The sequence below is a fragment of the Alternaria triticimaculans genome (genome assembly GCF_023758025.1).
Source record: "Alternaria triticimaculans strain BMP 0046 chromosome Unknown scaffold_4, whole genome shotgun sequence".
Classification (NCBI taxonomy): domain Eukaryota; kingdom Fungi; phylum Ascomycota; class Dothideomycetes; order Pleosporales; family Pleosporaceae; genus Alternaria; species Alternaria triticimaculans.
Window position 1 is genome coordinate 1 of NW_026055961.1, and position 211,153 is coordinate 211,153.

The window sequence follows — 211,153 nt, forward strand, 5'->3', positions numbered from 1 at the left end:
TTATAGAGCTTTAACTTTATTATTATTAAATATAATAATAGAGTTATTATTACTAGTAGAATTACTAGAATTATTATTAGAATTAGAATCTAAGCTATTATTATTAGTAGCTTCTAATTCTAATTCTGTTATAGTATCTTCTATAATATTAAAAATATTCTTTCTAGTTTTTAATAATTTTACTACTAAATATTTAGTAAAACTATCTCTAAAAGTAATATAATATTTAAAACCTCTAAAGGTTTTAGGCCTAATAGGCCTACTTATATCTATATATAATAGATCTAAATAGGCTTCTACTCTAGTACTTACTTTTATATTACAATTTTTAGTTAATTTAGCTTGTATATAAGTAATATAATTATCTAAATTAACTCTAGTAGTAGAAATATCTTCTAAATTAAAATCTACGTCTAAAGCGTTATCTTTTAATTTTTTAATAGTATTAAGATTAATATATTCTAATCTATTATGTAATAGTTCTATAGTATTATTATTTAATACTAATTACTTACTATTATTAGAAATAATATCTAAATTAGAATTATTATCTAAATTAGAATTATTATCTATTTCTAGATTATCTTCTAGATTAGATTCTTCTAGATCTTCTAAATTACTATTATTAATAGTATTTAAAGTAGTATAAGATTTATAATCTTTATTAATACTAGAAGTAGAACTAATTATAGAGAATATACTAACTCTGTTTTTATAATAACCTTTATATAATAGATTATTATTAGAGTTATATATAAAGTAATTATCTTTATTAAAAGATAAAGAGTAATTTTTCTTAGTTATTAAACTAAGACTTAATAAATTAACTTCTAATTACAGTATATAAAGAATATTAGTTAATTTAACTAGTTTATTAGTACTAGTAAATTTAACTAAAATATTGCCTACACTACTAGCTTTAATATTATTACTAGTATTACTCTACTTAATAGTAGTAATACTAGGTTTAATATTAATAAATAATTCTTTAATATAGTAAGTATATATAGTAGCGCTAGAATCTAAAATAAAGTCTATAGTACTATTACTATTATCTTTATTAACTATAGAAGAAGTTAAAATAGTTTCTTCTTTAGTAGTATTATTAATAGATTTATTCTTAATTAAATTAGAATATTTCTTAAAATAATTAGATTCTAAATATTCTTTCTTTTTATAATAATTACAAGTCTTAATATTATTATTAGACTTATTATTATTATTTTTCTTAGTAGTAGACATAGACATTTCTATATCTTTGTTATTACTACTTTTAATAGAATTTCTTTTATTATTATTATTATTACTAGTATTATAGTTATTACTAGTAGAATAATTATAACTAAAAGAATTATTCTTATTATTAGAATTAGAAGTAGAGTTTTTATTCTTAATAGAATTAACTCTTCTACTTTTGTCTAATAATTGCAATATAATAGTATCTAAATCTACACTATTATTATCTATTCTAATAGTTTGTGTAATTATAGTTACTATATATTTATAATCTTTATTAAGATTATTTAATAGCAAAGCTACAAGAAATTTATTAGGTAAACTAATTTCTTTAGCTTCTAAGCTATTAGCTAGGCGTTTAAAATTATTAATATATAATTCTAAATTGCCTTTATAAGAATTAATAGTAGTATTAATTAGTTCTTTACTAATTAAAAATTTACTACTAAATTCTTTAGCTTTATATAGATTTTTTAGCATTTGCTATAATAAATAAAAATTACTAATATATCTAACTTATAATAAAGATCTATCTTCTAAAGCTAATTTAATAAAACTAGTAGCTTTAATAGCTTTATCTTATAATAGAACTCTAGTAGCTTTGCTTAAACTAGATAAATTGTGTACTATTACTTCTAGATAGCCTTCTTTAGTTAAAAGAGCTTTTATTTTAATAGACTAAATATTATAATTACTAGATCTCTTTAATTTAGAAGTTTTAAATATAGTATCTAATATTTTTAGTTATTAATTAAATAATAATTAAATAACTAAAGATTTTATTACTTAAAAGTAATAAGATTATTAAACTACTTTAAAAAGTATTTAATAATAATAGATATAGAACAAAGACTATTTATATTTATTAATAATAATAAAATTATTATTAATAATATAGCCTAGGTCTATACCTCTTTCTTTTATATTCTTTTAATAAAATAAAAGAATTAGTATTATAAAAATACTAAATTATTCTTAGAGTAATATTAATTACTTATTACTTAGAATAATTCTAGAATCTAGGATATAAAAAATAGCAATAAAGCTAAATTTCTAATAGTAACTAAAGTAAAACTTTATTACTATTAATCTTTAATAATAAAGATAAAGTTATTATAGTAATAATAACTAAGATTGCAGACTTTTATTTTTTAGATAATTAATAACTTAAAGAATTCTCTCTTTTTTCTTAAGAGAGATTATAAATACTAGTATATATAAAGTAGAACGCGTTTTTAAGGCGTCTTTTTATATATATAATTTTAGTAAAATAGATTTTTTAAGCTTATTAAAGCCTCTAGCTAGTTTGCTTTTAAAATAATATACGTAAGTAACTAACTACTCTCTAAATAGAGAAAACGTATATAAAACTCTATTATCTTATATTTCTATAAGTAGAGTAAGTAGAGACTAATACTAGTAAAAGTCTTAGCTAATACTGCTATTTTATTAATATTAATAAGAAGTACTCTAGTTTCTTTCTTATTAATTATTAATAATAATAACTAAAAGCTTTTTTTCTTATTATTATAAAATAATAATAAGTACTTTTCTTTTTATTATTAATTATAATAGAGGCTAATTAACTACTAAATAAAGATTATAAATCTTTAAATAGCTTAAAGCTAAAAAGGTACTATTATAATAATAGATAAAAAGTATAAGTTAAACTATATAGTTCTAAAATAGATATTTTATTAATTCTAAAGAATAACTCTTTTAGAATAAATAAAAAATCTTTTTCTTTTAAATATATTAATTACTTAAAATAAGTAATAATATAAATAAAATATGTTCTAATAAAGCTATAAGCGCCTAGCTAGGCTTATAACCTGTAAAGAATAGATAGGTAATAAGAACTATTCTCTAATAATAGAATATAGCTTTGTTAGAATAAAGTAGTTAAATACTATAATAAATAGTATAACTAATAAAGATTTGTAATAAAGTAATTATAGAGTAATAATAGGTAAAAAGTAGTAATATTATTACTAGGTAAAGAATAACTATAGAGAATTACTATTTCTTTTATAGAAAATAGCTACTAGAATAATTACGTAAATATCTACCTATTTCTGCCTAAAGATAAGGATTTATAATTAAATCTGCTTAATTTCTATTAATTTCTAGATTTATAATCTAAGTCTGCTAAATTCTTCTTATCTTCTAGATTTATAATCTAGACTAGTACTAATTATATTAGTTTATGCGTTGTATTGCATAGACTAATAATTAGTTTATTACTAGATCTTTTAGTAATTATAAAAAGAGAGATAAGAAGATAAGAGTTATTAAATTACGTAATAACTCTAATATTAACTAGGCTAAGAAAAATAGAAGTGTTTTAGAATCTTCTAGTATAGTAGATTAAAACTAGCTACTAAAATCTTAATTACGTAAGTAATTAGATTTACTAGAAATTTTTCTAATTTGTTAAGAAATTACAATAAGTGTAATCTTAACAAAGCTTAATAATAATAAAAAGATAATAATAACTAAGTTATTATAATCTTTACACTTACTACTCTAAAATCTATGCTTAAGTATAAAATTTTAGAAATAAGTAATTAAAGTAATTATAGAGTTTTTAATAGTTAAAGAGTAGTATATATATCTAAAAGAACTAACCTATTAAAGCTTAGAGGTAAAGAGCTTTCTATATATAAATTAGAAGATCTAACTCTATCTATTAAGTTTATTATAATAAACTCTAGTTCTATAAAAATAGATAAAAAACTAGCTTAACTAAAGTAAGCGCTAAAAAAACTAAAAGATAGATTATCTAAATTAGTAGCTTTTTTTTAATAATTAACGTAGCTATAAAATTAGCTAATAGCTAAATTCTCTAGAATATACTATAGTAAGAGAATTATAGATAAAAAGCCTAAGCGCTTTTTTTCTATAAATATTTATTACTTATTAAAATATCTAAAAGGTAAAAGTAAATAGTTTACTTAGCCTAGTAATTAACTAGAAAGTAATAGCGTAGATAGCGTAAATATAGTAATTATAAGCTTAGTTAATAAGTAAGTCTAAATTAACTTTTATAAGACCTACCTTTTTAGTCTTTAAAAAAACTAAAATAATTAAGCTAGCTATAAGACTATAAACTCTATTATTATAGCTACTATACTTAGTAAGTATAAGCTAAAGACTACTTACTAATACTATAATAATTTCTAAAAGCTATCTAAGTTATAGAAATAACTAATCTAGTATTTAATATATATACTTTTTAAAGATACTTCTAAAAGAAAGATAAATTAGCTAAATAAGAAAAGAACTTAGATAGAAATCTATAGATTAAAAGTCTAAGATTAGCTACTTTTATTAAAATAGATATAAACTTATAAGTATAATTAAAATAGCTATCTTCTTAAATATAAAGCTTAAATTATAGTTTATAGTAATTTCTAGAAAAAAAACTTAATTAACTCTACTTATATAGTAATACTTACTATAAAGTTCTTTTATACTATATTAGTAATTACTACCTAAAGTAATCTAAAGATTAAATAGTTTAATATTATAAAAGCGTTTCTAAATATAAAGATTATAGTAAAGAACTTAGTAATTTATAAAATACTAAATAGCTTTAAAAAGCTAGAATTATATATATAGCTTAACTACGTACTTTATAAATTATAAAACTCTCTACTATTATAGTATAAGAAGTTCTTAGAAACGCTAAAAGCTATTAGTATAATAGCTTTTTAAAAAGAGCTTTATCTTTTCTTTAATTAAGAATATAAGATTCTTATTCTCTTCTATATTAATAATATTCTATTACTTTATTATAAAGATATAAAGTAATAAGTAATAGCTATATAAGCTAAGATCTCTAGTAAGTATAAGATCTAAGATTAGAAAGATATAAAGTAGTTTCTAGGTATTTATATAATTAGAGACTAATATCTAAAAATAATTATACTTATTTATAATATATATATAAATAAGATACTTAAGAAGTTTAAGCTTAGAGATAGATTTTTTTCTTTAATATCTTTACTATTAGAGAAGCTAATTAAGAATACTAAAGAAGTAACTAAGTCTAAAATTAAGAAATACTAGAAAATAGTTAGCTCTATACTTTATATAGTAATTATACTTTAACTAAATATAGTATATACTATCTTAAAGCTCTTATACTTTTTTATAAACTTAAGTAATAAGTATAAAAAAGCTATAAAGTAAGTAATTATATATCTCTACTATACTTATTTTAATATAATCTAGTATAGTAACTATAATAGGCCTAATCTAATAATTACTAAAAATATATTTTTTACTAATAACTTAGAGACTTACTAATTATCTTATAAATATATTACTATATTATATAAAAGTATAATATTCTAAAAAAGTATAAGATAAAGTATAGTTACTATCTCTACTATAAAAGTAAAGCTACTTACTTTTAAGTATACTACTAAAAAAGCTATAGTACTTAGACACTTTCTTAAAAAGCTAGCACTTAATCTTAGAAAACTCTAAATAGTATAGTATAATAATTAGTAAACTATTAAGCTAGTTATTATAAAAAATAAGTATATAAATACTTAGCTTAAGTATATTAATATCTAGAATATATAGCTATAGTAGAAATATACTAAAGAATTATTTAAAGTTAAGTATTTAGAAACTATAATTATACTTATAAATAAATTAACTAAATTACTTATTTAATAATAGTTTAAAAAGTTTAAATAGCTACTTAACTTATAAGATTTATAATATTTAATTCTTAAGAAGTAGATAAAGTAGAAAAATCTTTATTTAAACTACTACTATAAAAATTAATTATACTTAAGCTAGATCTTAGTTACTCTAAATAGCGCGTAGTTATAAAGAAGTAATTACTAATAATTAATATAAGTATAAAGTAGCTAAATTACTGAACTTTTTTACTAGACTAACTTATATAGCTACTAACTTACTAACTACTATAGTAGTAATCTCTTTAATTATAACTTTTATAGTTATTTTTATTAAAGGCTAGCTTACTATTTTAGCTATTTTTAAAATTCTTAACTTAAGCTTATAGATAAGTAGTTCTAGTAGCTTAAGCCTATATATAAATTTTTAGCTATATCTAACTATACTTAGTATATATTATTACTTTCTTTTACTTAGCTTTAGCTAGCTAATACTAAGTATAATAGTAAGATCTATTACTTATAATACTAAATATAGAGCTATTAAACTAGTAACTATATAGCTAAGAATTATAATACTAAAAATAATTATTATATAGCTAAGACTAATAATTATACTACTAAGACTAATAATAACTATACTAATTTTACTACTAATTCTATAGTAACTAATTTCTAGATTAAAAAGCTTATAGCTAGAAAGTTAGTAGTAGTAGCTACTAAAATAAGCTTTAATAATAATATTCTAAGTATTATAGTATTAAATTAAAAGCTATAAGTAGATAACTTTAAGTAAAAATTATAAGTAGAGCTATTTAGCTACTACTTATATTAATTTCTCTTATTCTTTTACTTAGTATTATAAACTTACTATAAGTACTATATTAATTAAAATCTTAGAGAGTTATAAGTATAGTACCTTTTAAGCTCTTCTTACTTAAGAACTTAGAAGTTCTATCTAATAATTTAGCTAAAGGCTTAAAACTACTTTTAGCTTCTTTCTTTTACTTTTTATAAGTATAAAGATCTTAGTAAAGCTACTTATAATACTTAATAGTACTCTTAGTACTTTAGTACTATTATTAAGTTAGTAAAAAATTAAAAAAGCTAAAAAGAAAAGAATTATAAACTTACTTTAGAACTATAGTAATTAGCTATATCTATATAGTAATTATATAGATTTTAATTAGTAGAATAGTAATTATAAAAGTTATAAAATAAATAATATATAACTTAATAAAGTTATATAAAGTTATTAGCTTCTAGAATATTATTAAGAAGCTACTAATAAATATAGTACTTATACTAAAGACGTTAAGAAGCGTTATAGTTAAGTAATACTCTAACTTACTTACGTAGATAACTAGTAAACGCTAAGTATAAATAATTTAGAAAAGTCTTAGATATAAAAGCTTTACTTTTAGATATTTTAAAAAGATAACTATAACTATAATCTTTACTTAGAAACGCTTACTTCTTTTAATTTTAAGCGCTTTAGTTCTTAATATAGTTAAATTACTAAAGGCTAAAACTCTAAGTCTAAAAAGTATTATTATTAATAAAATTACTACTTTTAGAAATAGGCTTAATAGTTTCTTAAATATTTTTATTATTAAAGTTATTAAACTAAGAGCTCTTATAATCTAAGTAAGTATACTTAATATATATTTCTAAGCGCTTATAATTCTTATAAAGGTTACTAGCTACTATAAAGCTCTAATCTAGTTAATTATTAGAATTTATAAAGCTCTAAAATAGTTAAGTATTAGTAGCTTAATTATTTTATATAAAGCTACTAAAGAATAGACTATTAGCTACTATTATTCTAAAAAAAGAAATAAAAATTAATTAGTAGCCTCTTTAAGTTAAGTATAGTAAGAAAATTAAGCACTTAAGTATAAAGTATTATTAAGAAGAGTACTATTACGCTAAGCGCTATTACGCTAAGTACTAGCTTATATATTATAATTACTACTACTAGAAGTATTATAATTAAAGTGTAAAATACTATTATAGTAGAAGCTAAAGCGCTAATGCTTATAGCTAGAGTTAGAGTTAAAAGTTAAGTTATTAGACTAAATTATAATAGTTAGCTATTAATTTAAGTATAAAAGTAAGAACTTACTATAGTAATAAAGAGAATAAAGAAGTAAGTAGAGTAGTGTATTAAGTAAAGTAGTATATTAAGTAAAGTAGTATATTAAGTAGAGTAGAGAATTAAGTATAGAGCTTAAGAGCACTAAGACTTAAAAGCTAAGAATCTTAAGTAGATAAGTTAATTAGATAAGTAGCTTTTTAGCTTATTAGCTTAAGTATTTTAATAATATAGAAGTAAATAATTATAGTAAAAAAAAAAAAAATTAGAAAACTTATTATTATAAACTCTTTAATTCTAGCCTAAGTGCGTATCTATATAAGTAGCTAGCGTAGCTTATTAAGCTATTAATTATACTATAAACCTTACTTAGAAGAGACTAAAAGCCTAGATCTTACTATTAAGATTATCTTTTACTAGTTAAATACCTAGATTTTTATAGCTATTAGCTATATTCTAGACTATTATAAAGTAATCTCTAAACTAATAAAGTTAATTTCTAAGCTATTAAGCTTTATTTAAATAAGTAAAAGCTTACTACTATTAGTATTAAGTATAATTAAACGCTTAGTTAAACTTTAACTTACTACTATACTTTAAATTTTTAAGCTTAAACTCTACTAGAGTATACTAATTATAGTAAATTTAATAGAATTAGTTTTAGTAAAGTAGATTAATACTCTTTCTACTTTAAGAAGTATATTAAAGTTAGAGAGTAGTTATAATTATCTAATTATAGATATATAATTACTTAGCTCTTAGGTATATAGCTAGAGATTTTATTCTAACTTTCTTTTAGAGTAGATTAATTATAATATACTTTATTATCTCTAATTATTAATTATCTCTAGCTCTAATAAGTAGTATATAAAGTAGTATATAAAGTAGATATATAAGTATAAGTATAAGTAAATATATAGGTAGGTATATAAGTATATTATAAAAGTGCTAGCTAGATAGCTACTTAAAATAGTAGGCGCCTAAAACACTATATAGTCTTTATAAGCTTAAGAGCTTTAAAGCTATATTAAGTAGACGTACGTAGGTAGGTTATTCTAACTTAGACTAGAGAGTCTAGATTAAGAGCTCTTAAAGTATCTAGTTTATCTTATAAAGTATTTTAATCTTATTTTATATCTTACTCTTTTTTATTTTTAACTAATAATTTTATTAATATAGTATATAGTTTTTAGTTTTCTATCTACTATCTTAGTTAGAGCTTCTAGATATAGATTATCTACTACTTATTTAGATAGTAGGTTTTATAAGTTAAGTCTTTACTAGTTAATATAGAAGATAGAATATATTTTAGATAGTATAATAAGCTTAATATAAAATAGTAAGATTACTTCTATAACTTTATACTAGCTATTTTTCTAATTTAGCTTTATAGAAAAGAACTTATTTATAAAGTTAAGCTTATATTAAAGCTAAACTTTATTTTTAATATATAGCTTTAGAGCTTCTTATTAGTAATAGTTAGTCTACTTCTTTTATTCTTACTACGCTTTAGCTATCTAGGCTTAGATATATTTAAATATCTTTTTAAACTTAAGAGTTATAGTAACTATAAAAGCTTTAAAAGCTAGTATACTATAAGCTAGTTTATTAGACTTCTCTTTTTAAATAAAGTTTATATATACTTATATTATATAAAGAAGAGGCTTACGCTTATAGAAGCTATATTTTTTCTTTTTATTACTATTTAAGTAATTAAATATAGTTTTACTTAGCTATTTTAGTTCTAGTTAATATATATTCTAAAAAAAAATCTTTTTAGTACTATTTATTTATTCTATTAGACTATTAGTTAATAAATAGTAAAATATAAAACTTCTACACTTAATTTCTAGTTTTATATATATTATTATCTATAATCTACTATTAAACTAGCTTTTTTTATTAAAGACTATTACGCTTAGAAGCTAGTAGTAAATAACTACTCTTTTAATATACGCGTAAAATATATTTTCTTTACTAATATTCTTAAGTAAAATAAGAATAATATTCTTACTTAAATAGTTTATAAGAACTATAAAGTTAGTAGAGCTATTTCTCTTAAATAGATCTATAATAAAGATTATAGAGATTTTCTTTTAAATTTTATCTAATAGTAGTAGTATATAAAGAAAACTTTATTATATATTTTTATAAGGCTTACTATAACTATATTAAGTATAATTCTAAATATATATTTAAATATCTAAGAATATCTTTAGCTAGAAGTAGTTATATATAAGTCTAGAATGCGTAATTTTGTTACTAAAATAACTACTTACTAAAAACTTATAGGCTTCTTTAATAAGCCTTATATAAAGAAAAGAGTCTTTTAGTATCTATTTTTTTTTTAATATTAGAGAAGCCTTTTCTTATTTATTAAGTATTTGTTAGAGCTAGAGATAATTAATAATTAGAAATAATTAAGTATCTTATAATTAATCTACTCTAAAAAAAAGTTAGAATAAAATCTTTAGCTATATACCTAAGAGCTAAGCAATTATATATCTATAATTAAGTAATTATAACTACTTTCTAACTTTAATATACTTTCTAGAGTAGTAAAAGTATTAATCTACTCTACTAAAACTAATTTTATTAAATTTACTATAATTAGTATACTCTAGTAGAGTTTAGGCTTAAGAATCTAGAGTATAATAGTAAATTATAGCCTAACTAAGCATTTAATTATACTTAATACTAATAGTAGTAAGCTCTTACTTATTTAAATAAGGCTTAATAGCTTAGAAATTAACTCTATTAGTTTAGAAATTACTTTATAATAACTTAGAATATAGCTAATAGCTATAGAAATCTAAGTATTTAACTAGTAAGAGATAATTTTAATAGTAAGATCTAGGCTTCTAATCTTTTCTAAGTAAGGTTTACAGCGTAATTAATAGCTTAATAAGCTATACTAGCTACTTATATAAGTACGCGCTTAGACTAGAATTAGAGACTTTATAATAATAAGTTTTTTAATTCTTTTCTTTTTTACTATAATTATTTACTTCTATATTATTAAATTACTTAAGCTAATAAGCTAATAAGCTACTTATTTAATTAACTTATCTACTTAAGATCTTTAGCTTTTAAGCTTTAGCGCTCTTAAGTTTTACGCTTAATTCTCTATTCTACTTAATATACTACTTTACTTACTTCTTTATTTTCTTTATTACTATAGTAAGTTTTTACTTTTATACCTAAATTAATAGCTAACTATTATAATTTAGTCTAATAATATAACTTTTAACTCTAACTTTAGCTATAAGTAATAGTGCTCTAGCTTCTACTATAATAGTATTCTATACTTTAATTATAATATCTCTAGTAGTAGTAATTATAATACGTAAGCTAGTACTTAGTATAATAGTACTTAGCGTAATAGTGCTTTACTTAATAATACTTTATAGTTAAGTACTTAACCTCTTTACTACACTTAACTTAAAAATACTACTACTTAAATTTTACTTCTTTCTTCTAAAATAATAGTAGCTAATAGCTTATTCTTTAGTAGCTTTATTTAAGATAATTAGACTTCTAATACTTAACTATCTTAGAGCTTTATAAATTCTAATAATTAACTAAATTAGAGCTTTAAGGTAACTAGTAACTTTAGTAATAATAACTTTTATAAAAATTATAAGTAATTAGAGTTATATACTAAGCGTACCTACTTAGATTATAAAAGCCTTTAGTTTAATAATCTTAATAATAAGAATATCTAAGAGACTATTAAGCTTATTTCTAAAAGTAGTATCTTTATTACTAATAATACTTTTTAAACTTAAAATTTAGACTTTTAGTAATCTAACTATATTAAGAACTAAGGCGCTTAAGATTAAGAAAAGTAAGTATTTCTAAGTAATAGTTATAGTTATAGTTACTTTTATAAAAAGTCTAAGAGTAAGACTTTTATATCTAAGACTTTTCTAAATTATCTATATCTAATATATACTAGTTATCTATATAAGTAAGTTAGAGTATTACCTAACTATAATACTTTTTAACTTTCTAAGTATAAGTATTATATTTATTAGTAGCTTCTTAATAATATTTAGAAGGCTAATTATTTTAAGTAACTTTATTAAGTTATATATTATTTATTTTATAACTTTTATAACTACTATTCTACTAATTAAGATCTATATAATTACTATATAAGTATAGTAAATTACTATAGTCTTAAAGTAAGTTTATAATTTTTTTCTCTTTAGTTTTTTTAATTCTTTACTAACTTAATAATAGCGCTAAAGTACTAAGAATACTATTAAGTATTATAAGTAGCTCTACTAAGATCTTTATACTTATAAAAAGTAGAAAAAAGAAGCTAAAAGTAGTTTTAAAACTCTAGCTAAATTATTAAATAGAACTTCTAAGTTTTTAAATAAAAAGAGCTTAAAAAGTACTATACTTATAACTCTCTAAAACTCTAATTAATATAGTACTTATAGTAAGTTTATAATACTAAGTAAGAAAATAAAAGAGATTAATATAAGTAGTAGCTAGATAGCTTTACTTATAATTTCTACTTAGAGTTATCTACTTATAGTCTTTAATCTAATACTATAATACTTAGAATATTATTATTAGAGCTTATTTTAGTAGCTACTACTACTAACTTTCTAGTAATAAGCTTCTTAATTTAGAAATTAGCTACTATAGAATTAGTAGTAAAATTAGTATAGTTATTATTAGTCTTAGTAGCGTAACTACTAGTCTTAGTAGTATAATTATTAGTCTTAGCTATATAATAATTATTCTTAGTATTATAATTCTTAGCTATATAGTTACTAGTCTAATAGCTCTATATCTAGTATTATAAGTAATAAGTTCTATTACTATACTTAGTATTAGCTAGCTAAGGCTAAGTATAAAAAAGTGCTACTATATACTAAGTATAATTAGATATAGCTTAAAATTTATATATAGGCTTAAGCTACTAAGACTACTTATCTATAAGCTTAGAGTAAGAATTTTAAAAATAGCTAAAATAGTAAGCTAGCTTTTAATAAGAATAACTATAATAGTTATAATTAAAGAGATTAGCGCTATAGTAGTTAGTAAGTTAGTAGCTATATAAATTAATCTAGTAGAAAAGTTTAGTAATTTATCTACTTTATACTTATATTAATTATTAGTAATTACTTCTTTATAACTAGGCGCTATTAAAAGTAACTAAGATCTAGCTTAGATATAATTAATCTTTATAGTAGTAGTCTAAATAAAGATCTCTTTACTTTATTTACTTCTTAAAAATTAAATATTATAAATCTTATAAGTTAAGTAACTATTTAAACTTCTTAAACTATTATTAGATAAGTAATTTAGTTAATCTATTTAGAGATATAATTATAGTCTCTAAATACTTAACTCTAAATAATTTTTTAGTATATTTCTACTATAGCTATATATTCTAGATATTAATATACCTAAGCTAAGTATTAATATACTAATTCTTTCTAATAACTAGCCTAATTATTTACTAATTATTACACTAAATAGTTTAGAGTTTTTTAAGATTAAGCGCTAACTTCTTAAAAAAGCGCCTAAGTACTATAGCTTTCTTAGTAGTATACTTAAAAGTAAGCAGCTCTACTTTTATAGTAAAAGTAGTAACTATACTTTACTTTATAGCTTTTTAAAAGATTATACTTTTATATAATATAGTAATATAGCTATAAAATAATTAGTAAGTCTCTAAATTATTAGTAAAGAATATATCTTTAGTAATTATTAGATTAGACCTATTATAGTTACTATACTAAATTATATTATAGTAAGTATAATAAAGATATATATTTACTTACTTTATAGCTTTTTTATACTTATTACTTAAGCTTATAAAAAAGTATAAAAGCTTTAAGATAGTATATACTATATCTAGTTAAAGTATAATTACTATATAAAGTATAAAGCTAACTATTTTCTAGTATTTCTTAATTTTAGGCTTAGTTACTTCTCTAGTATTCTTAATTAGCTTTTCTAATAGTAAAGGCGTTAGAAGAAAAATTTTATCTCTAAGCTTAAACTTCTTAAGTATTTTATCTATATATATATTATAAATAAGTATAATTATCTTTAGATATTAGTTTTTAATTATATAAATACTAAGAAACTACTTTATATCTCTTTAATCTTAGATCTTATACTTACAAGAGATCTTAGCTTATATAGCTATTATATATTACTCTATACTCTTATAATAAAGTAATAAAATATTATTAATATAGAAGAGAATAAAAATTTTATATTCTTAATTAAAAAAGAAGTAGAGCTCTTCTTAAAAAGCTATTATACTAATAGCTCTTAGTATTTTTAAAAACTTTTTATACTATAATAGTAGAGAGTCTTATAATTTATAAAGCGCGTAGTTAAGCTATACGTATAATTCTAGCTTTTTAAAGCTATCTAGTATTTTATAGATTACTAAGTTCTTTACTATAATCTTTACGTTAAGAAAAACTTTTATAATATTAAACTATTTAATCTTTAGATTACTCTAGATAGTAATTACTATTATAGTATAGATAAACTTTATAGTAAGTATTACTATATAAGTTATATTAATTATGTTTTTCTTCTAAAGATTACTATAAACTATAATTTAAGCTTTATATTTAAGAAGATAGCTATTTTAATTATACTTATAAGTTTATACTTATTTTAATAGAAGTAGCTAATCTTAGACTTTTAACCTATAGATTTCTATCTAGATTCTCTTTTTACTTAGCTAATTAATCTCTCTCTTAGAAGTATTTTTAAAGAGCGTATATATTAAGTACTAGAATAGTTATTTTTATAACTTAAGTAGCTTTTAAAAATTATTATAGTATTAGTAAGTAGCTTTTAGCTTATACTTACTAAGCGTAGTAGCTATAATAATAGAGTTTATAGTCTTATAGCTAGCTTAATTATTCTAGTCTTCTTAAAGACTAAAAAGGTAAGTCTTATAAAAGTTAATCTAGACTAACTTATTAACTAAGCCTATAATTACTATATTTATACTACCTACGCTATTACTCTCTAGTTAATTACTAGGCTAAGTAGGCTATTTACTCTTACTTTTTAAGTATTTTAATAGTTAATAAATATTTATAGAAAAAGAGCGCTTAGACTCTTTATCTATAACTTTTCTACTATAGCGCGTTTTAGAGAATTTAGCTATTAGCTAATTTTATAGCTATATTAATTATTAAGAGAAGACTACTAATTTAGATAGTTTATTTCTTAGTTTCTTTAGCGCTTACTTCTATTAAGCTAATATTTTATTTATTTCTATAGAACTAAAGTCTATTATAATAAGCTTAATAAATAAAGTTAGATCTTCTAATCTATATATAGAAAGCTCTCTACCTCTAGACTTTTATAAGTTAGCTCTTTTAGACGTATATACTACTTTTTAACTATTAGAAACTTTATACTTACTTTAATTACCTATCTCTAAAATCTTATACTTAGATATAGATTTTAGAGTAGTAAGCTTAGTAGAAAGCTACTAATTATTAGAAATTTCTAATAAAATACTAGCCTTATACTTTATCTCTATTAAATTAATAGAGCCTTAATTATATTTAATAGATAAGCTAACCTTATTACTTTAATTATAGTCTACGTTACCTCTAAAATTATACTTAGTAGTTAATAGCTTTACTATACTTACTATTTTATTAATAGAAAAAATATTAAACTTCTTTATAGAATTAATAAGCTTACTATTATTAAGTATTTTAACCTACTTAAGTACTTAATCTCTAGTTAGCTTCTTTTTACACTTACCTTAATAAAACTTCTACTTATTAAAGATAATATTATAAGTTATAATTACTTAATTAATTACTAGTACTTATATATAATATATATTAGAAGCTTAATAGCTAATAAAATATTTTATATAGCTATAAGGCTTAACTTTTAAGTCTTAATAGTACTTTCTAGCTATATAATTACTATTAAGTAGATACACTTAATAGCTATAAGTATAGATTTTACTCTAATCTAGGCAAAGATTAGTAGCCTAGTACTTAATTTTAGGTAGCTAATAATATTAGAAGTATTTTCTAAACTATTTATATAATACCTAATCTAAAGATTAATAGCTATAAAGCTATAATAGACTTATTTTATAGAGTTAAGCTGCTATATTTATAATTACTAGCTAGAGCCTAGCTAGAAAATTAGCACTTATACGTATCTTAATTAACTTAGTAATAAGCTCTTAGCTAGCTTTCTTTACTAAGCTATTAAGCTTATAGGTATATAGTAGAGGCATTAAGATTATAATCTTTTTCTTTTTAGCCTATTTCTTATATCTTAAGTAACCTCTCTAAAGTAGTATTATAGTATTATTATTTTAATAGATTTCTATAATTTTCTACTAATAGTAGCGCTTAACTATAGCTATAAAGCTTATAATAACTTCTATTATAAAGTCTAGCGTTTTATTCTTTAGATTATAATTATATAGCTTATCTAAATAATTTTTTTTAATAATTAGAGTTTATTTATTAAGCGTATAGCTTATAAAGAAGTTAAATAGATTTTATAATACTTTAAAAAAGAGATATAGTAATAGCTTATAAAGCTAATAAAAGATTTTTTAAAATATATAAGTAGTAGTGTAATTATTATATTTACTACGCTATATATTTATAATCTTTATATTTTAGATAGCTTTAATAAGAGCTTTAAGAGCTTTCTTACCTAAGTAGCTAAATCTTTAGTACTAAAGATTAGCGTTACTAGTGCGTAATTATAGAACTTATAAGTAAGTAATAGTATTTATAATAATAGAATTAGAAAAATAGATAGAAGTATTATATTTAATAAATAAAAAGTTAAATCTACACTTAAGAGTTATAAGAATAATAAATACCTTTAGCGTACCTATTCTAATTATATAATTATAGCTTATATACTATATACTATTATTTTTAAAAAGCTTTTCTAAGATAATATTAGTATAAAAACTAAAGATAATTTTAACGCTAGTAAGTGTAAAATTAGTCTTTCTAAGTTCTTTAGAGATGCTAAGAATAAGATAAAGTATATAATTACTAATACTAATTACTAGAAGAATTTAGCTACTTATCTTAACTATTTCTTTATTAGTCTTAATAAAGAAATTAGACTTAATTAAAGCTTTATTATTAACTAAGTAGACTATAGCTCTACTATTAAGAATTATACTAGCTAAGAGCGCGTAAGGCTTAAAGCTTATACTAAAAATAAAAGGCCTAAACTTAGTAATTAGCTTCTTAGAGTAAATAATTATTAAGACTATATTACTAGAGTACTTAGTAGCTAAAGTACTTATCTTCTAGCTAGATTACTTAATTTTCTTATATAGGCTACTCTACTTCTCTTTATAATAGCGCTTTTAGTTTTTTTACTTATCTTAAGCTAAGAGTTCTATTAGTAAAATACCTAGTAGTCTAAATTTAGTAATTATAGTCTATAATTAGTAATATAAAATAAGCTTTTACTTATACTTTATATTAAGTTTATAGAGATAAGGCTTAAGTAGTAAGCTTAACTACTTTTTACCTAACTTAGTAAAAATAGAAAGTTAACTTATAATAGCGTTAAAAATTATATTAGCTTTTCTCTTTCTAGTAGTAATTAATATTTTTTAAAGAATAACGCTAAATATCTTACTAAAATTATTAAAACTTAACGTATTCTTTCTAAGAGCTATAGTATATAATTAATTATATTACTACTAGTAAACCTACTTAAAGTTAAACTTTTTAACTATAGTAAGAAAGTTAGTAATTATAAAAAGTTCTTTAACCTTTAAGAGCTTAAAGATCTTTACTTTTTAGTAAAGTATTAACTAGTTAGTAAACTATTTTTTAGTAGTACTTTCTTAAGTCTTTTTAAAATAAGTATAATACTTTATATAAACTATATACTATATAGTCTAATTAGTAGAAGTAAGTATAGTCTTAAAAGTCTTTATAAAAGACTAGACTATTCTTTTATTATTACTTATAGTTATAAGTAATAAGTAATCTAGCGTAATAGTACGTATAATCTAGTTCTTAATATTATTAATTTTCTTACTCTTTCTTAACTACTACTTAAACTTATAGTTTTAGTAGGCTATAAGTATAGTACTATTTTTAGTTTTATAACTATAATATTATAAAAGAATATTATACTTATAGATAGCTTTATTATACTTATTTTTTTAATTCTTAGTTAGCTCTATAGAGAGAGAAGCTAGAGCTATTAACTCTAGAACTAAAAGGTTAAAGAACTTAGGCTTTTAAGTATCTATATATTTAATATCTAGAAAGTTAGAATTAATCTCTTTTTAAATACTTTTTTTATTATAGTATTACTTAAAAAGAGTAAACTAAGTATTCTAGTTAGATTACTTCTTAAGAAGTATACTTATAGCTATAATAGCTATATTATAATTACTTATATTTATAAAGTTAGAGCGTAGAATTAATATAGAGATATAAAGAATAAGAAAGAAGTAAGTAGTAATTAAGTAATTATATAAAAGAAGTTCTAATTATAGAATATTTAGAGAGAGTAGAGTAAAAATAAGATTAACTAATCTTATTTTCTAGTAAGCTTTAATACGTAGTAGAAATTAGTTTTATAATTAAGTAGCTAGGCTTATAACTATTAGAGCTAGAGATAATTAAGAATTAGAGATAATTAAGTATATTATAATTAATCTACTCTAAAAGAAAGTTAGAATAAAATCTCTAGCTATATACCTAAGAGCTAAGTAATTACGTATCTATAATTAAGTAATTATAACTACTCTCTAACTTTAATAGTATTCTACTTAAAAAGAATTTAAGTTTAAATTTAGTAGAAACTTAGATTAGCTACTAATAATAGCTTTATATACTATATAGTAGATTTTATTCTTTTATATAGCTACTTTTTATTTATACTCTAATAAAACCTTTTCTTTCTCTTCTTTAGTTACTATATTCTTGTTTTTATTCTAACTTTAGTAAAGGCTAAATAAACTATAATTAGCTATAATTATTTTGCTCTTTCTTTACTATTTATAGTAAAAGCTAAATAGATTATAGCTAGTTATAGTAGTTTCTTAATTTTAGATAGCTTTTGTTTAGTATTTATAAAGTTATTTATTTATAGAAAAAAGTCTACTTCTATTTTACTATATTTACATTTTTACTACTATGTTTTACTAGACTAGTTATATTTAAGTAGTAGTAGTAGTAACCTTTTTATAAAAAAGCTACTATCTTTTACTTATATACTTTATAACTACTTATTTAGATCTAAGTTATCTAGTTTTAGTAGTACTTAGCTACGTTAGCTCTTAAGCTTAGAAGTAGCTAGCTTTAGTAGTAGCTAACTAAATAAACTTTTTAGTTTAGAAGTAGCTAGCTCTAGTAGTAGCTAACTGCGTTAACCTTTTTTTAGTTTTAAAGTAGTAGTATATTTTTTATTAAAAGAAATTATCTTTAGACTTTAAGTATTAAAGTATTATAATACTTTTACGTTTATATTTTTCTTATTAAATAAAGTATTACTAGTAGAGTTAACTAGTTAAACTAGTTAGAAATAGTTTAAAACTTTTCTTTTATCTACTATACTTATAAGAGTATTTTTATTTTTTCTTAATTATATATCTACTCTACTATTTAAAACTCTAAAGTAGTTTTTTAAAATTAGATTATATCTTCTTAAGATTTCTATCTAGTAAATATATCTCTTTAATAGAAGTTTTCTTTTATAAAAGAACTCTAAGTTTTTAAAATTTATAATTACTATAAAAGCTATAGCCTTACTTAAATCTATATTAAAGTATTTTAGAAACTTTTTAACTACTAGTAGTTTTTTATTATAAATATCTTTTCTAGTAAGCTTAGTAAGTAGTGCTATAATTAGGAAAATGTTCTTTATAAACTATTAATAGAAGCTTATAAAACTTATAAAACTTTAGATTTTTTTTATTAAAATATATAGCGTCTAATTTTTAATAGCTTTAAATTCTTTTTAATTTATACTACTACTTTTATCTACTTTTAAAATAAATTTTAAGTACCTAGTCTTTTTTACACTAAACTTACTCTTATCTATTTCTAAGTATAGGCTAGTAGCGCTTAATTTCTAGATAATAATTTTTACTTTCTTCTTATAGTTCTTTCTTAAACTAAAAAAACTATATTAGTATATTAGCTAAGTATATAAAGTACTTTTTATCTAAGTACTCTTTTAGTGTATAGTTAAAATATCTCTAGAAGATAGGTACTAAGTTTTAATAGTATTACTAGCTATTTATAAAGACTATTTTTTATTTATTATCTTTAGCCTTATAAATCTTATAAAAGGCCTAAATAATATCTATTTTTATAAACTATTTAGCTTCTAAGATTTAGAAAAGTATTTTATAGATTAAGAGAAGAAAGTATTAGTTTTTTTTTATTATTATATTAAGTAAATAATAATCTACGTAAAAGTAAATACTTTCTTCTAGCTTCTTTATAAATAATACTAAAGTAGTAGTACTAAATCTACTTACTCTAATAAATTCTTAGTCTAAATATATAGTTAACTTCTTTCTTAAAATAAGAAGTTTCTTTCTACTTATACTATATAGTAGACTTTATAGAATTTTTACTATCTTTTTATTTTTCTCTATAATCTTAATTGTATAATTAATAGAAATTCTAAATAGAGGCGCTACCTTATCTACTTCTTTTATTATAAATATATTAAACTCTAATTAAAAGTATTTAGGTAGCTTCTTTCTAAAGTTCTCTTTTAGTTTTGTTTTTAGAGCTTTTTATGTATTAGCTAGTAAAGCTACCTATACTTATACTACTTAATTATTTTTTAATCTTTATATCTATACTATAAAGGTACTAGTAGAAATAGAGAAAGAAATATTATATTATTTCTTTTCTTTCTTACTATAAACTTAAGTACTACTTAAGTATAAAAAAAAAAAATTCTTAGCTAGAGCTAAAATTATATTATTTCTGTCTATTTAAAAATAGCTAAGAATAATAGTATACTTATCTTTACCTTCTATTTTTTATAACTAAGTATTCTTTTTATACTTATTAATATCTATAAATACTTATACTATATAAGTTATCTATTTTACTTTATTTTAAATTCTAATTATAAAATACTAGAAAACTTTTATATATATTAGACTAGCTTACTTTATAAACTTAGTAGAAACTATTTTAAATATATAATAACTAGTATTTATTATAGTATAAGTAACTTAAGTAGTATTAATTAGTACGTATATTATTATTAAAGTTTTATTAGGCTATTTTCTTTAGAATTCTACTAGTTCTTTTACTTCTTTTTACTTTTAATTCTTTTACTTATAACTCTAGGTAAAAGAGTCTAGTTTTCTAAATTAAAACCTTTTTTATTACTACTATTTTCTTCTACTTTAGCGTATAGCGTACTAACTACTTTAATATAGGTAAAGTCTAAAAGATTTATAGCTTGTAGTAATAAAGTATTATATAGTATAGTATCTATTTTAACTCTAGTATATATATTAGCGCTTCTTTCTTTAGTATATCTACTTCTAATTAGTTATTTATTTTACGCGTAATTTATTTAAAAAGTTTCTACTAACGCTTTTTATTTATACCTTAGTTAGCTTCTAGTTTATAATATTACTTCTACTTATTAACTATCTAGTTCTTAACTTATTAAAGTTTTACTATAGCTTTATATAGTACTAGTTTCTCTTAATAATTCTTATATAATTTATTAGTTATATAATAGTTTAGTAATCTAAAATAATTATAAGTATTATAAGCTATCTAAGGTCTAGTCTTAAAGTACTAAAGTACTATATCTTAAGATACTTATTATAGAAATCTTTAGTATTAAAGATAAGTTTTATAAAAGATATAATAAATTTATCTAAGAATACCTTTCTACTTTACTTAAGTATAATTAACTTTTTTTTAAAAAAATTCTTTAATATATTGTTTTAAAACTACTAGTTTAGAAATTTCTAAAACATATTTATATTACTATCTTTCTTAATATAACTTATCTAAAATAGTATAATACTTACTACTTTATTTATTAACTTAGAGAAGATATATTCTAGTTAACTTTTAAGCCTCTTTTTATTATATTATAGCTTATTTACTATTTAAAGCTTAAATCTTTAGTAGTTACTTTAGTCTTTAGTAAAAAGTTAGAGGTCTAAAATCTTTATAAATTATAATAAGTTAGCTTAGGTATTTAATAGTCTAAGAAGTTTAGCTTTAGTAAATTTAGTATTGACTATATTTATATTAGTTAAAGTAGAAGAGAAAAAGAAGATAGGCGTATTTAGAAAAAGAGTTATATACTATATATTATGTTTAAGTTATATAATTTTATTATAAAAAAGATTTAATATTTCTTAAATTATTATAAGGTTAAGAAGTAGTTTTAGAAAAGTAGTATTATTCTTTATAAATTAGTTAGTATTAACTATATCTAAAAAGAGAATAGCCTATATTTACTTAGCTTATAACTTTACTATCTTTTTAACTAGCTAAAGTTTAGTTTATTTCTTTTTAGTGTATATTTTAAAGACTAATATATATAAAAGTTTCTAAGTAATATATATTTAGCTATAGCTTAACTCTACTAAAGTAATAGTTTACTAAGCTAAGTTCTCTACTAAAGTATATAAAAGTATATCTATAGTAAGAGAGTTTCTATAAACCTTTTTAAAGTATTAATTAAATTAAATAATAAGAAACTAAATTTAATAGTATATACTAGAAAAGTAATAAATAAATTTAATTACTTAAAAAGAAAAACTTTCTAAATAGCTATATACTTTAAAAGAGTTTTCTAAGCTTAGCTAAAACTAGACTAGGTTTCTATAGTTTTTAGCTTAAACCTTTTCTAGACGTAGCCTATTATATAATATATCTATATATACTTATTATAAGCTATTTTAGATCTAAATAGTCTATTACAAACTATAGTTATCTTATTTAGCTTCTTAATTAAGTTTTAGAGTAAATTAAAAGTAATCTACTCTAAGAAAAAATAATAATATTAGATTCTAGCTCTAAGAACTCTAAGCTAATTTAGTATTAGCTATAAATATCTTATAATTACTATTATAGCTTAATAGAAACTTATCTCTAGTCTTTTTAGAATAATATATCTAATTATAGTCTAATATTATATAACTAGTATTTTAATAACTTTATTATTTAATAGTACATAAAGTAGTTTATAGAGTAGATATATAGTAGAATAGTTTAAATATAAGTATAAGTATAGTAAAAAGATACTCGCTAGATAGCTACTTAATATAGTAGACGCCTAATATATTATATAGCTTTAGTAGGCTTAAAAGCTTAAGTGTTAAAAAATTAATTATAGATAGATTCTTCTATCTTAGACTTAAGAGTTTAGCTTAAAATATATACTAAGAGAAAAGTAATATCTACTTATATACTTACAATAAAAAAAGTGCTTAGTATCTAAACTTTATATAAATCTATTCTTTCTATTCTTTACTACTTTAAAAATAAAAAAGTTCTAATTTATTTTCTCTTATCTATAAGTTTTCTAATACTAGACCTTAGAAAAGATTTATATTTATAATTTATTTCTATTTCTTAGTTACAGTTTATTATTACTTCTAGTACTAAAAAAAGTAGTTATTTTATATCTTATTAACGCTCTATCTTATATAGAACAAAAGGTTAGTAGTCTTACTACTAGCTTTTAGTTATAACTAATATAGTTTTTAAAGCTTATATATTACTATTAGTATAGCTAGTATATTAAATCTTATTTAAGCTATAGTAAAATCTATTAATTAAGTCTTAAAAGGCTTATATTATTTCTATTTAGAGCTTCTTAATAAATTTAGTAAAAATATTAAAGTAGAATATTAATAAAGAGTAGAGTAATAATACGTAGTCTAGAAACTCTATATAGTAATTTTAATAGAGATATATTTTCTAATTACCTTAGATTTGCTATAATATAGTAGTAAGTAATTTATTTTAAACTCTCTATATAACGTTTACTATTAGGTAAATTGTATAATAGTAGATTTTTAATATAGAGTAGAGTAACAAATTGCAGCTTAGTAACTCTATATAGTAATCTTAATATAGATATATTTTCTAAACATCTTATATTTGCTATAATATAGAAGTAGAAGTTAAATAGTATACTTCTATTAGTAGTAAAAAATAGACTAATAAAAGAAAAGGCTTATTAAAGTTAAAATTATAATTTATAGAGAAGTAGAAATAGAAGTAAAGATCTAGTGCTTAAATTTTAAATATAGTTTTACTCTACTATACTAGTTCTATAGTATATAAGAAAAAACGTAAGAAGAAGAAAGAAAAGACTAAATCTTAGAAAGTATTTAATACTAATTTAATTTAGTATAGAATAATAAATATAGTAACTACTAGATTAAATACAGTATATTTCTATTTAATATTTAAGAGTATCTTAAAATACTCTTTTTAATAAAGTTATAGCTAACTATATAGAGTCTTTGTTTAATAAAGATTAAAGCTAAAATAAGAATCTCTTCTTCTTTAAGTAAAAATAGTATAACTTAACTTTAAAATTAAAACTTTATTAATCTATAGGTTTATTAGCTCTATATTTAACTAGAATACTTATACTTATCTCTTTTTAAATAATTAATTTAATTAAGAAACTACTATACTTTATATAGCTTTTACTAATATTATATTCTTAAAGAAGAAAAAAACACTACTCTAAGATATATACTTAGAGGTTAAATCTTAAAGTTTTATATAATATCTAGAGCGAAGAGAAAATATATCTATAGAAAAAGTGTTTAACTAATTGTTTTTTACTAGTTTAGAATCTATACGTTTTATACTAGTAAGACCTAAAATAACTATATTTAAAGTCTTTAAATAGCGTTGTAATTATAAAAAATAAGTTTAATTTAGTATAATTAATACTAGCTACTAGATTAAAATAGCTTATAATATTAAACTTTTTAAAACTTATATTATTATGTAACTATTATAAAAAGAGTCTAAATTATAGTATTATATAAAAATCTTAGCTTATTATTAAGCAAAAATTTAGATAATAAGTAGTAACACTTATAGTATAAAAGAGCTACTAATTCTAAAGCAAGAAGAACTATAATTAGTACTTTAAAAAATATATAACTAGAACTTTTACTTACTCTTAGAAGTATAGTACTAAGTAGACTAAGAGTTAACTAAAACTTTAGGCTTTAGCGCTACTATCTTTAAAGTAGTTAAAGCTTTTAAATTTTTAAGCTAGCTAAGAAGCTATTTTAGAAGTACTAAAAACTTTATATAAGAATTATTATATAATTTTATATACTTACTAGCTTATAGCTAATAGAGTAGTATATTCTAAAGCTTTATAGTTTAAATATATATTCTAAAATCTCTCTTAGTAAAAGCGCGCTCTTTATATTTTAAATATTTTTATAACTTATAGAGCTTTAATAATATATTAAAAAGGCTAATAGTAACTTAGAGCGAATAGTTAAAGCTATACTATTTTAATAACTTTTTTATAAGCTTCTAAGATAACTATAAGTTAAGAATAAATCTTATTACTAGTTTATTTTACTACTACTTTACTAATACTTAATTAAACTATCTTATTATTTACCTACTTTACTAATATTTATCTTTATAATATTATAATAATAAAGCTACTATAAGCTTCTCTTTATCTACTAAAAGAATAATAATTAAAAGAGCTATCTTAAAAGCTATTAAAGCAGCTTTAAAAAAGCGTATTATATATAATATAATATCTAATATTATAAGTACTATAAGAACTACTCTAGAATATATAATAGACTACTTTACTAATACTTCTATTAAAGCTTCTAAAGCTCTTACTACTACTATTCTATATATATATTTACTTAGAATATAACTTTTACCTCTTATTTCTACTAGTAATACTATTAAAGAACTTAGTACTAATATGTACAGAGTTTTTTACTAGTTTAAGCATATTATTAGTCTTAATTAGAGCTATTTTGCTATTTTAAATACGCTAGAGACTTATAGTACTTATATCTATATATTAATTTAAAAACTAGTATTAGCTATAGAAATACGCTTTTTTAGTTTTTTTTTTATACTATAAAGTTATAAATTAATACTTAAAATTCTTTTTTTTCTATTTTTATAGTATATAAAATATTAATTAGACAACCTGTCTAGATAACCTTTTAAGTATTACTATACTTTAGTTAATAGCTACTATATTAGCTATAAAGCTTTATATTTTAGAAATAAAAAGCTATTATTCTTAAGTATTAAAGAGTTAATAAAGTATTTTATTATAGTTAAGATAAGATTATTATAGCTAGTTCTATTAGTAGTATATCTATTTCTAAATACTATCTTAAGTACTCTTAGTTATAGTTTAAACAAAGAAGTAAGAAAGATAAGAATAGAGTTAGTCTATACTATAAGTGTTTACCTTTCTTTTAAAGCTAAAATTAGAAATAACTATATTACTATAGTAATATATACTATATTAGTATTAAGATTATTTATTACCTCTTAAAGAAACTAGCTTAAAGTCTTTTAATATCTTTTAATATTATTCTATACTATCTTACTCTAAAGATAACTAATTTAGAGATAAGAAGCTAAATCTTAAATTATAATCTTTTTTTAAATATCTTTTAGAAATTTATTAAGTTGTTTATTTTATTCTATTCTAATTCTAAATTATATTACCTTACCTTTACTAAAAATATCCTTCTCTATATTTCTTACTAGTATTTAGTACTTTTATTTCTAGAATTAATACTTTATAAAAAGAGAAGAATAATATAGAAATATATTATTATTCTTATTTTAAACATTAGACATATTATTAAATTCTTAATATAGAGTAAAATAAAAATACGTAGTTAGTAACTATATATAGTAATTACAATATAGTTTAATTTTCTAAATACCTTATACTTATAATTTATAACTATAGAAATAACTAAAACTTTCTTAATTATATATACTATATATTTAGTACTTTAGAAATACTAATAATAATAATTATATTCTTATAATAAGTAATAGTAATAGAAGCTTTTCTTATAGACCTAGAAGTAAAATTTAGAATAGTAATAAAAAAGCTATATAGCACTAATATATATAACTCTAGAATTTAATATAAAATATAAGCTTTTAAAAGTATAAATATTATTAGTAATAATAAATAAGTTCTAGTAACAAGAGAGATAGATAAACTAAATTATAATTTAAAATAGAAACTGTTTAATTAGCTATAGATAAGAAATTTAAGTAGAAGTATATTTAAACTATAGTTCTACTAAGTAAGTAAACACTAAGTTAAAGGTAGTATTAAACTAGAGTATTATAAGTTTAGAGATATTTTATAACGTTTTAATATAGTTTAGAAAATAGTAGCTTAAAAGAGATAATATAAAACTTTATATATAGAAAATACTTATTTTTATTCTATAACTTTTCTAATACCTATATATATATCTTAGAAATATACTAATATATTAACTAAGTAAGAGAAACTTTATACACTAAACTTTTCTCTTCTACTTATAATTAAGAATTTAGTTCTTATAATAGTAATAATAATACTTAGAGTAATAGAATAAATTAATCTAGTAATTTTTACTAGTTATATACGTAGCGTATTTAACTATTTAGTTTATTTTAAAAACTTTAAAATTAAAGATTTATAGAATAAAGCTATAAAAGTAGAGCTAAAAACACGCTTTTATTAGAATTAAATAAAGTAGATAAAGGTAATTAGTATTAGTAAAAGATATCTTATAGCCTTATATATAATAAGTATATACTACTTTATCTTAATAATTCTTTTTAATTATAATAGTAACTATAGTAAAGTACTTTAGTAAAATTAGTATATTAAATAAAAAGCTAGGTAAGTTAGTAAAAAAGCTAGTAACTTAAGATAGGCTTAACGTTATCTAAAATATACTAAGTAATATTTCTCTTAATTAAAAGAAGGTAGCGCTTTACTAGCTATAAAAGGTAGTATAAATATAATATAGTATTAAAGTACACTAATAGATATATAATATTAAGTAGAAGAGATAGTTAGTATATTAAAGAGTAGCGTAATATAGCTAATATAGATAAGCTTATAGATAATTATATATATAATATATACTATTAGTAGTTATTTAAGTATTTTATAAAACTTTTAGTATTTAGATTATCTTAAAGGCTTTAGGCTAATAGTTAGATTACTTAGTTTCTTTTTAGTATTACGTAATTATATAAGACTAATACTAGTACTAGCTAAGATTCTAGATAAGTATTAGTAATACATAATAAAGATAAAATAGTAAGCCTATTATATTTATATTTATATTAGCTATTATATTAGTAGTAGAGGTAGTATAAGTATAAGTATTATAAGTTATAAATTTAAGCTTATATTAGAGTGTTTTAAGTTTACTATTTGTAGATATAGTAAGATATTATTACGTAATTACGTAATTATACAATTAACTAACTTTAAAAATTCTACGCTAAAGACTCTATTTCGAAGGTATAGAAAGGTTAATATAAGGTTTTTAAGTATATAAAGTAACTAACTCTAGTTTGTTTATATAATTCTTAGTATCTATAGTAATACTAATTACTTAAATTTTAAATAGTATATTTAATATATACTAATAGTCTTATTGTAAATTAAGTCTTTATAGTAAGATACTCTAAGCTCTAACTTTAAAAGCTTATTTACTATTAAAGATAAGATAATTATATAAGTTATTATTATCTAGTAGCTCTATAGTAAGCTAATATAATATATAATATATAAGTAGTGTTATAAGTAGATAAAGAATAGTTCTACTAAGAATAATTATATATATTCTATAGTAATAAAAGTATATAATATATAATTTTAATCTACTATATAAATAACTATAATACTTAATATAAGAATAAAGATAGTATATATATAGTCTATTATTATAAATTATATTTAGATTAGAAAGAACTATAGCTAATAAAACTTAACGCTAATAGCTTCTATAGACTCTAAGATCTAGGTAAGCTTACTAATTAAAATCTAGAAAAAGTACTTTTTAACGTTAGCTTAAAGTTAGAATATCTTTTACTATAATTATAGTTATTTAGAATAATAATTATAAACCTTTTCTATAGTAGTAATTATAGTTTAAATAGCTCTGCTAAATAAATAGTAAGAAAAGTATAGTAAGTTTTATATAAGTAGAAAAAAATAGAAAGCTTAATCTACTAGTAGTTATATATTTCTAAAATAAAGATAAAGATAGATTAACTAATACAGAATATTATATAAGAGTATCTAGAGATATTTTTATTTAACTAAGGTCTTAACTTTTAGTAGTAGTAGTAGTAGAAAGGTTTTTAAAGATTTTTCTTATAGAGTCTAAGTAACTTTACTTATATTATAAAGAAGTAAGTATATTAGATTATTAAAACTATACTTAATAGATTTTAGTAATAGCTATTTTTATTTTAATTCTTTATATTATATAAATATCTAGTTACTTTCTCTTCTTCTTAGTTCTAATATAAGAAAGGTAAGATATAGTTATATAAAGAACTATCTTTTATAATAATTTACTATATAGCTACTATATATTAAAATAAAAGTAGAAATAATTAAGATTTCTACTCTACTTTAGTTTTTATTCTAGTATAACTACTTTTGTACTTATTACTCTTGTTTAAGTAACTTTTATTATGCTTATAATTCTTAACTTATATAACTTACTAGTAAGTTAACTTTTTATTATACTAAAAATAAGCTATAGATTAAAGATAAAAGTTTGTAAAAAGTAGATTAAGTAATTTATATTTATAGTCTACTTTAAAAGAGCTAAAATTTAGTAGACTAACGCTTAAATAATTAGTAGAACTATTTCTAGTAAACTTAAAACTTTCTAGAACTTAGGCTAGTAAAATAACTATATTAAAAAATATAGTTATATCTTTCTTAAATCTTTTTTAAGAAATAAAGCTATAAAGTATAAAGTATTAAGAAAACTTATTTTTAGTCTATAAAATTTACTTCTATATAGATAGCGTTTATATTATCTTTTTATTTCTATTTTTCTTATTTAAGTCTAAGAAGAGGTAGTAAGCGCGATTTTAGTAGCTATAAATAGAATAGAAAGCGTAGGTATAGTAAGTGTAGGTTAAGTAGCTAGAACGTAGTAGAGATTTAGATTAATTTAAGTTATATATTAAACTATAGTAGCTAAAAAGCTAAAAAAAATTTAAGTCTAAAGATTGTGTAAAGATTATAATAACTTAGTTATTATTATCTTTTTATTATTATTAAGCTTTATTAAGATTATACTTATTATTATTTCTTAACAAATTAGAAAAACTCCTAGTAAATCTAATTGCTTACGTAATTAAGATTTTAGTAGCTAGTTTTAATCTACTACACTAGAAGATTCTAAAACACCTTTATTTGTCTTAGCCTAGTTAATATTAGAGTTATTACGTAATTTAATAACTCTTATCTTCTTATCTCTCTTTCTACAATTGCTAAAAGATCTAGTAATAAACTAATTATTAGTTTATACTTTATAACGCATAGACTAATATAATTAGTACTAGTCTAGATTATAAATCTAGAAGATAAGAAGAATTTAGCGGACTTAGATTATAAATCTAGAAATTAATAGAAATTAAGTAGATTTAATTATAAATTCTTATCTTTAGGCAGAAATAGGCAGATATTTACGTAATTATTCTAGTAGCTATTTTCTATAAAAGAAATAGCAATTCTCTATAGTTATTCTTTACCTAGCAATAATATTATTACCTTTTACCTATTATTACTTTGCAATTACTTTATTGTAAATCTTTATTAGTTATACTATTTATTATAGTATTTAACTACTTTGTTCTAATAAAGCTATATTCTATTATTAGAGAATAGTTATTGTTACCTCTCTATTCTTTACAGATTGTACTAAAATCTAGACTATTACTTACTATTAACTTTTCTAAATATAATAAAATTAAAAATACTAAGAAAAAGAAAAACCTTAGTTAGTAATATAATATTAGTCTTACTTAATATTCTTATCTACTTTTTAATAATTCTAATAAGATTTTTACTATAGAAATACTCTTAAATAAATTAATAGTTCGTAAAGTTATCTTTATTAGATAAAATATTCTTTTTAAGTTAAATGTTACTTTAAGAAATATATTAAGAAACCTTTATTAATAAAAAGGTATTTTATTATTAATATTTACTTTATTTAAAACTTTAACTCTACTTTAAACTATCTTAAAAAACTAATACTATATTAGAACTCTTAGAACTAAAGCTTTCTACTAGAATTAGGTAATCTATTTTATATAACTCTACTTATTTCTTCTCTTTAGTAACTAGTATAGAAAGTAAGTACTTATAAAAAGTCTACTTATTTTTTAATAAGATCTATAGCTACTAAATATTTTTGTAAAAAACTATATTAATAAAACTTCTTCTAGAAGATAAAGTAATTAAGATATACGTTTCTTATTTAGTTTATATTACGCTTCTTATAATAAAATATTTATAGTATTATAGTTACTAAGGTAAAGAAAAGTTAAAAGTAGATAATATTATGGAAAAGAAATTAAAGAAGAGTTTTAAAAGATTTTTTAAGAGTAATTTTTAGAATACTCTTTAGTTTAATCTAAAGATAAGCTTTTTATCTTATATATAACTATAAAATAAATAAATTATACTATAGTATATTAGTATTCTTATTATATTAATTTTACCTAAGAAAGATATATATAATTCTATAGTAAATAGAGATATCTTTATAAAATATAATACTATTAGTTAACTTACACTTATCTAACTATTTAGCGTTATTAATATTAGTATTAATTAAGAGTTTAATCTAAGTCTTACTTATTTATATTTCTTCTCTTTCTATTAAAATTTTTATCTAGATATTAATAGTATAATTCTTAATAGTTTACTTTTCTTTAATAAACTATTAAATTCTTTTTAATTTATAGCTTACTTATTAGTACTTCTAAATATACTTTTAGATTTACAAAGAAATCTTCTACTACTCTTACTCTTATTAAAGTAAAGTATTAATATAGAGTAAAGTAATAATATATAGTTAGTAACTCTATATAGTAATTTAATATAGATATATTTTCTAAATATCTTATACTTACTATATATAACTATAAGAATTAAAAAAACTCTTTCTCTAATATTTACTATAAATATAAATAGTAATAATATACTTATAAGACGTAATAGTAATAAAGGCGTCTCTAGTAAACTTAAAAGTAGACTTAGAAGTAGTAATAAGTTTATAAAGCTATAGAAATATTAAAATATTTTTAAAAGTTAATATAAAAGCTTTTTAAGAGAAAGCTCTTAGTAAAAAGAGTAAAAGTTAGAGTAGCGCCTTTCTCTTAGCTATTAAAAGTAGATAAGTAAAAGTCTAAGTAGCGTAGATAAACTTTAGGTCTAGAATAATATTAAATTATAGTACTATAAAATATAAAAAGATATTTGCGTAGGTAAACTATAGTATAGAGAATAGTAGTTTAGAGAGAATTATAAAAACTTTATATATAGAGAATACTTTTCTTTATTTTATATCTTTCTTAATACCTCTATATACTTTAAAACTTCTAAGAATTTACTAATATATTTACTAAATATAAAGAACTTTTTATACTTAACTTTTCTTTTATACTTACTATTAAGACTCTAGTTCTAATAATAATAATAACGCCTAGTATAATAAAATATACTACTTTAGTAAACCTTACTAGCTATACGCGTAGCTTATTTAACTTTTTAGTTCTTTCTAGAAACTTTAAAATAAAAAACCTATAGTAGATAGCTATAAGAATAGAGCTAGAGAAGAGCTTTTATTAAAATAGTAAAAGATAAATAAAAATAATTACTATTAATAAAAGATACTTTATAGCTTTATATATTATAAGTATATACTATTTTACTTAAATAACTCTTTCTTATAATATTATAATAATTATAGAAAAATAGTTTAATTAGCTTAGTATATTAGATAAAAAGCTAAGTAGTTTAGAGCTAGTAATCTAAGATAAGAATAACTTTATCTAAAACGTAGTAGGTAATACTTTTCTTAGCTAGAAGTAGACAGCGCTTTACTAGCTATATAAGGTAGTATATATATAATAGTATAGTATTAAGCTATACTAATAGACGCGTAATAATAGGTAGAATAAATAGTTAGTATACTAGAGAATAGCGTAATATAGCTAATATACTTAATATAGCTAAGTTTATAAGTAATTATATATAAAATATAAGTTACTAGTATTTATATAAATATTATATAGATATTATATAGATATCTTAGGTTATCTTAGAGACTTTATACTAGTAATAAGCTTACTTAGTTTCTTTTTAGTACTATATAATTATATAAAGCTAGTACTAGTGCTAGTTAATAGTCTAGATAGCTCTTAGTAATATATAATAAACATAAAGTAGTTAGTCTATTATAATTATATATATATTAATTATTATAAAGGTAGTATAGGTATAAGTATTATAAGTTACAAATCTAGGCTTACGTTAGAGATTTTTAAGTTTACTATTAGGTCTCTTAATATAGTAACGCGTTATTACGTAATTATATAATTATATAATTTTTTAATGTCTAAAAAAGTACGCTATAGACCTTATCTCTTAGGTCTAAAGAGAACTCTTACTCTTATAATATATTTATAGTATAATTAAAGTATTATAGTTATAGTAAGTATAAAAAAGATTATTAAAATTATATTAATAGTTATATACTATTAATAAAAAGTATTGAAAGAATATATTGTAGAATATAATTACTTAAATTAATTTCTTTATATCTATTATTACTTAACTTTAGATTAATACTATATAGTAGAGTAATAAAAAGAAAGAGATATTTTAAAGGTTATCTTTTTTAAAGCTATATAGCTAGAAAACTAAACTAGCTAGAACTTAAACTTATAGTTTTCTAAAAGGCTAAGAACTCTCTCTTTAAGTTAGCTTCTTTAGAATCTTACTTAGTATATAGATATATAAGAAAAAAAGTAATATAAAATATAGATTTAGAAAAAGACTTAGTTTAATTTAGCTATAATTTATAAACTAGCGTATAAAAAGTTTTAAAAAAATTATTTACTACTAGCTTATATAATACTAATATAAGCAAAATTTAAGCTATACTTTTTTATCTTAATAATTTTTAAAGATTAGAAGAAAAGAAAGTATACTAGAAAAAGGCGCTAAAGTTACTTAAGCTTATTTTAGTCTTATTTTATATCTTTTTCTTTTTCTAACTTAAAATCTTTTTTTTCTTTATATTCTTATTATATTATTAGAACCTTTAAAATCTAGAAAAAAAGTTTATACTCTATTTTTATAAAAACTATCTACTAGTACTATTAGTACTATACTAAAGGTTTTCTAAGTTTATTATAAACGCTTTATTATATATAAAAAAGAAAAAGAATTCTCTAACTACTCTTTTTTAAGTCTAAACTAAACTAATTTTTTAGAGTTTCTAAAAAAGCTACTAGAGTAGTTAATAAAGATTTAGAATATAGTTTTAAAAATATAAATTAATTTATTTTAAGTAAAAAAGTTTTAATTTCTCTTCTTAATCTTTATAAAGCCTATTAAGAGTAGAGAAATACTCTATTTCTACTACTAAGAAAAAGTAGCTTTTATATAAAGAAAAGGCTTTATCTAAATAAAAATATCTTAAAAAAACTATAAAAAAGATAATATATAAAAACTTTATTTAAGTTATATTTTTAGATAGGTCTTTTATATAGCGTATATATAGTAATTACTATAAATATATTAAAAGAAAAAGAATTAAAAGAACTAAAGCTAAATTAATCTTTATAACTAATACTAGTATACTTAAAAGATACTAAATAGGCTAAATAATTCTCTAAAAAATCTAGTATTCTTTTAGTTTTTTAGATTATTTTTAGCTAGTTTACTAACTAAGTTATAGTTTATAATATTACTATCTCTATTTAGAAAGCTATCTAATTATATAGAAAATCTAAGTTATATAAAACTAAAACTTTTAAAAACTTTAAAAGCTTTATAAATATAAAATATATAAAAAAGGTTTAAACTCTAATAGTAAATCTACTTTTTTAAAAAGGTAAAAAAGCTTTCTTTTAATTTTAACTTAAAATAACTATAACTTATTTAATTCTTATAATTTTTTTAAAAAAGTTTTAATTTCTAAAAAGCTAATATCTTCTTTTATTAATATTAGAAGTCTTAGTAGAAATATACTAAAATTTATAAAACTCTAGCTATTTTTAATTAGTTTATAAGAAATAGATTTTCTTTTTTTAAGTATTTTACTTATAGCTTAGATTAAACTTTTTAAAAAAAAATTAAAATTTACTAAAAAATAAACTTTTAAAAAAACTTACTAGCTTTTTAAGTATAGAAGCTAGTATATAAGTAGTAAAATTATTATTTACTACTCTTCTAGAAAAGTAAGTAGCTATACTATAAAAATAAATAAATAACTATATTGAAAGCTTACTAAAGTATTATAAAGTAGTAGAAAGAGCTAAAGGTTAGTATACTAAGTACTAGTTATAAAAATTAGCTAGCTTATAATATAAAAAGCTTAAGATAACTTTTTAATTTAACTATTATAAAAGTAAAAAGAATAACTTCTAATTTAAACTATTAAAAGATCTAGGTATATATAGTAGTATATTATAATTTTAGTAAAATTAATACTAATAATAAAAAGATATAGACTAAAAAGAGTAGAGCTTTTTAGTATACTTAAATACTACTAGCGTTACACTAGTCTAAGCTTACTAAGAGAATTTTAAAAACACTAGCTTAAAAAAAAAAGTTCTTAGCTTTTTAAAATACTAAAAATCTTATTTCTAGCTAGTCTAGTTATTTAGTTATATAGCTTTAGAAAAGATAATTTTTTAAATATCTCTTTTTTATTATTACTCTACTCTAGTTTACTACTTATAATAATAATTGTAATAGACTTAGTACTTTACTTACTACTAGTATAGTTAACTTATAGAAGTATTTATAAAAGTCTCTAATATTATTTAAGTAGAATAGTATAAAATTACTCTTAGAATAGCTTCTAGAAATAAAAGTAGATATTTATATTTAAAGTATTATATTAAAAAGACTTATTACTAATATAGTTCTTAAAAAACAATTTGTTTAAAATATAGTAGAGTAGTAATATATAATATTTTCTAGAAACTTTATATAGAGTTTAGAGAACTTTTTATTAAAGCTATCTATAGAAGAAACTTTTTTAAATTATATAAGTAAAAGGTTTATATACTTTAAAGTCTACTCTAGCTACTAGTTAAGACTTTTATAAGTTATATATATTACTCTATTCTAGTATATACTACTCTATTAAGTTATATAAGATAATAATATATATAAAAAAACTAGTTTGTATTAAGATAATAACTTTTATAATAAATATATTCTTAAAAGCTAATTTACTCTTCTATATATATTAAATAATAGCTAAGTTTATTAATATTATATTTAGTAGTATCTTAGTATAAGATTTATCTTTTCTTTTATTATTTATAAATTTTAATAATAAAGTCTTAGAAACTATTCTAGTAATAAAAAATAAGTATATCTATATAAATATAATTTTATATATAAGTCTTCTTCTATACTATTTATTTAAATTTCTTTTCTTATTTCTAATAAGTACTAAAAAAAAAAAAATCTAAAATTCTTAATATAGTGTAGATAAAGTTCTACTTATAGAGTATAGTAGTATTCTTTTTACTTTAGAATCTTTAAGCTAGTAAGTAAAAGATATAAAAAACTTTTTTTTTTAGTACGAAAATTTATTATAATATAAGTAGAGCCTTATATTTCTAAAAATAGATACTCTAATATCTTTATTATAATATACTTAACTACTTTATTTATTAGTAAACTAATAATTCTATAGTAAACTAGTTTAAAAAGAGTAAGGTCTATTACTAATATAAGAAAAAACGTATTTTAAAAAAAGTTAAAATTCTATATTTAGAGGTATAGGCGTTAGGTAGACTAAGACTTAGATTCTTAGTACTACTACTTCTAGTATAGTAGTTAAAGCTTTTAAATTTTAGAGTAGTAAAATAACTATTCTCTAAACTTATATACTAATATCTACCTATACTATAGTAGAGAGATTTATAATATAATTATATATTCTTAAATACTTATAACTAACTAAGCTATAAATTATAAAGTAATAAAATACTAAAATCTTAGCTTATAAAATTCTTATTCTTATTCTTATTATTATTCTATAGCTTATAGTAAATTAAAAATCTAAAAACTTATTAAAGATATAAATAGTAGCTTAAATCTAATACTAAAGCTATAATAACTAAATAAGCTCTTAACTATATTACTACTTCTTTATAAGTTTTTTTAGTATTAGTAAGTTTAAAGCTAATCTTATTACTAGTTATATTATCTTACTTACTTAAGCTTAAATAAGCTTTATTATTATTACTATATTAATTACTTTTCTTTTTAATATATTACTACTACTATAACTTCTTTTAGAATTATTATTTTAGAAGCTACTATAAAGACTACTATAAACTACTTTATTTTAGCTATATAAGAAGCTATTATAAGTACTTTATAATACTACTTTATAAGTATAATACTATATACTAGACCTATTAATATTTCTATTATTTTTAGTTCTATTATTTTTATTATTTTTATTACTTTTATTATAAATATAACTAGTATAAGGCTTTTTATTATTTTTTTCTCTAGCTTTACTTTTTAGAAGCTTATTAGTAAAATATAAAAGCTTTTTAGTAAATATAATATTAGTTTCTTACTTATTATAATAAGCTAGTAATACTACTTTATTATAAAACTTACTAGTACTAAGCTTTAAAATACTTATACTATTTTTATTTATAACTTTATATACGTAGTAAAGCTTAAAAATAATACTACTACTATCTTTAGCTATTAAGAAAACTATATATTAGTAATATAATACTTTAGCTAGAATACTTTATAAAAGTTCTAAAATATAAAATAATAAAAATATAGTTTTATAGCTTATCTTTTATAAAAAGATACTATTTACTAAATAGTAGCTATAATAGACTACTATAAGCTCTATTAATACCTAGGCTATAAACGTATAAAATAGTTATTATATTTTAGTTATTTAAGAATACGTACTATATAGCTATTATAGTATTTCTATTACTACTATATTATATAGTTTTTAATTACTACTTAAGCTTAGAAGTTATATAAATAAGTATAGTATTAGTTAGAAGCCTTAGTACTAATAGTAATATACTCTAAGTTTATTAAAATTTTCTAGTAGTTCTAAGACTAATATTTAAGTATTTTTTAATATCTTTTTATTAAATAAAGTTTATAAAATTAGGTATAAAACAATATAACTACTTTTTTTAAAATAGTAGTACTTAAGTATTATACTTTATCTACTAAATATTTCTATTTTAAAATTTAATCTTTTATACTATATATTTTATAAATATAAACTTATTTATATACTTATAATAGACTATAGCTTTTTTAAACTAGCTTATACTATAATAATTCTACTTTGCTAATAATTATTCTTTACGTACTTTAGTTATTTCTACTACTATAACACTATATTTAGATTATTTTATTTAATAACAACTATTAAGGTACCTCTAACATTCTTTCTAGCTATGATGTGTTCCCCGCGCAGCGCGCTACAGATGTGTTTTCGTCAAGTTTTCACTTTCTCCGCGAACCAACTAGCAAGATGGCAAACAGTTGGATGACTCCAGAACAACGTGGGCGGCACCTTGACTTTCAAGGCACTTTGTAATCTATGACGCAGCGTCGCTGTTATGACGCTATCGACGCCCAAGTCCGCGATGGCAGCGCGCGGGTCCACCTCGTCAGCACTTTCCAACATCAGTACCCCAGCGACGATATCTCTAATCCTCCGTTCTAACCATATCCTTAGGTGAACGCCGTTCGTAGGCATCTCGTCTCCAGCTGCTGTGTCGGTATCGATGTCTCTGCCTGCAGCACCTAGTGAAGGCGTCTTTGTTCTTATTGCGATGTCGTCCAAAATGTCCGCGGGCAGCGGCTCGCCTCCAGGAAAGGGTATGGTCCGCAGCACAGCACCATGAGCTAGGTCGTACTTACCAAAATGCTGCCAAGCTCGAAAAGCCTCCTCCGGCGTGATGTCGGTGATGCCTTTGCTGTGCAGCTCAGCGTTGATAGACTCAGTACTCGCTGCCATGCCCAGGCCACGCCAACTAGTCCACTGAAAGGCTACGGTATTGTCTCCAAGCGTGCGCCTATAGGTGGCCAGGCAGTCAAGAAAGGCGTTCCCGCTGGCATAACTGCCTTGGCCTGGGAAGCCGAAGAGCTGGCCGCACGAACTAAAGAGGACAAGCCAGTCAAGCGTCTGCGGTGGAAAAGCGGTGTGTAATGCCAGCGCCCCAGCAACCTTGGGCTGTAGCACGCGCGAGAAGGCCTCGGGTGAGGCATTCTGAATGAGCTGGTCTTCGAGCGTGCCCGCCGCGTGGACTACACCCAGCACCGGTGGTAGTTGTAGCCTGTCTAATTTGGTCCGCAGCACTGCCGCTCCGTCTGCTGCACCAATGTCGACCGCGAGTGTGTATACCGTTGCTCCGCAAGCCTCGAGTTCCAGAATCTTGTCGACAGCAGGCTTGAGGCTGCTGGATGAGGATGTCTCAAGCTTGTCCCAATCACACCTCGCAGGCAGTTTTCGTCGAGATACCAGCACCAATCGCCGCGCCCCCTTCTCCACGAGCCAGCCCGCTACCTCGAGCCCGAGCGAACCCAGTCCGCCCGTCACTAGATATGTTCCTGCTGGCTTAGGCATCAAAGAGGGAGGTGGAGAGGAAGAAGAAGACCGAGAGGCGGAGGTATCATACAATCTCTCACGTGGCAGCGGTTGCAGACGAGCAACTCGGGGGAGACCGTCTTCCATACAAACAACGTCTTGATCACGGACGTACGTCATTGCGAGCATAGGAAAGGTCTCATCGTCGCTAAGATCCTCGACATCTATTAATGCTCCCCATTGGTCAGGGTGCTCAGATGCAATGATACGGGCGAGCCCGTGGAGCGGAGCATGAGACAATGCCGTGGGTGTTTCGGCAGTTGACACTCCTGTGGTAATGGCGAAGACTTTGCTTCCGCTACCGCTTCCGCTCCCGCTTCCGCTTCCGCTTCCGGATGTGGACATGCTGCTAACGGCATGCTTGGTCAAGAGCAGTAGCTCCGAGAGGAACGTCTCGGCTTTAGATGGCACGTCAGTGATAACCGATACGGGGCCCGGACAGTATATGATTGCCGTATTGGGGACCAGTGCTTTAGCGACCACTTCTGCTGCCGACTTCACGCGGGTGGTAGTCACGTTTCTGGCTTTACGCTCTTTTTGCAGCTGTTCCAAGCGCCAGTCAAGTGTAGCCGAGTCTTCTGATACGAGGATGAAGCTTTCCCATGAAGCTGCCTCGCGCGAGAATGGTGCAGGCACCCAGGCGATGGTGTGGACGAGGCTCTCGACACCACCGCTGACGCCTGGGGTGCCCTCAATTTCGGAGAAGCGCATCGATCCAAATTTGGCCAACACTCTTCCCTCTTCATTGCACACGTTGACATGAACTGCAGGTGCTCCGCGTTCGCCGGCTTCCTCTACGTAGAGATAGCAGGTCTTGGGCGGCGACACTCCGTACTGTGTAAAGAACTGGACCGTCTCAATCTGTGCTGGCATCCGCAATTTTGGGTTATCAAAGAAGATGGTAGACCCCACAGATGTTGCAGCGTCGAGAAGAGGGGCCCATGAAGAGCCATGCCAGGGCAGCTTGGCGCCGTCCGCGACATCTGGCGCAACATCGACGCGAGCAAGCATTTCCTTGAGGTCGCCAAAGTGTTCTGTGACAGCCCAAGGGAATCCCATGGCTGAAACGCCGACCTTGTCCAAGTAGTCGATGGAGAAGTTGGAGGGCAGAACAGTACCAATTCGCCGCTTGACAGCTTCGATATCCACGTAAGGCGTCACACTGTTATCCAATTGAGATACACTCCAACGGCCGACAGTATGGGTAACCCAAGACTGGTCTTTGGGGGCACTGCTTTGATGCAACCGTGAGGTAATCTTGATGCTGTCATCCAGCAATACTACCTGGACGTCTCGTACATCGCTAATGACGATTGGGACGCGCAAGTCAATGTTGGACAAAGTAGAAGCCCCTGTGGCGTGATAGAAAGTGTTGATCAGTACGGCAGCGGGTACTATCTCAGTCCCGTGGAGTGGATGATTACCTGGGAATGGCTTGGTGTCATTACCCAATCTGGTGGTGTACAAAGTCGTTTTGGTTGCAGTGCCGGAAACGAGGGTGAACTGGCCTAGCAGAGTGTGCTTGTCAACGTCATGCGTGAGGCTGTCTAAGCCCAGCGAGCTGCCACTATGCACTTTTCTCCAGATTGGCTTGTGCACCCAATGCGTTCCAGGCACTCCCGGTGCCCATCGACGGCCAAGAGACCTGTCAAAGTCGATGGTCGCGGCCTTTGTGTACAACGTGCCGATAGCTTGCGCCACACACATCTCCGGAGACCTGTGACGGCGAACGGTTGGGATGACTGCGAACTCTTTGTCCTCCACTCCATCACCGATAATGGTCTCGTTGATTGAATGGGATACAATTGGATGACTGGACACCTCGAGGAATAGTCGGAATCCGTCTGAAATTGACGCCTTTACAGCGGACGTGAGTAACACAGGGCTGATCATGTTGTGAACCCAGTATTCGGCGTCTCGTTGGATGTCTGAGCGTGGATCAGGGTCGGAGGTCGAGTAGAGAGGAATCGTTGCTGGCCGAGGCCGGATGTCCTTCGCCAACATCTCCCTCACTGGTTGCGCCAGCGGACTCAGCATTGCTGCAGAATGGAATGCGATGTCAGTGGCCACCCTAAATGTCTCGATGCCTCGTTTTTTGAGATCCTCAACATACATCTCGACGGCTTTGACCCTTCCGCTGACGACGCAAGCTGAGAGCGACGAATGGATTGCTGCAACAACATCTTGCTTATTGTATAGCTCGCCCTTGACTTGATCAAAGGGCAGATGTACAAGGAACATAGCTCCAAGTCCTTTGACTTTGGCGTACTGCCCAGCTCTTCTAGTGACGACCAAGGTACCTTCTTCTGGGGTAAGGCAGCCTGCTGTCACCGAGGCGGCAATCTCCCCCACGGAATGCCCAATGATAGCATCAGGACTGACTCCTTCAGATCTAAGCAAAGCAACAAGTCCAATTTGGAAGACATATGTCAAGATTTGTACCCGATCGGACTCGTCATAGTCGCTGCCACTTTTCCGGAAAGCCTCGATAGGAGAGAACCCAGCTTCTGCTTGCACAATGCGGTCTAAGGGCTCAACAGCGCCGAGGAAAACGGGATTGGGAACCAGATGTCTCGCCATTTCATTCCACTGAGCGCCATGACCGGAGAAAACCCAGACCACCTCTTTTCTAGTATTCGTCGCAAGCGCATTGCCTTGGGAAACCCACTCGCCGTTGTTACCACCTTCGGCAAACACTTTGAGCATTTCTGCTGCCTGCTCTACACTGGCAACAGCAAATGCTGCTCGGTACTCATGATGAGCGCGGCGGAGAGCAAGGGTGTTCGCAATTGACCTCAGATCTTCTCCCTTCCCTGGACCTATCAACCACCTCGCCAGCAAACCCGCTTGTCCAGCAAGTCGTTTTCGTTGTGGGGCCGAGACCGCAAGCGTGACTGGCACGTGAGCACATCCGCTGTTCTGTTGGTTCATCGTAGCAAGGCGAAACGAAGACTGCTCGATGATAGCGTGAGCAACGGTGCCCCCATATCCATATGAACATATAGCCGCCCGACGTGGATGCGCCTCCACGTCCAGCCAGTCGGAAACCTCTTGCACGACTTGTGTACTCGAGTTCTCCCAGTCAACCTTAGAGTTAAGCTTGGTGAGGTTGGCCTGCGGCGGAAATTGCGCCTTGTTCAGTGCCAGAACAGCCTTGATGAACCCAATTGCTCCCGCACCTGCTTCGAGGTGGCCGACATTTGGCTTCACTGATCCTACGTTCACCGGCTTCGATCTGGATACACCGTAAACCGCCGATATAGCGCTGACCTCGGTCGGATCCCCCAAAGGCGTCGATGTCGCATGAGCCTCAACGTACTCTACAGTCGCAGGGTCGACGTTTGCTTGTTTAAGGGCTTGTCGGGCAACGAGTTCCTGTGCTTTCGCGTTCGGGGCCATAATACCGTTCGTCTTGCCGTCCTGAGCGACTGCAGAACCCTTGAGAAGAGCAATGACGTTATCTCCATCTCTTATCGCATCCCGAAAGCGCTTTAACACAACAAATGCGGCACCTTCCCCCCTTCCATAACCATGTGCATTGTCATCGAAGGACAGGCACGAGCCATCGGGCGATATAGCACCAGCTTTATCTAATACCCGCGTCAACCCAGGCCCGCAGATCGCATTAACGCCACCAGTAATAGCTATTCTTGACTCGCCACATAAGATTGCCTGGCGTCCATGGTGAATCGCCACTAGTGAACTTGCGCATGCAGCATCAACCGCCGTGCTCGGGCCCATGAGGTTCAAGTGGTACGATATTCGATTCGGTATGCCGCAGTACGCGGTTCCGATACCTATCCGGGAGATTAGAATGGGAACATCCAGAGCACACATTGTGTAAGTGAACCAACAGTCTTGAAAGAACTTACCTGACCAGGGCTCAATATTAGGCAGGTCTTCCAACAGCAATTTTCCATAATCATCAGAGTTTACACCCATAAATACGGCAGTGTCAGATCCGGAGAGATTCTTAGGATCTATGCCTGCAGATTCCAGCGCCTCCCACGCTACTTCAAGAGAGATACGCTGCTGCGGGTCCATCTGCTCAGCCTCCTTAGGCGAAATCCCAAAGAAGCTCGGGTCGAAGTCCTCCAGGGCGTCCAGATAGTATCCACGGGATGTTGTGTTATCGAGCGCTTTGATGTTGCGGACGTCACGGTGGCGGTAGGGCTCCCATCGCATAGCTGGGATCTCGGACGAAGCGTCTCGTTTCGCCAGGATAGACTCCCATAGCTGTTCGGGGCTGTGGTTTCCACCGGCCACACGGCAGGCCATGCCAATGACGGCTACGTCGTTACATTCGCCCTTGGACGTGTCAATTTGCGATTCTTCATTTGTAAGTTTTAGCACTCACAAGTTCGCCGAGCTCTGCTTCCGTTACTGAGCTATGCATCTGCACTGGGCTAAAGGAACTAGACGAGTATTGATTTGAGTCGGGGGTTTCCATTGTGGCGTAGTCCTGATGTTCGATGAGAGTTTCCGACGAAGGATAGCAGACTTGTCAACAGGCGATTTGAACCCTCACTCTCAGATTGGAAGAGAAGGCCTAGACGAAGTAAATCATCCAAGTAGGGTACTGATATGTCATGCGATCTTGAATGTTGACGAATTCTAGCGTTACGTGCTTATTCGAACCGATAATCCTTAAATTGATTTATTGATCGATAAGTTTGAAGAATAGTGACGTAATTGAGCTCCCAATCGTTATTTCGTTCGAACTCGAGACTAGCAGCGGACCATGGTAATACGTATTAACTGCCATGTTGGCTTGTTGACTTCTCAGACATCGGGCATTTCAGCATTTGAAGTTATCCGGGGCATTCCGGAGGAGTCTCGGGAGATATCCCAGACAACATGTGTTTTAGTGTTCAAACTCCCCGGAGTACTTCGGAAGGCACTTCCTTCATAGTTTAGTCGCCGGATAAAAGTGCAGTACAGTTTGTTTGAGTCGCTTTGTTGGAAGCCAAAGCAGGGATATACGAGATCTTGTTCGAGCAAGCTCTTGGCCCAGTCAGAAAACTTCTAATTGAGCAGCGTGCGGAGCATGTGATCAAGGTAGTAGATGTCTTCAATTGGCTTTCCATTGTTTGGTACGCAATCAGAGTAAAAGTGGCGCAGCATCGAAGGCGCGAAGGATCCAGATGCCTGCCCAGGTGCTTTCTTGGCTGTACGCCGCACTCCAAATCTCCCCACAATCCAACGATCGAATAACACTGCAGAGAAACCACTCCTGGCCCCCGGGATCTCTAAGAAGGGAATTGCGGGTGTCGGCATGCGGGATTGTCGCGGGGAATCAGGATCGTGGGGTTACCTGCCTGTACTAGTGCGCGATCAATCGGAGATTGAAGTCTTTGGCCTGACACAGTTTGGCAGACAAATCCTACGCATTGCGTTTGTCCTCTCTACTTCGCGGCATCCCGAGCTTGCGCCTCGGTACTCTTCCAACAAGTCATTCGGATCTTCGCGCGCAATCTCAGATGTCTCCATGTCGTCGTTCACTTTAGGTCAAGCATCGCTAATCGCAATTCCATACATGCAAGGGGCTTGCCGATTCGGACGATGATCAGGTTGCCGGTAGCCACAATGAGGCATCCCTAGGTACACATTCGGCCCGGTGAGGGATGTCTTCGGCCACGTCAGGGATCTATTCTGCCTGGCGATGCGATCCGAGCGAATAGTTCCGCGACAAGGCCGAATGGTACGCACGCCCCTAAACGATGCGATAGACTTTCTTAGATCCCCCAGGTCATGCCTGGTAACGATTCATTCCGCCGCACTCCTTTGCGTGACACACTCGTTAACTTTGTTTTCTGTCATTCATTATTACCATGCATCTTCAAAAGCACTCGCTTCTTAGCGTACTTCTGACTGCCTCGCTCGGCCTTCCACATACCCATGCCGCCCCGATACTGGACTCACTCGTCAACCCTTTCCTGGACTCCTTGGGTTCGATACTGAGTGGCAAAGGGCTAGTGCAAGGTTTACTTGGTTCCATCGAAGGCGCTGTTGGCGTGGAGAAGACGTACGACTACGTTGTCGTGGGCGGTGGCACCGCTGGCAATGCAATCGGTGTGCGCCTCGCTGAAGCGGGCTACTCGGTCGCCATCATTGAGGCTGGGCTTTACTACCAAATTGGAAAGCCTGTTTTAGGCTCCACACCTGCCGGTGGTATCGTGGGAATCGGTGCCAATCCTCTGGACTCCGATCCTATCGTTGATTGGGTCTTGACTACTGAGCCTCAAGCGGGCGCAGATAATAGACGCGTGCACTATGCGCAGGGAAAATGCTTGGGTGGCTCGTAAGAATCTCATAACACAACACCTATTACATCACTAACGAGACCTTCAATGCAGTTCTGCGCTCAACTTCCTAATCCACCACAGGTAAGAAGAGCCGTCTCTGCATCTGATTGCCGTGTACTAATCTTTTCCCAGAGGTACTGAGGGCTCATATCAAACCTGGGCAGACGCTGTGGGTGACGACAGCTACACGTTCGCCAACTTTGAACCCTACTTCAAGAAGGCTGTCACTTTCACCAAGCCGAACGACGCCATACGTGGCGACAATGTGACTACGCAATACGACGAGAGTGCCTTCCAAACACCGGGAGGACCTATCCAGATCGGTTACTCCAACTATGTCTCTCCATTCTCGACCTGGATGGAGAAGGCTCTCCACGCAGTCGGCCTGAAGAGGACCAGCGAATTCGACAGTGGCAAACTGATGGGTACACACTACACCCAAACTTTCATCGACGCGAAGGAGCAGACCCGCAGTGCATCGGACGAATACATCAAAACAGCGCTCGACAACGATAAGCTCGCTGTGTACGCAAACACCCAGGCCCAGAAGATCCTCTTTGATGGCAACAAGACCGCGACCGGCGTAAGGGTTCAGTCCACGGCCATTACCTACGACATCCATGCTTCCAAGGAGGTCATCGTTTCTGCAGGTGCCTTCCACAGCCCCCAGTTGCTCATGGTATCGGGTGTAGGTCCAAAGGAGACTTTGGAGAAGTTCAACATCGACGTGGTTGCCGATCGCCCTGGCGTAGGCCAGAACATGTGGGATCACATTATGTTCGGACCAGCTTACGAAGTCAGCTTCAACACGCTGGACAACACCCTCCACAACCCCGTCGCACTTGCCGATGCTCTGGCCGACTACACCCTCAAAGGCGAGGGCGTACTTTCTTCCAACGTAGTGGAGTTCCTCGGCTGGGAAAAGCTGCCCCAAGAGTTCCGCCAAAACTTCTCTCAGTCCACCGTCGATGCCTTGAACCAATTCACCGATGACTGGCCAGAAGCTGAGGTAAGTCCCTCGTTGTTAATAATAACGATGAAGGACACACACTAATCACAAATTCCAACAGCTTATCAGCGGAAACGGTTACATCGGCGACTTCTCCCTCCCTGTCCTTCAACAACCCCTAGATGGCAAACAATACGCCACGATCCTTGGAGGCATCGTAGCACCCACATCCCGCGGCAACGTTACCCTGCAATCGGCATCCATGAGCAGCTCGCCTCTGATCAACCCCAACTGGCTCACCTCTCCTGCGGACCAAGAACTCGCCGTCGCGCTCTACCGTCGCATGCGCCAGATCTGGAACTCAGAAACCATGCAGCAAGTTGTGATTGGTGACGAATACTGGCCAGGCAAGGAGAAGGACAGCGACGAGGAGATCTTGGCTGTAGTGAGAGACAGTTTGATGACTATCTGGCATGCGTCTTGCACGTGTAAGATGGGAAAGAGGGATGACAACATGGCGGTGGTGGACACCGAAGCGAAGGTTTATGGCGTCAAGGGCTTGAGGGTTGTAGATGCGAGTGCATTGCCTATCTTGCCGCCGGGTCACCCCACCAGTACGATTTGTAAGTTTTCCATGCGGAGCTCCAGTGTTGTGTGGACGTCTGCTAACATTCGCGTAGATGCGCTCGCGGAGAAGATTGCTGCTGGCATTGTTGAGGCCAATCGGCGATAAGAGCCATGCGACGATGAAAGATGTGTCGTAAATGAAGCGGAAAAGAAATAGATCGAAGACCTTCTACTATGCGTTGGAAAATGTCCTGAGGTTGGAGCGTCGGGTAGGATGTCGACTTTGAGAGCGCGTGTTGTTACTTTCTGATCCCTTTCTTAATGTGTATATTTAATGTAGCGAAGCAAACCATGAGTCACCCGTGCGACAGCTTGAATCATGAAGAAGAGCTCGTGAATGGAACCAAGATACCGAAAAGTGAATCCCAAAAGCATATCAGATGTTCTTGTCGCAAACTCGTAATATACTCATGTACTCGGCCTGAGGACGTCGGACCCCAAGAGCAGGAAGCGGTTCACGTAGCAAAAGAAGGAAGCAAAACGGAAAAATCGGCATATAGGTCCTTGCCCTTCTCAATGCATCTCTACACAGCGAGCTTGATCGTCTTGCCCACACTAGGCGTGCCGTTGGCGTCGATCGCGAACAAAAGCCAGTATCCAGGCAATGCGACTCCTGGGTCGCCCGGAATAGCCACCGTATAGCTCGTACCGCTACCCGACATCGTCAATGCGATCCTTCTTTGATCTGTGTTAACGGTGTGAGTGGCGGTGCCAAACCTCACCAGCGAGAACTTGGTAACAGCCGCAGACGTGGTGATGCCCAAGTTCGCGCCGAGTCTGGCAGTAGAGGCTACAGTGCTTATGACAGGACGTGCGCGTCTTGTACCGTCAGCGTTCAGAAGGTAGGGCGGTACAAAGATCTCGGCGTCGAAGTGATTGTTGGCACCGCAAGAACCGCACAAGCCGCCACCGCCGACGAAGACGGTCGCATCCGGCATGAGGATTGCTACGGAGTGATATGTCCTGGGAATTTGCATGGGGTTTAGCTGTGTCCATCTTCCAGTAGTGGGGTCCCACAGCTCCGGAGTCAGCTGCGCCGTGTCGTCGTTGAACGGGTGCAGACGCGATTGTCCGCCAGCAACGAAAACTGTTCCGTCGGGAAGCGCGACACCATTCGCGAAACCGCGCGGATAGGTCATAGATTGGGTTTTGGCGACAGTTGGGTTTGTCTTTGGTGCACCTATCGTGACGACATAGGCACTTGTGCGTCCGTCACTAAAAGACAACGAAGTCAGCATTGCTGCGTGAGTGATGCGAAAGGCGGTTTTTACCTGTTTTCGTAGTTTGCAGCACCTCCTGCAGTGAGTATCTTTCCGGCTGTGGCGTCGAACATTACTGCATTGCCACACATGGCATCCCCGTCATCCAAGCGGTTACCAGCACCCGTGGTACTTCCAGATCCGACAGTATCGTACCAGTTCATGGCGATCGAAGGGCCGGCTTGAAATACCGTCTGGTTCTTCCATCTATAGTTGGTCAGCAATAAGGTCAATGATTATCAGGCGCTGGACTTACCCAAAGAGCCAAGCATGGTTATCCGAACGATATACGCCCGCAGTATCAGCTGTAAGCATAGGGCTGACGAGCGCATTCTGTACCAGAGCCCAAGTATTTGCAGTAGCGCTATAGATCTCTCCGTTCTTGCCACCCCTGTTGCCGCTCCATGATCCGCCGATATTGAAGATGCGCCCGTCGGAGCAAGTAGCGGTGGATTGGTACCCCCGAGCGATCCGCATGTCGCTTCCTGGGGTCCAAGCGTCACTAGAAGGGTCATAGATGCTGGTCTTTGCAGCGTCGCTGCCCCCCGAAACGATAACACGGCCGTTGAAGTCCAGGGAGATACCTGGGCAGAACATGTCGTGCTGTGTATTGGAGACCTGAAGCTGACTCGACTCGCCCGTAGCAGGATCATAAATGCCTGTTTGGGTGAAGCCTCTGGATCCGCCAAAGTTGTCCTTCGCGAAGGCCGACCACATCAGTACCTTTCCGTTCGGGAGTAATGAGACAGCTGCCGGTACAAGTGGGAAATCCACAGTCTTCTCCCACAAGCCTTTGCCTGCCGCTGGCGGAGCGTATGCTGTATCCTGGAAGATGTTGATCTCAGCGACGGTGGTCCATTGGTTGACGGCGCTTTGAGCTTCTGAGGTAGCTGTGATCCTAACATATCGTGCCGGTTTCGCGACGAAGGAAGTCTTCTTGGTCGTCGCATCGTTGTTGTATGTGCCGACAGCGACGACCTTCCAGCTTGAGTTGTCGGTACTAATCTCGATCCTGTGTCCTCCAATCCTGCCATTGGCGTTGTCGCTTGGGCGTGGCTGGAGACTGACGGCGTTGATGTTATAGGATGCTTTCATGTCCACGACGATCCAGTTTGGTAATGTGTCGGCCGGCGCGGGATCATATTTTGAGTGCCAGAACGATGTCGCATTTCCATCAAGCGCTTTAGAAGGCTCATTACCAGCTTGGAAACTGTCCGACGTTGCGGTCCATCCTGAACGGCTGATAGCGACAGAGGCAGAGTCGACTGAACCCGCTAGGATGAGTATGGCGATATATATCGCCGATAGACTGGACCTGAAGCTCATGTCGAAGATTGAGAAGTGGAGGCAGCGGCTTTGTTGCTGATATGAGTCTCAATGCAAGGAAAGCTTCGAACTTATAGTTCTTTGATGAGGTTCTGGCGGCATGTCAGCTTACAAGACGCTGACCTCTGTTCCCATCGCCTCTCGACCATGATCATTCATCTCACACTCGCAAACGCCATGATGCCCGTCTAGCTTAGCTTACAATAGCACTGTCCAAGGTTGATGCGGAAGTCCAGCTCCGCATACGCCCAAGAATAGACATGTGGAAGATATCGCCAATTTACGAGGCTGACGGACTTGACGCATCGCGCCCACAGAATGATCTCCGCGTAGATAGTACCATTCATTGACATGCATCTCAAAAGTCTACCTCAGTGATGGGCTCGGCTTTGCCCGCTCAAGACCGGTAGTCCGTGTTGGCTGCATGATATATTAGGCTGCATACTAGATGCGTGCTCAGAAGCCTGGAAAGGAACGCCACAGGATGTCACCGGGTACTCGGACATCGTATTGATCATGTGGATGATGATATCGCGAATTGTTACTGCCATGGGAATAAGCAGGCGCAATGCCCAATATTTGCTGCATGCAGGACCGACTTGGCTAAGCGTTGATGGTGGGGCGGGATTCGGCTCGAATCGCTGACCGGGAACATGCATGAACGCCTCCAATGAACATCTGGACCACTGCGCCCGTGCGCTAGTCGGGCATGGCGTACCCTCGCCTCGCCGGCTCAAATACTGAGGCTGTAGTCGTCCAGTCCGTCTGGTCCATTGAGAATCCATCGAGGAGGCTTTGCATGTAGTCTCTCTGCGTCCATTTTTGTGGACCGATAAGGGCATGCAAGCAGGCTGCCAGACCAAGTGACTGTTGATCGAGAAGGCTTCGCTTGTAGTCTCTATTCGTCCGACTCTTCGTCCGATTCTTCGTCGTAGTCTCCACTATCAGTCGTTTCCAGTTCGCTGTCGGTCGATTCTACCTGAGGTCCAGAATGCGCTAATAACATCGCTGACATATCGCTGTCGGTCTCCTCCTCATTTATGCCATCTTGCTCGTCGCGCAAGTCTTTCAAGTTGTACCAATTTCCTTGGGTCTGACAGAAGACATACGTCTCGATTAGGAGATCAAACGACAGCACATTCCAGATCGGCTCTACGTCGTTCGTAAAGGACGATGCAGATGAGCCAACTTCGTCGCGACACGTCAATGTGATCTTCCACAAAGCCGAGGGCAGCTTGGCTTGAAAGCCTAAAGCCGGATCGTCTTGATATCCTGGGGGCTGGAAGCGCTCTACCTGTGCCCATTCGTCTATGTCTGATTGAGGGTACAGGATTTCCAACGTCTCGAGCTTTGGTGGCAAATCTCTCGGCTGGCAGCAGTTTTCCAGGAAACGATCCGCCTCCGCATTGAAAATGAACAACTGTGGAATGGTGAGATGCTTGAGGTTGGTGAAGTGTTTAAACGATCTCTTTTGGTTCGTCAACAATTCCAGCAGCCATTCTAAATCCGAGTCGTCATCGGTAATCTCATGCGTGATGGCAAGCCTTTCTAGACTGTCTCGCATGCTATCAAGTTGATCTATGAGATAGCCAGCATCAAGCTGGGTATCTCGATCGTCAGTGAGGTGATAGCTGTCGTTGATACTGCGCGGGCGAATGTTAGCAGAGGCAACGTATACGATGCACTAACAAACTCACAGCTGCATTTTGAGACTTCGTAGGCGGCTGCAGTCGAGAGCTTCGAAAAGGTCACTGAGTTGGATTTCCGCCTTCTCAACGAGGGGACGCTCTGCAAATTGTATCGAGACACTCAAGGCTAGATCATCAAGGTTCTCGGCGCCCTGTAGACACCCACGACCGTTGAGACGCAGGATGGTACCAATGGAAATCGTTTTTAGATCGAGGCTTTTAAGATTCTCGTAGTGAATGCCAGACTTCAGCAAGTGCGTGTCGCTCGTAGTCAAATGTCGAAGCGTGCCCCAACCGTGAATAATGCTAGCAGGGGCGAACATTCCCCCGAAAAGCCCGGAGATGCACTCGCCTGAAGGTGGACCGCGAGCATGATCTTTCACCCAGACATCAAGGTGTGTGAGGTTGGGAAGCAGTACGAGCAGCAGTCCAGCAAATCCCGACTCTATCGAGTTTCGAATGGTCCGATGCCAAGGATGCGACGCAGTATACCCCATCTGTTCCAGCTTTGCCAAGCTTCGCACGCGTAAAGACACGAGGTCGAAGTCCTGCACCTCGCAAAGCTTGGCGATATTTTTGCGAATTGTCCCAACGCGTAGGGTTCTGACTTTTGTCGCAAGGTCTGCGCGGTCCAGGAGAGTACGCAGCAGCTGCAGAAGGGAGCTCACCTTGGGGTGAATCCCACATGACATGGACAGGTTTACTGTGGTGTAAAGGGCATCTTGGGCGACAGAGCGAAATCTGCGGGACGTGAGACTTAGGTCCTTGAGGGACGTGGGTGCAGCCGAGTCGGGAAGATAAGAGGCGACGTGCAGCAGTAACTCTTCCGGCAGCTGGTAGATGGGCGGGTCATCGTAAGGCGTCATAGTGGACCTCATGCTTAGATTAGTGGGCGGTAGCATAGCAGGCAAAGTGATGTTGATGCTCTGCTGAGTGGCTTGCTCGGTTTTCGATTTCGCGGTGAAGCTCGCTCTCGGTTGACTGTAGCAAAGACCTTGACGAGATCAACCGTTCCGTATCATTCGCCACTCCACGTTGAATGCCCTGGATTCCTCAGGACGGTGCTGTCGGGTAAATACAATGATCAAAGCACTGTCGTAACTTGATGCTGAAGTGTGGCGCTGACGTGCCAGATGGGTGACCGCGATGAACAAGCCCTGGTGAAATTGCGATCGCGGGATGGTGCGACACGATGACGTAATCACTTAGAGATGGCGGGCACACGCACAAAGCTGCGGGACTACACGCTGAAGAAAGTTAACAACGCTTAATCTAGATTGAACACTACATACGACTCGAAACTCAGATTTTCTTCTGCGCCCTCTTTTCTCTCAACCACATCTTGAGCAGGAACAGCAAGCTCGTCACCACACCCATGCCGCTCAGTCCGACGCTAACGTACATGGCGCCGCGATAACCGTGCAGTTCATCCTCCGCCGTTCTTCCGCCATTGTTGACGTGCACCTCCACTGTTCCTGCGATGCCAACCCCGATACTGATACTGTAGTTCACGATCGTATTGACCAAACTCGCTGCCATGCCTTGGTGCTTTTTAGCGACAGCATTACTCATGATCAACGTGCCGGCAGGAAAGCTCATGTCCATGCCCCATGGGATGATGAGCGTGGTAACAAAGGTTTGCGCCCAGTAGATCTGGTTGACGGGGAGTGTAGCAACGAGAATGTTGCCCGTCAAAAAGGCTAGCATGCTGATAAGCATGACCCAACCTGGGCCGATGCGCGAGATGACACGGCCAGTGGTGACCGCAGCGATGAAGCCGGATATCACGACAGGGCAGAGATGAGCCATTGTGAGAAGCGGAGACTCGCCACGCAGCTGCTGGAGCATTTGGATGAAGTAATAAACCCAGATACCTACAGCTGTCGTTAGTCATGCGCTCTGACAAAGATATTTGGAAGCCAACTTACCGAAAGCAGCCCAGCCACATGCTATGCAAGTCAACACGAACGAGACATCCGTACTGAGCGCATCAAACGGAATGAGAGGCTTCTTGGCGACTTTGATCTCGATCCAAAAGAAGAGCGGAAAGAGAAGAAGGCCGACTATTAGCAAGACGTAGATGTAGGGGTGTCCCCATCCAAAACCAGGCGCTTGATTCCAGGCAAAGTTGAACAGGATCATGGCGGTAATGCCCACACTTGCGCCGAGTAGGTCAAGCTCACGAACTCGTTCCCTGTGCGAGAGATTGCGAACTTCCGGATCGAGCGGTACTGAGGGGAGGATGAAGATCGACAAGATTGCAAGGCAGAACAGCGCAATGCCGAACGTCCAGAATGCCCACGGCCACCACAAGAGCGCCCACAGACCAGCAAACGCGCCGCCAGCTATACCGCCACCTAAGGAACGTTAGGCAATATCCATAAGGCAATGGACAAATACATACCGGGTGCGCATGCTCCAAACAGCGAGAACACCATATCCTTCCTCTTCCCCTCGTTATACGTCGCGCCTAGTAGGCCAAGCGCATTGGGCAGTAATATTGCCGGTCCAATACCTCCCAGCACGCGCGAGAAGATGAAAAGCACCTGGCCACCATTACCTTCAATGTATACGCTGCATCCGGCTACTATCATCCAGACGCCAAACCAGATATAGCCGATGATCAACATGTTCTTGTATCCGAAGAGATCTCCGCAACGGCCAGATAGCAGGATGAAGGTACCGACTGTCAACGAATAACCCGCTATCAGCCACGACAGGACACCGGGGTCGGTGATACCAAGATCGGATCCGATGATATGCAAGATATTGAGAGTGCCGAGCAGACCTGCTTGTGTGACGAACTGAGCAGAGCAGAGCAAACCGACAAAGAAAGCTTCGCGGAGTGGAGACATGGTCTCTGCGATTGACTTCGTCTTTGCGAGTTCCAGGTCCTGCTGTTTGGAAGCATGCGCAGAATGCGTAGAGTTGCGGCGGTCCATGTCTTCGTGGGAGTCGCTGTCGTCAAAGTCTTGGTCGGAGGTAGACGAGAACTTCTCGCCTGTTGGCTCTAAAGAGCGTCTTGGTTCCTCCATTTCGAGATGGTTCGACGGCGTGACCGAGGAAAGCGCCTGCTGTAGTGTGTCTTCTCGAGACTACCGTGAAACACTCTTGTTATCGCGAAAGATCGTGACTGTTAACTTGTGCTGGATGAACTTCAAATTCTGCGGCTATGTCGTTTTGGCTGTACGTTCCGAGATGGTACCGCGATGACGACAGTGCCCGTCGATTCTCAACGACGCGTCTCGAGGCGAAAGCAGGTGATGTCTGTGTAAAAGTGACTATCGCGATCCAAAGAGCTTGTAGAAGTATGTGTGCAAAGGTGATCACAGCGCGATGCGCGTTCTAGTTTGGCGCCCATCGCTCCTGACATTCTTCTGAGCAATCTTCAACGTTCTTTACGTGAGCGCGGAATTGCGTCTGTCAGGCAAAGAAAAGCGGGTCGGCCGAGTTTCAACCGCGGTCAAAGTCAGGATCTGATAACGCGCAAAGACGTTTTTCTTCGGAAAAAAGCGGGTTCGGATGCGCAACCAAAGATCTAGATTCAGCAGCGGATTTATGGGTGCTTGTGATGCTAAGTAAGCCACATCATAAGCATGTGTAACAAGAGCGCGGAAAACGGCCGTTTGGAGCTTGTTGCGAGGACGGCTAAAACATTCATCCGCAGGCGCACAACCCTGGAAGCACAATCTCATCGACCAGCCCGAACCAGGACCAGGCCGCCGTCTGAGTCAAAGGCGCACTCTCTCCATTCTATTCAGATGCATCGGTTTTGCCGCACGATGTTCACGCAAGATCATGCGACTATCTACCGTCCCTTATCCTCATAAACCCTCACTCCAAGAACCTTCCAGACAGCCCAACTATGCCCCCCAACCCATATCGGCCCACCCCTCCAAAGCGGCAACACATCGTCTCTCCCCCGTCTCCTCTTAACAACAGGCTCCTCCCACTCCCCCTGCTGAAACCTCTCGACATCATCCCTCCTAACAGTATGCGTCCTTGCACTAGCCGCCATCGTCCAAAACCCCACCACATGCCCCTGATCGATCTTGTGCTTCAACCAGCCCTTGCCCTGGCTCTCCTCGACGCTATTGTTGAGAAGAGATAGCAGTTCGGTGCAGGTATAATCGGCTTTTCCCTTTGGTAGAGTGACGGAGCTCAATTGTGTGCGATGTGCTGACGCTGGGATCTTATCGACGATGATGGGGGACCAGAGGAAGGGGAAGGGCGCGTACATGAGCCGGAGGGATAGGCTCAGCAGGACTGCGACGGGGAAGTCTAGGCCGATTGATACGCCTGCGCGGAGGGCGGATCCGAAGGTAAGCCGGGGTGGAGATGTGGGTGTCGAGAAGAAGAGGAGATGTCTCTGGAACGCGGAGTACGTGGGACGAGACATGGTTACGATGTGCCGTCTTCTTGGAGGGCCCGCGACGCGTCGAGGTTGTTGAGAATGTGCATATCTGCGGGACAAAAGTATGGTTTCGCGTGTATAAGTCATGACGTCACGTGTAACCAGTGCACACCATGATAATGTGGAATGTGTCGGTATCTATGTATTGATTTCCTGGAGCACACATAAGTTCTACAGATACCATAATTATCGTATACGCATCATTGTGATGCTTGTATTGACGCGACTATCTTGCCATTGATTAAAGCATCACCAAACTTCCTACAACCGCAGCAATCATTGCACTGCCCAAAACGCTCGCGGAGAGACCACCCGACGCAGCCGCGGTGTAAGTCGGCATGGGCATGCCCGTACCAGAAGGTGTACTTCCATTGGTCGATGTGCCGTTACCAGCTAGATCTGGGAACAGATAGCTAGTGTTGGCATCGACAACGATCCAGTTTCGCACCAGGGCCGTTCCATTCATGACAGACTCCCACTGCTCCGCTGTGCACTGACCGGGGTCAAGAACGTAGCATTGCGTGCCTTCGTCGACAATGGGTTCGTTGGTGATGTTGTACACGTCACTTGGTCCTTCGCTGGCGTAGTCGGGGGTCTCGGTCGTAGAGATGTTGCCGGTGCTGATGTCGCGGTTGAAGAGAGCGCGTGTAAAGATCTTGTATGCGGTTTCCGGTTGGTAGGCTGGTACTTCATGACCAGCTTCGTACACTCGCGTAAAGGATAGATTGCCGTATTGACGCACTTGGCCACCGATGTAGGTGTCGTTCACGACGACAGGCGCGTATCCGGCATCCGCGAATGAAGTGGCGTTGTCGTAGGGGATAGCAAGCGAGAGCAGTTCACCACCGTACCCTAAACGTTGCAAAGTGTCAGTTCATGTCTCAAACGCAGCCTTCTTGGGGCAATACTGACAATTGCAGGCATAGTCTCGGTCACCATACACCAGTGTGACCTTGATACCCTCTTCGAGAAGATACGCTAGATCCTCCTTCCAACCTGGACGTGGATAATCGCCAATACCTCGGAATGCCCGCGACACGGCCGAGTTTGATTGAGTCCAGTTGAGAGGTACACCAAGTCCCTGCTGTACATGTGGCTGATTCAGCCAGCCTTGGTACCATGGTGGTGGGAATGCAGCTGCGCCGGGGGCGGAGATATCGTAGTAGTTGAGGTCGGTATCAAAGTAAGGATCACGGATCGTTTCGGAACAGAATGTCTCTGCAGCCTCGCACACCTCGTTGACGGTCTCGTTGTAGCCTTGGTTTGTAGGGTCGTATACAAGACTTATGTTACGACATTCTTCAATCTGATCGAGACAACCTCCTTCCTTGTAAAGGTTGTCGAGCACTTCCTCATAGCGCGATTCGTTCACAGCCTTGATACCGTACGTGTTGTTGTACTGCATCCTTGGGTAAGCGGGCCATTGGACATAACGATCAATGCAGCCATTGATGATCAGTAGCGTGTCGAGGTGCAGTAGATGGGTCTGTCCAGCTTCGCTCCACGTCCCGTTTTCGATTTTCTCGTTCTGCTCCTGGAAGTATGCTGCGAACGCTGGTCCATAACGACCTCCGTAAGACTCAGTCGCAATAGAGATTCTGTCATCATTTGGCTTGTGCTCAGGAAATTCCTGGAACCAGACTTGGGCGAAGTTCCAGAGCGCTCGTGCAGAGTTCTCAGTACCACGTGTGGTGAGGTTGGAGTTTTCGCTAGGGTAGGTGCCGACATAGAAGCTGTTGTTTTGAGGAGGAACAGGGCCGTTGCCGAAGTCTACAACCTCAAGATCGCCGGTGTCTAGATTGGTGGTGATGTTGACCAGGCTGTCATAGCTCATGCCAACCTGAACGGGCTGGTCGAGGTAAAGCATGTTGACTGTCTCCGTTAGCCGTGATTCTGAGGAGTCGAGATGCTGCGCCATGGACTTGCTCACCCTCGTTGTTCCATGACCACTCGTTCAGGTAGGTACTGTTGGAGTCGGCGCCGATGAAACATGGTCCGTTCTCACGCAGAAGTCCAACGAAGGAACTGGAGCCAGGTCCACCTGATGGTGTCAGTCAACGTCGCAATGAGTACTTTCCAAGCTGTTTACCATTCATCCAGATGGAGAGAGGGGCATTGGCAGGATCTTTCCTCGATTCAAAGAACCAAAAGTAGGTGTTGATCTCGTAGGTTTGGTTCTCGACACCGAGATCGGCAAGTGCTCCAGCTGGGAGGTGAACATAGCCGGAGAAGCTTCGGACGCCTTCTGTGGTTTCACAGAGGTCGGTCTGGGGTCATTAGTAGCTGGATCAGGCACTGTGTGGAGGATGGCCTACCTCCTTGTATGAGATCGTGACACCCTCATCAAGTTGCGATTCAAGAACGGTCACGCCCTCTGGTGTCGGAGGAAACTGAGCGTTGACAACCCCACTCAGAAGCCCAGCTGCTCCAAGAAGCGACAGCCTGAATGCAACCATGATCGCTGCGGTAGGAGGAGATCGAGCTCTTCAATCTGCTGCGGGCAGAGGCTACGGAAGTACCACAAGTGCCAACTTTATACAGAGTCCGTGACATTGGGGTACCTTGACTCGTCTGCCTGGCAACCATGTACAAGCCTGCAAGTGCCTGCATGTCAGACATTGAGCTTCCTGGTTGAGCTATAGCGCATGTATCGCCGCAGCGGCACCGACCTGAGGCACCCAGTTCATGACGTCGAATGGCATTCTAGCGACGTGATACGGGCGGGGACAATGCAGGGCCAAGGCTGCCAAGGAGGCTTTGCGTCACTTGTTCATTCGGTAATGTCTTAGTTGGTCGGCTACCGGTTGCGGAGGAGAGTTGGATCTTTGCTGCGAAGCGTTTGTGGAAGGTGATGAGGGTTGCCGGCGATAAGAAGCCAACGTTCCGGAAATGGCGGGGAGCTTTCCTCGGCGGTGTTCCGCGCCTCCAGCTCCAGCTGGTCGAGCTCTTCGCACGCTGCGAAGACGATGATAGCCAAGCCCTCGTCGACGTACAAGCAACTCAAGCAAGAAACGGCGGACGACTGCCAATGCCACTAACTATACTGGAAGTCGGCGTCTGATTGGAGTCATTCCCCGGATGATTCACGTCGTTCAGGTCGAAGTTGAGAGACGGGAGACGTGGGATTTCTTTTCCATTTGATGATCCAAAATACTGATATACAGGGGATACGGTTGTAGCTCGGTAGTCGGTATGCTGCAAATATACGAACAATAATCAATAACAATCCTGAAGACGGGCCTCATGCGAGTAACCTCTGCGCCACGCAACGCCAATCGCAATTGTTTTCCAAAAGCAGCCTCTCTGGTATGCGCACAAATTCCAGATCGCAACGATACGCCCTATCTCCTCCAAACTCGGTACCAACAGAAGTGAAGATTGGGTATCTGCCAAAACAACGGTGCCAACTCAAACCGGCGCACCCCAAGCTGCTCGCAGGCGACGCGCGAGTTGGATGTCCTTTTGCTGTATGGTAACGCGCTTGGCGTGGATGGCGCAGAGGTTGGCGTCGTGGAAGAGGTTGACGAGGAAGGCTTCGGTGGCTTCTTGGAGGGCGACGATGGCTTGACTCTGCCATCTGTTGGGCCCGTCTTCGGTTGTGACTGTTTGCGCAATCTCGCGGACCTGGAGGCATGTTAGCTGACTGTCGCAAGGGTGTCTGGATGAAGGGTCCTCACGAGGCGCTGGAATGGGAGCTTCAGGAGCAGCAGGTCGGTTGACTTCTGGTAGCGCTTGATCTCACGGAGAGCGACGGTGCCGGGCTTGTAACGCTTCTTTGCGCGATCGGGAGCGGGTCCTGCTTGTCCAACTGCGCAATGGTCAGCTGGGGTGCGCAGACTTGACTATTCGGCGCACTACGTACGTCTCTTGCCCGACTCCTTCCTTCCTCCGACACTCGCTCGTCCACCTCGCGACGGTCGCGCCTTGTTCTTTCTGGTGGGAGATTTGGGAGACATGTTGGTTTTGGTGTGTAAGGATATCGCGCGATGTGTCGGGGTCCAGGTGGATCAATTGGAGCGTGGGATTGGCGACGAGGGAGGGTTCACGGCGCGTGCACGGCGCGAAAAGTCGCGAAGCTCAAGCGCGTCAAGATCAACAAGACGAACGGTCGGCACGTCGTCGTCAGGTATATCGATGAGATGGCGTACGAGGGTCGCGGTAGTGAACGGGGCACGGGCGCATCGTCCTTCGCGATTCTGACCGTCTGCCGACGCGACTGGGACGAGGGGCTGGTGCTGTGGCTGGTTCGCATTCACCCAGGGCAGGGCAGGAGCTTGGACCCCGACGCCCGGCGGGCGGAAGGTGCGATCGCGTGCTGTTAGTCCTAGCGCCTTGGCGGCCCGTCGGACAAGTTACGTAGCCACATGGGCCCCATCGTTCACACGCTCGGAAAGCGGCTGCGTTTGCTGAGCGACACTTGGCCTTTCGCTGCTTACTTAGGTATCTGAGTGCAGGCGCTGCAACTTGCCTCTTTCCCTCATTCTTCATCCTGTGTTATCCCTAGAGCGCCCAACCCAGCATGGCGAATGTTCTGCAAGGCGGGGACGGCATGATGGGAGGGGCCGGAGGCTTTCCGCTCGAGCAGTGGTTCTACGAAATGCCCGTGTGCACGCGCTGGTGGATGACGGCGGCGCTGAGTGCCAGTGTGCTGGTGCAGTGCCATATCATCTCGCCCTTCCAGCTCTTCTACAGCGTGCGCACCGTCTTCTTCAAGAGCCAGGTACCTACCACCACTACCACTGCGACTGTTCCAGCCCGTACTGACCTGCATAGTACTGGCGACTGCTCACCACCTTCTTCTACTTCGGCCCACTCAGCCTCGACCTCCTCTACCACATCTTCTTCCTCCAGCGATACGCGCGCCTGCTCGAGGAATCGTCCGGTCGCTCCACGGCACACTTCGCATGGCTCCTCACATTCGCTTCGACGCTGCTCCTCTGCATCGCGCCCATGTTCTCCATGGCCTTTCTCGGCTCGGCTCTGTCCAGCACCCTCATCTACATCTGGAGCAGGAAGAACCCGGACACCATGCTCAGCTTCCTTGGCCTGCTGGTCTTCAAGGCGCCCTACCTGCCTTGGGTGCTCTTGGCCTTTTCGCTCATCATGCATGGGACGGTGCCCAAGGATGAGATGTGCGGCATCGTGGTCGGCCACAGTACGTCTGCGCTCCCAGCTCTTGTTGACAACAACTAACCTTATCCAGTCTGGTACTATTTCAACGACATCTACCCGCCGCTGCACAACAACCACAGCCCTCTCGATCCTCCCACGTGGTGGCTCCGCCTGATCGAAGGGCCGCCTGTTCCGGCAGAAGAGACTGCCGAAGACGAGGCGCCAAACAATATGGACGCAGGCGGCGAGGACAATGCCGCAGAGGCGGAGCGATAGACGCAATCGTGACAATGTGCATTTACATCTGGCGTTTGGCGAAGACTCACGGATTTGAGATACCCTAGCTGTCTTCGGAGCATTGTTAGCTGCATTGGTTTTGTAGGTACATACATTAGACACCCACTCGTACAACGTGCTACCCTGCCCACGGGATCTTTAGATGTTCATCTCCGGCTGTGTTTTTGTGGTTATCCAATCAAGACGGGCAACGTGCTCTTTGACAGAGGCTCAAGTTGAGGTCGGCTAACCAGCTCCTGCCTATCGTGGCGTAGCACCTTCCTTTCTGGGCTAGCATCCCCATGGACCTGCATATCATCGCTCACGCTCTACAGGGTCTCGATCAAGCATCGTGGCGACGAAACGGCCATGGCCGATACCATCAAAGCTATTGGTCGACTTCGTTGCCGTTCCCAGCTGCTTATAACATCGCATGTCCTCTGCGTGAGCATGACAATAAGCCTCTTTCCTGCTTCACTTCGACCAGCCCGATAACTTTAACATTCAAGATGGCACCATCGAAGTCGCTTCTACCTCTCCTTGCGGCAGTTCCCTATGCCTCCGCTTGGGGTTCCCTCGGCCACACCGCAGTGGCATACATGGCACAGAACCTCGTCTCCCACAAGACGGCCAAGTTTGCGCAGACCCTCTTGAACGACACCTCATCCGCATATCTCGCCAATGTGGCTACCTGGGCTGATAGCTTCCGCTCTGAGCCGGAGGGGAAGTTCAGTTCCGTTCTCCACTACATCGATGCGCTCGACAACCCGCCTGAGAGCTGCAATATCGACTACGAGCGCGACTGTCCTGAGGAGGGTTGCATCGTTTCCGCCATCGCCAACTACTCCAGCCGCGCTTTCCAGAAGTCAGTTGGCATCGTCGAACAGCAAAGAGCCCTGAAATGGGTCATCCACTTCGTCGGCGATGTTCACCAGCCACTCCACGTGGAGAATATCGCCGTAGGTGGTAACCTCATCAACGTCACTTTCAATGGCGCGCGAACGAACCTGCACTCCATCTGGGACACAGCAATCCCGCAAAAAGCCTATGGCAACTTCTCCCAAGCCAATGCATTGGCCCTAGCCAACAACCTCACCGCGGAAGTGAAGCATGGCAAGTTCAAGAAGGAGAGCAAGACGTGGCTCAAGGGACTGAAGGCGAAGGATGCCGTCAGCAGCTCCATGACTTGGGCGCGTGACGCCAACAAGTTCGTGTGCTCCACTGTCATTCCCAACGGCCCTGATGCAGTGTTCGCGCAAGAGCTGTCAGGAGCCTACTGGGACACTGCTATTCCTGTCGTTACGAAGCAACTCGCAAAGGCGGGGTACAGACTTGCCGCGTGGCTGGATGCTCTCGTCGAACTCAACGAGAAGAAGGGTCATGGAAAGTGGGAACGGGAGACGAAGAGGGCGGTCACCCTGCAGCCATGGCAGGAGGAAGCGAGACGGGCCCGACGCGAATTTGGGCCTGACTGCGGTTGCGGCGAGGATCATGCACACTAGAGGGAAATGGTAGACGATTTGGATGGACTTGTACAGTGGAAGGATGTAGACTATGAAGAGTGGACGACGAGACGAGATGATGAGATGATGAGTACGAGATAAATCGGTTAGACAGTGAAAGCTCATACAAGAATAAAACTGAACAGGTCTAGAGCCTACATCGCCGCCAGGTCACCTATCTTGTGTGCTTCCATTTTGATGTAGGCTGTAGGCCTGTTCAGTTTTTTTCTTGGTTGACATGGTGATTACCACCGCATTGATCATGTTGCAGGAGCGAGCGGTCGACATTGCAGACAGTCAAATACAGCAGTGTTGAAGACATCTCGCAGAATACAAGACGTTGCAGTGCGACGCCGAAGTTGCAAGTGGTAGAATGTGCGATATCGAAGTATGCTCATTTAAGTACAAAAAAAGGACATTTACACAGCTTTCAAGCACTCATCGATGATAGCAGACACCTGCAGGCATTCTTCATCGCGCATCTTGTTCGTGAAGACCTGGATGGCAGTCGGTGCACCATCCACGAGCTTGGGATTATCTGCATTGAATACATTAGCTTGCGTCTCAAACCCGTACAAAGAGTCAAGACGGCGACTTACAACTCGGGCCTACTTGGCCAGGGCCCATGACAAAGGGCTCAGCATCCAGAGCGCTTGAGGCTTTACCAAAGGGAAGTACGCATGCGGGATACTGGCTTGACGTTAACAATGCTCTCTACAGCCACTTCGAGATGGGTAAGCATGACTTACATCCAATACGTTCAACAGTAGCGTATACGGCGGTAACCCGTATGTATCGTGCGCGACCGCCGTGTGCTGTGCAGCCGGACCGATTACCCCGTCCAATCTCTCCTCCTTCCACATCTTCCTCCACCCATCTTGGATAGCATCCCGCTTGACATTGAGCGCAGCTAATTTCTTGATGCCCTCCAGGCCCTTGCAGTCGTCCAAGAAGTCACACTTGAAAGAATGGAAAACCTCCATGGACTGAATAACCGAAGGAACAACAGGCTCACCACTAGCGGCTACATGCGTCGGGGGAGTGTCGTCAAGCATAAAGAAGGCAAACGCGAGTGCTAGCGCATTGGCGACCTGAGCGCGCGCCGGCGCGATAGGAACCACCTCGTGGCCCTTTGCTTCGAGCGCGCTGACAGCTTGTGCTAGCGCTCTTTTAACCGGCGGATGCAAGGGGAAGGCTGAGTCCTCGGCCAAAAGACCCAGTCTTAGCTTCGGCGCGCTCGGTGGTACTTCTAGGCTTCTCCAAGGAACGTCGAGAGCAGAGGCGTCGTACAAGGCCGGTCTCACTGATAGGAGTGACCGACACAGAATGCCTAGAGCTTGTATGTCGTTTGCGAGGGGACCAGCGGACGGGTTGAAAAAGTTGTTGCCAGCGGATACGGGCGATATTTGTCCGCCATCTGGAATGCGCGCTGTAGAGGGCTTGAAGCCGTAGGTGCCACAGCAGAGAGCGGGTATGCGGATTGATCCTAGTGTAGATCAGCAAGTCTGATCACTACAACTTCAACGACATGTACTGACCTGCAATGTCTGTTCCAACACCGAGTGGAGATCCTCGAAATCCAACAAGGGCACCTTCGCCTCCGCTCGACCCTCCCGCAGTGAGGGCAGTGTTGTGAGGGTTCAAAGTACGCCCGAAAATGTTGTTCTGTGAGTCAGCCGTCTGTATCCCATTAGTTCATGAGCTTTCTTGATGTCGAGATGGGACAGTGAACTTGCCATCATGGTCTGAGGGATATTGGTCTTGACATATACGACTGCGCCTAGCTCGAGCAAGATATCCACAAGCGGGGAGTTCTCCTTCGACGCCGCATGGTCCAGGAACGAAACAAACCCAATAGTGGCCGCTGAGCCAGCGACCTGGAAAGCGTCCTTGATACTGATGGGTAAACCGTGGAGAGGGCCTACGATACGGCCGCTTGCTCTTTCACTGTCGAGGAAGCGTGCTCGCTCCTGTGCTTCAGGGAAGTATGTCTCTGTAAGGCAAGACAGCTACAACGCTACTTTAGTGGCTTGCCCTTCATTGTGAGTGAGATGGAACTGACCAGCTGCTGTGCCATAGCTGCTCTCTTCGAGAACGCTATGGTAACCTCCAGTGACGACAAAGTACCATCCTTTAGCTGCTTCAACAGCTCTTCAACGGTATACTTCTCGGTAATCTCAAGTTCCTTCTCATTCAACAGTCCCGACTTTCGTGCAATGCCCATCTTCATCAAGCGATTTGGATGTTCCGAAAGCGGCATTTGAAGCATGTCCGTGACTGATGTTGGAAGAAGCCATTCTTTTGGTATCTTCTCGCGACTCGACTGCTGCTTCGCAGCAACTTTACTTTCCCATGAAGCGGAAGCCATATTTGATGAACAAAGGGAATTGCAAAGTCTCGGAAAGATTCAAGTTGGAGAGATACGGGTCGGACGCGTAATATTGGTAATGGCCAGCATCCGGAGATGCTAAGATATGTATATCATTGGAACACTCAGATGCCGTAGTATCTATCCGTAGCTGAATAATGCGGGGTCCAGATCTCGTCCGCATGATCGCGAGGCAAAGTGTTGATATCTGGCCGTGTCGGAGCAACATTTCGTTTCGTGTCTGAGCGGCAGACGTTAGCGCGACACTACCCCACAGCCGCCAGCGCCAAGCCGGTGGGTTATTTAATTCGCAATTCGCCCAATTCGCCCCGTTCGCCTGCGGAAACACGCAATCCGGAGTTCGAGATAGGGATGCGCAGATAACGTACAGAACACAGCTGACACTGCCTCAGCGGTCGCTGTGGTATATATACGCACGAAAGCTCTGGGTAACAGTGGGGAAGCTTTCCACGCAACAAGCTCCATGCCTGTGATAGACAACCTCTTCAACGCGATTATTTTTGTTTCGTACCCTCCTGAGAGCGATGGCCGACAGCAGTGGCTCCAGACCGGATGATGGCACTTTTTGGGCTCCGGGAACGCTACGACTAGAGGATTGTAAGACTCGCATTTGCCGCTGTAAAGACCGCACACTGACTGTCCCGCTGTAGTGACGGGACCCGCAACGGACGTCATCCTCCACCCAGTGCCTAGCACCGAACCAGATGACCCCTTGAACTGGAGCAAATTGCGCAAGACCATCAACTTCGGCTTGACCGGCTTCTTTGTCCTTTGGACATTTGTACAGCTCCAGAGCGGCACGACATCATGGGGTCAAATTGCGCCTGAACTGGGCTTCAGCAACGATCAGCTGAATAATGGAGGCGCTATGAGCTGTGCTGGGCTTGCAGTCGGCTGCATGCTCTTCATGCCGTTCGTACACAAGTACGGACGACGACCTCTGTACCTGCTCAGCTCTGCGCTCCAGTTGAGTGGAGTGTTGTGGCAGACCCAGATGGCGAACTATGGTGACTATTTGGGCAGCAACTTCCTTGCTGGACTGGGCGGTGCTATCAGCGAGGCCGTCATCCAGATCACCATTGCCGATTTGTTCTTCGTCCATCAACATGGAACGATGAACGCATGGTACCTCGTCTTCACGTCCGTGGGTGCCTCCCTCGGCCCGGTAGCCGCCGGCTTCGTTGTGGAGTCGCAGGGCTGGAGATGGATCTGGTGGTGGTGCACAATCTTCCTCGGTCTAAACTTCGTCCTCGTCATGTTCTTTTTCGAAGAGTCCAAGTACGTCCCTTTTCTCAATGGTCAGAGTGTGCCACATACGGCTGGCACTTCTGGCTCGGATGGACTCGAGGACGGCCGTCCCGACTCAGGGCTGCAAAAGGCCACAGACGGCAAAGGCGACGCAAAGCACACCGCCATGGAGCGCATACAATCCCGAATTGACACCTCCTTACCACGAAAGACTTATCGTCAGCGCATGGCCATCGTCACCCCTTCCAATCAACGCATCGGCCATCACTTCTACCAGCCAATCGTTGTCTTGTTCACTTTCCCTGCCGTGGCCTTTGCTGCACTCACTTATGGGACCCTGCTGGCGTGCATGGCATTGATGAGCTCATTACAGGCCGTCTACCTGTTGCAACCACCGTACAACTTTGGAGCCTCTGGCGTTGGACTCATGAATATTGCTCCGTTCGTTGGCACTTTCTTTGGATTCTTCGCGGGTGGTTTCCTGAACGACAGATCGATCATGTACTTCGCTAGGCGGAATGGAGGCATTTACGAACCAGAAATGCGCCTGTGGATCACTCTTATCTCAGCATTCCTACTCCCGGGCGGTATCCTGATGTTTGGGCTAGCCTTAGCCAGGGTATGTTGGTAGCACCTGGCTGTAATGATGGTTCACTAATAGCTTCTTCAGGGCCTGCACTGGATGATATTGGCCGTAGGATTCGGGCTGTTCGGTTTCACATTTGTCCTAGCTAGTGGTGTCGCGCTATCATACGTGACAGATTGCTATCAAGAGGTGAGTCGACAGCTCCCAGTCTATTCGAAGCGGAGTTCCCACTGACATGACAACCTTCAGATCCTCGGAGATGCTATGATAGGCATCGTCTTTGTCCGGAACCTATTCGCCGTGGTCATCCTCTTCGCACTCACGCCGTGGACGAACAATATGGGTATACAGAACGTCTCCATCATCACGGCGGCTGTATGCTTTGCGATCTTGCTAATCCCCATCCCCTTGCTATTGTGGGGCAAGAAGATCAGGGTTGCGACGGCGACGAAATACAAGCGCATGGCAATGCGACAACCAGCCCATAGAACACTTGAGTAGTGTTCGTGATGGGTATCGCATCGCTACGCTGTTCCTGGGAAAAGCAGAGCGGTTAGAGTGTCCCTGCACAAACAACTTCTTATGGTATCTTCATCCCACCCAGATGCTTTCCACCAAGGCATTGTCTTTTGGGCTGTGTGCTCTCCATAGTCGAGAGCTTCATCGTGGAAGCCACGAAACGATCTCGCTCCAATGAATTTGAGCCGTGCTATCTTTGATGACCCAAAATGCCATGAGTTGCTTCTTGACCTTTGTTCGCAATTCTTTCGAAAACTCGATGACGACGTCGATCTTGTCGAGCGCCATTTCGCGCTGAGCAGAATCGACCAGCTCGAAGCAAGCAAATACATATGGAATAATGGCGCCTGGCACCGAGCGCTTGGTGATTTGGAGTATCATCCGCAGCTCTTCGAAGATAGCATTTGAAATGACAGTGCCTCTCGCTGACGCTGTGCCATATGGATGTCGCAGTCGATGTACGATAAGCAGCACCGACCAGCGATATAGTTTGGCTTGAGACATGATGCTAGCCACCTCTTCCTGCAAAAAACGACTGATTTGCTCAACGGGCAGGATTGGCGTCCAGGCCTCGACGGCGACTTCGATGTCGTTCAGAGCTTGCGTAATCTCAGATAGATCAAGGTTCGGATTCTGGCGTAGCGAGTCGGTGATCTTGCAAACATCGTAAAGATACGGTAGCATAGGCCAGGCAATTCCCATATATCGATCAACCATGTCATCGGTCTCTTGGACTTCGAGCCGCAGGGTTGGAGCCTCGCCCCGTATGATGCACTCTTCGGTCTCCGCCTGAATGAGGCAGATGACGAAGGCCTGACAGTCCGGACTGAGCTCCACTGTCGATTCGTATATGGGCTTGATGATGTCGAGAGTGTGTCGACAGATCTCTAATGAGCTCCCGGATATGTGCAGGGCAAACGTGATGGCGCTCACTGCAAGCATCAACACGGTCTGAACGTCTCCAGGGTCGACGGCTTTAACAGACCGTAAAGTGGAAACGGCAGAGGCAGCCCGCCTGTGGCCAATGACTCGGTCCTCATGGTTTGGGCCAGGCTCGTACTCGCAAGCTAGGAGGGCCGCGGTGGCTATCAACGAATCTTGTACCCACGACGTTGCGTTGTGGAGCTGACGCGCGAAGGCTTTGTGGTGGCAGATGCGGAAGCTTGGCGCGATGAGGAACTGGTCGATGCGCGTTTGGCCTTGGGATACGCCCTTGACGAGGTGCATCTCCCGCTCACTCAGATCCGCGAACGGGGATGGAGCCCTGGGCAGCGCGACTATGTCCCAATCCGGCATCGCTGGGCTCGCGGCCGAGGCTGGGCATCTGGGTGACGAAGAAGCAACAGAAAGGCTGTCGCTCCGAGCCGTCTGTAGCGGGCTGCGTGTCGTACCCTCGGTGCGCTGATACCGAGGTTTGCGGCCAGCAGTGCCAACTGGTCGTAGGGTCTGGCATGAGTTGCGGAGGCGTTGGCATCGCTCGCAGGCATCCTGGCCGGGGACGCGCCTGCATCTCTCTTTCACGGCATGGCACCTGTCGCATGCTCGTCTTGCTGGCGGTCTGGCCATCGCGGACGCTCTCCGGTGGGTCGCAGTGGATACATGCTCAGTGAAGGGTGGTGTCTGGAGAGCAGGCAAGGTAGCTGAAACACCGGCGGGTGCTGAGTAACGAAACACGTGCCGTCCGGCAATCCCCGCGTCGCTGGCTTCGATCAACCGAGAAAGACATCGACCTGGGATCTTGTTGTATACACTGGGATACATTTGTGAGTTGATAATACGATCATGATGTAAGTATTTATTTTGCTCGTATTCGTCGCGTGTCGAGTCTTGGTAAGTTAGTGAGAGCTTCATGGAAGGAACGCCCCGCAGACTGGAGCTTCATGGGCGTTCACGGAAAGCACGCGTCTCTATGACGCGGCTGCCATGGAGGGAAAGCACGACAGTCATCAACATCGCGACTGGGTAAAACTTCCAAGGTTTGCGAGGCCAATATCGACGTTCTGCTCATCCACCATCCCTCATCACTCATCCACCATCACTCATCCTCATCTCATCTCTGATCTCATTCCTCATTCTCATTCTTCCTCTCTTATCTCTCATCAATACCCCGAAACAGAAGAAACAACAGAAGAAACCGAAACCGTCTGCAGCGGTGTTGGAGACAAGGCTTCAGACTGCATACACTAGCTTCACTGCACGAGCCCCGGCAACTCTGAAGCCAATCGAAGTACCTATCGACATCGGTTCCCTGGCAGAATGGGTGACTCTGCTCAACACGCCGACTGAGTTTGGGCTCCCGCTAAGTTCGCGGAGGACCGAACAGACCCGGGCCAAATCGACACCGCCATGGACCTCACCAACTGGGGTGTCGCATACCTTGAGAACGTTATGCCTGCACCAGTCAAGGCAAACATGGCGATGAAAGAAAGGCTCAAATCACCTGCTAGCGAATCCATGATGACCAATAGCTCTCCACCGCCTCTTAGTCAGTATCCAGCAGATGATGGCCCGCTCCCGTGCACGTCGTCGCTCCACTTCAACGACTGCAGCGGCACAGCAGATGATTTCGCCTCTGCCCCTGACAGAACGACTAGCGAGACCGCGATGTCTCTTGTCAAGCCATTGGAGGATCTGACCGATGAGATACTATCAGCGCTCTGCCTCTGTCTCCAGAGGAAGCAATGTGGATGCTGGGCGCGGGTGACTCAAGCCAACTTGGCGAGTACGAAGAGTAGGTGGTGCAATTATACAACGATACAGCTGCTTACCGTAGACAGCGGCCTCATGATCGAACCGCGCGATGAGCAATATCTGCCGTCGCCTGAAGACTGGATGTGTACACCAGACGGAGACCTGGCGCACGGCATCGTAGACGAGCAAGCCGACGACAACCCAGCCTTCCAATAGCCTACCGAAGCGTCGGAGGAAGCCATGACACCCCGGACCCCTCGCCTTCGGCTGGTGATGCCAAACAAGCCGGCCCTCAAGCCACGAGAGTTTGGTGAGACAGACCTACCAGGAGTTCTATGCATTCCGCCGAGCGATGACTTTAATAACCACCACGGTTGTGTCCACTTCGACAGCATTTTGGACATCGGTGGAAGCTGTTCTTGGAACAAGGGATGACTTTGACCGGGGCATGTTGATGTCGGAAAAGACCGCAGAGACGATTACAAGGGCGACGAAAACCGTGCCGCTCGATACGCCGGGCACGCGGAGGTGACGATAGGCCACAGTAAGCCGGAATCCAGGCATCTGGTCGATCCATCCGTGCGTCAGAAGCAAGAGCAAACGCTAAAACGGCTCGTTTGCGTTATCCAAATTCTTTGTACACCGCGAACAAGTGCCTCCAGATCTTCGAAGGCATTATATTTATCGGGAGGTAGAGCAAGCTTACTTCCTCTGTAGCAGTCGCGATCTAGACAGAACTGCGGAGTCACAGTAACGTCACTGATCTATCGAGCCTTGCAGACCACAAATGAATTGGCACTTGCACAAACACGATGCATATGACACGTTGGAGAATGTGCTCAAATCGCGAGTCGTGTTTGAGCGCGTAAACTTCATCCTACATGTATACATCGTCTTTGGTCCCCCGTATCTCACTAGCCGCATACGTAACCTTCTCTGTTTGTGTTTCGGGGCCCTACTCGTCTCCATGCGTTCACTTTTCTCGATGCGGAAAGAACAAAGCCCAGGTCATTCCGAGCTTCTCTTACCTGATTTTGAGAGATCTTGAGCCGCACAGCTTTCTCGATGGCTTCAACAGTATGTGTCAATAGAGCCTTTGAAGCCTGTATCGTACAATCCTGGTTCAACACCCGACTGGTCACGCAGCTTCGGGGATGACGGACAGTAGTCAGTAGGCTGCAAAGCCGTTACCGAGTAATTTTGCGTTGGTTTGTGACGTGAAAAGTCAAGGTGAGAGGGCTTGACGTCACCTAGTATCGCCGCTCCGTCACCGCGTCTTGCAATCTCTGCTCTCACCTCTGTTTATATAAGCGAGGCTGCTCAAGTAATGAAGGTCAACACTGTTTCTGCACCCTATCTCTGCACATCTCCACCACCGCACTCGACAAAACCATGGCGGATCCCAGCGCTCTCCAAGTCGCGCTTACACAGCAAGCCGACAGCGAGATGACTGCTGCTTCCAACAATCCCAGCGATGCAGCCTCTCGAGACATCCCCAGGAACAGGCCCACCGGCGCTGACACCGTTAACCCTACATTTCCTGGCGATGACCCCAGCGGGACTGGCAGCACCAGCGCCCACGATGACTTTGCTTTCCGAAAGAGAGAAGCCGTGACCACAGCTTGGGAACAGTGGACCCGCACTAGCAAGCCAATCGATGACAAGCTCAAGGACTGGAATGACACAATCACCGACAGTCAGTTCGTCGACAGTGTCATAGCTGAGCTCGAGCGCGCTTCGTCCTCTACAGCTGCAAAGCTCATTGGTGTCCTCAAGGCCGAGAATGATCTTCTCAAGAGTTCAAACAAGACACTGACCACCCTCGCCAAACACGTCGGAGAGGACTTGGCTGGACAGACGACCTCGTCGGCTGGTGTGTACCAAGCACCCGGTCTTCAATACCCTATGCGTCCGCAGACCCTGCTTCGATGGTTCAAGCGTTTTGCTGATGCAGGATGGGCCGTACCCGCAGGTCTTTCAATGACCAAGGACAGGTTCGTTGACGAGCGTTACGGCTGCCCTGAGGATTGGCATGGCACCAATACAGTCTGCATATGCGACGACAATTCCGGTCTCATCATCCACAAGGGCTTTCGCGATTTTTTGGACCAGCAGCGAGGATGTGTCCACGAGGCACCGTATGCACTGGCGATGTGGCTCTACCTTTCTCGATACAACATCTTCTGGCCCAAGCAGACTGTGTCTTCATGGTTCTTCGAACAGGCATCGCGCATTGACTCTCGCCATCAATTGGACTTTGCTGCTATGGATGATGACCAGCACATGAAGGCTTGGCTGAAAGCCACTGCTGCCGAGCTGCCTAGCATCTGGGACCAAGTTCTGCAGCGCCAGGAAGAAGATGACCGCACGATCTCTAACAAGCTATGGGCCCCGGTCGCGAAGTTCGTGAAGGACCACGAGCACGACATGCTCGAGCCTTTGTGCGATGTCTACAACCAACTCGGCGACGACGAATTCGATCTCAACGAAGCAGAGCCCCGGATGACCCAAACTGCGCATGATGTATTTCTTCTTCGCCTCGCTCAGGGTGAGGCCCCAGCCACCTTTCTGTCTAATGACCAAGAGATGCATTCGTTCAATCACCTTCGCGTAGCCGCTCTCAAGGAGGTGCCTACTGGACCTGATCGCTATACCCGCGCTTTGGGGAAGATGATGACCTTCGATTTGCGAGTACAGTGGATGAAGCACAAACCATCACCGGAGTCCAGCCAATCCTCCATCAACATTCTCGATGGTGCCAACGCGGACGAACCGATGGTTATCGATGACGACTAGCCAGGACGACATGACTAGCGGCGTAAGCGGCAGGCTTGGGAAGTGAGGGACTGATGACTAGGTACGACGGAAGACAACAACTGAGGATACCATGGGAGGGGATATGGCGATGACTAAGTGGTATACATATGGCGCCGGCATCGGCTGGTTGCAGGGACTTCAAGGATGACTGTCTCCGATGAAGACTGTGGATACCAAATGACACTGATGAAAGTTAACATTGGCCCCAAGTGCATGGTGAATCAATGAAGACCTGATGGTGTGCTCGTGAGAATATTCATCTCTTTCCCAACGCCCATGCAGATGTGACACTTTCTTGATCCTGAGAAGTGACTGCCATGAACTTCATTAAAAGATATATCAATGCGCTATTCCTAAAAACGACCTAGCCTTCTGATCAGACAACGATCTCGCATCACTCTCAATCGTAACCGTAACCGTATTCGTCGTCATAATCTGATCCTCCTCATACACCGTCCCCCGTCGACTCCTCCCCACCTCTTCATCCTCCAAAATACCCCTCTGACTCCAATCATCTCCTTGATCCTCAATCACCGTCCAACGGCCCTCCTTGCCTTTGCCCATCGCATGCACAGTCGTGGTTGTTGTAGAGTGTTGGCTTTGGTTCAATCGGGACAAGGGGACGCTTTGGTTGGTTTTGGTATGCGAGCGCGAGTAAGAAGATATAGTTTCTTTGAAGAAAACGCGGAGGACAGGGATGGAAGCGGCGATGATGGCGGTTGCGGTTTCGACGCCGGTCCAAATGGTGAGTTCTTTGCCGTTGTAGGAGAAGTCTTTTTGGCCGAGTTGGATTACGTAGACGCCTTTTACTATGGCGCAGACACCGGATCTGGGGGAGTGATGTCAGTATTACTGTTCACCAGTCGTGTAGGCTCGAAGTGACGTACAATACACCCATGCTCATGGCGATGCCCACTCCGATCTTCTCGCGGAGCTTCAGTTGTAATCCCCATATGAGATACCATGGAAGTAGTGCTAGCGCAAAGTCTGCCGCAGCGCACCATGCAGCGTTGAAGATACCATAGTCGATTGAGTGGCTGGAGTCCCAGCATGTTCCGGGGAGATCTTTGTTCCAAGCTTTCGCCATGGGCTGGCACTGGACCCATGTAGCCAGCGCACTTGGCAGCATTATGAGGAAGAGGGTCACGATGCAGAACCATACGAACCCGCGTAGGTAACCGGAGGTGAGGCGGAGGAGAGTGACGCCGAAGGATATCTTTGAAAGCGTGGAGGCGAAGCAGGATATCGATGCGGCGACGGACATTCCGACTGCGATGGTCATGAGGTATTTGGGGTTGACATCTTCCAGTCGTTTTCCGAATCCCATTTGTTGTCCAACTTGTGTGATGATAGCCTGCGCGAGAAGGAGGACCTGTTCATTCCCGTTAGAGACATCATACAAATGGAAGACTCAGACTTACCCATGAGACAGTCAGGATGTGATCATCCCACCAAAGCCCTTGCTTCCTCGATAACTTCGCATAGAATCTCAAAGCCAGAAACCCACCACTCAATATCGTCAACATCCACGTTACTCCAGCAATTACAGGGCCATTATCCGGCACACCCATCTCGGTGCGGATCAGTCTGGAGGACCACCAATTCGTATAAGCCCGCGAGAATATGCAGTCATGCGTACTGAGCGTGCATGCGAGGATCGTAGCGAAAAAAGGCAAAGAAAGGCTGTGGGGATGGGAACCATGAAGAAGGATCAGCTCCGGCGCATCGCCCACGTTCCCGATCATACCCAATGCCTGTAGTCCATCATCTCGGTATTCGCCGTACACTGGGGCGGAAACGAAGAGTGGTAGTGATGGGATGCTAGATCGACTACTTGACACGCGACATGGCGTGTTTGGAATCGGTACACTAGAAGCATGTCGTCGGGAAGTGGAGTCGCATCAGGTTAGTATGGCGAAAACACCACAAATGCTGCAATATGTCTAGTAATGGGTATAAGTGCATTGCTCGAGCGTTAAGCCTGTAGAAGGAAGCGGCACCGTTAGCTGCACGTCCGGCAACGAATTCCAGCCAAGCGTTCATGTAGCGACGGAGAAGCCTGAGAGAACACGATCGTCTAGCGGGCTGAACTGGGATAGACCCTCCAGGTACCTGGGCCCCGGAAATGAACCACGCGGCATGGGAGCGTTGCGACCTGAAGGAAGGAGTTGAGTCGTCTACATGAGGCGACGGGCGCTCCGTGCAGATGTGCGTCTAGGAAGTCTCAGACCTGCGGGATGTGCGATCGATTATACGATTCGTCGGTCCGATCATGCAGCAGCCACTGCATCTCGCGTTCTAGGCCGTTAGCCTCGAATTACAAAATCGCATGCAACTTGTGCGACCACGCGACGATGCGATGATCATAATTCTCCATGGGATTTCGGGAGTTCAAAGTAACTTTCGGTGACAGAAGCCTCTTGACGCCCGAAGCTAGAAGATGCCGCAAACTTTGTGAGCGGCGCTGGAGTGACGCGGCGTCGGTGTCAAAAGGCCGGCGTTACCGAGCTACCACATGGCAATAGAGTTTGCGCCACATTTAGCACGCAAGACACCCGCTAGCTCAGACACGAGCGAAGAATATGTGTGGTCGCCGATGGCTCGCGCTGGGCTGAACGATTGAACTGGGCGGGATGATTTGCCCGAAGTTTTGACGTTGGGCTGAAGCGACGAACGTGCACAAAGGCCTGTGATAAATCCGGTGAAAGGCGGGAAGGTTCGGAATCAAGTCCGCAACGACTCTTGCTACTGAGTATGTATTCAGGCTATATTGGACGGCTGATCCCCAAGCCGGCCTGTTTCCCATCCCTATACCACAAAGATGTACCCGCGACTGCTACTGGAGCATCGCCGCCAGTGTATCATACTCTACCCCTTTTTGTTGAACTGCTTCAGCTTGTCCTGCACGGCTTGCTTGAGATCAAACCCTTGCATCACGCTGCCCCTCCTCTTCCTTTGCTCGATCTCAGCCTTGACTTCGGCCACGATCTCGTCAATCTCCGCCTCGGGGTCATCCGCAATACCCAGGAGAGGCATCTTGGCGTGACTCTTAACACTGTCTGACGAGTTGGTCCTCGCTAGCCTTTCTCGTCGAATCTCCTCCCGTGCTGCCTTCTCAATGGCAGGATCATCGTATGTGGTGGCTGCCGCTGGGGGCGCACGAGCCGTCTGAAGTTGAACGAGCTGCTTGCGGATAGGGAACGACCGCGAAAAGACAGCAAATGATCCGGCCACACCGATGAGAGTGTAGAAGTAAACCCGTGCCCAGATCTTGATCGTATCCGAAAAGCCAAGAAGGATGAAGGGAGCGACTACGAACGCAAACACAGTCTGTGTAAGGACGACGCAGAAGAGGTCGTAGTATCGCTTCGAAGGTAGAGGTGATTTCCCGTCTGGCGTCATGAACAGCGGACGGATCAATCGGCGGCCATCTGGTGAATGTCAGCATGAAAGCAGATAGCGCATCATCAGAGACCTACTCTTCGCAGCAGTTTGTACAAGAGCTGCCAGAATGAAGGCCATGTAATAGCCAGGGTAGAATCCATGCCAGAATGCGCTAGTCACAAATGTGGCAAGCGTAGCCCTGAAGCCAGGTTTCTGTCCCTTTGGTGTCACACGAAGATACATGTAGTTCTTCAGCCAAGTGTTGGTGTTGATGTTCCAGAAACCAAGGTAAGCACGAGCATTCTGCGCGGCCTCAATCTCGAGTGGCTTGATGTTGGTGAGACGGTCCCATTTAGCTCGACCAGTCTTGGGGTCAAGACCGTTGTAGCCGATTCCGGAAAGGATACAAGATCCCTCAGATAGACTCCAAACTGCGTAGTACTTCATACGCGTGGTAAGACCAAGCATGTAGAGCTGCCAGATCCTGCGGAAAAAGTTGTATTGCATGTATTCATCCCCGAGGTAGAATTCAGGGTAGTACCAGCTGGAGAATTTGATGAATGCGACCAGCCAGAGAGTTCCGTAGACTCCTTTGGTTACGGCAGGCATGCCGCTGCGAGGAATCTTCCGCTTCTTGCGCGTTGGGGGTGCCTTGGACGGATCGGTGCCTGGTGGGAGGGTGAACATGGTCGTAGTGATGTACTGACTGTAATCGGCGTAGTCAAAGGCTGGACCAGCCATGAGGGCAGGAAAGAAAAAGACATAGCCGACGTAGTCGATCATGCTGGGCATTGTCCGGATAGCGTGGGCGCGCTGTTGCTCGGAAAGCTCAGAGTCCGGAAGGCGACCATCCTGGACGTTCCAGCAGAAAGCAGTCAGCTTCATGACCAGGACCATTTGAGCTCCGGTAATGTCAAAGACCGATGGGTCATTCACAGCTTGTCGGTAGATGTGGTTCACCGACATGTGGCCCATGAGAAATACGAATCCGATCCATGGCATGTACGGCGAGTGGATCTTAGAGGAGATGAGGTAGGCCCCGCCAGCACTGATGAAGATGGTCCGCAGGCCGGTCCACAAGTCAAAAAGGCCAACAAGGTAGAACATGGAGACGCTGGAGCCATTAACACCAGTTCATCCAAAGCAATATTTGATGAGCCTCACGTAATGACGAAGACATTCTTCTTCCATGGGTCCTTGTCGGGAATCCTTTTCAACACGGCAGCTAGAGGATACGACAGGTAGAAGGAGAAAATGAGCTTGACTGGGTGGAGTCAGCAGAACATCAGCCACATGTGCCATGTGAGATCTTACGCTCATCAGCCGAATTTCCAAGCGCACCAGCCACATATTCAAAAGCTTCACCATGGTCAGTATTGGTGGTAGTGGCTCATCATGCTAACACGTACGTGCGTTGATGTAGGGCAACATGGTGCCAACTGTCAAGCTGACGCAAAGTCAGACCCAGAAGATAGACGGGTAGAACCAGAAGCGGTGAGAGTTGAGAAACAGCGGTATTATATGGAAGGCATCGGTCCTGTGTCGGGCGGCGGAAAGTTAAGTGAAAGCATGCAGACGCAAGTGCATGGTGGGTGAGAAGCCAAGATGACGTCGGGGCACGTTTGCCGAGGCCCGTGCAGGGCAGCTCAGCGCTCACTGGCCAACAAATTCGCGACAGAGTTGGGACGCGACTTCGCGAATCCTCCACGGGCGCAACCACGGCGCATCCGGACAACGGCACTGATAACGCCCTGATAACGCACCTCGATAGCGGAACTCCGTCGCCGACATGGCCACGACGTACAACCTCGAGCCGAACCCGACGGCCAAAGTCGTCCTGCACACGACCACGGGCGATCTCGAGATCGAGCTCTTCGCCAAGCAGACGCCCATCACGTCGCGCAACTTCCTGCAGCTGTGTCTCGATGGCTACTACGACAACACCGTCTTCCACCGCCTCGTCAAGGGCTTCATCCTGCAGGGCGGCGACCACACGGGCACGGGGCAGGGCGGAGAGAGCAGCTACGATGGCGAGCCCTTTGCCGACGAGTTCCACAGCCGGCTGAAGTACACGCGACGGGGGCTGCTGGGCATGGCCAACACGGGCAAGAAGGACGACAATGGCAGCCAGTTCTTCTTCACCCTGGCTGCCACCCCAGAGCTGCAGGGCAAGAACACCATGTTCGGCAGGGTCGCCGGCGACACCATCTACAACCTGATGAAGATGGCCGAGGCGGAGATACGCGACGGCAGCGACGACCAGCCCATGTACCCCACCAAGGTCACGGGTGCCGAGATCATCATAAACCCGTTCGAGGACATGGTCAAGAGGGTGCAGGTGGCTACGACGACAGAGTCCGAGACCAAGAAGCCCAAGAAGGCGAAGAGGAAGGCTGGCAAGAACGTGCTCAGCTTTGGGGATGAAGCCGAGGCTGATGCGGCGCCGGTCGCGAAGAAGCCCAAGTTCAACACCAAGCTAGTCAGCGCAGGGGATGAGAAGCCTGCATCCAAAGCACCCGAGGAGACGAGAGAAATACCCATACGCAAACCGTCGCGAAAGTCGCCGCCACGATCCCCATCGCCCAAACCTGCGCACAAAGCCACTCCCAAATCACCACCCAAACCCAAAGCGCGCACCCCACCACGAGAACTGTCGCCTGAGTCCGAGAAGCGATCGAAGTTAGACCGCGTCAACCAGCAGATTGCCGACCTCAAGGCATCGATGAAGCGGAACACAGCTGCCCAAGATACAGGGCCAGCCAGGAAGAAGTCGCTACTGGAGTCAATGGTACCGTCAACTACAACACGGGGACGGAAACGCGGAGCAGGCGGCAATTCAAAGGACGAGCAGTCAGCGCTGGACATTCTCAACCGGTTCAAATCAAAGCTGGACTCAGCAGACTCCACCGCCGCCACGAAAATGGACACTCCAACATTACCAGAGGAAGCACCGAGCAACCAAGGCAACGGAGACGCGAACGGAGCCGACGAAGAAGAAGAAGAAGGCGCATGTGATTTACATTTCATAGTAGGATGCCAGTCTTGTAAAGCCTGGGACAAGCAGGATGAGGAGGAGTCTGATGACGACGCAGGGTGGATGTCGCATTCGCTCAGTTTTGCAAAAGACAGGTTAGGGAAAGACTTGGAGTGGAAGCGGAAAAACGAAGAAGAGTTGTTGGTTATTGACCCGAGAGAGGAGGCGAAGCGGCATAAAGCCGAAGGGAAAAAGGACAAAAAAGCGCGCGAGGATGCAAAGGCTACCAAGGTCAAGGCTTGATGTAATTTCGATACCCAGAGTTTGCGTTCGATCAGATAGGATTGGTCACTGTCTCGCGATATGTGGAGGTACTGCATATTACGTCTATCTGCTCGAGCGCGGTACCTGCCAATATACCCATGATATTCCCCTCGTCACTTTGATCTGTAATCCCATAGCCTGCCTTCCGCATCGGTCCTGTCGTATCTCGACAAATTTACGTGCCTTCACCACGTCACGCACGTGGGAGATACGCGAGCGGTGTGAAGGCGGAGAAGAGTAGCGGGCAGAGCTGCGCCCTTCAGTATCTTACCGTCACCTTCACTTTTCCCGCCGTATATCTTGAACCTTCTGCCACCTGAACTCTGCTCTCACACACTCTACCACCCTAACAACAATTTCGACATCAGCGACGTCTGTCATTGATCCCCTGATACCTACCAACAGCTTCACCAACCATCTCCAACAAGTAAGTTCTCCAGCTGCCCAACATTTCCCTAAGTGAGCGGGCTCGCGCCTTGGAGAGTGGTCGCGACAGCTCGAGACAGCCGCTCACGGCCTCGCCCTTTGCGTTTCCCTCCCACCATCGCTGGACGTGATCGCTACCATGATCATGTCCTGCCCCTGCAGTGTCTCAAGATTCCTAGCTGTACTAACACTCACCAGCCTCGTCACCACAATGCCGATCACCTGGACCAACCCAGAGGTACTCGAGCGCCTGTTCATCGCAACCCTCGCAAGCTTCGATAACAAAGTACGTCCTTCTCTACCTTCCCTACACTACAATTCCTCTACAATCCCCCTCAACCACCCATACTACCATACTAACCACCCCCTCCCCCCAGGTAAACATCCGCGAAATCGCCACTCTCTACGGCGGCGAAATGACCTACGACGCGCTTGAGAACCGTATGCGCAAGTTCAAGAAGGCAGCCACCTTGCTCAAGGAAGAAGCCGCTGGTGGTGATGGTGCTGCTGCTGCGAAGAGCCCGGTCAAGACACGCGCGAAGAAGGGCAGTGCTAGTCCGGTCAAGGGGGGTGAGTGTTGTGTGTCATTGGATGACTAGATGAGACGGACGTACTGACCAAATGGACAGCTGTCAAGACCGGTCGCGTTACCAAGAAGAAGGCTCCGGCTGCTCCCAAGATCAAGCCTGAGCCAGTCTTTGAGGAGGAGGAGGGTATTCAGGGTCTTGTTGAGGAGGAACTAGAGGCTGGTGAAGAGGTCATTGACGAGATTGAGGAGGTCTAAAGGAATTGGGGACTCTGGTGGTTTTCACTGGTCATCGAACAGATATGCGCTTCTGTATGCCTGTGCTTCGCTGTCGACGCGTACGCGCTGAGACTAGCAGTCAGCAAAGTCGAATTGGATTCATCGAGCGTGCGTTAGCTTCTATGCTACGCAAGTATACTCAATGCAATGACTACAATGTGTACCTCTGGTCATCCAAGCTTCCGCCTTCCTTCTGAATACATACTGTACACCCTCTAAATCCAGGTAGATCCGCTCACTCCAGCACTCACGTCCCCCACATCTTTCTTCCACCTCACCCTACTCCAGCAAATCAAACCTCTTCCTCCCCTGCGGCATCGGCGTAACAGGAACATACCCACCACTCCTCCCTCCATCCTCATTCTCATCCTCATCACTATCTTCCGCCGTCGGCGTCCCTCCCCCAGCCAAATGACTCATGTCATTTCCATCGAAGATCATACCACTACGCCTCCCACTCCTCGGCGCATCACCCAGAGTCATCGGTCTGGTCGATGGTGAAGGCGTCAATGGTGGTGGAAGAGCCGAAAGCCGGAGAGTGGGCAGCGGAGAAGAATGCAAACTGGAAAACACATCGTCGTATTTTTGAGCTAGGATCTCGGAGCTTTGGCGATGATGCGTGCTGATGTTGAGTCCCTGTTCGAGGGCTGTAGCGAGGGCTTCGATGTCGCCGGTAGAGACCGAACGAGGACGGGTTGGGCGCAGTGGGATTTGTGAAGTGATTGGTTGTTCGCCGTTAACCTTCTCCTTGCCTGATGTGTTTTCGGGCCAGTCATTGTAGGGAGGCGAACGGATGTAGCCTGCAGGTTGTAGACGACCGAGCTTAGAAGCCTTTTGTGCCAGCTTCTCGTTTGCCTTGATCAGTCTCTCTTTGTCCTGCAGCAGGACTGCGATATCAGAACGCAGTTCACGGTTCTCGGCCATGAGCGCAATAGCATGATTACGCGATCGCTCGACCTCGTTATCGTTTACAGGAGACGAAGACGATTTCAGAGTCTGGTGTCCATGTTTGTTATGGCCTTGACGAATACCATAGCGCTCCAATGGTACAGTGCGTTCCTGTTGCATGGCTTCGTAGAGATAGTTCATCCTGATGCCTTCTGCAACTTCTTTCGGGAGTTGCTCTGATGTTGCAACTGTCGTAAGCGGCTTGCCCGTATGCAGATGAGCAATGCGTGGGCCAACTACCATGTCCAGAAACGCATGTAGACGTTCTTGAATGATCGTCTGCCACGGTTCGTACTGTGACCCTTTTTGGGGCTTTAGATGGCTTGCCAACTTGTGCAAGTCTTCCAACTTCGACTGCGCGGCCTCGAGAGCTTCCATCGTCGTAGCATCATGCTTTGGTAATATGCTTCCTGCTGCAGCGAGAATACTGTGTTTCATCTTCTCTGGATCGGCGAAGCGAATCAATAACGTGTGGACTATCGGGCGCGATAATCGAATTCGATCACAGATGGAGTCCAACACAATCAGATCGAAGCCATATCCATCACCCGCCTCTTGTGTCTTTGCCAGGAACTCTCCTAGCGCAACCCACCCACGCATGTCCATATTGTCGATTGGTGCATACCAAGCCTCTGGGGTTTCCGGCAGCTCAACGACCTCGTAGTAAAGTATCCAGATGAGGAAGCTGGAGAGCTGCGTGACGTTTAGGGCGTCTACAAATGCTTTGGCGAACCTCGAGATGATGAGTGGGGACGCTGCTGGTGCCGGAGATGACGAGGGCGGTGTAAGCACTCGGTTCTGTGCCTCTGGCTCGCGAGATTTTCCAAAGAACCTACGCAGGCCATTGTGACGACGCTCGGGTTGAGAGCCAGGAGATTCGGATAATGTAGGAGTCGAAGGCCGCATGTTGGCAGAAGGTGTAAGACGGTCCGGCCGAGACTTCCTGCCCATCCTGAGTATGGAAGGCCTACGTTGAAGCTTGTCTGATGAAGCCATCGCTGTTCGTGGTTGCGCAGACTTCGATGCGGAAACAGTGTAGACTGGTTGAGGCCGCGTGCTGGTTGAATTATGGTTACGACGGTCGCGGTGAAGCACCGGCAACTCATTACTCGATGTTAAGTGATTCGAGATTCACTACCTCAAGGTAAGCTTTTTCAATGGTTGTGATTGACGTGTAAAAGTGATTCATCGCATGCAGCCTAAGAGAGACTGATTGAATCGCTCATATCGAGCCAGGTAGACTGTGGAAAGTGGCAACTACACACGGATTCACTCCAGAGGCTGCAGGTGAGTGGCTCCTGATAGTAGGGATTGCTATCACGGCGCAACCCAATTTCTGCGCAATGTCAATCCCCAGCTGCCCGATATCAGTGTAGTCTGAGCACCGAGCAGCCCTAGTCGAAATGCTGAGCTCGATTTCTCGCAACAGAGAAGGACGGACAACTGATGTTTCATCGGCCGCAGTTTATTCGTCTCAACAGTGGCTGCCTTCACTTCGGAGTATGTCGAGGTGCTTCTTCATATATCTCGCATGGAAGTCGTTAACAGTGTGATATTGATTCGTCTACGTCTGTCTTCATATCGGTAAATATCGTGTAGTAAAGCGCGGGTCGGTATGGTAGCTGGGTGCGTATATTCTCGTGTCTAGTCTTCGTCATGACTTAGTTGCTCGTCATCCGCAAACATCTTTGGTAGATATAGTTTCGTATTCTCGTATACTAGGAACGTGACGACTGTTGTTGGGATGACTCGTAGCGTGTTGGGTATAACACTGCGAAGGTTAGCCTTGTTTTCCACTGGTGTGTATAGCGCAGGGGCTTGCTTACCCCTTGTAAAACGCCAGGAACCCTTCGTTCTGGTACGTCTTCCTGAGCACATCTAGCAGACCGCTGTACTGCTGTGCAGCGTTGTATTGCTGCAACCGCGCGCGTATAGGTTGGTACGGGTACGTGATTGCTCCAGCAAGCAGCTTGCTTCCACCGCTCATATACACATATTCCCAATTGCTCAGCTTATCTTGCCCACCAATATGTGTCCCCCTTCTCTTCTTCATGTTCTCGTATATGCTGAACTGTACTGCACCGTGTAGTACACCCAGCGACGAGGGCAGAAAGCCTGCCCAAAGGCCCTTCAATCCTCGGGTTTCGTATACGTGCTGGAGGCCAATTTTCATGGACTTGTATGCGGCAGGATGGTTCGCGCCGCGCTCGAGCATGCGCGTTTTCACGACCCAGATTGGGTTCGTGCAGGCACCGGTGAGGAGACCTAGCAAGTTGTTAGCGATGCCCATAGGAGTTCCGTATCTCCAAACATACCAGCGATGATGCTCGCGGAGAAGAACTCGGCACTTCCCAGATGCTCGCCCTTCTGCCTCCTACTTTGGAACAATTCTTTCAGGTTTCCATAGAACAGGAAGTATAGACCCCAGCCCAGACTGTTACCGAGAAGGTTCGGCCATAGTCCCCTGTATAGTGCGCGTACGCCTCCTTCATCTCGGATTACGTTGCGTAGGATGCGGTATGAGTCGCCAGGTCGCGATCGACTTGTGGTGTTGAGTTGCAGGCGGTTCTTCAGCAGATCGAGTGGATGGGCAGCGAGACAAGACACGACGCCAGCGCTGAAGCCAGCTACGCTCTCAACCAGAGACGCTGATAGGGCGCTCCTGGGCACGTTTGCTCGTTTCGTTTTATCATTTTGCTCTACGGGTGGGAATGCGCGGGGCATTGCGGGTTCGGATGGTGGGCCGTCCAAATCGGCAGGAACATCCTCAGGCTTGGTGGGACGAAGATGGTGCTGGGAAAGTTGCGATATCGGTGCTATATCATCGCGGCTGCTGTGCGTGGCTGGAATCTGCGCGGGCGATCGTGGAGGGGAGAAGATGTCGGATGCGGACTCGGTGGAAGCTTGGGCCCACCCGCGGAGCTACTACCCGCGAACAGCTCGCGTGGGACTACGTCACCGCACGTGGCCGACACTGTGAGCAATGCAGCATGTCGCGATGGTCTGCCTGGGCGGCACATTCACACTTTACGGAGGTAGTTGTGACGATCACTTCACTGAAGAGAACTCTCCATTATGAACACACTAAACATACATGCCGCATCTCTATCATACGCCCGCACCAAACTTCTGATCCGAGCAACAAGTCGCATCCGCCGCGCTCTCAGGCTTCTTCTCCTCACCAAACGCCATACGACTCAACTTATCCACAAGCGTACTTCCCTGCTTAACACCACTCGGAACACTGCAATAGCTAGGCGGGATATCCATACAAGGATTACGTGTGAAGAAGTTGCGCGGTCGCAGCAGTAGCGTCATGGGCTCAGCAGGCATAATCGGGAAGTCTTCCGGCGATGGGAAATGCGTGATACCGAATGTGTGCCACAGGACGACATCGGTGTTGTCGAGGTTCTCGTTGGGGTTGGCTTCGATCCAGGCGGGTATGCCTTGGGACGGCTCGCCAGATGTTTGCGGAACGTGACGGCCTGCTGGGTGGAGTTGTGTGTCGTCGTCTATGATAAGTTAGTCAAGGGCTCCGTATATAATCATTTGGAGATATTTACACTTCGTGACATGCACCGCATGCCTTGCGAAACCGGCTCGCTTCCACACCAAACTTCCAGGCTTGGGTAGTAGATCAGGCACTTCTCTGCTGACCAGCTTGTAGGAAGCTGGCTTCTTGCTGTATGGGTTGAGCTTGTTCGTATTGGCCATCTCCCATGTTCTGCTCGTTCCGCCATTGTAGTCCGTTGCCGCCTGCTCAGGAGTGCTGAGCTTCGTCTTCTTCGCGTAAAAAGCGTTGCCGTACTTGTTCTCTGCGCTGCCAACTTCGCCTTCTCCACGCATCGCGTCGACCATGAAAACGGTGTTCTCCGGTCCATCAATGTTTGGATCAATGCGCATACAGAAGAGATGCTGATGGTTGTGCGCGTTCACTCCGGGGTATACCTCAGTGCCCCAGCCCTTCAAATCCTCGCTGGGAAGCATCGCATAGGTGTTCAAGATTCCCGTAAGTTTAATCTCCAGCTGGATCGTTCCGTCAAGGTGGAATATCCAGTATACGCAGTACTCGTAGTTCGCGGCTGTGAAGATTTGAGAGATGATGAGTTTGCGAGCACGAGTGACCGTAACACTGTCGTCGCGGAAGTCTGTGTGCTTGAATAGGATACCGGCGTCTTCCTCGTGGATGCAGATAGCATTCTTGATCGTTGTAGCCTGGCCGGCGCGGTTGACAAAGGCAGCGTCCATGTAGTGAATTGCGCCCTTGCAGTCACAGCCTAGGCTAAGTGAGTTGGTCATGTAGCCACCGCCGTATTCTCCCAGATCGAAAGCGTGCTTACGCTGATGTGGGTGTTCTGGGTTGCCGTAAGGTACAACCATCTCCGCGAGCGATAGGCGCCAGAACGTATCGCGAACGGTGCCCTTGTCGTCAAACGTGATGTTAGACAGAACCAAGCCTTCGCGGTAGTTGAAGCCAATGTGAAACTTCCAGTTTGCCCAGCTGATGTATCGTCCGTCCAACTTGAATGAGACGCCTTCTGGCTGTGTGATGTTGATGGGCTTCAAATCTGTCTTGAAACCACCTTCAGCCTCGATAGCAGCTGCGTGATAGTTGTTCGGTGGGGCCTGGTTCAGCGGTCGCCGAACAGGTGGGACGTCGATATGAATGATCTCCTGAGTATCCGAGTTGTATATCGGGCAGAAATCCAATGGGTACGTGTATTGACAGTCATCGGGGTGTGGGCGGTAGTACATGAGCGCTTGCTGAAGACGAACTTTGGTGCCGAATCGCTCGTCGTAACCAATCGTCCAGGGATCGCAGTAAACTTTGTGCATGTCTTCTGGTGGAATGCCAATCAGGCCGCATTGTTCGATGACCTTTGGATCTTTCCGCACAATCGTCTCCACAATCTGGAGGTCTTCCATTGTGATCTAGATCCAAGTCAGCAGGATGTAATTCGCACTCACACACTCTCTAACGTACAAGTGGCTGAACATCATCAGTCAGCGCCCAGCTAATGATCTTGCCTTCGGTCAAATCTGCATGTCCATCGTACACTTTGCTGCCTCGGCCGATGCAAACTACATCAGCAACTCGATGTGGTCGTGGTGTATGCTCGGGATCTTTCAGCCAGCTCATCATCTCTGCTTTCCGCGGCTCCAACAAGGTGATCGCGTTGAAGAACACATCGCTGTGCTCTTTTCGGATGATAGCGACTGCGCGTTCAATTTCGGATTCGCTCAAAGGGTCGAATGGGTGTGGAGGCTCTCCAACGCCCGTAATGTGCGAGGCTGCTTGCTTCAATCGATCGAGCGCCATAGTATGGATGAATGTGATGTGACGGTGGTCGGATAAGGTTGATCGCTCAAAGCTGTCAGGGTCCAGCGGGGTCTTATATACTGGAGGCAGATCAACGATCTAACGGCATCGCAGCGCGATCTCGAATATCTTTCTTCAAATCGAATCACGGCCTATTGGCGAATCAGTCAAGCCATTAACGCATTGTATTATTCCCATCTGTCAACTCAGAGTCTTGAACGTTGTTATCAACACGATAAGAAGAGGCCGCGGGACTATCGCGCCTCTCTTGGTTAGCCTGCCCCACTTCTCCACGCACGTTGCCCTCTGGGCACGATGCACCGCGTGTATGACAGCTACCGTCTTTGGACGCTGCCTTGGTCTTTCGTCTTCTATCCATCGAAACTCTGAGTGTTGTCGCAAAATCCCGATGCAGTAGGTCCACGCGACAGGACGCTGGATGGGCAGGTACGGCGGTCGCGTGCTGGGTCGGACATGAAGGTCCGACTGTGCGGGCTACGAACTCCGAGATCGCGATCTCTAGACTTGGACACTACATGGGGTCGCAGTTGAGCAGACTGAACAATGTTGTCTATGCTGGCCGCAGACTTTCCACTGACGAGCAGACCCAAAGCAAAGCACGTATAGTTGAAATCGTCTGCGAACAATTTACTAATTGTCTTGAATGCGCAGGCGAGTTAAGTATGTACGCGACCTTACAACCCAGAGAGTATATCCTCAGTAGCCTTCTCGCTAATCATCATAGTAGGCAAAATAGGAAACCCCCCAGGTACCTTCGGAAAGGCGCTTGCATCTACGACTCGCAGGCCCCTCGTTCCCCTTACTCTGAATTTACTATCTAGTACCGCGAACTTATCTCCATCGGCACCAATCCTACAGCTGCTACTAGCGTGATGACTATACGCCTGCTCCTTGATATACGTCTTCTGACTCTCGACCGTACAGTTCTGCTTCCCAATGGTACCTTCGCAAGGATGGAGCTCTTCGAAGGGTGCCAGCGAATCAGGTGCAGACGGGTCCACTTTTGACAGCCAGGAACGTACCCACTCGACACCTTCGTAGATGGCTTGGAGATCTTCCTCTGCGCCGTCTTTGAAGAAGTTGAGGTTGATGGCTGGCATGTCGCGCGGATTAGCGGATCGGAGTTCTACCGTGCCGGCTTGCGAACGCGGATTCATGTGGACCATTGCGCACTCGTATTGTGATGGGCCGTAGGTCTCGTTGAAGTACGGAGGGCGATTGGGAAAGCTGTCGGCATCGTTAGCGCATGTGTAGAGAAGGATGTGGATGCTTACCCTGGCCAGAAGCCTTCGAACGCGAAAGAACCACACCACATGTAAATGTCGCGGATGCCGAGTTGCGAAGTGGACGTCTTCCAGAAGTTGGGGAAGATCTCTGACATACCAGTAACGGCACGGTTTCCGAGCGACAATATACCAGCCTCATAGTTATCGGCCATCTGTCTACCCACACCCGGCAACTCTACCACGGGCGAGATATTGAACTTCGTGAGTTGATCAAGCGGGCCAATCCCAGAAAGCATAAGCAGTTGTGGTGAGTTGAATGCGCCGCCAGAGATAATGACCTCTTTAGATGCGAAAACTTTGCCTGCGACACCCTTGTCATCGGGATTGGAACGGGGATCAGCACTGTACAAGCTCTTGCCCTGCAGATACTCAATACCGATTGCTCTAGGTGGTCCTGGGGAGACCTTGTCGAAGATTATCTTCGTGGCAAGAGTATCCAGCGAGATAGTCAGCGGATATTTGCCAGAAGCTGCAGTATCTCTGGCGTAGTACCCCGGAGACGACCGGCGTCCATTGGGGTTGATATGACTGACACCGCCGAAAGGTCCAACGAGCTGGTCGCGATCTGGCTGCGCACCATTCATATCGCGCTGCAGCAACGTCGAAGCGGAAGAGGCATAGTAGCCGGCGGCCTCTGCAGCGAGTTCACTGAGTTGTTTGGCATCCGCACTGGTAGTGTAGCCTGGGTCTAGCATGGTCATGTCGAGCCAGCCGTCATGGCCATGCTCGTATGTGCTGTTGTAGTGCACCTTTTCGAGCTTGATGAGATACTTCCTCATATTCTCATGCGACCATGAGTCATCTCCGGTCATTTGCGCGATTTCGTCCCAGTCTGCATTGTTGGGGTTCATGGTCAAGCAGCCGTTGTGCATCGCACAGCCACCCAAAGTGCCTGCACGCGGATAATACTGAGATCAGGGTCAGTACCTGCTCTGGTCTATTGAATGGACCCATTCTCACGATTCCAAGAGCTTCGGAGTCCTGAGGCGGCTCGATGCCGACGTAGAACCCTCCATCTGGTTTACGCCACGTTCGATGCAAATACCTCGCTTCCCTAGCATCGTCATCGGAATGCTTCACGAAGAAGTCCCAGCGCTATTCAAACTCTTAGTCATACCCTATCACGATCTCATCTTTACTTACCGTGGCGGGATCGTTGCCGGCCAGGTTGAAGTTCAGCCAGTTTGATACATTGAGGTTTTCCGTCTGGTCATCCCCGGCTTCAAGAAGTAACACGGAGTGACCGGCTCTAGCGAGATTGGATGCAAGCGGTCCGCCGCCAGGTCCAGAGCCTACGACGATGTACTCATAGGTTTGGTTGTCGATTGACGTTGCGGCGACCGCCGTCGCACAAAGAGCTACAGCCGCAATGATTGAGCGAAGGGGAGCCATGATGGACGATGCGAAAGTGGAATTGAGCCAAGGGGTATTCAGCTTGTATCAACGGCGAAAGCCGCGCTCAAGTACTATCTCTCTTCCTGTTGAAGTTGACCGATTGTTGTTGACCTGCCAATATCGCCGGATATGCAGGCACAGAGCGCAATCAATGCAAGGCGATCAGCTTACCTGGGTCGATGAAGGCTTTAGACAAGTCTGCTTCCCTTTTTCGAACAAGATGGTGAAAGAAGATTCGTTCGCGTAACATGTGATGCATAAATTCCCTAGCTCCCGCTCTCCTGGCGACAGTGGCTGGACGAAGATATCGATGCTGATTCGTCCGGTTATAACGCTGCATATCGTGCTGCATACCCAACCAAGCGACGGTGTCATATTGCTAAAGTGTCAGCTTCCGTATCCATGCGATAAACAACACAGAAGCTTGAACGGTGAGTCGGTAAATGCAATGTTGGAAGCAGAATGTAGGCTCGGGGCTGGCTGCTCATTCAGCGATGTCAATGTGACACGAACACAGTCATCAGCATCTTGACAACTTAGAGGTGAACGATGAACTATGTCGTTCTTGATTTTATAGCTACACTGCAACAAATCTCAGTTGCTACATGCGCTCGACAATTTTTCCTTCTCCATCCCCAGACATATCCTCTGTTGTTCCGCTAACGTCTCCGCCACCTTTCAGCCTTAGCCGACAATATCGCTACGCCAAGTAGCCCTGCTCTTGCTTGCATGCTTCTCGATGTGGCGCTGCGCCTCCTCCTTGAACTGCACCTCGTCCCAGTGATAGTTGAGAGTGACGACGGTGTTGATAGGGTCGCTGAACTCCGGCACGAGCAGAAGTGAGTAGATGGTATCGATTACGTCTTTGGTAGAAGTATCTAGTGTCCAGTTGCGGTCTAGAATCGAATGGCAGATACGTCCATGGCGGTTGATATTTGGATGGTAGATGGGCGTGATGAAGCGTGCTTCTGGTGGCGACATCGGGTATTTGTCGCCCATCTCCAAGTAAAGGAGGAAAGTACCACCGGAGTATGTACTATCGGGCGGTCCTATTGAAGTCAGTACGAATGCAGATGCAGATAGGAGATGGTCTCTTGGGGAATGGAATAACAGTCGACCTACCTTGCATGACAATCTTCCAAAGCCCCATGTTCGATTCGCAGATGAAGACATCGTAGTGCGGATGCGGCTTGGCGCCTGAGTTACGAATCTCGTTATGTATCCTGCTCAAACGCACATTGTTGTCGGTACGACTGACGGACGAACTTCGGTTAAAGAGGCCCAGCTCCACGAACGACTCTGCGAGCTGTGGATGCTGCTTGCGATCTGGAAACTCGTCGCGGCTGACCTGCTCAACCTTACCCATGAGGTCAGCGCCACGGAAGTTGGAAATATCGGGGGCTGCGAGATAAGCGCGACGAAAGATAGAACCTTTGTGGGATCTATCTGGGCGCTCTGACAAGGAAAGTACGGGTTCCATCTCACAGATCGCCATAGCTGCTTCCAGAGTCTTTGGCTGGAAGACGTATCCGCCAGTCAGGAACGAAATTCTCTTGAGATCGGCATTGTTGACACCGGCACCCAAGCAAAACGAGTCGACTACGATGCCATCGCGCAGTAGTCGTGTCGGTAGGCTATGAGCCTTGTTTGTGGATCGGTTGTCCTCCCCGTCGGAGATGCATATGATTCTCAGCTTCGCATTTGGGTATTGCTTGGCGTACTCCTGCAGCTGATCCTGTGCGAGAGCAATGCTGTCCCAAATGGCCGTATCGCCCGCAGCTGTTATGTTGTTGAGTTTGTAACGGAAGTTTTCAACGGCGTGGGTGATCTTCTGTGTAACAGAGGACTTGGTGCTGAAAGTAACCAAACCGAGATGTGTCCGGAAGTTGTATGCGAGCAGACGATTTACGTATGCATCGAACATCTGTTTCAAAACGTCCAAGCGGCTCAGTGTGTTGCGGTACCTGGATTTACGGTTGCCTGGCTGCCGTCCCAGACCTATCTTGAACACCAAAGGGTGATTACCCCGTGCTGTGTCTTCATGACCAGTATCGTCTGAATTATCGTCATTGAGGAAGTCGTCTATCATTTCCTCTTCCTCCAATCTACCGGTACAGCTGTCGTTGTTGAAGAACTGTGATATCGGCTCCCAGTGATCCTCTGTGCTACCAGTGTGGTGACCGTCTCCAGTGTTCTGTAAGTTCGTCCAGAAGAAGAAAGGCGGCCCCACAGGGCATGATGAGCGGTTCATGAATCTCTGACGATAGTATTTGAACACCGTGGATGCTATAGAGTTTGTTGTCTGTTTGGGTAACCAGTAAGACACCACGCTGTTCTTATAGTCGCTGTGATGGTAGACCTTGACGAGACACAGCTCTTGGACATCGCTGCTCTTGTTTGATACCGTCGGTTCTAGAGGCGTGATGAACACCTCATGAGCTGTGTTGATCATGTCCGTAATAGGTTCTTGGGTAGCTTGAACTCGAGCATTTCGATGTTGTAGCTCATAGCTCGTGTAGCGGCCTTTGGTCAAACGGAAGGCAAGTTCCCATAGGTCTACCGCCTTCAGGTTGTGGGGGACATCCATTGAGCGCGTCTCAATTGGTGATCTGAAGGCGATGCGGGTGGTGCGCGAAGAGGCTCTTGTTCTGTTTCTCGATTGTGCATACTTTTCGAAGATGTCTTTACCGTTTAGATATGCATCGATTTGCTCTTTTTTCTGCACGTTGGGTCGTAGGTCATTGCTAGGAAGGATCAAATTCGTGCACGGCGATCGTTCGTTGGTCCGAAGCCTGTCAAAAACTCCAAGTTAGTAGTCATTCGGATGCACTTTTGGAGAGCACATCGCGACCGAAGTCGTCATGTTCACTTACCATCTTTCGATCTCTTTCCTCTCGTATGTGAACCCATCCACGGTAGTCACAGGGTCTTGCATCACGTCGTTGCTGATAGGACAGGAAAAGTCGCGCGGCACTTCAAATGTGGGGCTGTCTGTTGGAGGAAGAGACTTGTACAGCTTCGGTATGACTCCGCCCGGCCTCCACATCAAGGGGTCTGACGCTGACGCATTACCAAGGCAGACAATCAGCCATGCACAAAGCAGGCTCTTATACTTTTGCAAGCGTAGGGAGCGATTGTTGAGAACGTTAATCTCGCGATCGGTGATTTCGAATTCGGTTCGATAATACCATTGACTGGCTTGCTGCCTGAAAGTTTCCAGTTGTGTCTGTTTCGTTTCTAATTGCTGATCGTCCAATTGCTTGAGGATCTCGAGCACCTTCTCAGCGTTCTGACGGCGGTGGTAGTCATCCTTACCCGTGGCAATGATGGCCAGAAAATCCGTGTACGATTCGTGAGACTTCATGTACTCTTTCAGTGCATCGACGTCGGGTAACTCGAAAGCATCGTTCTCCACTGGTGGCATTTGAGAAGCGGCTACTGTGATCGGTGTCGCTCGCCGGATCACGATGTCGGCATCCTCGCTTGTTTGCACGTCGTCGAAACCACAGCGGTCTTTCATGCTTGCGCTCAAGTCGACGCAGATCATAGTCACTTCGTCCGGTGCCGTCATCATGCGATGATTATCGCCATATGCCTCGAAGACGATGGTCCCGTCAGCCTTCCGTTGGATGAGAATCGGTTCTAGCAACTGAGTAATGATCGAAACGTCCACGGCTTCTTCTTCTTCGGCACAACCTGGTCGAAACAGGAGAATGTCTCTCCCTGCCTCAGCACAACCGGCACGACCCACGTATACCGCAAGAAGGCCATTTCTGTCTAGAGTCAAGACAGGAGCAGAGGCAGAGGCTAGATTGGCGGGCGGTGTGACGCTCAGTTGGTTTCGGCTGCAGAGATTGGCCAGATATGTGAGATCAACGTACTCCGCAGGCGAAATGATCTTGTTGATGTCACCATCGTCCGCATAGCGAGAGCTAGACCTGACGACGTCGGAATTGAACACCAAGACTTGGGTCTTGATACCACCAGAGACTTTAGCAATGCGGTCCCAGGTTTGGTCGACTGTCGAGGTTCGCTTCGAGCTGTCGCCATTCGTCCAACACAGAAGTCCTTGCTCGACAAAAGCCTCGTGGAACCCCGCATCGACAAGACCGGATGTTGTCTGCACCGGCTGTGACAGTACGGGCTGCATCGTGGTCAAGTTTCGTAGGTCGTAAACCTTCATGCCAATATACGGTAGCCCGGCGTCCTCAGTAGTGATTTTCATTTGTTTGGCTTTCTCCAATATCAGACCGAATAGCAGACGAGATCCTTCAAAAAACCGCTTTGGATCGGAGCGGATGGTTTGCAGCGGGACAACATTCTTCAAGATCTCGTAAAGACATTGTGCCAGCGCAGCACGTTCCGGAAGTCCAGGAGTCTCGCCGCGCATTAGGATATGTGCAGCTCGGATAGCGGGGGGGAATTGTGTCAGGAGATGGACCATATGAAGCACGGCGTCTCGTCGATCGTCCTCCATGCTTCCATTTGCGGTGAGCTCAGTGAACACGCGCAATGTAGACAGCATGCTGGCTATTCCACGGTCAGTCTGGCCAACATGATGCTTCCATGCTTCCGACTCCTTGAAGATGCCAGCTTTGCCTTGATCGACGCGCTCATTGCGGCCCATTGTCCATCGTTGTACGGCGTAGATGTTGAGTACACCATTGACGGCGCAATCTTCTAATCCGGCCGCCTCAATCGTGATATTGGCGTTATGTGCGGTGATCTCGATTGGACACTCTGATGTGTGTACGTCGACGACTAGATCTCGATGGGCTGCAGGGTCTTCGTCATCTTTGGAATCTTCGGAATCTTCCTCTCGACCTTGACGATGGGAATGGCATTGCTTCGAGCAGATGGCCATGACCGGAGCTTTGAGGAATTTCCTGTCTCCCGAGGTCCGGATGCTAGTATCCTCAATGCCATTAACGACGTTCACATACTTGTTGGCCAGACTTCGGTTCTGCGTATGCTCCATGTATTCCTTCGTTGCTTGCTGGATGGCATTAAGGGTGATGTCACCGACAGGGATGGCGGTCACAATGTTGTTTGAGTGGACGAGAATGACCGTATGGAGAGCGTCGTGGTCCCCAGATCCGTTGACGTTGAGAATGGCATTGTCGTCGATTTGTCGAGCCAGGCTACAGTTGCACTCTAGCTCAGGGCAGTCGCCATCCTCAGTGGGGAAACCCAAGTGTTCTTGAACGAGGCCTTTCAGTTGCTGCAGAGTGCAGGTGGTCGGCACGTGCGTCGATATTGGGAGTATAGCTTCAGTATTGGACTGGGCCAACTCCGGAGTGATGACGCGAACGCGTAGAGTGTTTGCTGTTCTGTCGGACGTAGCTAGTCGTAACGGAAGTGTCGAACTGGGCTGCTTCTCGTGCACCTTATTTACAGTCAGTGACAGCCTTACGGATACATTTTCTGGGGACTTACCTCGACGACTGCGTAGACAGTCTCTTCGGCGTTAGGTAGGACATCAGATAAGAGATCCTCGAGATCCAGCATCGGTCCATCTTCTGTGTTCAGGTGCAGAGTCATCTGAGCTCCGTTCGCGTCGGAGAGACCCAGAGCTGGCAGGCGCGAGGTAACGCTGTCGTGTAAGGCCGAGCAGAGCTGAGATGGGGAAAGTACAACGAGTAAGCTCGCTCTACGCCCTCCAGCTGCGACGTTAACCGTGTATCTCGCCATGCTACGCGTGCGCAGGTAGTTGAAATTGCTGATGTTGAGCCTGTGGTAAGGTGGAAGAAGAAGTTGATAGGCCAGACGTGGATTAGTTATAATGAGTCAGTGTGCTCATATGCGCTTGTAGCAAGCCACTGGAAGATGAAAGACAGTGGCTACGAAAGAGACCATGTTTGTTAGAAGTCATGTCTCGAATACACAAACGGATCGATAGACATGGAACCCCGGTGAATTGTCTTGGAGGATGGAAGCAGACCGTAAGGTACAGGAACGGCCGGTGCGAAAGCACAGGTATAGAGAGACGCATGGACAAACTGAGTTGATTCAGGCATATGCGACAGAAGCAGTTCTAGTCAGATTGTCAAGTTTGTAGCATCAGTAAGACAGACAAGGCCCACGTATTCATGGTGTTGATAGAAGAAGAATGCGGTGCATTGTGCTCGTGAAGCCACGCAGCCTTGCGCTGACGTCGTAGCATCATGGTGTTTGACAGTGTATCAATAGGGCCCGAGACTAATGGAGATGAGGGTGATGGCTGGCAGTCGGATGTGATGATAAAGTGAAGTTAGATGAAAGCGACAAGACACGTGTTAGCGCGCATTGGGGCTTATCGATAACAGCGCCGGGGAATTATCCAACTGTCCTCATGGCCCTCCACCAACCCACGACTTGCGCCAACCTGTCCTCTACCCACGCACATATCGCTACGACCCCATAAACGTCCCACTCCAGCATATATCAAGCACACATCAACCATGGAGTCACCAGACACGTTCACGCTCCTCCCTCTCGAGATGGACCCGCAAACCAGCACCATCACCGCATCCCAAAGCACCAGCAACGCCCTCCAGACCGAGCTCGACGCCCTAAACAACCTCCACAGAAACCTCCTGCACGTCGAAACACCCACAGGCACACCGCCGCCACCTGTCCCCGTCAATCCCAAGCGTTCCGCCCAGATCAACAAGCTGCGCGAGTCGGGCAACGCCGAGTTCAGGAAAGGAAAGCCCGAAGAGGCGGGCAAGCTGTACACCCTCGCAATCGACATGGCGCTCGCACGTCCGGCATGGGAGCCTTCAGGACTCGTCAGGGAAGAGGTCTCCGGGCTGCTCAGCAACCGCGCACAAGCAAACATGGCACTCAAGAACTGGGCAGAGGGCGCAGTGGACGCAGAGGCCAGTGTGGAGATGAAGAAGGTGGGCAACGCCAAGGGCTGGTGGAGGCGGGGCAAGTGTCTGCTCGAGATGGGCAGACTGGACGAGGCAGAGCAGTGGGTCAAGCAAGGATTGGAGTTCGAGGCCACAGAGCAAGATCTCGTCAACTTGAGGGACGAGATTGAGAGGAAGCTGAGAGGCGAGGTTTAGGTTGTTCTCGCCAGCGATCCGTTTGAGCACATGACATATGGGGGACTTCCGCCTCGTCACTTGTAGGATTTGGACTAGACGGAGGCGCAAGCTGGGGCAGAGGTATACGATGGCATTGTGCTAGTGGCATTGCTATCAGGTCTCTATGATACGAGGATGAGCAGTGGAAGGATGGGCATTGACAAGGCGTTTGGCGCTGGAAGGCGTATACCACACTTGAGCCTATCAGGCTTTGAGGCATTCATAGCGAATCCATTGGACTGAATTTCCAATAATCAGGTTTCTCTCTTTCGTGCGCGTGATATCCAGTGTACCGAGCCCAACGAGGTTGCCATGTTCCATGGTACGCCTGCCAAGCTTTTCGTAAAGTGATCCCACTATGCGTCGCGCGCACCTCCTCCAACAACCACCACACCAGAGAGCGACTGCACAACACTGCGCCTCGCCATGAACGACGCTCAACAACGTCAAAGAGCGCGCAATAAGCAAAGTCCTCTCTCACCGGCTCAGACACAGCAGAAAAGCTCCATCCCACGCTTCTCCTCACCGTCACGAGCCTAGATCAGAAACACCTCACTCATTCCACGCACCAAACACACATACCCTCATTAGCATTTCTGCACACCCACAGTACAGACTTGCTTGTCCGAAGGAGTCAAACGGGCCGTTGTAAGACGCAAATCTACCTGGTCGCACAGGACCAGCAATTTTTCAAGAGGGATCAGGGGGCATTTCACCGCAACGGACGTAGGGTATGCTAATTTGGTGTTTGGATGTGAGTGAGGGCGACGCCGAATTGTTCCCAGGTTCCTGCGCTGCTGCCGCGTGTGGGGTTTGAGGTTGTTCGTGCTCGGACATGTTTGGAATTCTGGGTAGGGACAGCTTTCTAGAAGCTAAATGGACTTCATGTAGAAGAATGATAAGCGTTCTCCCGGTGACCCACGATGATTTGGTAGCGTTCGTTCTTCGGGGGGCTGGATCTAATCTTGGGGCTGATAAGATGATCTGATAAAAGTTTCTGTTCTGCACTTTTCCTTCTTGGGCTTGGCGTGGTGAGCCGGTCTTCGTGCTTCCCGAATACAGAATTGTGCCCGCGACTCCTGGAAAGTTCAGACGCGAACAACAGTCTAAGAAGACTCGTCGGCAAAGCTTCTGTAGTTCAGACATTTGCGAAGATCTTACTTAGTAGACATGTCGAAAACATGATGTTCAAGCGACCAGACAACACCCAACAGCACACGCTATCGCGCCCACCACGGTAATCTCCCGGTGGTATCAGCCCTTCGGCGTATACGAAGACGCACAGTCTCACACAGTGGACCCAACCTACAACTTGATGCTACCAAGCCCAAACGGCCCGCAAAGGGGACCCGTCTTCGCCCTGAAGCGGAGCCATGTCGAGATTTTCCTTTCCCGTTCGGCAGTACTAAAATGGGATCGTAGGCGCCGTCTTAACGCAGGGACAACGCTCATTTTATCAGATCATCTTTCAACTGCGATAAGGAAGGGCGATGGCTGCACGACCCGATTCTGTGAGGTCGGTAGACAATGAGGGCCAGAGGCCGACTGAGTCTGAGAAGAAAGCCGGGGAGGTAGTGGCTTGTAGTGATGCGGAGTCTGAGGGGCGGAGTGGTAGCGATAAGAGCGAGGCGATTCCGCTGAAGATGAAGCTTATTGCTATTCTTTTGGTTACGGCAACGGGGTTTGGGTCGCATTGGAGTAGTGGTGTTACTGGTGCGATGAAGAGTACGGTCAAGAAGGTATGGATTGCATCGTCCAGTTGTGAATGCTTTAGCTGACATTGAGAAGGAATTACATATCAACAACGCGCAGTACTCCGTGCTGGAAGCCAGCGAGGATTTCATGAAGACCGCTCTGATCCTCGTCAGCGGTCTTGTCACCGATAGGATTGGTGGTGCAAGTCTGTCTCCCTCATCCCTCAAACTATGTCGACGCTGACAGGAAACCTCTCTAGGTGCCATGCTCTGGGGTAACGCCATCTACAGTATCGGTGCCATCTTCATCGCCGCCGCCACGACCGTCCGCTCATACAAGTTCATGATATTCGGATCCATCGTCCAGGCATTCGGCGACATAGCCACGCAAGTCGCGCAGTACAAAGTCTTCAGCTCCTGGTTCGCACCATCTAATGGCTTCGCATCAACCCTAGGCTTCGAACTCGGTATCGGCAAGATTGGATCTTTCGTCGGAAAGGCTACAGCAAACGTTATTGCGAAGAACACTGGTGACTTCAGCTGGGTGTACTGGGTCGCTGTTTTCATGAACCTCTTCACTAATGTTACTACCCTCCTGTACTGGTTCTTCACGCGCTGGTGCGGCAAGAAGTATACTGGCACGGCCGACCCTGCGACCGGTGAACAGCTCACGGAGAACAATAAGAAGTTCGAGTTTGGAAAGGTGCTACGGCTTCCATGGACTTTCTGGAGTATCGTTGCATTCTCTCTCTTCCAGACCAGCACCGCCTCTGTCTTCGCTCAGAACGCGACAGAGTTCGCTGAGCAGCGCTTCGACATGGATGCCGTCAAAGCTGGCTGGTACTCCTCACTAGCCCAGTACCTGGGCTTCTTCCTCGTCCCAATCATCGGCATCTTCGTAGACATCCTGGGCAACCGCATCACCCTGATGCTTGTCTGTGGCTTGGGCATGCTCCTGTCCATGTGCCTGGCTACATGGGGCCCCACATACTCTGGCACCGCAGCTTCCTTCGGTATCTACGGTGTCGCATCCATGTTTGGCCCAACTGTCATCATCGACTCGATTCGCACGTCCATGTGGTACCAAGAAGTCTTCGGCTCTGGCTATGCTGTCAAGATCGCCGTCAATAACGCCATGTCCATCATCATTCGTATCATTACGGGTGTCATCCAGGATCGAGACGACAACTCTTACGATAACGTTGTTATCGTATACGTTGTACTATCTGCTTGCTCGGTCGTGGTCGCTGCGAGCATGTTCGTCGGCTGCTTTTGGACGAGCGATCTCGGTCATCTTCAGTGGACCAGGCGCCAGCGCATTAGGAAGGGCGAGATCATCAATGTGCGGAGGAAGGAGTTTGAGTGTGGCTCTGCTGGTGAGAGGAACAGGAAGATCAGCTTGTCGTTGTTTGTCGCGCTGTTGTTCTTGGTCGTCGGTTCGTGGGCGGCTTACTTCTGGGGTGTTGCGACAGGTAACAATGTCTGAGGCTGGAAGGCCGATTATCAATATCACTGGGAAGTTATTTCCCTCGCGAAAGACATTCACAGCTGTACCAGTCGTATATAAACCTAATTTCAATATGCCTGTGTCAATCCGATTCCAGTGCTTTCGCCTGCCAACCTAGGAAGAAAACAAACGCTTAAGAGCCTGCATCATCTTTAGATCACTTCCTTTGCACCTTTTTTTATTCATGCAGTCTGCAGACCTGTTCTTTCTTTTCTTGTTTCAAGGTAATAGCATAGATCTATGCACGGCGGGTTTCACCCGCTTCGAATGGAGCTACGGCGACTTGGCCAAGCGGGTCGGCGAATGCGACTTTTCCACCCTTTGAGTGACCTCCTTACTTTCCTGCCATAGTATCCAGGCTTTTTGGCTTCATCATCAGGAGACTGTGCGCTCACCAAGCCATAAATCTCGTACGTGGTGCCGTCAACCTCATACCACCAGCAGTCTTTTGTTGGTTTCCATTCGGCCGGCTCAAAATATCCTAAATCCCGTTCCACACCCACGCTGTAGGGAAGTAGTTCTTTCCTCTTTAGTTCCATGTTTTGATTTGGGGCTTCGGGGAAATAGCCCATCGCTTGAATATAGGGGTATACGTCAGGTCCGGGTCGTTTGCTACCAAACTTTTGATGCCAATCGTAAGTCGCCTTGACCCAGACGTCGTATAAGAATGCATCCAGGCTTGTGGACACTATACTCCAGCTTCTCCCTAATTCCACTAACGCGTTTTGATACTCAGCATAAGAGTGAGACAGGTCTCCCACCAACTCTTCCGTTCTTGAAGTTGTCCATGGGGTGACTCGAAGGTACGTTTGGATGGCTCTTCGTCTCTGGGTCACAAATTCTTCGTAAAAAATGGCCATCACATCGAGTAGAAGTACCTCCAAGGATCTTGCGTAGTTGATTGTGAGTCGCTGTTCTTCTTCCACGAGCCCCATGAACCCGTAAACCTTATCGCGAGGATCCTGACAATGACTTTGGCTAAACAAGCGAACAGCGTGTAGAAGCGTCATCCAGATATCTGGAAGATGAGATTTCACCAGATAACTCGCAGGTATCGGAGGGACGCGATACTGAAATTGCCCGGCTATTCTACACAGATCACTCCAATCTACCCAGACAGGACCGGCGGACGGATGGTTGTATAGTACCTTCTTCTTATCTGACAAGATGATTTCCTGCACAATCCAGACGCGAGTGAAATAATCGTTTCGCGTAATAGACGTCACATAAAGCAAATCGCTTTCCCTGGAATACACCAGTCGGTCTTTGGTGTCTCTCAAAGCAAACGGCACGTCTCGGTTGTTGTGAATGTTTCCAAGCCAGATGATGGTCTCGTGGCACCTGGAGTAGATCGATCCCATCATTCCAACCTGATGGTTTCTCTCTTTGACGCTGGTCTGGTCGATACAGATCTGGTCTATCCAAAGGTACTCGTCTCCCATCGGCTTCCATACATAATCGTCCCCCACTGGTGTCCAATCGGCATATTTGTCCGTAGGCTCCCACGGGAAATCGTCCTCTGTCGTCATAACATAGGTTTGGAAGAATTGAAACAAATTTTCTCTGATACTGAGGGGTTCGCCGTTGACCGAGATATTGAACTGTGGTGATGGTGGGCCCCAGGTATAGGAAAGAGCGACGAAAGGTGGCGCGCTGCTCAATTCAAAAACCGAGATATCGAACTGCAGTCGGTTGTTCTCATCCAAACGCAGCTTAATAAGACGGATTTGCTGGGTGGATGTGTCCAAGGGTTGATGTCGATACATTTTTATCGGCCCCATCTCGAACGACTTCATACTTTCTTCACGGTCCATACAAGCCTTCTGATGTTAGCTTCGCTAAGCCTCTACGCCAGAGGATAAGGCATCTACGCACCGGCGCATCCATAATGACTCATTCGAAGGTGACTGGGGCTACTAGGTATGCTGTATATCGCATTGAGAACCTGCACTTGTGTCTTGTGTCGCGCGCTCGAGCACCCAGTCGAGTCAAATATCTAGGTAGCGATTGTCTCGGACTGTCGCTTATTAAGGCTTGGAAATGGAATTGAAGTGCATTCTAATTGCAGGATGTGCGAAGAACTGGGTATGATATGGCCGATTTTGCTTTTGCTGGATTGTGGCGGAGCTCCTCCGAGGGGTATCGTGATGGTGGCTTAGGCAGCAAAGGTCGGCCTGATTCGCTTAGCGAAAACCTGGCGGTCATGCAAGGCCGCCTCATTCAGTGAAGCGCGAATGCGGAGCTGTTGTGCAGCAGTTTGCAAAAACTGAGCTGGTAGATAACTAAACGACTTCGGTTCAGTTGCACACCTCGGCATAATCTACAAGGGCAGCGGTTTGATCGCCTCGAGCGAAGCGCCACAATAAACAAGAATTGAGCATCTGAGGAATACACTGCATTCTCCGACTATAGACTCGTCACGTTAGACGACATCGAAGTTGTCCGGGTATATCCAAGGTACCATACCAAATGGACCTCGCAGCAACAACATCTACCCCAACCCAGTGTCTTCAGCGCTTGAACAAACCCAACAACTTCGCCTTATCGTTCTCACTCTCGACAGCACCAGAGCCCACCAGGATGCACCGCATAACAGCACCGTAAAGGATATCAATCATCTCATCCCTCGCAGCCACAATCTCATCCTTCTTAGCCTTGTACTCAGCATTCAACCCCTCAATCTTTTTGTGCAAATTCCTGGCAAACTCGGAGTTCTCTCGGGCAAGCTTTGCGCTCTTCGCGGCATCTGTATACATGGCTACCTTCATACCGTCGTACATGGCGGTCTCAGCTGCCTCCATTTCTTTGACGAAGCGGTCGTAGTGGTTGACGACGTTATTGTCGAAAACGTTATGTCCCTCTTTCATGGTCTCGACTTCGTCAATGATCTTTTCGGCGGCTGCCATGCGGCGGGTTTGCTTTTCGTTCAGGGATTTGTAGCGCTCGGTGAGAAGGGCTCCGAGCTGAGCGGCTTCTGATACGCCCAGGTCGCAGAGCTTGGTGAGCGTCTTGACGTCGATGAGGTATTCCGTCAAGTTTCCGATGCCGTAGCTTGGAGTGTAGTCATTGCTGCTGCCGTTGCCGTTGCTACTGCCGTTGCTGTTGTCATTGCTGTTGTCATTGCTGTTGTCATTGCTATCGCCATTGCTTTTGCCTTTGCTGTTGCCATTGCTACTGCCGTTGCTACTGCCATTGCTGTTGTCATTGCTGTTGTCATTGCTGTTGTCATTGCTGTTGTCATTGCTGTTGTCATTGCTGTTGTCATTGCTGTTGTCATGGCTTGCAGTGTAGATTTTGCTGTTGCAAATGTTGTTGCCGTTGCTGGTGCCATTGCTCGTGTCGTTGGTCATGGGGGCCTTTCCTTTGCCTTTATGATTGGATGAGGAATTTGACGCGTCGGCGAAGGTTGGGGACGAGACGACTGGAGGTGAACGCGGTGTGGGCGCAACAGAACCGTTGGCGGAAGGCATACTGGCAGTTTGACGAACAGGTGAGCGAGATGAATACCTGATGAAACCGTAGACTGAATTCATATTAAGATTTTGATAAAGAGGGGCTCGTTAACGATAGCTTTGTGGATGATGTTGGTGTGCAGAACGAAGGACGATGCTGTTGGTGAGTGAGTAGGCATGCTTTACCTTGGTTCCTGCTCGCTGGCCCACCTGAGTTCCTCCGCCACTCCCTCGTCACTTGGAGTCGCGAGCAATGTGGAAGCGACAAAGGGCGAAACACATGCTGCCATCACCTCTTGATTCCCGAGGGCGGCCACGACCCAGGACCGCGCACACTAACAAGCTACCTGTGACAAAGGGAGAGATGTTTGTGAGAGCCCAGTATTTTGTAGAGTGCTGCATATCCTGCGAAACAATGACCAGATCGGCAATGTTCTCGATTTAACATCATGGACCAACGAACGATGTGTGAAAGGAGAATTTTGACATCAATGCCGACGCTTGAGACTTCCCGTTCTCCTAGAGGAAAAGAGTGTGACATGGCAAATGATGTAGTACTTCATGTGACCTCCCTGACAGTAGTATCCGTCGAAGTAACGTCGACTTCAAGAATTCGATCGAGGCCAGACTGCATGCCTCAGGCACTTCTCACAGACAGCCCTGCCTGGTGTCGTCGGACACATCGGTCTAGGCATGCACCCTGGTAGGCCGGAGTATCACGTAAGAAGCCGAGGCAGGCCCGGAGAGGCGGGGAGGAACGACTGGAGCCAGGGAGGTGGGCTGATTTCTCGGTCTGGAGCCCCCATCTGACGGTAAGCGGCGATGTTGGATCGGCGTCGATGCTCCGCGAAGGATGGAGCATTGATGTGCAGGCAGGTGAGCAGGTGTATGTCGAGGAGGAGTAATCAGGCGCGGGATGTAGGCAAATGTCTCACCGCTATGACTACGCTGTATGTCTGTACGGGTTCGCTGGGAACGGTCAGCAGTGACGTAGTGACGGCAAATGGCGAATTGCGGGGGTTCCAGGTCGCAGCGTGGTTGCACATGTACATCATCTGAGGTCGCATAAGACGTCGAGGCAGGTACAAAGTGCCGACAGGCGTGTGTAAAGCCGAGTGAGTGGACTGGGCTCCCTGGTGCAATTACGGGGTGTGAGGAGAGCAGACATGGTGATGGTTCGCGCGAGGAAAGCAGGCCGACGAGCGCCCATGACCAGTCATCAATACGAGATGGTCAGAGGATAGATTGCTGACGAAGAGGCTGGGTGGGCGAGGAGTGGTCGAGGAAGTGGCGATGCGACTGTGGAAGGCGCGCCAGGCCGGATGAGGAACCATCAACAATCAACAGTAAGAGTGAGGGCAGCGGCAGGGAAGCCGCGTGGGGTGAGAGATCGGCATGCCGAAGCCAAGCCTACAGTAGTCGTGTTATGCTGGTCGTAGGCTAGGCTCACTGCAATCTAGCATGCTATGAGAGAATTGACTACCCCAGAGCCTACTTTGACGTTGGATCGAGACGTTGCATGTTCTTCCCTTGATGGAATCCGGAGTAGGCTGCACGATCTGTTTAGTCTTTTCTCTGTATGAGCCGGGCGGTCATGCTGGTGAGCGCTGAGCGGTTGTCTCGAATGTTCGGGCCGTTCAGTGCCGCCCCAGTCTTTATAACAGGTCCGGGACAGTTTGGTCTGATTGGGTACCAACCAGACGGTTCGCAGGTTGCATCAAGTCGAGCGAGCGACTGGGCTGGGTCAGTCTGCTACAAGCGGCGCGCGCACAGCGACTGTTGAGCAGAAGCAAGAGTTAGCGCTCGCCATGGGGCATAGGCGACGGTTAACCGCTGGAGGCAGCGCATCACTCGCAGCGTGCAGTGCTGGGCCGTCGCACGCTGAAGCCCCTTCGCAGCGCATCGCCGTGGAGGGCCAGGCCTGACCTATTGGATGCAGTCGCGCTAGCCGGTGGGCTGGAAGAGGGAAGCATCTACCCAGCACTCTTGGCGGCTTTGGAGCCGCGAGCAAAACTTCGGTCCCTCCCTCGAGGTCCCGACCTTCTTTGTCTCCTGATGCACTAGCCCGTCTGCTGCGACACTGTCCTGTTGTTGTTGTTTTGCGCCTTGCCCTCACGACTAACGGCCGATCCCCCGACGCCCACGACGACACGGCCGACCGCAATTGCCTCGACTGCTGTGCCAGCCGGAGCTGCACACCCCTCTCCGCCCCCAGGAGCCTCAAAGCCGCGTCCACCGCGTCCAGCAACTGCCGCCTACCAACACGCACCACCCTGCGCCGCAGCCACGTCCTGGCCGCGCACGCCTCCAATGGCCGTACTGGAGAGCACTGCAGTCGCCCGCGACGCCAAACCCGCCCAGCTCGCCTCGTCTCCCCTCGCCCGGGTGATGCGCGAGTTCGAGGAGCTCGTCCAGGGCTTCGAGACGGGGCTGCTGCGCTCGCTCGAGGACCCCGCCGCCGACGACGTGACCACGCCCAAGAGCACCGCCCGGCGCGACGAGATCCGCCGCGAGGCCTGCCGGCTGGCCATCTCGGACCTCAGCAACCAGTACACCCCCAAGTACATCCGCCGGTCGCTCGACGCTGCCGAACTCGAGGGCAAGCGCGTCGAGGACCAGCTGCAGAGCCTCTCGCTCAGCGGCCGCGCTGCCGACGACGAGAGCGACCTGGGCAGCCTGCACAATGGCTACTTCCGCCTCTACTCCACCGAGCTCTTCGACCTGCTCGGCCAGCCCACGGAGCTGCGCTTCGGCACCCTGCGCTTCCACAAAGACACGCTGAGCCTGCCCGAGACCCCCTCGCCGCCCCACGTCACCGTCGAACTCGCCCTCAACGACGCCTTCTTCGTCGCCGACTCGGAGGAGACGCTGCCCTACCACACGTTCCGCCTGCCCACCACGCCCTCGTTACAGAACCGCGGCATACGCAGCCGGAAGTACGACGACGACGGCACCTTCCCCGAATACGACTCGTGGCTGCTCTTCACCTTCCTCGGCAACGGCTGCATCAAGCTCGAGGTGCCTATCGAGATGTGCGCAGACGTCTACGGCGGCTGTCTGCGGGGCCGGGAGAACGAGGAAGTGCTCTTCTGGGGTTTCTTTGTTGACGATGACGAGTAGCGTCGCATCACATTTGCTTGGACTGGAGTTGGTATCAAGAGCTAGACAGGGCTTGGCATTGGAGTTGGGCGCAAAGGACTGGCCTGGTCGGCCGCCGGAACGGGTGCTTGGACATGCATTCACGACTCACGAATTTCCTTAACTGTACCTTCCTCTTCTCATCCCCGCTGCGGGGCCATATTCCCTCACACTTTAGGCCGTCAATCCTGCGCGTCACTACATTCTTTCCAATTGCGTTCTGGGCGGCATTGTGCATAGCAGTTTACAGTTTACTCCTCAAAAGGCGGACGATGAGGTAGATGATAGAGCGCATGGAGCGACACAGCATTGGTACTCGATAATACACACCGACGGACAAATCACATGCGCCGGATAAACCTTCTGCCGATCCCTTGCTCTTACCTTTTCTGATGTCCAGCCAACCTTTGCATCTGCATTATCCTCAATTCGGCAGTCCACAAAGCAACATGGCGCCCACCTTGCCCGAAGCAGACGCTGCCGCTGCGAACGCGCCCGTTGTCGCAAACACAGGATTCAGGTTGGGCGACGAGGAACAATTTTCAGATGCAAGCGACAGCGACCAATCACAGACGAGCCAGCGAGGCGCTTCCCCGAGGCGAGCAAACGGCCAGGCGCCTGCGACCAAGTCGAAGAAGAAAAAGCAAAAGGACCGACGCAAGATGGGCGCATTGGCTGATGAGTTAGTCGACGTCTTGGGCGACGCCTTCTCGACGCCCCAAGCCGACCTGCAGAGTGGTATGTCACGTGTTGGACATGACGATCTAACGTCTATTGATCCTACGCGCACTTGCTTTTGGCACGTGCGACCGGGGTGAGCGAGTCTAACAAGATGCAGGCCCGGTCCAGCAAGCCAACGGCGACCAAACTATGGCCATTGATTCCGACCCTATGGGCAAGAAGATGAGTGCGTTCTCCAACGGACCCTCAAACGTTCATTTCACCGTCATACTAAACCCTACCTAGACAAACGCACCCGCCAGAATCTCGCCAGGATGCAAGCACGCAAAGAAAGAAAAGTGGCTAACCCCAAGATGGACATATCGGAAGACAAGACACTACAAGCCCAGATGGCAGCCGCGGAGCGCATAGGCATGTCCTTGGACGCGTACCGTAAGATCGGCAGTGGCAAGGGCATGTCAAGAGCAGCCGCACGGAGAGCAAAGAAAGATGCCATCCGAAAAGAACGAGCTGCAGCCGCCGTAGACGAAATGGAGATTGGATAAAGGAGCTGAAAAGACGTGCGTGGTGGCTTGAGATGAAAGTGCGGAGAAAGCATGAAGCTAAGGAACGAGACCATCCAAAAAAGCCGATGCATCAAACAACGTTTTCCCATGTCGCACGCTTTCGGACGTGATCTTGTTTTTCTTGCGTCTTCTCCATGCGTACATGAAGATGCAAGACAGACGCCACTGTCGTATCCCTCTCACGTCTCCGCCAAGTCTCACATGTTCGTATCCCAGAACGTAGCGTTCGCACTGCAAACTATGGTTCCCCAACCGCCGCTGAGCTGGATCTAACGTACCGTTTCTTTCGGTCCCACTCCCTTTCGCGAGCGTTTTCTGTCACTCTCGCTTACCTAGACACTGCGGGTCAACTATCGTCCTCATTACCAAATGCGTGGCAACCGCTTCACCGCACCTCATGAGGAAAAGCAAATGTGCAAAACAAAAATCGTTCAGTGTGGCTGGCAGATAGTATGTTGGTCTTGCTCATCTGGAGATTACCCTTTTTTTGTGTGCCGATACTGGCCGGCATCGTGGTTATGCTCCGCGGGGAGGATCAGGGTGATGGGTGTGATGTGAGGCGTGAAGGCGAAAAAGAAATGGTGTCACAAAAAGTAAGGATTGCATGCAGATATGTGTCACGTGAGAGAATGCTGTTGCGGACCCTCTTTTCTGCCAACGGATGCGGCCAGATGGGTTGGGGGTTTAGTGATTTCTTTGGGGATGGAACAAGCAAAGGCGATGTTGCACAAAGGGGTTTAGATACCCTGATTGAGCAGATCGGATGCGTTGTGTGAGATGTGGCAAGCATGGTTCAGGTGGTGTGGAGACCAAATAGGAAGGTGTGGGGAGTGGGATTGATTGGTGGTGATGGCAGGGCTGAGCAGATGAAATGGTGGAGTGATGTGGCGGAAGATAGACGCAATCTGGGAGAAGGCGTTCTTGATAGAGGGCGTTGATGCTGTTGTATACGACATGACTGTTTCAGATCTTCGTAAACATTTGGAAAGCGTATTGTAGAGCTTGCTACGTAAGTAGAAAGGACCTTCACTCTTACCTTTGCCACTGGCATCTATAATGGTGGCGATTATTGAGGGACAAGGAGACCACGTGAATTGTATGAGAATGGAAGACGGTATGGTTAAGGCGATTGGATTCTTGCGATGAGACCCAAGTCGTCAAATGCCATTACATTCAAATCGCGCTTTGTTCTATCACAACGCAACCCAGCACCTACACTGCCCCTACTCATGCACATTATGAATATGCCCGGACTCATCAATCTCCACCTTCGCCCTCTTCAAACTAGCATTCCTCGGGTTAGGCGCCTCAAAGATCTCCTTGAGCTCCTCAAGCGTCTTGCCAGCCGTCTCCACGAAGAAGAAGAAGATAAGCGCAATCTCAATGCAAATCCACACAATATACACAAGATACAACTTCCAGCCAATCTTCTCGATACCGACGGAAATACCGTAGGTGTTGACGACCATGGCGACGTTGAGGAAGAGGAAGTTGAGGCCGGAGCCCTTGGCGCGAGTACGGTTTTCGAGACACTCGACGGCGTAGAGGGTTTGGAGGGGGGTCCAGCCCCAGGCGAAGAAGATGCCGAAGAGGTAGATGGAGACGATGGTGCCGTAGGCGAGGTTGTTGTCGGGGGTTGCTGTGGCAGTGAAGGCTGTGAGGAGGACGTAGGCGAAGAGGCCGCCCCAGAGACCGCCCATGAGCATCTTTCGTCGGCCGAGCCTGTCGAGGAGGGTGGCGCCGTAGATGGCGGCCAACATGCTGAAGATTGGGTTGATGGCGTTGATGAGAAGTTGCTTGTTTGGATCTTCTCAATTTAGCATGTTATTCATTTGTCTTGAGTACAATCAGAACTTACCAGTAATTCCAGCGTTTTTGACCATGGCTGGCATGAAGTAGCTGACGACGTTGTTACCACTCCATTGCCCGAAGAAAGCCATGGCGATGACCATGGCCAGACGGTAGCGTGCAGCCTTGGTGTTTCCCAGCTCACGGAAGTCCCACCACGGGTTGTCGTTGCGAGTGACAGCAAAGTCCTCGGTAATCTCGTGTAGCTGGAGCTGGACGATGGGAGAGTTGGGGTTGCCGTTTCCGTGGTACTTGGCCATGATGGCGATGGCCTCCTCCCTGCGGTCATGGGCTAGTAGCCAACGCGGCGTTTCTGGGAAGAACATGATCAAGCCCATGACAATAGTAGGCAGAATGCACTGAACGATAGTTGGGATTCTCCAAGCCCACGAAGAGTTGCCCATGTGGAGATTGGTGCCGTACGTGGTCCATCCAGCCAGAATGTTGCCGACCCACCAGAAGTTGTTGTACATACCAGCCATGGTTCCACGGTAGGCAGGATGCGCGAGTTCGACGGTATAGGCAGGGCCAGCAGCAGACGCGATGGATGCGCCAAATCCGAGGATGAAGCGACCAGCAATGAAATGTCCCATCTCGTGGGCTGTGGCTTGAACGGCGGTTCCGACGAGGACGAGCGCGCAGCCGACGGCGATGCAGATACGGCGACCGTAGCCATCAGCAAGGAATCCACAGAATGGAAAGGCGGCGATTTGACCAAGGTTGTAGATGATAAAGATGATACCAGTGCTCGATCCCTCGCCAGTCAACCCGAAGGTGTTCTGGTAGGCTTTCATCGCGTTGATGGATCCCATGAGGGAGCTGTCGAACCCGTTGAGCGTAGAGACGAGGTAACCAACGCCCATGATCATGTAGAGCTGGATCATGCCGCGAGACCATAGCTTCGGCTTCTCTGCCTCAAGAGCAGCGGCTGTATGCTGTCAGCGCATTCCTCCATTGTCTCAGACATGATTTTGACTTACTGAGAGCTACCGAAGCGACATTGGCCTCCTTGACGTTCGCATGCTTGTTCATGTCGTCGTCAACTGCACTCAGCTGGTGCGTCACAGCGCCCATGTCTTCACTCTTCTCCGCCATCTTGAATGTGTCGCTGGCAAGGACTGGAGAAGATCTGGAAGTGTGGAGCAGAAAAACGGGAAAGCTCTCCACTTGATGGCCGATTTGCAACGATGCGCAAGCTTTCCGGAATACTGGGTCTCTTTATAGTATACAGGCTTCTCCGCAAAACAAGTAGCGCCTGCAGGTAATCTTACCCCATGGCACCGAGGCATATGCTCTACCTTCCTGACCCGATGCATGGTTTCTGCTCTGCATGCAAACTGTTGCGCTCAGGCGCCACCCGGTTGGCCAAGTATGCTTGTTGTACGGCAATAGCACCGCATTAGGGGCGGAATATTAGCGGGATTACTGGGAAATTTTCAACTTCCAAGCTCGCTATACCACGATGGTACCAAGGCCAAGTAATAGGGCCTTCTGCAGGGGCGGGCCCAGGTCCAGAAGCAGGCCGGTTAGCGGACGGACCTCCCAAATTGTACCAGCTCTGGAGCGCCACGCGCGAAGTCTTTACGAAGGAGATGAATCAAGAATTGAGCCGGTCGGGTTGGCATTGAGTCGCGATGAACCAGGCGAGGGTTAATGTGGTGTAGCTGGGCTGGGCAGCGGAGTGCGGGGATGGATTCCTGGAGTAAAGCCAGCCGAGTTGGGCAGCCGCCCCGTTGATCAGACCCCTTGGAAAGAGAAACCAGACACCTACCTCTGCAAATACAGTCGTAAGAAATTTAATAAACCTGCAGTGCCTCTATGTGTTATAGAAACGCGTTCGGAAATCATCACAAGCTGTAAAGCGCCTGTCCAAAGTTTTCCAAGGTTCCCTTCAACGGAGTCGGAGTGATCAAGCGAAGAACCCCCGCTCGCGCTTGCGCCCGGACGTCGCCCCATCAACCCCCGATGCGAGCCCTCCCCAGCTCCTACATGCAACATGCGCCGTTTATTGCCGACACGTTCCTTAGTCCTGTCACCTGAGAAGCAGATGGAACGTCCTCTTGGCATCTACAACATGTGGGCGGACGGCTTCCCTGATCAGTCCAAGTCGCGCTGCCTACCGCAGTACCGCCGCCTTACTGTGGGGTGTCGACAACTGTATCAAAGATAGAGGACGTAGAGCAGTGGTTCGTGGAAGTACCATCAACTTCCAATTCATCCATCATGTCTTCAGGTCAACACCCAGCGAGCGTTCCAGACTGGAACAACCTCGATATCCTCCACAAGAACACGCTGCCTGCGCGCGCATACTTTCACAACTACGCATCGGAGGCTGATGCGCTTAGTTCCGATGTGAACAAGTCTACAACCCACAGCCTCTCCGGCACGTGGAAGTTCCAGCATTCATATTCGCCTTTTGAGGCTCCGGAAGGATTTGAGTCCACTACATTCGACACATCATCATGGAGCGACATTGCCGTGCCAGGCATGTGGCAGCTGCAGGGCTTCGGCAAAGGCCCGCAATATACCAACGTAATCTATCACATTCCGGTTGATCCTCCCAACGTGCCTTTTACCGAGAACGAGACTGGATCCTACGTTCGTAAGTTCAAGGTCCCGAAGGATCTCCAGGACGGTCAGCTTCGACTCCGCTTTGAAGGTGTCGATGCCGCTTTTCACGTCTGGGTGAACGGTAAAGAAGTTGGCTATTCCCAGGGTAGCAGAAACCCTGATGAGTTTGATATTACTTCGTTCGTCGACCTCAATGCCGAGAACACCCTGGCTGTTAGGGTGTACCAGCATTGCGACGGAACGTACATCGAAGACCAAGACCAGTGGTGGCTGAGTGGCATGTGAGTATGGTCTGTTGTCGAGATGAACTGAAACTCATCATCATAGATTCCGTGACGTCTTCCTTGTTGGCTTCCCCAAGGCTTCCCGAATCGAGAACGTCTTTGCCCAGACGCTTCTGGATTCCTCCTACACTGATGCCGAACTCAAAGTCAAGATCAGTGCGACTGGCTCTGGCAAGGTTGCAGTAAAGCTGCTGGATGCAAAGAAGCAAGAAGTCGCCTCATCCGAGGCGGATATCAAGGGTGACGGTGTGACTGAACTCAGTATACAGGCCAAGGACCCACTCAAGTGGACTGCTGAGTCGCCAAACCTCTACCATCTTGTGGTCTCTTCCGGCGATCAAGTTATTGTTCAACGCATTGGTTTCAGACAAGTAGAGATGAAAGATGGACTTATCAAAGTCAACGGTAAGAGAGTCGTGTTCCGCGGAGTCAACCGCCATGAACATCATCCCACTCTTGGTCGTGCTGTGCCGTACGAGTTCATGAAAGAAGATCTTCTCCTCATGAAGCGTCACAACATCAACGCGATCCGTACATCTCATCAGCTCAACGACCCACGACTGTACGACCTGGCAGACGAGATGGGTTTCTGGGTCATCGATGAAGCAGACGTGGAATGCCATGGATTCGAAAGTATCGCCGATGCCGCGCTTTCGAAGGAAGAGCGTAATCTGCCGTTCCGTGAGCGTCAGCTTATAACTAGGGATAAAGCCGCGGAATGGACGACCGACAACCCAGACTGGACGAAGGCGTATGTGGACCGTGCGGAAGCACTCGTTAAGAGAGACCAGATGCATCCATCGATCATCATTTGGTCTCTTGGCAACGAGGGTTTCATGGGACGAAACTTCGTGGCCATGTACGAGCACATCAAGAAGTACGACGACAGCCGGCCTATTCACTACGAAGCGGATATCTACGCAGACACCATGGATATGTACTCCAGGATGTATCCCCCGCTTGACGAGATTATCAAGTTTGGTCAAGACAAGGAAAAGAAGAAGCCACTGGTGCTTTGTGAATACGTAAGTTACGCCATGTTTATCCTTAGTTATATGACTCACCGTAGTAGATCCACGCCATGGGCAACGGCCCCGGTAACATCAAAGAGTACATCGATGCCTTCTACAAGTACCCAACCTTACAGGGAGGTTTCGCTTGGGAATGGGCGAACCACGGTCTTCTCACCAAGGACAAGCAGACCGGCGAAGAATTCTACGCCTATGGTGGTGATTTCGGCGAGGAGGTTCACGACTCAACCTTCGTCATGGACGGTCTTGTCAACTCCGATCATTCGCCCAACGCTGGTTTAATCGAGTACAAGAAGGCTATTGAGCCTGTACAGCTTCTAGAAGTGAATGGTTCAAAGGCCACGTTCATCAACCGTTACGACTTCATTACGCTCGATCACTTGGTCTGCAAATACACATCAGTCTCCTCTTCATCCTCTGATGGGGTTACTGGAGATCTGCAAATTCCTTCTGGTATCTTGCCTGGCCAAACCTTCGAGGTGCAACTTCCTACGATCGAAGCTCGCGAGGAGGAGGTTTTGGTTAGCATCTCGTTCCAGCTGAAGGAGGCTACACCATACTTGAAGGCAGGCTTCGAGATTGCAACAGCACAGGTACCTGTGACTCCGGTGTCGTCCTTGAAGAAGCCTCAATCATCAGGCAAGCAAGTCACTGTTGAGACACCATCCCGCAACACCCTCAAGATTACGACGGATCAAGCCACCTGGGAGTTCAACACGCTCCACGGCAGTCTCACCTCCTGGAAGCAAGGCTCAACCGAACTTATCTCCAAAGCGCCTGAAATGGACATCTTCCGCGCTCCTACCGACAACGACATCCCACAAGACGGTTGGGATTGGAAGGACAAGCAACTCCACCACGCAAAGCCATTGACCCGCAAGGTCGAGTGGTCACAATCAGGCTCAGACACTTTCAAGGTCACCGTGCATCAACGCGTCGCACCTCCCGTCCTTTCATGGTCCATCGACTGCGTTCTCACATACACATTCAGCGCCAACGGCACCCTATCCGTCCACGTCACCGGCACACCCAAGGGCGAGAACCTACCCCGCACCCTCCCCCGCATCGGCCTCGTCCTAGAACTCCCCGCGCAATTCCAACACGTCGAATGGTTCGGCCGCGGCTACGGCGAAACCTACCGCGACAGCAAGCTCTCCCAGCCCGTAGGCAAGTACACAGCCTCCAGCATCGACGCCCTCTGGGTCGACTACGAAGTACCCCAAGAATCGGCGAACCGCACAGATACCCGCTATGTCAGCGTTACGAATGGTAGCGGCGCGGGATTGCTCGCTCAGTTCGCGGATAAGAAGGGTGGGCAGAGGAAGTTGTTTGACTTCCAGGTTAGCCATTATAGGATGAAGGATGTTGCGGCTGCGGACCATCCGCATGAGTTGAGGAGGAAGAAGAGGGAGGAGGTTGTGCTGAGGTTGGATGCGGAACATCATGGTTTGGGGAGTGGGAGCTGTGGCCCGAGGACGCTGGATGAGTATAGTTTGCTGTGCGAGCCTTTTGAGTTTGAGGTTGTGTTGCAGGCACCGTAGATAGGTATCGTGGGTATACAATGAACGTTATCATAGTTCACTTGCTAGACTCTTTGTTCGAATTTCCGATGTCGCGCGTTGATGGAGGCGGGTCGCGGTAACCTTGCGGACGTCCTTCCACGTGCACTCCGCTCTTGCTCTCACCTGCACCTATCGCGACTGCCGAATTTTTACCCCACCCCACCCACTGTTGTCTATTTCGCATATCGCACACCACTTGACTCTCAATCCCCTCAAGGCTAGCATCATGGTGAGAACGAAGAAGCGACGAGTAAGTACTGACGCGACTGCACCGCAATGATGACCAAGCTAACAAATAGCAGAAGTCGCAGTCGCCAGCCCGCGGTACCACTTCAAAGCGCGCACGTGTGAGCTCACCTGGGGTCTCGCAACGCACCCGACACGAAGACCATGATCCGCATTCGTCACGCGCCGGATCTGTCAAAGATACATACTCGGCCCAGAGGCAAAACGGCTCAACATCACTTCCCACTGGAGAAGACTGGGTGTTTCGCGTGAAGGTCATCTCGTCCGCCACAGACTTGAGAGATGATCTGTTCAGGAATGCGGTACAAGGACTCGTCCGGATATGTTTCCCTGATGGTATCCTGGACCAACTGGGACCTCAAGTACTGGAGCAACATATGCGCGAAGAGAACGCGCCTGAACGAAACATCGAGAGAATGTCGGAGATTTTCCAGTCTGAGATGACGCAGCGCATGGCTTCAATGCTCGCTTTGCATCTCGACACGGCTTCGAAACTCGATACAGTGGTGAAGAACCTGCTGGTAGCTAGTGCAAGAGCTCATGGGAATGATTTTGGAGATGACGTTTTGGGTCACCTCACCGCTAGTTTACTCAAGCTGAAAACTAGAACTTCTGGACACTCGACGGAATGGCTAGCCGGAAGTGACGCGGCACAAGAGGTGGACAGTGACGGCAGAGATACGAGCAACAGCGACGATTCAGAAGCAGAACCTACACCACCACCGAAATCAACGAAGAAGAAGAACAAGAGGCATGAAAAAGAGGTGAAGACAGGACGGTCAAGTGATGAGGTTCATGTCGCAAAACCTGCGAAAACGCATAGCAGCTCGTCAGCAGCCCTGCGTCAGCAACGTATTCAGAGGAGAAGAGACCGGAAAATCTCTTCAAAGTGGCAATGGGACGCCAATGCACAGGAACTCTCAGACAACGCTATAGCTCGGATCTTTTCACGCACCAGCGATCTGTTTGCTTATCATGCGTTACCTATCTCGAAACGAAAGCTTGGGCCTGATGCAACATTGAGTCAGCTTGGCCGTGAGATGCAGTCTCTACTCGACGATATGCCAGCTGAGGAGTTCGAAAAATGGGTCGAGAGCTTACAGAAGCTGCTCGATGGCGACCGCGACATGTTAGAGCGACAGGAGATACGCACGTCGGCAGACCAGCAGCAGTCGACTCGCGCAACGCCCGCACCTATTGAAACACGAAGACGCTCTCGGAAGGCTACAAAAGATACATCAGACAGTTTATCATACCCGGGCTCCGATCCAGATAGCGCTAGCAGACCCTCGCGTCCGGAGGCTGTTGTCAAACTCGAGGCTGTCACCAACCTAACAAAACTACCCGAGAACGATCAAAGAAAGTCGTTATCGGAAGCTACGACTACCTTTCGAAATCCTGCAACAGAAAAGCGCCTTGTTCAGGCGGCTAGGCAAGTTATAGAGGAAGTGAAGGGACGGAAGACTCGGAGTCATGGAAGCCAACTGGATGAAGTGAGTCTTTTTGTGATAGTGTCTTGAAATATACTAATCGTTGTCAGGCCCCATGGGTTGAGGACCAGATTCCGATAACGATGCTGCTTTGGGGTAAGAGCAGCGTTACCCGGTCTCAGCGCCTAGACATTGCACGAACCATCATGGACAATTTACACCGTCGGAGCCCAGCTGATGTAAGGCTTTTCTCTTTAATCGATATGTCCCAGCTGATTCGGTTTAGTGCATCCGAACCACGGAGGTAGACGGCACGAATGCGACTCTAACAAAGACAAATCTCGAAGATGCTATCGTTGGCGCCTTTCCTGAGCCTGGGTTAACATTCAGCTTTATCAATACGTTGAAAGTCATTGAACGTAGCTTGATACCATGGGTGGTCGTAAATCTGAGCGCTTTCCCTGAATTCAGGACGATGGCTGTCATATTTATCAACCTAATGGTGGTAGGACGTACTCGAAATATTTTTTCAACAATGGCTTATAACATTTAGGACCTACCGATCATAATAAATTTGCTTTTTGGTTCCTGGTCTGCGATATCCACGTTGAATGGCCTTCAAGCCTGGGATAGCCTCTCACAGGTTCTGCGAAGACGGGGTATATCCGAAGTACTTCACTCTGTTCGATAACATCTCCATTCGTGTTGCTAACTCATGATAGGCTACAGCAACCGACTGCCAGATCAAGTTTAAGCATATCAAGAACCTGTTCAAGGATCAGCCCGCTAAAGAGCACGTCAGACTTCACATATTTGAACGCAACTTGCGTCGTGTAGCATTCCATCACAGAGCAAGGTTCCCAGAGCTGAAGACTACGCGTGTCGTAACGGCGTGGGAGAGAAAAACGGGCTTGACATGGTGAGCCCAGACGGTTGTTACCAACGCGCTGTGTCTTTCTGGCATGTTTTCAGCCGACGATGAATGAGGGGATCGGTGTTCATCCAAACCTGATACACCACGGACAGATTTGCGAGCAACGTCCCATCGGGCTCAATCAATGGGTACTATATGTCGCGCGGATTTTCGAACACGGAGTCGGGATATCCTAGGCCGGAATGATGGTGTCTACAGGTGACGGATCATGAGCTGATGACAATGCGCAATTGGCTGATTGTTTTTTAGCTTGTGAGGAATCTCTCCAATAGCAATCCCATCAAACTTGTTTCGCATCCATTCTAAATAAAGTACTGTCAGATTGGGAAGCCTGCTAATCTCACGACCAAGACGTGCGTGCAGTAGGCTCTGCATGCGCAAGGCATCGACATCCACAGCAAACCATCACTCCACCAGGACAGAAAGTACGACAACACGAACTAGACATCATGTCATGGACCAGCAACGTAAAACCAACTTCAACTTCAAATTGTACACAAAACGCGATTATACTACAAGTCTATAAATTACGCCACTAACCCAAAACCCTACCAGCAGTAGAAGCCGTGCTGCGGTCCTTAGTCTCCACCTTCCTCAATCCCTTACCCGCAGTGATCTCACCAAGTAAAGCTCCACGGTTTGGTGCTCCACCCGGGGCCTTCATGCTAGGCATTGGGGGTGGCGGTGGTGCTCCACCAGCCGGAGGTGGCGGCGGGCCAGGTGGAGGCGGAGGTGCACCGTTCGAGGGCATTGGTGGAGGTGGGGGGATGCCTGCTGGAGGCGATGTCACGGCTGGGCTCTCGGCACGTGGGCTCTTATTGTCCATGGAGGAGAGAGGGCGCGGTGGTGCCATGGTGCCGAAGAGCATGGAGGCTAGCTGCTTGGCTCCACCTTGAGTCGGGGCTTCGTCGTCGTCGGACGAATCGTCATCTGAGTCGACAACGGACCAGTCATCGTCGTCTTGCCTTCCCAATCTGCGCGCTGAAGGTGCGGCGGGCTCGTTGAACGTAGGCATGGCAGCCTTGTTGGCATTCTCTTGTGTCAGACGGTGGAAGGGGTTCGTGGAAACCTCGCTCGTGTTGCTGGGTGGGGGTGGAGGTGTAGAGACAGTGCTGTTCTCCTGGTTGGACATGGCCATCTTCTTCAAGAACGGGTTCTTGGTTTCAGTGTCGCCCATGCCGGGGTGAGGACTAGTCACCGAGGACGTAGGCGGGCTGGCGATAGATGAGGGTGGTGTGTTGTGCGAAATCTGGGGCATTGGTGGCGCTTGAGGAGGTGCAGTGTCACGCGGCAACTCCTGGCTGGCGGTAGGGGTGGTGTCTTGAGGCGTGATGTTTTGAGGGCCATCATCATCCGACGACTCGTCATCGTCGAGCGCCTCAAGCTGCATCTGTAGCTGACGTTCGCGTTCACGAGCAGCTTCGATCTCCGCACGCTGAGCAGCCAGTCGGGACTCCTTCTCCTTGGCGTCCTTGGAAGCAGCCGCTCTACGTTTCTTCTCTTCGGCCTTCTTGAGTTTGCCCTGCTGGACTTGCTCTTCCAGGGCGCGAAGTCTGGCTGAAGCAGACTCGCGCTCCTTGGCCAATTCGTCCTCTTGTCTGCGTTCCTCATCCCTGATATTTGTTAGCGCAAGTTCAAAAGATAGATCGAGGTATACGTACTCCATGCGCTTCGTCTCGGCCTCTTGGGCCTCCTGCTGTTCGCGGATAGCCTTCTCAGCCATGTCGTTGTCTGCCTTCTTCGACTCTGCTTCCGCTTGCTGAACGTCGTGCTGCGCAATCTCGTTCTTGTTCTTGCGCGAAGCTGGCGGTGGGGGCGCTGGCTTCTTACCACTGCTCTTGGATGGAGCGGGCGGTGCTGCAGATTCGTCATTGAGACGTCTTTGGCGCTCTTCCTCACGACGCGCATCCTCTTCTTCAGCCTGGCGTAGCTTCTCTTCACGTTCCTTCTTCTCACGGTCGGCACGCTGCTGGGGTGTCTCGCCAGCCTTTACTGGAGCTTTAATGCCCAAAGCAGCCAGACGCTCGGCCATTCGCTGCTCAGCCTGCTGTTTGATGAAGGCCGCACGCTCCTCTGGAGTCTTGTATGCCGAGTACGAGCCACCGGCGGGCGTAGTCGTTGATGCGCGAGGAGGGGGCTCGACACGACCAGCCGGACTCTCATAGCGTGATGACGATGGTCGGTTGTCCTCTACACGAGCAGCTGATCTAGACCTGTAGTTGTCGCGAGACGAACTGCACGGAATTAGCATGATGCCTCTTGATACTAATCGAATAGTACTTACTCGTCTTTACGGATTCGCGAAGCGCGACTGCTGCGCTGTAGATCAAAGATGAAGTCCTTAACGTCATCTTCAACACCCAGAGCCTCCTCCCATCTACGACGTTCGTGTTCGCTTGTGTTGTCGTGTCCTCCCTCTTTCAGGCTTGACTCCAGGCCCCTCGTGTATTCGTTCACGCTGTCTTCGACGTCGCGGATCATGCGTTCATTGTTCTCTCTTTCTGCTCGGATGCGCGAAGTTTCCTTTTCTAAGCGCTCGGTTGCTGCGCCAGTGTCATCACTGGCAGGAGCAGGCCTTCCTGTCAAGGCAGCAGAGCGTGCTTGCATCATGGCCTTGGCGCGGGCTTTCAAGCGATCCGATTCAGTTACGGCACCGCCAGGTCCAGTGCCCACGATGGTAGATGCAGATCCGGGATGCGCTTTGGCGTCTCTGAGTCTAAAGAGCTCGAGCTGGGCGTCTGCGATCTCACGCTCAGTTCGGCGCACGTTGGACGCAAGTTCAGGCAGGCGATCAGTCAAGGTCTGGAGTTGGCGCTTCAGGGCACGACGCTCCGCATCCGAGTCAGTTGATCTCAAGGAAGCCTTAGGGTGAGCATCAATGTCTTCTTGTACCCTGCGAATGCGGCGATAGAGATCTTCAGCCTCTCGGCGATCTCGACGGTCGAGCGCATCATCCTCGTCAGCGGCATTCTCGTCTTGTGTGTCCATGGCATCCAACAAGATTTGCTTCTCTTTGACTGACTTCCTGAGCTGATCAAGGGACATTTCATCAGACCGTTCAGAGGATGGTGAAGCCGGCTGCGCTGGTGAAGGCGAGCGACCACCACCCCCGAGGCGATGTCTGGCGCTCGACTTGTAGCCTACGTTATCGTCATTGTTACGGAATACCGTAGCATCCTTTCGGCCGCCAGCTTGTGGGCTACCAGCACGGAACGAGTGAGACTTCAAGTAGCTGACACCAGTGCGCTGGGGCTGGAGGAAGGCACCAGAGTTCTTCCTGTCCTCGGCATCTCCACGCAGCAAGTTCTTCATTGCGCCAATAGAGTCATTGATGTTGCGCGTAGAAGGGGGTACCAGCTCCGGGGGGAGACGGGCTGGAATGGGATAGCCGTTGAGCTTACGGTAGATCAAATGCATGGCAACGGCGAATTGGTCCAAATCAAGACGACCCCTGTCAGCAGAGTCGGCAAGTGTCCATATGCGCTCCAAATCTGGCTTGGGCAATCCACTCTGTCCAAAGATCTCAAGAGCTTGCGCTCCGCTAATGTATCCCTTGGTCATGCCGTCCCAGGCCTTGAAGGTGTCATCGTACAGCTTCTTCTCTCCCTTTGTGATAGCCCACGGAATTGTCGCGTTACCGGTCAAACCAGCAGTCGTATGGTTGCCGCCCTCTCGGCCCGTCTGGGGCATCATTCGTTGCGCCAAAGCCTCGATGTTTGGTAGTCCGGTGGCAGGGGTGTTCGCTAGGCCCCACTGACCAGGCATGCCCGTGGGCTGAGCGTTGAGAGGAGCCATGCCGGTCTGGTTGGGCGCAAGGTTTGAGCCGAAGCCAGTGGGCATGGGAGGCATCGGCGGACGTGGTCCGTTGTAACCACCTGGAGCTTGTCCGAAGCCAGTGGGCTGTGGCTGCATACCCGTGGGCTGCTGGCCGAAACCGGTAGGCTGTGGTTGCATGCCTGTTGGTTGCTGTCCGAAGCCAGTCGGCTGTGGGGCTAAAGAGCCCAGCAACTGGCTGTTCGAAGGCTGTGGCTGTGGCTGCTGAATCGTAGGAGGCTCGAACTTCGGAGCATTGCTTGCCGGCGTTTGGCGGTTCGACGATTCGTCCACGACTCCAAACGATATAATGTCCACCATGCTAGAGACCTCATTCTTGACTCGCTCGGGAAGGGAGTTGGGCAGATCCTTTCCGGTCAGCTTGAGATTGCACAAGTACATGGCGAGGGCGAATTCGGGGAAGAGGAGCTGGCCAGACTTGGTCGTGTCCGCAAGGGTCCTGCGTCTGTTAGAATCGGGCCACGTATGCGATTTGTGCAACATACCAGATGTGCGAAAGCGCGTCCCCAGACAGCTTGGAGCGCATCAGGAGATCCCGCGCCTGGTCGCCAGACAGGGCCTGGGAGTCTCCCACGGCCGACTTGAACAGCTGCTCGAACTTGGCCTGGTCTTGCGCCGTGATGAAGGAAAGCCTTATGCTCGGGATTTTGCTGCTCTTGGCCGGGACGGGCGGTGGCACGGAAGACGCAGAGTTGCCGCGGAATGAATCAGCCATCTGCGCCGATGTCATGCCTGTGGGCTGCGGCCGCTGCGGTTGGGCAGGCGGTTGCTGTTGCTGCTGTTGCGGCGGCGCGCCAGTCTGGAAGGGCATCTGCTGGGGAGCCTGCTGCTGCTGCTGGAATTGCTGGCCCTGCTGCCCTGGGAAGCCCGTGTACTGCGGTTGCTGCGGTTGCGGCTGCTGTCCGAAGCCCTGCGGCTGGCCCGGGAAGCCAGTAAACTGTTGTTGCATTGGCTGCATTGGCCCTCCTCCGAAGCCCGTCGGCTGAGGTGCCAGTCCGCCCTGGAAGCCGCCGGGCTGCTGGAAGGGCTGCTGTTGCTGCTGCTGCCCATACTGAGGCTGCCCCGGTCGGGCACTGTTCCCACCCCCTAAGTACGAGTTGGACCCAGAGAACATGGTGGGCGAGGTGGCGCGGGTCGATTAGAAAAGGAGAGATGCGCGCATGCGGTGGAAGAATTAGAAAGGTCTAAGGAGCGCGCGCGGGCGGGAATGGTGAAAGGTGGAATGGGGTTGGTTGCGAGTCTGTGCAGCTTGCAGCCCTGGAGATCCATGGGTAGGTTCGCGCTAAGGTCCGTCAGTCGTCATCTTCGAGGACGCGCTTGCCTCCTCGGCAACGGGCGCCCGCCATTCACGACTTCCTGCACCATCTCCACAATGTCGGATGCCCAGAACGGAACCGGCGCTGGTCCGCAGTCACAGGCCGAACTCGCCCAAGTAAGTTTGCGCAAGTCCCTCTGTTCTGAGTGTTAACAGCTCTGGTAGGCGTTCAAGGACCTGCAGCGAGGCGAACAGACCGCCGCCGCCTTGGAGAACCACCTCGATTCCATCGAAAAGCAGATCGAGGCGCTTTTGGCCCAGGCTGAGAAGGCTGAGCAGGAGCTAAAAAATACTCCGGAAGAGGACGAGAAGCCTTCGAGCGAAGAAAAGGGCTCTTCATAATGTCTACCCAGAATGCGCCTGCCATAAGATGTATGCGACATACGCTCGGATATACTTTCTTGAGATATGAGAAAGCCGCCACATGACGTACGGGCAACATGACCGACGGACACGAGTTTCACGAGCAATTTGGACGTCGTTGGCGAGGCAGGACATAAGCATACATAATGTGCTCTTAGCAGAAGGGACAGTTCCAAGGATGGATTGATGAAGTGGAAGGACGATTGGCGCTTCCAAATATCCTAAAAACTTGTCTATAAGCCACCGACAGTTGAGGGCTTTACTTCGGACCCCTGCGTCTTGAAGACCTCGTCCAAATGGAATACACCATTACTGTCCTTCTCAACCACGCCTACCTCGGTGATGATGCCATCAATGAGCTCCGCAGGCGTGACATCGAAGGCTGGGTTCCACACACCGATACCATTTGCCGCAATGCTGATAGTTTCGACAACACCCAGATCCAATGTAACGCCATCATGTCTAGGTCCCTTGACAAGTGTCACTTCCTGTCCGGGGCGTTCTTCGATGACAATGTCGGCTCCCGATTTGGTCTTCAGGTCGATGGTAGTTCTTGGTGCGGCAACGAGGAACTTGACACCGTGATGCTTTGCAAGAATGGCCAATGAATAAGTTCCAATTTTGTTGGCGGTGTCACCGTTCGCAGCCACCCGGTCGGCTCCAACCACGATACCCGCGATGTTCTCGCTCTCACCGCGAAGTCGGAGTAGCGCTGCCGCCATGGAGTCAGTGATGAGAGTTGCCGGTATCTTGTCGTGAACCAATTCGAACGCAGTCAGCCTAGAGCCCTGGTTGTAAGGTCGTGTCTCAGAACAGAAAGCGTGCTTCAAAGATCCATTGCCGTGCAGTGAGCGGATCACACCAAGCGCTGTGCCATATCCAGCAGTTGCGAGGGACCTGTAGGATTAGCCGCTGGATGTTGTTGATGCAGAATGGTACGAACCCTGTGTTGCAGTGTGTCATCATGCTCACAGGTCCCTTCTTTCCTGCCTCGGTGTTCTTGACTATCCACTCTGCGCCATGCTTGCCGATGCTCTCGTTGTCGCTCACATCATCAACCAGCATCTTTTCCGCAGCAGCCACGTATGCATCTCTCACGGCCTCTCCACTCGCTCCCTCACTAGCAGCAGCTTCCTTGGTAATCTTTCGAAGTTTGCCTGCTGCATCTGCAAGGTTGACGGCAGTTGGTCGGCTGGTCACAAGGTAGTCCAGCTTTTCTGTAATGAAGATCTCGACCTCCTCAGCTACCGATGAGAGCTTCATGTTGGTGAGTTCGACTGCGAGGGCGAGGGCAGCGACTATGGCGATGGCTGGTGCACCTCGCGTCCGCATCTCCTTGATGGCGTGCCATGCATCAGTGCTGGAGTAGATGTGGTCATATTCTTCGGCATGCGGTAATTTCAACTGGTCCAGAATCTCGAGCTGGCCGCGTGAGTATTTAATCGCCTGGAGTACCATTTTGAAGGATTCGTAGAATGGTGTGTCACTTGAATGCGTGGCAGAAAATTTCTGGATGGTGAGCGTTGGGTGTCAACAGCCCCATCGCGGGCCCTGACGCTAACACGTGGGAGCCGCTGAACCCAGGCATGCGTGCGGCCTCATCTAGGTTACACGACATACCCGGACAAAACATACACGGCCCACCGCCTGGCATCGATGCATCGCTGCTACTCCACGATCCCCAACTCTCGACGCTTCGGCATGACGGCACGCAATGACGAAATTTAGCCACGTGTGGCTCGGTGCCAAGGCTAGCTCCAGCCACCAAGCAACGCACCTGCCGGTATAGGCCACGGCCTCGCTGTTCTAGCCAGACCAACATGAGCTGGCCGGTATTGATAATCCACATGCATCGAGTAACGGTCTGTATTAAAGGAGGCGCACATGAATTCTGCAAGGAAGCCTTTCATCTTCACTCGAAAGTACCGCATTGCAGCCCTACGAGAGCCGCAAAAAAAGGGTCCGTCAGCTGCAAGGAACCGGCAGTGAATTGACCGCGGTTGTCCCATGACGACGCCAACACTCGGACTTCACGCATATACCTACGGCCCTCTGCGCCCAATTGCTCCTCCGCACCTCCGCTTCCGCTCACCCTCTAGATATCCCTAGTTGTTCGTCGCATAAGAACTGTGTTGTCCAACCAAGACGTTTTCGGTAACCACGCCCGTCTCTAGTTCTTCCCGATAGGCGGAGAAAAAGACCCACATCCTCACTATTTATCTTCCCCAACACCACACGCAGCGCAAGCCACCCAGCCAGAGAACATTACTGTGCACATGCGCAGACCAACCAATCGCCGCATCCTACATCGCCTTACCTCGCCGTGCCTTACTGGACCCTCGTAGTTTGGGCCCGAAATCGATTGGAAGGTCAGACGAGAGAAATCGCCACGCCTCGAACAACCCCGCGCAGCTTTGCGCCAGTTATATAACGATGCCCCTCATGCCGCGCTCCAACTCGAGCGTTGGGGTAAGCACCGCAGTCATGGCCTCCCAGGAAGAGCCCATACAGCCCTCGTACCGAGGCTACGGCACAATGGCTTCCCAGCGGCCTGCGCAACGCCAAAGACGACACTCATGGCACACACGCCCCTGCATGCAGGAAGCAGAGAACTTCCAGGTCTTGGTAAGTTATATAGGGTGCATGCGCTCAACAGTCTGCTAACAACGGCAGCTTCGTAACTTTCTCGTCGAACTTAACTGCCGCATGGACTTTCTGGAAGACTATGGCCACCTCAAATACGATGCCGGAGTTGAATACGCATACAACACACTGCTCGCCGTCCGCGAATCCTGCTCGAAAATGTCCGACGGCGCAATCGAGGCTGGACGGCGGCAGGCTTCTGTCTTCGTCGAGACCTTGGAGGGACGATACAAAGATGCAATGGAACGGAAGGAGACATTCGGGGAGAAAGTCCTGGAAGGAATAGTGCTCATGGACAACTACCTGACCGAGTTTGAGACGCGCGCATATGCTATAAGAGACGGATCCATCGGCTCCTATGCGCAAGAAGTCTATGAGGAAGGTCGGAGAAAGATGGACGAGGGAATTGAAATTGCAAAGGGCGTGGTAGACGGCGGTCTCGACAAGGCACGACGCGCGCGTGAAACGATCGAACTCCGAGTTGAGCACGCTGTGCAACAAGCCCTAGAGCGAGCAAAGGCACACGGCCTGATACGCTACGACGACCTGCCCGAGCCATGGCGAGTCAACCCACACATCCTCAAGGGCTACCGCTTCCAAGAAGGAAAGTGGGCTTGCGTCCGATCCATCTTCGGCCTGCACAACGAGCTGATTAATATCTGGACACACCTTCTCGGATTCATCATGGTGCTCGCCATTGCCTTTTACTTCTATCCTTCGAGCACCAACTTCAGCATGTCGACCAAAGCCGATATCTTCATAGCAGCAGTCTTCTTCTTTGCGGCATGCAAGTGTCTGGCCTGCTCGACCATCTGGCACACCATGAACAGCATCTCGCACCAAACGCTGCTCGAGCGCTTCGCCTGCGTAGACTACACGGGCATTTCTCTCCTCGTCGCCGCATCCATCATGACGACCGAATACGCGGCTTTCTACTGCGAGCCTGTCTCGCGCTGGTCATACATGTGCATAACAGCACTGCTCGGCATCGGCGGCGTCATCCTACCCTGGCACCCAACCTTCAACCGAGCCGACATGGCCTGGTTCCGCGTCCTGTTCTACTGCTCCCTCGCCCTGACTGGCTTCTTGCCTTTTGGCCAGCTCGCCTACACCCGTGGCCTCGAGTGGGCGCAGTACTTTTACGCGCCCATCACTAAGAGTCTACTTGTATACGTTACCGGTGCGTTACTGTACGCGAGCAAGACACCTGAGCGCTTCTTCCCCGGCCTTTTCGATTACGTGGGCTGCTCGCACAACATCTGGCATGTTGCTGTGCTGGGAGGTATCATCTTCCATTACATGGCTATGCAGACTATGTTTACGCAGGCTCTTACGAGGGCTCAGACTAGCTGCTCTGTGTACTAGGAGCATCTTCTCATGACGCCTTTCTCCATACCTCTTACTTATCCTTTCTCTTCTTCCCCTTCTTCTTGTGGAGCGTTCGGCATTGTGGAGCGAGTTGGTTGTTTGCATTGGGTAGGCGTCTGACCTATAGATGTTGAGATGATGGGTAGATGAGAAGGGTCCGGTTGGCGGACGCCATGCGGGACGCTGTATCTGAACTCATATAGACTGTCAACAATTACTACATCACGAACCCCTGAACACTGAAGCCAAATTTTGCTCACGATATGCGGTTTTTACACGTGCCATCCATTTCTGCACCTGTAACCTTTGAATCAGACACAACACGCCGGGTCTAATGTATGCCTTTCGTCATTATGACTCCCAAATGCTTCTCTGAATAAAACTACCTACCTAACATTCCCCAAACGCCATTCGCTATGCAGACAACCCATTTTGGCCCTACGCGCATCCCCATCTAATGACTATCCGGCACATCCGGCAACCTCTCAATAACATACTTCCCCTTCGCCACACTCACAATGGGCACACCAGGAATCTTCCTAATCCTCCTCTTAAGATCCCGATCATTCGTCGCAACCAGATAAATCCTATGCTTCTGCACGCGATCCACAATACAGTCGTCGGCATACGTGCCCTTGTGCTCGCACTTGAGCCGCTGCCAGCGCTCGTCGCGCGCTATGCGCAGCGCGATGCGGTATTTTGGACCGAGTTTCTCGAGCTCCGCCATTACGCAGGTGGTTATTATGGGTGTGGCTTTGGCGTAGAGAAGGTCCATGAGCGCTTTGTCGAGCTCGAGTTTGGCGTGCACGGTGTGCGAGAGGAAGTTTGTGTCGACGAGGACGGAGTAGGGGGGGCCGAGGGCGGTGTTGGCTTGGAAGAAGAGGGCGGAGGAGACTTGGGGGCTGGATGGGGTGTTAGTTGAGAGCCGAAGTTGTTGACTGGGCGAAAACGCGTTGTCTCCATGTAGTGGGCTTACATTTCTCGCTTTGCCTTGTTTTCTTCCTCTTTCTTCTTTGCTTCTAGCTCGCCGGCCATTTGGTTCTTCTTGCTGGTGTGGTGTTAGTGCTTCTGGAGCGAATGGTAGTGGAGCGCGTAGTCGCATACAGTCGTGCATCTCGTTGGCCTACAGACGTTAGTAGAAGCTCATCCAGAGCATATGCTGACCATACCGACTATCCTCTTGGTTTGCGCAAACTTGCGCGTTTTCTTCTGGACTCCCATATCTGCTGAGTGCTAGGACTTTTCCGTTTGCGCGCGAGCTCCGTCGATATATGAAGACCCTCTAAAGCTTTCTGCGCGGCAGGCGATCTGGCTGGTTCGTCGCGATAGCTTGCGCAGGGTCGGGATTGGGGTCGTGTCGTGGTGGTGAATGTTCGCATACCACTTTTGCTATCGATAACGCGGGCAACTTTTTGATGCCAAGACATTCAAAGTCGTCGGAGGCCAAAGCGCCGATTGGAGGAACGGCGGCTGCGCTAAGCCCTAAACACGACCTCGGGTCACGCAGGTCCCAGAATAGCAGCAGCGTTCCTGGTAGGAGGATCTGTCAACGCTGGCCCTGCATACAGGCCGTGTTTTTCCTGCATCCCTGAGCCAGCAACGAGGTGCAGACGTCAACAGTCGGCTGCTCTGAAGAGGCCTGACACGCGGACGACTCGATCACCGCGAAGAAAGCACCAGTTTCCATTACTACGCTTTTCGATTTTCGATAAATCCCCATCGCTAGTCTGCGGCCACCCACACATCACGCGAACGGGGCGCTCAGACTGCGCGTATTTGCCCAGCGGGTCCTCGACTCCGCCCCTTGTTACCCTGACCCCGTATCCGTCTTGCACTCCACCATCAGCATTTCCTCTCGTTCCCCGTCACTCGTTTCGGCGCTTCTCTGTCCTATCGATATCCCCAGCGACTGCCGCCCCTCGTCGTTTCATTGCTTTTCTTTCACCAAACCACTCCTGAAACACGTCTGTTGGAGTACACGAGCCTTGAACACCGGGTCTCCTGAGCCCTTTCGAAGACTGCCCAACGGCAACCCTACCTCCGCACACACCTATACACCACAACCACGATGCGGCCTTCCGTCGGCTTCGTGGGGCTGCTGCTCGTAGTCGCACCCACAGTCCTCGCCCAGATCGAGAACGCACCCGACCTCAACACCGTCGCGCCAGGAGGCGACGCGGCGACGAACACAGCCGAGACCTCCGCCGCCGAGACCACACAAGCAGCGACAACGAACGCTGACGAGACTGCTGCCACATCACAAGCCGCCACCACGGAAACCACCGAGGCGGCAACCACTGCAGATGCGCCCACCAGCGCCGCCGCCCAGACAGGGTCCACAAGTGTCTTCAACCTGGTAGGCGCGCCAACACTGGCTGGTATCGGTATCCCAGACATCAAGGTTCCCGACACAGCCGGTGCTGCCTTTATGCAGAAGTCGGATCTCCCCGATGGAACTGTCTTCATATGTGTTGGTGCTATCCTCGCCTTTTTCGGTGCGGCAGTGCTGGCGTGGCGCGGTCTCGTTGCGTGGTCGTTGCATCGTTCCGTGAAGCGGGCGGCCATGGCCCAAAACCTCGCTGATATCAAGGCCATGTCAGCAGTGCCTGGCAAGAAACGGGGAATGTACAATGTAGTAGGAGCAAGTTCGACCATGTCCCTGGATCACCTAAACGCCGCCCCCATTGGCAAGTCAAACAAGGCCTTCAAGGGCGCGGCTGCCAATACAGCACAGCAATCGCAATCGTCTCTCTTCTTCTCCCCAACCGCAGGTGGCGCAGCCGGTATGCGAGATTCAGTCCACGTAGCAGGCAACCGATCCTCCACCTACCTGCCCGCGGGATACTACGCTTCTGGCAACGCAGCACCCGCAGCCGGATCACCACAAATGCACATTGGCAGCCAGAACCCCAACAATCTTTCTGCCCTCTCCCTCTCCACACCCGGAAACCGTTTCAGCGCGAGATCCGGCATGTCGCCACCAGAATCGCCGTCACTCCCTCCATCGCGAGGAGGCTACGCCCGCGCCCCACCATCACGAGACGGCCTGTCCAATTACAACCGCAACAGCGTCGCAACCCTCGGCCACCAACCCGGCACCACAAGAAGCCCCGTCTACGGCCAGGACAACAACACCGTCAGCCAATTATCGCTCAATGTACCGGGTGGCACAACTGTGCCTGGTGGCCGCACGCCGAGTGGATACCTAGACGACCTCTTTGAAAACCACGGCAACGGATCCAGAGAACGATTCTAGTTGGATCTTGAACAGCAGCCCGCAAAGCAGCGTGTCGTGAGCGCAGGAACTTGTTCGCTGAAAAGCAGCTCGACGGCCGGTTATCGGTTCGAGTATAAGCTGGGTGTGATGGCGAGCGCTAGAGCCGTGTCTGCGAGCACTCTATCCATAATAGAAGATTACTACCGGGTATGAGTTGTGCGATAAGACCGGAATGGCAAAAACGCGTTCTCGAGGTTGTTGTTGTTGAAAGTCAGAGAAAGAGAGAGAGGAAAGGAAGAAGCCAGAAAAGAGCGGTGTCTTGTCTTGTTGAATATCCTCTTTGCTCATGCATGCCCCGTTTTCGCGTGTGCACGATTTTTTCTCGTTTTCTTGCTTTTGGGATTCACGGCCGCAAGCTTGTGATACCAACATTATGCCGGGTTTGGCTTTTCTTCTTCGTTTTTCCGCATTGCCATTCGACTCTGTGGTACTGTCGGCGGATTCGTTCGCCGAGTTCACTCAATCTGCGGTCTTTTACTATCTTCTCTTCTTTTATTATCATGGTTTCTCTTGTTACGAATGTAGGGTAGTGAAGCTCCTCCGTTATTACTGGAGTTAGACAGGCGTTCAAAGAATCTGCGAAGGGGAGCGTGCATTGGTCCCAAGTCGTTTAGCTTTGGCACGTTTCGAGCGAAGAGAGAGTGGTATCTACTATTGTAGATGGAGATTTTGCATATTAGACCCCATAATGAAGTACTATTAAGCAAGAAAGCGACCGAGGTGTTGGTTCAGTGTGGTGACAGTGGTGATGAGGAACGAAGGAAGCGGCGTGTGAATGTGTGATACGGTACAGCCGGTACTGCGTAGCGCTGGCGCTGGGGCTATCGTGCGGAGTTTGTGGAGTACAACATGCGATATGACGTCCCGGTGTGTACATCGTGTGCTTTGCTAATGCGTATTCCGTTTAGCTGTGTGGATGCACGGTTAGTACGGGTAGCATCACCCAGATCACGGACGAGAGAATAGGGAAGCAAGGGGTGTTGACAGTGTCAAAAGCCAGTTTTGATGCGAAGCACACCTTATCACCTCATACAAGGAAAAACCTAAACAGGTCTGCAGACTACATTAACATGAGCACATGCAAAGTGGGTGTGTTAACATCAATGTAGACCCAAAGGTGTTCACTTTTTCCCTAGGTTGACGTGTTATAGTTCATCTATATCTTACACAAATGCATAGTCCAGTACCCTTTTTGTCTATCTACCACCAAACATCGATGCTAAATTTTGCCAACGCTACGGCGTTGTAGTGTGTGTGTGCATACGGCTACCTTGCCTTCTTGGCCATGGCCTTGCGTTTCCTCGCTTCGCCATTGAGGTTGGGCGCGGTGGCGTTCTGGATGGCGGCCTCTTCTTCAGTCAGGTTGGATGTCTCGACCAGTGGCTTGTCAAGCAATTCCTTCTTTCCGAGGATGCGTCCGGCGGTTTGGTTGTAGGCGAACATGGGGAGCTTGAATAGGAGGGTGTCGTAGATGGTGGGCTGGGGCTCCTCATCGGGCTGGACGTTGTTAGTGAATGCACTGTGTTGGGGATATGGATATACGTACGTCGACAAGGTATTCGCCCTTCATGCCATCCTCGTTCTCGACTTCCAAAAAGACATTGCCGACGGAGTCAACGACCAGAATCTTGCCGTTCTCAGAGACGATACGCTTCTTGGCTCCCTGGGGACCGGAGATGACCTCTGCCTCGACTGGGGTGCTGATGCCATCGTCGCGCGCCTTCTTGGCAGCTTGTGCCTTCTTGGGTTTCTTCGCATCCTTCTCCATGGCGCGTCGCTCGCGACGGTTGCGTGGGCCAACCTCCTCAGGGGTCTCTTCGGGGGTTTCGTTCTCGAACTGCTGGGCATTCACAGGTGCGGCGCCGGCGTCAACTCCAGGAATGCCCTGGAGACCGCTCTCGTCACCCCAAGCAGTCTTGCGCGCCTGGCGGACGAACCTCTCGGCGTAGTCCCTGCGGCGCTTCCATCCCATGACCAGGGCGAAGTAGTGGAAGCCTCCACCGAGAACGACAAGTAGACCAAAGATGACGGAACCGAGGCCAGGGCGGAAGCGCTCGTAGTAGTAGCCTGAGCCCCTCCATGCTGGGAAACCGTTCCTCAGGAAGTGATCGTAACGCTCGCGCTCAGGGCCCTTGAGCAGCTTTCCCACGACCGAGAGACGCTGGTAGGCGGCGGTGACCTTCTTCAGGTGCGCGTCGGTCTCCTTCTTGGACGGCTTCTTTCCCGCTGGGTTGGTCTTCGCATATTCGGTGACAAAGTTCTTGCGGGCCTTGTCCGGGTGGAGTTCGCGCGACTTCTTGCGGAGGGCCTTGGTCAATTGGTCTTGGGACGCGCTGGGCTTGACGCCGAGGAGATCGTAAAACGTGATGTTGGCGCCGTCTGCTTTGGCGACTTCGTCACGGATGCGGAAGATTTCGTGGTCTGCAGTGCGCTGTCAGCAAGTAGCTCGCAGTTGCACATGAGCTGGAGCTGGGGAAATGCATGTGGGGAAGGCGCATATGTGGCCGCAAGCATGCACTTGAAGACGCCATGCAATTGGAATACGCACCCTCTTTGGTCCAGGCAGCGGCGAATGCTGCAAAGAGGCACAAGACCAATGCGAGCAACGCGTGAGATCTCATGGCTGGGGTGGATGAAGTTTGGCTGGTCTGCGAGCAAGTGATAGGGAGGCTGCAGGCTTGTGCCGCCAGATGTCCAGTAGTGCCGCGAGCCCGCTCGAGTGACGGAACGTGGCCCAATTAGTCTGACCGCTGGAGACGGGACACAGGTGTAGCAGGCCTGCGCGATAAAGAGGCTCTCTTCACGGTGCAGTCACTCTCCGCTTTCACTCCAAGTCTCTGCAATTGAATCAAAAATGTGGCCTCTTCACGACTTGCATGTGAGACGCGGCTGAGCGTGTGGCTGTGGCTGTGGGCAGGCGCGACCCTGAACTACGGGATTCGCGGCAGGGGCCAACAAAAGTTCCCATACGGTCAGCGACACGCAACCTCCTCAACAACTCGACTTGCACTCCATCTACACTCACTTCAGCCGCGTCAGCGCATTCACTCTCTCGCGACTCTTTCCCATCTACGTAAGGCAGCCATCTACTACATACAATTCCACCTCCCTCCCCTCTAGAGGACACATCTCCAGCCTTCCCTCGACTTCCACCACTATCAGCAGCTGAACTGACCATGACTTCCCCTAAAGATCTCGAAGAACAACAGCAGACCCTCATTACCCCCGACCAGCGTCAACAAACACCACCCCCCGAAATCACGACCCACACGCCTTCCGTCATGTCTCGCTTCAGCATCCCCATCGATGCCCTGACATCCCGGATGAACTTGGGCGGACGCTTCGACAGCATCCGCTCCACTTCAGTCTCGTCGCGATTCGCCAACCTGCGACCCATCTCCGAGTTCTTCGACTTCAAGCGCATCTCCAAGCCCGCCAACTTCAGCGAGGTTCAGAGCAGGGTCAACTACAACTTGGGCTACTTCTCGAGCAACTATGCCGCTGTCTTCGTCATGCTCAGCATCTACAGCCTGCTCACCAACTTGATGCTACTCTTTGTCATCATCCTTGTGGTCGGTGGTATGTTTGGAATCGGCAAGCTAGAGGGCAATGATCTCCAGCTCGGTAGCTGGCGCGCGAGCACCTCGCAGCTGTACACTACGCTCTTCGTCATTGCGATTCCCCTCGGACTCTGGGCCTCGCCCTTTTCCACTGTTCTCTGGCTCATCGGCGCAACTGGCGTCACCGTCGTGGGCCACGCTGCATTTTTGGACAAGCCCATCGAGTCAGCTTTTTCCGAGGAGGCGGTCTAGGTGGTCGGCCGCGAACTCCTCCTTACACTATGCCCCGCTGGGGAAGACCACCAGGGGGCTCGTCGGGTGTGGGGAGATACTACGAGGGGGGACAGAACGACGTGCATAGGTTTCAAGAATTGGATAGCGACGATGAGAAGGGTGGCGTTGTATTAGATCAGGCGTTTCAGCCGGCTTTGAACGGCAAGAGCATCAATCCGGATGAGCTTTACTTTAATGATATGGATATTAGTGCCTGGGAGGGCAGGGCAGCAGCTTTGGGTGAGGCAACATACCAGGACCATGGTCATCAACAGCGTTACGACGAATATCCTGGTAGTATGGGCAGCAACTACAATTCGGCCGAATATGAGGAGATACTTTTCCGTCGAGTACTCGACAAGATTCGCATACAAAGAGCAGCAGGCTATACCGATGTGCAGCTTACTGCAGAGGAGCTAGACGCGTATCATGCACGATTTCTTGGCCCAAGGACGACGGATGTTCGCCCTGAAGCCCAGTCTCGACCGAGCAGTGCTTACTACCCCAACGACCCTGCAAATGTGGTCAGAGACGATGCAATTAGCAAGCACGGCAGTTCCTCCAGATCGAAGAAAGATCAGAAGCGAAGTTCGCTCTTTGGATCAAAGTCGAAGGAGAAGCCCAGCAGTCGCAAACGTACATCTACTGTATCAACCACAGATAGCCGTGCACCGCCACCCGGCTTCGTCATACCTGGCCCAGATGGACAGCCTATGTATGCGCCCATCAATGCTTACCAGGGTAGCCTGGAACGGGAACGGGAATCTCCACGTCCAGCGTCCCGTTCCGCGTCTGATGCTAGTCACTACATCCCTTCGCCATCGCACGCCAGCTTTCCTCGCGAAATGCTCGGCGCGTTCCCAGAGTCTGTGGTTGATTACCGTCCCACCACCCCTCCACGGCAAGGTCGTTCTATATCCTCTCGACAGGCTGCATACGAGGCTGATCTCCCACACGGGTCACGCACAAGATCGTCTTCTATTCAATCCGCCGGGCTTGTTCCGTTCCCTGTGGAGCCCTACCAGTACCACAACTTCAGTCCTACATCCTCTACATCACCGACTTCGCCTCAACCGCAATATACACGGAGTGTAAGTTCGGCCGTGTCTGAAGCTAGCTACACATCAGTGCCACGACGTGTTCCTGTCCCTGCTGCTGCATCGGCATCGCTTCAACGAGCGGCACCTGCAGCACGTAGCCATGTCAGCCAGTCGGACCCGGCTTTGGCTGCGCAAGCAACAAGCTCTGCTACTCCAGCTCAACCTCAGGAAGCTGCTAGAGGAAGTGGCCATGGAGCTGAGAGGCGGCGGAAGAGCGGTAAAAGTAGGAAGAAAGGTTGAAGCATCTCGATGTAGTTGTACATGGCACAAATCCCCCGCTCTCCAATCTGACACTTCTGATCCAATTGATTCTTGCTTTCGTAGACATTGCATACAAGATAGTGGCCTCGAAGACGGCCACGTATGTAGTGGGCCCTTGATATTCCTGTTGTACTGATAAATATATGTATTGCTTGCTCCACTGAGGTGTGTTGTTCGATAACAGTCATTCGATCTGACTCTTAATCAGTCAAACGTGTCTCGAACTGGGCAAGGAGCGCATGCAGGAACGGGTCTGTCCCCTCAATCCAGCCCTTAGCACGATTTGTTGAATGCCATATTGCGTGTGCTGCATCTGCATCTTGCAGCTGCATCTGCGGTCTCGAACACTTGCAACGGTTTTCTAGACACTTATGCGACAAGGGTACGCGCACAACGGCCGTTGCATAACGGCTGTTTCGATCGCGATCACGTCAAAAGTCACGGGTAGCCATCAAAGAATAACCAATATTGATGAAAGAAGTTCTGGTCACCTGTGTTGCACTCGTCTCGCGTAGAGACGAATAATCTCCGTGATTTTCATGGTTCACGCACATCATCGCACAGTGCACAAGTGGGATCTGAGACGGCATAAATCGGAGGTGCAGTGGGTGGCGGTACCTGCAGGGCTACGCCGGCACGCCCAACCACCAAAAAGCGGTCAGTTAGTCTGCGACGATCATTCCTCTGCTTGCTCCACAAGTTCGCGCACATCTTTAAGCTGGCCAAAGTTCCTTCCCTCATCAGCGAATTCCCCAACCGTGCCATCTTTTGTGGTCTTTTTCTACCCGTCGACGTGTTCCTTACTAGTCCTTGACTCATTTTACCCACGTTTCCCCGTCGGAGTCGTCGTTGCGCACGGTGGCCTGTGTTGTCATAGTGTGAGAAAGTTGGGTTGCTATAGCCTCGAATTTAGTTGGCTAGTAGGGCGCGCGCGCGCATCAGGCCAAGGCAGGGTCAAGGAAGCAGGGAAAACCTGAGCTGAAGTGAGGCAAAAGAGGAGGCGATTGAAGCCCAAGAGACCCACATCCCTTCACCGGTTGTGTGTTTGCGACAGCTCTCTTCTAGTCCACTGGATACTGTTGCGCTGGCTTCAAGACTCACAGTCATAGAGTCGTTGTTGTCGCTAGACCTCATTTCCGCAGATCAACAGCATCTTGCGCTGAATGCGCTGGGCGGATCAATACACTTTACACCACCGCATCCCGGCTTCTGTCGCTCGCGCGCATTCATCCCGTCGCTCATCAACATCAAGCCTCGGAGTACCAACAACACCCCTTTCAGCCTCCATACACCCTAAACCAACACTACTCCTCCCCTCCTCAACCCACACCCACACCCCACGCCCCACCACCATGGGCTACGGCAGCAGCTCCTGGAACCCCTTCTCAACAGGGGGCTCACCCTCGCGACGCTCCTCATCCGGATACCGCCCTGGCTACGCCTCGTCGTCGTACTCGGCGTCGTCGCGCCACCACAGCTCCACGTCGCGCTACAAGCGCTCACCCCGCGACAGCTACATGCAACACCTGTACAAGAAACTGCAACACTTCCTCCGCGAAATCTGGCGCTACGCCCAACGCCACCCCTACAAAGTCTTCTTCATGGTCATCATGCCCCTCGTCTCCGGCGGCGTCTTGCACAAACTCGCCCGTCAGTTCGGCGTCAACCTACCTGAGATGGGGGGGCCGGGTGCGAGAGGCGGGTACGCTGGCTCAGGGCACACCAACACCAACTACAATACCAGGGGTGCCAGCAGCAGCGGCGGCTACTACGGCAGCCAAGGCTACGACTACTCCAACACCCGGAGCGCCCCGAGTAACGGCGGCGGAGGCATGATGGCCGGTCTCGGCAACATCGACATGCAGAGCGTCTCTTCTGGCATCGGCGGTCTGGCTAGTCTGGCGAGTATGGCAAGCAAGTTCATGTAAAGAGTTGAAGAGGAGCTGACTCGAGCTTCCTCTTCTAGGAACGGTCGAGAACGTCCTTACTATTACGAGGGTGGTTGGGAATCTGACAAGAGGGGGAAGTGATTGGTGACATGAGGGGCAGAGGAGTGATCCTCTGCAACAACAGGCTTTGCCGCAGATTATGAGTGAAGAGATGGCGAGGAAGTGGGAGTATTGGAAGGGGCTGTGATGGGGGAAAAAGGCGGTACTTTTTGTTATGCTCCTTGGGCTTTTTCTTATTGCACGACGTTACGACGGCGCGATGTGGGGGACGTTTGACGACGTTTTCTCCTGTTCTTTTCCGTTACGGCTTGTTTAGCTTTCTTTTTTTTTACCGTTAGAGATATCCCTCCTTTGCGTAGGCTTGGCCCTACCTGGCGTTCAGATGCAAATCAAAACTTGCTCTTTGTATACCTCACTACTCACCATGCGTGCACCTGATTACTATCATCAAGCCTGTAAAGTTCGTTTAGTAGATTATCCAATCTAAACCAACAGTGAAAAAGCACCCGAAACAACTCCAAGGATATCGTCACTCATACAGTCCACACAACCCATCCCCCTCATCCCCGCTCACCCAGAAACCACATTAGCAAAAACCTTCGCCGCCAACCCACTCAACAACCTCGCCTTATCCGCCTGCGGCATCTCCTGAAACACCGCATAAACACTCTTCCCCTTCGTATCCCTCACAGCCCCGAGTCTATTCCCCGCGACCGCCCCCGCAACCATCCCCGGGAAGTTGGCCACAATAAACCCCATAGCCCCTCCACTCAACCCGCCGACTATACTCCAAAACTTTGACGTCGGATGCGCGTCCTGATCCGCCATCCCCTCTTCCCTAAGCATCTCCTCGAAGATACCACCGAATTGCTCTTCAGAGAACCGGTTGTGGGATTCCTCTGTGTTGCCGGCGGGTGCGCTGCCGAAACCAAAGGCGGACCAGGGGAAGCCTTGGGCGAAGCCGCCGCCTGTGCCTGCGCCCGCACCCGCATTTCCTGGGACGTCTTCTTCGAAATCAGAGTCCGGTGTCGCGGTACTGCCCGTGAAACTATTGTAGGTGCGTGCGGCGTCGTAGTCGCGGCGCCGTGTCGCGTCTGAGAGCGTGTAGTAGGCGTCGTTGATTTGCTGGAAGCGCTTTGTGCGGCTTGCGCGCTCGGGGGAGTCGGAGGGGACGCGGTCGGGGTGGTGCTTTAGCGCTGCTCTGTGGGGGGAGTATTAGAGGTTGAGCGGAGAGAAAGGTTTGTGGGTAGGTGAGGTGGTACTTTTTGTAGGCATCGCGGATTTGCTGTTGGGAAGCTTTTGAGTCGACCTCGAGGGTTTTGTCTATGGTGTTGTATGAGCTTTCGGGTAGGAGGTAAAGGTTTGTGTGCGCATACAGTAGTCTGGTTGGGGAGCTGCGTGGTGTTAGTTGGATGTTATCGCTAGGCTGCTGTGTATCTCACCCATGATGTTGGCTGGTTTCGGAGATTGGAATTCGAGCTCGAGAGTATTGTTTAGATTGAGTGTTGGGAAGGCGATCGAGGCAGCTAGCAGACTTCAGGTAGGTGAGGATGTAGGGTGTAAGTTGTGGGTATAGTGGTGCGAAGTTCAGGGACAGGTACGCGGGTCGGAGCAATGACGTAGACGCGAGAGGTCTAGCCACAGTAGCTTCACGTTTGCACGTGAAAAAGCAACCCTGAAACCATGTGCTTGGGTATTCCTGCAGATCATGTGCTATACACGGACGCATCGCAGGGATTCAAGGTTTCGTCTGCATCGTTTCAGTTGGAGACATCGTTAGGTACATAGAATGGAATAATAATTAGTGTTAAGCCGATGCAGCGCACGTCCTAGCTAGGTATCATACAACAAACCTCGATCAACCCCCCCTCAATCTCAGCCTTCCAATGCCTCCAAACCATTTCTCCAAGCCATCTCTCCAATCATATCCAACCGCACAATCCCTCCGGACCAAAAGTATCAACAAAGAAAAGGATCTCCTCATAGGGCTCCGTACAAGGAAGAGGCGACGCATTACCAATCATATCTACCGCCTGAAGCTCGAACTTAGGCCGGCGAATGCGTCAGGAGAATGCCGTCCACTCATTAATCCAGAAAAGTCCACGCTCTCGTTGCTGACATGTCTCAGGCCGGGCGTTTGTGCGGCGGATAGTGCTTGTCCTTGTGGTGCGCCGGTCATGCTACCAAACGGATTCGCACGTCCAGGTACTTGTGCAGTAGGCGTTGAAGCTTGCATAGGCGCTGGCTGCGCTTGTTGCTGCTGCGCTTGCTGAGGAGCCTGCTGAGGCTGGTTGTATAGCGAGAGGATCGAGGCGTTCTTGTCGAAGGGATTGGAGCTTTGCTGTTGGTATAGTGCCTGTTGGTTCTGGAAACTCTGCTGCTGGTTCTGATAATTCTGTTGTGGATCCTGGTTTTGGAAGCCTGATTGTTGGGTCTGCCACGGGTTCGCCGATTGGGGAGTTGAGACGTGGTTATACTGCGGCTGTTGCTGTTGCTGTGGCTGTTGTTGCTGCTGCTGCTGCTGCTGTTGTTGTTGTTGCATTTGCTGCGACCAAGGGTTCGGCATCTGCTGCTGCGGCGGAGCAGACATCGGCTGAGACATCTGTTGCTGTTGCATCGTTGGTTGCCCAAATGGATTTGAACTTGCCAGATTGGTCGGAGTAAACATCTGGCTTTTCGAAGATCTCAAGAACGGATTTCCTGGGCTTGAGGGATTGGACATGGACTGATACTGTGGCTGTGGCTGTTGCGGTGCGAAGAAGGCGCTGTATTGTTCGGGTATTTGCGGCATCGGTGGCGGAGTAAACGACTGATTGTACGGGTTCGTTTGAGCGAAAGACGAGGGTGTTGAATCAGCGTAGCCTCCAGTTCGGTTCGGGAATAAGGGTTGTTGAGGTTGCTGTTGCGATATCTGCATGCCTTGAAACGTCTGTTCGAGGCTCTGCTGCTGTTGATCCCATGGGTTTTGTTGATAGCCGAAATTTTGCTGTTGCTGTTGCTGGGGCACCTGTTGCTGGACGTATCCTTGAGGCGCCTGTTGCTGAGCATATCCCTGGGGCGCTTGTTGGAGAAATGGATTGTAGGACGTTTGCTGGGTCTGAAGAGGAGCGAGTTGGGGTTGCTGTTGAGGAGCCTGCGCGGGAGCGTCCAATGCATCGAAAGGGTTCGTAGAAGACGCGGTAGGGGGTGCGGTGCTGATCGTGTCGAACGAAATGCCATTGGACGCAGGCTGCGAAGCCGGTGTGGGTGTGCTTCCTCTCGACCGCCCAGGATCCTGCTCTCCAAGTCGAATCAACGCCTCCACTGCCCGGTCCAAATTCCCATTCAGCCCCTTCAACACCGTGGCGTTGCGCTTGTCGTCTGGGAAGCCCATATCCCGGAGAGTTGTAAGTTTCGAGTCCAAGCCATCACCAGAAGTGTGTATGTTAGAGCCGAACACCCTAGAAGGCTTGTTGATGCGTGGCGGCGACTGATCGTGTTGACTGAACCCTCCCAGACCTGGTGACAGCGGAGGAGTGAGATCCCGTGTCGTGGAGGCCTTTCGCAATCCAAATCCAAAGCGGCCGGTGGGCTTCGGCGGTAATGGCGGTGGCCGGTCCTCAGAGCTCGTGCTGCCTGTGTTCTGTCGCGTGCCCGGTCGCGAAGCATCCAAGTAGATTCTCTGCTCGTATTTTGCCCGTATGTATCTCTCCATGGCACTGTCTACTTCGTCGATATCGATGGGTATGGAGGGCTTGACGTTGCGCGGATTATACGTCTTGTTCGACTCGAGATTGCCAATGCGCTTCATGTTCTACACAGGTGTCAGCAATCCGACATGAACCGCGGAGGTCTAACAGGTCTTACGTCTACTTGCGCATTGTCCCACTTGTCCATACTCAAGGACTTGACCTTGGAGATGTGCGTTCCCAGTTTCCGATGGAGGGCCGCGCATCGCATGCACAGGAAGATGCCCAGCTACAGCACACGTCAGTTTGGGCTTACGGTCGAGGGACGATGGGTTCGTAGAGGGGTACGGTTTAGCTTCATGGTATGGGGAGACTTACACTCCAGCTTGCCCATCCTGTATAACCTGGTTAGCATCCTGAGAGCCCAACGGGATGCGCCTGCACTACGTACCTGGATTCCGCGCGCCACAGTCTGCGCATGTCCCGTTGCCAGGGACCGTCTTGATGAGATCCTGCAGCGCACGCTCATTACGCGCCTGCTGGCGTTTGTTCAGAGCCGACGCCATGTCGTCCAGTCTGGAAGGAGGAAGCGGTTCGGGCGGAGGTTGAAGATCGGGGAGCGGCAGAACGTGCACGAGAGCAATACGCGCGGGGAAAGGGGGCAGGACGGACGGCAAGAGGGCGCGTAGCTAAGATTACCAGAGAATGAACAAGTCCATCGCAAAGCAAAACATGAGCACAGAAAGGGGAGCTCGTAGGGCCCTTAGTTGACACGCGCGATGACGAGTAATGCATCCGTTCCACTTCACACATGGCATCCGCACAAGCTCCAGAACCCTGCGTTTTTGGTCTATATACGGCATCATGCCCCTGTCTGAGCTTGCTGCCCTCCGCCCAAAAGTACATCATCGTCCTCCCAACCCGATGGGCGTGGAACAGCTTACGACAGCGCATGAACGACGTGCAGGCGTGGTGGCGCGACTCGTAGACGCTGCCGATCTGGTTTTGGTAAGGCCGAGGCCGCCGTCTTCGTTGCCGCAGATACGATCCAAGGCTGACAGACATTGCCGTCGTCAGCTCCCTGGTACTCTAGAGAAGGAATCTTCCCACCTAGTCAAAAGTACACAGGCATACGCGAAATACACGCAAATAGCACGTTCAAACTCTCCGCACTGTTCAAAAGAATGTATGGTCACGCAGGTGGCTTCAAGCAACATAGAAATCGTAGCAAAAAGCCTAAAAGTGCCAGGTATTGTTCTAGTGACGCAAATATGACAACTATAGAGATGAAGAGCTCAGTATAGCCGTTGATTAATCGTCCATTGTGATTTTGTGAATATGGAAGGAAAGCTGAGGCCGAGCTGCGACGAGCTTTTCAGGCGCGCGGGCAGCGCCAAGCGAATGCTGACAAAGACAGGGGTCCGAGCGGGCTAATTCTTCAACACGTAAAACCAAGCTCTGGCTCGTTCTTCTGCTCATCAACAACCTCGCGGTGCACAGCTTGCGGCACGTGCTCGACACCGAATGATCAATGTTTGTCGTTCTGAGGGTCGTCGCTGCTGTGCGCGTTGTATGCTACTACCCCACTCTTGCCTGCTCCCTGGCTCGTCTTCATGGCCAGGAAGCAACTTTTCTCTCTGTGGGAGATTAATATTGGTTTTTAGCAGAGCCGTGTCTTCTCCACCCTACCCATATTCTTCTGTGGATGTGTAGGACTATAATTGGACATACATCTTTTGTCAGTTCGCATTCTGTGTTGATTGTTGTGACGACCTGAGCTCTGATGTGCAGCGGACGCTGTGTCTTGACGATTTTCCAAGGCAGCTCCCGCTGATCGGGCTTGGAGCTGGAACACTCCTTCGGCTGCTATGGGTTTGCCCTCGTTTACGTTTCGTGGTCGACCGCATCTCGTTGAATCAGCCATCGATGAGCACAATCTCAGGGCAACACCACGACGTGTCATCATGACATGTTGAATACTGGACTAAGCTGGCTAGCTGATATGCCTGCACAGATGCATTTCGAGGCTTCTTTCTCCAAGCTCAAGCAACAATGCACAGATCCAGTTCTGCGCTTCCGCCTTCGACATCTACACCAATACCGCGCCTCATAGATGCGCCTTTGACACCTCGTCCCCCCGGAACCGCTTTGGCCAGATACCCTGCTTACCAGGCGACAGTATACCATTAGGATCGACGGCGTCTTTGATCGTCTCGACGAATCTTCGATACGCATGATCGTTGAAATCGTACAGCGATGCGACACGATCTGGATAGAAATCAGCGACTGCGCACGGCTACTTCCAAGAAGACCAAAGACGTACCCATGGTGTTGACATGGCTGCGATACTTGCTGTATCCCCTCTTCTTCCCCGCCTCAAACAGGCCATCAAAGATGTTCTGCACCGCTTTCCGATGCGTCGCGTTTGTCTTGTCAAACGTGAACATGTTGACGAAGATTACTAGTCGGAGATGTCAGTCAACATTGCATACCACCACCCAGTGTCAAGCAGGGAAGTCCTACCATGGCGCTCATGCATAAAGAAGTCGCAGAACAGATCAAAGTTATCCGCCTCGCAGATCTTCTTCGCCGTCTTGACCCAGTCAAGAATCTCTTTGCCCTTGGACGGTATGATAGGGCTGTAGTCGTAGTGCGCACCAATGCCACCCCCGGACTTTGGCAGGCGGAACTTCACCATAGGAAGCGACCAGAGCGTCGGTATACCAACGAAGAACCCACCATCCATCTCAGGAACAGATGTAGGATCCAACGTCTCTCCATCCGGCGCAGAAAAGATCTTCCCAACCAACCGTCCCTTCGGCGCTTTCTTCCCAATAATCTTCTTCAGCTCGTCAAAATGCGCTTGAATCACATCTCTCGCACCATACAGGCCGAATTTGGCGTTCCAATAACCCAGATCAAACTGCTTCTGCAACTCCTTGATCCTCCAATCCGGTATCGAAGTGTCGTGTGGCCAGAAGTCTTCTCTCGGGCCCATCATGCCCAGCCACTCCGTCACATTGGACACATAGACGGTGTTGGGAAGCAGACCATCTCGTCGCAACGGCCCGAAGATATCGACAATCGTTTCCACGTCTTCGAAATCCGGCATGTCGAACGAGCAGGACATGAAGGCTTGGGGTGCGGGTGTGAGCCAGATGCCTAGTTTAGTCACGATACCGAGATTGGACTGCAAAAATAGGCCTTCGATGCTGGGTCCGAACGAGAACTTCGAGAGGTGTGCGGATGGCGAGTTGGACATGGCGAACTGGCCTGTTCGGACGAGTTCGCCATTTGCCAGCATGGCTTCCACGCCGGCGATGTGTTGGTGGTGCGTCCCTGTGGGTGTGAAGCCTGTGCCGCGATCGATTGTGTTTCCAATGACTGAGCCCCATCCGAGAGAGGGCACTGAGGGCCAGACGTTGAGCTTGTTCTTGACGCAGTAGTCGTAGAGATCCGTGAAGGTGACGCCCGGTTCGACGACGGCGTAGGCGTATTCGGAGTTTACTTCGATGATCTTGTCCATGCGGTGGAGGTCGAGGGCTACGCAGCCGGTTACGCGAGGGGCTGGTCCGCCGTATCTATTCGGTGGTCAGATGACTTGTAGCTGGTTTGTACGTGGGAATGAACTCACCCGAGATTCTTTCCTCGTGAGAACGTCCATACTGGAATGCCGAACTCGTTCGATATCTTTAACACGTTTCGTAATTCCTGGATGTCTTTCGGTCGCACGGCTGCGCTGGGCATCTTGCGAGTTCCCTCCGCCTCATGCAACTCATACGGATCGATATATTCCGTCAATGCATCACCTGAATACACTTGCGCATCACCCACAACGCCCTTGTATTTCGCGATGGCCTTGTCAAATGCATTTCGGTCAACACCAGGTGGCAGCACGGACTTGAGCGGAACGGTGATAGAGTCTTTGAAGAGGTTGAAATGTGTGGACTGGTATTCCCGGTCGATGTACATTGGTGATGGTGTCATTGTGAAAACTGTAAGATGTGTGTTGCAAAGACTAGACCCAGACTTCCACGATATTTCGTTATTAATGTATCCTGCAGGAACAAGCCTTCTCGGCTGGGTGAAGACATGGGAGCCGAAACGCTAGTTGACATGCGTGAAGGTGTCGTTCCCCACATTGCGGAGAAGACCCCACATCTACCCTTCTCCAACGTTTTCGGCCCTTGTCGTGCCGCGACTCCTCCTGATGAGAATACCCAGGTATGACGGTTCCAAGACAAGCGCATCTACGACGTCTACAATGTACAGTGTAAGCATGAGGGGTACTGGCCATGCATCTCCCTACAACGCCGATCTGACGTTATTCTCCTTCTCAATCTGCTCTTGATCCATGATGACAACACCTTTTCCCTTCATCTTCCCGCTATGCGCCAGCTCTACCAACTTCTCAATCTCGTCCAGCCCCTGGAACGAACTCGTCTGCACCGTAATGCCATGCTCAGCAACCAAATCCAGCATGTCCCGCGCCTCACTCAGGTTAGCAACAGCCGACCCCCTCACCCTGATATCCCTCAAAATGAGTTCATGGAACGGGATAACCACACCATCCGGCTGCGCAAGCTGTATCATCGTCCCATGCATCTTCGTAACCGCACAAGCCAAGGCCGCCGACTCTTTCGCATCACTAACATTCAGCGTAGCCTTAACCCCCTCATTCCCCGTACAAGCCCTTACAGCCTTGATAACCTCTTCCATCCCAATCCTAGCATCAATAGTAACATCCGCACCACACAGCCGCGTTAGTTCCAACCCCTCATCCCTCGCATCAATCCCAACAACATTCACGCCCATTGCCTTCGCAAACTTCACTCCAAGATGGCCCAACCCCCCTCCACTACCCACAACAGCAATCCACTCCCCCTTCCCCACGCCCGATAACACAATCCCGCGATACACCGTCACGCCCGCACAAGCCAGCGGCGCCGCAGTAAGAAAAGAAACATTCCTCGGTAACCTAGCCGTCTGTCTCGCATCAACCTTTGCGTACTCGGCGAAAAACCCATGTGTCGTTATACCAAGAAAGCCCCCAGTGTTTTGACAATACTGCGGAGCTGCCGATCCATATCCATCTAATCCTCCTGTACACTCATGACACGTACCGCAGGCGTCGTACAGAATACCCGCCATCACGCGGTCGCCGACGGTAAACTGCGACTGCGACACGGAGGGCCCGGTTGCGACGACGGTGCCTGCGCCCTCGTGGGACCCGGTGCAGGGAAGTGGTGTGCCCATTGCGCCTGAAGAGACCATGAAGTCTGTGTGACAGAGGGAGGCGACGGCGACTTTGATAAGGAGGTCGTGGGGTGCGAGGGGGGTTGGAAGAGGGATTTCTTGCACGACGTAGGGGGTGTTGAAGGAGATGAGTTGTGCGGCGCGCATTTTGGATGGGAGTGGGAGGAGGGTCATTGTGGGTGGGGATTATTGATTTGGATTGGGACGCTGATTTGGTGGGTTTTGGGAGGACCTGAGGGGGAGGGTTTGGTTTGGGGATTCGCTGGCTTGGGGGTGGTTGGGTTTACGGGTATTAAGGTATATGGATATAGGTGTAAGAAGGAATGAAGGATGGGTATGCATTTTGAAAGTCAAGATGTGATGTTGTTGGAGACCTCGGGAGGGGTAAGTGGTGAGGGCGTGTATCTTTATCCGGCACATTCCACCTAGCAAGTGCCATCTAGTACCTGGGCAGAGCGAGAGTACCGCCATGAAAATAGACACTCAAAGCCAATTATGCGAATCACAACAGCATACATCGATCAAGATGTAGTATAGAGTGGAATTAAGCATTACACACCTACCATCCTCCCCCAAACCACGCCCAACTTCCCCTCCTCCACCAACCTACTCCTTCTTCTCAAACAAATAATGACTAACCCCCCACGTATCGCCCCCATCCCACCTAAACAACTCCGAACAAGCAAGATAGAAAACCTGCCACCTATTCCACCACGTCAACGCCCCCTCCTCACCATACGTCTCCACAAGGCCCTTCCAAATACTCTCTTTATTGCTCAACATGGTCGTCAACCAATCCTCACACGTCTTGCTGTAGTGCATACCGCTAACCCACCACTGCCTCTTAATCTTGAGGTCGTCTTGGAAGAAGAGGAGAAGGTCGGCAGAAGGCATGGTACCCCCCGTGAAGAAATGCTCCGTCATCCATCCGCCTTCAAAATCGTAAGGTGTATCTTTGTGCGCGAAGATGTGCACGAAGAGCTTGCCGCCTGGTTTCAAGGCCCGGCTTACTTTGGCCATCAACAAAGAGTAATTCTTCATGTGCTCGAAGAGCTCGATGGAGAGGACGCGGTCGTAGACCTCAGGATCGAATTCATGGTCTACCACGTCGCCGGTTACGACAGTGAGGTTCTTGAAGCCTTTGGAGGCGGCGACGGAGTCGATGTGTTGTTTCTGGGTGCGCGAGTTGGAGAAGCCGGTTATGCGGCTGTTGGGGAAGATTTCGGCGAGGTAGAGGGAGAGGGAGCCCCAGCCGCAACTGTGGTTGGGGGTGTTAGTATTGGCACGTGATATTTCATGTCCGTGATGTGCCGTCTTCGAGATCTGGTTCAGAAGACACGGAAATCATGAAGGAGAGGACGAAAAGGACGCGAACTCACCCCAGATCCAAAACCGTCATCCCGTCCTTCAACCCCGCTCTCTGCACATACGTCTCCATCATCCTCACCTCCGCCTCCCCCAACGTCTCCCCACCTTTCTCATACAAACACGCCGAGTACTTCATCCTTGGGCCCAGCATACCCTTCAGCACACTCGTGCCCACTTCATAATGCTGCTCATTCGCGGTCTTGGTCTCAATGGCAATGGGTCGTTCGCGGAGTAGCTCCACGTATTTCATCTTGGACTCATAGCTCGCTTGGAGGGATGTGTTGGCGATAGACGTGAGGCGGTCGGCGAGTTGGCGCCGGATACCGACGCGAATGACCGGATGGGGGAGGTATCCATTGTCGATGAGGGGGTTGATGATGTCGTCCGAGTTTACGAGGTCTGGTGTGTTAGTTTGGGGTGGTGGGATTGTGGTAGTTGGGGAGCTGTACTTGAGATGTAGTTCATGGTGGGCAGCTGAAAATCACAAGAAAGACAGCTGTGCCGTAAGGGTAGGGGAAGCTTCTCTGCTATGGAAATGAAGCGGTTGTCTTCAAATTGCCGTGTTTTGAAGCTACGTATCACGGCTTCCACGGCTTCCAGCCCATGTCGTTCGCGCTTTCAGAAGGTGTCTCGTAGTGCGCTCAATGCGGTTTAGTTTAGGCGTGTGATGACGTAGACGATATCACCAAATAGTGTGCAGAGTCAGCACCTTCAACAAGACAATGGTCAGCGAGGAGAGCATGACGCCTGTTGTGGTTCACGTCTATGCAAATGAGAATGCCGAATGCGTAGGATCAAAGTAGCCAATCAGGAGATGCGCATGCCGCGCGGGAGATCAGCGCGCTAAACGTCTGCGGGTGATGCATGCCACGCTATTCGACGCCTTTCATGGTCTCACGTGGGTGCAAGCATGGTTCGATGGGCCTGGTGACGTGGTTGGTGAGCTACTGTTGCTTTGATATCAAGGCGGACGTTGGCATGGCTCCCGATCACATGACGCAACTACGTTCCGAGCAGACATGAAGGAAGACAAGTATCGAGTCGCAACTCACTGTAATAAACTATCAACATGGCCATATTCCGAAACGCGCAAGATGCGACTAGAAGTGGGATCATTTATGTGCGCCTGTATGTCATCACATCCTCATCTCAACCCGCCTCGCGAAGCTCCGCCGACCTCCTTCCGCATGGTCTCGCTGGCAATATCGCATCCCCTCTCTTCTGAGACATAATCCGTACGCATTCATAGTAACCGCACTCACGACCCCATTCCTTTGTCTCTTCTCCAACGCACCAGATCCGCATCCAAAAACTCCGGCTGTTCATTCAATTCAGCAGCTTTCCCGTCTAGTCCTGCCTTATTATGGAGCCATCTCTTATATAGTACAAATCCAATGGCGACCAATAGTAGTATCGCTGCAACGACTGCGGCTGATCCTATGCCTGCTTTGGCGCCTGTACCGAGGCCTGGTTTCGAGGGGCTAGTCGGTGCTTCGGAGGCTGACGCATCTGGTGACGATGCTACCGAGAGCGCTTGGGTTTGATCTAGCAATGACGCTGTTCCTTTTGTGGAGTGTGATTGCGGTGATACTGTCGTTTGTCTTGGTCTTTCTGTTGCCGGACCCACTGTTGCTGTTGGTGTAAAACCGATATCGAATTTCGAGGCCAGTGTAGACGCGTAGTCGGAATCGAAGTGAACAAGATCTGACTCTTGCCAGTAGACTAACATCGGTTGCATGATGACCGTGCCGCTGGAGATGATGGAGGGTTTCTCGGGTATTTCTTGCCCAGCGGCATTCGTTGGCAAGGTCGCGTCTGCCACGGTATACGCGGTGATGGGCGTATCTATGGCTGATACACACTCTGTTGCGTCAGATGCCGTTGCCATGTAATCACTATCGAGGGTGTTAGCAAGAGCAATCCCAGTCAAGGCCAGGCCAGGTGTATATCCGAGGTAATCGCCTCGACAGCCAAAAGATCACACGTACTCTCTACAACAAGCAGCTCCCCATGCCCTTAATCCGCCCAACGTCCAATCCGGCGTTCGGAACTCGACTATCTGCTTTATCTGATAGCCCCTAACACATGAGCCCGGGCTATGCGTCATGGTGGTATCGGGTTGACAGTAGAGGGGAATGAAGTTGTGGACACGGCTGGGTTGACCCGGGTCCTGAAACTTCGTGCCTTCGGTACATGTCGGGTTGAAAGTGAAGGGAGTGGTGAGCGGCGGGACAGTACTGAATGTGTTTACTAGCGGATATTGGTCTCCTGACACTGTATAGATGGCAAGAGAAGCATCATCGATGTTTGATGACATGATAGCAACTCTGTGGACAACAGTTCCCGGACGGACGTAGAAACATTGTAATAAACCCACGTCAAGTAATTGCTAGGGCTGGATACATTGCTCATAACGGGTCGGTAGCGACGTTCCAGATGCGTAAAAGAGCGCGCCGCTACCCTATGCGTGGTGGCTCGATGAGCCGCATGTGATTTGCGCAGGGAGCTGTGCCACACGTGTGCAGGATTGAGGGCGTTGAGGGACGTGCCACGTCTTTGTCCAGGAACTGTGCGTTCGATATTGTTAGGCCCTAATAGGTCGACGGCGATTGGCAAAGGGCGGGAAAGCACACAGGGATCTACTCCATGCGGCATTGGCCAATGTTACGGGATACGGTATCGCTTGCGTGCCTGGAAAGCGCAATCCTTGCTGTGCACTACAATTTTAGCAAGCAATACATTAAAAAGAGAACTACTAGTAAAGAGTTATAGAGCTCTTAGTAGAACTTTAATATTATTAAATAAAGCTTATAAGCCTATTTAGATTAAAAGTATACTACTATATACTTATACTACTTTATATTTTTTTTTATCTTTATACTTTACTATATACTAGCTAAAAAAAAAATACTAACTCTTTAGAACTAGTATTACTTAAAGTAAGTAATAGTATAAATAAAGTTATAGTTTTTATTTTTATTTTTATTAGTAAACTAATTCTATAGTATAAACTAGTTTAAAAAAAGTAAGATCTATTACTAGTATATAAAAAAACGTATTTCTAAAAAAGTTAAAATTTTATATTTAAAGGTATAGGCGTTAAGTAAACTAAGGCTTAAGTTCTTAGTACTATTATCTTTAGCGTAGTTAAAGCTTTTAAAATTTAAAGTAGTAAAGTAACTATTTTATAAATACTAATATCTATTTATAGTAAAGAAAATTATAATATAATTATATATTTTTAATAGCTTATAACTAATAAAGTTATAAATTATAAAGTAATAAAATACTAAATTTTTTAGTAAGTAAAATTATACTTCTACTATATATATACTTTTTATTTTTATCTTACTACTTATAATAAATTAGAAATTTAAAAACTTATTAAAAATATAAATAGTAGCTTAAATCTAATACTAAAGCTATACTAATATATATACTAAATAAGCTCTAACTATATCTTTACTTATACCTCTTTTATAAGTTCTTCTAGCGTTAGTAAGTTTAAAGCTAATCTTATTACTAGTTATATTATCTTACTACTATACTAAAGCTTAATTAAGCCTCTTTATTATTAATTAATTACTTTTCTTTTAAATATACTACTTTATAAGTTTTCTTAAAGTTATTATTTTAGAAGCTATTATATAGACTATTATAAACTATTTTATTTATACTATACTAAAAGCTATTATAAGCGCTTTAAAGAGCTACTTTACTAGTACTTTAGAGCTATATACTAAGCTTATTAATATTTTTATTATATCTATTTTTATTATACTTATTTCTATTATACTTATTTTTTTTACTTTTATTTTTATTATTTTTATTATATATATAACTAGCGTAAAACTTTTTATTTTTTTTTTTAGTCTTACTTTTAAAAAGCTTATTAGTAAAATATATAAGCTTTTTAGTAAATATAGCTTATCTTTAAAGTAATAAAAAGAGTATTCTATTTATAATTTTACTAAAATATACTTAATTACCTATACTATTTATATCTATAACTAAATATATAAAGTAAGATTAATATTAAGTTTATAGCTTTTTCTAGCTTTTAAGAATACTATACTTTAGTAAAGAAACGCCTTAGCTAGAATACTTTATAAAAGTAATAAAAGCTAAAATAATAAAAATATAGTATTTATAGCTTATTTTATATAGTAAAATACTATTTACTAAATAGTAAATATAATAAACTACTATAAGTTCTGTTAATACTTAAACTATAAAAAAATAGTTATTATATTATAGTTATTAGCTAGTAAAAGAATATATACTATAAAGCTATTATAGTATTTATGTTACTACTATATTATATAGTTCTTAATTACTATCTAAGCTTCTAAAAGTTATATAAATAAAAGTAGTATTAGTTAAAAGCCTTAGTACTAATAGTAATATACTTTAAGTTTATTAAAATCTACTAGTAGTTCTAAAACTAATAGCTAAGCATTTTTTAATATTTTTTTATTAAATAGAGTTTATAAAATTAGGTATAAAGTACTAGTTTTTATTTTTATATATATAAGTTAGTAAAAAAAAGTTTTATTATAGTTAAAATTAAAGTAATAGTACTTATAGTTAAAATAAAAGTAGCTTTAATTTATTAGTAAATATATCTAAGTAAAAAAAGTATATTATTTTATTTAATATAGAAAATTTTTAAAAAGTAAATAGCTAGTATTAATTTTTTTTTACTTATTTTTTTTTATATACTTAAGTAAAAAACTATTAAATTTACTAGTATAGTATAGTATAAAAGTAGCTTATAGTAGTATATTTTAAAGTAGTATTAAGTAAAATAAAAAGTTATAAGTAGCTAGTAATTAAGTTTTTTTTTAAATATAAGTAAATATAGCTAAGTATCTAAAGATAAAGTTTACTAAAATATATTTTTACTAATAGATATTTACTTATATAACTACTATACTTTAAATATAACTAAGCTTTAGGCAAATGTATTGCGTACGCGTCGTAGAGAGAATGCCTACTATTATTATACCGGCCTCCTCTACCTATGCACATCACCCCAGGATAAACCTAAAGACCCTAGGAAGCCTATATCAACGTTAGGTCACACAATCTGCATCATTCCATCTTGATGTAGTCTGCAGGCCTATTGAGCCTTTTCCTGTACGGGGTGCACATGGACTCAGCACCAATCTTTCATCCTCTTTCTTCTAAGCATCTCTAACACAATCGGCCTATAGCAAATCGTAAATCCGAAGGCTTCCCAGTAGAGGGAGCGTACCTCATCCATTCTGTCGGCTAAGCCCTCTGCTTTTGCACCCACTCTGGCTGCTCATTTTGTTTAGCGAACTTTTGATCAAGGGCCCGTTGCTTCTGGATTTTTTTCCTGTACATAACAAATCCAGCAATACCCATCAGGATTACCGCCATGGCAATTCCTAAGCCTATGCCAGCCTTAGCGCGAGCGTTGAGCCCAAAATCGGAATTATCAGCCTTTTCTTTGGAGTTTGGTGCCACCGATGATGACGACGATGTTAATGTTACCGAGGTGAATTGGGCTCTAGCTGACGCTGCTGCCGTGTCTTTCGTAACGGCCATTGTTGCAGTTGACGTAAAAGATGAATCAGATGACGTGATTTCTGCAGGAACAGTTGCGGGTTCTGCGCTCATGCCGATGGCAAACCTCTCTTCCAAGGTCGCCGCGTACTCGGCATCGAAGTTGGACAAGTCAGACTCCATCCAGTAGATAAGCATGTTCCTATCTACTATTTCTCCCCGGCTGAGTATGGTAGTGGTGGTTCTATGCTCACGGCCAGTTCCGGCCCAGGGGTCCAATGCGGTGATGGGTGTGATGAACGATGAAAAGCAGTAAAAGGAGCCCTCGATGGTTTCTGTATTCGTCCAACCACTGCCATCGGTGTTAGCAAAAGTGCGCTTTGCTCAAGTCATGACTCTTTTGTATATAGCCGTGCCCTAGGTTCATGGTACGACGTACTTTTTACAACAGGCGGCACCCCATGCGCGAAGTCCGCCTGCTGTCCACCCCGGTGTTCTATACTCAGCTACGTCAACGATGTGGTAGTCACTGAGCACTGTACCCGGACTGTGCGTATAGCTTCCGCCAGGTAAACAGTTGCTGGGTGGCACATTCCCGACAGTCGTGTCACCCGAGGTAAGGATTGTCCATTCATTGGTGCAATGAGATGGAGTCGTAAAGGGAGTCGTGAGTGGTGGCCAAGGGACTATAGCGTTCGAAGATGTCGTCGGAAAGAATTGTCCTGGTGATACCGTTTTGATAGTAAGGCGAGCAGTCAAAAGGCCCGCCATGATGCACAGCTTACGGTTGGGGTGAGGATGAAGTTAATATGAGATCGAGTTTGTTATATCACTCTAGTTCAGCAGCCTTTGTAGAGAACCTCCATTGAGATCACAACGCGTCGGTGATGGCGATCTCTCTAACCGATACCGGTGTACTAACGCGTCACAAACCGCGCTTTTGGCCCTTGCATACAACTTAATCTGCGGGAATAGCTGTGTCTTGAACGCGCAAGGAACATAAGTGGCGGTAAGTGCCTGCCATTGGTCGTTGTGTTGTGACCAGAACTGTGCCGCATGACGTTCCCGCAGCCTCCTGCCCAGTTCCGCCGCATTTGGCAGCGGACAAATGGGAGACAAAGAACTGTACCGAAGGGCAGAAAGAAATGCAACCCAGACTATATATACAATAGCTCCCAGCGCTACAGGATAGAACAGTAGAGTGTCGATGGGAACCGACCAACAAGCTGAAGGGACGTCGAACACGGACTAGCCTTTGTGACTAAACAGAAGCAGTGGGTGCAATGAGAAGGGACAGGTGGCTATCGCGATATTCCTGCTCTTGATAGACTTTGAAAGCAGAGCGAACGTCCATCACCACCCCTGGCAATGCTGTGAAAAGAACCAATGATTTGTAGAGTATCGCATGGGCACAGACTAACGAGATCGCATCCCTTATCAGTTAAACTCGTCGAGTCCCAACTGCATTATCTCGATGTGGGAATATAGAGGTCGCCGTCGGCAAGGTGGAGCTATGCAGCGCGTGTCTGAACGAGTTCAGGTTGTTCGTTTTCTAAAGCAGATTTAGGGCCAAGCGTCGCCTTCTTGCGAACGTATCTCCTGTACAGTACGAGGCCGGCGACAACCATCAGAACAGCCGCGATAGCGACGCCCACGCCTATGCCTGCCTTTGCACCGATACTGAGATCCGGTTTGGATGACCTTTCGCCACCATTGTCCGCCGAAGAAGTAGCTGAGGTGGATTGACTCTGATCTGACGGGGGCACCATTTCGGACGTGGCTGTCGGCGTGAAGTCGATGTCTAGTCTTGCAGCTAGTGTCGCCGCATATCCAGGATCGAAATGTGAAAGATCCGTTTCTTGCCAGTAGACGATCATTGGGGTCATTAACTGAACTCCCTCACTTATCTCTCTTGGCTCTGTCCCAGCTGGATCGCTGATGAGGGCGGGGTACCCATTGGAAGGATATAGCGCGGTGACGGGTGTGCTGAAGCTGGAACTGCAAGCGCTCGCTGTCGCGTCTGACGCCAACATGCCGCTATCGTCTTCGTCAGCTTGGGTGTCTGGGCTTTTATGTAGCAGGAGTAGCTCTGTGATAGCTGGATCCGTGGACGTACTCCCTACAACAAACAGCACCCCATGCGCGTGAGCCCCCTGACGTCCAACCTGTGGTTCTGTACTCGGCCAGTGCAACCATATGGTAATTGCTGATACATGTGCCTGGGCTATTGTAGGCCTGGGTGCTGTGAGGTAGGCATGATGTAGGGACGGGGTTTGTGAGGACTGTGGGGGTCAACGGATCCTGGATAATCCACTGATCGGTACATGTCGACGCAAACGTGAAAGAAGTCGGAATTGGCGAGTAATGGTTGCGCTCATCATTTGTTGGAAAGAATCCGCCTGATCGTACAGTGTAGATTGTGAGGCCAGCATCAGCGAGGCCTGCCATGATCACGACTGTCAGACCTTGTGTTTCCAGGGAAAGTCGAGAGTAGTTGATATAGATTCGAGACGGAATCACAGAGGAGCTATACTATCTGCGAGGGCCGGGTACTTCAATTGCAGCGCATTGGTGGCGTCCGGGCTGCCGTTGCCAATCCGCAACAAAATGCAATATGGTCTCCTGCATGGTGATTCGATCCTCGACGTGTAATTCGCAGAGACAACTACGCCGTATATGCGCATGAGGCAGAGCTTGGGGTGGCCCGTGGGAGTTATTGAATCATTGGCTGTTGGGCGTTGCCTGGGCCTGTGCCGCATCTCGTCCCGTAGTCGCAAGGATCCAGTGTACTGGCTAGAGCTGTCTCCTTAATTTAGGTGGCAAACTACCGCACGACGTACAACACTGCCAACTACGCGGTGCATGTATGAACTAACTCAGGTTGTTCGTTCTGTAAAGCAGACTTGCCATCGAGCTTCACCTTCTGAACGCGTCTCCGGTAAAGAAAGAAACCAGCAGCGCAAAGTAGAACCACTCCAAAGGCTACCCCGACGCCGATGCCTGCCTTAGCGCCGCTATTGAGACCGGTAGCTTCTCCAGAGTCGGTCTCGACGGTCGACGTGGCTGAGTTGAGTTGACTTCGACCTGGTGGCGACGCTGTTTCGGCTGTGCCATCGGCTGTGCCTGTGCCTGTTGGTGTGAAATCAATACTGAATTTCGATGCCAGTATAGCCGCATAGTCCGGATCAAAGTTCGGAAGATCTGATTCCTGCCAGTAGGCTTCCATGAGCGACATGGATGCGGACCCGCTATCGAGGACTGTGGCATTGTCTGTTTGGGTCACGTCCTGGCTCCTGGACTGTACCCATCCGACGGGGTACGCAGTCATAGGTGTGGAGAACGTTGACCAGCACCGGGCACCATCAGTCAATGTGTTGGTGAAGCCACTAATCTCTGTGTCAGCACGAGACAACTCATAATGAAGAGACCCGCTGTGGCTCAGCATGTGTACCTACTTTTCACAACAAGCGACGCCAAACACGCGACTACCCCCCGACGTCCAATCTGGTGTTCTCCATTCGATCATCGCCACGATATGGTAGCTGCCATAGCATGTACCGGGGCTGTGTATATTCGATGCACCAGGCAAACAGGCTGCAGGCACGATAGGTGTAAGGTATTCACCAGAGCCAGAGCCTCGTAACGCCCAGCTGGTGGAACATGTAGATGGGAGAGTCCATGGAGTCGTAAGTGGGCCCCAAGGGCTTGTCGTATCCCAACCGCTCGTCGGAAGGCCCTCGAGTTTGGTTGTCGATATCGTGTAGCGAACATCATCAATACCTGCCATGACAGGAATTTGTAGACGACAGTAATGATATAGGAGCTGAACCGACGTGAGGATTATGAGCCCTCAAGCGAGGAGTATCTGTCAAGGCTAGACACTTCAATCACAACGCGTCGGCAGCAGCAGGCTTTATATGTTCAATGCTGACGTGCCAATAGACGGCACAACGCATTGATTTCCCCTGCATGATTCTTCGATCCGTGCCATCTGATTTGCGAAGGTGTTTGTGCCGTGTGTGCGCGGAGATCTGAGCTGTGAAGAGGCGTATATCGTTGGTCAACAGGCCGTCTTTGGAGCTGTGCCACATCTTGGCTCTGAAACTGTGCGCTGAAATTTGCTGGGTCTCGGCAGGATGCGAGCAGGTAATGGAATGCGTGTAATTGTATAACCACCTACGACATGGTTGTTGTCCAGGTTGGAAAGGCGATTGCAGGCAACAGCTTACGCCACTACCGGTAGCCAATCAAGTGGTTCCCGACGTCCTCCTTAGCGCGATTTTCGGGCCCGAACGTGTTCGACGAAGAAGAGCCGCTGAACGCTTTACGTGCTTCTTAAATCTTCTCCTCCTCCCGAACAGCCATTCTGTTTATAAAGCCGACCACTCTATACACCATGCATCTGCTAGATTTGCCGTTGGAGCTGTTGCAGGAAATCCTTGGCTGGGCGATCTTAGTGCGGGGAACAAAGCGCGGCCTTCGATTACGGCTTGTGAACAGTAGGCTTCGCTCTGCATCTTGTGCGCAGGTACCGCTGCTAACGAGCGGCTATAGAGGTTTTCGATGGGGAAGTTATGAGGGTACTTGCCCTATACAAGCTTCTGGATGCCGAGTTCCGGCCTCTGCTACATCTTAGCAAAGAGGCTGCACCTACCATGTTGATAGCATATCTTGAGCGCCGGGTATTGAACGAACGACGTGACGGAGCTCCTGTTCTACTCTGGATTCGCAGCGTCGCTAATCGTCTCAGTCAAGAGACCGACGATGAGCGAAACGAGCACGACTATGTTCGTCAGCTATGCCCCCTTGTGCTGCAGGAATTCAATCGCCTAGACGAACTGTGGACAACCGACCTAGCTGAGCATTGGCGTGAAACCCACCTACCTGAGCACTGGCATGACGGGCGTTTATATGGCAACGATCTGGACACCGATGTCTATATTGCTGCCCTGTACACACAGACACTCCCAGTTTGCGCGAGATGGATCCTCCACGGAAAGCATTTCAATAGACCAAGTTTGCTCTTTGGATCGGCATGCATCCACGCTGGTAGTTTCAGCAATCATGAGGTTCTTGCCGCTATGCTGAACTTGAGGTATGACTATGACTTTCAGTATATGCGAATGCGCTTGCTTACCTGGGCCGCGGAGTATGGACGCGTAGAAACGGCGCAGTTCTTGTGGAATTTCCAGGCTGTGGAACGTCCGTGGATGCTTAACAGAAAGATTAAGAGGCCTTCCTACTGGTGTCAGAACGAACGAGCGTTGGCTGCGCTGGACACACCAAGTTTGGAGATTTATGACTTCCTTGTCACAAAACGAATCGAACACTGCGTTACCAGAACGTTCGGTGTTGAGGAATACACGGCATTCCTAGTGCGTAGCGCGAGGAAAGGGTGGGTGGATATGACGGTGCATTATCTTGCACTTGGTGCCCGTGTAGACGGCTTCGGTTCGTCTAGTGAGTACGAGGAGCGACCCCTTCTAGGCGCTTGTCGGAACGGACATGAGGAGGTAGTTCGGGTGTTGCTAGGACATGGTGCGGATACATGTCAACCGGCGTTGGAGACAGCAGTACGGTATGGACAGCTTGCTGTTGTCTCTCTTCTTCTAGAGTACAACGCGGAGATAGGAAACGCTCTAGCTGAAGCAGTTGGTAAAGGGTATCGAAGTATTGTTGGTAGATTATTGGCGCGCGGTAGCTACCGCCAAGGGGAATTGCAAAGCCTGCAAAGTCGGGCGCTTGAGATTGAGGATGAGGCAACCTTTCGAGATCTGCTAGAGTATAACAGGGTCAGCGAAGCAGGCAAGACGGCATTTGGTCCTTCTCAGATCATGCCCTAAGGTCGGGTCAGGCTCGTTTCAAAACCTTAGGAATATCGAGAAAATTTGATTTGAACACCAGGAATATTGTAACGTTGTATGGACTGCTTCGCTGATGGCATACTTCATCGAATGGCGACCACTCTATTGAGCTTGCGGAGATGTTGGCGCAATGCCTGAACGGTGGGTCCAAATTGGTTCACGCAAAGTCGTTGATGAGCGACCGATTCCTATACGCATGTTCCCGATGTATGGACGTGGACGTCTTCGGATCAATTCTCCGCCGACTAGAGATAGCTAGATAATACCATTTTTGCTTGTGTGTCGCACATGTGGTACACAAGACAGAGAGGACGAATAGCCGATGGGCCGAAGAGCAACTATCGGCACGTAGTCGGACGCGGACGACACGGTAATTTGGACGACGCGCTAAGACGCGATAAGAGGCATGAGCTGTCAGGTATCAGAGGCGCCAGAGGACGTGGTGTTGAGACGTGGGCTGCGAAGGGTGCGGACAAAGGCGCAGTAGCTGGATGGTGAGCGCATCATTGGCTACCGGGAGGACATGCGCATGCACCGATCCGTTCCGTTGAGGTGTGTGTGTGCATGTTCCTGGGTTGTGGAGTCGTGGTTCGCTGGCATGGCGTCAGCAGCGCCGGCGCCGATTGCGGGCGCGAACATGGACTTTCTGACTCAGGCCCCACTAAAAGACATTGAGAATTCCCTCACTCAGCTACTCCAGACTTCACACGACACAACACACGTCATTTACTGAAAAGAACACGTCTGACACACATCATCGATATATACCAACATTTAGGAAGTCACATATCACCAATTGCTTGGAGAAACCACAAAACACCACCATGTCTGCATACACAAACGGAATCACACACCAGTCCGAGCGGATAGCTCACACGGAAGAGAAGCACCTCCCTGGAGGCTGGGTTGTCCTCAAGTTCGGGGGCACGAGCGTGGGCAAGTTTGCGGAGAACATAGCGGGCATCGTCAAGTGCGACCCATCCCAACCCCCACCAGATGGAAGGCGCTGACAGTAAACAGAGCTGGTCTTGTGACGAACCGCGCCGCCATTGTCTGCTCCGCACGCAGCAGCAACACCAAGCTCGAGGGAACCACCAACCGCCTCCTTCGTGCCGCCCGCGCTGCCGAAAAGCCCAACCACCGCGGTTATGACGAGATCGTCGAGGCCATCCGCACCGACCACATCCAGGCCGGCAAGGACATCCTGAGGAACCCGGACATCCTGGCGTCGTACACGGAGGAGGTCAATGCCGAGTGTGAGAGCCTCGTCAAGATCTTGGAATCCGCGCAGCACCTGGAGGAAGTCACGAACCGCGCCGAGGACAAGATCATCAGCAAGGGCGAGAAGCTGAGCTGCCGCTACATGGCCGCCATTCTGAACGATCGCGGCACCCCGGCCCAGTTTGTCGACCTCAGCGACATTGTCAGGCTCCATGCGCCTATCAAGGGCGGGCTCAACGACAAGTTCTACAAGGACTTGGCCGAGGACCTGGGCAAAGAGGTGGCAGCGTGCGGCGACAAGGTGCCCGTTATCACCGGATACTTTGGCAACGTGCCCGGCGGACTGCTCAACTCCATTGGACGTGGATACACCGACCTCTGCGCTGCATTGGTTGCTGTCGGCACTCAGGCCAAGGAACTCCAGGTCTGGAAGGAGGTGGACGGCATCTTCACGGCAGACCCCCGCAAGGTCCCTACGGCCGCCCTTCTCCCCACCGTCACGCCCTCGGAGGCTGCTGAGCTCACCTTTTACGGGTCTGAGGTCATCCACCCCTTCACCATGGAGCAGGTCATCCGCGCCCGCATCCCCATCCGAATCAAGAATGTGATGAACCCGCGCAACGCCGGTACCATCATCTTCCCGGACAACCTGAAGGACATCGACGGTCGTGCGCCCCTGAAAGACGGGAAGCTGTTCCGTACTCGTTCCGCGAGTCTCCTCACCCAGCTGGAAGGCCCCAAGCGCCCAACTGCTGTCACCATCAAGCACAACATCGTCGTGCTCAACGTGCACAGCAACAAGCGCACCCGAGCCCATGGTTTCTTGATGAACATCTTCAGCATCCTCGACCGATGGCACCTTTCTGTCGACCTCATCTCTTCTTCCGAGGTCCACGTGTCCATGGCTCTGCACTCTGAATCCGCCCTTCTTAGTGGTGGGGGTGAAGATGAATACAAGATCCAGAGCAAGGATCTTCAAGGTGCCGTCAATGACCTTGGTCAGCTCGGCACTATCGACATCGTGCCTGACATGGCTATCGTGAGCTTGGTCGGTAAGCAGCTGAAGAACATGATTGGTATCTCTGGCAGATTCTTCAGCGTGCTGGGCCAGAACAACATCAACATCGAGATGATTTCTCAGGGTACGTCGTTCTCTATTTCAACCCTGCTTCGTTGCTAACATTTGCCAGGCGCCAGCGAGATCAACATCTCCTGTGTCATTGAAGAGCGCGAGGCCGACCGCGCTCTCAATGTTGTACATACAAACCTTTTTACTTTCTTAGACTAGAAGTCGCATTCGCATTAGCGGAGTTGGATACCACCTAGGCAAAACTTTCCAGGGCAATATTATATTTACATATCCGTTTCACTTTCACCACCATGCCTTCAGTCATTCTCATCGCTTAATGGGCTCACCGCGTTAGGTCGATGTCTCTATCCACCGAGTAAGTTTCACCCCGACTTGCGCGTTTGCTCATGGTCGTAGCGCGCGATAGTCGCACCACGCAACAAATACCATCACAACGCACCCTCGACCCAAGACAATTGTCACGTCTGTTGCGAGACACCGCTCGATTCCTTCACAGTGCAAGTGCAGGACATGTGACGGAACTTTCCCATCAAGTTGCAAATCATTCCCACGCGGTTGCCTACACTGCCCTGGGCGCAACTATTGCGATTAGTTAGTCTCGTGTCCCCCTTCACGCGACCAAACACCCTAGAGGAGGTTATGACACTCAATCTGCTCGCAAGATCGCAGGGATTACCGAGCACGCCGCCAAACACTCCTGTCGCAACCCACGAAAGTTTCCTGTCTACATTCCAAACCCACTCACATACGTCCAGAATGCCAGAACGAGTCCTCACAATGGAGCGCGGCTTCACGAAAGAGGACAGCGCCATCTCGCCCGCCACCGGCAAGGCAATCAGCCAACACGAAGCAGCGGGACTGAAAAGCCTGACTAAGGAACAACACCTTCGGTTTTGGGAAGAAGTCATTTATTGGAACAACGAGCGCTTCACCGAGGCGAAATGGCGGCAGGCGAAGAAGGATATCTTACGGGCTAAGAAGGAACATTGTATGAAGGTGCTCGGGTGGGTTCCTCCTCCTCCGCCTGTACACTCAATCGTCACTCCAGGTGGACGGCAACTACTCCTTTACAGCTCGTCTTCATGGACTGCGCCTACGGGTGCACATCCACTTCGGCCAGCACATCTTCCGCGCTTCGAGACGGCGAGTCCGACTACACCGCGACCGCGATGGCAGATCTTATCTTCGGGTCCTGGGACACCGCGGTCTGCTACTGCTGGGGCTATCAAGAATTCTTTCGCAGAAGGCGGGTTTTGGGAGTCACTGATTTCACCGAAGACGCCTGTTACGGCTATACCGATTCCAACGACACCTGTTACCGCCGTCCCGCCTTCGCCATGGCTTCCTAATATTCCTTCTATAGACGCCGAAGCCAAAGCCACCTATGAAGACCTCAAAGCGTCCGTCTCAAAAATGGCCCTCAAAGTCTGCGCAAGCCGCCACACACTCCGCCGGTCCTTCAATAGCGACAACGACGTCATACACCCTTCCATGGTGCGTCCAAAAGACACTTTTCTCGCCGCTCAACTTACTCTCGGCTCCTTGAAACTACATCAACCTCTGTCGACATACATCGACGCCTCTCTTCCCCAAAAGCTCGACTCCCACGCCGACGACGAAGAAGCAGGCGCAAAACAATATAGAATCTACCGCCGAGAACAACTGGATGATGTGGATAGTTGGTTGCAGTTTGATGCGCAGACGGGGGAGTTGACGACTATACTGGAGGCTCAGCGCGATTTACTCAAGATGAACAAGGATAGGCGGAAGAGTAGGGAGATTGCGGTAGGCGAGAAGGGGGTGAAGCTCGCGTGGGCTGTCAAGGTTCTGGATGATTGTCAGTACTTTGCCGACATTGCCGCAGATGGCGAAAGTGAAGGTAGCGACGAGGGGTATGAGTACGGTAACTTTGTCAGGAGTCTAGGAGATGGCGATGGCAGTTCCTTGCGGTCGAACAGCTCGACGCTGGACCTCACCTTGACACAAACCAACAGCTCCAACGCCCGCAGCAGCGCTACAGAAGACAGTTTTGGCCTGACCCAACGCTCCTCCAGCAGCCCCATCAAACCAACCCACGACCCCAGCTCCGACCCCTTACCACTCCGCTCACGCAACTACACCCTCTCCAACCTCTCCAACGCCACCAACCCAAACATCTACACACCACCCCCCTCCCACGCCCACAGCATCCGCCGCAGCAACGCCACAGCCACCCCTTCCTCTTCCGCATCCCGTCGTAACAGACAGGGTAGTCTCTGGATCAACACCAGTCTAGCTAACCCTTCTGTCAGTGCGGCTAGTACGATGAGCCCGCAGGAACGTGGGACTAGGCATAAGGGACCCAGTATCGAGGATTTGAGCGGGTGGGCGGAGGAGCTGAAGAAGATGGAGAGAAAGAGGGTGGAAATGAGGGGGGAGGGGGGTGTTGGGGGGATTGGGAGGCCAGCGGGAGCTGGGAAGCCGAGACAGTTGAGGTGGTTTAGTAATACTGAGGGGGGTGATAGTGAAGATGAGAGTAGGGTAGAGAAGAAGACGGCGCATGAGAAGGAAGAGGAAAAAGCGGATGAAGAGGGCGATGGCTTGACGATCAACGGGTCCGTTCACCCTGCGTTAAGGGAAGGTGGTCACGACAACGATTCTGGCATTGCGAATTGGCGTGACAACGTCGACTTGTCACAAGCAGAAGAGAGGAACAGAGGCGCAAGCGGCGGCAGTACCAGCACAGCTAGTTGGCGCTGCGAGACTGCTTCTATCGTCGAGCAAGAAAGTCGGCCTTCCAGCATGGACATGGATAACGAGGTTTCCTATACCGAAGACGACGACCAGACATCCGATAACCACAACGACCACAACCCAGACAAACCCTTCGACGACGCCAACAACCCCGGATATCTCGACGCCTCCGACTCCGATACCAATGACTCCCCTACAAGGACACCAAGACCGACTACGCCAATCCACCCCCAGCGTACCTCCTCCTTATCACCGACACACGCACCGATCAAGATGTCCGCATTATCAACACTGCGTCTCGATCCGCCGCGCCGCCCACCACCAACGAACCGACCGAACCGACCACCGTCTCCGCCGATGCCGTACTGTAATATGAGGCCGCCGGCGCCGCGGCCAACGGCTGGTGAGGGGGTGGTCATGTCTATGCCGCGGTATAACAGACAAGCTACTACGTCTTATGAACGACAGTTGGGTCAGACGTCTGCTGTACCCACATCGTCGTCGTTCATTGAGGTGGTTAAGAGACAGGGGCGGGGACAGGAACGGGGTTTTGCGCCATCGGAAGGTACTAGTGAGGAGCAGACTGAAAAACAGAGGAGTCCGAGTGTGAGTGTGAGTAAAGCAACTTTACTCCAAGAAGCCATTCAGTCCCGTAGCGGTAAAACTGGAGCTGGAAGCCAACACACTCGTGTGTGGAGTAAAAGTAGTGGACAGAGTGCGAAGAGTAAGGAAGAAGAGGAGTGGGATGAGGAATTGAAACGGATGGAGGGGAGGGAGAGGGCGAGGCAAATTGGTAGTTCGTAGATCCAGTGGAAAGCCTCATGGCATGCATGAATGCGTGGATAAAACAAGGACGATGAATGTGTCACATCACATACAACAAAGCATCATTCAGACTGAGGGAAATGCAAAGTGATGCGTAGGAATATCGGAGTAAGAATACTGCTTCCAACTTGATGCAACAAACACCCTACTGACCGCGTACTACGAAAAGCGGAAAAGCAGAAAGAATAACGGGTATATAAACACTCCAACACCACCAAACGCCCAAGTCATCACCGTGATCATAACCGCAACAACATCTAGATACCCTCGGTCCGCGCTCACAACGGATACTAACTAACCGTACACCACGAACACGGCACCTCCTCCGAATCTCTAATATGACACGTCAGCAGATAGTCAAACACATCCCAGCGTAACCAAAGAGGCGGAAAGGGAAGGGAAGGGAAGAGCGCGTCTACATAACAACGCACTTATCCCTCTCCTCCTGCCCCTGACCCTGCTGTCCCTGACTCGGTCTCCTCCCTCCGCCCATCCGTCCAGGCAAAACATTACCATGCCTGCCCCTCCCCGCCCCAGGCAGCGCCGGTAACCCGCCACTCGTACTCTGATACGCACTCCCGGCCTGCCCCGGCACCGGCGCCTGCGCACTCGCGGGATGCCCAGCCGGAGGCACATATTGCGGACTTGTGATAGCCTCCTCGTACAACGGCGGCGGCGCCGCTTCCCCAGCAGGTCTATGCCCCGTAATATTATTGTTACGGCGGGGCGGAATGACCGGGTTCTGTGGGTTCCGCGGTGGCTGGGGCGGAGCGTTGATAGCGTCCATGGAAAGTTGGTTGTTGCGGGAGTTGCGTTGTTCGGTTTCGCGGCGCTCGCGGTCTTCTTCTTCTTCTTGGAGTTGGAGGGCTAGGGCGAGGTCGTGGTCTTCTTGTTCGGCGCGGCTGAGGGCTTCCGGGGAGGTGACGGAGGTGTCTTGGGGGATGGTGGATTGTGCGTTGCTGCGGCGGGCGGGGACGGTGGTCCAGCCTTGGCCGTTGTCGACGCTGGAAGGTTGGTGATGGTCTTGTGGGCCGGAGGGGTTGCTGTTGTCGACGGAGCGGAAGTCGCCGGAGAAGAGCTGGCTACCTTGGCCGTTGACGTCGGTAAGAGACTCCCAGACGATCTCGTCGTGGTTGGAGTAGCCCTGGTCTGTGACGAGAGTGACGAGCTCGCCATTGCGAGGGTTCTTGCAGAGCGTCGAGAAGTGGTCGTTTCGGAACAGGATAGCGACTTGACCGGGCTGGAGGTTATCGCGAATGACCTTCAAACCATGGTCGGTCAACTGTGTTGGCCAACGCATCAAGAACTCTTTGATGGCGTGGATGTCCGTAAACATCTGTTGCTCGTCCTCGTTCAGAGACTCGCCCGCCCCTAACTTCGCGTTTAACTCCTCCTCCTGGAACTGTACAAACTGTGATGTTTCGTAGGACGCAGCTACGTGACTAAAGGCAGCATAAGCGTCGGATCCAGCCTCGGGCAGCCATCCATGCATCAGTGGGATGTTGAAAGTGCGGTACAGTTTCATGTCTTGTGTGTTCTCAAAAGCGCCAGCTCGGCTCGTGAGCGTGGATTGTGCATCCGGGGTGTTGGAGTCTGGGACAAACATGGGATTGACATTGAGACCTGTGTGGAGAGCGAGGAGGAACTTGTACAACTCGCTCACGTCGGGCAAGGCTTGTGCAGCATCTCCACGTCGACCAGACATCAACTCGTCAAAAACAGCATCAAGGAGCAGTCCCAGGCTGACTGTCTCGCGCGTGCGTAATGTCTCAACAAGCGCAGTGTCAAGCCTAGCAGGGGTCGAAAGGACTAGTGCGTTGACCAAAGCCAGCAAAGGGCAGGGGCCGTTCAGGTTCTGCGTCAAGATGGGCGAAACGCGCATGTCCTCGATAGTGTGATCAAGCCAGCGAATATGCTTGATTTGGTAGTGTTCCTTCCTCTGCCTCTCCATTGTCGTATTGGGCGATTCCAAGGCAGGAGGAGCGGACGAGCCGATACCTGTGTCGATGGGTCTAGGAGGCATTGCAGGCGCCATGTCCTCGTGCGACCTTCTTGGCGGCAGCGCAGGTGGAGGTTCTTCGGAGGAGGGTGGTGTTTGCTCGGGCGTGTATTGAGGTGGAAGAGACGATTGCTCTGCAGTATTCGCATTTGGAATGATTGGGGCAGGAATGTTGTGTGAGCTTTCATTACGGGCAGCTGCATCGCTTGGCGGTGCCGTCCAGGGTACAGTGTCAGTATGAGCATCGTGCGAGGCGGGTTCCCATGGGTTCGTATCGAGGGAGGTGTCTGGATGCTCCGACCGAGGTGTAGGTGAGTTCACAGCAATCACAGGCGGCTCTACTGGTGCTGTCGACTGCGTAGACGGGGCATGGTCATCTAGTCCGAGGTTCTTCATGTCGTGGGTGGGTGTACTTGGCGTCTGGAAGGCCGGGAGCTCGACGGGCGCCTCGTACTTGTGGGCGTGGCTCGGCGCATCGCCCCAGATGGCCTGGCTGCTCTCTCCGTCCCAGCTATTCTGCCCAGTCGTCTGCATCTTCAGGTAGGGGTTGTTGGTCTTCAGCGGGATGGAGCCATTGGACTGCTCGGACACAGTGCTGGCAGCGCCGTAGGAAGCCGCGCTGGCACCGGTGAGCGTGGCCGAGATGCTTTCCTGTGAGCGCTTGATGGGGATACCTGCCGGTGGCCCTGGTCGCAGGGCATCGGGAAGACCGCTGGTGATGTGTGTAGTACTTGGCACAGGTGGCCTTTTTCCAGCAGCCGGCTTCAGGGCGGCAGGCACATCGTTGTGGTTGATGTCTTCGAAGTCATCATCCGACTGGTTCCACTCGTCTTCGCTCAGGTCCGAGTCGCTCTCGTGCTTGTCGTCGGGAAGTCGCGTCTCCTCGGGCGTCTTGATGTTGAACGCTGGCGACTTGCTCGTGCTGGGCGGGTCCACGGCACGCTCGGGCGATACGGGAAAGGCAGGCGGGTGCTCGTCGGAGGGCGTCGTGGGATACGGGGGTATCGCCTTGGACAGCGGCGCTGGAACGACGTCGTCGGCTTCGTCGGACTTTCGTAGCACCATGTTTACGGTGCAGTGCCCTGGGGCTTGGAGTGGGATATGGGGGAGTTCTCGCGACAGTCGGCGCGGCGCGGTAGTATGAGGAAGGTCGGTGAAGGGGATTGATATGGAAGCAGAACTCCAGCGAAAGAAGCAAAGTAGTCGACGTAAGCGACGTGTTGGACCCGAGTGACACGCCCAAGTAGCAGAAGTCGCGATGGCGATGACGTACGACTGGTGCGAGTGCGTGGCTGAGCCTGTGGCTGAGTAAGACGCGGCGGTGCGCCTCGGAATTATTCCTTGCGACAAATTCACTAGCTCCACCTCACCTTTGCGCGTGCAGAACTCGGGATTGACATACCATACCAAGGCTGTTAACCATAACTACGCATGGAATAGTGACGAACACAGTGCCGCGACCACACTCGCGCCATGCATTCCTACGTCCGCCCCAATACGCACGTTGCGCTGCGACTGCCCTCAGGCCTCTTCAAGATCGTCGAAATCACACCGAATACGTACGTCGCATAGCTGGAGTGAGCCCTCCGTGTGCGTATAGATGAGAATCCCTTCTAAACACCCTACAGGAGCATCAATCTCGGCAAGTTCGGCACCTTCAACTCCAACCTCCTCCTCGGCCGCCCGTACTATCTCACCTACGAACTGCTCGACAAGGACGATGGCAAATCCAAGACGGAGCTGCGCGTCGTGCCCGCTTCCGAACTCCACGCCGAAGCTCTAGGCAGCGACCATGCGCCCGCCGCCGAAACTAGCGAAGAGAATATCGAGGGTGGTACCGCTGGCTTTGACATCGTGGGAGAAGATGGGCAGGTCATCATGCGCAATAATCGCTTGACCGTTGACGATGCTTCGCGGCAGGCGCTATCCATGGCTGAGATTGAGGAGTTGAAGAAGGCAGGCGCCGGCTCCGGCAAAGAGATCATCGCCAAGATTATGGCTTCCCACAACGCAATCGACGAGAAGACGAGCTTTTCGCTCGCCAAATACACCCTGCGGAAGTCGAAGAAGTATTTGAAGCGCTTCACCGCCCTGCCCATGGATGTTGGTCTGCTCACAGAGTATGTTCTGGAGAAGGAGGCATACAAGATTATGGAGCTGAGGGAAGATCTACTGGGCTTGATCAACAGCTGGGCAAACATACACTCTGGGGCGACGAACCAGGTTCACTTGGCGGAGGATGGAGTCAGCCAGGTAGGAGGAGGGCGATGGCTCGTGGTGGACGACACTGGAGGTCTTGTCACAGCAGCACTTGCCGAGAAGATGGGCATCCTCTACCCGGAGGAAGAATACGACGACTCGTCATCGGAAGAGGAGGCAGCTGACGTCGACATGAACGGCACACCAGCACCAACCTCCGCCCCAGAGCCCAAAGACACAGACACCGCTATGCCCGACGCCGACGCCACAACAACCACAGACCCTACAGCCACCCCTTCAGATCCCCCTCCCCGCCCACGAAAGCCCCCACGACCACACATCCCGCAAATGTCCGCCCAAACAAACACCCTCACCGTCCTGCACCCCAACAACCAACCCAACCTCTCCTACCTAAAATACTTCGGCTACGACTACGGCAACCCCACGCCCGCCCACCCCCTCTACAAACACCTCAAATCGCTCTCCTGGCTCGCCCTCCTCCACCCCGAAGACGACCCTTCGTACGACGAGCCCGAGATAATCTCCGAAGAAGTCCTTGCGAGCATGAAGTCAACGAAACGCGGTACCTACTATAAGAAGCGCAGACGTTGGGAGCGGGTTAAGGGTGTGGTGGATGAGACGAAGAGGGGTGGGTTTGATGGGTTGGTTGTGGCGACGGCGATGGATGCGAAGACTGTGTTGAGGGAGTTGGTGCCGCTTGTGAAGGGTGGGGGCAGGATTGTGGTGTATAATCCTAATGTTGAGCCGTTGGTTGAGTTGTGCGATTTGTATAGCAAGGAACGAAGGGCGGCGTACATAGCCCGCGAATTCGGGCCCCCACCCCAGCTCAACGGCAACAGCAACAGCAACGGCAAACGGGTGAAGATTGAAGACGACGTCAGCACACCCACGGCCACATCGGAAGCCGACAACGAAGAAGACGACTTCCCGCTCAACCCCACGTTAGTCCTCGCACCTAGTCTGCAGACGGCAAGAGCGAGGCAGTGGCAGGTTCTTCCCGGCAGGACGCATCCTATGATGACGAGTAAGGGTGGGGCGGAGGGGTATATTTTTACGGCTACGAGGGTGGTGCCGGTTGAGGGGAGGGTCGAGGCGAGGGGGCATCATGGGAAGAAGAAGAGGAGGGTCGAGGAGGGTGGGGAGGCTGTTGCCGCATCGACGTAGGGCTGAGGGGAATACATGGGGGAAATGATTGGTATGTAGGGTATTGGCCGGTTGAATGAGCATGTAGGATGTCTTTCGGAACTTTTACTGGCGCCGTGCATATGGCTTCGCAGGCGCGCGAGCCCGTCCCGTCTTTGCGCCGGGTATATATAAGTCCCTCACTCGCATCGCTCTTCTTCTCTTCTTCATCACACTCTCCTTCCATCATTTTCCAAGAAACAGATGGCACAACTTTTCCATGTGGCCTGTCTGTCTTTTTCCAAAAAGTTCTCACATTACTTACCATGGGCTGCCCCCTACCTCTTCCAAAAAAAACACAACAGCTTAGGGCAATGTCTGCGCCCGCCGTCCAACACGTCGCATCTTGTCTCAATGGCCGTCGCTCCTCGTTTCAAAACATTGGTCCGGATTCGTGATGTTGGAGAAAGGAGCAGCAGAAACTTCGGAAAATTCAGGAGAGAAAACACAACGGCGACATATTCATGCATCCCGGCGGTGGTTTCTTCGTTCACATCACTACCGTCCTTGCTGGCAGGTTGTCCGTGTGTATAAAATCGGTCGGCATTCTTTGCTATGGTCTTCTGCATCACACTTCAATTTTTCATTCACCAAAAAGCGTATATAGATGACTTATGTGCTGTCTCTCTTCCAAAATCGGCGATAGAAGGCCTGATGAGTGGGAAGACTGTCGGATTTCTGCGATATCGAAACCGCCGCTGGCTCTAGTGATGATTTCGAAAAGACGGAGAAGGGCGCTATATGTTCGGAAAGATCGCAGACAACTTCCATCACGGAGAACCAGAAAACACGAAACCAGCCTTGGATGACTTTGGCGCCGTTCTCCTTCGCCAGCCGCTAGCTGAGCGGGCGCGGGTATAAAACGCCGTCTTTCTGCGCTCTCTTCCTTCCTTCTTTATCATATCTCTTCTCTGGGTTTCTCAAAAAGTATTGTACACAGCCTTACATGTGCGTTCTTCCTTCCCAAAACCCGAGTTGGTCACACATGGCGGAGCCCTGGAGACAGTCTCCGCGCTTCCCAAATCTAGACTTTCGATCCAAAACCCACGCAGTTCATGTCATATTCCGCGACTGCGACTTCTTAAAAGGAAATCGAAAAGGGACATGGCTGTGCAGTTCCGAGTTGCAACAAAAGCACAAGAAACCCTGCCATGTGTGTGGAAAAGACTAAAATCTTACCTCATATACGTCATGTTCTGTGGAAGTCAGCAACAGTCACGGTGATGGACTCAGAAAAGCCAACCTGGAGAAGCAAATGGTTCTCTGTCTCGGTGTCCAGATTCTGATCTACAAACTGAAAATACTGCTTGAGCGCTTCTATGTGGCTGGAGAAAGAGCCATTTCATTCCAGGTTCGCAGTCCAAAAACCATTCGACATACTTGTATGTGGCACGACATGAAAGTCCAGAACACGAGAAACACCCTCCTCGTGACTCTTTGTCTCTGCTCTTCCCAAAATCACAAAAAACTCGACAATGTCTGCTAAGAGAGGACTATCTTCCCAACAGCCATCTTCCAAATTGTGGATGTGAAACATTGATGTTGTGCCACTGCGACTTCCAAAATACCGCCTGGAAGAGTATATGATCTCTGTGCGTGTGCGAAAAGCGATATTCATGGTACTGTATTCCTCAAAACTGCAAGGTACTACAACATGTTGGAGCTTTCAAAAAATAAATGCATGCCTTTCATGTCTGCTCCTCCTGATAATTTGACAAGTCCACACTCATGCGGTTCGAGAACGCTTGCGGCGGTCTGAGCGCTAGTCTTGGGCGTGTATAAATACCTGCAGCGTCTCGCTCTGCTTTGTCTTCTACACTTCATTCTACCTCTACCATTTATTACCAAAAAAGCGCGAGAAGATGTTCATGACTGCCTTTCTTTCAAAAGTCTGACTATCGCTCTACATGCCCGAAGTCCTTCTGGGGTGTCTACTCGAAAGGTCAAAGCTATTGCTGCATGTGTCGCGAAGCAGACCAAGGCTATCCATCCTGAATCCCATATCAGAGCTCACGATGTGAAATCTGTCCAAAACTATGTCCCTCACTTGATATCTGTGCCAGAGATACCCTCACGATTCTACCATGAAACTACCAAAACGCAAAAAGAAACGCCGTATGTCTCGCTCTTCTCGGACGTGGTCGATATAAAAGCTCTCGTCTTCCTCTATGTCTTCTTCTCCTCTATATCCTCACCCTCGCAGGGTTTATTACCAAAATCTGGGTACTATCATGGAATGACTTTCCGCTCCCAATAAAAGATACAGGGCATGACAACATGGCTGTGGTCGCCGTCTGCGACAATATCAAAACCTCCGAGATTGCCTATGATGTGAGGCAACCAATCTCCGCGACCAAAAGTACAAGCTTGAATCTCTATGTGCTCTTCTCCGCTGTTGTTCTGGAAAACATACAACCTAATTTTCTATGAGAAGTGGTGGTGTTACCAAAAAATCTCGACGAAGTTTTTATGTTGCGACTCTGTTCTTTCTCCCAAAAGCTACGGCTATTCCTTTGATGAGATCGCCGGCGCCGCGCTTCATCAAAAACTGTGAAACAAGGTGCATATGTCCTCTGTCGGAAGAATGAAAAAACTCATGTCTGAGCTCCCATGTCCCAGAAAGTGAGCGCGATGAAGCTTTATTAAAATGCCTCGAGATCGGCCACATGACTAGCGGCTGGGCTTGTGGCGATATAAAAGCCTGCTGTTTTCCTCCCTTTGACTCTTCACATACCACGTGCAGTCCTCGGACATCAAAATCACACATGAGCTTGCCATGTCTCTTCTCTCTTTTCCAAAACAAAAGAGGCAGACCGCATAGGTCGAGAGGACGGAACCAAAAACCACTTTCGCGCGAACTATGATGAGCAGTTTTGAAATTCCCAGTTCATGCACATGTACAGCAACTGGCTTCCTCAGGGACTACATGTGTCCCACCATTACCAAAATTAAACCGGTACTCTGCCATGCTCTTCTCTCCTGCAGTATCAAAAGATGATGTATACTAGTCATGAGAGAAGCAACTCTCGGCTAGGAACCGGCCGTTCCAGAGAAATATAAATCCTGGCCTTTCTTTCTACTCTTCTATAAAACCGGCGTTCCATACTTCAAACTCAAAAAAAGCAACATATGCAGCCCATGTTCGCTCTGGCTGCTGTTCTTTTTAAACATCCAGCTGTGTTCGTTATGAGATCGAGAGACCGCCAGCCTGTACAGTTCACTAAACGAAAGAAGCATCCTAACAGGATACAGGGTACTAAATTAAAAGAAGTGTCATGATAATTTGCAGCGCCTCGAGAAACGCAGGAAGGTTGGAAGCATGCAGCGTGTTTGCATTTCTGCGGGTGGCGCCATCGGAGACAGCCGTGCATCCGTCCCTACGCCTGTGCAACGCTGTTTCAATGTACTTGACCACGTACCTGAGAGTTCATGAAAACTGTCACACGAGATATGGGGAGGGAATGATGAAATAACGATGCAGGGTATTGGCAAAGGCAACGCCTGTACTATCTAACGAACCTGATCGATGAATCCATCAATCGGAATTAACGCTTGATGACGCCATCAAGTCCTCTCATAACGCGTGATGATTCCATCACGTATGAACCACGCCGCTCGATGAATCCATCGAGCGTGCCCTGGGATTACCATGTCCTCGGCATCTCCGCCAGCAAGACTTTCTACAAAGGGCACATCAGATCCGTCAACCAGATGTGGAACCTCCGACATGGAGACGTTCTCGACTGCCACCGTCGCCGGGGTCATCGTGACCGCTTTACGCGCGCAAAGCATCGATCCGGGGTGGAGGAGCTCGTGGCGTCTCATTCACCCAGAAACCCCTCTCTTTCCACCCCTTTCCCACTCGCAAATCATCTGGTAAGGGCAGGACTAGTATGTACTCCCCCTTTGCATCCGCCCGTAGCATGACGCAAGGCCTTGGGGCGATTGGGCCGCTCTCTCCGGGACTTGTGCAGCAGACAACGCACGCTCTGGACGCCCCTTGACCCTTCGGGACAAGATAGGAGCGGATAAATCCATAGGCCGCGGTGAGCATGCAAAGAGCGTTATCTTCATGGTCGGCATTGTTCCAAGCTCTGATGCAGAATTTGGTCGTGAGGCATTTTTTGACTTCATCGCGAAGCAGTTTCGTGAGCTGGGCAGGAATGCCGTTGCGTATGACGACGTTGCGACCATTCTGAATGGGCAGCAGTATTGCGATGGGGTATTCTTTGGCATGAAGTTCCGAAGAGGCAGTCGCAGGCACGGAGGAGTTGGGTTCGGCATCGCTGGCGAACGGGCACTCGCCTTCTCGAGAGCGGCGTGATCGACGCTTTGCTCGCTTGCTTAAAGAGCATTCGGCACTGGCTCGCCGTTTCCCTGCGCCCTTCGTTGGCAGTGTCTTTTGAGGTGCGGCAGGATATTCTTGGAGTGTTAGCACCTCTGCCTTCATTTCAAAATTGGTGAGTTAATTACCAGTTGCCGACGCTGGCCCTTCCGTGATGGAATCGATAGCAACGACAGAGGCATGAACGCTCCGACGTTGAGCAATGACGCTCGGCAGATTTTCCAACCTACGCTGGAGATCTTCACGTCGCCGCGTGCTGGCATCTCGTCGGGCACGCAATGGTCCAAGCAAGCGCATAAGCGCGTCGGAGTCATTAGGCAGGTTGGAGGCCATTTTCTCGATGTGAGTGGTATGGCGTTGCAGTCACTTTGACAAAATGAGCTGATGATGTGTGCGCGCTACTTGGTAATCACATTTGTGAGGGCAGGCACGAATAATCGGATGACAAACGTTGACGTAGCTGTGGTGGTTTGGGCAGGAAGTCGCACATGTCCGCCACACCATCTCCCACACACCACTTCTCGCAATGCCGCACGATTCACGGGATACCAGCGAGATGTCTCCAAAAGTAGTGTTGCAAAAGCTGGCCGTAACACACAGATTGATTGTACAATCATACAGCGACATTCATTGATGCCGCAACCTCTATATATCCGCAACGATAACCTCTTCCCCTTCCTCGTGAGCTTTTCTCACGAGCTTTTCTCACGAGTGCTCACTCACGAACGTCTAGTCACGATCGTTTAGTTCACCCACGAGCGTTTACTCACGGGTATATACTCGTGAGGGTATACTCACGAGACGACGAAACGGTCACCTCTTGACCCTCCAAAATAGCGCACATCCTTGACGAGATAACCCTCACTGGCATCCACCTCACCGACTTATTCGAGCAAACTCTTCCTCAATGAGTCTGTCGAACTCTTTGCTAAGAGCGTCGAAGCCATCCCCATCGACTTCTTCGTTCTTGACAAAGGGAGCAGAAGTGCGACAAGCATTCCTGAGCCTCTCATTCTCAGCCCTGAGCTGCTCATTCTCAGTCTTGAGCCTCTCATTCTCAGCCCTGAGCTGCTCATTCTCAGTCTTGAGCCGCTCATTCTCAGCCCTGAGAGCATCCATGTCCGCCCTCATCTTATCGATCTCGGCACCACCGGCATCAGTCCGTGATCGCTTCGGCTCCGGTTGTTCGTCGTCGTCACCCCGTGAGCGCTTGGGCACCTGCTGTGACGGATGGTAGTGTCCTTTGTCGGCAAGCGGCAGCACGCTATCGGCAAACTCGCGGTACTCTGGGTAGTCGCGTCGAATGACCTCCAGATCGAGTGGCGACGGGCGAGTCTGCCTGGGCCTACGCATCCCTTCGCTTGAGCACGTACGCTTCAGGAAGGCAGCAGAGAGCCAATATCGGTCACAAAGCTATCGAGCATCAGCATCTGGTGGACCTCAGCATGGGGGAGAAGCCTTACGCATCCTTGGTGGTTCATGGTTCCACAACGGCAGCAGCGACGAGGGCAAGAGCTGTCGCGGAGCAAATGATACGAGCCATGCCCGTAAATGTTTGTTTCTCCACAATGCAGGCAGGTCGTGTCCTTGCGGCTCATTCCAGAGCCGGCCGGAATCTCCAGCTGATCTACGCAGTCGTGGGGCCGAAGGTAGTACTTGACGTCGAGCTTCAGCCTATACTGACCGTTGTCGGCATTGTTATTGGCATTGGCACTGGCACTGGCATTGCCATGGGCAGACCCATCGTTGTACCCGTTGGCACTGGGGTTGGCACTGTAGCCACCTCTGCCGCGAGGTGCTCCAGATGGCGCATTGTAGCTCCCTCGTCGAGGTCCTGTCGGCACTTGACGTTGGCCGAAGCCCTGCGGATGGTTGCCGCGTCCTCGCATTTTTGCGTTTTTTTGGCAGATTTCGAACAAAAGTTGGTGTGGTGTGGACGCGAGAGGTAGGAGGCAGGAGCTCTGGAGTGACTGCGGGCAAGAGCCACATGCAGCGAGGAAGGCAGGTCTAATTCATTTTCACTTTTCACACCAGTCAACCTTGGAACGGGAAGGCGGTTCACAGCGTGATACCCATCTTCCCATGGTTCTGCGATGACCCAGAAGCGACCCAGAAACGACGACCCAACCACACTGCCCGAATTCCATACGACTTATAGGCGACGAGATACTGGCTTCGGTTGAAGATGTGCAGGTGGCTGGGAAATTTCAGGTGAAATGAGTTAAGTGAATTAAAAATACGAGACAACTCAAGATGGAAGTACAAAGCCAACATGCCTCCGTCTACACCTGGTTACAGTACATGATGACATAAATTTCGGGTATCGCCACAGCCATGAACATTATGAAGAGATGCGCGTCCTCGCGACAGTATTGATCTTCTACGGTCCGCGATGAGCCCCACCGTCGAGCTCGTAGGTATACTGAACAGGGAGCTCCTGCGGTGGCTCGCTAGCGGTGTGCTGGTATTTGTAGGGCCCAGGCATCACGGGCTCTGATGCCAGCTCGGCCTTTGGGTACGCGTCTTGGTACATCACTGCCGGCGCGTACGGTTGCTGCATCTTCTTCTTTTCTCGACGCTTGTAGAGAAACCATAGGCCTACGCCGACCATGAGCGCCAGTGTCGGCCCAATAGCGATGCCCGCGATCGCGCCGGATGACAAAGATGAGGACGAGGATGAGGAAGACGAGTCGCTAGACGGAGGTGGCGGTATGGCGCTCGATGCTGCGTTTGATAGGACGTCTGATGCTGTAGCAGGAGCGGAAGAGGGTGTGGGTGATGCTGAGTCTGATGCAGACGAAGTAACCTCGGAAGTCGGTGACGCGGAGCTGGGTTCTATACTCGAACTACTTGTCGGAGCAGCGCTGGCACTGGCTAGTGACACGAGGTCAGCCGAGAGAATCTGGCAGCGTACAAACTTCTCGGTGAATTTGTAGCCCGACGCGCATGTAGTCTGGCCTGGACAGCATGCTTGGTCTACGCCAGCCTCAAGGTTAGCGCATGGCACCGAGTCGGCTTCTTCGCAGACAGATGGCTGGTCGACGTAACAGCCAGGCTCGCTATTGGGATTGTCGATGCAACACCATCCCTTATCGAGAAGGTTCTGGCACTGGGGGTAGCTTTCTCCCTTTCGGATACAGCAAAGCGTATTGCTGGGGTTGCAGGTATTCGTTACCGCGCCTTCGCCTGGAAACGCATCTTCGCATACGTCGCGCTTGAAAACTTTGAGTCCTTGCTTGAGGGCGCGCTTGATGTTCAGCGCAGCTTCCTGTGGTGTGGGAGACGTTCTTGGTTGATGGCCGAGTGCTCGTGTTGGGAGTTTATCGAGTGTATGCGCAAACGTGACCGTAGTAAGACAGAAGAGGAGTAATACCCATCGCGAGACCATGATGACCGTGCCAGCCATCGATGAAGCGGAATCGGTGTACAAGGCCGGAAGCAACAAGGCTGAGGTGCAAATCCTGAGAAAGGGTTGGTAGACGTACAACCCACGCGAGCGAGGCTAAGATCTGATCTTATGAGAATGGTGCGCTGGAAGGCCGTGCACCGCCATTTTGCTGCGGTCGATATCGACACCAATTGTAGTAGCCATCGCACATTTTAGAGTGGGGGCCTTACCGCAAGCCTGCGATCTACTGGCTGAGCGGCCTGAGGTTCGGCCTGAGGCTGTCAGGCAGCCTGGCGCTTAGCCTCATGCTCGTAGTTTCTTCCAATCCTTCTCGAAAGATATGCAAATACACATGCTGCAAGACATCGATGGGTTAGTCCGCGACTTTCCAATACATATGCTTCGCCATCATCGTTGCGCTCAGAAGAGAGGGGGAGGGCGGTCTGTCTCGTAGGTGTGTTATCGTGCCAAGAGCACGTTGGCCCCACGGCAAGGCCTCCAGTAATAGGAGTAGGTCTCGTTGTGGCTGCAGCTGAAACAAGATAGTGACGATTTCCTGGACTATGGGTGGCTTATGGCGTCGATTTGCCACATGTTGAATTTGAGCGGAGGCGCCACGAAACACGTCGCTCAGTCTGGCGACTCGAGGTTGATGGACATCAGAGCCGGTTGTGAAGCTCCGGTGTGACTTGTTATCCTCATTGATGGAATCTGTCGAAGTAGCGCTCTCGCGGCTACATCCGTCGTTTTGTGTGCTTGAAGATGTGTCGCAGCGTGTTGTTGTCGTCTGGTCGATCTTTCATCACGCTAATGCACGTCGAGCCGAGATCGGGGCCAGAGGCTAACCATCCTTGGACTTGGCCGCGGCATGACTTTGGGGGCCAGAACTGAACCCTTTCAGCTGCTGCTGACACGTTCGTAATATTGCTGTGGTCATGATTCCGCGCATATCACTCAGACATGCCCTGATCCATGAGCAGACTCTACGCTATCACGTGTCCAATGTAAACCTTGGCTTCAGCGTATCGCTACCATGGTCCTTAGTAAAATCTCATCTCAACAACCAAAGTACACCACAGTCATGTGCTGCTGCTCCTAATGTCTGGAGGGATGGAATAAAATTTCGCACTTGTGCGTCGTTCCTTCTTCATCGATCTTCAATTCCAATATGAGACTCTACGCCAACGTCATGTCCGCGTTGCGTCGACCGATTCGAAACCCTTTCATCGCTACGTGTCTCGTACTCCTATCCGTTCTGACTTTCTGGAAACTGAGCTCGAATGTTCCCGATAAACTTTATGGCGGCATCGCTCTCAACGAAGGCCCGTTCGACAAGGCCCTAGTCATCGCTTCCATGAAGCATGAGAATACGTCTTGGTTCTACGATGAGCTTCCAGAGTGGCGCAAATATGTCTATGTGGTGGACGATCCAACCGCCGAGCTCACGGTGCCGTTGAACAAGGGTCGTGAATCGATGGTGTATCTTTCGTATGAATACAACCCTACGCGATTATGTCGTTTGCTATGCAAGGACTGACTCTGAAATAGCTTCATCATCGACAACTACCACAAATTGCCAGGAAACATTCTCTTTCTCCACGCGGAGAGATACCAATGGCACAACGACGATCCTGACTATGACGGTCTGTCGATCCTGCGAAAGTTTCGCTTTTCCTACCTACAGGAAAAAGGGTATCTCAACCTGCGCTGTGTATGGGTTCTGGGTTGCCCGAACGAGATTCGCCCACTCACAGATGCAGTAGACGCAGCCCACACTCAGCCTCATGCGGGTCATTTCTACAAACAAGCCTTTGAAGTGATCTTCCCAGGTCGCGACATTCCAATGGCAGTTGGTGTTTCTTGCTGCGCGCAATTCGCTGCTACGAAGGAAAAGATACAGGAACAACCGGTTGAATACTATGAGCGCATTCGAAATTTGTTGCTGAGGACAACCTTGGAAGACTCAATCAGTGGAAGGATTATGGAGTATTCCTGGCATAGTAAAATACCCCACCCTGGTCATGGAGTTCCCAGTGTACTAATTCTTGTAGTAATATTTGGGCAAGACCCTATTCACTGCCCCAATGCGAGTGTGTGCTATTGCAAAATGCTTGGGTTGTGCAACCTGAAGTGCACTAGTGGCGCTTGCCATGGTCGGTACGAACTGCCTCCGTTCGCAACTCTCCCTGAAGGATGGCCGATCATTGGTTGGCATGGCGAGCAGCGAAAGCTCGGAGTTCCGGGTTAAGGAAGACATATCGTTGAGTGCTCTGTGAGAGTAACCATGGCAGTCAATGTAGGTGCCAACTTGATGTATGGTAATACTCCCGACCGCTGAACGCTTGCTGTAATCAGCAAAACACTAGGCGAGGCGGGGCGACTGTAGAAACGGGAGCGGACTAGTAGGTCTGCACATGCGAATTAGCTCTCGTCAAAGAGAAGGACCGCGTCGGCCAATTACAATCGCCTTAGAAAGTCTGACTTCACGTATATCGCGACGATCTGCATGCGTTGAAAAGCCTCGTATTATAAGTATCAAATCATGCTTGGTCGAGCGACTGCGCCAAGCACGTAGCGAAATACCTTCCTCTTAATCTTTGCAGTTCCTCATGAGTACCCATTTCGGCGATAATACCATCTTCCATAACGAAGATAACATCTGCGTGTCGAATCGTGCTCCTGTATGCAATGTCAGTGATCGATCATCCTGTATCTCCACATGGATGTACTCACAGCCTATGCGCGACGGCAATCGTCGTCCTCGACATCGCAGCCTCATCCAGCGCCTTCTGCACGATCCTTTCACTTTGAGTGTCCAACGCCGACGTCGCTTCATCCAGCAACAGCAATCGTGGCTGGCGAATGAGCGCCCTGGCAATCGCGATGCGCTGTCTTTGCCCGCCGGAAAATTGCAAGCCCTTGGATCCGCAAAGGGTTTCTAGACCTTCGGGTAACGAGGCGACAAATTCGAGGACATTGGCTTGGCGACACGCCTCTTGGATCTCGGCGTCGGAAGGCTTGTGTTGGAGACCAAGGGCAATATTCTCTCGTACGGAGCCAAGGTAGAGTGGTGGCTCCTGTTGGACCAGCGACATGTAACGGCGGTAGAGCTGGGGAGACATGAGCGAGATATCCTGATCATCCAATGTGATGCGTCCGGATATCGGGTCGTAGAAGCGTAGCAGCAGAGACACGACTGTACTCTTGCCACAACCGGAAGGGCCAACAAAAGCAGCAAATTTCCCGGGCTCGATCTTCATCGAGATACCCCTCAGCACCCGGAATGCGTTGCGCTGCTTGTACCTGAACTCAACGTCTTCCATGGCGATGGTGCCATCAGATGGCGGCCCCTTCCCGTCGGTTTCATCGGATTCGCATATGGTCGGTTTGACTGTCCGCAGCCACAGGATGTAGTTCGCGGCGCCTTCTGCCTTTGTGATCGACGTGCTGTACATGAAGAATTGCGCGACACCCTGCCCACCAAAGACGATGGCGATGAAGATGACAAAGAACTGCGACGTAGTGTACTCGCCTTTCGCAATTAGCCGCGATCCGTACCAGAAGCCTAGAGCCATGACTAAGAAGTCAGCGGATTGCGAAAGCGCGTATGGGATCAGCGCAAAGGTTAGATTCTTAACGACTTTGCCCGTGATAGCCCGGAGTGTGTCGCTGTATTGCCGCATGATCGAGGTTTCGAGAGTGAGCATGCTGACCGTCCGTATGGAGGTGACGGCTTCCGTAGCCAAACCCGCGCTGCCAGAGAACTGTTCCTCTGTGGCACTCTCGAGTTTCTGGTCCAGTCGAATACGATAGTAGCCGGCAGCGACGATGATGGTCAGCCCGCCGAACACCAGCGTCAATCCAAGCCTCCAGCCATACGCTATGCCAAGCGCACTACTGGCCGTGATGTTCACCAGAATGTTGAACATTAGACCCAAATTCGCAGACATCAACTCCTGCAATGCTGTCGGTGCAGATGACAGCTTTGAGGTCAACGCACCAGACGAGTTCTCCGGGCGGTCAAAGAACTCCTGGTCAAAGCTGATAATGCGTTCGATCATTTCCCGTCGATAGCGATGAGTCATTGCCTGCCCAATGTTGTTACATGCAAGACCGATCGCGAAGTATGCGAAGAGGTTGGCGAGAGCCAGCACGAAGAACATGAGTGCCCAGAAATTTGCTTCGTCTTGTGCCTCAGACCCTTGCAGTGTGAAAACCCTAACAAGACGAGAGAAGATGATAGCCTGGGCTGGGTAGGTACCGCCGCCGATGATGCCCCCAATGATGGTGGCGGCATACCAAACCCAGAGATCCAGGTTCTCCTTCAGCATGATCCAAACGCACTTGATGAGTGAGTAGCCCAAAGTCCCAGCAGCAAGCTGCTCGATTTCGCGCTCGAGATCCGTGTTGCTGTACTGCGATTGCATTCGTCGCATGGGGGCTTTGCTGTCCAGAGCGTCTTCGACATCTGCTGTTTCCAGCAGCTCTTTCTCAATGTCCTCGTCGTTGGCCTTTGTACCAAGATCTTGTGCGCGCACCATTGCCGCATATAGACCATCGCTCTCGAGGAGTTCATGATGTGTACCCTGCTCGTAGATCTGGCCTTCTTTCATGACGATGATGTTGTCGGCCGCCATCACAGTGGCAAGCTTATGGGCGATGATCAGCGTCGTCTTGTTGATCGAAACGCGGTTGAGTGCGCTCTGCACGACCTTCTCTGCGCGGGGGTCTAGAGCGCTAGTCGCTTCGTCAAACAACAGAATCTTGGGGTTCGAGATGATGCTTCGAGCGATGGCAATGCGCTGTCGTTGGCCACCGCTCAACATGCTTGCGCGCTCTCCAACTTGGGTATGGTAGCCTTCCGGCAGCGCCTCGATGAAGTCATGCGCGTTGCTGTTCCTACACGCTTCCTGCACGAGTTGCATTTGCACTTCCGCTGGCAGATCCCTCTGGTCTCCTACAAGGCCCTTAATAATGTTCTCGAAGATTGTGCCTTGGAAAAGGGTAGGTTCCTGCTGAATGAGGCGAATGTTGGACCGCAACCATTTCGTGTTGTATTCGGAGATGTCTCGACCATCAAGCAGTATCTGACCAGTAGCAGGTTGGTACCATCGCTCAAGCAGACCGACCAAGGTCGATTTACCACATCCACTGGGCCCGACTAGAGCCGTCGTCTTTCCCGCTGGTATCGACAAACTCAGTCCTCGAAGGACTTGTGCGCTGGGTCGTGCAGGATAGGCGAATCGTAGATCGTTGATGATGATTTCGCCATTGCAGTCGGATGGCTGCATGCCTTCTGCCGAGAGTGGATCGAGTGCCGACGGCCTGTCGATGATAGAGAACAACTCGCCTGCCGCCGAGGAGGCATTGGTAAAAGCCTGTATCTGCGGGAAGATGAGCAGTGTTGCAGTGGCACCGAGGACTACACTCAGAACGACGGTGAAGACTGTGCCCACATCACCAATCTCCCCGCTCTGGAACATGCGGAAACCTTGCCAGAAGGCTAGCGAAGTACCTGACATAACCAGGAATGTTTGGCCGGAGAAGAGCACACCATAAATGACGGACTTCTTGTTACCCTCCTTATGCGCCTTCTGGAGGTAAGTCTCGTATCCGTCAACGATCTTCTGGTGAGCCCCGAAGGCGTGAATAGTTCTGATTGAGCTGATCGCATCTTGTGCCAGAGTCCCAGCTTGCGAGTAAATTTTGGTCTGTGTGCACGTTGTTAGTCCACTGCGTCAAGACATGTGGTCACTGGTACTGACCACTCTAGCTTCGATGGGCGCATCCATGCCTATGCACACGCCCGTGATTAGGAAGATGGCAGGTATTATGCTCATGACGATAAGAGCAAGCTTCCATTGGACAGCGATTGCCACGATGAAGCCGGAGAAGAAGAGTGAGATGCCTTGGACGCATGTGAAGAGCTTTTCCGCGGTGCCTTGATTGATTCTGTTGCCATCTAGGCCGCGATGTCAGCATTGTGTACCTGGGTACTTGAGGTAGGCTACTCACTGGTAGTAACCTGAGTCGCGGCAGATCCACTGCCATCTTTGTCGAAATGAGCCACATCCTGACGGAGCAACTTGTCCAGAAAGTCCTCTCGCAACGCGCATGTTGTCCTGGCTGCCGCGATACAGATGCACAGAGTACCCAAATACCCAATAACGAAGCGAGCGACAAAGAGGTAAACAAAATAGAGTACCAAGTTGTCGATGCTGCTGGTAAAGTTCGAGCTATCTTGGCCGGTCGCTTGTTGGTTGAATTCGGCTGTGGACTGTCCAAAGACAAGAGTCATCAAGGGGAGCGCAGCACCAACGACGACGGCACCTGTGAGTCCAAGACCGAACAGTACGCGATCAGCCGTGCTGGCGTATGTAAAGATACGCTGTGAGAAAAGACATCAGTCTGGGGTCGTTACTCTCGTGCGCATCTGTGACTTACAAAGTAGTCTTTCAGACTTCCTTCTTTCTCTTCTTTCTTCGCTTCTTCGTTGGAAGCCTTGCTCGATTTCCCATCATCAACATCGACTTGCTTTTCTGGGTCGGCGTTGCCAGAAACATCGATCGCGACAGCGGGTCTGTCTGCTGTCTCCTGCATCGTGTTGGAGCTGTGAGTAGTCACCGACGGCGCGTCACGGGTGTCCATCATCGTTCACAATGCGCAAGCAACATACACGCATTAATGCAGCAGGCAGGACGTGTTGTTTGTCGCATGAGATAAGCAGGCCTAGAGCGTGTCTATAGCGTCGCGTTCACGGGCGTCTCGCGCTCCGGACGTCAAGGCCTCCGGCGTTGCCAAGGCGGCGCCCATCAGCCGCAGAAACAAGACGTCATGACATTCAGGCATCATCAAAACCGATCGATATGAGCCGCGAGTAACAATCCACGCGTGGGATATCTGTTCATGGCCGTTGGGGAGGGCCTGCCCTGCTGGTGTAACGTCTTCATCACTAGCGAGGAGAGATTACTGGAGTCGCGACTGCCAAAAGGGATGTACTATGCTGCATTTGGATTAGCGCCACTGGGGCGTGGTCGGGATCACGGACGTCGGGGCTGCGTACAGCCTTCGCCGTGTCTTCGCATTCTCGTACTCATTTCTTCTTCTGACTTCCGCTCTTGAACTCGCAGTGTCTTCACATCCGTCGTAGCTTCTTGGCTGCACCCAATATGACTTTCGATTCGGTTGGTTGGACCTCAAATGGAGCTGATCAATTTAGATTTGGGTCACGTCACGTGATTGCTTCACAAAAACCTTGGAACTCAGCTTTGTAGGCTCTTAGGGTTCAAATCTTTTTCTTAAACATAGTGCTCAAATCTAAGGTCTAGAAACTACACAGCAACCTCTATATAAGCTGCTTCAGAAGTTCTGAAACAGTTGGGTATTCCTAACTCCTACTACCACTGCTTCTTTTCCAGCGCGTTCTAATCTCAATATTTGTGTTCCTCGCTATCAGGAAACTAATATAGGGGCTTGCATCGATGTAACTCTCCTTCTATTCTAACTCAGACAAAGACAAACACAGTGTGGCGGTCTACACATTGTCACGTCCAAATACCGACAACAAGTCTCAGGCATTGTTCGCATCGGCCATAGTTCAGGTAATACTTTCAACATATACATATTCATGATCGATAAAACGATAAAAGCCCCTAAAAGGAGCTGTGAAATCATGACGGCAATAGGCGCATCGTGAGCGCCACTAGCATGACAACATCAGTCTTTGAAGGGGCATTCGATCGCGAGCGGGTGGCGAAGAGCTTCCTCAATGTTGACCTGTGTAGTATTTCGTTCCGACAACGACAACACTAGGTAGATTTGAGCATCTTCACAGTGATGTTCAAGTGGTTCTTCCGTGCAGATACACCTTACTATCATATAATGCGCCCCATGACTGGCCCTATCAGATCCTGCCAGCGTGTTTTGACCCAAAGTGTAAGAACTCAGTGAATCTGACGATAGTCGTGCGCCTACGTCATGTGCGCTGCGCAACGCCTGAATGACCACAGCAACTCTCCTTTCTCTTTACGGGTCCGCTTTACCGATTGCCCACACCAACAGGCTCACTCAACTCTGGAGTAGACGCCCGCTCAACCAATCTCATTCCCCTGACCACACCTGAGCTTATCATGTTGAGCGCGCCGACGGCCAACGAGATCGCTTCTGCAAGCAGCTCCACCAGCACCAACATGAGTGCGACCGACATGGAGACCCAACAGCAACTCGCCATTCCGATCGAGGCCAGCCGCGAGAAGATGACGCGCAGTCAGCCATCATCCGAAGTCGCGCAGGTCGATGGCGACCCAGCGAACACTGTATACCAGGAGAGGCTGGCTCAGATCAAGACGCTGTTCGCCTGGCGTGCGACTGAGACAGAAGTTTCGCTCCACGTAGGTCATGACAATACACAAACGAACAATGAGACTGATAAGACATCGAAGGACAATGCGCTGTGCAAGAACATTGCGCTATGCATCAACGCCGCAACCGAAAACACCTGGCGGAAGGCACGAATAGCACACGGCATGATCGCCTCATCGATTTCGACAACCAGCTCCCCCAACGGCAGCGGAAAGCCGAGTTCTGGGCCGGACAGCGACGACGAGCGCGGCGCGAGCCCCGACACTGATCGTACTTCGTACCCTGGAAGCGACGATGGCAAGACCACACGGAAGCTCCGCCAGGCGTTGATGGTCACTGGCGGGCGGTATGGGATTCTACAAGACGATCTCCGCGACGCAAAAGACGCTCAATACCAAGCTCTCAACCAAAAATACGCCGAGCAGCGGGCGCAGCGCCTGAACGACAAGCGATTGGTAGATCAGTGGTCCCAAGAAGTGGCCGACATGGAGGCCTATTGCCAACAGGTTGACGAGACAAACCGAGACCTGAATGACCGTTTCGTTGAAGCGGCTGAGAAGCACCAAGCGGAGGTCAAGGCCAAGGATCTGAAAACGGCGACGTTGAAGGCAGATCACGACCTGGCCATCGCAGCCCAGCGTGAAGAAACCGAGAAGTGGCACCAAGAATGCCTGCGAAAAGAATCCACGTTCCTGAAAACGGTCGAAAAGGTGACCGCTGAGCGTGAAGATATAAAGAGGAAGGCCAATCTTGAGAAGAGGAAGATTCTCAAAGCACACAGGGTCAAGACTGACGATCTGAAAAGCAAGAACGAAGTATTGGAGATGAAGAACAGTCGTATGGTAGCTGAATACTACGACGCCATGTCTCAGGAAGAGGAGACCATCATCAGCCTCACGGCTCGGATCCAGCAGCTCGAGAAAGAGTACGAGACCATGTCGCAGATGCTACGCCAGAAGTTCACAACCGGAAGTGAGCTTCAGCGTGTGTTAGAGGCAAATGCTGCTGGTAAAGAAGAAGCAGCGGAGCATCGGGCGGAAGTGCAGCGATTGAGGACGCACGTCGAAAACCTGCTCGACACAATCCAGAATACCGAGACGGACGTCACGCGACACCGAGAAGCCGAGCAGGATGTGCGAGCGGCGTTGAGCCGCTCTGGGAAGGTTGTGCATCTGCTGGAAGACAAACTGGCGCTGAAGAATGACCAAGTCCGGGACTTGGCGAAACAGCTCGAGCAATTACAGCAAGGCAATGTTGCACCGGGCGCTCATTGTGCAGCTCTCGATGCGATCGATCTCGAGAATGAGCAACTACGAAACTCTCTCCAAGCCGAGCGGGACGAGAAGACCGATATGCAAGCCAAGCTTGATAAGCTTGACAGCGATCACCTCAGAGTCTCCATCGAACACGACATAATGGAGGCCAAGCTCATTGTAGAACAGAAGTCCAACAGCACGCTCAATAAAAGTACAGAAGCGATGATGCACGAGCTGAACATGCTCCGCAAGGTAGCCAAAAGCCGGCAAGGTGCTCTCGGTGAGCAAGACCAGTCCGAGCTGCTGGACCTGGTGAGCGGGACCGCCGCTACAAACCAGAGCCTCCTCGACACCAACGCTCAGCTACAGGATAGACTTGAGGAGATCGAGCAGTGGAGCAAGACCATCGTCGATAAGTGCGAGAGCGACGTTATGATCGCGAGTAGCGACGTAAATTATTGGTACCGCCTCTACTTCAACGAGGCCGTCGCAACAACCGAGCGCTTACACAACGAGATTGCCGCCCTCAAAGCAGAGAAGGGTGAGCAACATTTCGTCGAGCCTGCTCCGCCCGCCAACCCCGAGATCCATGATCGGAAGACGCTGGCATTTGCTATGGCACATGGGCTTCAGGGTGTTCCGCCGGAGTTGATCTCTGCGACCTTCTACGACTCTACGTCCGGAGTGTGTTTGTCGCCTACTGAAGCCGCGTTGAAGGCACTACGGCCACAGGGATGGTACCCCATCTACATTGCGGGTAAAGTGTGGTTGTCAAAGATGGTAGCGGCACTCTCCGAGGAGCAGGCTGCGATGCGCATTGAGGCTGGCGATCATAATGCGAGTCAGGGTAGCGCTGGCTCTGCGCGATCCTCAGTGAGCAACACATACGCGCCACGGGGCATCGACTTCGCCACCACGTCAGATGCTCACATCAATGTGGCGGACAATGCGTCGGATCCAAGGACGCCGCTGCTGACGCGAGCATCAAGCAGACGAACGCACAGTCCCATCACCCCAGGACGCGACGACCGAACGTCAATCCCAACGCAGGCACGGAAGGCGAAACCTCAAGTGGTACGCCGGGTTGCGCGAAGCCGCCTCGTCGAAGTATCGCAGATTCCAGAGTATCAATCGTCGTGGCAGCAGATTGATGAAAGGATGACGCGTAAGGTGTGGGAGGGCATGGACGAGGAGCTCAGGGTCCACTGGGCCACGGATTATCTAAGGATTGGAGACGACTAAGCGCCTGGTGATACAATGCGATAAGCAAGCTGGAGGTCAACGGTTGCATTATCGTGTGGCGACAATGGAAGACGAGGCCGCGATGGACTGCTGGCCATGCAAGGCAAGCAAGGTGGCAGGCGCGACAATCGGTCTGCAATCCACAAATGAGACTACCCCATCGCACGAATAGGGTGCACACAGGCTGGAGACGGGTAACGGTCGAAGATGCTCAATGAATGAGACGCGCAAGCGCTGGAGGAGACGGACAGAGAGATGGGATGATGCGGGAAGGATGACACGCGCGGTGGCATTTGGGTTCTGTCCATGTTCGCGCTAGATCCTTCGCGGCAGCGCCCAGCAATCTGCAGGATGACACGCATGATTGGCGCTTGACAGGCCAACGTCACTCCATCTTCAGTAGCTATTGTCTTTCTTATATATCAATCAATGTTGTAAACACATGGCCGTTCGGTGTCTTCTCTTAGATTTAGTGGGTGCCTCTGTTATATAAGTCGGCAACAGCCCGCGCAAACCACCACGCACACGCAATTCTCAAGGTTTGTACGTCAACACAGCCGCCCCATCGTTACTGTGAGATGTTTCCTCTTTCGCAACTAGTATGTGACTAGTTGAAGCTGACTAGATCATCTTAGAGCCGCGGTGGAATTTCGCGGTGTCGTGATCGATGACGTCATCACCATCCCCCTCACCAAACGGTCTCACCAGCGGTGCCCGAAGAACGGAGAAGGCACCTTGAACGCGGGTGCATATCGCAACTCATACTTATGGCTATAAACCTCGACGCCAGCACTTTGAGAGGCCTTTTGGCGCAGCGCTAGGGCTTTCATGACGGCTACGCGGGATGCAGCTCTCGCGCACATCAGCGCCTGGCTCACTGAGACGCGATGACGCAGAAGTTGCTCAAACACATCTATAGGTACCACAAGCGCACTCTGGTACATATAATCATCCTCAGTATCTGATTTGTCTCGCAGATATGCTGTGTTGGGTTGTCGTGCTCGCCATCTGTTCCTCCACCGGCGCCCCTTCACCTTGTCACAACCACCGCGGCCAGCACACCAAACGGCGTCCTAAATCGCAATGACGTCGCTAGTCGCACAAGAAGTATCTGCTGCCTTCTCTCTCTCGTCGTCCTTGCTATTGTCGCGTTATTGAGCCTTTACCGAGCCAGTCAGGCGCTGCTGCGCAAAAAGTGAAGGAGACCTGAAACACAACTTTTCGACCCCAACCCCCGAACCTCCGCAGAACGACACCAGATCCCGGCCAGAACACCAGTTCCTTGAGAGGCTGGGCCAATAGCCGGCCGCCGCCACAGTATGCGACGCCAAATCGGGTAACTGAAGTATCCACCACCACCACCTGCACCGCAGAAGATGGAGGAAAAGGTGCGGTATTTATCTACCTTCATGCTCACAGACTCTCTAACCAGCCTCCTCAATTGCTTAGATAACGACGCCGAGCCTTTCTCCCACAGAGCTCACCTTGTGGCTGTCAAAATCAATTTCTATTCGTCTCTCTTACACCACACACTACTTCCTGATTATCTTCAAGCATCTCAGCGACTACTTTCTCACTTCTTTCCCACTTACGTATTCATCAACATGTCCAACAATATGGACTTCGACTTCAGCATGTTCTGCAACGACGACTTCCTCAAGGACATCCCCCTGCCCTCCGTCGAGACCTCTAGCGACGACGTCGCTCTCAACTTCGACTACGGCTTCAACGCTGGAGAGTTTGCCGGCGACATGTCGTTTGGACTTCCTGGCGGTGACCTCCTGAGTCACGCCAGGCATCTACAAGGTGCTGAGTTGGCGTCCTCTACTCTCCCCAAGGCCATTGAGACCCTTCCGGCCTCCACTTTGCCTGCCGTTCCAGGGCCTATCGAGGCGATGTGGACGCCTCTCATGAACCCAGCTCCGCCGGTAACCCAGGCCAAGAAGACCAAGGCCCCCGCCAAACCTCGTGCGACCAAGCCCAAGGCTCCTCCCAAGCCCAAGGTTGTCAAGGTGAAAGCTCCGCCCAAGCCCAGAGCTCCCAAGCCTCCCAAGGAGAAGGCCGCCAAGGTCACCAAGCCCAAGAAGTCTGCGAAGGCTCACAAGCGCACCGTCTCTGCACCCTCCGGACCCATTCGTTGCGTCGGAGAGCTTTACCACCTTCCCTGGTCTCAGCTCTCCCAAGAAGAGAAAGGCCGTCTTCTACTTCCTCTCCTCCAGGGCATTGACCCCAGCACCGGTATCAAGATCGGCGAGCCCGGCACTCTACTTCCCCCACCTGACTTCGAGATGATCGGCGAAGACCTCTTCGGCACTGGCGACAGCGGCGCCAAGCTCATGGGCACCTCATCATCACCCTCAGAGAAGCAGCGCAGCAGCCTCACCATCACACCTTCAAGCCCAAGTGCCTTCCTCAGCAGCCCGGCTACCGCTACTACCACCCGCGACTCCGACGCCGAGGACGCCGCCAAGTACCGCGCTCTCATGGCAGCTCAGAAGGCGCAGGTGCCTACCATCAGTTCCCCTATGTCCAACTCCGATATCAACAACATCGACATCGACATCAACAACACAGTTCAGTCATTGGGCAACGACGCCGTCAACATGGACTACTGCCTCAACCACAACACCTCTTCTTTCGCCTCTGACTTCCAGCTCGACCTCCCCGATTTCCAGCTTGACTTGTCAGAGTTCGAGTTCAATCTCGGCGATATGTCTCATCCCGCCCATCAAGGTCTCAACTCCGGTCGCGGTCTCGGCGGTCCTTGTGGTAACGGCGTCATCGGTGACCCGGCTCCGGCTCCAGCAGTTCAGCCTGTATCTCCTGTCAACAACAACCTCGATCTCTCGGACGCTGCCGCCATGCTGAATGCCCGTCGCGGTATCGGTCAGACCCCCACTCCCGCCAGCGACTACGGACGTCTCCGTCAGATGGAGGCTCTCAAGCGTAATGCTGAGCTCCAGGCTGCTGGTCGTCGTCGCTAGATGCTTTGCGCACTTGGCGTAGGGTGTTATCGGGTCATGTATCTGCTTTTCTTTCTTTTGTTGCCTTGATGGCGCGGTTGCGAGGAGCTTACTGGTTCGGGCTGACGGGATCATTGAATGATGGGTTGATATGAACCTTGGTGGTACTTGCCGGGTACGAGATGGGCATGGATATGCATGGAGATGTATTGGACGTGGATATGGTTACGGAACGCTCACATCGCATCACCGCTGAGCATCGGATGAGCTTGATGAGAAACATTGACAGAAGAATATACCCATAAAACCCATCGTCTCTTCCCTTCTACACTGCCTGACCGTGATGTCTGCCCTGCCATATCTACGTCTTCGCTTCTACACCTCTTCTCACACGTCAGCACATCCACCTTGCCTATCGTGCCTTTCCACCAGCACATCTAAAGCTTCGACTTACTTTCTCTATGCTTCTCAAACATCTCATAGGCGCCCTCCTCCCACTTCCTCATCAATCTTCCACATATCAGGTCTCCAGGCGGTACAACCTGGCCAGCGTAGACACCAGCAAGTCCAGTTTTACGGTCAATCCACCAGATGAGATTGGGATACCCACCCCAGAGCATCGTCCCTGCTTTCTTGCCGTCAGGCGCATCATCCATCATGACCAAACCGCCGAGGGCGTGGTCTTTAGCTACGTGTTTGGGGGTACCGCCCATTGCGTTGTTTGCCTGAAATTAAATTAGCCGAACCGCCCTGGAAGAATACTGTAGAGTAAGGGAAAGACATACCGCATCATCCTGCACAACCGCATTCAACATCGCACGACTCCCCTCACCCAACTGCGGCTTGAAAAACGTCTCCAAACTCTCTTTACTCAACACCCTCCCCTCGCCTCCCTCATCACAATCCAACACCCCCTTCAACACCTTAATATACTCTTTCGCGCAGGTGAAACTGCCCTGGCCACCCATACACCCCGTCACCTCCTCGCCCTTCTCATCCAAAAAAGGCATCTTCCCCTCATGAACACTCAATTTCCCATCCTCACCCCTCCCCGACATCTCCGCCATCTTCTCCTTCAAATCCGGGCGCGTGGAAGGGAAGAACGTAACGTCAGTGATACCAAGCGGACCCCAAAGATTCTTCTTCATGTACTCTTCTAGAGTGAGACCGGAGATACGTTCGACTAGTAAACCGGCGTAATCAACCCCAGGCCCATACGCCCAGCTCTCGCCCGGCTCAAACACAAGCGGCGCGTCGAAGCGCTCCACGACCGTTGGCGAGGCATTCATTTTCTTCCCATGATATTTCAGCCAAGCCAGCGTTTTCGGATGCATACCTTCGTACGTCAGGCCGCTCGAGTGCGTAAGTAGTAGACGAAGAGTAATAGGCGTTTTATGCTTTTCCTCAATAGGGACACCCGCGTCGGTGAAACCAGTGAGGACGTTCAGTACTTCCAGTTCTGGGATGTGGGTGTATACGGGTTCGTCTAGGGTGATCTGGCCGCGTTCTACGAGTTGCATGGCGCAGAGGGCGGTCATGAGTTTGGTGCAGGATGCAACCCACATCATGGTGTTGAGGTCCATGGGTTTGGCTGAGCCGGGGTTCATGGAGGTGCGGCCGAAGGCTTTGGAGTATGTGAAAGAGCCTGGTGTTTGTTAATACTGGAGGTTGGATATTGCGTTGGGGACAAATGTTGCGTACCATCACGACTTGTGGCCGCTAAAGCACACCCGGGGATTTCCTGCGCCGCGATGGCGTCGTTGATGATGGTTTCGAAATCGGCCATGGTTTTGGAAACCAGAGTAATTTCATGCAATAACGGACGTGGTGACGCTCGCTCTAAAGTGTATCGATGTTTATGTATGTACACGCTGCGTAGGGGCCGCAAGCTGCAGGATCGAGATTGTTGTCAAGATGATCGAAATGGTCCTAGAAACGTCATTAGTTTTTAGGCTGCAGCGACTGTCACGGACTATAACTCACGGATGAAGCGGTAACACATACAGAGTAAGGGTTGCACGAGAACTGCCTGGTGTTTGTTGTCGTGATTCGTCCGTGGCGGGCCAGGATGGGCTGCCGAGGTACACGATGCGGGGCTTCGATTCTTCAAACCGCTAGTCGCGACGTCGACTAAACCGCGAAATCCATGAATTATGAGACAATGAAGAAAGCAAGTACAGAGAAATTGTAACTTTTCCAGTTTTTACTTCCAAGGCGCTTTTCAGTAACAGAGGCACAAGCCACGGAGACACTGCTCGCGACAACACGTCCCCCTCCTGCGACATCGCATACAGTTCAGGACAACCAATTCGCCTATAATTTACTGCTCTATGATCACTAATCTGGATTTGTATCCATGCGAGCATAACAACACGTTTCCTTCACCACATCTCGAACTCGCCGATGCCGGAATCCCAATCATCCCTAGAGCAACAGTCAGCACCACATTGTAGTCGTCAGCAGCTGTCCACATACTCGTTGATAACCTGAACATTGTCCGAAGTCTTGAAAGCCCACAACATCATCATGAGGTCATCAGGTAGTCCGTGAAGCTCGGCATCTTGTGTGTAGCTATCCTCATTCCGTATGACCGCCGCCATGCCTCTCATTTGTGTCGCTACGTCTTCATGCTCGGGTTCAGGAGGGACGAAGTGGGTTGTCCATGGGCCAGGATCGAACTGCTCGACAGCGTCAGCAAGGGTGCGATAGTCGAGGACGGTAAGGTTCTGCATTGGTATTATGTCTAGGCACTGTTAGTGACGTATTTGAGAGCTGCTGTTATGGTACTTACTACCAAGGTTGCAGTTTAGCAGATGTCCTTCATCTTCTCCGCAATCTACACATGGAAGCTGTTCAAGGCCTTTCATATAGCTGCCCCACGGCTCGGGGATGGTCTCTACAGGCTTCTCCGTTACGCCTGCAGCTTTGGTACCCGATGGGCTCGAGTCTGATATGCTGGGCGGCCGGAGGTCACTGATTGACTGCTGTTGTTTCGCCCGAGAAGCATAAGTCTGCCCGTTGTTTGTCGTGTCGCGCGCTCCAGCGGCCGCGATTGGCTCTTCCATCCTTGCACCTTCGGTATAATGCGCTGGGGAGCTTGTTGGAAACGGTATCGGGCTAGACCGGCTATCGAATGACATCCGATGCGGTGCATTTGAGGGGGTCTTTGAGGTGGCATTGTGGGGCGCGTGCGGACTTGTTGATACACCGTCGATACTATCATCATCGTCGAAAGCAAATGGCGTTGTTGGAGCTGCAATCTGCCCGTGTCCTGTGTTGGCGGAGGACCCTGTATTGCGACCATCCGCTTGAATATCGTCTCTCTGCTTCGGTATCCTGTGCCCATTATATGTGTCATCGAAACGTTTGTCTTGTCTTCCGCCCGTCGGAGATCGGACTGGTATGTTCGAAGGATTGGAGGCTCCTGATATGTAGGTGGTATTCTTCGGCAAAGGGTTTTCAGCACTATTGGACTGGACTTGCTGTTGCGGGGGAGCTGCGTAAGGAGGGTATGGTACAGCGGGTACGCGAGCGGACGGGTGAACCCAGTTATGTTGCGAGACTCCATTGCTAGAATCTGATGTTGCCTGTTTGGGTGACGACTGTAATCCCCATTCTAACGCAGCTCGCGGTATCGTAGGCACATTCCCGCTGATAGACGGGCCAGGTTGTGCGGGCGTCAGCGGATGCTTCGCGAAGCTTTGGGAGGGAATCTGCTGTTGATTTGTCGCTTTGGCAGGAGGGAGTGAAATCTTGTTCTTCTCTAGTGATGGAGATGTGGACGAAGACTGGCTTGTAGGCGCTGTAGAAGCACCGGGTCTTTGTTTGGTGGATTTGGTCTTGGCTGCAGGTTTCGGTCGCGCTGCTTGTGATAGCTTCGCGCTGCGTGCCCTGGTGACTCTGCCAACGGGGGACTTCGGTGTCGCTGGTTCTGCGTGCTGAGCTTGCGATGAAGTCGAGTGTGTGGGCCCTGGTGTCACTGGAGATGAGATGGGCCGTTCTGGTAGCTGAATCGCGGGATCGATCGGGGTTGGTCGTTGAGCTCTGTATTTCGCTTCCCAGTACTGCTTGAGTCGTGGGTTGGTGCTGATTGGGTAGAGCGGCACTTGCCCTCTGGACGACATGGGCAGATGAAGCATCGAGCGCAGTTCGTAGATCGTTTGGAGATGATGATGCGCCGTACCCGACATCGCCATCTTGAAGCTTGTATCGTTTGCGCCCCTTACCCATCTTAAATTGATCTCGTCGAATCTGTCGTCGCTGGAGTCGGCAGCTTGGAGAACATCCTCAGGTGTTGTGAAGCCGCGGGCCATTGCGCGCCGGTCATCGTCGATATGCTGGAACCTCCAATACCCGCCTTCCAGATGTGATGGGTCGATTGTCCGCACAAAGTGATCAAATTCGCCGTTGGCACCCGTCGCAATGCCGCGGTAGGCTGAGTGGTAGGCCATGGGGACTGTCGAGTGCGTGACTCTCGATTGAGACAGCGTGAAAGATGACGTAAAAGCGAATGAGGATAAGTCGTCGCCGTTGAGATCAGACTGGTTGGTGTTGCATCAAGCGAGCGCAGGTGGAAGTCCGCTGTGAGAGTAGTCGGGGAAGTAAACACTGGAACGGCGCAGAAGATTGGAAGGTACGCGTAGGCACCCAACATGCAAAGTTGAAAGAGCTGAAAATTTCGAGCTTAGAGGACCATGGTTTGACAGAAACATTGGAGTGATTGAGAGACAGTTGCAAGCAAAAGATGGGCCATTCGCCGCATGTTTACCTCTCATATCGCGCTGCACGTGTGAGGCAGCTGCCTGCGGAGGGGGCAATTCGAGCCCGCCGCTCCCATGCATCCTCAGTACCTACAAGGAGAGCCGCGTAATGGACTGAACATCAGTTCATAGGAGGCTTCGTCTGTGCATCGATCGCGACGTGCTATCAGTCAATAACGCGGTGCAAAAACTATCGTGACGCGGTCGCGACAACATCATAGACATCAGCCAGGACATCCAGCTGCGAAAGTGCCGCATCGCAGACTTTGCATCACAGGCTGACTCTAGTTTTGGACCGAAAGATTAATTGAGGAATGCGCAGGAAGGAGGATGTGTATAGGAGATGAGATGAGACGAGATGGAGACGCCATGTTCCTCGGTGATGGTGTCAGCCGATGACGTCATCGGCTCCACAATCGCCATCACCCTTGCTGTTCAGCAGGCAGTCCAAATCAGGCAAATTCTAAAAGCCGTAGATTGCGGGTGCCTGGAGAATTACCACGCGCTGTCCGAACTTCTCCCCGCCGTCTCCCACTCAGCCGCCTCCCACCTTATGCAAGGAAAGGTCTAAACACCCTAGAAACTACATTAACGTCAGGCTACCTACTTTGCCTGTGTTTATCTAAATGTAGGCTGCAAACCCGTTCAATTTGGTCTATGTCTTAAGGTCGTCGTCTCAGCTTACAGCGTCAAACCCCCAAACCACTCCAAAATAATCCTCGTCGCCTCCGCCGCCTCACACGTCAAAGCCCCCTCATCATCCCCCGTATCGCCATTCGCGAACGAACTAGGCCAATCATGCCCCAAATTCTCATACTTGTAATGCACAACCACGTCGTCCCAGCTATACCGCGTAACCTTCTTCCCTTCATCCACTTCACAGAGATACGACGTTTTGTTCGCGTTGACGTCAAGGCCGTCTCTCTCGACCCAATCCCTCACCCACGTGGGGATATCAGTTGAGTTTGCGTTGCCGCGGGTGTTGATGCCGCCGGCGTATGGTATTGTCGTGTCCTCCAGGCCGTGGAATTCCATGATGGGGACTTGGCGGCTGGGGTTGCAAGGTAAGGGCTGCTGGTCGGCATCGAGGTAGAAAGCGCCGGATACAGGCGCAAAAGCGGCGATTCGCGAGCTGGCGTCAGCGTCGCACGCTAGCACGCCGCCGATGAAGCCTCCGCCGTTGGATTTCCCGGTTGCGTAGATGCGGGTGGGGTCGATGCAGTAGGTTGATTGGAGGTGGTCGAGGAGTTCTAGCGTGAATTTGACATCGGAGATGGAGGGAGGGGAGTCGGGATCGCCCTCGTATTGCTGTGTGCCTTTTGCGTTCTGGGCATGTGTTAGCATACTTCTACCATCCATCTGAAGATGGGGAGGCGGTACCGGTACGCCTTCGGGATACGCGACGATTCCTTCGAAGCCGTAGCTGGCGTTTGAGAATTGACTGAGGGCTTCTTGGTACTTTGCATTCTTGCCACGGCCGTGAAATGAGAGGATGAGTGGGACGGGATTGTTGTTGTCGTATGAGGGTGGGATGTGTAGACGGTATTTGCGAGGGGAAACACCGCTTTCACTCTCCAATGTCAGATCGACGGACTTGTCGAGCTCGACGCCTTTGGGTAATGACTTTCCACATCCGCAGTCGGGTGCGGTGTTTGGACTTGAAGCTGCGGTTGCGGCAAAGAGCACCGCTAGCATTGACGACGATGCCTTCATTTTGGTAGTTCGGGTTGGATTCAGAAGTCTTAATCGTGGCTGCATGCAGTTATATATCTCCGAGGTGGTTCAGGCGTGCAGCAACGTCACATGCGACCTTCTCTTTTTGTGGCTAGATTGCTGTAGCATGATATCTAGCGTGATGCTAATGTACGGCCCGCCGTGCTAGTCTGTATGCCTCATGAAAGGTGTCGATCGTAAGCCTCAGCCGTCCTACAACCCACTTTGCTATCAATAACTATAGTTTCTATCTTTCACAAGCCACCTAATGACTATAAGTCGTAGCAGCTATGCCGAGCTCCAACGGACCCATAAACGCCGACTTCATCCCTCAGTCCAGGCCCTCGACCACGGCTTCTACCATAGCCTCACGATACTTCTTCTTCATCCCATCATCAAAGCCATCATACTCCTCTTCAGAAAACGTATTGTGCCCACCCTCCACATATTCCTCAGCGACTCGTTGCTCAAGAGTACGTCCATCATCACCTTTCACGTCCAGGCGGTCGATGCTTATTTGTTCGACGTGCGCAGCGACTTGAATAGATTCGGTCGGGTTAGGTAGATTGCCGTCTTCAGAACCTGCTGATATGTTAGTGACGCCGCTCGGTTGACCAATACGGTGACATGGCTTACCCGTAATACCCTGACCAAATTGCGCGAGGAAAGCGTCTTGATCGATGCCTTCGTCAGCGACATAACCGGCAAGCTTCTCATTCTCGGCTTCGTGGGCGCTGATGCGCGCAAGCATCGTCTTTGCAAATGCAGGTAGCTCATCAAACTCCCGCGCCTTTTCGTCTACGATCGCTTTGGAATCTCGAGCATCATCAGGATGGCAGCCGTCAGCCTTCGTGCTATCGTTCGGGTCTCCTCGCTCATGTGATCTGCGCTTGCTAGAAGGCGGTGACGTACCATCCGTGTCGTGCGAGCCTGGGGTATTGGAAGGCGTGCCGATATGTTCTTTGCTACCGTCGGAATCATCTTCCTCGTCGGTCTTCTCTTCCTCGTCGCTGTCCGACCCATCGTCAATGTCGAACATTTTGCGATGCGCCTCTTCGAGCTTTTCGTCCAGCTCTTCAAGTTCCTTCTTGAACTCCGCAAGCCGCGCGTTCGACGTCGCACGAGTAGCCTCATCCATGACGATCTCACCCTCGCCAGTGAGTAGAGGGACGGTAAGTGGCACCCACGCAGCATGTCCCTCCAAGTACTGCCAGAAGTCCGGCCAGAGCTTACGCAGAGCCAGCTCAACTGCTGAGTGGCAGCCCTTGAGGAAGTCTGGATCGAAGTACTCCTTGGGCAGCATGCTCTTGGTCAGGCCGTGGTCTTCTCGTAGCGCAAACTGTAGCAAGCGCCTGTCGTGGACTAAGCGACTGGAAGCTGTGGAGGAGTAGAAATGTTCCTTGCCACACTTCTTCTTCCAATACGCAAGTTCCTCGTGCAGGCTATCACGCTCGACAACTGCGACGTGCCAGTAGTGCATCTCGAAGTCTTTGTACCATGCACGGTAGTTGTCGATCCTGCGTTCGCACTTGGCGCGCGTATCTAGCGCCTCACGCTTGTACCTATCGACATCTTTCAGGAGTTCGTACTTCTCGGCGATGAGTTTCCTGTTCTCTGTTTGGAGTGGATGAATCTGGGTGAGGATCAGGCGATGCATTTCGAAAGCATATGGGCTACTGGTGGTATTTGTAGCGCTGACCAAGGCATGACAGTTCTGGATTTGGCCTTCGAGGAGCTTCTCTTGTGCTTCCAGTGACCGCACTTTGCGTTCAAGCCCAGCTACCTTAGCTAAGCGATCCTGCTCCTCAGTCTGGTATCTGAAGAGGTCCTTATCACATTGTTCCAATTTGGCTTGAATGTGTCGACGTGTCTCTTGTTCCTGCTGAAGCTCAGCGCGAAGTTGTTCTGCCTGCGTGTAATACTCCGCTATGGCCTCTGCCACGATGCCGTTAACAATGGCTCGTGGAACGCAGTCTGTGGTGTTAGAGACATCGCCCTGGTTCGCCTTGGAAGCTGCAGCAGCGATGACCTTCTGCAAATCCGAAACGTATTTATTGGACTTCGTCAGTTCATCGTTCAGGTGGGAGACTTTATCGACCGCATCTGTGCGTTCGGTCTGCAGCGTCTCAAGCTTCCTCAAATACGAGGTCAGTCGATCTGCATTCGACTGGTTGACATCGAGCAGGTTCTGCACATCCGTCTTTAATTCCTTGTTGTCTTTGATCAATGCTGCGTTCTTCTTTCGCAAGGCTTGATGCGTCTTGATGGCGTGCTGGACATGCTTGGCTAGGTCCCCTTTGGCCACTGCTGCGTCTAGTGTAGTCTCTAGACCAGCGATGATGGCGTCCTTCTCCTGCAAGATCTGCACCCAGTTCGCGTGGTTGTTACGAGTCTCCGCTTGGGCGATGAGGGCTGCACGCTTGACATTCTCCTCGGTATCTTCCCAGAGTTTGCTTTTTTCCGCAAAATGGTCGGAAAGCTTTCGATATGTACTGGTTTGCTTCACCAAGTCGGCGTTGCAATTGCAGGCAATTGCGTCGCTGCCTTTGGGTATGGCGTTATGGTTTCCGTTCATGGCAGCGGCTGCGTCGAGAGCTAGCTTCAGCCGTGCTAGCTCCTCATCCTTTCTGGTAACGAAGTCGGATAAGCCGTGGACTTTGGCTTGCAAAGTACTGTTGTCCTTGCGAAGGATAGCCATAGTGCTTGACTGCTCGTTGTGTGTCGCCTCCAGTTCGGAAATCCTACGAGACCAATCGTCTATGGCCTTACGGTCCGCTCGGCGCTTTCCACGTAAAGTATCAAGAGCGCTCCTGTCTCGCTTCTGTTCATGTAGAAGTTCGGTGATCTCACAGTCTCGTGCGGTAATGATGGCTTCCTGATCGTGTAGAAGTTCGGTGATCGCGCGGTCTCGTGCGGCGATGATGGCTTCCTTGTGGTTACATGTAGCAGCCAATGCATCTTCCTTCGCGACCAGAACGTTGATGTGCTCTTTAGCAAGCGCATGCGCTGCGGCAATATCATCGTGTTGCTGAGTTGTCGGCCGGCCCTCGAGCTGAACGACATAATCTTGAAGTCCGGCGCATTCACGTGCGAGTGCTTCGTTCTTCTGTTGAAGCTGCTGTAGTTGACGGGACGCTTGCGATACCGAGCTTCGTTCATCCTGACGTGAATCAGTATGAGTTACGTATGGTGATCACGAACCGACGGATTGAAACTTACAAGATGGAAAGGGTGAGCTTGCATAAAAATCTTGGTCGCAATAGAATGTGAAGAAGGCGAAGTGGTAGCCAATGGCTTACACTCGCTCAAGCTGCATGAATGAGTGGCGCGCATATTGCTGGTAATCAGCTGTGTTTGTGATTCCTGGTTTAGAAAGCTCTTTGATAGCCCGAGCATGTTGGCGGAGGTGTGCACTGGTGGCTCCGGTCTTTGCCAAAGAGTTGAGCCCAGCGCTTGGGTGGTGGGAGCAGAACGCAGCAGTCGTAGTGTAAGTGATGTATTGGAGCAGAGCATCGCCAAGAGATCACATGCAGCGTTTGGTTGCGAAAAAGGCACGGGGCCACGAGCACTCCCTTCACTATGGTGGACCGTGCCCGAATGCCTCTCGTATCATATCCAGTGAATTCGTATGTATATATGAAGAAGACGGCGAGGCGATGTCAGCCGGGGTATCGAATCGGAGCAAAGCGCGCCTCAGTCAGTTCTCCAGCCCACAAACACCTCGTCAGTTCTAAACCGCTGGGTGCAAGTCGTGTCGTTCAGCTCCGTCTTTACTCCAGTTCCGTACTCTAACAGACCCGCATGAGCAATCATGATGCCGTTGTCAATGCAAAACATCTCGTCTGTTGCGAACACATTGCCACCCCTATCTCTTGCCATCATGCCCATCATTTGCTGTAAACGCATATTCGAGCCCACGCCACCTACTACTAGCACTTGTTGTGAACCAACATGTGCCATGGCTCGCTCGGTGATCTCAACAAGCATAGCGAAGATGGTCTCCTGTAGTGAGAAGCACATGTCTGCTCTTGTGACCAGCTGTCCATCTTCAGTCTTTAATCTCTTCTCGTCGGGTAATGACTCGTCTAGTCCGCGCGCGAGGAGATCGGCTGCAGCCAATATTCCCGAAAAGCTCGCATCCATGCCTTTGACGCCATATGGTAGATCGACGAGGTTTCTTCCATCCTTTGCCAATTGCTCAACATTGTATCCGGGAAATGGATCGTTGGGTATCATAAGTGTGCGGGCGAATCGATCGATGCAGTTTCCTATAGCAATATCCAGGGTCTCTCCGAAGATGCGATACCGTTGGGCGGAGTAAGCAATGACTTGTGTGTTGCCACCAGATACGTATAGGACCACGGGGTTATCGGCGCGGGTTATTGAGCGACCCATTTCGATGTCTGTATTATCTTAGCTAGATTCCTGATACGTGGATTTCTGGGACGCATACGACCAACGCAGTGGTTCACGCCCACCATGGGCTTCCCCCACAGTAAACTGATCGTCCTGGCTGCAAGCGCGACGCTTTGTAATGGTGCACCCATACCTGGGCCCTTGGTATAGCATATGCAATCGATGTCTTCAACTTTGACTCCCGCTTGGCGGACAGCCTGCTTGATTAGCCTCACGACCCATGCTCGGTGATGTATTGCGGTGTCCTTGGGCAAGAAGCCTTCGCCGGGCGGGGAAACATAGGTATGCCGCAGGTTCGCGAGGATAATCGGTGGCTTGTTAGGACCAGGATGAGAGATGACACCGACGCCTATCTTGTTGGCGCTTCCCTCCAGTCCTATGGCGATCATTGTGGCGGTCGTCGCGGTTCGGCGTTGATGTTTGACGCGTCGAGGCGGGGTGACGTTGGAAAAAGCTATCGATAAGGAATGACATGCATGAAGCCAGCGCTGGGCAACCACCAATGGCCAGCAGCGGTGCAAATCAAGTCGCGTGTTATGAACCTTTGCGAAACCGCGATGCAACCCGGAATTGGCAGAACTCAGTGCTGTAATGCTCTTAGAAATTGAGCTATGTGCATTTGCTACTGTGGAAGAGCTTCTATGTCCGTAAAAAAACCTGGGCAGTGCGAGTGCAAGTAGAAGCCGACCTCTTTCAACACATTTGCTGATCATACAACTCTTGCGGAATTCGCGATCGTCCTGTCAGATGATGGCGATGCTGCACGCTGCACGTATGCAGCAAGCAAGCCGATATAAAAACCCACGAAAAGACGTCACAGCGCCCGCGAGTCAGGTGCTGCAGGGTCTGTGAACCACCACAACAAAGTCCACTAATTCTGTCGCATATCTTCACAATCAATTCCTCATATCCCAAATCTATCCAGCTTTTCTATCCTCGCTCCAATCCCATCCCTCTTTGATCATATAACCAAGAGCAAGAGTTGCAAATTCTTCCACACCCCAGCCACCAAATCCTCCACCGCTCGGACCAAGCAGCCTCGGTACGCCGAACCGCTAAAGAATATCCACCAAATATCCAACCCTCCACAACAATCCCACGCCACACCGGACCGTTGCGCTGTATGGCAGACTTCGACGGCGCCAGCCAGACCTTTCTGGCCTGGCTGAAGGCTTCTGGAGCGGAAATCAGTCCAAAGGTCAAGCTGCAAGATCTGAGGAACCAGGATGCTGGGCGAGGCGTGGGTAAGTAGCTACTCCACCTATGCATGCTGCCAGACCAGCTTCGGACTACCACCACCCTCCATTGTACATTTGGCAGATCCATACTAACATAAGTCAAGTCGCGACTGAACCCATCGCCGAGCACGAACTCCTCTTCCGCATACCCCGCGCCTCCATCCTGAGCGTCGAAAACAGCATCCTCAGCCGCGAAATCCCCGCTTCGACATTCGCCCTCCTCGGCCCCTGGCTCTCTCTCATCCTCGTCATGCTCTACGAATACCATAATGGCTCCGCATCAAACTGGGCTCCTTACTTCGCCGTCCTGCCTACCGAGTTCGACACCCTGATGTTCTGGTCCGAGGACGAACTAGCCGAGCTACAAGCCAGCGCGGTGGTAACCAAGATAGGGAAGGAGGGCGCCGATGAAGCCTTCACAGAGCAATTGCTACCTGTGATAGAAGAGTTTGCGGAGATAGTGTTTAGTGGGGATGAGAGGGCGAAAGATAAGGCAAAGGAGATGCGCAGCCCTGAGAATCTGGAGTTGATGCATAAGATGGGCAGTTTGATGATGGCGTATGCGTTTGATGTTGAGCCTGCGACACCCAGCAAAGAGGTAGACGAGGAAGGTTTTGCTGAGGAAGAAGAAGACGCGGCGCTGCCAAAAGGCATGGTGCCACTGGCTGACATGCTGAACGCCGATGCCGACAGATGCAACGCGCGACTCTTCTACGAGAAAGACTGCCTGGAGATGAAAGCGCTCAAACCCATTCCGGCAGGCGACGAGATCTTCAACGACTACGGCTCCCTTCCCCGAAGCGACTTACTGAGAAGATACGGCTATGTAACCGACAACTACGCGCAGTACGATGTCGCCGAGATCCCTGCTGAGCTTGTCACAGAGATCCTCGTCCGCGACGGCATCTGGCATCAAGACAGAATGGAGTATCTTGACGAACAAGAGGTGATCGATTCCGGCTATGACATCGCAGCCAGCAACCCATTCACCCTCCAGGAAAGTCTCTCCCCCGAGCTAGTCATCCTAGTAGAAAGCATGCTCCTCCCAGCAGAAGAATACGAGCGCCTTAGCAGCAAAGGCCGGCTACCTAAACCAGAAAAGATCACTAGCAAAGGCGCGGAAGCGCTGCAAAAGATTGTTCAGGCACGCATTGCGCAGTATGCCACGTCGCTAGAGCATGACTTGAAGACGTTTGGCCAGGTCCCACCTGTCGACGCTGCATCGACGAAGCAGCGGAGGCTTGCGATGGCAAAGGCTGTGCGTATCGGCGAGAAACAGCTCCTGGCTCAGACAAAAGATGCGCTGGTGGAGAAGATCTCAAGAGATGGCGGTGCGGCGGCGAAGCGGCAAAGGGCTGTTGATGAAGAGGGGGATGTAGAGATGGGTGGTATGGGGAAGAAGCACAGAGCTTGATCCAGTCCAGACTGTATCCATCAGCACATGCTGTGGTGGTATTGCGATTGCACCAAGAAAAAGAACCCGATCATCAGAGCGATATTCCAGATGTAAAAGATGATTTGGTAAGTTTCTGCATTTTTTTGTCGCCAAGTGAAGTGCTTGCGGCACTCACGGCGTTGGTATGTATGTGTATCCAAGTATCGACTTGCTGACTTATGTTCCATCTAGGTCGCTGCCCTTCCACCCACCCACCAACCGACCAACCGGCCACCCATCCTCCCTCCCTCAAATCTATAGGGCTAGTGTACATAGCTTTGGTAGATGTTTGAAGCCAGAGCCCGCCGAACGAATAGAAAACAAAGGGTATAATTTGTCGACAAGAAAAGCGCTGAACGAAGAAGACTGAACAAATTGTGGGTATCATCTTCCCGCTGGTCCTGCGCCTGTCGCGCTTGTTGGTGTAGGAGGAAGAAGATGGCCGGACGCAGATCGATTATGGTTCTCAATCGACCGGCGATTGGGATTTGCGGGTGGTTGCTGCGCCGCTGCCTTCTCGCCTTGACGCTCAATCATGATGCGGTATCTGATGTGCAGGTTGTCAGTCCAGTCAACGGGATAAGTCTCCTCATCCTCGCTGCTGTCACCAGAGAAACGCCAGCGGTCTGCCAAGCGATCATCGACCCGCTCGGTCTTCTGACGCTTCACGCCTCGTCGGTCGATCATCATGCGCCCGCCTCGACCGATTCTACGACGGAACCGAGACTGATCGTGGAACGGAACATCATCTGGAGGAGTGGCGAAACGTATACGCGTGCTTCTCCGTGGATCTGTCTGCTTACTCGACGGCACCACTGCTGTGGCATCAGCACCCTCTCCGTCAGATACGGATGCAGGAGGCGTGGGCAACTGACTCTCCGTGAAAACCGTACGGAAGTCTGACTTCGCAGCGGGTGGCTCCAGAGGGGGTGTAATGGGCCGCCATGTTGCGTCGACCCATCCCACATTCCACTTTTGGTGCTTGACCAGGTTGTCTTCGATGAAGCTATCAATGGCCTCGGTGCGCTTGGCTTGCTGCTCCTCGAGGTATACAATGTCACCGTCAACAAGGCGTCCGTCTGGACGTGTGTTCGTGGGCTTCATGCCAGGAAGCGTCTGGCGCTGTCTCTCGACATCGGCAGTTCTCTTAGGCTTGGGCGCAGGCTGTGGTGGGTTAGTCATCTGTGCAAATGCTCTGGTGAGTTTATTGCGACATACCTTCTGAGTGATGAGCAGCTCATCGTCATCACCCTTGATACTGAGTCGTCGCTTAAGCTCCTTGACAGCATGCCGTTGTTCGAAGATCAGCTTGTCCGTCGCGAGTTGTTCTCTTTGGATTGCCTCTCGCCGTTTGACTTGCGACATCAACAGACGTGCCTCCTCCAGTTCCTTCCTCAGCTTCTTCAGCTTCTCGGTTACTTGCGCGTCGCGACCACGCGTCTTACGGACTTGCCGCACCTCACGTCGCCTGAAGCAAACATACGGATCAGCATCATCGGTCTCGAGGTTCGTCTCGAACTTCAATGAGGGCATGAGCGGGCGGTTGCCTTTCAGTAGCCGTTGGTTCTTCCAATGTGGGTAAATATCTCGTGCGAACCGACGCGCCGACTCGCTGATGGTCTCATCGAACTCTGCTTCGAATTCCTCGTAAGAAAGAACAGGCGAGTTGTCGACGGCTGCATACGGTTGTTTTATCGCGGTGGTCTCTTCGAAGAAGTTGATCACCTCTTCAAACTCGTCTTCTGAGCAGTGGTTGGTTTTGCCCTTCTTTTGGTTGTAAGACTTGAGAAAGGCGACATCATCACTGGTCATGCAATACGGACAGCCAGATGTATCTTCGACGGTAGACGAAAATCGAATGTAAGTGGCGGGCTGCGTGAATCGTTTTGGATAGACATCTTCATACTGCAGTGTACTCGCGACAGCATCCGGAGTCGGGATGTAGAGCTGTGCGATCTTCCCACCAGTCGCTCCCTGCGCTGCTGCCTGGGCGGCGGATATGACAGCTTGTAAATGGTGCTCCTAAACATGATGTTAGTATGTGGTGGGTAAGGGAAAGGGAAAGCCGAAAGCGGCCTAGCGCGACTTACGATCTCCTCGCCCTTCTCAACACCGGTCTCAACCTTGGGAATATGGCGCGACGCATCGTCATCAGCAAGCTGCTCAACATCTTGTTCGCGCACGACAGGTAAATTCTGTTTTGTCGATAGCTTGCGCTGTCTGAAGCGTTGTCCGGTCGCGCGAGCCGTCATTGTTGTTTGTCGTTATGCACGTGACGACGGTTTGGGCTGCGTATGGGGCTTTGGTTGCAAATCTGGCGCCGGGGGCCAGCCAGCGAAGAGAGGAGTCACGCTCCCAGAAGCGCGATCCGACCACCAACGCGTCGCAATATTGTCGATATGGATGTCAAAAGTGTCGCACGGACTTCCGCATGCGTTTTATCGCGTCGAAAGTGATGAAATGAGGTGTTGGGGTGCTGTTTGGCGATGGAAAAGGTTTAGGTGGGCGGCGATGTCGAGCGTGTTCAGCGGATGCGTTGGGGCGGCTTTTTTGGCAAGGAAGTTGCGCACGCAATGGACCAATCATAAGAGAGATCGCCGAGGATAGGTGGAACCTGCGCGATCGTCTTCTGCCCATCGTGCACACTTAGAGGTAGCTGCACATCTTCACCTTCATTGCCTCCGAAGCAGCAACTGCAGAAAGAAGTGCAGCATGCGTACGTGTTTGCATTTAATGTTACTGCGTTCCATGGTTCTGCGTGGAAGGGAGTCCGGATGGCGTTAGCTCGCCTTGGCATGACGCCTGCGGTGACTTCCAGCATCCACGCCATCACCATAACAACACCTGCACCAGCGGCATGCTCGTTCCAGCCAGCGCTTACAGACGTGGAACACTTCTCAACTGCGCACGTTGCACGGCCTGTACCTTGAAATGGACTGCTTTGAAGCCATTCCAACAGTCTTCAACATCCTCGGATACTGACGGACTACAACCATCGAAAAAGCACGCAATCTCATCAAGGCTTAAGTATGATGCCACTCTACGCGCAACTATCTTCAATGGTATGCATACAGTTTGGCTAGGTTCGCTAGGAAGTGACACCCAATGTGAGGCGTCTTCCACGCTGTACGACTGAGTCTACACCCACTGCGTATTCGCTGTTTATACTTATTTCCCTCACGCATCAGCCCTGCCAAGACGACGTGCGAATTACACGTATCCTGTTCTCCATTCTCAAAGCTGGCGACTTTGTTTCTTGGATTGGCCTGATGCTCAAGACATCACCATTCGTCTCGCCTTGCCTCTACTAATCAACCTTCACTGGGAGAGGGTTTCCCGTCATGTTGTATCCCGACTCATATTCCACACTCTTACGGCTCCACTCCTCGTCCAAATATACTTAACAAACTCTATACATCCAAGCGGGCCAATTCTCACGATATCCGTGACGCATCGGCGTTGTTGCAGTCTGTCTTCTCGCTCGGAACGCCTCGGAATGTTCGGAATGTGCTTCCATTAATAGGGCTTGGGGCCTACGTGCATCACAGCAACCGCGCCGCAACCGCGCCCCCAACAATACACGCTCAGCTCGCTATCACTCTGCTCCCATCCCCTCGACGTCTACCTGCAACTACACACCTGTCCACAAATCGAACGCTCGCGGAAAACACGGCATTTTCAGTCAGCCCATTAGAGTCGCTAGCTTGACATGGATCGGTTGCCGCAAGAACTCGTCGAGGAAATCACCAAACACCTGCCCACGGACGATCTCAAGAACGTTCTAACTGTCTCCACAAAGTTTCGTTATGCCGCGGAGAGATATTCTGGCGCTTTCACAGAGTTTACCCTAAATGAGCGTAACGCGGACAAGTTCCTTGGGCTTTACTCAGGACACCGGCTGCTTTACTTGCGGGAATTGCACTTTCGCCCCAACTTCCCTCCAATTTGGCCCCCCGACCCCTGGCCCTGGGAAGACGAGATGTGTCGCGAAAACGCCGATGCAATCAGAGCCAAAAATGAGTGCTTCACGCGTCAGGTCCATTCGCTGTTCACAACGCTCAGTACTGTTGAGGAGAATGCTGCACCCCAGCATGCCTCTGGTCGATATCGAATCCAGATACACGACCCCTCCAGGCTGATTCATGTGGAGATATACTGTCCTCACCAGGAATACATCAGTTGGCGCATTCGTCTGCTCAATGCGGAGCTTCCCCTGGTACATTCAGTTCGTTCGCTGGAGATTTGCAACGAATGCCCAGAAGACGCGAGTGTTTACCACGATAGTCACGGTTATCCTGCAAATTACAGAAAGTGTTTCGATGGTGGATTGTTCAAACTGGACTTGGGGGTCATGGTCGATCTGGTATCGAAGCTTCCAAACCTGGAGTATCTCGGCTGCAAGACAGGAGGGTTCGAATGGGCTCCTGCATTTTCAGGTAATGATGGTAGTGAAGACCCCAACAGACACTTCCAAAGCGATTGAGATGGCCCACGTCGTGATGCGAGGCACAATTTCGCACACGCTGTCATCTCTCACCAAACCCAGCTTCCGACCTCGCTTCAGCGGGC

At 47.0% G+C, this 211,153-nt stretch overlaps 61 protein-coding genes across 61 annotated transcripts; 26 read left to right on the forward strand and 35 right to left on the reverse strand.

Annotated features, from left to right (window-relative positions):
• Nucleotides 1–38,806: 38,806 nt before the first annotated feature.
• J4E78_003625 (Type I Iterative PKS) lies at nt 38,807–44,411 on the reverse strand (the record flags this gene model as incomplete). The annotated part of the gene is made up of 3 exons (XM_049364262.1): nt 38,807–43,758; nt 43,834–44,269; nt 44,319–44,411. The coding sequence occupies 3 exons, from the start codon at nt 44,409–44,411 to the stop codon at nt 38,807–38,809; spliced, it is 5,481 nt and encodes a 1,826-aa protein (XP_049223340.1).
• Nucleotides 44,412–45,792: 1,381 nt separating this feature from the next.
• J4E78_003626 (uncharacterized protein) lies at nt 45,793–47,948 on the forward strand (the record flags this gene model as incomplete). Its single annotated transcript, XM_049364263.1, has 4 exons — nt 45,793–46,262; nt 46,399–47,275; nt 47,337–47,838; nt 47,896–47,948. 4 exons carry the CDS (start codon nt 45,793–45,795, stop codon nt 47,946–47,948), a joined length of 1,902 nt encoding a protein of 633 aa, XP_049223341.1.
• A 418-nt stretch (nt 47,949–48,366) lies between these two features.
• On the reverse strand, nt 48,367–50,427 carry J4E78_003627 (uncharacterized protein; the record flags this gene model as incomplete). The annotated part of the gene is made up of 3 exons (XM_049364264.1): nt 48,367–49,057; nt 49,114–49,308; nt 49,358–50,427. The coding sequence occupies 3 exons, from the start codon at nt 50,425–50,427 to the stop codon at nt 48,367–48,369; spliced, it is 1,956 nt and encodes a 651-aa protein (XP_049223342.1).
• Nucleotides 50,428–51,325: 898 nt separating this feature from the next.
• On the reverse strand, nt 51,326–52,993 carry J4E78_003628 (uncharacterized protein; the record flags this gene model as incomplete). The annotated part of the gene is made up of 2 exons (XM_049364265.1): nt 51,326–52,070; nt 52,125–52,993. The coding sequence occupies 2 exons, from the start codon at nt 52,991–52,993 to the stop codon at nt 51,326–51,328; spliced, it is 1,614 nt and encodes a 537-aa protein (XP_049223343.1).
• A 424-nt stretch (nt 52,994–53,417) lies between these two features.
• J4E78_003629 (uncharacterized protein) lies at nt 53,418–55,150 on the reverse strand (the record flags this gene model as incomplete). The annotated part of the gene is made up of 3 exons (XM_049364266.1): nt 53,418–53,989; nt 54,044–54,472; nt 54,520–55,150. The coding sequence occupies 3 exons, from the start codon at nt 55,148–55,150 to the stop codon at nt 53,418–53,420; spliced, it is 1,632 nt and encodes a 543-aa protein (XP_049223344.1).
• Nucleotides 55,151–55,923: 773 nt separating this feature from the next.
• J4E78_003630 (uncharacterized protein) lies at nt 55,924–56,514 on the reverse strand (the record flags this gene model as incomplete). The annotated part of the gene is made up of 1 exon (XM_049364267.1): nt 55,924–56,514. The coding sequence occupies one exon, from the start codon at nt 56,512–56,514 to the stop codon at nt 55,924–55,926; it is 591 nt and encodes a 196-aa protein (XP_049223345.1).
• A 256-nt stretch (nt 56,515–56,770) lies between these two features.
• On the reverse strand, nt 56,771–58,985 carry J4E78_003631 (uncharacterized protein; the record flags this gene model as incomplete). Its single annotated transcript, XM_049364268.1, has 5 exons — nt 56,771–57,381; nt 57,442–58,401; nt 58,460–58,570; nt 58,619–58,796; nt 58,845–58,985. The coding sequence occupies 5 exons, from the start codon at nt 58,983–58,985 to the stop codon at nt 56,771–56,773; spliced, it is 2,001 nt and encodes a 666-aa protein (XP_049223346.1).
• A 952-nt stretch (nt 58,986–59,937) lies between these two features.
• HH3V_1 (histone H3-like centromeric protein hH3v) lies at nt 59,938–60,485 on the reverse strand (the record flags this gene model as incomplete). The annotated part of the gene is made up of 3 exons (XM_049364269.1): nt 59,938–60,153; nt 60,207–60,337; nt 60,392–60,485. The coding sequence occupies 3 exons, from the start codon at nt 60,483–60,485 to the stop codon at nt 59,938–59,940; spliced, it is 441 nt and encodes a 146-aa protein (XP_049223347.1).
• Nucleotides 60,486–61,048: 563 nt separating this feature from the next.
• J4E78_003633 (uncharacterized protein) lies at nt 61,049–61,917 on the forward strand (the record flags this gene model as incomplete). Its single annotated transcript, XM_049364270.1, has 3 exons — nt 61,049–61,249; nt 61,303–61,684; nt 61,733–61,917. 3 exons carry the CDS (start codon nt 61,049–61,051, stop codon nt 61,915–61,917), a joined length of 768 nt encoding a protein of 255 aa, XP_049223348.1.
• Nucleotides 61,918–62,426: 509 nt separating this feature from the next.
• Nucleotides 62,427–63,419, forward strand: J4E78_003634 (uncharacterized protein; the record flags this gene model as incomplete). Its single annotated transcript, XM_049364271.1, has 1 exon — nt 62,427–63,419. The coding sequence occupies one exon, from the start codon at nt 62,427–62,429 to the stop codon at nt 63,417–63,419; it is 993 nt and encodes a 330-aa protein (XP_049223349.1).
• Nucleotides 63,420–63,838: 419 nt separating this feature from the next.
• On the reverse strand, nt 63,839–65,787 carry J4E78_003635 (uncharacterized protein; the record flags this gene model as incomplete). The annotated part of the gene is made up of 5 exons (XM_049364272.1): nt 63,839–63,957; nt 64,019–64,109; nt 64,169–64,905; nt 65,152–65,428; nt 65,482–65,787. 5 exons carry the CDS (start codon nt 65,785–65,787, stop codon nt 63,839–63,841), a joined length of 1,530 nt encoding a protein of 509 aa, XP_049223350.1.
• A 545-nt stretch (nt 65,788–66,332) lies between these two features.
• On the forward strand, nt 66,333–68,143 carry J4E78_003636 (uncharacterized protein; the record flags this gene model as incomplete). The annotated part of the gene is made up of 4 exons (XM_049364273.1): nt 66,333–66,405; nt 66,459–67,675; nt 67,727–67,831; nt 67,892–68,143. 4 exons carry the CDS (start codon nt 66,333–66,335, stop codon nt 68,141–68,143), a joined length of 1,647 nt encoding a protein of 548 aa, XP_049223351.1.
• Nucleotides 68,144–68,302: 159 nt separating this feature from the next.
• On the reverse strand, nt 68,303–69,457 carry J4E78_003637 (uncharacterized protein; the record flags this gene model as incomplete). Its single annotated transcript, XM_049364274.1, has 1 exon — nt 68,303–69,457. The coding sequence occupies one exon, from the start codon at nt 69,455–69,457 to the stop codon at nt 68,303–68,305; it is 1,155 nt and encodes a 384-aa protein (XP_049223352.1).
• Nucleotides 69,458–70,507: 1,050 nt separating this feature from the next.
• On the forward strand, nt 70,508–71,068 carry J4E78_003638 (uncharacterized protein; the record flags this gene model as incomplete). Its single annotated transcript, XM_049364275.1, has 1 exon — nt 70,508–71,068. One exon carries the CDS (start codon nt 70,508–70,510, stop codon nt 71,066–71,068), a length of 561 nt encoding a protein of 186 aa, XP_049223353.1.
• Nucleotides 71,069–72,244: 1,176 nt separating this feature from the next.
• J4E78_003639 (uncharacterized protein) lies at nt 72,245–73,648 on the forward strand (the record flags this gene model as incomplete). Its single annotated transcript, XM_049364276.1, has 1 exon — nt 72,245–73,648. One exon carries the CDS (start codon nt 72,245–72,247, stop codon nt 73,646–73,648), a length of 1,404 nt encoding a protein of 467 aa, XP_049223354.1.
• A 360-nt stretch (nt 73,649–74,008) lies between these two features.
• J4E78_003640 (uncharacterized protein) lies at nt 74,009–75,240 on the reverse strand (the record flags this gene model as incomplete). The annotated part of the gene is made up of 3 exons (XM_049364277.1): nt 74,009–74,498; nt 74,557–75,041; nt 75,091–75,240. 3 exons carry the CDS (start codon nt 75,238–75,240, stop codon nt 74,009–74,011), a joined length of 1,125 nt encoding a protein of 374 aa, XP_049223355.1.
• A 1,297-nt stretch (nt 75,241–76,537) lies between these two features.
• On the reverse strand, nt 76,538–78,484 carry J4E78_003641 (uncharacterized protein; the record flags this gene model as incomplete). The annotated part of the gene is made up of 5 exons (XM_049364278.1): nt 76,538–77,100; nt 77,149–78,167; nt 78,218–78,317; nt 78,368–78,412; nt 78,463–78,484. 5 exons carry the CDS (start codon nt 78,482–78,484, stop codon nt 76,538–76,540), a joined length of 1,749 nt encoding a protein of 582 aa, XP_049223356.1.
• A 358-nt stretch (nt 78,485–78,842) lies between these two features.
• On the forward strand, nt 78,843–80,330 carry J4E78_003642 (uncharacterized protein; the record flags this gene model as incomplete). Its single annotated transcript, XM_049364279.1, has 1 exon — nt 78,843–80,330. One exon carries the CDS (start codon nt 78,843–78,845, stop codon nt 80,328–80,330), a length of 1,488 nt encoding a protein of 495 aa, XP_049223357.1.
• Nucleotides 80,331–80,988: 658 nt separating this feature from the next.
• On the forward strand, nt 80,989–81,561 carry J4E78_003643 (uncharacterized protein; the record flags this gene model as incomplete). Its single annotated transcript, XM_049364280.1, has 3 exons — nt 80,989–81,063; nt 81,155–81,347; nt 81,407–81,561. The coding sequence occupies 3 exons, from the start codon at nt 80,989–80,991 to the stop codon at nt 81,559–81,561; spliced, it is 423 nt and encodes a 140-aa protein (XP_049223358.1).
• A 490-nt stretch (nt 81,562–82,051) lies between these two features.
• J4E78_003644 (uncharacterized protein) lies at nt 82,052–83,436 on the reverse strand (the record flags this gene model as incomplete). The annotated part of the gene is given in 2 exon segments (XM_049364281.1): nt 82,052–82,144; nt 82,156–83,436. 2 exon segments carry the CDS (start codon nt 83,434–83,436, stop codon nt 82,052–82,054), a joined length of 1,374 nt encoding a protein of 457 aa, XP_049223359.1.
• A 738-nt stretch (nt 83,437–84,174) lies between these two features.
• On the reverse strand, nt 84,175–87,850 carry J4E78_003645 (uncharacterized protein; the record flags this gene model as incomplete). The annotated part of the gene is made up of 6 exons (XM_049364282.1): nt 84,175–84,301; nt 84,357–84,795; nt 84,846–85,452; nt 85,645–86,042; nt 86,094–87,462; nt 87,515–87,850. The coding sequence occupies 6 exons, from the start codon at nt 87,848–87,850 to the stop codon at nt 84,175–84,177; spliced, it is 3,276 nt and encodes a 1,091-aa protein (XP_049223360.1).
• Nucleotides 87,851–88,545: 695 nt separating this feature from the next.
• On the reverse strand, nt 88,546–90,549 carry J4E78_003646 (uncharacterized protein; the record flags this gene model as incomplete). The annotated part of the gene is made up of 4 exons (XM_049364283.1): nt 88,546–89,098; nt 89,146–90,065; nt 90,118–90,252; nt 90,301–90,549. The coding sequence occupies 4 exons, from the start codon at nt 90,547–90,549 to the stop codon at nt 88,546–88,548; spliced, it is 1,857 nt and encodes a 618-aa protein (XP_049223361.1).
• A 687-nt stretch (nt 90,550–91,236) lies between these two features.
• Nucleotides 91,237–96,243, reverse strand: J4E78_003647 (uncharacterized protein; the record flags this gene model as incomplete). The annotated part of the gene is made up of 4 exons (XM_049364284.1): nt 91,237–91,601; nt 91,675–93,296; nt 93,426–95,773; nt 95,989–96,243. The coding sequence occupies 4 exons, from the start codon at nt 96,241–96,243 to the stop codon at nt 91,237–91,239; spliced, it is 4,590 nt and encodes a 1,529-aa protein (XP_049223362.1).
• Nucleotides 96,244–96,992: 749 nt separating this feature from the next.
• Nucleotides 96,993–97,601, forward strand: J4E78_003648 (uncharacterized protein; the record flags this gene model as incomplete). Its single annotated transcript, XM_049364285.1, has 1 exon — nt 96,993–97,601. One exon carries the CDS (start codon nt 96,993–96,995, stop codon nt 97,599–97,601), a length of 609 nt encoding a protein of 202 aa, XP_049223363.1.
• Nucleotides 97,602–99,112: 1,511 nt separating this feature from the next.
• Nucleotides 99,113–100,802, forward strand: J4E78_003649 (uncharacterized protein; the record flags this gene model as incomplete). The annotated part of the gene is made up of 3 exons (XM_049364286.1): nt 99,113–99,361; nt 99,411–99,522; nt 99,577–100,802. 3 exons carry the CDS (start codon nt 99,113–99,115, stop codon nt 100,800–100,802), a joined length of 1,587 nt encoding a protein of 528 aa, XP_049223364.1.
• Nucleotides 100,803–103,333: 2,531 nt separating this feature from the next.
• Nucleotides 103,334–104,356, reverse strand: J4E78_003650 (uncharacterized protein; the record flags this gene model as incomplete). Its single annotated transcript, XM_049364287.1, has 2 exons — nt 103,334–104,179; nt 104,348–104,356. The coding sequence occupies 2 exons, from the start codon at nt 104,354–104,356 to the stop codon at nt 103,334–103,336; spliced, it is 855 nt and encodes a 284-aa protein (XP_049223365.1).
• A 2,229-nt stretch (nt 104,357–106,585) lies between these two features.
• Nucleotides 106,586–107,395, forward strand: J4E78_003651 (uncharacterized protein; the record flags this gene model as incomplete). The annotated part of the gene is made up of 1 exon (XM_049364288.1): nt 106,586–107,395. The coding sequence occupies one exon, from the start codon at nt 106,586–106,588 to the stop codon at nt 107,393–107,395; it is 810 nt and encodes a 269-aa protein (XP_049223366.1).
• A 467-nt stretch (nt 107,396–107,862) lies between these two features.
• On the forward strand, nt 107,863–108,639 carry J4E78_003652 (uncharacterized protein; the record flags this gene model as incomplete). Its single annotated transcript, XM_049364289.1, has 3 exons — nt 107,863–108,151; nt 108,252–108,320; nt 108,380–108,639. 3 exons carry the CDS (start codon nt 107,863–107,865, stop codon nt 108,637–108,639), a joined length of 618 nt encoding a protein of 205 aa, XP_049223367.1.
• A 1,244-nt stretch (nt 108,640–109,883) lies between these two features.
• Nucleotides 109,884–111,603, reverse strand: J4E78_003653 (uncharacterized protein; the record flags this gene model as incomplete). The annotated part of the gene is made up of 3 exons (XM_049364290.1): nt 109,884–110,467; nt 110,519–111,436; nt 111,489–111,603. 3 exons carry the CDS (start codon nt 111,601–111,603, stop codon nt 109,884–109,886), a joined length of 1,617 nt encoding a protein of 538 aa, XP_049223368.1.
• Nucleotides 111,604–112,731: 1,128 nt separating this feature from the next.
• J4E78_003654 (uncharacterized protein) lies at nt 112,732–115,935 on the forward strand (the record flags this gene model as incomplete). Its single annotated transcript, XM_049364291.1, has 3 exons — nt 112,732–113,360; nt 113,407–114,388; nt 114,436–115,935. 3 exons carry the CDS (start codon nt 112,732–112,734, stop codon nt 115,933–115,935), a joined length of 3,111 nt encoding a protein of 1,036 aa, XP_049223369.1.
• A 247-nt stretch (nt 115,936–116,182) lies between these two features.
• J4E78_003655 (uncharacterized protein) lies at nt 116,183–117,940 on the forward strand (the record flags this gene model as incomplete). Its single annotated transcript, XM_049364292.1, has 3 exons — nt 116,183–116,206; nt 116,259–117,695; nt 117,743–117,940. 3 exons carry the CDS (start codon nt 116,183–116,185, stop codon nt 117,938–117,940), a joined length of 1,659 nt encoding a protein of 552 aa, XP_049223370.1.
• Nucleotides 117,941–119,101: 1,161 nt separating this feature from the next.
• Nucleotides 119,102–123,514, reverse strand: J4E78_003656 (uncharacterized protein; the record flags this gene model as incomplete). Its single annotated transcript, XM_049364293.1, has 4 exons — nt 119,102–120,179; nt 120,228–120,800; nt 120,851–122,839; nt 122,886–123,514. 4 exons carry the CDS (start codon nt 123,512–123,514, stop codon nt 119,102–119,104), a joined length of 4,269 nt encoding a protein of 1,422 aa, XP_049223371.1.
• A 258-nt stretch (nt 123,515–123,772) lies between these two features.
• On the forward strand, nt 123,773–124,057 carry J4E78_003657 (uncharacterized protein; the record flags this gene model as incomplete). Its single annotated transcript, XM_049364294.1, has 2 exons — nt 123,773–123,832; nt 123,881–124,057. The coding sequence occupies 2 exons, from the start codon at nt 123,773–123,775 to the stop codon at nt 124,055–124,057; spliced, it is 237 nt and encodes a 78-aa protein (XP_049223372.1).
• A 254-nt stretch (nt 124,058–124,311) lies between these two features.
• MRI1 (S-methyl-5-thioribose-1-phosphate isomerase) lies at nt 124,312–125,536 on the reverse strand (the record flags this gene model as incomplete). Its single annotated transcript, XM_049364295.1, has 2 exons — nt 124,312–124,975; nt 125,022–125,536. 2 exons carry the CDS (start codon nt 125,534–125,536, stop codon nt 124,312–124,314), a joined length of 1,179 nt encoding a protein of 392 aa, XP_049223373.1.
• A 1,026-nt stretch (nt 125,537–126,562) lies between these two features.
• Nucleotides 126,563–128,086, forward strand: J4E78_003659 (uncharacterized protein; the record flags this gene model as incomplete). The annotated part of the gene is made up of 2 exons (XM_049364296.1): nt 126,563–126,703; nt 126,752–128,086. The coding sequence occupies 2 exons, from the start codon at nt 126,563–126,565 to the stop codon at nt 128,084–128,086; spliced, it is 1,476 nt and encodes a 491-aa protein (XP_049223374.1).
• A 457-nt stretch (nt 128,087–128,543) lies between these two features.
• J4E78_003660 (uncharacterized protein) lies at nt 128,544–129,310 on the reverse strand (the record flags this gene model as incomplete). Its single annotated transcript, XM_049364297.1, has 4 exons — nt 128,544–128,991; nt 129,066–129,137; nt 129,194–129,212; nt 129,259–129,310. The coding sequence occupies 4 exons, from the start codon at nt 129,308–129,310 to the stop codon at nt 128,544–128,546; spliced, it is 591 nt and encodes a 196-aa protein (XP_049223375.1).
• Nucleotides 129,311–130,157: 847 nt separating this feature from the next.
• On the forward strand, nt 130,158–131,345 carry J4E78_003661 (uncharacterized protein; the record flags this gene model as incomplete). The annotated part of the gene is made up of 1 exon (XM_049364298.1): nt 130,158–131,345. The coding sequence occupies one exon, from the start codon at nt 130,158–130,160 to the stop codon at nt 131,343–131,345; it is 1,188 nt and encodes a 395-aa protein (XP_049223376.1).
• Nucleotides 131,346–132,632: 1,287 nt separating this feature from the next.
• J4E78_003662 (uncharacterized protein) lies at nt 132,633–133,987 on the reverse strand (the record flags this gene model as incomplete). Its single annotated transcript, XM_049364299.1, has 3 exons — nt 132,633–132,863; nt 132,913–133,787; nt 133,915–133,987. The coding sequence occupies 3 exons, from the start codon at nt 133,985–133,987 to the stop codon at nt 132,633–132,635; spliced, it is 1,179 nt and encodes a 392-aa protein (XP_049223377.1).
• A 555-nt stretch (nt 133,988–134,542) lies between these two features.
• Nucleotides 134,543–135,178, forward strand: J4E78_003663 (uncharacterized protein; the record flags this gene model as incomplete). The annotated part of the gene is made up of 1 exon (XM_049364300.1): nt 134,543–135,178. The coding sequence occupies one exon, from the start codon at nt 134,543–134,545 to the stop codon at nt 135,176–135,178; it is 636 nt and encodes a 211-aa protein (XP_049223378.1).
• A 29-nt stretch (nt 135,179–135,207) lies between these two features.
• J4E78_003664 (uncharacterized protein) lies at nt 135,208–135,863 on the forward strand (the record flags this gene model as incomplete). The annotated part of the gene is made up of 2 exons (XM_049364301.1): nt 135,208–135,720; nt 135,765–135,863. 2 exons carry the CDS (start codon nt 135,208–135,210, stop codon nt 135,861–135,863), a joined length of 612 nt encoding a protein of 203 aa, XP_049223379.1.
• Nucleotides 135,864–137,912: 2,049 nt separating this feature from the next.
• J4E78_003665 (uncharacterized protein) lies at nt 137,913–138,488 on the forward strand (the record flags this gene model as incomplete). The annotated part of the gene is made up of 1 exon (XM_049364302.1): nt 137,913–138,488. One exon carries the CDS (start codon nt 137,913–137,915, stop codon nt 138,486–138,488), a length of 576 nt encoding a protein of 191 aa, XP_049223380.1.
• Nucleotides 138,489–139,079: 591 nt separating this feature from the next.
• J4E78_003666 (uncharacterized protein) lies at nt 139,080–139,955 on the reverse strand (the record flags this gene model as incomplete). The annotated part of the gene is made up of 3 exons (XM_049364303.1): nt 139,080–139,710; nt 139,772–139,832; nt 139,952–139,955. The coding sequence occupies 3 exons, from the start codon at nt 139,953–139,955 to the stop codon at nt 139,080–139,082; spliced, it is 696 nt and encodes a 231-aa protein (XP_049223381.1).
• A 580-nt stretch (nt 139,956–140,535) lies between these two features.
• Nucleotides 140,536–142,706, reverse strand: J4E78_003667 (uncharacterized protein; the record flags this gene model as incomplete). The annotated part of the gene is made up of 3 exons (XM_049364304.1): nt 140,536–142,302; nt 142,356–142,466; nt 142,701–142,706. 3 exons carry the CDS (start codon nt 142,704–142,706, stop codon nt 140,536–140,538), a joined length of 1,884 nt encoding a protein of 627 aa, XP_049223382.1.
• Nucleotides 142,707–144,284: 1,578 nt separating this feature from the next.
• Nucleotides 144,285–146,338, reverse strand: J4E78_003668 (uncharacterized protein; the record flags this gene model as incomplete). Its single annotated transcript, XM_049364305.1, has 5 exons — nt 144,285–144,445; nt 144,501–144,638; nt 144,701–145,758; nt 145,812–146,172; nt 146,332–146,338. The coding sequence occupies 5 exons, from the start codon at nt 146,336–146,338 to the stop codon at nt 144,285–144,287; spliced, it is 1,725 nt and encodes a 574-aa protein (XP_049223383.1).
• A 1,701-nt stretch (nt 146,339–148,039) lies between these two features.
• J4E78_003669 (uncharacterized protein) lies at nt 148,040–149,266 on the reverse strand (the record flags this gene model as incomplete). Its single annotated transcript, XM_049364306.1, has 3 exons — nt 148,040–148,691; nt 148,813–149,200; nt 149,251–149,266. 3 exons carry the CDS (start codon nt 149,264–149,266, stop codon nt 148,040–148,042), a joined length of 1,056 nt encoding a protein of 351 aa, XP_049223384.1.
• A 6,578-nt stretch (nt 149,267–155,844) lies between these two features.
• J4E78_003670 (uncharacterized protein) lies at nt 155,845–157,568 on the reverse strand (the record flags this gene model as incomplete). Its single annotated transcript, XM_049364307.1, has 2 exons — nt 155,845–156,400; nt 157,210–157,568. The coding sequence occupies 2 exons, from the start codon at nt 157,566–157,568 to the stop codon at nt 155,845–155,847; spliced, it is 915 nt and encodes a 304-aa protein (XP_049223385.1).
• A 3,453-nt stretch (nt 157,569–161,021) lies between these two features.
• On the forward strand, nt 161,022–162,706 carry J4E78_003671 (uncharacterized protein; the record flags this gene model as incomplete). Its single annotated transcript, XM_049364308.1, has 3 exons — nt 161,022–161,167; nt 161,218–162,560; nt 162,609–162,706. The coding sequence occupies 3 exons, from the start codon at nt 161,022–161,024 to the stop codon at nt 162,704–162,706; spliced, it is 1,587 nt and encodes a 528-aa protein (XP_049223386.1).
• Nucleotides 162,707–163,264: 558 nt separating this feature from the next.
• Nucleotides 163,265–166,045, forward strand: J4E78_003672 (uncharacterized protein; the record flags this gene model as incomplete). Its single annotated transcript, XM_049364309.1, has 1 exon — nt 163,265–166,045. One exon carries the CDS (start codon nt 163,265–163,267, stop codon nt 166,043–166,045), a length of 2,781 nt encoding a protein of 926 aa, XP_049223387.1.
• A 436-nt stretch (nt 166,046–166,481) lies between these two features.
• J4E78_003673 (uncharacterized protein) lies at nt 166,482–169,130 on the reverse strand (the record flags this gene model as incomplete). The annotated part of the gene is made up of 1 exon (XM_049364310.1): nt 166,482–169,130. The coding sequence occupies one exon, from the start codon at nt 169,128–169,130 to the stop codon at nt 166,482–166,484; it is 2,649 nt and encodes an 882-aa protein (XP_049223388.1).
• A 408-nt stretch (nt 169,131–169,538) lies between these two features.
• J4E78_003674 (uncharacterized protein) lies at nt 169,539–171,449 on the forward strand (the record flags this gene model as incomplete). The annotated part of the gene is made up of 2 exons (XM_049364311.1): nt 169,539–169,624; nt 169,694–171,449. 2 exons carry the CDS (start codon nt 169,539–169,541, stop codon nt 171,447–171,449), a joined length of 1,842 nt encoding a protein of 613 aa, XP_049223389.1.
• Nucleotides 171,450–176,688: 5,239 nt separating this feature from the next.
• Nucleotides 176,689–177,279, reverse strand: J4E78_003675 (uncharacterized protein; the record flags this gene model as incomplete). The annotated part of the gene is made up of 2 exons (XM_049364312.1): nt 176,689–177,098; nt 177,276–177,279. 2 exons carry the CDS (start codon nt 177,277–177,279, stop codon nt 176,689–176,691), a joined length of 414 nt encoding a protein of 137 aa, XP_049223390.1.
• Nucleotides 177,280–181,740: 4,461 nt separating this feature from the next.
• J4E78_003676 (uncharacterized protein) lies at nt 181,741–185,800 on the reverse strand (the record flags this gene model as incomplete). Its single annotated transcript, XM_049364313.1, has 5 exons — nt 181,741–181,879; nt 181,934–184,911; nt 184,966–185,162; nt 185,216–185,588; nt 185,645–185,800. 5 exons carry the CDS (start codon nt 185,798–185,800, stop codon nt 181,741–181,743), a joined length of 3,843 nt encoding a protein of 1,280 aa, XP_049223391.1.
• A 1,236-nt stretch (nt 185,801–187,036) lies between these two features.
• On the forward strand, nt 187,037–190,059 carry J4E78_003677 (uncharacterized protein; the record flags this gene model as incomplete). Its single annotated transcript, XM_049364314.1, has 2 exons — nt 187,037–187,055; nt 187,262–190,059. 2 exons carry the CDS (start codon nt 187,037–187,039, stop codon nt 190,057–190,059), a joined length of 2,817 nt encoding a protein of 938 aa, XP_049223392.1.
• Nucleotides 190,060–191,663: 1,604 nt separating this feature from the next.
• Nucleotides 191,664–193,043, forward strand: J4E78_003678 (uncharacterized protein; the record flags this gene model as incomplete). The annotated part of the gene is made up of 1 exon (XM_049364315.1): nt 191,664–193,043. One exon carries the CDS (start codon nt 191,664–191,666, stop codon nt 193,041–193,043), a length of 1,380 nt encoding a protein of 459 aa, XP_049223393.1.
• Nucleotides 193,044–193,459: 416 nt separating this feature from the next.
• Nucleotides 193,460–194,808, reverse strand: J4E78_003679 (uncharacterized protein; the record flags this gene model as incomplete). The annotated part of the gene is made up of 3 exons (XM_049364316.1): nt 193,460–193,747; nt 193,808–194,667; nt 194,724–194,808. 3 exons carry the CDS (start codon nt 194,806–194,808, stop codon nt 193,460–193,462), a joined length of 1,233 nt encoding a protein of 410 aa, XP_049223394.1.
• A 595-nt stretch (nt 194,809–195,403) lies between these two features.
• On the reverse strand, nt 195,404–197,797 carry J4E78_003680 (uncharacterized protein; the record flags this gene model as incomplete). The annotated part of the gene is made up of 4 exons (XM_049364317.1): nt 195,404–195,446; nt 195,498–195,765; nt 195,814–197,478; nt 197,791–197,797. 4 exons carry the CDS (start codon nt 197,795–197,797, stop codon nt 195,404–195,406), a joined length of 1,983 nt encoding a protein of 660 aa, XP_049223395.1.
• A 666-nt stretch (nt 197,798–198,463) lies between these two features.
• Nucleotides 198,464–199,495, reverse strand: J4E78_003681 (uncharacterized protein; the record flags this gene model as incomplete). The annotated part of the gene is made up of 2 exons (XM_049364318.1): nt 198,464–199,108; nt 199,163–199,495. 2 exons carry the CDS (start codon nt 199,493–199,495, stop codon nt 198,464–198,466), a joined length of 978 nt encoding a protein of 325 aa, XP_049223396.1.
• Nucleotides 199,496–199,826: 331 nt separating this feature from the next.
• Nucleotides 199,827–202,738, reverse strand: J4E78_003682 (uncharacterized protein; the record flags this gene model as incomplete). Its single annotated transcript, XM_049364319.1, has 3 exons — nt 199,827–200,077; nt 200,132–202,655; nt 202,715–202,738. 3 exons carry the CDS (start codon nt 202,736–202,738, stop codon nt 199,827–199,829), a joined length of 2,799 nt encoding a protein of 932 aa, XP_049223397.1.
• A 450-nt stretch (nt 202,739–203,188) lies between these two features.
• KAE1 (putative tRNA threonylcarbamoyladenosine biosynthesis protein kae1) lies at nt 203,189–204,300 on the reverse strand (the record flags this gene model as incomplete). The annotated part of the gene is made up of 2 exons (XM_049364320.1): nt 203,189–203,898; nt 203,949–204,300. 2 exons carry the CDS (start codon nt 204,298–204,300, stop codon nt 203,189–203,191), a joined length of 1,062 nt encoding a protein of 353 aa, XP_049223398.1.
• A 734-nt stretch (nt 204,301–205,034) lies between these two features.
• J4E78_003684 (uncharacterized protein) lies at nt 205,035–206,563 on the forward strand (the record flags this gene model as incomplete). Its single annotated transcript, XM_049364321.1, has 2 exons — nt 205,035–205,155; nt 205,254–206,563. 2 exons carry the CDS (start codon nt 205,035–205,037, stop codon nt 206,561–206,563), a joined length of 1,431 nt encoding a protein of 476 aa, XP_049223399.1.
• Nucleotides 206,564–206,968: 405 nt separating this feature from the next.
• Nucleotides 206,969–208,836, reverse strand: J4E78_003685 (uncharacterized protein; the record flags this gene model as incomplete). The annotated part of the gene is made up of 3 exons (XM_049364322.1): nt 206,969–207,748; nt 207,803–208,606; nt 208,675–208,836. 3 exons carry the CDS (start codon nt 208,834–208,836, stop codon nt 206,969–206,971), a joined length of 1,746 nt encoding a protein of 581 aa, XP_049223400.1.
• Between the last annotated feature and the right edge of the window lie 2,317 nt (nt 208,837–211,153).